The sequence below is a fragment of the Antennarius striatus genome, chromosome 3 (assembly GCF_040054535.1).
Source record: "Antennarius striatus isolate MH-2024 chromosome 3, ASM4005453v1, whole genome shotgun sequence".
NCBI classification, from domain to species: domain Eukaryota; kingdom Metazoa; phylum Chordata; class Actinopteri; order Lophiiformes; family Antennariidae; genus Antennarius; species Antennarius striatus.
Genome location: NC_090778.1, coordinates 25,502,501 through 25,774,104, shown reverse-complemented (window position 1 = coordinate 25,774,104; position 271,604 = coordinate 25,502,501). Strand labels below are relative to the sequence as shown.

Genomic DNA, 271,604 nt, shown 5'->3' with positions numbered 1-271,604 from the left:
CCCACTTCCTTTTTTTGGCCCTGACGTGTTTCCGCCCCTGAATTAGATTCAACTCTTTCCACACCGAGTTGTGATATCAGTCGGTTTTCCTCCCGTCGTGGACACGTTTGGAAACAAATCAGAAATCCCTAGAGGTCAAAATCTATCTCCCAAATCCTCTGTTCCAGACCCCATGACGGAGATAGGGGGCGACATCAAAACGCTGCGGCTGGTGCAGCACAAAGAGGAAGTCTCTCTCGAACTAAATGATAAGATAGAGACAACGCGAGCTGATATGTTGCAAGCTTTGAAGAACTCGAGCTGTTTATTTCAAGGAAAGGCTGTTGACAAAAAATGATGGTATATTTAATAATTCTGCACAGATTCTTCTTCCACGACTTCTCAATCTTTGTAATTTTGGGTGAGGAACTGCACAGCGGCCACGGGCTGTCCCAGATGAAATTTTGCAACGAAAGCCAGAAGATTCCATCTACCTGTGGGAGGAGGACAACACAAACCTTCATGAGCATTTGGAAATATTTGGAGATGGAACCAACTTCAAACTAGATCAAAATAACCTATGGTCGCTGAATCTCAAAAGTTTATGAGACAACATACTTCTGACTGTTTCTGCTCCTAACAATATCCTGCATAGATTTAGCACAGTCTGAGTGTAGTTTCTGGTGCATAGCGTGAGTATGTCTCATGACCGCTCGGCCCATGTTTGAGGGATCTGAAGACTAACTGAGCAGCACATGGCTCTGGGATGTGACTCACTGAGAACAGCACTGCTGAAAATAAAACATGTTGCTGTAATGATGGAGGTGGGAACGCAAGGACGTATTGGCAAGAAGATATGATTCAATCGCCTGGACTGTTTTTTTTTCCCTTCCCTGCTCTTTTAAACAAACACCAGACGGCCATCCGGCTGGTATGACAATATCACTTCTTAGATTTTGACAACCGCTGATTCCCTGCAGCTTCCCCACCCTTATACACACACCAAAAAGAGACAAATTAGCAACCCTCACCCCCAACGCAACAAAACCTTGTGTTCTTTAAACGTCAGCTTCCGGACAGAATGAGCTTGGGTGCATGTAAGACAACGGCACGCTCCATAATCCAGTGAGTCTATGAAATTCCGGTATTTCCGTATGTGAAGTGATTGCATTAACAGATGCTCGGAAGTAAAGGAGGAAAGATAATCTTTGTAAATGAAAGCCAACAACTGAAAAGGTCCAGATCTACTGAGAGAAGTGTCTCATAGTTGGGGTTCGAGTCTGATGCTGCCTGGAGAGGAGCATCGTTGCTTTTCGTCTCTGGCTTGAGGTCGCTTTACAGGCGATTTCTGTGGCTGTTTTTGCAATCAGGGAGCCGCATTTTGTATCGTCCTCCATCGTGGAGGAGATGTGGGAGAAGAAACACACTGCGGTGCTGCCAAGCATACCATGTGCACTCACCTCCCATCAATGCAGAAATAAATCGCATTTTAATTTGAGACAAATTGTGTGACTTCACAAGCTTTTCCCAAACGTATGACTGTGATTAACCCTCAAACTGTAGATTAAGGAAATTTTTAAATAGGAAACTTTTAAATACTGCACATCACTACTTTTTGGATGATGCACCCAGACAGATTCTACTTACATGCTGAGCTTTTGAGACTCACACCTGAGTGTGTGTAGTGTGTCACACATACAGTAAGGTCAGGTTTTGAGCTCAGCTGGGGAAGATAATGAATAATAACTGGGAGACGAGCAGATGAGTACCTGCATCATTGTCAGATCTTCTCTGTGAATGAATGCCTGCAGAAAGGGCTCCAATAATCAAGGGAGGGCAATGGAGTCAAGTGACCTGTCTGTACGGCGGGGCATGGCCCCTCTGGCCTGTGCTTCAGTGGGTGATAATGCAACGCCTCTGCAGATCCCCGAACCCCTCCGTGCGCCCAGAACAAGGTCCTGAGAAGGAGCAGTTTACCGAGAGGTGAGGCAGCAAACTTAACTCTAAATAGGGAGATGTAGTTCACCAACCATGAGACAGATTTGACTCTTATGACAGTCACGCTTTAACAGTCAAACTCTCTCTTTCCCTATTTATAGAAAGATTTTTGCCTGACAGTAATATTAGGCAACATTTCCTCTTTTTCCCTGGAGAATGTCACACTGACGATTATTTTATTGTGACTAACAATCTCAAGGAGAGTCAAAACCAGGAGCTGCTTGTAAGGCTTTACACTCATAATCCCGTCTAAAGCTGTGCAATCATTGGCCGCCATCCAAAATGAGGCGAATTCACAATATCTGGTGCTATCACGCAGGCTGGTACCCTGCAAATGCCAAGACTTACGAGTGACCTTAAAATAGGCTAGTGTCTGTGGTGCAGAGACGTGTTTCCACCTCTCCCATCTGCCTGCTCATGGAAAGGACAGATAGTGTGGGACCTGAGGGCGATGTTAAAGTCTTCCTGCCTCCCCTTTTGTTTCCACCTTGCATCTCCGTCTGGGTATGGCAGGAAGATCAGGACTGCTGTGAGGTGACACAGTACTGCTACATTTAGCGGTGTGGGCGGTGTCCCTGTTAAACCTCTTATATTCTCTCAAAAAATACTCAAAACCAAGTCAACCTGCTCTGTATAGTAAGCAGAGGCATATCAGGGTGAAAGCGTTACTGAGCTTGAGTATTCATAGTCATAGCTATGAAGTCTCAGCATCACGAGGGGCTTTTGTTTTTGTGGATGCAGGAGATCGGAGTTAAGTGATGCTTCAGCAGGGCAGCTGGTGTTTGACTGTCGAACTCGGCTCACATCCTGTTGTAAATACACCGAATAGAGCAGCCCACAGTTTTAAAAAGCTAATATTATAATCATTTAAATGTTTCGTACAGTACTTGTCCTTTATTTACACTTTTGACAATAGCCCCCCCCCCAAAAAAAAAAATCAAGATCAGAATGGTGAACAATTGCTTTGGCAATAAACAGTTTAACTGTTTCAGCAACATCACATAGTATGTTTCATCCATCCAACAGCCTAATACCAAATTACATTCATTTATGAAACAGAAAAATAACATTAAAATTTGGCGTTTTATTTTTTAAAAATCTGAATACTAATTTATAATTTTTATGCATATTGTCAAATTACATTGTTTAGCTCTACATTAATAATTGCAAATATGCTGTATGTATGTAATAATCAAAGCAGAGCGTTACGGTGTAGATTTTTAGAGTAACATATATTTTATCCCAGTGGTGTAATCACAGTAGTTCTATTCGGTAAATATTTTTTCAGGGATGTGATTCGCTGTGTTGTTGTTATTTTATACAATGAACAATAAAGATTTTCCAGACATAAATTCTGACAATAATATGGAGCTACTTATGAATGAATCTCCTTTACTGGAGTTGAAACTAAGTAAAAATGTAGAAACTTGTACCCTCAACCTCTTAAAAGAAATCCAGAATGTCAAAATGTTCCTTTAAGGCGCCGACTCCTGGCTGGAACTCAGGCCTGCTGTAGCATCCAAATCCTGGCTCTTTTGACTCCACGCAGCTCTGATTAATGGTAGAGGCTGTGGGTGGGTGGTAGACATGGATCTGCCCATTACCACACTGCAACACTGCAAATGGCTTCAATTACTGTGGAGTGTGCTGAGCTGGCAGTAGGGGCTCTAAGAGGCAAGATGAGCAACGTGCACCATCCAGCAGCTATCTCCACTGTGATCCATTCATTCGCACAACATGTTCGTCACGTACATAGGCTCCCTTGTAATTTACCACGAACAACAAGCACTGATCAATTTTAGTTTTCACTTTTTCCTCAGACGCGTTGCCTGAGCCCTCTGCAGTGTTTGCCGTGGTCCCATCCAGGAGACGGGGTGCTGGATGTGTGAACCGTGTGTGTTTAGGGATGGAACGCTAGATAGCCTCTCTCAAGGCCTCAGCATTTCCCTCCCAGGCCTTGTAACACTGTTTCCCTTGACAAACTGACTCGGCAGCACTGAACAGTAGCAGGACATATTGAGGGCTTGCCAAGTGGCTAACAAGTATCACGAGGGCCTGTGTGCCCACGCTTGCCCCCCACCCTGGCACAGGGGCAGCCTACAGACAGATACAGCCTTCCTGAGCCAGAGAGAAAGGGATTCCCTCCGATCACGCCCCTGTGCCCTGTGCCAAGAGCACAGCCCCCCGTAGTTCCTTGTGTAACAAACCAGCTGTCTCCATCAGTTCACTGACCCACATTCATAACTTCAACACAGGAGACGCAGCAGACTCCGACGGCTCCGCTCAACATCCCTGCCCCGCCTCTCATTGTTCATCCCCTGCTTTACTACTCAAGAGATGAAAAGAAGAAAAAAAAAGACGACGAATTTGTGGTAAAATTGAGTCAATGACTGGACTACTGGAAGTGGAAAATGATCATTAGCAGTCTCCCACCCACGGTTAAATGCTTTCCCTTCGCAAATCACATCAATTAATGTCATGGGCGATGAAAAATGCTCTCTGTGTCACACCACATGGAGGGAGGACAGACATTAATAAGTGAACATGCTTAACGGAGGAGGTAGGGCGGCACGGGATTCCCTCCGTTCCTCTTGTCTGTCTGGGAGCACCACGCTTGTCAAGGCCGAGCGGAGGCCAATAATTATACTACAGCAGGTACGTCTTTGAATCCAGACAAAATAATAACTGTAAAGATCAAATACGTTTCTATTCACAAAACATCGCTTGGCTTTCATTTTTAATTTGTCCGTCTATTTCCATTACCAGGGCAGCTATCCTCTCCAGAATTGACCCATCGGATAAAACATTTGATTATCCAAGAGTACATTTCTTAATTTCATTTCCCTTGAATAGAGAACAGTTCGCTGGAGAGAGGAAGCACAGCAGCGGGAGTAGAACTCATCCCGCAAATAAGGATGGGTGGTCCCACTTGCCTCAGCTTCTTCGTAATGTGTGTGGGGGGCTGAATATGAGTGAGTTTCAGCTTGTTTCACCCCCAAAAAACATAATTAAAATATTCTAAGTAGCAGGCAATTATTCATGTCATCATTTCTCTTCAGCTTAACCAGCTCTGACACAGTGAATGCTCTAATAATGAGATAAGAGTTCATTTCAAACCTCCCCAAATGTGAGGTTGAATGCATAAAATACTCCAAAGTACATTTCTTCTGACACTTCTTTTTCCAGAGGTTTCAACATCAAACACAGCTTAGCCAAATGCTCCTGCCTTGTTTGCTGACATAGCTGTCAAAACTTCAAACGGCAGAGACTGGCAGCTCCGCTCATTCACGGCGGCGGCGCTTGAAGTCTCAAACCGCCCCGATTTCCCCTCAAATCACCGGCTGCGACCCGACTCGAGCAGACAGATGGGCACGCCTCCTGTGAGGTGCCGAACTCCACGCCCAAGTGCAGCTGCCCACCTTCAAGAGAGTTTTCTTCAGGGGGAAGAAAAGTCAGAAAAACCAGAAGTAAAAACAAAGCAACAACTCTGCTTTCAGCGAGAAACAGTTTTCTAACGAAGAAAAAGATCTGATGATCGTACGAACGGAGATGAAGGTTAGAAGTACATGTTCGCGTTCATTGGTGCTTTGACACGGTTGATAAGGATTTCAGGCTTGGTGGAGGTTAACAAGACGTAGTCGGGCAGACTCGTGCAGGTGTGTGTGGGAGTCAACAATACTTGTCTTGACCCCGCAGGCATCAACACTGCAGCAGACTTACTCACTAACCTCATTAACATTTCCCATGTAAAGATCAAGCACTCGGAGTAGAAGATGGCTCTAAAACAACTCCAAATGCTTCGATCGATGGGTGAGAATTGTTTCCTGGATTATGCTCAATGACACATTGTCCAGACGAGACACAGACATGGACCAAATCCATCACTTAATGAGATGGCGCCTGATCTGAACGTGTATAAAATTGCTAATAATTTAAGCTTTCCAGCATTTAATGTAACCTGAAAATTTCAGCTAGAATAACGGATTAATCTCACAAAAATGTTGCAGACGGCTCATAAAACATTAATACCCACAAAGAGGCCTTGAGCTTTACAGTTTTGACAATTAAAAGAGGACAGTTGTGTTGGTATATGTTGAAGGCCGTCAGTGTTGTGGAAGAATTACCACGACTGGAAGCCTCCTGCTTTGTGAGCGTCACTCGTGTGTCCGGAGGCTGCTCAAACAACAGGAACTGGTAGCGGTGGAATCCAGACTTCTTCGGTGGGCTCGGAGGATTATACTCTGCATAAAGATAAATAGTTTGAATCAACACTAAACAGCAATTTGCTTTATTTCATTATTGTCATGATGTCACTCTATTGTAACAACGTTCTGATGGAATTTCAAGACAAAATGTTCCTAGTGCATGATTTAAAGCCCTTTTCCTTTTTTCCCCCTCCATCTATCAGGAAAGTTACACCTGCATTTTTGATGTAAGCATTTCTTCAACTATTGAAAAACTCTTCCTAATGGCGAATATTAAAGCTTTTTCAAGGTTAGCCTGTCACACTTATCATTAGCATGTTGCAAACATTTCTTGAATTGTAGGCGGACGAGGTGGCACAATGTAGTATGAAACATGAAATGTATAAAGAGCAGCCTCATCTGAAGCCTGTCTAATAACAGAGGTAGGTTGGATGTGCCTTTCTTGGCAAAGTTGTGTAATTTTGATTTGCACCAAGTTGCTAACAACACAAGCATCAACACTGCAAGACACACCCCACCTCACTCTCCCTGGATTCACAGCTGCCTCTAAACTCAAAGGTAGCTTGCAAACAACAAGCATGACATATTCAAGATTCCCCGCCGCGGTGCATTTCATTAAAGAATAATAGGTGGTAAGAGGTCATTTAAGTGGATCAGGGTTAATTGCATGTGTGGGAACTGGAAACATATCATATATTATATTGGAACACTTTAACGTGGATGTGTACCATGAAATGATGTCATTAAAGTAAACCGAGAGAATGAGCCCATACTCACCAGTGAGGGTCGTCCCATTTACCGGCCCTTCCTTGAGTGAACTGTCCTGGTATCCAAACACAGAGTCAGAGATATTAGGGATAATAAAGTGAAATATGAAGCAACAATTCAACAAGAAAGACCATTACATGGTGACACTTTTCCTAGTTTTATGCTCTCACAGCCAGATATTTCAAGGCCGTACCCGTTGAACCATCGAGAAATCCTGAAGACGCCACTCCTTCCCCATGTTATTTAGAGCCAGTTTTGTTAATGTCCATATAAATTAGACTTACACTGATATAGCATGAGGTTTCCAAGCATTGATCGAGTCTTTATTGATGATTAGGAGAAGACAACTGTTTGCTGCTCATAATTAAAAGCTTCAATCATACAGGAAGCTCAACTTCATCAAATCCGTTGGTAAAAACATGTCAAGGTTAAATATATAAAAGATCTACTGTATTAATATCCAGACATGGAGAAATTCCTAGATAGTTCACAAGAAAATTAAACCACTGAGTGGATTTCCAAGAAGCAATTTCCCATATCATTAATTGTATATTAACTTCTTGTTGCCTAGAAACAGACATCATGTAAGCCAATGTGAAGCGTAGATACTTTTCATAAGCATTTCCTACTGCGTATTTGTCAGGTTAAACTCCTTCATCCCCAGGAAGCACAGAGTCAGACACCTCACACTGCAAATTACACTCAGGGATGTTTGTTTTAGAAGACTTGGCTGGTTTCTGCAAACCGGCTGCATCCTTGAGTGGGAGGAAAAAACGACTAAATATGTTGTCTGTGAAATGGCCCAAAACCCACTAAGCATGGAAGTCCCCATTAAGAGCATCAAGTATCTGGTCTCAACACATACTCCTGCCCTCTTTTCTCCAAACACAGGCTCCCCCCACAGGGTGACAAAGGTACTGTGTCGGTACAGCGTGAGGGGTCAGGTGACATGCAGGAGGACACAAGTCTATTCCTCAGCTTTCCATCATTCAGCAGGGAAATAATGGAACCAAAGAAATACAATTAAAAGACATCTAAGAACACTGAGCTGCATTTATCTTTTGGGATATTCATTTAAAAACATTTCCTGTAATCTGTGTTGGGAATAGTGCAAACACACTTTGTACAGTGCATAATCTATTTCTTAAAAACAGGATAAAAACATTAAACCTTTATTAACACAATTTAATCCCCCTGTGTCAGTAATTCAGTTTTCTTGACAAAGATTTTAAGTTTGCCTCACTGACAGCTAAGATCTAGGAAACTGCTGTTTGTTGGTTATTAATTGATATGTTACAACTCTATTGTCATGAACACAGTGTGTTTGCCAGGATGACTAAGACACACTTTCTGTTTGTATAAAACATGTAGCAGTATGAAAGCATGTGTCCTCTATTATGCATCATCTCATTTATAATCCTGTAACTGCTGTTGAGGACGTTTAGCTGTAAGTATTAGAGAGCAGAGCGCCAGTGTTCACACAGACTGGTAAAATTCAGATTAGTTTCAACTGTGAGTATCTTCATCCACTGATCAGTGAGAAAAAAAGCTTTATTTAGAAATAGCAAGAGTCCAGCAGCCTGCAGGATCCAAACCCATTGCCATAGCAACAGGTAGTCAACATTTTAGCTTGCAACGTGTTCCCATATCTTAATGCTCGGTTCTCTCTCGCTCTCCATTGCACCCAATGCCCTTTTAATTTCATTGAAATAGATAGAGTAAAAACAACAACAAATATATGAAATATTCAAACAATAACAGACAGGTCAATCACACAGAACGTAAATGTATTAAAATTCACAGGACAACAAATTTAAACAACTGTAACAATTGTTTAAATCAGTGATTCATGGTGATCACCGGGGAGTTACGGACTTGCTCACACTAATCTCGAGGACATTCTCACTTTGCAGACGGCCTGCTTCAGGGACCCGGCTGTGGAGGCGGGGCATAGGTGAAAAGTTCCGACTGCTAAATGACTGACAGCCACAAACTGTGTTAATTGTGTCTATTAAAAACTGTTCAGCTTAAAATGTGTCGCCCTCTTCCTTTAGTATTTTTAACATCAGAAATAAAATTCTAATAAATTGAAGCTAATCTTGTGGATAGAAGTAAGTACTGAAAAGTGAAATGATCAAAATGATCTATTACAGGTTGGACATCATTGCACTTATAAATAAATTAGATTATTGTTACATTTTTTGTCAACCCAATCTGTGCAAATCATGAGGCGAATAAAACCATAAATAAGACATGTTTTCTACATGTCTGCACAAACAGAGGGTTTTCATTTTCATTTAGCTCAACTACATTTTCTCTGTGTGCATGATGATGTTGTGACTGCTTGCCACAACAGAAAGTTCTTGCTATAGTAAATCCATCACAGCTTTGTTATGGAGGAATCAAAAGCCACACAGTGAATTGATGAAGTTAATCTTGGATCAATACTCTCTTCAGATAGGATGATACTCTGAGCTCAGGGTTTGAAAAGTCAAAAGCGTGGAGACTCCATTCTATAAAGTTTCCCAAAAACACTACACACCTAAGCATCCTCTGGTCACACATGCTGAAAAGTATAGTGTGTAGTGTATTCTCAAGTAGAAGCATTATATGCATATTTTACAAAATCCAATACACAACCACAAAAGTAAATGGTGTAAATCTTTTTGAGCACAATGCATCTGTATGCTGACCAATTGCTAACACATTTATTTTTAGATTGTCTGCAGTGGCCTCAAGGATAAATCTTACATTACATAAGAAAAATGCAAGAAAAAAGAGCAGCTTGGACGAAATGTTCAGTGTGTTTGTTCACAACTACAAAGCCTTGTGTACATCTTTGTCACTGGAAGCAGTTCACATTTAGATGCATTAGTCACTGATGGTCTCTTTAAGACCTGCCTTTAATCTGAAATGCAAGGATAAAAATGTGAATCTTTGCCACTGGAGTTCAAGAGATTATTCACAGCTGCTGTGTCAGAGCTTCAACTTCTGGAAATTTGCAAGTTATCTCACTTCAACAGCTGAAAGTTGAAAAGACTAAGAACTGCTTCATTACCTATGCTGTTACCAAGGAACACAGCTTCAGGGTTTCTAAATATTTTCCTATCTAGGGACTACATTTTAAATTCATATGCTCATATCATTTTTTCAACAATCAGTCGCTGAGGTTAAAATATGCGTTAGCACTCAATTTTGAAGTTGTGGTACAGTATAAGATTCATGCTATTCTGCACACGTGTTTAAACTGTTATTTGATAAGAAAAGGTAACATAGATAATAATAGTGATAGTTGCAATTAGAGTTATTTATATACCTGTAACATGAGCCAAATATTTTTTAAATTCACTGCTAATAGAACAAAATGAGTGATGAATAAGGAGCAAATACGAAATCTTCTAGTCAAACAAATTCAACACATTTTGCATCCTCACACTTGGGGAATACCTGTTTGAAGCTGTGACGGTGAATCACTCACTGTAGGAGGGGCACGAACTGACTCAGAGCTAGAACCTAAAAGCACCAAAATATCTGTTTAAAGCGGTGACCGAAGAGAACGATATAATCTGATGCATAAAGGTGTTTCAGTCCGTCAAGAGGACAGCATTACGTAACTAAAGAACCAGCGAGAAATAAACAGGACTCTGGGAAATTCTGGCAGCTGTATTGATGGGGCCTGGAGTTGCTATAAGGCTTTTTTTTTTGGGATGTTTCAAATGTGGGATGGAAAAATCCAAACAATGACAGAAAAGCAGGTAGAAACGCGTTTTGGATCAGATTGAACTAACTGAAGAAATGGATCATAAGCGAAATGTTGTTAATCTAGTTTAAGGTACCATCAATCTGTAACAACTATGTTCACATATCTATCTACTGTCGTGTTTACGGCAGCAGGAGGTGTAGATAGTCGGGACACCTCCCTTCAAAAGTAGGACCAGACTTCAGGCCACTAAAGCAGGAAATGCGTCCTGCAACATGGCCCGTGAAAAAGATAACATCGCTGCCAGCTGTTGTGGAGCTGACCCCGGCTGCTCATATGCCAATGAAGAGCAACCATGAAAACAGCAGCGTGAATACGTACAGTATAAAATGACCGTGTGAAGAACGCTTAACTACATCCACCATCTCTTGGGTCTGAGAGTTAAGAAAGTATTTTCAGTAGGTTTTCGTGTGTTTAGATGTGAGTCAGTCGCATGTTTAGATACCAGATCTTACTAATATTAGTCCAGCTGTGGACACTTCCTCCTGCCTCTCCCTGTCGTTCATCGTGACCCAGCTTGCCTTCATGTTTTAACGAATCTGTTTTACATTCTGACTCAGATAAATGCAAAGTATTCAGAGCTGCCTACACATTATAAGCGATGACTAAATAACAAAAAAAAAAAAAAAAAAAAAAAAAAAACACCCCAAAAAAAAATCCCATAGGAGTAGAGGCTGATGTGTTGATCAGGCTCTCTGAGAGAAAATCACGACCATTACCAGACCTAAAAATTTGTCATGATCCTTTCAAAATGTCTCCAGCTTTAGAGATAGAGGTATTATTCATCTAGGAATTCTTGTAAATGACTATTAATGGGAAACTGATGCAACTCCTGTGTATTTAAAAGTGTCTATCTCAAACAGGCATCACATGGGAAACTTGTTTCACGTTTGAAATTAAGGCCAATACATGAATTGTTAACTCCTCCATGCCTCGGGGGAGTAGATGAGCAATCGGTTTGTGTAATGCTTCTGCATAACTTCCGTTAGGAACCCTCCTGACAAAAGCGAGTAGGTAGGAGTCCGCGAGAGGTGGTGGGTGGGTGCAGGGGTGTGGTTTCGCCAGGAATACCCACTTACTAAACAACCCTTCTCCTTTTCTCTGTGTAGGTGAGTGCTTCCCTTTGTCGGTTACTCATACACCTCCTTGTGTACCCATCGCTCCCCTCCCTCTCCCAGAAAACCCACACCTACGACAATCAGCACCCACGTTTGTCTAATGCAGCTTTGAGAGCATCATTCTCCCTTTTACTTGCAGTCAGGCTAACAGACGGGGAGAGAGAGCATGACAGATGGTGTTCACAGCTCTATTTCTGAGGCTGGACTTGTACCGCCACAGCCCCCCCCCACCCCTTCATCTATTCCACTCAGGCCAAGTGCTTATGACTGCCTCTCCATCTTCGCCTCGGTAATCAGCCCATTCATTTGCAGGGTTATTGTGAATTAAAAGTCTGTGTCTCACAAGGAAGCTCACCGTTTACAGGTTAAACACACTTTTTTTTTTTTTTAAAGTGGAGGAGAGGATTCACGTGGCGGTTCAACGGGGGTGGTTTGTTATCTCAAAGGAGCTACAACTGGAAGATTTCAGTGCAATCGGCCAATTCATGGTGACGGGGTGACAAGATTTTCGTGTATAATGTGTGACAGTCATCATCATTTTGCTGATGACACTTCTGAGTTCAATGAAATAGTAAGAAAAAAGCCCCTCAGCCTTCAACCATCAGTGTGTCCTTAAGCCTTGGAGGCGCTGCACATAGTTCACCATTAGTCCTAAAAGTTCAGTATCAAGTCAGAAAAGACTGGGAGCTGATTCACTTCCTTAGCTTTGGGGGGGCCAGTAATAAGGAAGACACAGGCTCCCAACTCCACAGCAACAATCTATCGCTCCTGCGTTTAGCTCTCACAGCGCTGCTAAGCTACATCATGCAGAAAGCTTCTCCTCACACATTATTCCAGGCTGGGAGAACAAGGTGAAAATCCTGCTCTCCCACGCTCCTCCTCATTAAGCCTGGCCAATTAAACAAAAATGGATCGGAACCGACTGAATTCCTATTGCATCATTCCACCAACAAAAAAAAAAAAAGCATGCATCCTTGTTCAACTGTTCTGGTTTTGGTTCGAAACTCATCCTCAGAGCCTGCTTCTCTCATAGCTTTAGCTTCATATCTAGCTTTCATCACAAATGATGAGCCCCAATGAAACATAGATGATAAATTTCATCCATACAAAAAAGCTATTTCAAACAGGTGCTGCAAAACAGCAGCAGAGCTTTCCACCTTCTTCACCTGCACCGTGAACTCAGCCTCTAGATTTCTTCAGAAGCACTTGTGAGGGTCACAGTCTTCCTCATCTCAGATGGAACATGACAGCGTGAAGCAGACCTTGGCACAGCCCAGAACTGGGAGTAACGCCAGTCTTTACTTCATAGAAGGCAACTTTTACTTCTTGATGGAGCAGCTGGTGAAGGAGAATGGCCGTTGACGCACCTGCAAAGCTTCATCTATTTTTGGAAAAATGTGAGGAAAAAGAATAAAATTACATAGGGATGAATTATAGTTTTACATGAATTCTATTTCTTGTGGTTTTTCGTGTAATTTTATGATCAATCTGAATAAAAAGCGATATGTTTAATAAAACTTCTAATATTGACCTTATCACAACCCCACTAATCATCCTCCTCTCCAGTGAGGGTAAGTGAGCATGCTGGAGCCTAATGGGCTCTGGTCTGGGGTGACTGGTTGGCTGAGTGGGATGGATTGGCCCCGGCAGGACGGGGTGAAAGCCAGTGGGGGAGTCACCCATGATCTGCTTGGGTGCATCGACAAATTAACTCACTTAACAAAAGCCTGCTAGACTAATGGCTTTAGTAAAGAAACTCATTTATCTATGGTAATTAACTGAGTTGGAAACACAAACAGTCCAGTTATGAAGTGAACTCCAGACATCACCGTGACGTACCAAACCCACACCACACCGGTCATGCTTATTAACAGGGAAGCACACTATATTACTCAAATCACTGACTTCAGAATCTAGCCACCTAAACTCATTATCTCACATGTCTATTCAGCCTAATTTGCATACATTACACATTCGTCTTAACAAAGTGGCCGTTGCAGAGTCGGTCGTCTGATTTCCATGGAGCAGATTGGGCCTAACAGGCCACAGTACAGGCCAAAGCGAGGGGTAATTTGATCCAACCTGGCCGCCGCTGCTCCGACTGTGTGTGTGAGTGTGTGTGTGTGTGTGTGCTGGTGAGTCTGGGTGCTGATGAGTCTCCACTTAAGTGAGGGAAGCCCAAGCCTGAGTTCCCAAGGTAACAGTTTGAGTGGGGGCTGGCTGACTCATTTGAAGGGAATCCTGGAACCTGAACAAGGCTGCCCACTCGCCCCACCCCCAGCTTCATCAGCACAACAAGCAAACAAGGCGCTGACATGTCCCCATATAGGGCTTCCCACTGATGGGGGTGGCACTGGAAATTCCCAGCCTGAGCTAGAAGCATCAGTAGACACTCGCACACAAACACGAGGCCTCAGCGCTCCACGGCGACAGTGGTGTACGACTGTAACGCCAAACATCCATGGAGACAGTACATTGATGGGTTATAATAGAACTGCAAATACACGCAGGGACGTACTGGATTTTGATTAATACATGAAAGAATGAGGAAGATGTAAGGGGGTGGGAGAGGAGAGGAAGATTAAGCTTATTAAAACAGTCGATGGCACAGAATTAAAATAGCTTATGAGGTGTGAACAGTGACACAAAATAAATGAGTATGGAAACCTTGTGGGCTTGTGCATGGAGGAGGAGGAGGAAAAGATGTGAGAGAGGTGGAGGATGAAGGAGGAGTAGGTGGACAAGAGAACGAACTCTCTGCCCACCACAATTAATGTAATTATTAAGAAATTAAAAGCGATCAACAGGCGTGTAATTGATCATTTAATCAGATCAAGGTCAGCGTGTTCTTTTGACTTTGGAAGGATGGCAGGCCCTGTTGTGAGTATATGGCAGAATTTTGGTTAAAGTTGCAATGATTATAATGTTTGTTTTAAGGTGCTTTATTTATTTATTACAATTTATTGACTATGGAAGGGACTTCCACTTCCCAGATGCAAGGATTTCAGGTCTATCTTTGCTGCTTTTTAAGGCATTTTGATGGTTTTGCAGAGTCCGGGGACTGTTTTTATGATTACCTTATTTTTAAATATTTTATGGGGGACTGATAACTGTTTTATGCACCATTAATCCAACACTGTGTAATAATTAGAAAACAAAGGCAACCTATTATTTAAACCACACACATACAAAAAAAAGCAACCCCTCAGTAATACTTTCATAAACTATAAAAATCTAGCCTTCAAACAAAAACGGTACACATGCAGCCAGTAGTCAGTGCTGTTAAGAGTAGCCATTTGATAAGCTTCTGTCCGCGGCTACGGCTGTTGATAACTATAGTTCATTCAGTGTCTTTAGTCATTAACAACTGAGAGCTGGTACAAAGGGATTTAAGAGGCAGCATTACTGTTTTGAATCACTGGATGTTTAATTCTTCTATTATAATTGAGGTAGGAGCGAGACAGAGGTTATGGTAGCTGCTGGAAACCTGTCCCACTTCACAGAAAGGTTAATGAACCTTACAAGTCCTATGGGAGATGGAGTATGCTGTTAATTTGACAAACGTGGGAAATAAATGCTTTTATGCTTTTATTGACGGTGACCAATAGCGGCCTTTGCTGAAATGAAAGGTTTTAGTCTTTTGGGTGCTTTGCTATGAGGCAAAACAATAATGTGGAATGCATTTGTTGGAAGAAAACTAAGTACATAATTGTTTGAATAGCAATTTCAGGCCAAAAAGCATCTTCATTATTAATTCCTACTTTTGGGGAGCATATACTGTGGGAAATGTACAGCAACTTGATGTTATGAAACATCTGCCTTTATTCTGAATACATTTGTGGGAATGAGGGATTTTTAAAAAGCTGTACTTTAAAATCTACATATTTCAGCATTCGATTTTACGCACAATTGGTCTGGATTTCATTTTAACAGGGCACCAAGGGTATAATAAGCTGACAGCTGGAGAGGAACACGTGTAACAATGTCGACGCTAACCTGAATTAGTCTGTGGGGTGGAAGGAATCATCTGAAAAGGTGGTTGTGATACATCTGATCAGGACAGGGGTTTTAGGCACAGGACCAACTACGTATAGTGTGGCTGATTAAGAGATTAAATGGATAATCTCCTTCCCATTCAAAGAACTCGACGGAGGCAGGGATCTGGTTTCACAAAGACAGACTTACACACTGGCTTTAATCTAACTAACAGTCAGAGTTCAGATAGGCATCCAAGTTCAACGGTTATTAAAACTAGTTTGCAGCAATCTTTCAGTGTGCAGTTGAATCTTATTCTGACTTTTCACTAATAAATGCAACCAATTCTTATTTTTAACAGATTTACGATAAATTCTTCAGTTTACTACTACTACTTCCTTGCACTCCTTTATGGACAATCTTAACGCTTTGACGCATCATTTTAAGGAGAGGGCAGACTCAGGTTATCAGTAGGTGTGATTGTTAATGTGGAAAAACAACATTTATCTGAAGGTTAATGTCAGTCTTTATTTATATAAGGCTGTCTAAGTGACATTACACTAGTCTAAGAGCAAAACTATGGCCGTCCTGACCTTACAGGCCAGGCCTGTATATTTCTATGAACCTGGACTTGGTCTTGTTCATTCTGATACTCCCTCTCTTCTACACCAAGCTTCCCTCTCTCTCTCTCCCTTGCTCTGTCTCCCAGCCACACTATGGGCACAATGTTTGCCAGAGGAACACACAAGAATCCGAGCTCCACAATCCCTCTTAACCTTTGACCTTGGCTTATTGTTACCTGTGAGCATCATTGTGGCAAACATGCTGTACAAGTACTGCACAGCCCTGCAAGCTGTTTGTGTTCTGCAAGTATGGAGGGCAGGGGAGGAGGGATGGAAGAGAGGGAGCTATTTAATCCCCCCCAAAGGAACTCCCCTCTCAACCCGTATCGTGAACTCACAGGCAAATCGTGTTGCTGGAAGGCACACCACACACACACTGCTGTCTTTTTAATTTCATCAGCTGAAAGAAATCTATACAGTGCTTTGGAATCCGACGGAGCAGCGGAGAGAAGTGAACTATACAGCACCCTGGAATGTAAACAGGTTTCTCACCAAGTGTAGCATAAAAATACCACAATGTAACAAACCTCTTGGCTATGATAATGGTCAATAGTACAGATCAGAGGTCTTGGTAGATTTTATGGTTGTTAGTCCTACAGCATATCAATAAGAACAAGTTGAACAAATCCAGAGAACAATTCAGAGGAAATGCAGCAATCATACACAAATTATTCAAGTGCAACATGGGCAGAATGCTGAATGTGCTGCATTGATGGCGGCTTATCGCATGTCAGTTTGAAAAATATTATCTTCCCAGGGTATTAGCGATGCTGTCAGGGACTCAAAAAAAAAAAAAAGCAAAAATAAAATTTGGAACAATTTCAAATTCTCAAGGAAAATGTCTCCAGTTTCTACACAGAGTCATCTACAGAGTTTTTTCCTATAACTGTTCATCGTACAATAGTTCTTTGTACTTTACTGCTGTTTTCTAATTTTATTGTTTGGTATAACTTTTAGAATACAAATAATCATAATCAGTATGTAGAGTTAGACAGGCCACCATAAAGTCTGCCAGCTTTGCATTCATAGCTGTCACACTTAATTATCGTGCCAAAATACAAGAAAATACATTGGCTGCAGGAGGTCTTTTGTGAAGTCTTTGTTTTTGTGTACAATTAACTGGCAAACATGCTATATACTTAAATCAGGACTATTTTAGGTGAGCATAATTATTAGTGAGTTGTTTTTATCAGCATGGCTCACTCCCCTTCACCGTACCGTATCAGAAGACACCCCTGAGAGGAAGCATTTTCCACGGCCTCAGCAACCCCCCACTAACCCTGACATTTGTTCATTTACCCGCCCCTCTCTCCCCCTTCTGGTTTCCGAGTCTGTTTCCCCTCCCCATCCACGTCTGTCAAAAATGACCAGTTTACAGCGGAATAGGTAAGAAGAATCCACCGAGCCCCCCACCTGTACCCTGAAACACATAAATTTGCACACAGGGCCGCCTGCCAGAGATCCTGCTTTACTGACTGAAGTGGAGGGGAGGGGGGGGTATGACAAAGACGACAGCTTGTGTGGGGGAACATTGTCTGCTGCTGCGACTAGAAATCTTTTCAGGAAAAACAGGATTTCATACACAATGGTCGTGGGTGTGAAGAAAGGGGGCACATATTAAAAGAAGCGCCTTTATGTGTGCGGAGCTAGTGGTTTTTAAACTGCATTTGCATGGAGGAAGTCCAATCTGTTCCTTTTTCCCCTTTTAGGCTAAAGAGTGACAAACCAGATAAAAAACAAAAAAAAGACTTTCCTGGTTGTTCTTGGAGAGTAATCGCGATACGTCCAGGACAGAGTGAAGGGTAAAAAGTTGTGCATTGATCTGGCACACAACAGGCCTACATCCTTTCATAATAACGAATAAAAAACTCAAATTATTAGGCAACACGTGAAATGTATAATTTATGGATGATTCCCTCCCTGCCCAAACAGGAATCACGGCCCCTCACAAAAATAAACCCAACAAGAGTTCATGTTCTTCATTGCAGTGAAACCTCCTCAATCATCTCACCACGGCAACCAAAGCAGGGAGGTCAGTTGTTATAGAGATGGCTTGGTGGGTTATCAGCCACAGTATTGTGTGTATATGTGTGTGTGTGTGTGTGTGTGTGTGTGTGTGTGTGTGTGTGTGTGTGTGTGTGTGTGTGTGTGTGTTTGTTGCATGTGGACGGGGGATGGAGCTGACAATTGAGCGGAGGATTCTTATGTAATTCTCCCTTTAGGTGGCGGAGAACAGTCAGAGCAGCAGCCCACGCTGAAGGAGAACCTGATTATTAATAAGCTGAGAGTAAAGATAAGATTGATAGTGTTTGAGCCATTTGTACATAAAAACAAGGGGTCATCATGTAGCGGGGTGACAGTGACAGTCAGAGACAAGCCTGTTCAAGAAGTCCACAGTTCATGTTAAGAAGCTGACGTGAAAACCTCCAACTTCAGTAACGGCTACAGTCCAAAATCTAAAAAAAAAAAAAAAAAAAAAAGACAAACTAACAAACACCAGCATCCTGATCCGCCTGAGAGGCTGTGAGGAGAGTCTGATGAGGTTCAGAAAATGAATGACTCCCAAATGTTGAACTCCATGAAGAACCACCTCTGACATTTGTCCGGCTGTGGCTGACAGCATGATGAGCGCCGCTCTAAATGTTAAGCACCTCCAGCTGGGCCTTCATCTTAAGGACTATTGTTGAACTATCATCAAGGGAGGCTTTGGATTGTTCTGAAAAAAGATGACTGACCTGCGTGCAAACTTTAATGGGCTAAAATTAATTCATGCTGGAATATAAAGTGTACTGTATAAAATATGCACCATTTCCGGACTTCTCTGTTTAACTCGAAAGCATTTCGTTTAGATTCTGACATAAATCTTAACCCTGCAGAGTAAACAAGAACTTAGTTTAACTTCATTTAATTAGTTTTTCACATACAGCATATTGCATATTATCGACAATCTGTTTAAATGCTTTACGACACTGGACACAAAGAACATGTGTTTATGCCGTCAGTTTAAGTTTACACAAAGGATGACAACAGGTGCACAGAGTGGAGTTTAGATTGGATAAAGTTGCTTCATATGACTTTGAGCCAGGAGCCACTTCTGTGTAAAAGTTTGTGAAACCATAAACAAGCAAACTGTTAACCTGGGTTAGGAGCATGTTTAGCAACTTTGGAGGGAAAAAAAAAAAATCACATTAAAAAGGAAAATTGTTCAATTCCTTTGCGCCCACCCCCTTGTCATAAGATATGGATGTCCCGTAAGGTTATTTGTGTTTGCTGGGAAATGAAGTGCTCAACTGGATTAAAAACATACTGCATATGTTTGGAAATCTGTTTCCCTGGGCGTATGAGTGTAGTGAGCGAGCGTGAAGCAGCAGCTTGCGTCTCCTCCAAGAGAGAGGGCAGACACTCTCATCATTAGCTGGGCTACAATGTGCTCCTCTACCTGCTCCAATCTGCACAGCCAGGCTCCTCTCTGACGCCAGACAGATGTTCCCAGCACGAGGTGCAAAGTACCGAGAGGGGAAACGAGAGCGAGCAGGAAAGAGGCAGAAGAATGGAAATATTCAGCAGAGTACACAATAAGAGTTTAATTATGAATAATACCAATGGTTCTTTGTTCTCACAGTGAAGCTAGCTATGGTTGGCCTGGCCTTTGGGAAATTGTTTTTTGGCTTCCATATGGGGGCAGCTGTCTGTCAAAAATAAACGCTTAAAATCATGACACGCCACAGTAGGGATAATTGTAGGATAAAGAACAATATAATTATATATATTTGCAATATTGGACAGGTATTCAGCTAAAACATGCCCTAAGTGTGTTGCATGTCATTTCAACACCAACATTTGCTGCTGCTCTTATTAGCGATCGCGGGACTGGACATCAACTGTGACTTCATGTGTGTGTAAAGAAAAGTTTCTGAGGCCAGACAGAGATTTTTGACGAGAACCAGGAGGATATTTAAAAGAAAAAAACTCCCAAACTAAATTAATCTATAACACTTAAGTATGATCTGTGTAGCAATGCTCTGATTGATTATATCCTTGAGACATGAACTCCCGTTGTTCCACAAAATAGGAAATTCTATTAAAAGAGAATACTTGGCTGACACGCAGTAATTCTTCATTAAACAAAGCTTCTCTAACACCACATCTAAATGTGTTTTGGCCTGTTGAGGTGAGCGGCTACTAACAAAGAGATAAAACAAAACCAGCACTATCCGTCTTGAATGAAAGTAAGGCAGTGAGGATTACATGCCTCATAATTTTGTAGTTGAATTACATTTTGAGGTGTGGAGCAGACGATCTCTGCAGGCTGCAGAATTGACAAAAACAAAGCCAGGTGGTGTGATACAGTCACAATACTTCACTGTTTGTATTTGCCTGACCAGCAGCAGAACACAGGCTCCGTCCTCCTTTGGGAGCTGCTACAACAGCGATGGCTGTTAAAGCATTCATATCCCTCATGCACCATAATAATGAGCACAACGTGCCATGTGCTGAACTGTCCAACTGGCCTGCAAATAGCCAGGGAGAGGAAGTCAACAAACATATGATGGCCTTCAATCCAAGGATTTATTGAAGAAAAAGTGGAAAAGAAGAATTATGATTGGAGAAAAGGAAAATGAATGACCAGAACAGATCACAAAGGGTCACGAACTGAACTTTTCTATCAAAAAACAATCATCCAGTCCAGTTGAACAACAACAAATCTGCAGCTGTAATGCATTATGATGCATTACTGATTATGATTATGATGCATACTGATTAAGAATATAAATTCGGTCGATATATTCATTTATTTATTAATTCATTCATCCATTTCCAATACCCGCTTCATCCGCTGTCGCAGGTCACTGGGTGCTGGAGCCTATCCCAGTTGACTAGGGGCGTTAGGAGGGTATAATCCGGGCACGACGCCAGTGCATCACAAAGTCACATGTGTAGACAAATAAGTGTGCACGCACACACACACACACACACCTATGGGCAATTTGGAATAGGCCAATTCGCCTGAAGTGCATGTTTTTGGAGGTGGGAGGAAGCTGGAGAACCCGGAGTGAACCCACACAGACACGGGGAGAACATGCAAACTCCACACAGAGCGCGACACAAACCCGGAACTGCCTTGCTGTGCGGCGACAGCGCTACCCGCTGCACCACCGTGTCGCCCCGGTTGATATAAATGTTTAATATTTACCAAGACAACCCAAAAAACTATAATTTGAAAAACAAAAAAAATTAACACGTTTTAATTATATTTTTGGACATTAAAAAAACTTCCATCATTCATGCATACAAACCGTTGAACATCATAAACTACTAATTTTGCTGTGACTTCACACTGCAATGAACACCATGACTTTTCTCAGAGCACCAAAGAACTGGAGCCGTACTGCACTCTTTTTCAACTTCCTATTGCATCATGTTGATTCACAAACCCCCAAAACTATGAGAGAATTAAGTATTAACAAGAGAAAGCAACACCCAGTACTGTGTCTATATACGCTGCCTCTATTCACATACTAATGATTTGCTTGTTGCAGTAATTATCGCTACGAGACCATACCGGAACATCTGCATCGATTTAGACTCTGGGAGAGCAGAAAAAAGGAGGGAGAGGCTCACAATCTGGAAATCGACTTCGAGAGCTAGACAACAATCTGTTGATGGTTATTTCGGTAATTGTCCATAATTGATGTGAAACATGGAGTGGCTTGCAGAAGATTTTAAATTAGTGTTTTTGTAGCTCTCAGGTCAGTGAAAATGGGAATTCACTATGAAAATGCACATGCAGCATCTAATAATGTGAGTCCTAAAATAAAGTGGACAGCTGGTGGGAAAAGACGAGACACCTGGCCACACAGCTTACACTTGACTGCCGGTGTAAAATGTTCTTAGCAGTCAAAAGTAATGATGTGATTATGATTCAGCCTGGTAAATAAAATAAGCATCATATTGTTTACAAAGACAGTTGGGTGGTTCTTCCTACTAATAAATGTGTTAATGCTTACGTGGATTAAATAAGGTAAACATCTAGTGAATTAGTCATTTTTACGAAAATAAAAAACATCAGACTAGCAAAGATTGTGTACCTCATACAGTAAAGCATAAATATAGTTATGACAAACATTAAATCACGAGAAACAAAACCAATTCGAGCTGTCAGGTGCGATTGCTTTTTTTGCGACGAACCCCTCCCTGTTTTGAGTATTTTCATAGACATGAGAAAGCAAATTAAACTCCATGTTCTGTTCCATGTGGCCTTTTGACAGTTGTAGGTCAATGTCAATGATTACTGTCTTGCAAATTGATTTATCTATAAAAATAAGTCTCAACATCTTATACAGGATGAAAACCTACACCCCCCAACACTCTGACCACTTAAAGAAAATATTTGGTCAATATAAAAAAGCCAATTCTTACCAGGAAAACCATCTAATATGCATATTTCTACAGGTATAACTAATGTCTGCGTTTTATAAGGCCCCATGCTGTAAATGTGGATGAAAACCATGTCTTTGAGAGGTTCTGAACAGCATGTGGCAACAAACACTGGGCTTTCAAACATCTCTCCCTGGTTCAAGAGACTTTGGCATTGCTTCTAAATAGAAAGGAGATCCTCAGCAAATGTTTTACAAGTGAAGGGCTGTCTAAATTATTCAGCTCAAAGCAAGGTGAGTGATGAGTCTCAATAATACACAGGGACGTCCGTTGTGTCCTTGTTCTGTTACCATCGCTTCTCTAATGAGAGCTCGCCTCAAGATTCAGTGTGAATCTATGATGTTGCGTTGCTCAGTCCAGCCTGACCCAACTTCACTTTCAGCTGCATTAAGGAAATCTACCTTCGCGGCTATGGCTGCGGATAAAGAACGCAACACTAATTATAGAAGCATCTACAATCTAGGGCAAGACTGCATAACCTTGGACTAATGAATATATATGAAAGGAACATGGCTGCTGAGGCTCGTCATGTTTAACGAGTGAGGATCAGAACGCTGATCCGTTTGACATATGAAAGCATGACCTTTGACTCCAGCCAAAGAATCTGCAATCTACCAACAAACACCAGAGAAAGAATGATTTATATGGCAGACATTTTATAGAACACTCCTGCATTCACTTTACATTAAATACAAATTAAGCTACAAAAAAACCCATGACATTTGGAATGCACCATATATTATGTTTAGTAGGTAAATATAATCATCAGTTTGCAATAACCAATTCACACACGACCAATTTAAATAGTTCAGTGCAACAGATAATAATGGCTACTGCAGTCTCGAAATTATTCCACCCCCTGGATATCTTCCTTCATGAAGCCATACACTTGCAAAAAGGATATTGTTAAAGCACTGTTCCAGGCTTCCCAGACTTATTTTAGCAGTGGAGTCCCAAAGTTTTTTTCTGTTAAGGCCTAAATTTGCATCCTGGCTCCATGCCCTAAATCTAAAATATATATGTACGCCTGCTGACCCACAAGGACAAGAACAAGTAAAGCTCCATAAGTTTTGGGATGGTATTCTGTGGAGCGATGAAACAAAACAGAACTTTTGGGGCGTATGGATCAGTATTATATCCGTAGGAGGAGGAATTAAGCTGATGCTGAAAAGGACATCTTCACTATAGTGAAGGAAGGCAATGTCTCAGTGATACTGTTGAGATGCTTAGCTTCCTTGTGTACAGGAAGCGTGCAGCGTGTAGACAGAAAGATGGAGATCCTTGAAGAAACCGAGCATATATGTGACTGAATTAAAGCTTGTGCAGCATCAAACTATCATCAGACACCACAAAGTCCACCAAGGCCGGGTGTCAGAAGGAGTCCTGTATCATTCTATGAATGAGATGGTCAAAGCACAGAAACACAACAACATTAGAAAAATATAATACCAGCACTGGAGGACTTTGTCCATGAAAACTGGGATAAAATTCACACTGCCAGAAGCTTTTGAAAATATATCAGTTTTGCAGCTTACAGAAAGAGATATTTATTAGTCAGTAAAAGTAATCATTTATTTTATATTTAGGAAAAATAATCACATTTTCCTTTGAATGTGAGGGGGAAAAACCCACTGTATAAAACATTTATATGTTCCTGTATTGGTTGGTTATTGCAAACAAATGCTACATAGTATAAATAAATTTACAATAAGGAATACATACATAACACATATTTATGTTCTTTCTAAAAATTGCCCTACATTTCTGTCAAATTTCCAATGAAGTGAAACAAAATCCATCAAATGCACATCAGCACTTGAAAAAAACAAAACAAAACTGAGGTTGTGTGGTGTCACCCAGCCACCCTGGTCAATTAAACACCTCCCACTACAGGTTGGTATCACTCAAAAGGCTCAAAGGCTCATTAACCCTTCTGACTAGCCACCAGTCACAATCAGAAAAACTTCCCCTCACATTGGCCAATCCCTACATGGGCAGTCAGGTCAACTCCCACACAAGTGACAGGAAATTGAATTGCTACAGAGAATGTGGTCTGTCTGAGCAATTGAAAGACATTTGTTTATTTGCCACTGGTCACACGCCTAGACAGACGGCATGGGCTTAAAAACAAAAGCCAAATGTGAAATCTACTGTAATTTTATAAAAGTGGAATTATGTTTGTTGTATCATCAATTTATCTGAGTGATATGAGGTAAATACTCCATCAGGCAAAGAGTGTAGCTGCATAAATAATCTCTGAAGCACAGCACTGACGAGCTGATGACTAAATTTTAAATGTATACATTTTGAAAGCTTTACTAAAATGTATATCCCAAATACATCATATTTGAATCTTTAAATATATGTGGCATTCACTTAGCATGCAACTACGCCTTACAAAATGGAACAGGAGCCTTGATGCATCGTTGAGGCTTCTTTGTGTGCTTGTTTATCAGACCACTATTCTTAATCTACTGAGTTGATCTCTCAGTTCTCGTGGGATTAAAAATTGTCTACAAACCTCCAAATATTTGAGGCAATCAACAACTCAACACGAATTTGGCGTTAGAATGCAGGACTGTGAAAACACACAAACGAATGGATAAAAAGGAGTGAAATATGAAGAGAAATAAGGGGGATCGGAGCCGTGCCCATTTCGGGGGTGTAAAATATGGAGAAGTGCGGATCATTGGGGGAGCTGCTCTGCCTGGGGGAACAGATGAAGGGAGGACACTCTGCCAAGATCTCTCCACTGGAGGGGGAGCTGAGGGACTGGAGCTCTATGGGAGAAAGAGTGTGCGCCTCGCATGCTGCTCTCCTCAATCTCAGTCTCACACGCCTGCATTGACACGTCCCAGGCTCTCTGCAGCAGAGGGAAATTGCTGCTGACAGGGCCTTGCAAACTTTCACAGCCATTTAGAAAGACTTACTCCCACACTTTTGTCACAGGCATTTATTGCACAAGATACATGATATGAAAAATTAACATTTTCTGAACTTGGCATCCTTTTTTCACCAAGTTAGGCTTAAAAAACCATTCATAATTTTTCAGCCTTGCAATCTGCCCAAGTGCAGATGTAAACATGAGACATGCCAAGTGAGACCCTGAGATTATGAAAATTAAAAAAAAAAAAAAATCCACTACTTCATAAATTTTTAGCGTATGAGCTCCTAATCCAATAACTAACTGCTGTCCGTGTCGATCACCGATACACGAGGCTGTTTTCAGGAGAGAGAAAAGGTGATTTAGTGTACCTGAATGTCTATGACCAACCAGTGCCTCCAGTGAGCCAACGTTGGGTTGGAGTGGCTCGGAGCGTCAGGGTCAACCATCACCAGAACATACTTCTTGTTCTACAAACAGAAGGAGATTCATAGAGCATTATTTTTAATACAAGTGCTTTGCCACAGTACCACACACATTGTGATTGGCCCAGGGGCAGTTCCAGTGACAGCAGCACTTGATCCCTTTCACTTTCTAAATACAGCCATGAGCTGCCTGTGTATCACACTGCCTAAGGCTTGACAGCCATCTCTGCAGCAATACTTAGTTTAAATACTTCAAAAACAGAAGCTTCACTTTACTTTCTTAGGACTTATTTGCGACCACAAAGAGTGAAAGTGTGAATTTTAATCTATTCATAAAATGGACGGTTGATTTTTTTTTTTAACAAGTCGCTTCACTTGACCCAGTTCACACCAGTAGGTTGGGTTTGTCTTTTGTTGGCATGACACATGATGTTAATGAGTCTTACTTTAGCAAATGACATACTGTTATAAATAGCATGAAATAAAACTGTAAAAACAATACCCAGGAGAATATGTTCCGCTGCCATGCTAATCACCAACTGCACCACGCACTAAAGTACAGCTCTGTTTCTTCTGTTATTCCTTAAACTTAATATCATTACTGTGACATCAATAAAATGACAACATTTTGGATCCGATACTAAATCCTCTTGTTAACATATTCACAGTAACTTTCTGCCACTTATCCAGTATCTTTGTACCCCTCAATCTGTCAATAGATAAAGTGAGAGAAAAAGCATCTTAACTAACACTTGATCACAGCTATTGGACGTTTACTTGGCGGCTTAACTGCCGGAAAATTTTCATTCTGTCTGTCCCTAAAAGTTACAGAATTATGAGAGCAGATTGAATTATTGCGAGAGCACATTTGTCATCCCTGGTCTTGTGCCCAAAATCTGCCAGACCATATGATGGGCTTTTTTTATTTTGTTCACTTCCTCTACAAACAGAGACATTAATCAGGGCTGTTTCAATCCATGATGTCCTCTGACTGTATATGTGCTTTCAACTGAAGCAACACCATAATGATATCAGCTTTAATACATTTAAAACAGATGCAGCTCTTCTTATATCCCCACACCGACTGCCAAACAACGCTGTCTGTGTTGCCTTTTCATACAACCAATGCACTCAAGTAAACATAAACCTTAAATTTCTGTTTGTTGTGTCCTATCAAGACATTCTTAACGGCCTCTGAAAATTATCGTAATCCAGTGTATTTGAATGAGATAAAGAAGTAGTCATGTATTTTTCTGAAGATGCTCATTTTCAGAAGGATTCTCTGCCTACCTGACAAGCAGTAATAAGCGTAAACAACTAAGCCTAATAATAGGATAATACTGTAGTCTCAGCGATAGTGCCTGCAGGTAACATCCAGACACACCAGCAACAATAGAGCCTCCTCCACAGCCTGTCAAAAGTGACTCTATATCAGTGACCCCCCCGGGCAGCTTACCAACCATGACCTGTTGCCTTCTGAAGAGTTGTAATCCTCATTTGTACATGTTTGCTACCAGGCAGAGACGCTGTGATAATGTAGTTACACTAATATTTAAGTCAGACCCTGATGCATTCAAAAATAACACGGTTTCAAATACAAGCACAAACACATATGCACGCGCGCACACACACACACACACACACACACACACACACACACACACACACACACACACACACACACACACACACACACACACACACACACACACACACACACACACACATACACATACACAGACTGACTGAAAGGCATTTTGAGCATTTAAATGACAAATGACCTCCAGTCACAATTATCACTGAAAGGAATAACACTTTATTGGATATTTCATGAAAGTTACCACGGATAGAAATGCGCTGAAAAGGACAAGCTTAATTTTCCGAAAGCCAAAATTAGGAAGAAAAAAAATATTAAGAAGATGTCACATTCATTTCTAACTGTAACACCACCACCACCAACAAAAACAAAACATGGCCTACTTATGGTGGGCACTGAATTTAAATGGTTCCTGCATATATTTAGTAGTTGAAATACGAAATACTACCTGTGAGAATCTGGCGGGTCCAGCTGGCACGAGCTGCAAATAATACAAGAGGCTCCCTCCATGCACTTCACACATTGTGGCATGTACCCTTCTCTCTTACGAGGGCATTTTTTCCTCCATCTGTCAAAATCCACATTAATTACGCACAGATATGTGTGAAAGACTCCAGGGAAAAACAGATGCATATTCTGCCATCTGAAATAATTTATCTGTGCTCGAACATACTAAATGTATATCAAAACATGTTTTAATTGGAATAATTGTCATTGCTAGATTTCAGAATGCTAAAAAATATTAGCATTAATCACTAATAATAATAAGTTAATAGTTGAGTCTTGACGATTATTCGAAATTTTCATTTGTTTTTGCATTGCAGGTAATAAAAAATAATGACGCCTTATAAAGGTGTACAAAGAGCCGCAAATATTCTGGTGTTTTTCTGTACTTAATTTTGATAAAAAGAGATTAAACATTACCTTTCTACGATACCATTTTGTTACAAACTGAAATTTATTTGTTACATGTCAGATAAATAACTTGGGATACTTCAGGTGGCTGGGTGCTGGCTGAGGGTGGGGTAGACATTAAAACTCTGTCCTCTTGGGGTTAACCCTATGCTAGTTGCTGTGATCACAGCAAAACGTCCCGTTGGGACCACTCCTCAGACATCAGGTGACCAGAATAAACTCACAGCAGAAAACAATTGAACGCCCCTGTTGGGATTTGTGGTTAGTGGGAGGGAAGTGGGAGGTGTTTCAGTGACACCTATGGAGAGGTCATATAATAAATGCACAAACTCCGCACATCTTTTGATTATATGTATATCATAGAAATACAGATGAAGTTTTTAATGTTTCTTTTATATAATTGTATTTTAAAAAGATGACATGAAACTCCCACTCCATTCCAGTAGCATCCAATAGATAAACAGGAGACAGGGGGGAGAACAAAGGCAGAGGAAGGCTGGTGTCTCTGAGGATGGATACTACTGGCTTACCTTTGAGTGAACTCTGCTGGGGATGAGAATCAGAGAGTCTAATCGCTGCTCTGGTAGAGCTGCCTGGGCTATCGAGCCTAGCTCTGCTAACTGATGACACTGAGAAGGGCGAGAGTGAGTTAGCGAGAGGGAGGGAGGGAGAAGTGGCCCCTCTGTGAGTTTACAAGTTCACGCTTTATCCCTGACCCAATACCCAAACAGTGTCGTCCATGTAGCTGCCTATTAATATACCCATTGCTTTATCCTCCCCGTTATTCATTTCCTTCAGTCTTTTTTTAAGGAACTCACAATGATTCATTAAATGGACAACTGTGCTCGCAGCTCGACCCAGGGCAAAGCAAGGCATCGATCTCAAATCCCTGTTTAAGTAGCAAAAACACTTGAACTCGTTTGGTAATTAACAGGTATCTGTGTTGTGATTAAGAGACAGTGAAGGCTTAACAACCATCGACTGCAGCTTAAAGCAAGGTTGAAAGATTGATCTATAAATACGGAAAAATAAAAACTAAAAAAACATGGCTGTCAAAGTAAATTTTTCAGATGATTAAAATAAACCTGAGATACTGTTTCACTGTTTTTGTAGCCAAACATTTGGGGGGAAAAAAAGATTTTAATAAAGCAATATGAAAAGAATAACTGAATATACAAACTAGCATCGAATGAATTCATAAAGCAAAGACATGTGGAGTTTTATATGTAGGACAAAGTAATAAGGTTTCATTTTAGAGACAGGATGGTAGTGAGAGGAGCAGGGGGAAGAGTGATGGAGAGGGTTAACAGTGGCACTACATTTAAGGGTCAGAAGGGGAGGTTCATCCTGGTGGAGGGGAGGTCAAGGGTCAACCAGGCAGCAGAAATTGAATCCTGATCATAGCAGGGTATCGTAGACACAAAGATGAGATGGAGATAAAAGCGGGGCTGTGTCACTCACCTAGAAGTCATCAACCTTACAGGTGAGGAGGTCCCTGTTGTCATTAATAACAGCCACCCCCCCAAACCCCCATCTGCAGACTCTTTGAAACTGCATTGTTCCAAACTGACACTATAAAGCTATTTCATACAGGAAAATTAATAATCTGCAACAGCTAAATCGGGTATGGAAAAAAAAAAAATTCAAGGGTTTCTTGTCAAACAGCTTTTATTATTCTACTAATAACAAAGGTCCGACGCACAATATAATCAAAACAGGGATCTCATTTTTTTTTAAAAAGCTTCATAGTGACCATCATGGTCATAGAATTCATAGGGAACGCTAAAGTGCACAACACACTGGGCTAAATTAGGGAACGCTCTACATACACTGTACATACATATGCATATGATGTTCCTTATTTTCCTGCAACATCAACCAACCCTCCCATTCTAATGGTAAATTTAACGTGTAGCAATTTCCCATCTGTCCGTCAATGCCACTGTTGCTCCACATGCACTTTCAGCCCCATCATCACCCCAGCGTCTAACTGTAGGCTCTGGTTAGGAAGTTCATAACATTAAGCTCCTAAATATATCCACGTAAACACATCTGCTCTGAGTGATGGTCAGAGCCTAGACGCCAAACTCCATCCGAGCCTCAGGAGGACTAACCATTTACACAATCTCTCAAACACCACTGCAACAGCCATTGAGCAGAGTTTGGGATTTATTCTCTCTCCACTTCTAACATGAAGGACACTTTGACATGTAGACATCCAATGGCTGGTTATTGACCTGCTGACCTTCTGGTAAGCGGCGACTGGGGTCCTGAGCCACAGCCACTCAGAGAAAAAACAAATTAGAGGCTCAAATCAGAATTTCCATATTCCATTTAGAGCTGATGAGGCACTAAAAATCAGAACGACACAACTTCCTGTTGAAAACAATCAAAAACACAAATAACAGAAAGCAAATCAAGCCTTTAGCATGTGGCTTTTATTATTGCTTACTTTATTATTATTATTATTATTATTATTATTATTATTATTATTATTATTATTTTGTAGGAAATGTAAGACACCATCTGTCCATCCATCCATCCATTCATCCATTTTCTGTTGCTGGAGCCTATCCTAGGCAGCCACAGGAGAAAGTCAGGGTACACCCTGAATAAGACGCCACCTCATATCGGGGGCCACATGTAAGAAAAACCACACACACTCATACGTATAGTCAATTTGGTGTGACCAAATTCACCTAAGATGCATGTTTTTGGAGGTGAGAGGAAACAGGAGCACCTGGAGAGAACCTGTAGAACAGACAAATATTGCACAGAAAGGAATCAAACCTAGAACCTTCTTGCTGTGAGGCAACAGCGCTACCCACTGTGCTACTGTAAGACACCGCAGAGTCACAAAAATTCAAAGCTTGCACAAAATGCAGCTTAAGCTGGTGTAATTGCGCAGAGTTCAAGTTATTATTAAACTCTATTACACACAATCTCAGTGGTTCTCGCAACTTTGGCGCAACTTTAAGTTGTTATAACTGACTATTATGACATCTGAACAGGTTACCAGGGGTACTACAGTAACATTAAGACATTCAGAATGATTATTGTCAGATTTAAATGATATCCAAAGAAAATGCAGATACACCTCAGTGTGTTCTTAAGCGCCTCACACAGTGCGGGCTGCTCACTACCTCCAAACCTGCCTATTTTTAACTCAGCCTCCCTCCCACACAGGACTGGAGTGTGAAGTGGCTTATAAATCCACACTTAGAAGACCCACATGGGCAAAGTCACATGTGGATAGAAATGCACAGTCTAGGCCTAAAGACAACATACAGTCACTATCAGATCCCTGCTGGGCAGCCAAACACAGGAGTGAGCTATAGTATGAGGGGGCAGTAATTCAATGGGAACTTCAATGGGATACAAAATACAAGGTTACATCATCAAACAATCAGATTAACACTTTGTTTGGACATTACAGCGTGCATTATAAAGAACAACAACAAGAAAACAAAAGGAACACATTTGAAACTACACTGAAGCCATATACTGTATATGTGTTGAGTGTAGTCCGTCCTGAACTCTGTTTGTAAAACCTTGTACTTCCATATTGCACTTCAGAGCTGCTATGAAGCCATAGCTAACAGTAAGATGGTTCACAGTCTGATTGAAGCTTGAGGGGGGTGAAGGAATTAGTAGCAGCCTAGGGAACCATTTCTGCATTTCTCTCAACGTTGAAGACTTCTTTCACCGCACCATGCTTTCGAACACAGCCGTGCTCATGTTAAGCTTATTAGTCACCCTGGATGCGATCTTGCTAGCTGAGGCTTTCAACACTTTCTAGTTGTGGCTTTACACACATACACCTACTCACTGCCATGAAAGAATTCCTGCAAATGCACATGCTCATAACACAGTAACTACCAATAACAGGTACTCCAAACTAACATGTAGACAGATGATGAGGATATGAACTTCAGATCCAGCCTGTGGTAAATGAGGCGAAAGGGAAATATTTTTGTCATGTAGTTTAGCTGCTGAGAACACAACACAGGCAAACGGGGCACATTGCAGCACTGGACTCATATTCATAATCAGTCTGCCAAGCATGTCTCACACTGAAAAACATATATCTGCTATTGCACCACTACATTCAGCCTATAAAAGTTAATGGTGAGCATATTCTAATTACTTTACCAGGATTTCAGAGACTAAATCAACTATTTCGATTCTAAAAGTACTAAGGGGAATCATAATCATCAAGATCTATTGGTATTAGTGGATGTTTTGGTTGTTGTACATTATGTGCAGTTGAATCCAGCATGTTTGCACAGGAAATAACATGAGATTTCATAACTGTCAACACCTAAAGCTCATATTTGTACTCTAAAAATGAACCATTCTTAGGCTATCACATTTTATATTGGAAGCAATTTAATTTTTCCTCGATTACCCACTTTTCCATTTTCACATTTGGAATGAGAGGAGTGACGAAGAGCAAAATGATCAGTCTTGCCTATTTAATTGCGGGAATGCTGTTACATCTATTTTTACACCAACTGACACATTTAACGAGACTTTAGTAATTTAATTTAGGTGAAAAACGGCAGTATAACAACGGGACCACTTAATGGAAAAATCATCCTGCGGCAGAAACAATTCTGAAGGTGACGAGATATAAGCAGCCATGAAGGGAGATCAGTTGTAAGCACTCTGACACCCATTCCCATTTGGCCATCAGAGCTGTTAAAGGTGTCAGGCCTGTTCACAGGCACTGTGTGTTTCACCAGCCAAGATGGCTTCCACATTTTTTCTATCATGATTAATTATGGTTTCTGATGGTAGTACAGTGAGAAAGTGTAAATTATTCCCACATTTTCTTGTGCCCTCCGTTCAGCCACTGTTGTGTAGGAAGATGCTATTGACGCCATCCATGGATGGCGACCAAAAGGCATCTACATGGGGTGGCAAACTCCAGTGCCTATTAAGGGGTGGAAGTGGTGGTGGGGGTAGTTGGTGTGTGTGGGCTGAACCTAAGCAAGACTGCCAGTTGACAGGGCCAGATTTTCCAGTATGGAAGTCTTGTTTCAGTGGGCGATTCTGGGTGTTGGGAGACTGGGAGAGAGGACTGCCCAGGGCTTGGAAGCTTGAAACAGAATATTTCAAACAGACAAGCACCGTCTGTGTTCCAGTGTCACCAGCCCACCCGTCTGACAATCAGGGCCATGTCATCACACGGGCTCTGAGTAATTCAGAGAGCATTCTTACCACCTTAGAAGATGTGGCAATCTCAGACGTCAGAGAAGTCTGAGGTTCCAACGACAGAAGTCGGATTAAAAAAAAAACAAATCACATGGTATAGATGACAAAGATGTACAGTTAATATGTTCACCTACAGGCAAACTCTATGAGCATGCATAGCACAGCTTGGTGAAATGCAACCACAATAGCGAACCTTGCTTTGGATCCTTAACAAAATGCACAATATGTCTTCAAAAACAGACAGTGTGCATGCAGCTCTGAAAATCCTTAGTTTTGGAGAATTGGTTGAAATAAAATAATTCATTTGACAGATCATTTTGTGCACGTTGATATATTTAGCACTGTCAGAGAGGACATCGCAGAGAATGGCACTTCTATCACAATGCAAAAACTGTTATCAGAGGAGGTACAGGTTTATGGTTCAAGGGCTCGTCCATTCATAGAGAACAAGCTCAGCCTCTCTGCCTGACACACTGATAAAGACAACACAAATAAAACAGCTCCACAGCTCCATCTTTGCGACTCCCCAAGGGAATAATATATCACCCATCTGAATGTGGCACATATTGAATCATTTCCAGCGTTGATGATTCATTTGAATAAATAAGCCTTTTTTATTTTTGCCAACTTGAACTGATACTGAAACAAGGAAACTGTAGTCACATTGTTAGATATGAGGAAGGACAGGTGTTAGAGTGTTCTATAGGACTGCTAATCCTAATCCCCCTTTCAAACAACAATTAATGACTACAGCAATAATCTTTGCATATATGTTGTTGCAATTCCTTTTTGACTGTCAACCACAACCTGCCAAACTCACATAGACCAAATCCAGGGGATATGTCGCTGCAGGCAGATGGGATCTTATCCTGGATTTACATAGATAAATGCACAGCAATAACTCAAGAAGCAGGACAGACATAGTTTTTGACCTTAGATATTTTAAATCTGACCAGAGCACTATTGACGAAACCTGCTCTCAGGGGCACAATTTCCAAATATGGCGATGCATAGTATGATTTCTATACGTTCTCTGCATTAACAAGTAACACAAATTAAATTTATAAGGAAAAAATATGTAAGCAGCGTTAAAAAAAACAACAAACTTTCAATGTCTTCCACGAAACGCTACAGATGCACAGGAACAGCCTATCGGCAAAAACGAAAAATCAGCAGCTTGTGCAATGAAAGGGTTATATCCGCATTCAAGCTAAGAGACATATTCTAACATACACAGACACAAATCCTGTTGAGCTGAGCTGAGCAGAGATACCCTACCAGCCCTCCAAGGCACAATTAGGATTTCACGGGGGGAAGAAATCTACATTCCTGCACACATGAAAAAAGTCCTTTCTCCCTCCTCTCAACAATATCAACTTTTTACTCAAGGAAAAACCTGAAGCACCACTCGATAGGATTTGGACAAAGAAATAAAAAAACAAAGCCAGAAAAAAAAAATCTAAATTTAAGCTGCAGTTGTTAAAGACAAAATATTATGGTTGAGGTAAATCCAGTCCTAAGCCTCCCAGTTCCAATCAATTTCTGCTCTTTGTGACATGAAGAGAAGCAACCACTCCTAGTTTGTTTGAAGTGTTTGTCTGTGTGGAGCCGCGCTACGTTCAACAACATTTTGTACGAACGGCCTCCCTGTATGACTTAAACACCTGTCAGATATGTAGTCCTAGCACAAGAGGTCAAATGCCTGCTAATCTGAATAAAGTTAGGGATGGAGCAAAATATTGGACACATTTACATTTCTAGTTAGTCAATTACATCATAGTTAAATCAATACACTGCAGCACTAACAAGCATGTTAAATATGCTCTTTGCAAATATGTCATCACTTTGCACTGTCGCTCCTTTACAGGTTACCTGCACATAACGATAAATCTTTCATAAATCATAAATCTATCATAAATCTTTTAAAAGACAAATCTTTTAAAAGATAAAGAGGAAGAAACTTGTTATACAATTTTAGCGAGACAAAGTCAATTATTTCATTACTTTCTGGTCCATATTCTTCTGGGAAAGACTGAGAATCAGTGAACCTGGTGTATAAATGAGATTTATCCAGGAGCATGAGGAAGAAGAAGAGAGGGCAGAGGGCAACATTACATGACAGAGAGTAAAGACAAAAAACAGGGGCAGTCTTGTCTTGCTCTTATGGGTAGCATTAACCCATAGGTAGCTGTATTTCTGCATTTTGTAAAATTGAAGAGACCAATGGAGTAACTGGCAAGAAAGTACTCTGAGGGCCAGTTACATGAAATACTGCTCTCTTTCAGAATGACAGGACTGGTGTAATGGGCTGACTCTTTGAATCTGCCAAGCTGTTCGAACAGATGTATTTCTGACAATGCTGAAAGTTCAACTTTTTGCTCTGGGAAGAGTGGAGACTCAAAACCAAACTCACAGAGAAAAGGTGAGCTGTTGGTGGAAAGACTTCTCAGTGTCTTAAGCTAATTCTGCCCATTTTAGCCACTTACTCCAATTATTGGGATGATTTGAGGTAAAGCTTTACAAAAGTTTCTCTCACTGCTGATTGATGCGCCAAGTTTGGCCACTGAGGGAGAAAACCTGAAGGGATACCAACAGACATTTGCAGCAACGCCTCTGTTGTCATCTTTAAAACTGGTATCTTCTAAATGTATTTACAGATTTTGATCCATGTCAAATAAGACCGAGTATCATATTCTAAAACTGAATTCCACAAAGAGATGAGATCATGGATGAGATGATATTTGCAGAGGCTGCAGTTGACCAGCAGATCATCATCGGGATGATTTATACCGCACAGTTTGACAGATTTGGATGAATTTGAATCCCAATTGAAGAAGCCAAAACCAGTGGGTCAGACTCCTGCTTTGGTGTCTCTTTCACTACACCTTTTCGATAATTTTTTACAGTAGGCCCACATTGCTAAAATTCACCCTGACAGGCGCAGGAATCTTATCTATCTCAGAAAAAAACATACAGAGCATCAACTTTCTGATTCTTAGCAAGAGCTTGTTTGGTGAAACTGGAAAGCAACTAAGAAACAAACTGCTTCTGGCTTGTGTTGAGTGAATTTGCTTGGCTTCACTAATGAAGGTGAGGTTCTTGAGGGCTTGTTTTTTCTGTGTGACATACTGTTGGTTCGCTTCACTCAAATCTGCCACTCTTTCTTCTCACTCATAACAGTTGTGGGATGGGAAACAGTAAATGAATGAACTTAGAAAAACCTAACAGCAGAGTTATGTGCCACAATACGGAGGTGGAAATAAATTATTCAGTCAAGATGAAGTTAATCCAAGTATACATTTGATAACCAACTATTTGTTTGAAAATTAACAATGGATTATTTTCTATAAACAGTGTACGGATGCTACCCCAAAATTTTTGTACTTCCAATCGTCACTTAATTTATTCTTGGATATCTTTTTACAATATTGTGCTAAAACTGAATGCCTCCTTTTAATGTGTTAAAATATTTCAACAGTCGCCGAGCCAAATATTCTGAACACGTGAGAAGATCTACAGGACAACCAGGTGGCCAGCAAAGTTACCAAGTGCAGGCACCCTCTTACAAGAGAAAACCAACCAAAGAAAGACATTTTACTGAAGTTGAATTTGAATATTCTCAAATTAGAACAGATGTTAAGAAGTTTTGTGGTTTAAATTAAAAACTTGATGTCCTTCACAAACATGGTGCATTGCTATTTCTTTGCTTGGCTTAGTTGGATAGTTAATATGGCAGTCCTTCACTAAAGTTATCTGTTTAGATAACAAAAAATTTTGTGTTCGAGGTTACAAATAGCCCAGCTGCTAATATGGATAGACATTAACCTCCATCATGCGTGAATGTGAGCAAACTAACAGGAAAATCAGTTCAAATGAGACTAGAAATGTAAAATCCTAATCCTAAACCTGAAGGAACTATTTACAAAATGCACGTCTTAAGCATGGGCAAAATTTCATCAAATTCTATTGAGGAGATAAAGACAGTTTAAACACTTTAAAGTGTTTAAACTGTGTTTCACAAAAACATGTGACCCCATCTTGTCTGAGTTTGAGCAAAAAACTAAATGGACTCACACTTCAGCTATAATGAATATCTCTTAGTTTGAAGTTACAGTTCCAATGATGTGACCTGGCAAACATAACACCCTGAAGCGCATCCATAGAGCATCATGCCAAATACGGACACGAAAAACACTTGAATTTGACCAAGACCTTTTAGCTGCCCAGCCTGTGAAGTGGTGTTTTAAGGAACAGCACATTGTAACCGTCACTTCTGATTCTGAAATTTGTGTCGCGTCTGAAGAAAAGGTTAAGCACATCCTCTATCTGAAAATGTCCAGATATGCAGTCAGGCACAAAGTTGGCACCCGGATCAACGGTGCCATCACTGTTCTTTAGTTTTCTCATTATCCATACCTCTCATGACATTCACAGAAAGAAACAAAGCATCCTGCCAACACCTACTTATTGAGAGAGCTCTTTCAGTTCAGCTCAAAAGCTGAGAGCTCCAAACCTCCACACCATAGTGTGGGCAGTTCTGGCAGAGCTGCGTGCCTAAGAACACTGACTGAGTGCAACAGTTGGACTAATAACAGAACAAAAAAATAAAATGGACGCACAGCGGGGACAGCCACGGCTCCTCGGCTGAGAAGCAGGTTGACTTCTGCCCACCTCCCTCTTATTCAAGAGCAGAAAGATGTCCACAATGCCTCTCGGGTCTTAGTGCCATGAGGGGCGGTGAGCTCGCAGCTTCAGCCACTTCAGGGTAAAGCAAATCACTTTAATATGTTAAGAAGATTAAGCTGGATAAATGTCTAGATACATTTTTTTGAAAAGCCACATAAATCTGTAGTGTTTTTATTTGGGGAGGGGCGGTATGTGAGTCAGTTGAGAGTATCAACACAAACCCACCAATATGCAATGCGATTGGCTAGGGAAAATTGGGCTTATTTGAGATTTTGCATTTTAAGCTTCTTGAATCTAAGACCATCCCACCTCTTTCTTATTATTTTTAACACCAACCTTTGGGACAACAACAAAAAAAATAAATAAATTATTGGTCGCATGTGCCATAAGGCTTTCAGCTTAGACTTAAGGCTCATACACAAAGACGCACAGAAGAGGCTGGAGTTGAAGGTCTCTAAAGAAAAGTTGTTAAATTGCTTTCAGGATCTCTGCACATTTTAACTTAAATTGTTTGAATGAAATTAATTAATTGAAGCTAGTCGTGTGTATTTCTACATACAAAATGGATGGCTGACTTTTATTCTTAAGAATTAGCAATCTGAGGGTGTCCGCCTGTCAGCTGCCTGTGCTAGAAATTGAGTGTGAAAACGAGAGGAAGAAATGGAACAAATAATGTAAAGGGATTAACAAATCATTTGCATAACATTTTCTCTGCTTCCAAACTACAGGATCAGGAAAATGACAAGTAAGGCAGTTTTATCATCCCCTGTTCTCAGATCAATCAATGCATCAATGGACCCATGATTGCCGCTACCATTAGCGACAGCCTTTTAATGTCAAAAGCAAAACGAATCACTGGTAATGCAGCTTTAGAAAAACGGTTAAAAAAAATACAGGCCCACGAGGTAACTAAACAAGTTGGGAGAAACAGGAATCATCTGATGAAAAACATTCTCCATAAACTTGAATTGAGTGCATCTTTGAAAAGATACTTTTATTCCAGTGTGCCAAATGTGTATTAACCTGTTTTTCTTAACACTGTCTCACCATCCAGAGTTAAGACAATAAGACCACTAGGGAGATGAAGGGGGTGGCATTATGGAGAGTTAAGCATTGTGAGCAGCCCTGAAGCTGTTCCTAAAGAAGGTGAATCAGAGGATTGGGACACAACTGTAACTAAACCCTGTGCCTGACCACAAATGAGAAGCACAAAACAATTTGGGCAAAATGCCACTAAGCCAAGCATCTGTGTCTTAAGTAAACTTCACATGATCACTTTTAACTTTAAGATTACTTACAGCAGCATTTAAAGAAAGGAGGCTGTCAAAGAAAACGAAAGTCAATTACCTCAGTTTCAACCATAAGTGCCATCATAATCCTGTCCATAAGATCCTGAGGTGTCCCCATTGAAACTTTTTCTAAATTTAATTCTTACAGAAATAAATTACATTTTTGTTTTAACTTGAGTTTTGAACTTTCTCACAAACGACTGAGCTTGTACAAAAGATTCAACATCAGATTTTTAGTTTTACAAAAATCACTGCACAAAGTCAAAATGAAATAAAAACAAACTAAATTTTCAAGGTGATTTTTTTGCTCACAAAACTGCAGAAATCTCCCCACCGGACAAATCACAAGTTAATAAAAGCTACAAGTTTCTTCCTGTGCCTAGGCTCAACCGAGTCGACTCCAGATCTAAGACTGATTCCCAGGTAAATGTTAGGTTTCTGTGCCTCATATAAATAGAAATTTAATCTTGTATGTTTGTCTAAGTATCCACAGCAGCAGATGCACTTCCCATGCAGATTATGAATGTCTGTTTGAACAGATCTTGCAGTCAATGTATATGAACCAGAGAGTCTCTGTGTGAATACTGAATAATAATCACAGGATGCAACCTGGCGGGTTTTTTTTGGGGGGGGGGGGGTTGGTGTTGCCTAATGACTGAAGCTTTTCACAAATTTGGATCTAATTAATGATTGACCTTCATAATTGTCATGTGAAGTCTCATGTGGGTATTTTTTTTTCATGATTCTAAAGTAAAATTAATGAGTTAACATTTTCTTTCAACTATGCATGGCTTTACTGATTTAATCATTTTTGCTATTATGAAAAAAGGCTGACCTTTCAGGACTCGGTTAGCTCACCTGCTTCCATGTGTGGCCTGTTTGCAGAGGCCTTGGCAGCAGCCCAGCTTTGATTACCAGTCCGTGTTCTTTTGCTGCATGTCCCCATCCTTCACCCCCAAATTTTCTGCCCATCTCTAAGATGTGGTAAATTAAAAAAGTTAACCCCTGTATCAACACTAACTACCTCTGTATTGAAGCCATCTAAAGCATACCGGGTACGTTGAGTTGGCTTTACATGTTGAATAATCTCTTCTCCTCTGAGCTTTTTCCCCCTGAATATGAAAATCTATCATTTTCTCCAATGCCACAGCTTGCATAGAAACCTGACCATTGTCATCTGTAAGAGCATCCCAGAGCTCGCTTAATCTGTTCTTATCCTCCCATTGATAATACAATAGATTTTCATGGTAATTGAAATCATATTTTACTCACAGCCACAGAGTAAAAGTATTGCTTCCTACGCTCTTAAACCAAATGTATGGTGAAGGAATACCGTGCTACTACAACAGAGTAAAAAAAAAACACAGTGAAGAAGGTGAGAGGAGGGATGAAGAAGTCAGAATAAAGATGTGAGAAAAAAAATTATCTACAAATATAAAATTATGAGACTGAAATGTGCCAGGTGCAATCTCACTTATGAAGGAAAAGACAATGCAGATCTTGTCATTTAAGGGTAAGATGGATAAGTTGAGGTCCACAGCCTCTAAACATACATTCAGTCTACATGCCACACACACACATACTCCACAAGGTGCAAATTACTCTTTTCCTGAATGGAAAGGTGGCTTAGGAGGTTTATTTCCTCTCTTCATTTCCCTGAATACTTATAATCAATCTACTGCTTCTGGTAGCAGAGGGCTGTAATTCTTTCATTTTCAGGAGCTTCCGTGAATCATACATGTTAAATGGTGATGGGTAACGACTGACGTGCAACATGGGTCAGCTTAACAGGGTGTTACAATGACAAAGGGGAACATTAGCTAAGGAAATAAACTCCCTGAATCTCAGCCAAATGTGTTGATTTAATCCAGCTGAGCCAAAAACACCCACCTGACAACACTGAAAATGCAATTAGATGGATATTACAGAACATGTTTCACTTGTTGACCTTGGCTGTCATGTAAAGGCTCTAGGAATGCCTTGTCTCTACATCTATATGCACGTTCTTGACTCTCCGCTGAATGAAGACCAGTGTTTACTGAAAATAAAATCCCTATCTCTGTGCTCTCACATCCTTAAGATGACGACCTATCATGGATTCTGCATGGGTGGACATGTAGGCTTTCCTAGGAATGACAGGGTCTGCTAAAGAGGAACCCCACCCTCGCTTTCTCCAGCATGCCAACACAGTGGAGAGTGGGCAGCGCTGAGACGGCAGCCTGCCGTGGGCACTGCCAGGCTTAAAGCTGCCCTGTCGTCATCAGAGGCTTGCAGAAAAGAACGCTGAGATTCACCAAAAAAAAAAAAAAAAAAAGAGGAGGGGGATCGTTGCATTTAAATCCTCTCTTCGACGCCCCCACATGTTTTAGCAAAGCATAAAAATCATTCACAGAGAGAGAGAAAGCGAAAAAGAAAAAGATAGAGGGAAATAGAGAGGAAACAGCTATTAGCAGCAGTAAGCAAGCTCAAGAGATCATAGTGAGGCAGCTCTAATCGCAGTAATGGTTTAAACCTTCATTCCATCCACCAGATGCAAGAAATGTCTACCCAAAAACAAGGCTTTGAAATCCCCCATGTCTAAGAATGTGCCCTCTGGCTACGGTCCTTACTCAAAAAAGAAAACAGCAACCAAAAATTTGTCTCTAGTAACTATGAGGTAAAGATAGCTCACGTGGACCGGGATGTTCAAACCAATTACATTGGGTGAAGTTGAAAATAAAAAAATTGAGTCTCAAAAAATATTTTAAATAAGTATCTTGGGTGATTTGACACTTTATGAACAGTTCTCATGTACAACCAGTTGTCCCACAACCAAATTCCCTTCCTGTTTGTCGTGACAATCAGATTAGACCTGAAAAAGCATGAACTAATGATTAATTTGACATATTCTGTGCTCTTTCATATGGTTTTTTCCACAGACCTTCACTTCGAGGTTTTACACGAACCATAGCATGGACTACCAAGATGAATTATGGCCATTGTATTTATGTTAGCAATGTTCCTTCCTTCATTTATACCTAACAACATGCTAAGATGCTAGCAAAAGTCCCGTTAACACAGCCTGTTGAAGCCAGAACTGGTGGACCTTTTATCTGCCCCGCCATTCAATATAAACACAATGAATGCATAAGGGGAGGTCTACATTGTTCCACCTCTGTGATGGTGGCGGAGGCAGTAACAGCTCAGATCAGATGTCTGTATAAAAAACAAGGCAGAAAGCCAGGAGGGGGTGCAATATTCTGATGGTGTGCGGCCCACAAGTAGACGACTCAAAAAGCAGCTTTTAGCAGTTAGCAGCGAACTAAAACAGGAAGAAAAACATCACAAAATGTCAACACATTACGAGTCCCGCTTCTTTGGGTTGCCGATTACATTATCACGGTAAATATACTCATCTTTGGTTGAGGCCACACCCACTATGGTAATGTACCACACCCACTCCAAACTCCCATGACTTGAATGTACTCCATTCTCATAAATGAATTACACATTAATGCCAGCGATCATTGCTGAGAAAAATAATGGAATGTTCTCATGAATGCTTGTGAGACCAAACTTTGCCCTTTCAGCAGGTTGTTTTTTGAAAAACTGAAATTATTACTTTATCTTGAAGTGAGTTAATGTTTCTTTTCATTAATTTTGTACCAATATTTGAGGAAATTTATGCAGGAGACTTGTGGGATAATTGAGAACCGATACATTGAAAACCAGCTTTACAGTCAAGTAATAGTAATATGTATTATTAATTAGTGAATTTCCTTCAAGTACAAGCCATCAAATTATCAGAGTAGCAGAAATAAAAGAATACATTTGTAGTGGAAATGGCTTAATAGTAGTGAAACTATATCATGCACCAAGATAATTTTACTTGTTGATAAATTATAAAATATATAGATTCCAGCCTAGAAATACAGTAAGTCTAATAATCTATACTATTGAATCTTAATCAAGCAATTGCTAAATCAGAACTTCATTTTGATGCAGTCGAAATTACAAAAATAACTTTTCCACAGGTTTTAGACAAAAGGAAAAACTTCACAATGATCAATGCAAAACTTCCTGACCCCTTCCAGAACACAGGATTATGATTCTAAGAGTTAGTTTCTAACTAAAAATATTTATTGTGCAAATATTCCAATCCCAACCCTTGTTCCTGTTCATTAGAAGTGTTTCAACGACACTTTAGTGTAAATTAAATGCTAGCAATAAACAGGACTAATGTCTTCACAACACTGCTGTGGCTCTCCTGTTATAGCTGGTGATTTATTCACATGGGTTACACTCAAAAGTAGAATACTAAGCAGAATTTGGACTGTGCAGCCTTTGGAATAGCAATATGAAGTGTTTGTTCAAATATTTCCGATCCCAAATGTATGATGAAAATGCATTTGTGTGAACACCTGGTGCAAGTCTTTAAGTATTTCATCTCAAGTATTGTCTTTAGTTTCCACAAAGATACTCACCCTTTGCTGAGCAAGTATGGATTCAGGAAAACGATGTTTAGTATTTACAGCAGGTATAGTAATGTCTGATAGCCTTCAGCTCAGAGTGAAGCAGACAACATTTCAAGTTGACAGGTTTTTATGAAGATCAGATATTACTTTACTCATAAACCAAGTATTTAAAAGCACTGAATAACATTATAAGAGTAACTAGTCATGGCAGCTATAGTACAGCTCCCAGTCACTTCGCTTTTCAGTGCAATTAGAATTTCTAAAAATGGTTCATCACACATGGCAAGTTTTGCTAACACATAAGTTCAAGTGGGAATCATTACTATAAAGTTTGAACACATAAATCTGCAGTTTTTGTGGCCCTTTGTACTTGTTTTAGTTATGATCACCTATTTACTGGCCAGTGGATGGGACTGCTGCCCATTGCACTCCATTACAATTACTCAGCAGGCACGCATCCCATACCAGTAATGAACTGGGTGTTACTGTGGGTGGATTTGAGCATGAGCAAGCCACTATTCTGTGTTCCTACTACTGGGTACAAGAGCTGAGTGGCAGAGAATAGCAGCAGTGCTGGCAGCATGGCTCAGTGACAGAAAGCGTGGTGGACCAGAAGACCAAGAACAGAAACACAGGCAACAATCTGATCCTTCAGTAGTATGTGTTTACTTAAGTGTCAGGAGAAATGGAGAATTACATTTCAGAACCCTATAAATAAAGTTTGTATTGATTTAATCCAACATGTAATCTGTTTTTCTGTCTGACACCGATTCTGGCAATAAAAGAGAATCATGTCAGAGAGCATTACAGATAATACGACCATAGATCAAAAGGAGTTTGGGCAATGGAAGGGCAATAGATCATGTTCAGGCTAGACTGCTTAGCTCTGGAATTCATAAATTACCTTCTAAACCGAGGTGGCGTTCAATTTAAGTTTTCAATTTTCAGATATAGGATTTTGCGATTGCTTGATGTAATTTCATTGTCAAATTCATCAGGGGTTCTGCGGACTGGAAAATGTATCTCTCTCAATTTGTGACTCAGCTTGAAAAATACACTGAATGTGACTCCCTGAAAAACACATGTGAAAAAAAACATGTAACACACAGGTGATATGAATGATAATACATCTGCCATAGGTACCATGTGCCACTGACCCATTTCTCAACACATGTGATATAGAAGTTAATTGGGAACAGTACTGAAAATATCATTCTTTTCACTTTGTTTTACCAACAGCACTTTTCTTTTATATTTAATATCGCATTCAAACTAAAGAAATAGTGAATGAATCAAATAATGTGACACAGCACAACAACTTCAACCTGTAATTTGCATTACTTTCAATTACAGCTGAAATCTTTAAGTGAATGAAGTACAATTAGTAATTTATCTCAATTTTATAGCTCATGGTTTGAGTTTCCCCATTAATATATTTACTAATCATGCATCAACACGAATGAAAACTGGATCTTGCACTTGTTCTCGAAAACATGCACAGCTTTGTCTGGTGAAAGTCAATGTGATAATGACAATGACACCAAACTGAGTATGACACTGATATGTTAGAGCTTCGACTAGTCAACATCAGTAACTGTATTTAGAGTGTCAATTACACTAATATCTACTGTGGATTTTAAATTAGCTGAAATTATACTAGTAGAAACTGTAGACACATAAGGTTTGTTTAACACATCAGTTCACTGGAAGGCATGCAATTATAATGTGATACCACCATCCTGTGGTGACAGAGAATACTGTGATTAGTGCAAGTTCTCTAGACAACACATCATTTTATACGCTCAAACTAATATTGAGCATAAGAATTAAAAATGTCTTTCAGAATATTTTCTTTCCAAATGTTAAACTTCATGTTTTTTGTTGAAAAACCATTGACTTTTTTGTCCGAACTATTACCGCCCTCTAGTGTTAAAACTAAGCAAGTGCATGTTCATTTTATAAGCGCAACTCAGACACACGTAAAACCCATAAATCAGACTGCTTTGTGACAAGAAGAATATCATAATAATGTAGTGTAAGACAACAACAGAAATAAAGAGATGGGTCTGTATCAGCAAAGCACATGGAAAATATATACTTTGCCATAATAACATAACTTCAAAACCAACAGAAGAGGAATTATAATCATAGCACATGCAATGCAAGTACAGACTACACTAGAAATATAGTATTTCATTACTCTGACACCTCCTTATCAACACACACATAATTATCTTACCTTTTGTGCTCCAGGGAAGTAAATCTGTGGTGGGGCTGTCCAAGTGTTGGTGATTTTTTCTCTAAGTTTCAGATCATTCGGAATTTCAAGGCACTTGTTAATATTCAGTCCTGGATAGATCACCTCTAGTCTGTCACTTTGTTAAACAGAGATAAAAAAAAAAGATTGTTGTTTTGAGTTACATTCCATATTAAGGGCAAAGGGACAAAAATGTAGGAATAAGCAAAAATGACAACACTGAGTGACAAATAACCTCATTCTTAATACTTTTTTTTAATTATTATTACCTTCACAAAGAGGGTTATGTTTTTCATATGTCATTTTTGTTTTTACTTGTTTTGTCTGATACTAGGAGTCATATATGTCAACCTTATCAAATGCTTTCCTGTCTCGTCTCATCTATCCCGTAACCCCGGAGGGTCGTTGGGGCACCAAAGACGATCTGCTGACCAGCTCTCTCCATCCTTCTCTGTCTTCGGCAGCTCTCATTGCCTCACTGAGTTTCAAGCGAGTCCATTCTATGATGTTTTCTTCCCATCTTTTCTTTTGCCTCCCTCTTCTTCTGCCACCTTGTACGGTGCCTTGCAGGATGGTCTTTGCAAGGACTGAGAATCTGGTGACGTGTCCGTACCACCTCAGTTTCCGCTTAATTACAGTAGATAGGATGTCATCATGTGGGCCGATGGCTTGCCTGATCTTTTGACGGACTTCCTCATTAGTGACATGTTGGGTGTAGGAGATACCCAAAAGTCTTCTGTAGCATCTCATCTCTATACTCTGTATTCTCCTCTGCAGCTCTGCTGTAACGGTCCATGTTTCGCAAGCGTAGAGAAAGATTGAGGTGACAAGTCTCACTTTTGATGCCAGACTGATGTTATTATCTTTCTATATGTGCCTGAGTTTTGCCAGGGATGCAGTCGTTTGACCAATTCTGGCAAGGACTTCCTGCTTTGATCCTTCATCGGACAGAATTGCTCCGAAGTACTTGAAGCTCGACTCACAGTCTAGTGCCTGTCCATTGACTTCAATGTCAGAGAGAATGCCATTGTTGTTGGTCATGATTTTTGTTTTGTCGGCATGGACCTCCATACCATATGCTTGGGAGGTGTTGTCAAGCCTTTGAACTAGGCTGGCAAGTTCGTTTTCTTCTCCAGCAAGCAAGTCGATGTCGTCAGCAAAACGAAGGTTTGTAATTGGTCTACCTCACATGCTGACACTTCCTTCGTGGTCCGCCAAGATATTCCGCCATAACACGCTCAAGAAAGATGTTAAGAGTATGGTAGAGAGAAGACATCCTTGGCGCACTCCAATTGTTGTCTTGAACCAGTCTCCGATGGCTCCGTTGTAGAGAACTGCACTGGTAGCTTTGCTGTACAGATGTCAGAGTCATACAACAAGGTTAGGGCTGATGTTGTATTTTCTCACGGTTGTCCACAGTGCTGCATGCCATACCCGGTCAAACGCTTTCTTGAAGTCTACAAACACGTGGTAGAGATGTTGTTGATGCTGCAGATATCTCTCACTGATAATCCTTAGAATGAATATTTGTTCAATGGTGTTCCGCCCTGCCCTGAATCCAGCCTGTTCTTCAGCTATGATCAGTTCAGCTTGAGGTTTTAACCTATTCAGTAAGATCTTCAGAAAGACTTTGCTGGGATGGCTAATGAGACTGATAGTGCAGTGGTTTTGGCACAGTTGTAGATTGTCTTTTTTCGGAATTGCGATGATGAGTGACTGGGTCCATGATGTAGGCCACTCCCCACTCTGCCAGATTTTATTACAAAGGATGATGAGAGTGTCAAACATGGTCTGCTCCCTGCTTGCCCAAGCTCTCCTGGGATGTTGTCCACTCTGGCTGCCTTTCCCTTTTTCAGTGCTCGCACTGCTGCCTCAACTTCTTCACAAAGGATAGGGAGTGTGTCTTCTTTCTCCGTCGATTGAAGACACATCAAGACTGTTGGATCACCGCTTAGAGTGTGGTTGTAGAGCTCAGAGCAGTATTCAGTCCATCTGTCCAAGATATTTTGTTCTTCCGATAGGCATACACCGGTCTTGCTATGGATTGCAGAGACTCTGGTCTGCTTTGGTTTTGTTAGCTCTTTAACAGTTTGATATGCCTTCTTGGTGTTGTTGTTGGCTTTCAGGCTATTCTCAATTTCTTGGCACTTAGCCTCAACCCACTTCTGTTTTGCTGACTGCATGCCTTTCTTGACGCTCTTGTTGGTCTCTCCATAGGCGTCAGATCTTTCAGGTGAGTTCTTACTCTTCTTCAGGGCTCTCCACTTGACACACAAGTCTAGCAGTTCATTAATGACCCAAGGTTTTTTCTTTGGGCGGAGTTTGCCAAGAATCTCCGTGGCTGTTTCGGTTACGACTGTGTTCAAAATGGTGGACATGGTACTGACATCAATTTCTTCTGTGCCCAGGGTGAGCAGTGGTGCAACCTCCCTCCTATCATCGCTTTGAAGGCTTCTGCCACCTCAGGATCTCGCATTGTCCAGATCAAACTTCAGTCTAGTGCAATATCGAGCTTTTGATCTTCTTGAAGCGCAGGCGGAATGACAACAGGACAGGGTCGTGATCACACCCAATATCTGCTTTTGGAAAGCTGCACATCCCACCAGTGTTAACGCTTGAGCGGAAGCGTTTCTTGACCAAGTTGTTGTCGATCTGGTTGTGGTATTCTCCACAGGGGCTGTGCCAGGTCCATCGTCTGGGGGCCTTATGGGGGCCAAGTGTGTTCGCCAGCAGCAAGTTGTTGTACCTGGCGAACTCCAAGAGCCTTAGGCCTCTGTCGTTGGTCTTGCTGTTGCCGTATGCTTTCCTGTAAGACTCCTTAATATTTTTCCTCAAATCTGGAAGAAACACTAAAGATGCCCCCACTAAAAGCCACTTGAGTTGATGTGAATAGACTAAACCCTATCAAAGACTAATGTGATCAAACAAACAAGAAAACCAGCTTTAATTCAATAAATCAGAAAAATGTATAAACAAATCTATTACATATATATTATACATTATATATTATTATATACTAATATATATGCTAATTGAAGAAACCAATTATGAGAGGTACATCTTTAGGGGCCCCAGAAAGCATGCTTGACATTTCATTGAATTTGATGTGGTTACATTATGCCAGGTAACAAATACTGCATCTGTATATATGGACAAGGACCAACATGTATACTCCTTTTGGAGTTGTCTTAAAAATCCATGCTAATAAGTCTGAACTAGACTTGTGTGACATGGTTACTTGACTGAAATAAGCTTTTCTTTAGAGACTTTAAAATAAGTTCACTAGGTAGTTTATAAGTGTTGACATTTATGAGTGTGATGCAACAGGAACAGTTTGACAACATTTGGTACGAGGCTAGAAAGTGTCATTTGTTTTTTAACATTACAAGATGGGACGTTGGTCAACATTTTCCTTCACTATGGAAAAACTATTGAACCAACTTCCACAAATAGTTGTGGAGTGCTTTCTACAACTTAACACGTAAAATTGTGAGAGGGCATTTTCACATATGTAACACACTTTTAAATCCATTCTCGTGAAACTTTTTAATGTTTGGGACATGGGCCAGGGAAGTCGTAGGGAGGATTGTTTGGCCCTGGTAGAGGTATGCATGCTGAAGTGTGCCATCCTCATTTTGAGTAAAATGTACCTGTCATTGAGAATGCTACAATCACAGCTATGTTAAGTATTATGGGCTACCTACTGACAGAAATTAGAATCCAGAGGGCTCAGAGTGTTGGATGTTGCATCGACATGGTACAACCCCAAAACACTGGCACACAACAGCAGGGACGGTGCCAGCATGGCCTGCAGAATGACAGAGAAATACCTTCAGCGCAGGAAATGTTTGCAGACTGGATTGAAAAAACACTTGTTTTTTTCAGAAGTACTATAGGCTGACTACTAAACCAAAAATACCTTGAAGTCAAGCTAAGGGAAGCGTGTCCATCAAGTAACAGTAAAATATTGTAAAGGAAACACAGAAATAAAGAAAAAAGTCTGAGTAGAAATTTTCGAACAGGGATAATGAGTTTAGTATCCTACAAGTGTTTACTATTATAGAAGGTTTTTTTTTTAATGTCTACAATTTAACCTCCAGCAATACATGTTGCTCTAAATATTTAATGAAGTCATATCTTCAACAGACCTTCAATATGAAACCAAAGTTACTTATAAAACCACTCTGAAGTAAGTTCTCTCACCAAATTTACAGCTAACTTTAAATCACCCTGACTGTATTTGTTAAGTGCGTCACTCTGCTTTAGCCACAGGGGCGCACCACTCACTAGAGTTGCTGCTAGTGCGCTAAAAATACTATGAGCTAATTTAGCTTTATCATGCTAACAGATCGATACAGTCATTATCTTTACATGTTTATTACTTTATTTTTCACATAGTCATATTAAAATAACTATATTAAATTGACTTATATTAAATGACAAATGACATTAGGTGTAAGTTCGCTTTTAGTTAAGTGTTATTTCCTTGTACCTTGTTTATCTTGTCACACTTTACATGTCAACACAGAAGATTTAAAAATTTAAAATTCAATTTAACAATATATCTTAAGGCAGATGTTATCTCTCACTGCATACAGTAGTATAGTGTAGCTACAGTTAATTTGTGATTAATATTACCATGTCTAAGTTCTTGTCTACTTGTCGCTGGTCTCCTTCTGGTCGTGGTTCCCCACTGCTTGTGCGCATGCGCAATCCGGCTGCACCACTGTTTCATATCACATTTCTGAAGGGGCGGGGCGCAGATGACGCGGTCCCGGAGGACGGAGACCGTGCTGCGATTGAAGATTCGAATCTTCCTCGCCCCCAGGTTTCCTAACATATGCAGTACAGTACTGAAAAGTAGATATTCATACTAATGAAGATTCTCTATTTGTTTTACAATGATGCAACTCATCCTTGCATATGGAATAAATAATATATTCCCACCCACACAATAGTAACCAATAATCAACAAATAATAGAGCATATGACATGATAGGCAAAAAAATCATTTAATTTAGTGATTTCAGTGAGCAATTTTGAACAAAAATCTTAATTAAATACCTGGAAAAGAAAAATCCACCTTCAGATACAAGTAATACACACTGGTTTGGTCCAGTAGTTATCCAGCAGTTGGATTTATTTGTCTTCAACCCAGCTTTTAATAATATTCTAGCCTTCATAATGTAGGTCAGCTTTTCCAATTTTGGCTTGTTTTATAATCAAAATAAGGTCATTTACTGACTATTAGTTGGAATTTACCCATCATGTTATCATAATCCAATCCTGGGCTGAGTGTGCAGAGTAATGTCTTTACTTCCCTTACAAAATTTTATTTCTTTAAAAAAACACAACAAAAACAAACAGGTGTGATACACAATTCGCACATGTTGCTCTTTTTTTTATTTAGTAAATATTTTATTTACACATGTTCAAGAACACATGCTACAGAATTCAAGATTTACAGCTCTCAAACAATAGAAACAGCTCTTGAGAACAAAAACACCTGATGACGAAGGAAAATGTCATCTAGGCTTTGAACACTGAGAAAACATTCAAGTTTTTTTTTGTTTAATTTACATTTTATTTAAAATTTGATTTTCAACCATTTCTGAACAAGGCCTCTTAAACTATGCAGTAGTGATTGTGCAGCATATATAATATATTCCTGGTGCTGCTAAAGCTCCCTTTGGTTTGTGCTTTTCTGCAGCGGTGATATTAGCACCCAAACATATGGACACATAACATATTTGTAATTTACGATCTAATATTTTTCTTTTATTACCTGATGTTGTCTTTATCTAACGATGTTGCAAGACCTTCTAATGCAATTTGAATAAAACCTGGTGCTACAAAGCAGTGCAAGTTTGTAGTTTCAAAGTCAGAAATTTCAGTATGCATAGTACAAAAAAGTATTTATGTTAAACTATGCAACAGCTTGTATCAATTGTTATGCCAAGTTTGAATTGCAAGTCATTTTGCAATTACTATTTACATATTTGAGTTACAATCTAACCTCCAATGGCTGTGTCTAAACATTTTTAATTATACAGACCCCAAAACTCATTAGCATAAAGCAACTTTTAAATAATGAAACAAATCCCTGCATTCAATTCATGGGTAATGTCACAAATTGATGGTTTGTAATTATGTTACTCTCATGTGGCCTCTATGGTCTATAATTAGGTTCATGTTTACATAAATCCCACGTAGTACTCGAACAAAAACACACACATCGAACTCCCCGAATCATACACCAATTGCGTTACATCCAAATGACAAAGTATGTACATTTACAAATACACACAACCTAAAGAGCACCAAGGCAACTAAACATATAGCAAACAAAGTCGTAACCACAGTACCACAACATTACATTCGATACCATACGCTACACTGTACATTAAGGCATGAGGTGTTGTTGATGCAAAATACAGCAGAATATTCATAGATGAATAAAATGCACTAATGAAAAGCAGGTCTATGGGATGGATCATTTAAACTACTAAGGCAAATTACAACCACTGACTATAAACTATATAAGATTGTTTCTTAGTCAAATGACTGATAAATTAAAACATTCAGATTAGAAAAATGGTGGTTCATCTCTCTGCCAAATGTCTGTCCACACTGACCCAAAACTTCAGGAGTTTAAGACAATCAGAAACAAATTTCTAATATTTCCTGAACAATACATAAATTTCAAATGATTAGGAATAATTGCTTGGAGCTCCAACACCACTACTACAGTATAGTATATAGTACGCTTTAAGGAATGAATAATCATCTAGCTTGAGCCCTGTTAATATAGTGTAGTTTTTTTGGCATAAACAAGCAAATAATTGTTTTTGTCACTAAATATGTCTACATTACTTATTCTTCCTAACATCTACGTTGCTTTCTAAATGTCTGTCTCATCAAAGATGGAAGCAAAAGCATAAGCAGTCATATGCAGGACTGAACAAGCCCTCTGTAACCTGTGCTGCAAAAGCAAATGCTGCAATCAGAATTTCAGAAACGATGGCATTTTATAAAGAACCATATGTCTTTATAATGTAACATGTGTCCACTTTACTTTGCACGGTAATCCTATGTTACTATTAGACAACTTTTCATTTGAACTGCCTGTAATTGTATTCCACAGTATATGACAGATGTAACTAGAGGTCAGCACAATGAGTATTGAGTTATTTTCTACATGTAGCTGCACAGTAATTAAATGCATGTAAATCAAGTCTATATTCAGTACATGTATTACTCAGTAATACTACATCATTCTGCATACTGCCTGCAGTGCACAATATTAGGTAACTGAACATTGGAGTAATGCAACTTACTTGCAGTTCATCTGGTAGTCTATACAATTTACAACACTAACCACCATCACTGAGCACCATGCTGACAAGTCCATCCTACAATCAAATACAACAGTAGATGATAATCTTACACATGATCAAATACATGTAATATGAGGTGCGCAGAAGCATATTAATAACAAATAACATAAAAACCACATATTCTGTGTCCTTCCCAGTTCCTTTCTTTATAGCTCGTCATGACACCACACTGTCTTTAGTGCCAATCACAAAGATGCTGCTACGGGAAGTTCTTGTGTGCGTCTCTGTGGTGAAGAGTCCAAAAAGCAGTCCAGGTGTGTAGAAGCTTCAAGATGACTTCACCCAGACATGAGGAAGCCTCTTGCCAATACAAGTCTTACACAGCCAAGTGCAAACAGTCAGAGGACATCCTATGTAGACAAACACAAACCACTGAAGGCCAAATTGCCACCAACAAGAGAAGCGTCAGACGTACCGTCAAAGAGGGCTGGAGGTCAATTTATCCACTGGCTCTCAGATGCATTGTGTGTCGCTTTCCAGGATGATAGTGGTAGACGATGGAACCATTTATTTTAATACTGATGAAAAACATGTGGCATTAAGCTACGCATGTAAAATAATAACAATCAGGTTTGTTTTTGCTGGCATTTTGCAGAAAGCACAGATATTTTTCTTGATTTGAGATCTATTGTGTCTCAGGTCACTGTATGCAATCATGTAAACTAAAGCCCTTTTTTGACAATAGCCCACAAATCCCACAAAAACATTACTAAATGCTTAGTATGTCCAGACTCGTATCATTTGGTGGCATACACACAAATACTCAAATGTAGATTGAACCGAAACAAAAAGAAGCAGAACTACCCGCTATTTTCATTTATGCAATCATAATCATAAACAGCATGGTTGGAGTGAATGACTTCTGTAAGTGATGCCTGGTTTTCTATATACTGGTTAAGTCCTGTTGATGAGATCATACTGTACATAGTTTGGTAGATTGTACAAACACTTAAGGGCAAAGTGTTATATCTCTGAGACTGAGTTCTGTGTAGAATTGCTGGTTGTTGCAGCTGATAAGCAGCACTTAGTTATCGGTTCAGGTTAACTGATGATAGAATGAATTATAAGGTGGAATGTTCTGTGCCAGCAGAGTCCTATTTTTAAAAATGCAAAACTCAAGTGGTGGGACGTATAACAATCAGTATGAGTTGCTATTTGTACCAGCTATTTGTGCCATTTGTCAGTGAGGTGCACATCACTGAGGGTTGAGTACACAAAGCTAAAAATCTAAGGAACTTATTTCAACTGCCAAATTGAGCTGACCTTGCACACCTGAAGGGACGCCATTTGTCTGCAAAGACAAACAACTGTGAGAAGAAAAGGCGTGCCTGAATAATTGGAGCGTATTTAGCCAGCAGTGTTTCTCTCCACCTCAGAGTGGATCTGGCCTTACTACTCGGTTAGATGACGGCAGATGACCCAGAGGAGGGAGAGTGTGAGTTGGGGGAGGAAGGAAGGTTCCAGAAGAGCCATTTGCGTTTACATTGGCGTCTCTGGTACAGGTAGTCCTCCTTGTCGCGTTCTTTGCGTGCTCTTTGGTAGTGGTCATCCTCTTTCAGGTACCACACAGGCGGCCAGCGGTGTTTCTCAAAGTACTCTTGGTTCTCTACAATGAAATACACAGTTTTAAGAACCTATGGAACTGTTATGTCGATGCTAATTTCCTTCCCACAATGCTTCTGCGTGTCAACATGGTCAGACAATTTGGAACTGGTCAATTTACCTAAGGTGCATGTTTCTGGAGAGAACCCACACAGACACGGGGAGAAAATGCAATCTCCGCACAGAAAGGACGCAAACTTAAAACATTCTTGTTGCTAGGCGACATCGCTACCCAATGCGCTACTATGCTGCCATATGCTAGCAATACAATACTACATAAAAAAAGCCAAATGCATATTATGCACTACATTTTTAATTAATGATCAAATTAATAGAGCGTCCGTAAAAACTATTCCGTTTTTGGAATCGTTTAATTATATAAAGTAGTTATTTTGCTTTTGATGTGCTAAAACTATCTTTGGGAAAAGACACCCTGAGCTGGATCTGTTTTTTGAGATACATTTTAATCAGCTAACTCTCCTGGAAACCTGTTGAACTTGTTTTTATTTGAATTGTGTTACCTGTGGACTTGGCCTTCATGTCTCGTGGAAACTTGCGGCAGACACTGTTATAGTTGGTGCAGATGTGGTGAAGACACCATCCAGTAAGCTGCTGGGCACCGTGGAACTGTCAACATACAAAATCCTTATTTGTCATGTTTGTCTTTTGCATATTGATATGTGTTCCAAGGCTGCCACCTTGTTGTTTAAACTTAAACAGGTGGCCACTAATGCTTTCTTTCAAAAAATGTCATTTAATACTGATTTCAAAGGACCATAATGGACATTTTAAGTGACACTGGGTTTGAATTGTCATGTTTAAAGTTGTTGTTAATCTAATATTAGCATACTGGTGTGTGTTCTTTTACTAAGAAAACACAGCTGATTGTGACAGAGTACACTTGAGCTTGACAAAAAAAGCTACATATGACTCAGGCTATGTTTCTTCTGGTTGCTCCAAACATAATGCAAATGTAAGAGTAACAGTTCATATAAGTTTTTTAAAAATGTGATAAACCTTAGAATGCCTTTCTCTGAAATCTACAGTATATTTCACTGTTGCATTGCAATTGTGAGAATTTCCAAAACAATTAATTTTCAAGAAAATGCCCACGTGCACCCTGTGTTGTTGTTTTTTTTCCATCTGTTAATCCAGTCTTGTAAAATAGATGAAAAAGGTGAAAAGACAGCTGAATGAAGAGCTCATCTGTAAAGTGCTCAGCCTGTACGGTGAGACAATACTTAAACAACTGCCCTCAAAAGACCCTTTTCCCTTCATTTTGCAAAATGAAAGCCGTGGGCTACTTTGGCTCCATCGATGAAATGCAGAGATAATTTCTGCCTCAAGAACAATTTCCCTTGAGAAGAACCCTCAGTGGTAAAAGCCAAATTTACCAATTATACAGTATTAACAGTGCACAGCATTATGTCAGAGCCTTAAGTACCATTCCTGCTTAGCAATGGACAATGAGTCTCAATACCTGAGCCATATCCAAGTAAACAAGCACATCCCCATCAATGTCAGCCCCCATCATCGCTGCCTCCGTCAATACTGTAACTGTGTAGAGCTCTGAAACACACATAAACGTTATAGACACAGACATAATAGCTTCGTGTAATACAATCCTAATGTCGAGAATAGTAAATATATGAAGTGTGATACCTGTAAGTGCAACCAGGTGAGGGAGGCAAAGACGATTGGCAAGAACAATGAGCTCCATCGCATCAAGGTCAGGCCGAGAACAGAAACGCCCGGTGTACAGATACTCCAGTACAGCCCTCATGCAGCTACGGGTTGTGTTGGGAAACAGCACCTTAGAAACAGGAACACATGACAGTCATGAGTAAGGAAGGGGGGGGGGGGATAAAGGATTTTAAGATGTATATTTCCCTGTGCTGTAATGAAATGAAAATCATTGCTTTCAAACTGATGGTCTTCTTTGGTTGCAGCATCAACAATTGCAGAAAAGAAAAAATAAGGCATCACCGGTGTTTAAGCTGATAATTGGTCATTACATCTAAAAATAAGATCGAACAACATCAACATGACAGAGTACATCAAGACTCCAGTGTGTTTGGATCACAGTAGCCAGAGTAACTGGATTATAACAGACTCCCCATCCCATAATTAAATTACACATAGCAAACAGATTGCAAAGTCCGTTGGTGTGTTTCTTTAGTCGGTACATGAACTGATCATTGGGGCACCAGCAAGCTCAATATAATTACTTGTATAAAGAAATCGAGTCTTAATGCTGCTGCTTTATTAATTCACTGAAAATAGGAGTGCCATTCAGAAATAATGAACTGCTTGAAGTCTTATTGCAGAGCCAATAATAAACAAGAGATATAGGTGAGTTACCTCTTTGGTGCAGCTCTCCACGAAAGGCCCTCCAAACATAGCTGCCATCCAGTCACAGCTAGAGATCAGTAAAGGCTTGTGGGCCATGATCGTCCCATCATCCAGTTTGAAAACCACGTCTGCAGATGGAGGAGGGACACTGACAATGACATCTGCAGTCTGGGAAGACAGAACTCAAGAACAAACATGCATGTACGCTCACCAGAAAAGGTGCCTTTAGCCAAGCACTCTTTGACTCTGTTTGTGCGCCGTACATGGAAGGCTTTGGTGATTTCTTGGTTCATGAAGGCTTCATTGTTAAGTATGTTTGCCACCATCATCCGCAGATCAAAGACCTCCAGCAGCTCAGCAATGTGTGCAATGTGCATCAGCTCTTTCTCGTTCTCATCCAGCTGACCCGTGTACAGGTAGCGGAGTACAGCGCGGAAAGGACCGAGCTGCATGGACTGGTCCATGTGCACAACAGTCATGAGCCTGGGACTGTATGTTACGGGGTCGTCTACCAGCTCCTCCTGAATGCTGACGAAAGCTCGACTCCAGGAGGAGAGCATTCTTCCCCGTCTGCACCCGTCAGAGTCTTTCAAGGTGCCGTCACTGGTGCAGGCCCTCAGGTTGGCTCTGTCTCCATCGTCGCTGTTCTCGCAAACGTCAAAGCTGGCGGCACGCATCAGCAGCTCTCGGCCAGACAGAGGTCCGCGAGCTGGCCTTTCCGTCTCCTCATTATGTGTGTCCATGATAAAGAGGTCATAGAACTTTGAAGAAGATGTCGCCAAGTATATCTTGTGTGCAAAGATTTTCTGTCTCTCTTGCAGAACCAGGATGACGTCAGCACAGTGCGGGTCCTCCAGGAGGCCGATTGGATGCTCTTCTGTGGTGGTTGGGGGAGGAGGCACAGTGATTATGGGTGGGGGAGGTTTCGGTGGGAGGAAGGGCGCCTGAAGGAGAGGCCGCTGCACATTTCTGAGGTGAGATTTCCAAAACTGCAAGTGGCGGCGTGAGATGAGCGCAGCTCGGATTGCGTTGTCAAAGACATCCTTGACTCCAAACTGAGCAACAACACTGGTTTCGTAATACGGCACTCCCAACTCTTTGGCCACCTCCCGGCCTCTCTCTGGAGGCAGGATCTCATTGGATTTAATGGGTCTGAAAAAAAGGAAAACAGAACACATTAAAAAGCAATAAATCAAAATATCGATTTATTGCTAAAAAAAAAGTCTTATAACCTAGCTAAAGGCCTGCGCGCCCTGTTCACTGCCTCCAGGTCTGCGTAACGCAGGTCCAGCTGACAGCCCACCAAGATGACAGGAGCACGTGGACAGAAGTGCTTGATCTCAGGGTACCACATGGTCTTCACGTGGTATAGGGAGTTGGGGTTGGCGATGGAGAAGCAGAGCACCACCACGTCAGACCTGAAGACACAAGATAAATTCTCTTAACACTAGAACCTCGTGAGCAAAATGCTGGTGGATCAGGAAAGAAAGACATTTTACAATATCTAACCTGCCATATGCAAAGCGGCGGTCTTTGTGATGGTCTCCAAAAGTATCCCAGAGGCGAAGGGACACACTGACGTCATCCACAACATCTCTGGAGCGCTCTAAAACCTAATAACAGATGGCAAATTCATCAAATTAATCAATATTTACAGCTATATGGACCTAAAGACGTAATCGAGTGACATCATCACATTTCAGAAAGGTGTAGACAATCTTAAAACATGACAAGTGTGTATACTCACCTCCTGGCATACTCTGTATTGGTCAATTGCCCAGACTGTGGGCACATGTGTAGCAAGTAACTGGTACTGAGTCAGTGTGGCGTTGCAGGCCCGGGCACATATGAGGCGGGTCTTTCCGACAGCATTGTCTCCCACCACCACACACTTGATAGTTTCAACGTTTGGCCTCTCATAGTCCATATCAGAATCTGTCAAGTGGGACCTATCGAAGGATAAAGAACCAAAGAACGCTGCATCAGGGCTTGAAATCCTAAACTGCTGCCCCGAACAGTACAGGAACATAAATCAATAGGGTTATTAGACACTGTGACGACTCTGTTTCTGGACTGCCTGTTCTCCCTGCAGAGCTATCAATGAATGGTCCCATGACTTCCCTGTGCCCATTCACAAGTCCATTCTTGTCCCTAAAATAGCAAAAGGAAATTTGAATAGACAAGTGAATTAAAAAGAGGCTTCTTGTTCGGGCACAATTTCAGAACTGGAAAACATTCAGTTTGACATTTCAAACAGTTGTGGATTTTAAGGTAAAGAAAGGGTCAATATAGGATGATTTAGTGACTCTTCTGTATTTCTTAAGTCATCATTTTCATGGTTGTTGCATTAGAATCCTAACAACCATTAGCTGATCTTTAATCCTCACATCCCTAATTCATAAGCGATTTTCTTTATGTATAGAACTAGATATGCATGGATTTATTTGCAATAAGTTATTTCTATGGTCGTGAGAGAGAGAGAGAGAGAGAGAGAGAGAGAGAGAGAGAGAGAGTGAGCGAGCGAGCAGGTAAATAGACTATTTCTGTCTTTTAAAATGGTGGCTGCTGAAGAAAGGAGCTGGACTGGTTTCCAAGGGAACTGTATCCCATGTCTCTGCTTGTCACTGACGGGGCCAAACAACCAGCTTCTAATACATTGGTGCTTTTAAACAATAAAAAATATATATACTGTATGTATATGTATATAACAGCAGCAGTTATCAGTGCCATTAATCAATCTACAGCCTCTACATGCTGAAAAAACAGACCCTCATCAGGATTTTGGTCCATAAACAGTCATTGTTGCTGCTCTGGAAATCACAGAAGACTCATTTTAATCTGAATTCTCAGATTGAAGCTATCTTCTCATGAATGAGGTCAGATGCTTCTGGTGCTTCCCGCCAGGACTCCAGGTACTTGCTGGAAGAAAAATAACCGACCCCTCCAAGTAGCTCCTTTTTTCTTTTCTTTTCTTTTTTAATTATCCACACACACGCAGGGATTACTACTGAGGGTTACTATGATTGTTTTTCTTCCAGTCATTCATAAAAACAGCCTTTCATTGAGCGCTCAATCTACATCCCCATAGGTGCTCCTATATTTATGATGAACAGCGTGACCTTAGATGAGGCCTGACGATATAAAGACCCGCCGCCTCTATTATTGCTCATTTATATGCCTTTCCATTTTCCAGTCGGCACTGCGCAACTCTCCAACTAATTCATCTTTATTATAATGCGTTATAACGCGACTTGAGACCTTATCACCGACAGACAAGCCTGCAGCTCCATCCACCACAAAGATGATAAAATCGTGCGCGTCCTCCCGGCATAGGACCGAACTGTCCCTCCAATACCAAACCACCAGGCTCTGCTGCATTACGCGTTATGTAACACCCCGTCACTGATTCTTGAGCTTGTTTATCCGGCTCATTGCAAAGATATAACAAAAAAAACAAAAAAAACACTAGGCAATAAAAATCAGCCCTATATTTCCTCGCTGGATATGTCCCTCTTACCGCAACATAAGGAAGTGCTGCATGGGGCTGGTCGATGAACGCGACGGGAAGCAGGGCTCCATCGGATGCGGCTGGCACCTGACGGCAGCTCGACTTGAACTTCATCTTCGAGGCGCGGTGAACGAGGCTCGGAAATACACGTTTCGGGCAAGGTCCACTGGATAAGTCCGATCGCCTTTCCAGAAATAACCGACGCTGACCTGGAGCTCGTCGGCGCGTCGCAGAGCAGCAGCTCTGACCGTCATGGAACCACCTCCACTCACCGCCAGGCCTCCGTAGCTAATAATAGGCAGGCGCACCGACCAAAAAAGCCGTTCATTACAGAGCGCTGATCCACTTTAAAGTCGCGTAATTCTTATTCGGCAGCTCCTAAGCAGCACAGGTCAATTCCAGCACAGGAATGAACCCATTAAACCAATCTGGATTGCGCTTCACATGGTTTATACTGTGTTTAAGTTGTGCGCATGGTGGAGACAGTTCCACGCCACGCGTGTATCCAGGCTGGGTCAGCGTGCTTCTTTAAGCGTAAATGATAGCGGTCTGTCCGTGGAGGGCAAACATGGTCACCTGTAGGTGCGACTCAGCAGGGAGTCGTTTGTGCGTGCGTGGGTACGCGTGCGTGCGTGTGTGTGTGTGTGTGTGTGTGTGTGTGTGTGTGTGTGTGTGTGTGTGTGTGCTAGATTGCGTTCACACTTGCAACTGAAAATGACACAATCCAGATTTTTCTCTCTCTCTAAGATTTGATCATTGAATTTATATCCATCTCTAATGTGAACGAATCTGTCCTCCGGAGGGATTCGGGTGCGCGTATTTTTTTTTTTTCTCATTCGTGTCACTGGTGAATATAGAAAAAGAACATGAATTCCAGTATCTTCTTCTTTTCCTTTCGGCTTTTCCCTTCAGGGGTCACCACAGCGAATCAGTTGCCTCCATCTAACCCTGTCTTCTGCATCCTCTTCTCTCACACCAACTACCTTCATGTCCTCTTTCACTACATCCATAAACCTCCTCTTTGGTCTTCCTCTAGGCCTCCTGCCTGGCAGTTCAAAACTCAGCATCCTTCTACCAATATATTCACTATCTCTCCTCTGGACATGTCCAAACCATCTCAGTCTGGCCTCTCTGACTTTATCTCCAGAACCTCTAACATGTGTTGTCCCTCTGATGTACTCATTCCTGATCCTATCCTTCCTGGTCACTCCCAGAGAGAACCTCAGCATCTTCATCTCTGCTACCTCCAGCTCTGTCTCCTGTCTTTTCTTCAGTGACACTGTCTCTAGACCAAACAACATCGCTGGTCTCACCACAGTTTTGTACACCTTTCCTTTCATTTTAGCTGAAACTCTTCTATCACACATCACACCTGACACTTTCCTCCACCCATTCCATCCTGCCTGTACACGCTTCTTCACCTCTTTTCCACACTCTCCATTGCTCTGGACTGTTGACCCTACGTACTTAAAATCCTCCACCTTCTTGATCTCTTCTCCCTGTAACCTCACTCTTCCACTTGGGTCCCTCTCATTCACACACATGTACTCTGTCTTACTGCGGCTAACCTTCATTCCTCTCCTTTCCAGGACAAACCTCCACCTCTCTAGCTTCTCCTCCACCTGTTCCCTGCTCTCACTGCAGATCACAATGTCATCTGCAAACATCATAGTCCATGGAGATTCCTGTCTAACCTCGTCTGTCAGCCTGTCCATCACCATAGCAACAAGAAGGGGCTCAGAGCTGATCTGATGCAGTCCCACCTCCACCTTGAACTCCTCTGTCACACCTACACACACCTCACCACTGTCTTACAGTCTTCATACATGTCCTGCACCGTTCTAACATACTTCTCTGCCACTCCAGACTTCCTCATACAATACCACAGTTCCTCTCTGGGCACCCTGTCATAAGCTTTCTCCAGATCTACAAAAACACAATGCAGCTCCCTCTGGCCTTCTCTGTACTTCTCTATCAACATCCTCAAAGCAAATACTTCATCTCTAGTACTCTTTTTTGGCAAGAGCCCATACTGCTGCTCACAAATGCTCACTTCTGCCCTTAGTCTACTCTTTCCCATGGCTCGTCAGCTTTATTCCTCTGTAGTTGCCACAACTCTGCACGTCTCCCTTGTTCTTAAAAATGGGCGCCAGCACAACATGAATTCCAGTATGACTGTTCCAATTGAAGTCACATGGCAACAAATATGCATATATTCTATGCATGTGATCATATATGACGAGCCTTCAACTCAGATATCAGAAGATGACCTGTGCAACAGTCTAACACCGACGTCACCATAACAAATCATTTTAAACCTGTGGAACATTTAAAATGTCATTAGTTTTCTTTGAAGCCTCTGTAATTACTCAACTGCTGATTCAATTCTGTTCATATAGTTGTCACATAGTGTATGATTCTAATAGATAGTTTTATTGCATATATATATACATATATATATATTCTAATGTTGTGTTCTATTCTATTCTATTCTATTCTATTCTATTCTATTCTATGTTCACTGGCAGATGGGGCAGCATGTTTTGTTGTCCCTCCCCCTCAGGTGTGAACTACCCACCTGTGTGATCTCCCGAAGCAGACACGCGCGCTTCTGATGAGGAGCTGACCAATCAGCACCCAGAGCACTGAGTAAAGAGCGCCTCCCGTCCCGGTTTCAGCCTCTCCTGTCAGATTTGCTGGTTCGTGATGAGGCTCATTGCTCGGCCTAGAAGTCATGGAGGTTTTTGTTAAAGGCTAATATTAGTCCAGTGACGTCATTGATGACGTACGTCCAACAACTTCACCACTGACAGAAGTTGATCTGCCTGTCCCAGGTGAAAGAGTGTTTTCTCGCCTCAACTGAAGCATGAGCACATAAAATGAATAGTCTCCTCTCTATATAATTTTCCAAGTAACACAAACCTCTTTCTCTTCATTCTCCCTGGTGAAACCACCACAACGGTTATCCATTGATAACCCCAGAAAACAGCGCTCTGACGTTTCCTGTATTTCCTGTATTTTTTTCCTGAATAAAACCGAATACAATCTAATTCAATGTGTTAATCCTTGCTTACTATATTGTAGCCATATATTAAAGGAAATTGTTTTATGATCGTTGGTTTATTATCATTGATGACGTGTTGTTACTGTATGTCAGGTGCTGGAACAAAGCAGGCACTTCACCTGCAGATTAAAATGACGTGTGGGTGTGTGTTTTATTATTTCCTACTCTGTGAGCAACAGAGCCTGAAAATAAAGTTTCTTAGAAATTAAAATCTTTTGTTCGGCGGCACCAATTCAAAAATGTTCCCAGAGTTGGGATCTCTTTCTGGTTGGATCCATTGTAAAGAAATTACGACGTAAACTATCTGTCAGCAATCGGAAGGCTAATGTGATCAGTCCAAGGGATATTGACACGATTGGCAGCGCACCGCTCTGTTTCATCCATTCTAACACATCTGGGACTCGCCGGAGTTTCTGATCACCCATTGATCCGGACAACTAAACTGGTTCACCTGGTGCATGGAGCACCAGCGTCTCACCTGGTGCATGGAGCACCAGCGTCTCACCTGGTGAATGGGGTGCTTAGTGTGTGCCAAACGTCATCAGTCACGTGGTTTTTCCATGTTTGAAGCAATGTCCGGAGCAGCGCTTCACATGTGGACCAACACCGAGTCCGGGGCTTATATCGGAGCGCCGAAACTAAGCGGACATCACAAGGAGCTGATTGCTGCACATGCTGCTGTAAATTGTCTTCTTCTTCTTTTAATGTTAATGTGCGTTGTATGTTTGTTTGTTTTTATATTTACTTGTCACACGTTAGGTTTTGTTCAGTGGCTTCTCTTCTGCTCACACAGGTGGATTGGTTAAGAGTTATTCCGGCGGAGGTAAAAGACCAATTTCCTTATGAGTACAAATTAGTCTATCTAGCAGAAGTATTTATTTAACCTGTCTTCTTTCATTATAGACAGACTGCCTCTGCTGTTTTGTTTTACATAGTTTTGGTTCATTGTTTTGCTTTCATTGTTTTATTTTATTCCATTTTATTTGTTAGGTCATTGTGCCCTTTTTTAATCCTTGTATTTATTCAAGGCTTGTATTTACTTTTCCCCCATGACATTATACTGGACTGTGGCAACAGTCCTGTTAACTTTTAACATGTTTTTAATTGTTCTTTCATTTGCTTGAGTGCTGCGGGGCCGGTGACAGTGCAACTGTCTGCTGTTTGTGCTGTTGATTTTATTCTCTTTTAATAAAATTTTTATTCTTGGGGGAAGATCTTTGTTTCTGACTATTATTGGACCGTCACTTGTGTCAATTTTCAATATCTATGGAATGTTGGTGAGCTTAGAAAAGTCTCACAATTTAGTCATTTAATGTTCCCAGACTCTATTCTGAGTCCTCAGTTTTGCAGCGACTACAATATTATAATTGACCAGGATTCAATTACAGACATTAATGCATTAATCACAAGATAGTTACATTAATGGTGTCAGATAGATTGATTATGTAAACATTCATAACATAAACAGGTCTGGATGTAATCTTCTTGAGTGTATCCAGTGTACAGTAATATCTTACAGTAATATCTTTTCTCCTGCAGTGTTTCGTCTATTCCACCAGGGGAGGCTGACAGTCTAAATTTCACTCCCAATCCCAAAAACTGAACGTCAGTATGAATGTCAACAGGACCCCCCTTCACACACTTGTCAGCAAGTCGGCTGATTGTAATGAGACCAGTGCTGATCCATCTAATGTAGCTGTGATGTGATGATGTTCATGGTGGATAAAAGTTAGAGAGACATTTAATTATGAATTGGATGTCAATACTTGGACTGTAAATGTATTCATTTGAATTTCTGTTAAAAGTTTATTTTTTGAAATAATAGAAATTGCTTTTATGTTTTGACCTGACAGCAGTATATATCAACAGGACATGAACAAAAATGCTTTTGATGGTGGAAGTATTGAACTGATAAGTACTGATTACTGATTCACAAAGTGTGGCTGGGGACATCTGATATCGAATTGTGCAACAGCAGATATTATAAACTGCTGTCACTCTTGATAATATCCTTCCACTGACCAGTGTGGCACGCGGAGATAATAATATCTCTTCAACCATTCAGGATTGTTATCGTCTGTGGATTTGTACTGTAATTTCCATGGCTGCTCTTGAATCAGACTCCAGATGCTTTTTTTCTCTGGACCCCTACCATGTCTCGGAGGAGTTTGGCTTCATCCTCCCTGATCCTCTGGTAGGTGGGAAATGGGCAGTTTGACATCTTCTTTAGGGGTAAAGCACACATTATGTTTCTTTCAGAACCACATCATCTCATGTCAGTGACTATATGTGACTGTGTTCTGAATCAGGGTCGAATCCCAAAAAATATTTTTTTTCTCTATTTAAAATTTTTCCAACTTTATCTTACACACAAGCAGCTGTAAATAAATCTTATTGCAAGGGATAGAAAGTTTCTGAAAAGTTATTGAAATGTTAAAAACTCACACCAACTACCTTCATGTCCTCTTTCACTACATCCATAAACCTCCTCTTTGGTCTTCCTCTAGGCCTCCTGCCTGGCAGTTCAAAACTCAACATCTGTCTACCAATATATTCACTATCTCAATGCATTGTACTGTATTGCATTGTAAACTATATATTTACAGTAATGAAAATATTGGGAGGTGACAGGGTTCAGTGAGTTGTCTGCTGCTATGAAGAAGCTGTTCCTGGACCTGCTTGGCCTAAAACATAGTGCTCAGTGGCTGGGGGGAGTTACTGAAGGAATTATAATCCATGATAGCCTGGCCTGCGCTACCCCATACCACCAGGGTTGGAATTGTTGAAGTGTTTCTCAACCTAATTCCTTTTTCAGTTTAGCTCTGGCTTAATCTAAAAGTGGTGTCATGTGCCTGAAGTAGCAACAAGACCTCTGTTCATCTACATTTTCTGATTGGGGCTTCAATGCTATGATGTACGCTTTGCTTCGGCTTTCTAAGGACAAGCTTCCAGCTTATTACCAGCCATGGATGGACATTGCCCTACGCTTCCCAGAGCTTATTGACTCTCATGAGTTGCGTTCACATGTAAACAAGGTGAGTCAAGTCAATACACAATTCAACATGTTGATGCAGCATTTGGTTAATATTAATATTCCATTTGTTCAGATGCCGCTGCTGAGCAGCAGGTTTCTGAAGAACCACCATGAGTTACGGCTGGCTCACCTGGCTCTCTGCGTCATGACTGCAGGCTACGTCTGGCAGGAGGGAGAGGATGATCCAGTAGAGGTTTCTTTGTCTCTCTATCTTTAAACGTTTGTCGTGCTTAATTCCTTGAAGGAAGAGGGGGAGGAACACATGAACAAAAAGTTTATTAGACTTGAAAATAAAGTTAGAATTTCCACCTTTAGTTCACAAGTCGGACTTGAAAGTAAGAAGAAAAAAAAGTTATTTTTATTATGATCCCAAGTCTGTCAATTCTGTAGTTACTTCGCAGTAAATGTATATGCATGACTTTGTATCCGCTATAAACATGACTTTATGCGCTGGCAATATGTCCAGAATGAACCCTCTCAGCCATAGTCAGCTGAGATCGGCTCCAGCAACAAGTGGAAAACCGGATTACAGTCATCTCATCTACAAGAAAATGATGGATGGATGAATGGATGAATGGATGGATGGATGGATGGATGAATGGTTGGATGGATGGACTTTATGTCGTAAGTAATCTTGCCCTCAGATGCTGCCATGTAACCTGGCCATCCCCTTCTGGGAGGTATCTCAGTGCTTAGGACTTCCAGCGATCATTACTTATACAGATGGTATTCTAACAAACTGGAGAAAGAAGAATCCAGAGGGGTGAGGCTAGTTGTCTTCAGAATGTGGTTTGTTTGACCCTCTAAAAGTTTTAAGTGTAATTCAGTGTTCTCTTTTTCCCCACATTTAAATTTTCATATCCTGCTCCAGGCCTCTGACCATAGAGTAAGGACACTTCGACTGAATTACGATCAATGGACTGTCTAAAATGAAATATAACAATAATAATGATATGATATGAGACAGCTATGTGGGTTTTTTTGCATCATGCAGGAACTTGGAGCAGTTGTTTAAGTTCCCAGGTGGAGACAGTGCCAGAGGTTTCTTCACTGTTTCCCTGCTGGTAGAGCTGGTTGCAGCCCCTGCACTGCAGGTGAAGCTATACTGTATTTTCACCCTGATTGTGATTATAGTTCACTTGATGGATGAATTTGTGAAAATCACAACAACAAAAAAATGCAGGATATTACAGGAAACCCACTTACACTGGATCTGTGTTGCAGAATATCCCCACAGTGATCAATGGTGTAAGGTCTGGAGACACTGAGGCTGTGATCAGAGGCCTGGAAGTCATCAGCCAGTCAATCCAGGACATGACAGATAGACTCAATCTAATGCATGGTAATCACTCAGATATGTCCTGTTAGTGTAAATGTTTCCTCACCAGAAAGTTGTTTGTTTAATGTGTTTTTTTTCTCCAGCACACGTGGAACCTTCAGTCTTCTATGGAACTTTGAGGGTCGTCCTGTCTGGGTAGAGGATTGTTTTTATATTATTGGACTTCATTTCTTTGTAAAATGAAGCCTGATCTTGAATAGTTTATGCTTGTGTCCACAAACAGGTGGAGGGACAACCCCTGTATGCCAAACGGTCTTATTTATGAAGGTGTCCAGACAGAACCAATGTACTATTCAGGTGGGAATGCAGCAGAGAGCAGTTTACTGCACTGCTTTGATGAACTTCTGGGAGTCAAACATGAAGGACATGGTGGTGAGATGACAGAATTATTTTTTTCTCAAAAGTTTATCGCTTCCAACAGTGCTAGAGGTGAATAAAGAGAACTCACTGTGATAACATTGTCCTTACCTAGGTGCTTTTCTGACCAGAATGAGGAGCTACATGCTACCACCACACAGGAAACTTATTGAAGACATCTCCCTGCAACCCTCCCTGAAGACATTTGTCCAGCAGCAGGCCAACGAGGAGCTAAACCAGGCCTTTACCCAGTGTGTCACAAAGCTGTTGACATTTCGCAACCAGCATATTAACATAGCCAGTCGTTTTGTCATTATACCTGCATCTCGTGCTAAACAAACTCCTGCCCATAACAAGGGGCAGTTAATTTCCAAAACATCCCTGAAACCGAAAGGGTTGGGCTCCGGCTCCAACTTCATGACCTTCCTGAAGACGGTTCGCAATGAAACAAAACAAACCGCACTGCCTATAACAAGTGAAAAAATGAATTAAGGTAGAAATATTAACATTATTTGTTAAAATATATATTAGAGAGACATGTTGGTGTCAATATGTGGGATGAATAGATGGCATTTCAATACAATCATTGGAATGCCTTTTAAAATCATGTTGTCGGAGTTTAGAGAACTTATTTTTTAATTGTTCGATCTGTCATCAGCATATCTCAATGGGATGTGGTTGAATGTAGCTAACACATATCTGGAAATTAGACACATTTAATTATGAATTTGGTGTCAATACGATGACACAAAATTGAATGTAAATGTAATCTATTAAAACTTTATTTTTGAATTCATAGAGGAGGAGGTCTACAAATTGACAGAGTCCACCTGGTGGCGGGACATTACATTACAACACTCCAAAAACAAATCATACTGTAGCCCCTTTTACTGTCCCTAGAAAACACTATGGACGACAAACCTGAGTTTGTTCATCGAAATCCTACCTGTGAAGATTTCCTGTGCTAGCTGTATATTTATTTATCCTACCATACCCATACTAGCTCAGTGGCAGCAATATTCTTTTGGCTGATTAAATTCAGTCTTCTTTCTTTCTTTATCAACACATTGCAAACATGGCAGTATAATAACATTTAACAACACTTCAACATGCTGAAATATTCGATGCAGGACCCGTTTTTTTTTTCTCCATATTCTAAGAATTGGTAGGGTTACAGAGGACCAATATATTCACGTAGACACCAGAAAAATGTGGGTTTTTAAAAAAAATATGACCCCTTTAAAGAGGAAAAGTGAGTCCAATGCTCAGCGAGTCACCTCTCATCCTTTTCAGACTCTCGTTCACCATCTGGACAGCTCTCTCTGCCAATCCATTGGAGGCTGGGTGGAAAGGAGCCTCCTTGGCAATTTCATTAGCAGCAATAAGGTGTCCCAACCTTTTCTCACACTCGTCCTCGTCTCCTTCCACAAATTCTTCCATAGTTCCCAAAGTGGACATGTGCTGCTAGCCTTGTCTCCTCGTCTCTGCCGCTCCCCTATCCCCATTGATTGTCTCTACATGTCCGTGCTCCTCTGCACTGCTCAAGCTTCCACTCACAAAGATATCCATGATTAGGTGGCTGTGTTTTTAGCTGACACTTGAAACAAATGTGATGGAAGAACAGAGTTGTAACTTGGATGAATTATCAGGATCACAAAGGATGGTGTTACAAGTGGTAGATTTTGTGAATGTTGTAAAAAGGTAAATAATGAACTAATATAGAATTCAGGAAAAGCATGCTCCTTGCAGGGGCGTCAAACTCATTTGATCTTGGGGCCACATGAATCTTAATCTGAACTCAGTGGGGTCAGACTAATAAACTCAATAAACAATAAATCCACTTTCTTTGTTTGTATTACAACAAAGAATAATTAAATTATAAAAGTCTGGGGCTAGACTGGACTCCCTGGCAGGCTGGTGTGCCATATGTTTGACACAGGACAGGAGTGTTGAACAGGAAACATTAACTTGTTCAGTTTACAAAGAGAAAGTGCAAGACTATATATCCACATGCAAAGACTAATTACTGATTACTGATTCACAAAGTGTGGCTGGTGAGATTTGGTATGAAATTACATAACATCTTTTCCTTTCAGCTTTTCCCTTCAGGGGTAGCCACAGCGAATCAATTTCTTTCATATAGCCCTGTCCTTTGAATCCTCTTCTCTCACACCAACTACCTTCATGTCTTCCCTCATTACATCCATAAACCTCCTCTTTGGTCTTCCTCTAGGCCTCCTGCTTGAAATTATATAACATCAGATTCTATAAACTGCTGTCACTCTTGCTAACAGCATTCAAGTGACCTCTGTACTGGAGTACAGAGGTATTTAAAACTCTTTAACCACTGAGGCAGTCAGAGGATCATTATTGTCTTCGGATTTGCATCGTGATTTCCATGGCTGGTCCTGAATCAGACTCCAAATTTATTTTCTCTCTGGACCCCTACCATGTCTCGGAAGAGTTTGGTTTCATCCTCCCTGATCCTCTGGTAGGTGGGAAATAGTATCCATTCAGACAGAATGAAGGGAAATTTGAACTTTGGCATTGTTAGTCTCTGCTGTGTGTAATCAACGACTGAGTTTTACAAATACACCTTTTGCTTCTGCCAAGTCTAACATACATTTATAAGGCAGTTTCTGGTTTGAGTCTTGCTCTGTGCAGAGTTTGCATGTTCTCCCTGTTTCAGCATGGGTTCTCTCTGGGTTCACTGACCCCAAAAACATTCACGTCAGGCGATTTTTTTTCCATCTCAAATTGCCCTTAGGTGTGAGTGTGTGTGTGTAGTTGTCTGCTATATCAGTGGTTCTTAACCTTGATGGAGGTACAGAACCCTGTCGGTTTCGTATGCTCACTCACCAAACCCTTCTTTAGTAAAAAAAAATTAATGTTTTTTTCCAATTTAAGACATAAGTATATGTATTACTAGTGTATTTAATGAATTGTGCATTAATGTCACCTTTTCTAAAGAACAAAACCAAGACAGTGCATGAACTCACATGAAATTACCTACCTGCAAATCAGTGTAACTTCTGTTGTTGTTACTGAAATACTCGACACATCGTGTCGGGTGTTTTTTTCTTGACCTCCGTCTCCCACAAACCCCTAGGGTTCGATCAAACCCTTGTTAAGAACCACTGGTCTATATGTTGCTACGGCGTGCACTGGCATTGCGCCTGGAGTGTGCCCTGCCTCACAACCCCAGTCTGCTGGGATAGGCTCCAGCACCCAGTGACCTGAGACAGCAGAAGAAGCAGGCATTGACAATAAATAAATTAATATTCACACAAGTACATATATTGTCCAGGCTCGTATACACACACAGGGCCTGTAGGAGTGCACATGATGGGAGGTCGAGTGGCGGGCAGCTGACACGTGGGGCACATCATGAGCAGCTTGTAAGGGGACAGTGCTTTGCTCAAGGGCACCTCAGCAGTGCTCAGGAGGTGCACTGGCGCCTCCCACTGACAGTTCACACTCCAAATGTTTTGGCCCACACGGGTCTTGGGCCTGTGACCCTGTGGTCCCCAGGTAGTAGTAGTACTAGTAAAGCTGATAAAGTACTAATTTGGGCAAATGGCCTTAGAAGGAATTGTAATAAATCCAATAAATTCCCATTTTTCTATTAGTTTTGATTCAAATTTGTTGTCAGTACAAGTAAAAGAAATGAAAACACAAAATGGTTGAGAAGCCCCAAGGGTTGAAAGAGCAGCCAGAAGAGATGTGGAAGGTTAAAGTTGATCTGGTCCCTGTGGTAGTTGGTGAACAGGGAGCAGAGATCTCTCAAACTGGAAGTGGGGGTCTATTTGATTCCAGAACGCAGTCCTAGGAAGAGTTAGAAATGTTGTACAGAACCCTTAAACTCCCAGGTCTGTTATGAATGACCAATAAGATTAAAGAAATAGAGAAACGGAGAGAGGTGAGTGGAGCTGATCCTATACCTGTTTGACCTCAAATGTAGGCTCTTTTGACACAACAACAATGCTCTACTTAGATATGAGATGTGATGAACTGTCTCTGTGGAATCTGCTTTGAATTCCAAAGGACAAGCTTCCAGCTTATTACCAGCCATGGATGGACATTGCCCTACGCTTTCAAGAGCTTATTGACTCTCATGAGCTGCGTTCACATGTCAACAAGGTGAGTCAAGTCAATACACAATTCAATGTGTTTGTTGATGCAGCATTTGGTTAATGTTAATATTCCATTTGTTCAGATGCCGCTGCTGAGCAGCAAGTTTCTGAAGAACCACCATGAGTTACGGCTGGCTCACCTGGTTCTCTGCATCATGACTGCAGGCTACGTCTGGCAGGAGGGAGAGGATGATCCAATAGAGGTTTCTTCTGTTTGTCTCTCTTTAAATATTGTCATACTTAATTCCCTGGAGGAAGAGGGTTAGGACCACATGAACAAAAAGTTGATTAGATTAGAAAATAAAGCTAGAATTTCCATGTTAAGTGCAGACATTTGATTGTTTTCTGTTTTTTTCAAAATTAGCAAACCAATAAGAAGTCTGAATTAAAGTCAGATGTTAATAAATTCATTTTGTGGGATCCCAATTCGGTCAATTCTGTAGATAAATTTTACATTAGATGAATATGCATGACTTTCTATCCTAATTAAGCTTGCTCTCAGATGCTGCCATGTAACCTGGCCATCCCCTTCTGCGAGGTATCTCAGCGCTTGGGACTTCCACCGATCCTTACCCATGCAGATGTAGTTCTAACAAACTGGAGAAAGAAGAATCCAGAGGGGTGAGGCTAGTTATCTTCAGTATGTGGTCTGTTTGACCCCCTCAAATTACTTGCAAGTCTAATTCAATACTTTGTTTTTCCCCACATATAAATCTATATATCCTGCTCCAGGCCTCTAACTATAGAGTAAGGACATTTCAACTTAAATTATAATCAATTGACTGTTTAAAATAAAATTTATAACAATAAGAATGATCCTATATATGGTGATTGATTTACTTGTGTCATGCAGGAACTTGGAGCAGTTGTTTAAGTTCCCAGGTGGAGACAGTGCCAGAGGTTTCTTCATTGTTACCCTGCTGGTAGAGCTGGCTGCAGCCCCTGCATTGCAGGTGAAGCTATACTGTATTTTTATCTTTTATTAAATGGAGTCTGTTTTTTGACTGTAGTTTACGTGAACGGTGAAATTGTAAGAGTAACCATAATTATATTCAATGTCTTAGAGAGCATTTGGTGCTCACAGTTCTTCAGCATACAAGCTATTTATAAAATGACCAAGTCAAAATGATCTACCTACATAATCTATCCGTCCATCTTCAACCATTTATCAGGAGCCAGGTTACGGGGCCAACAGTCTGAGCAGGGATACCCATACTTCCCTCTCCACAGACACCTCTTCCAGCTTTTCCGGGAGAATCCCAGGCCAGACGACAAGAGACATAGCCCCTCCTAAGGGTCTAAGGGTGCCCCCAGCCACTATACGGAGGAAACTCATTTAAACCGCTTGTATATGAGATTTTGTCCTTTTGGTCATGACCCAAAGCTCATGATCATAGATGAGAGTAGGAATGCATATTGACTGGTAAATCGAGAGTTTTGTCTTATGACTCAGCTCCTTCTTCACCACGAAAGACCTATACAATGACCACATCACTGCAGAAGCAGCATCAATCTGTCTGTCAATCTCACGTTCCGTCCTTCCCTCATTCATGAACAAGAACCCAAGATACTTAAACTCCTCCACTTGGGGTAAGGACTCCCCACCGACCTGGAGAGGGAAGGCCACCTTTTTCTTGTTGAGAACCATGGCCTCAGATTAGGAGGTGGTGATCCTCATCCCACTAGCGTGGCACTCACCTGCAAACCACCCCAGTGCACACTGAAGGTATAGGCTTGATGAGGACAACAGGACAAAGACGAATACCTTTGGTCCCCAAACCACACTCCCTCCGCTTCCTGGCTGCACCTAGATATTCTGTCAATAAAGATTATGAACAGAACCGGTGGTTAAGGGCAACCAATGGTTCTCAACAACATGCACCTGGAACAGGTCTGACTTACTGCAAAGCAATGCAAACCAAGCTCTGGGTTCGGTTATACAGGGACTAGACAGCCCCCATATACAGGCCCCTGAACCCCATACTCCCGAAGCAACATGGGCTCATGCAGTTATGCATGAGCCCACACACAAATTGCACAACACAATACAATTAATGATGCACATTTTTTGTAATTTCTCAACTCTGATGACTTGCGCTGAATGGAATCAGCAAGTAATGGATAATCCGGACAGTAGCTGCTGAGAGACAGCCTGAAGTACACTTCCAAATGATCATAAGTCATTGTGGAACGGTACTTGGACTTAATGATCTTAATGTGGGAAAAAGTTGTGATAAATAGGTGGAGTTAAATAATGCAGTCAACGAGGTAGCACATTTCCTCATGTTGGGGTACTTTCCCTCTGTGAATAAGGTCCAGACCTGTCCAGTAGCACTGGACTTGAGCTGCATGTCAGCTTGTAGTGTCAAGATCCCACCGTCCACACCAGAAGAGTTCAGATGAAACAGTTCTCCAATTTTTGATGCGGGTGAGTCAACCGCGACATCTTTCTGAAAAGGACAGGACATGAATGTTGCAACTGGCTCGAGCAAAAAAAGTCTCGAAAGTGGTTGTTAAACTCCACCAGACAACTATCAAACTGTTATGTGTAACATCCATTTCCCTTGCATCTCCAGCTCTGATTCCAGTTTCTGGAAGTTTGCCAATTCATGGTCCTGCAGCTTTGAGGGGAAAACACGGCATCCCTCTTTTGACAGCAGGAATTACTTATTAATTAGTTGAGTCAGCTGCTTTACCATCTCTCTGTATTAAAAGGACTTCTTGATCTTAACCATGACTCACCTGGAATGATGCTTCAGTGGAAGCTTTGACTTTTAAAGTTGGCTGTGAGAAAAATGACTGGTGTCCGTACAATTAGCTTTTTGGTGCCTTCACTTTCTCTTTCAGTTCAAGAAAAAGTAAGATGTCATCTGATTGGCTACCCTGTGTGTCAACCAGGTGAAGGGATGGCTGATAGGTTGACATATATTTTAATGTCATGCGACCTACCAAATTGCTAGCAAGTTTGTTAGTATTGATGGCTCTAGCGCTGCTGTTCACCAAAGCACAGCGACTTAGATCCAAAACTTCTATTTTTTTAATGTCATGAGATCAACCTGAACTACCGTTGCAAACGACAGGTCAATTGCGATCAACATATAGAAAAACCACTGACACCGGACCTGTGTTGCAGAACATTCCCACTGTGATCAATGGTGCCAGGTCTGGAGACACCAAGGCTGTGATCAGAGGCCTCGAAGTCATCAGCCAGTCAATCCAGGACATGACAGATAGACTCAATCTAATGCATGGTAATCACTCAGACATGTCTTGTTAATGTAAATATTTCTTCACCAGAAAGTTGTCTGTTTAATGTGTTTTTTTCTCCAGCACACGTGGAACCTTCAGTCTTCTATGGAACTTTGAGGGTCCTCCTGTCTGGGTAGAGGATAGTCTTTATATTATTGGACTTTATTTATTTATAAAATGAAGTCTGATCTTGAAAAGTTTATGATTATGCACACAAACAGGTGGAGGGACAACCCCTGTATGCCAAACGGTCTTGTTTATGAAGGTGTCCAGACAGAACCAATGTACTATTCAGGTGGGAGTGCAGCACAGAGCACTATGATGCAATGTTTTGATGAACTTCTGGGAGTCAAACATGAAGGACATGGTGGTGAGATGGCTGAACTTTAAAACTGATTGCTTACAAGTGCCAGAAAGGAATGAGAAGAACTCACTGTGATAACAATGTCCTTACCTAGGTGCTTTTCTAACCAGAATGAGGAGCTACATGCCACCACCACACAGGAAACTTATTGAAGACATCTCCCTGCGATCCTCCCTGAAGACATTTGTCCAGCAGCAGGTCAACGAGGAGCTAAACCAGGCCTTTACCCAGTGTGTTACAAAACTGTTGACATTTCGTAACCATCATATTAACGTAGCTAGTCGTTTTATTGTTATTCCTGCTTCATGTGCTAAACGAACTGTCGCCCAAAAAAAGGGACAGCTCCTTTCCAAAACACCTGAACAATCAAATGAGTTGGGCACCGGAGGCTCCAATTTCATGACCTTCCTGAAGACGGTTCGGAATGAAACTAAACAAACCGCACTGCCTATAACCAGTGAAAAAATGAATTAAATACAAATATCAGTACTATGTGATAACATATAGTTATATATTTTGGACATTTAATCATGATTTTGGTGTTAATATGTGCAATGAATAGCTATATCAATATAATCATTGGAGTGTATGTGGTTGAATGTATCTAACATACAGTTGGAAATTAGAGACACATTTAATTATGAATTTGGTGTCAATACGTGGACTGTGTAGATGACACAAAATTGGATGTATATGTATTAATTTGAATTTCTATTACTTTTTTTTATTTTATTCATAGAACTTTATTTAATATGTCAGCAGTATATGTCAGCAGTATGTCTCAACAGGTGACAGATTAATCCAGGTGTCAATAATGGGACTGCATAATTGACATAAAATTGGATGTAAATGCAATCATTAGAATTTTTATTTTAATTTTATTTTTTTTAATTCTTAGAACTTGTTTTTGTTTTGATCGGTCAGCAATGTGTGTCAAGAGGAGTTGACCAAATATGCAGTGAATTCTGTCTACTGTTTGGATGGTGATGGAAGGTTTGACCTGATGTGTCCTATGTTGGACATTGTGTACAATGTGTAAGCTTTTATAAAAGTTGTACACAGGTAAATGTTGAATTAGACGTAGAGCATGTTTTTCTAACAGGATACATTAACTGGTACACAGTTTACAAAGAGAATGTGCAAGACTATTTATCCAAATGTAAAAACTGATTTCTGATTAATGATTCAAAAAGGGTGACTTGAGGACATTTTGTTTGAAATTGTGCAACAGCAGATTCTATAAACTGCAGTCATTCTTGCTAAAAGCATTCAAGTTACTTCTGTACTGGAGTACAGAGGTATTTAAAACTCTTTAACCACTCAGGCACTCAGAGGATCATCATTGTCTCTGGATTTGCATCGTGATTTCCATGGCTGCTCCTGAATCAGACTCCAAATTTATTTCCTCTCTGGACCCCTACCATGTCTCAGAAGAGTTTGGTTTCATCCTCCCTGATCCTCTGGTAGGTGGGAAATAGTATCCATTCAGAAAGAATGATGGGAAGTTTGGACTTTAGCATCATTAGTCTCTGCTTTGTGTAATCAACAAATCTATGAGTTTTACAAATATATAAACTTTTGCGTCTGCCAAGTCTAACATAAATTTACGTATTAAAAGGCGGTTTCTGGTTTGACTCTCGCTCTGTGCAGTTTGCATGTTCTCCCTGTTTTGGTGTGGGTTGTCTCTGGGTTCTCACACTTCCTCCGAACCCAAAAACATTCAAGTCAGGCAAATTGGTTGGTCTCAAATTGTGCTTAGGTGTGTGTGTGTGTGTGTGTGTGGTTGTCTGTCTACATGTGGCTCGCGGTGCACTGGTCAGGCATTCAAGTCAAACAAATTGGTTGGTCTCAAATTGCGCTTAGGTGTGTGTGTGTGTGTGTGTGTGTGTGTGTGTGTGTGTGTGTGTGTGTGTGTGTGTGTGTGTGTGTGTGTGTGTGTGTGTGTGTGTGTGTTTGTCTGTCTACATGTGGCTCGCGGTGCACTGGCGTCACGCCCGGAGTGTGCCCTGCCTCACAACCCCAGTCTGTTAGGATAGACTCCAGCACCCAGTGACCTGTGACAGCAGAAGAAACAGGCATTGGCAATGAATTGATAAATACTCACACAAGTACATATATTGTCCAGGCCCGTATACACACACAGGGCCTGTAGGAGTGCATATAATTGGAGGTAGAGTGGCCGGCAGCTGTCACGTGGGGCACATCATGAGCAGCTTGTAAGGGGACAGCTCCTTGCTCAAGGGCACCTCAGCAGTGCTCAGAAGGTGAACTGGCACCTCCCACTGCCAGTTCACGCTCAAAATGTTTTAGCCCACACGGGTCTTGGGCCTGTGACCCTGTGGTCCCCAGGTCAAGACTTAGTGGACTAAGCTACTGCCGCCCTGACATGTACTAGTAAAAGCTGATAAATTACTAATTTGGGCAAATAGCCTTAGAATTAATTTAATGAGTCCCATAATTTCCCGTTTTTCCATTATTTTTGATTCAAATTTGTTGTCAGTGAACAGAACAAGTACATGAAACGAAAACAAAAAAAGGTTGAGAAGCCCCAAAGGTTGAAAGAGCACCTACAAGAGATTTGGAAGGTTAAAGTTGATCTGGTCCATGTGGTAGTTGGTGAACTTGGGGCAGTAATCCCTCAAACCTGCCCTAACAAGTTACAAATGTTAGACAGAAACCTTAAACTTCCATGTCTGTAAAGAAGGACCAATAAGACTAAAGAGATAGAGAATCAGAGAGAGTGGGTGAGGTTGATCCTATACCTGTTTGACCTCAAATGTATGCTCGTTTGACCCGACAGCAATGCTCTACTTAGATATGAGATGTGATGAACTGTCTCTATGGACACTGCTTTGAATTCCAAAGGACAAGCTTCCAGCTTATTACCAGCCATGGATGGACATTGCCCTACGCTTTCCAGAGCTTATAGACTCCCATGACTTGCGTTCACATGTCAACAAGGTGAGTCAAGTCAATACACAATTCAACATGTTTATGCAGCATTTGGTTAATATTAATATTCCATTTGTTCAGATGCCGCTGCTGAGCAGCAGGTTTCTGAAGAACCACCATGAGTTACGGCTGGCTCACCTGGTTCTCTGCATCATGACTGCAGGCTACATCTGGCAGGAGGGAGAGGATGATCCAGTAGAGGTTTCTTTGTTTCTTAGTCATTAAACGTTTGTCGTACTGAATTACCTGATGGAAGAGGGTTAGGAACACATGAACAAAAAGTTTATTAGATTTGACAATAAAGTTAGAATTCCCTCCCTTAGATCAGAAGTCTGTTGTTTGTTTTTAAAACAGGAAAACAAGAATTCGGATTTGAAAGTAAGAAGTTAAAAAACCCTATTTTTATTATAATCCCAAGTCTGTCAATTCTGTAGTTAGTTCACATTAAATGTATATGCATGTATCCGCTATATACATGACTTTCTACTGTATGCGCTGGTGATATGTCCAGAATGGACCCTCTTGGCCCTAGTCAGCTGGGATTGGCTCCAGCAACAAGTGGAAAACCGGCCCTAGATGAGATGATTACAGTCATCTCATCTACAAGAAAATGATGGATGGATGAATGCATGGATGGATGGATGGATGGACTTTATATCGTAAGTAATCTTGCCCTCAGATGCTGCCATGTAACCTGGCCATCCCCTTCTGGGAGGTATCTCAGTGCTTAGGACTTCCACCGATCGTTACTTATACAGATGGTGTTCTAACAAACTGGAGAAAGAAGAATCCAGAGGGGTGAGGCTAGTTATCTTCAGAATGGGATTTGTTTGACCCTCTAAATGTTTTAAGTGTAATTCAGTGTTCTCTTTTTCCCCACATTTAAATTTTCATATCCTGCTCCAGGCCTCTGACCATAGAGTAAGGACACTTCGACTGAATTACGATCAATGGACTGTCTAAAATGAAATATAACAATAATAATGATATTATATGATATTATATGGGTTTTTTTGCATCATGCAGGAACTTGGAGCAGTTGTTTAAGTTCCCAGGTGGAGACAGTGCCAGAGGTTTCTTCACTGTTTCCCTGCTGGTAGAGCTGGTTGCAGCCCCTGCACTGCAGGTGAAGCTATACTGTATTTTCACCCTGATTGTGATTATAGTTCACTTGATGGATGAATTTGTGAAAATCACAACAACAACTAAATGCAGGATATTACAGGAAACCCACTTACACTGGACCTGTGTTGCAGAACATCCCCACAGTGATCAATGGTGTAAGGTCTGGAGACACTGAGGCTGTGATCAGAGGCCTGGAAGTCATCAGCCAGTCAATCCAGGACATGACAGACAGACTCAATCTAATGCATGGTAATCACTCAGATATGTCCTGTTAGTGTAAATGTTTCCTCACCAGAAAGTTGTTTGTTTAATGTGTTTTTTTCTCCAGCACACGTGGAACCTTCAGTCTTCTATGGAACTTTGAGGGTCGTCCTGTCTGGGTAGAGGATTGTTTTTATATTGTTGGACTTCATTCATTTGTAAAATGAAGTCTGATCTTGAATAGTTTATGCTTGTGTCCACAAACAGGTGGAGGGACAACCCCTGTATGCCAAACGGTCTTATTTATGAAGGTGTCCAGACAGAACCAATGTACTATTCAGGTGGGAATGCAGCAGAGAGCAGTTTACTGCACTGCTTTGATGAACTTCTGGGAGTCAAACATGAAGGACATGGTGGTGAGATGACAGAATTATTTTTTTCTCAAAAGTTTATCGCTTCCAACAGTGCTAGAGGTGAATAAAGAGAACTCACTGTGATAACACTGTCCTTGCCTAGGGGCTTTTCTAACCAGAATGAGGAGCTACATGCTACCACCACACAGGAAACTTATTGAAGACATCTCCCTGCAACCCTCCCTGAAGACATTTGTCCAGCAGCAGGCCAACGAGGAGCTAAACCAGGCCTTTACCCAATGTGTCACAAAGCTGTTGACATTTCGCAACCAGCATATTAACATAGCCAGTCGTTTTGTCATTATACCTGCTTCTCGTGCTAAACGAACTCCTGCCCATAACAAGGGGCAGTTAATTTCTAAAACACCCGTACAATCGAAAGAGTTGGGCACCGGAGGCTCCAACTTCATGACCTTCCTGAAGACGGTTCGGAATGAAACAAAACAAACCGCACTGCCTATAACCAGTGAAAAAATGAATTAAATACAAATATCAGTACTACTTGATAACATATAGTTATATATTTTGGACATTTAATCATGATTTTGGTGTTAATTTGTGCAATGAATAGATATATCAATATAATCATTGGAGTGTTTGTGGTTGAATGTAACTAACATACAGTTGGAAATTAGAGACACATTTAATTATGAATTTGGTGTCAATATGTGGACTGTGTAGATGACACAAAATTGGATGTACATGAATTAATTTGAATTTCTATTACTTTTTTTTTTTATTCATAGAACTTGATTTAATGGTTTAATATGTCCGCAGTATGTCTCAACAGGTGACGGATTACCCCTCACTTTGGGGTGCGACTCCCCCAAATTCACTTACATTTACTCAATTTGTGTAGGTAATTGAACCAAATCAATTCATTCAGACAAACTGTACTTGAAAATATTACTTAGATTTACTCATGACTCAGGTTTTGTTTTAACAGATTTGAGAGCTTTCATATCTACTCAATATTTGTAAGTGTAAAAATGTTTCACTGATTGAATGAAGTAACATGCAGTATTATTTTTTTGAGTGTACGCAGTGAACTCTGTCTACTGTTTGGATGGTGGTGGAAGGTTTGACCTAATGTGTCCTAATTTGGATATCGTGTACCATGCGTAGGCTTTTATAAAAGTTGTAAACCGGTAAATATTGAAATAGACATAGAGCATGTTTTTCTAACAGGATACATTAACTGGAACACATTATAGAAGGAGAAAGTGCAAGGCAGTCTATCTAAATGCATGGACTCCACCTGGTGGCAGGCCATTGCATTACAACACTCAAATAACCAATCATAATGTAGCTGTACTGTAGCTCGCCGGCCACTTGATGCATCCTCATATTAGACCAAACGCTCCATGACACCTGATTCCATTACCTAGCACAAGACAAGAGTGAGCTGTGCGGCATTACTCACGTCTGTTGTCTCATCCACCATTACAGCGACAAAAAGCGCTTTTTGACTTGTTTTGATATCTTCTCCAGCCACTTCTGAAATAGCATGAATGAGGTCTTTTGTATTTTGTCCCAGTAAACACTGTTATTGGACAAGTGGTAATGCAGGTCTGTGTCATGCTCAACAAGAAAAAAGAAGTTCCATGTAGTTGCGTACCTGTTCGCTGAGCTGCATATCCACTCGTGTCCCCAAATGTTTTTAAAAACGACGTAGCTTGCAAATGTCTAGTCATGCTTTGGTGTCTCGTTGCTGCCTTGGTTAAACAATTCAAGTTTACAAATCCAATGTGGCTCCAATAGACATTCCCAGCAGAACAATTTCCAGCATTCTTCGGAACCTGTCAGTCATGGCTACCACTCGTAATTAGTTGGCTGGAAATGGACAAACCCTTTTCCAGCCTGGGACAGATTTCTAGTTCAGAGATTGGATGACCAACTACTTTTTCGAACTCCCATTTATGTTATATACAGCGGATGGTACTCAGTGTCAAGATAGCCTTTAATTTGGACAATGTCCTCCTCTCCGACACTACAGTAAGTCAGTCTAACTCCTGTCTACCAAGCATGAGTGCAAAGAGCCAATGTATGCTGACCAATTATTGGGAAAAGCAGTCTTATATTGTTGTAAAACTAGCAGATCCTGATTTAGCAGTGTATTGTTAATAGATAAAGACTTGGTAGACTTTGAAAAAGTGATGCATTACAACTTGTTGTTGAGGCGTTTTCTGCTTCCACTAGAGTTAAGTCCACAGAACCTTAGAAGATTAATAACCCTAACCAAATTCAGTGCTGAGCCTTCCTGAGCATTCTGAATTTGGTTTTGGGTCCCCATAGGAACCATTCCTTGGATGAGAGGTGGGAGGTGAAAAGTCTTCAAACTTTTCCTACAAGCCCAGTTCACTTTATTAAACACAGATCTAACATGACCTGGGCAACTGAGAATCTCCACACACAAACAGCTCTTTAGTTTTGTCGACATTACGAGTCACTGTCTAAGCCGCTACCCTCTAACCCGCCCCCTGCTAAACAATTTTTCAATTTTTTTAGCAAGCAACAGGCTTGTTTTCAACTCTGTTTTATAGGGCAAGTCAAACATTTGAGCGTCTGGGATTGGGTCTCTACATGTCTAATGGGTAAAGGGATAATGGTGGTCCTGCAGGTTTACGTGGATTTACTCTGGGTGGAGCCCTCATGAGTAGACCAAGGGAGGAGTGATCCACAAAGCAAAGCAAAGCACCAGCAGGATTAGAGAAGAGGAGCACTAGTGGCTTCAGGGTCATGACCTTTCATCAGCCTCTTAGGGAAAGAAACATAACATACCTTCCTCTTCGAGACAAGTAAAGAAATAAAAGTTGACCATCACATGTACAGCAAGTGTTAGAAAACCACATTCACCGATACTCTCTGATAACTAAACACATGATTTAAAATATCATGAAAGGGAATGTCTTAGAATGAGAGAGAAAGTCTGCCTTTGCTGATTTTACATGTTGCTTTTTTTGTGTCTTTAAACAAACCTTGACAAGAGTGAGTCCAGTCATTCATTCCAAACCCCAACTTGAACCAGTGCCAATATTCTCGGTCAAATTCAACCACTATTTCCTTCTTAAACTGAATTAGAACACAGAAAATGCATCAAACATCTGCTCCAGACCCACACATCTACAGGACATTTGGATATTAGAAATTCAGTTCATATAAAATGCCAATAGGTTTTGGGAAAGAGACTTTGAGCTAAAAGGAAGTTTAGATTTTTTCCTCTTCTACAGCTTGAAAATTGACCTGTTACCTCTGAGGCTACTGGTACTTGCTTAGAATTTTTTTAAAAAAGGAAGGATCTCAGGAAGCTTACATTATATATTGCAATATCAAACAAATTCAAGGCTAAGAACTCAAGAGCAGATTCTTGAGAATTGAGATTGTTTTAAAGAGGGCATTCAATACTCGTGTTGTGATCAAATATATCATAACCATGCTATTATAAAATATATTATACTGATTATTAATAATATTAATTTGAAGATGTGTGGAATTCACACTAGTGAAAATGCTCCTGCCTCACTAAAACATTGACAGGCTGGAACCTGACCTTTCCTTCTGCGAAAAGAATGAGCCTTTGTTGCGTCTTCACTCTGCGCTGCACCTCACTTTGGGGTTGTCATGTCAAAGCACAATGCACAATGCAGCGCAGAGACGCATCACTTATCAGAGTGGTTACCTCAGCACTCCTGCCGTCCACATCTAGCCCACATCCAGCCCTCACATGCCCAACCATACTTCCTGGATTGACAGTGTGGAAAACACAGCAATAAAGGGAGGGATTGTGCTCATGCTGCGTAATCTTCTATTTTTCTGGCTTGTGTCCACTGGTGTTACATTACAATAGAATCCTTCCAGGATCAGTTAAGGCAGACGATTAGACTTGACAATACACCCCAACCTAAATCTAAATCGTTTTGCCCTTTCTCTTTGTGCATACACGACAGCAAAGAATATAATGGAAGAGCAAACGAAAGACAAAAACAATTATGCTTGCAGTCTATCAAGAGAGAGACATTTGGAAAGACATTATATTTGGACTGATTTACAGCAAATACAGAAAAAGTTTCAAACCAAGCAGTCATTGGAGGCGTGCTTTCATTCACCACAAACAGTTCATTCAGGAATTTTTCACAGCCAGATTGTAAAAACGTGAGAAGAAGAATTAAAGAGAGGATTGATCTGAATTTTGTCCAGCTTTGTCAGCTTTTACCATCACTTTTGTGATTGTGTTCTCGTTGTGGAAATGCTGAGAATCATTGTGAACGCACACGCCTAGGTGGCGCCGTGACATCGTGGCTGATCCAGTTCAGACAGAGCAAAGGGGTCATGGAGAAGAGAATTCATTGAGGCACTGTTGAACCATGTCTGTCTGAAAGTGGCTCTTATGAAGTCAGGGTTGGGCCTGTTTCACCTCGAATCATAACAGCAGCTGATTCCAACATAGGACACAAAAAACACAACGTGTCTGAACACTGGCCTATGAATAATTTTGGTAGTCCATAACTGTAGGACAATCATTGTTATGTTGTGTACTTATAGTAATACTTTGGCTTAAATCTTGCAAAAGAATCAACCACAAATAAACTTGTCAGAGACTCGACTCTACTCAACTTCGGGTAAAGGCCATGGAGTCACTGTTGTTTTCATGAGTTCTCCTCCAACATCCTTACACCATCGATCAGCGCTGACAACATGACAGAAGTGGGTTCTCCTATTGCTTAGACAATCGGATATCTTGGCTTGGTGGTTGACCACAGGATATCCTGGATCCTAGATTTCAAAATTGACTTTATGAAGCTGTTACCTCAATCCAAGCAAAACTGGGACTTTTTCTCACCCTGTGAGTGAGCAGCCACTGAGGCGGTATTGCGGGATTGATTGTCTTTGGCGTGCACATGATGGCCTTAACTAAAAAAAATTTAAAAAAATCCATGGGTTGGATACCTTTCATTGATTTGTCTGGAATAAGTTAAATTTGAGCTACGTGTCCTGGCCTGTCATCACCATTCTTTCACCGCTACTCAAAATCCCCATCTATAGGGGATAATTATTTCAATTCTTTTCTGAATTCAGAAGGGTCGGGTCGTATGATGTAAATGTGACTATGTGAAGCCCATGAGTCACACTGTAAGTGATTCTGGTTCGTCATCTTGTGTTTCATGGAAATAGTCCTAACCCTCCTCCTCACTCCCACTGAATGTCCATTTTGTGGTCAAAGTAAAAGAATTTAAACAAATATGTGACAGTTCACCCCGGGGGCAGGGGTTTCTTTACATATAGTGTTCCTAACAGATCTCCTGATGCCATTAACCTCCAGACTGATGGATCATCCTTCTCATTGCACCTCCAAGCTGGTTTTTCATAGACCCCTTTCTAAACACAAGTGAACATAGCCAACTCTCTCTGTCTTGTGGTTTTTCTGATTTCACTTTCCTGCCCACCAGTTATTGTCTAACAAGACATCAAGTTCGTCTTTCATCCTCCCTGTCTGTCACATTATTTTCTCAACCACACCTCCTCTTTGTGCATCACTTTTGCGGTCCGTTAGAGCGGATTAAGACCCTTTGATCTCGTCATCTCCTGGCAACTGTATCACTTCCTTTCACTGACTCAACTAAAAACTGCCCACATGAAACGAGAAAGAAGAAAAAGGAAGTTGTCACAGTCAGCCCGAACGACTGCTTTTTCAGGTGTACAATTGCTGTTGTTGCCAGCATTGATGACGCAGCCCAGATGATGTCCCAGACTTGGCAGGAAATCACGCATCACATTGCAGCCTTTTGTTCTTCCAGGAGAAAAAAAAAACTTGTGACATTTTGGCCCCTGTGCTGAAGATACTGCTTCATGCTGTGTTGTACTGCACAGATATCCGGCTGTCTGTCTGATGGATATCTATGTTCCATCCTTGCAGTCCGGTGAGTTTTGGTGTTTAGCTGAATGTTTGTGAGTCTGTTTGGTCAGTTTTAACAATTCTATGTGACTGGCCTCTTAACATTTTCAGCTTACAGTTGACTCAAGGGTCAACGTGAGATTTTTCATATCAGAACCAGTTTATTTCAACCCAAATAAACATCCATCTGCTTCATATTCAACCTTCAACATTTACCATGGCAACCACCTTCTTTGCAGGCTACTTTTTGTCTTAACCACCTAAGGGTTAATATCTTCTGTTTAAATTTAAAGTCTTTCCAGGCTACAAAAGGTAATAATCTCCATCAGGAACAATGTTATCTAGCCCACCCTTATTTGGGTTTAAGCCCCATCAGATATTTGCTTTACGTTGACTTTTAGTCACACAATGCAAACAGGGGCAATCTATATTCTAAAAATCAAATATGACATTGAGGTTTTTGCACTTCCAGTCCCATTTTTCTTAATCTGCACTGTGACTAGACTAAATCAATGAACAAACAAGATAAAAGGAAGTTAAGAAGGATTTAAAAGACAAATATATTCCAAAATTATCAAGTTCTGTGAAGTAAATTGGATGAAAACCTGAACTGGACTGTCCTTTAAAGAACTTTGCTGGATTCACAATGATCAAACCACTCTTATAAATTAGACAGAAATGATGAGCAAACACATTTCATATCAGATTTTGGCTGCTAGAGGAATATGTGACATTTAGACTCTTTTCTTCACAGGATTAGCAGAAGCCCAAACGCGTCACACTCTTTTGTCTCAAAGGTTAACACAACTGTTAGACAGGGATACAGCTTAACCGGTCATCGCCGCTGACTCACTAGCAGCCTGGCCAGGTGCAGAAAAGATGATTGAGCGATCTCATAAGTGAGTGCACACACACACACACACACACACACACACACACACACACACACACACACACACACACACACACACACACACACACACACACACACACACACACACACGAGCAAAGAAGTGCGAAAACACACGCCAGACCTGAATTACACATGGAAACAAAGCATATTATGGTACCATCTGACCTACAGAAAGCAATACCTGTGAGTGTGTGTGTGTGTGTGTGTGTGTGTGTGTGTTTACTCCCACTTTCCCCACTTGTCTCTCCTCTCGTGCCACACAACCATTGTCCTCTTCCCTTTCACTCTGCTGATTGACTTCCTCTTCCTCTCAGTTGCTGCTAATGTCTCCCTCCCCGCTGGCACCCACACACTCGTTATCAACAGCTTCTCATCCGGGTTACAAAAATACAGGAAGTTCCTGGGGGTGTCCTGCATGGAAAATGAATGTCCATATCGCCCTGTCACACGGCCACATGGCCTTGAATGAGCTCAAGAGTAGAACACAGTGGGTGGTAGAAGTTAATACAGTAACCTGAGGTGCTGGAGCCAAAATAGACAAGTTGAGTCAGAAATTTGATTAAAAAAAAAGAAAAGGACTTGTAGCTCAGATTTCACTGATTAATTTTCCAACCACTCACATGAGAAAGCGTAATGTACTACAAAACTGCTTCGTGAGAGTGAATGAATTCTGTGCAGCAATTTATCCATCTTATTTGCTTTTCCTGCATAGGATAAAGTTCATTAATTCACAATGGTGCTAGCGAACTCATACAGGAGAAAGAAAGGGGGAGGGCGTGGCTTCCTTTGGAGAGCAGCTACCGAGAGATGGAATGAAAATCCTAATGGTTGTCTAATCCCGAACTTCCCAGTAAAAACATTCCATTTCCTCCCAGGCGAAATCTGGCCTTGTTTGCATACAGAGTTGAGGCAGGGACAGGGTGGGCTGGTCAGATCGAGGGGTGGGGGGTGGGGGGGACAAGCTGGAGACAGAGATGGGGTTAGGCCAGGTGGAGGAGTGGTCAGGTGCAGGTGCAACCTGCAAGTCTGGGAACAGCTGGAATGGTGCAAAACATCACCATAAGAGATGGATTTTTTTTTCCTTTCAAGATATACTCAGGTTTTAATGATTGATTGATTGATTGACCCCAATGCCAATCAATCAATCAATCAATCAATCAATCAATCAGGCACTGAGCGCCCCCCAGCGACTGAATCTGGGTTGCGCTATGGACATGAATATACCCAAATAGAAACAAATAAAAATGTAAATGACGACTAAGGTGGAATTGGGGGCTTTAAGGTGTTTTTAAGTCCCTGGCTGCCTGAAAATCTTTGATCTGGACGCCTACCACAGATATGAATTGATTTGAGATGTGTTTGAAGATAATATATCTAACATTACATTCAGACCTTTTTTCTCATGCAGCCCTTTTGCTGCCCACACAGAACTCGTCTATGGTTCACAGATATCAAGGCCTGAAGGAGTGAATTTGAAAAGCAAACTATTACAATCTGTCCTACAAAAATAGAAACCTAAAACCACTAAATTTACATTAAACCTTATTCTGTTTTGTAACTTACAGAGTTTTAGGAGCTATTGATTATTGCTGATTATTATTGAGCTTGCTTACGAAAAATACTTTTTTTCCCTTAAAACTAAACCAGGAAACTCCAAAAATATTGTTCCAGCTTAGGGAATCTATTGTGTGTTTGCTGCTGAGGAGCACAAATATACAGCAGCAGGGTGGAAGGTTCTCACTCATTTGTGTTACATAATCTGGTATGTAATCAAATGACTGAGCTTGTTTGAAATACTCTGAAAGAGCCTTTGTCCACAGGTATTTACTGTATATCATCCATTACATGCAGAGCTGACACACAGGACCACACCGAACAGCCTATAGGTGGGTCTGGTAGAAGGAAATAACTTTATACCTCTGGCCGTTATTTTATATCTACCTTGTGTTTCAGGAACTTTCAAAGTTCGTCATTCTCCTGTCATCTGAAGCTTCTTCTAATGTCAACTGTGCATGTAGCAATAGACATGAAAGTGTTAACAAGTAAACACACACACACACACACACACACACACACACACACACACAAACAAACACACACACAAACAAACACACACGCATATACAGGAAGTAAATCCCTCCACAGCAGGGGCCAAATCATCTGTTCGCAATAGTGCTCTATAAAAGGTAATTACCCTGAACAGACTGTGGTAACACTGCAGTTCACTATCACCTTTTCAACACATCAGAATACTCATCATTACTGTAATGATACAAGCTCCTGGAATAAAAAATAAAATAAAATAAACAATACAATCATTTCCAATGCAGTAGATTTGGGTTAGTGCCTGCACTGATTCTGTTCCTCTATCCCACAAAGACACTTGTTTGCCTCCTGAGGAGTGATGAAAAAATTGTCTTGTAAAAGTGAATACATCATGATTTATGTTAAAGGTGCATTTTGATGCACTTTTTTCCGAAATCAAACTTAACAGATCTCTCCAGGATGGTGACAATAAGTCTGAATTTTATGTGGCATTTCCCTTCAATAAATCCAACATCCTGAGGAGAACAGCCACTTCATTCACAGCAGGCTAGATTAATGTTCATCCTCCAGCATTACATTATCTTCCAAGAGGAACCAGATATTTTTTAATTTTTTTTTAAATTCCATCCCATTTGATTATCCTCAAAGCGCGTTGTCAACCTGAGGGATGGTTGTGCCGCACTGAACTGCTCTGTAGGAATATGCTGAGGGACGTTTGTGAGGCCCACATACACTATTCGAGTGTGGCACTTAAAAAAGAATGAAATTCAAAGTTCAAGTCAATAAAAACAAGTAGATGACTGATAGATAAAAATATGACTGAAGCTAAAAACAAGAACATAACCTCCTTGGTTGTAGAATGGTGCATCCAACACGCAAATATGCGTCCAAAGAGGACTGGCGACACAAAGAAAACCAGAAAAGTATTCAAAATATATGTAAATTTGATGACAATGATGATGATGATTCATAATGGGAGCCAGAGGGAGCATCGATCCACATCCGATATTTGCATGAGGTGGCGAAACTAAGGAGAGAAGACAAGGGATGGAGAGATGTGAGGAGAAAGAAACGCAACAGAATCAGAAATGGACTATGCAGCCGTTTCCACACAATCCATCCCTCCGTGTTCTGAGAAATGAAGCCAGGTTGCTAACAAAAATACTGTGGGAACAAGACTGGAGGTCCTCTCTGGATAATGGGTCCGGATGCTCTGGCTGTGGAGCCCTCACCTGCTGGCCTGGCACCAGCCAGACCCAGAAGGAATTATCAACTTGAATTAGTCGGTCTCATGCAGACAAGCTTGTCCCATTAAGAGAAGGCCACAGAGACTGGCATGTTCCTCCACGTTCCTGTTGTGTCTGACGCTTTAGTTCACAAAGCTGGATGCCAATTAGAGGTTTTGTAACTTGATTTGATTTTTTTTTTTTAATTGTTAAAAGCAATGGAATTTATGCACCTGGCATCAACTATGTTTTAATTGTTTTAACATTATTCTCAGCTTTCATTGCCAGCTTCCACTTCAGTTTTATGTCCCACGGTGCCTCAGGACAACCCTGAGAGGCTTGTAAAATTGCATGGAATATTATAAGTGATAGCATAATGAGCACAAGGGAGTGCTTTGCCAGTTGATAGCTATGCATTGTGGTCAATGAATTCTGTTTGCAGAAGCTTTTGACTGGCTATGATGCAAATATCATAAATATGACAAATAAGAATAGATAAATAACACCTTAAAACCAACAGCAAACCCAACTGTAACCTCACAGTGGCTAAGTGGATATTTAATCATAAAATTTTACACCACAATCAAAAAATCTATATCTTTTTAATCAACTCTAACATTACAAAATGTCAATTACCAAGTATTTGATAGCAACTTAAACACAAAAACGAATAAACACTTCAATTTAGATATTTGTTTAATTATTATCAGGCCAATTTTGATTGAAAAATATTTATATATATTTAATTATTCTGCTGATTCCAAGAGTCAAATAAAATAAACTAATTCATAATACCATTTTCCCATCACCTGAGGTCTTATTTATGCCTCTAGATTGTTTTGACGTGAGTTGCTGAGTTTTGATGGTCGGATAATGTGATGACACGTTGATTTTGCCAACAAAAAGAGTCACGCCTCGCTCCAGAAATCATTTCCCTTTACTTCTGTTAAACGGTGACGTTGTCCAGGGAGAAGTCAGCTTCTGTGTAAACCTGCTCACATCAACAATGTGAGGATTATCTTGTGAGAGACTCCACTGTTTAATTTTCCACCGCAGATGAGGTGCTGTCTGATCAGCTATATCTCTGCATATCTCCAAGGAAACTCACAACAAAGCAAGTGATGTGGTTAAAAGCTTTACTGCTAAACTGAGCATTCATTCTGATTCCTGATGTATTTTATTTTTCCTCTAGGGGTCAGCAGAAGAAAAAAGACTCAACAAGATTCAAGTGTATGTTTCAATTAAGTTTTCGTTAACGATCATGAAAAAGGATATTTATGATGAAATCATTTTTAGTTTCATGGGGGATTTGTTAACAAGCAGTTAAAAATGTACACAAAGCCACAGTAGTCTTCATTCTGTTGTTAAGGTACAATCTGATTAATCTAAAGCTATTACAAATCCTACTATTGCAACGTTTGTTTGCACTTATAATTTTTTGTTATTGGAACTCAGCTTGAGGGAAATCATCTTCCTGCAGATGAGGAAAGAGACAGTGATTTAAAAGAGTAAAGTTAAGACTGCAAAATATGCTGTAGATTTTGACAAGACTCCTGAGTTCGACATCTTTTAATTTATTCATTTTAAATCAACAGCCAATGATAAAAAATAACCTAAAACTCTCAATATACAGAATGTTTTTGAAGCGGTTTGATAGGAAACGCAAGGTGGACATCACCTCCTCTCCTATTGTGGGTACTTCCCACTTTACTATTCTCCTGCCTGATGTGACAAAGAGAACTTTAGATGATAAAAGTGTGAGATAAAACCCTGACGCCAAGGAGCCGAGTATATACAGCTCCAACAAGTGCCAGCATGTCCAGGCAAAGTCGTCTGTGGGTGATGATTAAGTTCTTGGGGATGACACAATGCCTTGTGTTTGCCTGTTTGCTGTAGCCATAGCTCGTCATCACAGAAATCAGAGCCAAAAGCATAAATTGATATCTTTGCAGGGGGAGTTAAAGTGGATGCTGAAAACCCCTGGCGCTAACCGGTGGTGTATAGGTCTTTAAAAACCTGAGACCTTGGAGATAATTTGCATGAGAAAACACTATTCTCCTTTGTCACGGTCACTTTCGGTGGAATCTATATGGCCGGGTTTTTGTTGAGTCGAGTTGACTCATACTGAAAATGGAGTCATTGAATCTCACAGCTGATGTCAAGAGTAAGATACAAGGCTATTAAATCTCTCAAGGGAAAATAATGCATGTGAAGAGTCTGCAGCACTGAGGGAGCTGATAGCATTTTTCCTGTGGATAGGAAAATGGAGCAGCCTCTGTCCTCCACCGCTGGTGGGAACGTCTGTCAGCAAGCCACAGCCGGGTCACATTAATTACCAGTTTTCCCACAATCTGGCCTTTATTAGAAGGGCTAATAGCCACCCTTGAATCAGGTAGATCTGAACTGCCCCACAGAGAGAACACTGAACACTGCCTAATTCATACAGGATGGCCAAAAATATCTCACTGGGTATGTGATGCCAAGGAAAGCAGTCAGGTCTTCACTTATCACGATGGACGTTGTTGGTCTTCGATGGACGGGAGGTGTTGGAGCAACAATCTCTCGCTAATTTCTGCCGGGTTTATGAAAAGTTTATCCTTTAAAACTCAGGTGATTGATCCAGCGTTTATTTCAACGTGGATTTACAAGGCGGGTCATTTCGCAGCAGTTTTTATGAATTTTTTCTTTTTCTTTTTTCATGCAATTGGGTCCAGTTTGGCTGGGAAAAGAGGATCCGTGACTCACAGAGAACATCCATGGAATCTGCACTTATAACGTAAAGGAAAGCACCGGGTCCCTGTTGCCCTGCAATGCTTCCACCTTATTCAGGTTGAGTCACAAAGCAGCAACAAGGAAGGATATTTCCCCTTTTCATAAACAACTCATTGTTAGTTCAAGATAAAATAAGTTCCAAATTGCATTATTTCCCCTGTTTCTCCCCAGCTTTACATGAGGTGCCAATTTTGAAATGTTGAATTTAACAGCTCACATATTAAAAACCCTGAACAACCTTTTAAGAAACGCACAAACAGAATCAGCAGCCCGCGATGGAATAAGAATGACGTAGATGTGACAATAACGTTACTGCGGTGGGGACTGACGCCTGAGGAGAAGGTGAGTCTAACTCCAAATGAAAGAAAACATTTTTGTTTTCTCAAAAGATTTTTTCAATTTTTTTTGGATAAGATTGTGAAACGGCTAATTGTGCCGAGAAAAAAAAAAAAGTTTTATTTCCCCATCTTTGAGGGAATCCTCCCTGCATCCATGATTCTGAACCACCAGGGACCTTAACTGCTCCACACACAATGATCCAGTTTTCAGCATTAAGTAAACAGGAGATGTGGCCAATATTATCTGCACAGAAATAGATTTTCCAGCCAGTAGAGTGCAGAAAAGCAGCTGTACATCCTGGAGGCTCTGGGATGCTGATGACCAAGTGAGGATTGAACTGCTCTCCAAACACATGGGAACCAACTTAAGTGTGAAAGGGCATGAGTATTGAGTGCAGACTGAAGGACAAGTTGTTTGAAGTCTTTGTGATGGATAGACTAGTAGAGGAAGAAACACAGGATAAACAATGCAGTAACAGCAACAGGAGGAAATGAGGTCGAGTGAACAGGAAGGTGGCCCTGCTTCCGGTTGAAGATGTGAATACCTGGTTTTAGTGGTTCTGAGTGCTGAGAGGTTCACAGATTCTTGGAATTCATTGGGGGTTAACATTAATTCTCTCACACATAACAATGCAGCACTGCTTCATTTAAATGACGCGCTAACTGTTTCATAGGAAAGTTCGTATTTCCTACATTCCTGTGCAAAACAAAGACAGTTTTCTTTTAGGGCTTTCTTCATATTTTGTGAAAGTAGATTTTTTTTCTATTGGACAAGGCAAAATCATACAGTAAAAATAATTAAATGTGTCACATATGTTCATGCATGCATGTTTCATGCAAGTTTTTTGATAAGAAAAATCTAAGACGTAAATATTTGATCTTGATTTTCACAATTCTTCATCAGTCATGTCTAACCGCTCTGAAAGGAATCACATTTTTATTTGCCGTCGCTATTTTTATTTGCTGAATTCACATTCAGTGAAGTGACAAAACATCAGGATGTCTGTGACCTCACTGTACCTGAAGAGTGAAGCTGTTTTTTGTTTTTTTTAAATTTTAAAATATATTTGTTTTAAAAATTTAGATTTCATGAAGAAGAAGAAGAAGATTTTTAAAATCCTGTTTATTCATAAAAGTCAAAATACAAGATATTCACGTTGACGCAAAATCCAAAAGAAGAATTATACTTTCATAATCCCCATTGGAAACTTTTTTTTTTTCACTCTTTTGGCCCACACAGGTCTTGAACCAGCCCCCAGCCCAAGACCTAGTGGACTGAACTACTGCCGCCTCTGATTCAGCAGAACTCAGAATCACTCTGGAACTATGTTTTTTAATCCAATAACAACCCATGAATGGAGGAGGGAACCAAAAATATGACATAGACATAAAAAACCAGCCATTCTTCAACAAACACCCACGAAAAAACAACACAGTTAGGAATTGAGTGGATTTTCTGTCAGTGGTGGTGCTGATCAGTTGTGGGAAATACACACCGTACCATATAACTTTCGCTGAATGTAGCCCGCATGAAACCATATCCTACACACAGTACTATAGCATTCAGTAGCACTGCCTTTTATTTGACATTGTTACAGATAAAGCTATTTTATGTACCTTCTTAAAAATTTACAGTCATTTCTCTTTTTTTTTTTCACACCGATTTTTTTTTTTTTTTTGGCTTGAGTCATTTTTTGTCCTCGATCATAAAAACCCAGAGTTTCCACAGAACACAAATTAAGAGTATCAGAGGTATTAAACCGACTAACAGCGGGCCTCATATTTAGCGAAATAACCGATACATTCCAGGAAGGTTAGCTTCAGAACCTCTGGCACCGCACATGGTGATGCAGGGAACAGAAAATTAATGCCAGACGTTTGCACCCAATTAAAGGTATAAAAACCAAAATAAAATATCGTTTACAAATATCCACTAGAATAAGTAATTATTCTGTAATGCAGACTGGTTCTGGGTCCAGACCATGACCTTGTCTTTGCCTTTTAAGTTTCCACTACCAGCAGAGACTAAAAGCCTGACGACATTGTGAGACCTATTCAGTTTGCCAGTCCCTTATCTCCTTATAGTAATATCTGCATTAAGCTCTGGTCCAAATGAGTTTATTGCCTTTGCCAAGGAGCAATTTTTGCGGTCATTAATTTTGTTTGTCCGGTTTGTTTTTAGCAGGACTTCTCAAAAAGTTACAAATGGATTTTTTTGGAGGTGGCAGGATAGGTTCCAAGGAACAATCCATTAGAGTTTAATGTTGATCTGGATCATCATCTAGAGCCAGAGCATTTTAAAGAACTCTGACACACCAAGAAATAGAAGTTGTTAACCCTAAACCCCAATCCTACCACACACATTGTTGAATCTGGACCCAGGAAATATTCTAGATCTGGTGATCTACACCGTCAGAACTTACGAGTTTACGAGTAAAGTCACTGCTGTCAGATGACAGAATGAATCTGCATATTTTTTAAATCTTTAAATATGTGACCCTTACTGTCACTGAGGTTCACGGACCCGTTCTCTCTCTTATGTCCCACAAATGAAGCTAAAGACGGATGCTGATTGAAACCCCTTTTTAAAGGCCTGTGCATAAAGTTGATCCACATCCTACAGAAAACTTCCACTTAAAACCAGCTGATTTCATGTAAAATTTATCAAACAAACAATGACACCAGTGGTATGTAGTGGTTTTTATGGACACGGACTCATATTAAAAAGGACACAGTATGATGGGAATGCTGCCTTTAAGGGCAATGACATTATGGGGGAACTGAGCTACCTTGGATGAGTTTTGTGCTTTCTGAATGAACCTAATTTCATGTTTCACATTAAAAATCTATTGCATGCATGTCAAGAAATTGCCATACATTGATGACGGGTTTTAGCATCAATGGAGCACAGATTACGACAGGAGAAACCTGCGCAGCATAGCAGAAATGATGTGACTCAGCTTACACATGCTTGGCACAATGGCAGCTTTATGGCTGCTCGCAGGTGGCCCTTTAAAGTTTTCAAACTTCCTGTGTAAAGCGGCTAAGTGACTGCGTCCTGACTCATCTTCATGAGAGTGGTGATCTGCATGTGCACCTGCATGCTGACAGGCAGCAGGGGTTGCCAAGCCCTGGGATATCCACAGACAGAAAGAGAAGGCAAAACTCAATTTATTACCGACTGAAAATGATTTTAGAATATTCCTACGTCTGAGTGGAGGTCAATACAGGTCAATCTTTTCTACAAAGTGGTGTCTGGCGTCGAGCCGGGAGCTATTTTTGTGCAGAAGAACAGAACAGGACATGTCAATGAAAACAAAATTACAGGTTTTTCTCCAAACAGGCTGGTTGTCATCCCAGATGTAACTATGCTTCCCAGGACATGAGCTGTTTACTAGCTCATGAATTTCTCAATGGAAAATATTCACCCCAACAAAGCCACCGCCGCTGCTGTTACTAAGTGCACAGCTCTCCTTTTCCACATAAAACAAGCGTCTCTAAATTTGTGCAGTTTTCAGTTCAACTTACCAGAATTATTGCGTCTCCCTGCCGGTCGGTGTGATCAGGGGCTTGAAGAGGAGAAAAGAAATAAACAAGAACAGAAACGAGGAAAAATTCTATTTTTTTTAAGAGCTTAAGTATTATGTGTGTTTTATTCTAATTTTATTCAGTTGCATTGTATTAATGACTTTAACCAGTGATGTTAATCCATTTACCAGTATATTTAAAGCTTTGTGGGACTTACGGAACTTGTTTAGTGATTTGTTATGTAACCCCCCAAAAGAGGGGGTCAAACTGAAACAACTGCATCATGAGTTTTCCTGGGCTCCTTACCAAAAGTTTATTATATGCTATTTGATTTAAATACATCCACGTCAGCCTCTACAAGGTCATTTTCTGCTTTTAGATGATTCATGCGGCTCAAAAGAGATAAATTAAAATAGATATTGGTTGAAATTTCTGTTCAAGCAGCGACTTCTTAAGACATTCATGTTACATCACATCAGTTAACTGAAAAACTTAAATCCATCAAAGCTTCTAGTATAAAATCTCGCCACCACTGAAACGGAGTCCGATTTTTATGATTGCTTACACTCACGTGTGTTCAGATCTTCTTCACGTCCTTCAAGCTGAAGGATGAAACCAGGAAGGAGTTTTACAATCCTGAAAATTGGCTTTTTAGTTGAAGCTCTTGCTTGTTGTCTTGCCCCACAAACTCTACAACCAAAATCAGCTCTATATAAATAACATTAAAAATCCACTTGTGTCAGATAGAACTATGATGGATAGGCCAACATTCTGCCAGCTGGGTTTGTGATCCATTACATCTTTAAACTGTAGGGACCTCATTGGGGTCCGGTGAGGACACTTGCAGGAAATGTGGTTTACGCATTCCCCTCTGTGCACAAAGCCATTCTTCACTTCTTCTTTCCATGCAAGCAAAAGCTAGTTTATCATGTCATCCTAGACAAGAATGCAAACATACTCACTAACAAATACCAGGGAAGAACGCCATGAAACTCATTGCTGGAGCCAGTTCAATAATTACCCGGGGATTTTGAACGCACTCAGAATTAAGATCATCAATTTCGCTGTGAGCTCAAACCAACATATTAAACCCTTTTGGTATGTAGACAGAAAAAAAAAGGGCATAAATTTAGCTGAAACACGGCCAATTCTATTAAACATGTGCTTATAAAGTACAGTGGTGTTAGCACTACCCATGTGCTTCTGAGCAATATATACGATATGCATCACAGATCCAATCCTTTCAAGAGCTCTCCAGCCGAGCAGATGAAATTTAAAATGTCTCAGGGAAGTGAAGACGGATCTGCCAAGAATGCTCACATGAAAGGTTTGCGTTATTCTTCCCACTCAATATGAGCGCTAAATATGGTTTATACTCCTCAGTTATATAAACCCATTGGGCCAAAGTGAAAAGGACTCATAAAAAAGCAGCACTCATTTACTTTCCCTTTGACTCTCAGATGTAGACCAGCCACGCAAGAAAATACCTTCAACAAGAGTTTCTGGTCCTTTTCTTCCTCGATCTAATGGTTGTAGACACGAGGAGTAAACTGGTCTCAAAACTTTCCAAAACAGGTCCCATGAAGACTCTGAAAGATGTTGTAAATATGTGCCAAAGCCATCGGACGCAGGTTTTAACTCCTACATCGAGCATGTTCACCCGGAGATGGAAACAGTTTGTGCAGCTGGCAGATTATAAATGGAAAAAATTTAATTAATTATTATTATAATTATTATTATTACCGAACTAAAGCACACAACAATGAGAAGATCAAACATTCAGCTTAATTAACACTGTGATGCAATGACAAAGAAAGAGCCAAGAGCTTCTGTGTCTTTGACATCGTCCAGTTCTCCATCCATCTATCTGTCCATCCATCCATCCATCTTCTCCAAATAATCCACACTCAGCTCATGGTGGCAAAAGACAATGAAAAGTTCTCCAAATGTTCCTCATGCCAAAAACAATTTCCAGTTATCCTAGTGGGATTCCAAGGTGTTCCCAGGCCAGATCAGATGAGTAATCCCTGCAGGAAGTTCTGGGTCAATCCCAGTTGGACATGCCTGCAAAAAAAAGCAGGAGGTGTCCTGGAGGCCTCCGACCCGGATGGATGGATGGGTAATTTCCTTATTACTAAACATAGAGTAATGTTTGTTGAAGGTGCATGATTTCAGCAGCTTGGTAAATATTAGAAGCTTTGAACAATGACAATAATCTCATTAAAGAGGATCTGTTTTGATAGAGATGAGTGATAAGATTAAAAGTAAGAGAGCATGCATCTTTTCTCTTTGTGTCACCTTTTAATTTATCTCCCATTGATGGCTTGACATCCGCCCTCCTGCTAACAGAGACAAAGAAAGGAGGCTGTGACCCAGCCTCGGCTTGTTTGCTCTCCCTCAGTTTGATTTAGTTCTTGACGGATAAGTGGAAAATGCATGGCAACTTCACCATCTTTGCTTGATACAAGAGGATATATTTGGCAGTTGTAAATAGCTTTTCTGTCAGTGAAGCTGACACTGAAAATGCTCAGGAAAACTTTAGCCTTTCCATTTTAGGCAGACGGGAATTTACCAAGAGTGAAAAAGCATTGTCTGGCTCTAAAAACAGGACACGCTGCCGTTGATCAACACGCCACTGGCTCTCTTAAGATTTTACACCCCACCTTTTTTCATCTGATCTGTCAAGTCATTAGCAAGCCGACGATTTTCCTTCTGACTTCCCCCGTATGACTCCAACAATGAACAAAGGCTTTGCTCAACATGACTTTCACTGAGCTCCGTACAAACCGAACAATAATCCACCCAACGTGTGTGCGAGTGGGTTAGAGCCAGTCTTTTCTTTCACCAAAAAACGAAACACGTGGATATAAAGGGATGGTGAGGTAAATCGGGCAGACAGCAGGCAGTGAATAGGTGGTATTGTATACCAGAGCCTTGGAGAAACTAATTTCAAGAAGGTTGCGTTCTCAACCTGAGCAGAGAGAAAATGGCTTTTAATGAACGACTTTGCAACTAAAAGGAAGTTGAGAAGAATGAAATAAAACACTTCAAATCAAGTATGCTAAATTAAGACTATTGCCAGGGATTCATATTGTAGATCTTTATCAACAACTGTGAATCAGAGTTACATGAACCTGAAATTCAGTTGCTATGGCACCAGAACTGTAAACCACTGTCCCCTGTTCGTCTTTATGAAACAAAAACACAAATTTGTAAATTCCGTTGTGTATTATCCGCACACGCACGCACACACACACACACACACCACACACACACACACACACACACACACACACACACACACACACACACACACACACGCACACACACAGGGAGTTTTGGAGGAAGGCCTGCAGAGATGTTCTTTCAGCTGGATGCGATCATAATCACGCTGGCAATCGCTGATTTCTCCAGTGATGTCAAACAGCTTGTAAACCTACCTGCGTTACCCAACGCCGGTCCAGCTGGACGCTACGGTGGTCCGATTGAAGACATAGAACCTAAAAATTTATGTGAGATTTCTTTACTTACTAATCTAGACTCAACCTTCTCTCTCCTTTTCACTCTCTTAATCTGACTACTCCATGGCTACTCCTGAGGAGTCCAGGAACCGAACCTGTTTGTTGAACAGTGCTTTAAAAATTGCTTCGACTGCACCAAACCTTCATTTCTGAATATAAACATCAGGCCAACCACAGCTGTGAATTTAATCCATTGGCAGAAAATCGTATTTGAACAGCTTACGATGGACGCCAGTCATGCAACTGTAGGTCTGACGCTGTCAACAACACTGAACCTTTGCAAGACTAACTCGGTTTGCTGCCATTCTCAACTAAGCATCTAATTTCTCCGGTATGTGACTGAACCTTTAGCTTTCCGGCTGCTCCCGGATGCTGGAGTGGACTGCCGTCATCCCGCGGAGGCCCAACAGAGCTCCTGGATCTAGGCAAGCTTCCAGCCCCAGAAAAACACAACAGCCCATCTTCCTATCCCCAGGGTATTCTCACTCAGGTCTTAGACTGGCGTTTTGCTGTACCACACTGCTTTCATTAAGCCCGTTTACTCCTTGTTTCCCTCCGCTGGGCATCTCCTCCCCATCTGTGTTCACTCAACAGCGATCGGCCATGCTGCCGAGGCTCTGGAAGACACTGAGGTTGTGTTTCAGTGAGGATGCACAGATTTTACTACAAATCCCCTTCATCTCTCCGTTATCCAGTGTGGATAGTGTGTGTGCTGTGGAATTAGCCGACCGTAGCTCGATAACGCTTCCTACTCTATTTTGTGCTCCGTGCTCAATTTACAAATTAAGCTAACGGCTGTGCTTTACGGGCCTAGCAGTAAAAGCAGTTAAATTTGTAACTATAATGAATTTAATTTTATGATGTGAAGCGGTTGGCACTGTTGCCTTACAGCAAAAGGGTTCTGAGGTTGAACCTTGACCCTTCAGTGTTGAGTTTGCACATTTTCCCCATATCTGCATGAGTCACCTCCAGCTGCTGATAGCTGTGAGGCTCCAATGAAGATTTTATCTTGAAAAAAAAAAGAAAAAAAAAGGTGTAAGTAATTTCTGTGAGGGGTTTTAAAACAAGTACCCTTCTACTTCATCGGTTTAAGAGGAATTATGTAACACCGTGGAGCTCCAGAAACATTTTGTGGGTGAAGAAACTTTCCTTCGCCATGGGGTGAGAAGATAATAACTGAAGTTTCATTTTTTGGGGGGAACTGTTTCTTAAATTGAACTTTGGGAAAGTGAAACCAACACATTTTGAGTCGATCAACTGCGATGCAAAAACAGCATTTGGCTGCAGAGTCCATGATTGCGGGTGCAGGATTAATAGACGCTGGTTTGGAGATTCTGTTCTGTATCCAACTCATTTGTAAAGAGCTCGGTTGTGTTGATGTGTTTTGGCTCGTTACAGTCCAATCACATATAATGCCTGTAATTTGATTGAGGCCACATTGGTTTGACTCGCGGTCGTCACGGCGGTTGCATCCCCCGAGGGTCAGAATCCATCTCTCAGACGCTGGTCTGCTCATTTTCATTAGGCTTCAATAAAACTAATGCATCGTTTTTCATTATTCATTTGTGTAAAAAAAACAACAACATTTTATTCTTTTATTTTATTTGTCTGTTACTGAGTGGGAGACTTTTCTTTCATTTACACACTGCGACAGAGCGCGGTAATTACAGTCAGCAGAAGGTCTGGAGTGGAGAATGCTTTGCCGGAGCCTCCAACCATTCCTGGAAATTCATGTAAAATTATCAGAAAGTGTGTATCCCAGGCATAAACCACAGTAAATTGAAAGCTGTTCTTGAACTAGGCCTATTTAAAGTGCATGCGTGGTTTTGGTCTATTTTGAAAGATAATATATTTTCCCCGACAGTCAGACTCACGGTAAGTGGTACAGGCACTGAGTAATAGACGTTTGGAATAAAAATTAACTTGCAGATGACCTAAAACAGACTCTTATTAGCTGGAAAATATGATGGGTCACAGCTTTGAGAACAACACCAGTCCAAATGGATGGGTATTCTATGAGTCAGATCGTTTTAAATAACACAACAACAGTTTGGGGATCTGCTTCATCTCATTAATGGATCAGCAAAGGACTTGAATCATCAAACAAGATTATAGATCCACCTGAGCTGGTTTGCTCTATTCTTTGAACTGCTTTCCATGAAACTTCATAGGGGGCTTTTGATGGAACTCACTCAGATTTGGTACAGATCATGACAGAGGGACAGATCCAAGAATGATTTACTGTCTTTCTTTAGCACTGCAAGACATTGTGCTCAATTTGTCAGCTAATAATCAATTAATGATCATGCCAAATCCAGTATTAGAAGCCAATTCTGACATTAGGTGCATCATTCTCACCAATAATTGATCTGATGCAGAAAGTCTCAGTAAAGGTGTTGAGTCACCAGGAGCCTCTGGAGCAACTATGATGTTGCTCGGTACAAATTGTTCCAACTCTAATGAGAAGATATTCTCCTATGTGTCAATCTGACGATGATTCACATCATTTTATTCTTCACCTCTGAGTTAAATAGACCCCCAACGTCATCAAACTCTTCTGTGACCCTCATGTTCTACATGGAATCTTTGGTTTTTTTCCACCCAGTTTCTCATTTTCTTTGCCAGCAGTGAAATGAATGTACATATAACTGCTAGCGTAAAAATTAAGTTCTTTACGTCGCTCAAAATGCTTTTGGCAATAAGTATGCAATGGACATGGAAAATGTGGCTGCAACAAGACACAGAAATTGTGTACCCAGTTGACCACAAAGCAACAATGCCATAAACATCCTGGCATCTGGCTTATGTTGCTGTCATAAGCTGTTCTCAAATTCAATTACAAAGTCAACATTCTCCAAGAAATGTTGAAGGGCTCTTGATGGAGTGCTATGTACATAACCCTGATTAAGGATCATGCATAGATGCGATGAATACCACAAGACCGTTGAAAAATGCTCCGGCGTTGTAAATCAAAACCACAACGATTCTCCACATTTCAGGCTCCGTTCATTAAAATTAAAGCTGTATATAAAATACATTTAACAACATGGGGATCACTGCGAAGGTGAGAGTTATGGCTTGATGGTGTACATGGAATTTACTTCATTTACTTTCTCAGCCACAACACACTCACACGTGTATATGCAGACACAAATGCAACCCCCAGGGGAATCAAATGGAATTTAAATCAGAGGGACGGAGCAGATAGACGGATTTAAGGATTTTAGCCATCAATCTGTAAAGGAGCAGGCTGTGCACACAAAAGGCTTATGATACAGCAACAACACTACAGCTTTTGTTCTGGTAAATATCTGTAACATGCATGATGTATGTAATGAATGAAGTTTGAATTTACACAAACACAAATTCAACTCAGAGCAGAATTTGATTTTGTGGCCCCACTGTCAATACTAGGGATTATCTAATCTAATCTAACACAACTACTATCGCAGACACTTCAAAATATTACAGAGACAGAGTGCTAACTAAAAAACAGTTCACATTGAAATTTATGCACACATCTACATGTCATAAATTGGTACCTTGTGATATTTAAGGATTTAGTTACTATGGTTACAGATTATCAGTGTGAGTATCATTAATGTCAAATGAGGGCTTCAGGGTTGTAACTCAAAAAACTTTGTGCACACACGCCACATGAGAAGAGGTGGCTTTTTATTTTGGAAATGTGGAAACTGAACATTCTTCATTCTACATGCTCAGTCAGACTGAACCCTCGTGAACCCCGACAGTCGAATGTTTTTCTTTTCAGTATTTGTTGTTGCGACTGATGGAGAAGTGACAGATCCAAGACAAAGGACACTCAATTTTTCCGTTATGACTGAGTATTTACACTTTAAAGTGTGTCACATTCCAAAAGTTATAAGTTAGTTTTCTACGGCATGAAATAGTAAAGACCCTTTGTGTAAGATGGTGCCACCGAGAAGCATGTGCACGTGCATGTGCAATCAAACCATGTATGAACTACTCACAACTGTGCAGCGCATTCAAGATTAAATCTGCAATGGTATTAGCATGCAAATTGAAAAACAGGCAGTATTTCCTTTGGATTAACAGCCTGTGCCTGTGACTAAACATAAATGCTAGACCATAGCTCTTATCACACAGCCAAGTGAAATACTGTAAGAGTACAGTCCATACCCATGGGCTTCCTGAGGGAGCTCTCCGCTGGTTTAGTCATAGAAGTCATTAAAATGTGCTTTTGGTCACATTTTAAAATAGATTCAGGTACAAGCATCACTCTGACACAGCAGAATTCATCAGGATGGATTAATGGGAGGATGTGACGCAGGCACACACACACACACACACACACACACACACACACACACACACACACACACACACACACACACACACACACACACACACACACACACTTACACCTTCTCACAAACACACTCACACCCTCACCAAAACGGGGTTTTTGTCAGTGATGGAAAATACAGCTGGCTGAGATAATTACAAGCCGACCCGACAGATGTTTCAGACGAACTTAGGACACAAGAAAATTGCACAAATGAAACTTCAAGAAACAAAACCAAAACACACAGTTTCTGATTTTGTATGAACGCAGTAGATTAGAATAGGTAAGAGTTTAATTTATGATTGGTGAATTGGTGATGTCTATTGGAAATCCAGGAATACTAAACCATATACTTATAGAAAATTGCTGCAAAACTAAAAACTGACATGAAGCTAACCCATTCGTCTTGGCTGGGGGGTGGGAGTGGGGGAGGGCCTCCTGTCATTTACGGTACGAGATGAGCCCTTCGCATGGTTCTCATCACTTCCCGCTTCTCCGTCATAGCAGCATGATGGGATATTTACAGTAGCTCTGAAATCAGCAAACCTGAATTCCTGGAGGGACGCGCCAGTCATCAAGGTGTAACTCAGTCGACTCAGCCACCAATCATCCATCTCCCTTTGAAGCAACTCTTTATAGTAGTGTTTACCACCATTGCCTCCTCAAAAAAAGAAACACTCAATCACTTGGGTTTTAGAGACATTTAAAATTGAGTAATTGAAAACACTTGTCTGTGTGAACGGATGTGGGCACCCCTCCAAAATGTATTCCTGAGATGCCTGAGCTGGAGACAGATCCAGATGGGTCTGAACTGAAACCAGATGGCTGGGTGAAGGGAACATAGCCCTGGTACTCCTGCATGTAGCGCAGAAGACGGATTCCTTGTAAGACTCAGCCACGGTGAATTTGCTCCGTGTGCATTTTAATCTTTTATGTGCACTCAGAAGATGGACCGTAAACAGAAGAAGAATTACACCAATTATATCAAATCCATGGAAAAGACTATTTGATGACATTCATTGAGGGGTTATAGAACATCTAATACTTAATGCATATTCAACAAGCTCATCTTTGAGGTCGACATAAATATGGCAAAGTTGAATTAGATAGATTTATTAGGATGCTTGAATATTATCGTTTACTACTCCTAGTGGGAGTTTTGCTGCAAGAAAGATGTTGGCATTTAAACATAAGACCGATTCAGAAGCATTAGAAGTTTAGCTGTTAGATTTAAAAGGTATTTATCTTTGATGAAATTGTAAACATATTACTTCCATATCTCACTTGGTGTTTGAAGCTGCCCCAGCTGAATGGAACGGTTGCTCCCTCATTATTCTAGAGGTTCTGATGATGTAGCCTCAGAATTTTAAGGGCATTTGCTCAAACAAAGTTCAATTAAAATTATAAATTCCATTGAAATCAACGTTGCTGCTGTTGAGCAGAGCTTTTGTAAACTCACCTGCCCCTAGTGGATATACAGTAAGATGGCAGGTGTTTCAAAGAGCAAATGCACGATAAGAGGCAAAGTTCTGGGAATAATACTGCTCATTTAGCGATTCAAAGAGTTCTGCGAAAGGCTCTGCCCTTTGGGAAAGAGTGTGGGTTCGATAAATTAATGCTTTTCGAATGTATCTTCAGCGGCACTGCTCACGCAATGAGACAAGACTTATTTCCACCGTCTTCAAAAGCATTCCCCCTAAAAATGTTTCCAATCAGAATTAGCAACAGCGAAACACACACGATACCAAAACCACACTCTTTCTGGTCGTTGGGCCGGCGATCTGCCCGATTCTTTTCATTCTCGGAGGAGAAAAGAAGTCATTTCAGCCTTCATGTGAGGAAGGAAAAGTGAAGGCACCACTACAGAACAACAAGGATGGAGATCAGGGGATCTTAACTGTGTTAATATTTGTTGAATAGTCTTTGTTTTATTTCTGATGTTATTTATATTCTGGTCTTATGAATGTGTTTACTTTCAGCCCATTTGCCCGCTGTAAAACATCAGTTGCCCTCTTAGTTACGCCAATTTAAATTTTCTCTTTAACTCAAAGTGCTCTGATAACTATCAGATTTTGAACTCTGCTTTTCATATTTAGGCACCTGTATTTTATGTTGTTGAAGTGGGAGCAGAGGCTGGATCTCCTGCTGGGGGGGTGGGGGGGGGGCACATGGACATGAGGAGCACAGCTAAACTCCACATCTAGATGTTGTGTCCAGTCATCTACGACTCCTCTGCTGCACACAAATGCAGAGTTAAATTCACTCGATTAATCTCTGTCAGATCGCAATCCAGGAAGTGATTTTAAACACATTTGTTGTGGCAAATTGTTTGTATATAAACGCTATCGTCAGGAGGCAGGACTGACGACCATGTGAGGAGGGGTGTTGTCAGATGTCTTCTGCGAACACATTCTACATCTAGTGACTTTAAAATCTTTAAATGCTAATATTGTTAGCGAAAAATAATTAAGCGTTGGAATTTAACTTTTGGTGCATCGCCGTCAAAGAGTTGTATCACGAGGTTTCGAAAGTTGGTGCATTTAATAATAAAAGAGAATCTGCGCTGCCTTGGCGAATGCGAGCACTTCCAAGCATCTAGTTTTCGTCACATTTGGATAAACTCTGCAGCTTCATGTTGCAGTGTGTTTTCATTCCAGGCTCCAGATGTATAGCCCTGCTATGCAACTGGTAATGGAAGCATGTTCAGGAATGCAGATCCCCTGAATTTTTTTTGTGTTACGCTCAAGACATCTGTTTCAGGAGAGACTGCATCCATGACTACCAGCAACACGACGGAGGATGAAATTAAGTTAACACTCTTAGGGAAATAAACTGAAACATTACACCCTCCATTCTGGTGATGAGGCTACTTTACGAATCCTGTAAGGCCACCACAAAATGAGAGCTACACACAGTGGTATCTGCTGATTCCAGCCTTTCTGAGGAGTGACTGTTACTTACAATAGTAAATGTGTTTTTCTGTTTAGCGTGCCCACAGAAACCAACTCTCAGCTCGGCTGCTCCACTTTGGTGTCTCAATAGACTTGCCTACAACAATACAGATTGTAAGCGTGGTTGATTTGTGCCAGCTTTTTCTCATAATTGCTCCAGATTCTCAGCATTTTCAGAGCATTTTGTAAGGATGTGTACTGTATTTCCAATCTATCCCGGTGATATGAAAGTGACATTGTCTCTCTTTTAGCAATGGGGGTTAAAGAGAGACAATTTTCTGACAGCTGACGGCACCGCCGGGTGCTGTCCCTTATGGGATGGATCCTGGAAGCTTTTGCCATTAGCGAGTGGAGCTGCTGTTGACAGCCCACCTCCTGCTCAAGATATTTCCACAAAAAATTACATGTGAGCACCGTAAGCATCTGCCTTCAGAAAGCAAAACTCATTATCCACCCCCCAAGCAAACGTTACACATCAAAATTTAGGTGCAAACCCATCACTAGTGAATGATCTCCCCTCCTTCCCAGTAATGAGTAACACACAGGTAGCACCATCCACCAGGTGACACCTTTATTCTTCACCGTAACCCATTAAATGAAAGGATTTAGCATTAGCAATAGCAGCAGTTGTTTTTCTGTTCAAAATGTTCTGCCTCTCATTATTACGCTAAATGCAAATTTTTTTGCTCATCATCTCATAATCTTTTAATTCCAGAGGAAACTGCCTTCAGACAAACCTCAGGGCAAACTTTACCTTTGATGCAAAGTGACCTCTAATCATAAAATCAGTTCAACCACTTCAATGTAAATTAATGCAAAACCCTCATGCTGCAGCATCTCTATAAGCAGTGTGTCCTTTCCGTGAACTCTGCCCTCTATCCATGCCGATGTTGTCTGTTATATTTCTGGAAAAATGAGAATTACCCCCTTCTACCTGACAAAGGAATTCATTATCCTTCCCCCCCAACCACCCCCCCCCCCAGAGGACACAGAAGTGGTCTTCTCAAATGTTTGCGGTGTATGGCTACACTCCAAAAAGTAAGAGTCTGCAGTAATGTGCTAACAAGGACGAGACCAACTTCCAAACTCATGAATAAACTCTCGGTTCATGTCTTAAGTTTCATCTCAGATGCAGCCCCCCCACCTCCAGCTCCCCCCAACACACACATCACCACCTGAGTTGAAGCACCTTAGGGAAGCAATAAATGCTAGAGCAGCAATATATTCGTCGAAAGCATGAATATCAGCTCAATGTCTGACTCAAATTTTACATCTTCTTCTGGGGTTTTTTGAGAGGGGGGGGTGGGGTTGTAGGGGTGGGAGGGCTGACACAACCAGCAAAGCAGGCAGGAGCCTCTGTGATAGACTCATTGATGCAGGACCTCCAGAAAGATATGCTAACTTCAATCAAATTGAAGTCTGACAAGTCTCAAAAATCACATGTGACGCGTAACGTGTGCCCTCCAGGGAACCGTGATTGATCGGGACAGAAGATAACAGCTCATTCATTAGGTTGTTACTCACATATTATCTTTTCATTACAAAGGATATTGGTGCAGCTGGCAGGAGCCCATATTTGGATTCCCCAGCAGAGATAAAGTGCCAGCAGCTTGACATCATGTTCAACTAACAACGGTCTGGGAGAAATTAGAGTTGGAGCACGATGATTCCCAGAGACAGCCAGAAAACAGGAGAGACACACAAAGAGTCCTTCTTTTTTTTTTTTTTTTTTTGCTGTCTGAAACACGAAAGGAAAAGTGATTTGACAAAACATGCAAGACATATATCATAAATCTTCCTCTAATGGGAGAATTAAATCGAGCGATTCGTGCTTGGCGCACACAGCACCTGTAATAAACTGTGTGGTGATATCCAATCCTTTCAGAGGAGAACTTTAAGTCTCTTCCAATAAAGACGTTTCTCTTATGTGAATAAATACTTCCTTTTATTCCACATGACTTCTTAGCAAGTGATACTGTCTGTTATAGTCAAGCATCGCACTGGGTGAAGAGGCGTGAGGCCTCCGTGATTAATGATAGCTTAGAGTCCCACACATCATCCTCTGTATGCTGGCACGTGCAGCTGCAAGTCGGTGAGCCAACATTTCACTTACTTGGGAAGAACTCTATGAGGAAAGAGGTCAACGGCGATCATTTCCTACACATTATGTCAATAACACTGCTGGTTTATCTCACATAGATTCCATGAAGTCAAAGCTGCGACGATGTCATCATTAAACACGACCCAGGAGAATGACAGGATGATAAAAAACAAAGCATTTGAATAATCTGAGGTGACATTTAGGCAAAGTGCACACCATATTTGTCTAAAATAACCGTTGGTTGACACAGGGTTTTTTTTTTTATTATGGAAAGACCCCTTCCCATCTTTGTTCATCCACCTCTTCTAGAAATGATCTGTACTATTTTTAAAAAAAAAGAGAGAACATGTGTGCATTGATAATTTGATTTAACTTCTAAATGTTTCATTCCAAAGGTCAACAGCTTTCAGATGTAACTTGAAGCACAGGTTTCAGTTTCAGCCACAGCGTGATCTTAGTTACAAGTCTGTAGCATCAGTATTTATTATCTCCATAAATTTAGAAGAGGCTGACATTAAATATAAACCTGTAATGGTTGCGTTGCAGTCCCTGACTCATTATTTAAGCAAGCACGGTTTAATAGGGCATACCAGATGGATAGCAACACGCCAGGAATAGAAAACGTACATTATTTGAGCGTGAGGGGGCTCATTCTTGAAGAGATTTATTCCATTAATTATACTGGTTCATGCAGTAATAGACAGGAATAAAGGTGACTGGTGATTGGCTAAATCTTGCCTGAAGCCAACGCGACAGGTGGTTAGAGAGGGTGAAAGGAAATAATGGGAATAACGATTGGAAAAACTGGGGATTTAGAAGTATCCGGTGGATATAGTGGAATATAAATAGATTTATATCCTGTTTCATGCGGTGCTTGATAAATATTATGCTCATATGCTTCCAGTAGAGGCGTTAGAGCCACAGTTTGTCTCATTTAAACGATTTTTTTTTTTTTATCAATTAGTAGTGGAAAGACCAGGACCACGGTCTGGAATACTGCGCTCCGATTGGTCCAAACGGAGAACTCGTAATGTTCAGCGCTCCCATATAAACCCATGCAGACTTCATATCGGTCCTATCTGTCATGCAAGTCCAAAGGATAGCGAGGTAATGTAAAGAAATTTGCTGGCAGCTTGTTGTAATAGCCTACGTTTGGTCTGTATCCTGCGCCGCAGAAGCTTTTTGGAGCGTCATTCTTATGAATTGCGCTCAAAGCGGGAGGCGTCTCTTTATATTTAGTTGTATTATCTGTGTTGAGAGGACCATGCCTTTGAGGACCGGACTTTTTCTCCTGATGGTGCTGAACGCATCAGCCTATGAACTGGATCAAAACGAGTCTTATTCGCCCAGGAGACCGCGCTTCTCTGCCAATAGCCCTTGTAAGTAACGCACCGTTCCGTTTGCGTATCTCAGAGCGCACTGCTTGCCTTTTTTTAAATTTTTTTTATTTTATTTTTATAAAAGAAAAACACATTTCTTATATATGCACAGCCTTACCTTTGCTTGCACACTAAGAAGGGATTTTTCTCATGTTATTTTTGGCCTATGCAGCCTTTTCAGTCCGAGCGAGCGCGTTGATTCACAGAGAAAGCTGCAGGATTAACGCTGTGGTTTTTGCCGGTGTCCTGCCGGCAACAGATGAGCATGGAGCTTGTTGCTGACACCTGAGAGCGCAGGCTGTGTCATGCTGATATGGCTTTGCCTGCTGCATAGGTCCCACTGTTCTGCATAGTGGACTTGAAGGGTTTTCTTATTTAAATGATAAAAGCTGTAGCCTTCAAATTAAAAAAAAGAAAAGAAGAAGAACTAGACTACACCATTTTCTTCCCTGTATGCATCAGTTGTGTCTTTTAAATAATGCATCCCTGTCAGGATGACATTTATGATCCATCTGAGAGAATCATTTTCTCTCTTTTAAGTCATCTTCCCTCATAACCATTCAGAAAAAGACACTATGAGGCATAAAACCTGCATGGCTTCATTCAAATGTGGACTTTTCCCTTTTAACACAAAGGTACAGCCCAGTGTGAAGAGGCGGTGGGAAACAGGGATGCTGATTTGCTTCTGCAGGATTTGTTTCATCATCATGAGATTTGCAGCTCACTCTCTGTATTTTTGAGAACAATCTCTGGTCCCTCAGGGCCGGTAGACTTTATCTGACAGTGCAGGTCAATATGGGGCCCCTGATTTGAAGTCTGCCAAGTAGGCTTATAGGCTCCGCTGTGACATTTCTCAATGGTGGTTACAAAAGGATTGGAGTCGGGCAGCTTGCCATCGCAGTAGATTCTAGGATGAAGATGAAGGAAAGCCAACTATGTGGATGCGCTGATTTACAGATTTGGTTCTGTAGCTCCATCCGGGTGTAAAAAAAAAAAAAATTCAAGTTGATGGTGTGGATTCAGAGATGCGCTGTGATGATTTTGTGGAACTGAAGGACCGCATGATGCTGCAGGATTTCAGAGGCTTTGCAAACATTGAGCCCAGGGTTACTTGCGGGTTAATAAGCCTCATAACTATGCCCGTCATGTGACACCCCTGAAACGAATATGGCAGCATTTTCTGAATGTGCTTTTCATTATAAAGATGTCCATGGGATTAATTCTGCATATTTATCCAGTCTGTCCTTAGTTAATCGTTAAGACCATTGAAGTGGTTGGAGGCAGAGGCCTCAAATGCAGCTTGATAATTACAGCGTGTGTAAAAATTAAAGACAGAGTCTACTGGCAGCGTGTGTGTGTGTGTGTGTGTGTGTGTGTACGTGTGTGTGTGTGTGTGTGTGTGTGTGTGTGTGTGTGTACAAGTGTATGTTTGTGTGGGTCGCCAGGCATGCCAGCAATTTTCAGGAAAGTCTTTGGTATTTCTGGTTCTGTTCGTCCAAGTTCTGCTGAAAAGAACCAAACAGTGGAATATAGGTCCCTGCCAAGAGAAAAGTGCACTTGTGCCAAACAGAGTCGACGACTCAGCGAGTTGTAAGGTATCCAATCTACAGTCACCAGTCAAGTGACTGCATGTCTTTTGTGAATCACTAAAGTATTAAAAAAAAAATCCCTTTTGTTTACCGCATTTTCAAGAGAAAACCCTGGCAACCCTTATGTAACGAGCTCGGGGGAGTGCGCAGTGATTCCCAGTGAACCCGTTGTCTGCCCCACCCCCCACCCCCCCACCGCCCCCTGCTGATGGTCCATTCTCTGTGCCCACAGCAGATGTGGCACGCTGTCTCAACAGTGCCCTCCAAGTTGGCTGCGGAGCTTTCGCCTGCCTGGAAAACTCGACTTGCGACACAGATGGCATGCATGACATCTGCAAGTCCTTCCTATACAGTGCTGCTAAATTTGACACTCAGGTACACCTTCTGATTCATTTCAGCAAGTGTGCATACAGTACACGTTTCTCTCTTTTGCTACTTGCATGTCAGACGTGTCGGATCATGTGTGTCGGGGGTGAGGGTGAATGAAGCGCTGCTGTGTTTTTTTGCAGGGTAAAGCATTTGTGAAGGAGAGCCTTAAGTGCATTGCAAATGGCATCACCTCAAAGGCATTCCCCACCATCCGCCGCTGCTCCACCTTCCAAAGAATGATATCCGAGGTCCAAGAGGAGTGTTACAGTAAGCTGGATATCTGCACCGTGGCCCGAACGAATCCAGATGCTATTGGTGAAGTGGCACAGCTACCAAGTCACTTCCCCAATAGGTGAGCTCTTGGTCAAACCGTCTCCAAATACTTCACATCTTTTTAACTTGAAACAAAAACAGAAACTTATTTTGAAACTCGAGATCAGAATGTCAATTCAGAATTCCGATTTTATCAGACTCATTTCACTCATCGCAGCGCTGATATGTGACTTATGACATAAGAGCAGGGGTGCACATCAAAACAGTGACTACACACACACACACACACACACACACACACACACACAAACAGACATGGCATACCTCTGCGGATCAAGGCCGCACCACCTTTGGGGCTGTCCAAACTGGGAGGATGTACAATCCATTTGCAGAACACCAGTGGAGATGCTTCCAGCCATAGTTAAATCGGAAAAGTAAAAATCCAGGAAACACAAGAAAACTCAAGAAGTCCAACAAACTAGAGGCGTGGGCGAGGGAACAAAACAATCTGGCCCCGAACCAAAGGAGAAGACTTCTGAAAACGCCTGATCAGGCACTGGTGTGGAGATGAGGAACAAGTGTGGAGACGAGGCTCCGCCCACCAGTTAGGCCCCGCCTCCTGCCACACTCCAGCACGGCAGAGCAACAAGAGACAAACATCAACGCTATTTAAGATTAATATCATCTTTGAAAGCAGATTAAAAGCAGCAACATAAAATTGGATAGACCCCGATAAGAACATAAGAAGGGTTTAAAATAGGAGTTAAAAGCCTGGTTAAAAAGGGGTGTCTTTAATCTTCTTTTAAAAATATCAACTGTATCAGACAGATTCTTCCACAGGTGGGGGCCATAGTGGCTAAATGCCTCGCTGGGGGTTTTTGTTCTGTGTTTTGGTATTGTTAAAAGACCAGTGTTGGGGGACCTCAGTGTCCGCGAGAGTTGATACAGTAAAAACAGATAAATAATAGGGTGCAAGGCCATTAATACTTTTAAAAACCAGTAAAAGAACCTTAAAATCGATTCTGAAGCAGACAGGAACTCAATGCAGCACCTCTAAAACCGGTGTAATGTGACTAAGGCAGAGGTACTGTATATTGTCCGCAAATCTCCTCTAATCGATCTGTAAGTAAAAGCTTGATAACGTAACAATGGAGTAAACGTCTATGGGACCACAGCTGATTTACACTCCTGCTCAAACCGACTCAGCCCCATAAACTACAACCCTATAAGTAGCTGCAAAATGTTTTACTTTACACTTGTATGCATCCCTTCATATGAGCCATACCTCACAGCATGAGTTGGGCTACCTACTTCTATTTCTCTTCTTGCCCTGATTCACGGATTGGAGAGGTGGACTGATTTGATGTTCCATCGCTTGAAAGACGAAGGTTCTGGTCAGTTTCCGGCTGATGCTTTGTTTTGTTGTCCTAGGTTTTATGGGAAGCTGCTGCAGAGCCTGATGGACTGCGATGAGGACACGGTGGACCGCATCAGAACCAGCATGGTGTCGCGGTTGGGCCCAGAGATGACCATGCTTATTCAGCTGCTGCAGAACAAGCCCTGCCCGTCCACCACCGCGGCTGCAGCTGCCGCCATCCCAACTGGAGTGGAGGGCCGTGGGAGCTGGCGCTGGTCCATGGGTCCCCATATGTACAAGATTCAGCCTAATCTGAGAAACAGAGACTCTGCCAGTAGTTTTGGCAAAAAGCGCTCTGCCAGTGACAACTCCTAACTTCCACTCAGATTCCACACACTTGTCGAAACATCACGAAAGCTCCTCTATTCCCTTGCGGTGATAAAATACATTCCTCTGCTAGACTGGAAGTTACAGAAATATGCACCGCTAGGGAATGCTGGAACGCCCATAGAGTTTGATTGTTGTTATATTGTATATCCTAAACTTTAGGCTTGAGAGAACCCCCCCCCCTTCCATCAACATGTCCGCTCACAGTTAGTGTTGAACATGTGGCTCGTTGCATCTGCAACACGGTCCGACTCGTTCCTCTTCTCCTCCAGCAGAGACGAATCCTTAAGATGTCTTTCAATGCCAAGAAGAAGAAAAAAAACAAAAAAACAACAACTCTAGAGCACAAGTTCATACTTTAACACAAATCTCACAATCCAGACGTCTGTTCACGCCTAGAAATCACTAGATTTGTTATTATTAGTTCACTAATGGTAAATTATCGGTAGATGTATTTAATATTTCAGCAGTGAGACCAGTCAAATTGTGAGCATGAGATGTGGAAATGAGTTCATATCCATTTTTCTAACACTAGCATAATAATTAAATGTACTGTATACTAAGTTATCTTAGACAGCCATAGCTAGCCCTCTAAAGGAATGCGCTCATACGGAGTGAGGTCTGCAGAGGTTTCATGGTGACCTTTGAGAGGTTACCTTAAGTTGACCAAAAAAAAAACTACAAACTGCCCTGAATGCTATTCATGAAATACCAAAATAGCGTATAGCTATAGCACTTAGCGTTTTATCTTTTCCTTTGGATGACAGATGTAGCCATGGTAACACGTTTTCAGATTATCATCCTGCACGCCAGGATAGTCCAGGTCATGACAAAGTCTTATTATCCTGAAAAAGTCCTTGCATCCAGGCGCTTTGTACTGCATATGACTGTTGAGCTGTGCAGTTTGTGTTTGCGGACTCTGGATCCCTGTTGTCAGGCGGGCGTGAGGCGGTTGTGTATGCACAGTCAGCGAGTTCGCCATTGAGACCGGGGGGGCGGCCATCGTCTCTGACCGATGACGTCATTCTCGGAGGCGAACACCGTGACATACACGCTGGCTTCCAGTGTCGAGATAGAGAATTACTATTTAAAAAAAAAAAAGAAAAAAAAAAAGCCTTGTCGGAATGATATTTATTTTCCTACTATATTATTTAATGTTCTGTTTTTATTTTAAATACATTATTGTAGTTTTCATACGTTTACAGATTTTACATGCAGTTCAGTCGCGGCTCCATGAGCTCTATGCCAAATAAAAGAAGAAGAAGAAGGAAATAAAAATGGTGAGCTGACAGTCTGGTGACTGAATGGGACCCATGTCATGACTCTGTGCTGGCCATAGGGGAACGCGGTTGGTCATTCAAGTCAGGTGATCTACTTTATGGGTGTTCCATTGGACCACAACTAACAATAGCTTTATTTTGACACGCATTCTGGTTGGAAAGGAGGTTGTCGTTACGGCTGCTAGATTAGCTTGTTCAGTGCAGGGGTGAGGTGGAGGGGGGGTATTATTGAACACTGATCAAGAGTAATCACAGTAAAACAAACACCAGCATCAAGAACCCACATAGAGAAAAGTCTTGGGGGGTTATGGTGACGCTTCTCTTCATATGGGCTGAGTTTAGCTCTACAAGTTGTAATTTTAGTAAATATTTATAATATATTCATCACTTCTACTTCTTTTCTCCCTTTATTTATTTACGTTTTATCTTATATATGATGTGAAGTGATGACAATGATGCAGTATCAGTTTTTGTGGCTGCTTTGGTCTTGGTCATAACATTTTGGTTTAAATCTTCCTGTAAAACTAAAAATTATTTTAGCATCAAATAATAAAATCTAAAAAGGCACTTAAAGTTAACATTTTGTTAGACGCCCCTACAAATGCATTTGTTTGTTCACATCTCAATAACACTGACCAGAGTGTCATGAGATTGACGTGTGTGATGATGTCACCTTTCTCCACCGATCTCAAACTTTCTTTATTTTTTTATTTTTTTTCTAACCTCACTTTTTCTATCAAGTGAGGTTAGAAATCTATATCAATGCATTGGAGAAGATATTTTGCAGATCAGATTTAAAGTTTCTAGCCTCTGGAGCCCGAGACAATCATTCACTATCAGTAGATTCCTGCAGAGCTACGTCATGGAGAGGTGTCTTCATGCAGGTGTTTGTTTTATCCAACCGTGGGAAATAGATGCTGGTTTGTTGCCATGAAGTTTGATGACATCATTGGCGGTTTGAGTTTATATTTTGGGAGTAGAGTGCAAAATGTTTCTGCACATGCAAAGCAATATAATGATTAACTTTGAACCAGGGCTGGGTTCAGTTCAACGTCCAGCAGTTTTAATCAATAGATGAACTTTCTTAAGGTATCCAACCTAGAAAAATTTGTCACATTAAGACGTTTATTTTGATTTGAAATTCTTCTGCTTCCCTGAGTTTATTTGATCCACTACGTCATAGAGAATTGAACCCGGTCCTGTTCGATTATAAGATGAGTTTATATATTGTCCTGTAAAACAATGAGTGAACCACAGCCCAGAAAAAAAAAAAAAAAACAGATGTCAGTGTCAATTTAACAGCTATGTTAAGAATTCAAAACTATGCAATAATCTCACATGCAGAGGATTCACAGCAACACAGATATTGACCTTTATTTCATTCAGTGCCAGCCGATGCTGCATGAATAAAGCAGCAGCTCGTACGCATCGTCCTGCTCTCACGGTGTGAAGGCATCGCTCCTCCTTTTGCTTTGTCTTTCTGTGTTTTATTTTAATGTTATGTTTTTTGTTTGTTTGGTTTTTTTTGCTCTGTGAAGATTTCTTTTTGTTTCATTTGGTTGCAAAAGGACGGCAGTTTTTGAAGGAATCACTTGGGAAGTTAAGAGCTATAGTCACACTGTAAAATATCCTTTTAGTTACTATTTTATGTTACATATGCACTTTGCATCTTAACCACTATAAAGGGCATTGAAACATTCAGCACATGTGCAACTGAGACATGTTTTATTTACCCGGTGAATGGAAATCTGTCTGAATATTCTGCATCCTGAAGGGTCGGGGCTTCTTCATGTACTACCGATACATATGTCTGTATCTTTGTCGTCCATGGGTGAATCCAAAACCCAACAGCTGCTGCTAAACTGTTACATCCCTGTCTGATGCTGTCCGGATGCCCCATCCCCACCCCCCCTACTCCTCCTGAGGCCGCTGTGATCCGTCAACTCACAGCGAGCTCAGCATCAGTCCAACAGTCGCATTTAAGCATTTTAAATGTCTTTATCCGTGTCTTCATATTTATTTTCTACAAGCGTTCCTTGTGCCAAACATATTTGGCAAGGGCAAATTGACTGTTTCCTCATGGAGTCAAATGTATAACGGGAATCTCTGAGAATGTACCTGTATATTGAATGTCTGTTTCAACGAGGACATGCCCACGTTAGGTGACCCCAGAAAAGGCTGTGGGGAAAGTGAGGAAGGTTTGCTTTCTTTTTGTTTCTGATTCAGGCGTAGGGCACTAAAGGTGGTACTGGAGCGTTGTTGAATTGACCCACGGTGAGTTCTGTGAAACTGTTTCTCCTGTCAACACCAGAGACTTAAGACTCCCTCACTTCTGGCACTTCATGGTACTTTTTTCCTCTCAAGACTTGAACTAGATGATAAATGTTGTGCTTAAACAAAATCAAAAAGCTTCAGTGACTAGTAAAGTTTATTTTGTATTCATATATATATATATATATATATATATATATATATATATATATATATATATATATATATATATAGTGAGTTATTTTACTATCAGATGCTAAAAGTTATCAAGAATTTAAAGAGATTATTGAAGTTTCTGATGCTATGTAACGCATGATTGACCCTTGTAAATCACTTGCACTTTAAAATACACCCATATACATATATACCCATAATGTGTATATGTTTGGGTTTTTCCTCTGTACTGAAAAGTCATGAAAGATACAAATGCATCAATTGTGTGTCTTTTGCTGATCAGAAATAAATATTTATCAAGATATGGTATGAAATATGTTGCTCTGCTCTTGTTTCCCTGATTCTGATCCATCATTGATCGCAGATCTGCATTGATATCTACTGATTTAAAAGGATTTTTTTACAATCTCCTGCCAAAAAGAAGACCTTTTTGACATGTTTAACTTTTTTCAGGACAAAGATTTCTTAACCAACACCAATTAGACCACAGAATAAAGGCTATATGAATTTATAGATTTCTTATTATAGGCAGTGTTTCATTATAGAACAAGAACACATGACAAAACATATATTCTGTCGCCCCCAGAAACCCCCTCAAGGACCCTCTAGGGGTCCCCCGGCCACACTTTGACTACAAACCGCTGCTTTAATGTGTGTAAGATGATGAAAACTGAATTTTCCATCCCACTATACTGGTTACATGAGCTCAGAGGAACACTTAAGCTCTGATTGCCGAGGCAGAACAATTCCAACCCCGTCTGAAAGATGTCTGGGAGCACATTTATAGGTCTCATCAAAAACCCTGAAAAATATCAAGTTAAAAGTGGATAAATGTTCTGACCTCTTGAATATTTGTGGAAGTGTCAAATGTTGTGGGAACAAAAACTGGAATATGTTTTCTAAAACAGGCTTGTCAGATTTTTTTTTGGATCGCTGCTTCCTTTCATCCTCGGCCCTTCCATCATGCAGACCACAAAGTCTACAATAAATGTGTCACCATGACACCATGACAATATCCACAGCTATTTGCATTTCTAATTTCCTCAGCAACATGATAAATGGAAACAGGCTCAGTCCTCGGGTTGCCATCATCCCAAGCACTTGCCACCAGCTTTTAAGGAGCTCTAAGAGCTTCCCATTCGGCTTTGACTCTCAAACCTGCTCACGTAACATCACCTTTTCTCCCATATTGCTTCTATTATCTGGATTTTGAACCCAGAACCTTCTTCGTAAAACACCGTGCCATCCCGGACTCCACCAATTACTTGAGAAAAATATTCTGCTCTTTTAGTTAAATGTTCCACCAGCCGCACGCCAACTTTACCCATCAAGACATTTGGTGCTGGCTTGGTGAGGTGTAGTGGGATTTTAAGGTGAGCCAAAACAGTAAAGTTTGAAGCCAGAAAAAGAAAAGAACTGGCTGGAAGATGGAAGGACATGCAGAGTTGGTGACAAATCTCCGTGGATTCATAATCACGAACAAGCTCTTTCAAGCATGACTCTTGCTCTGCTCCCATATGGTCCATATATCCTACAGTCACAGAATATACTGTGCAGTATAGGAGCCTCCTTTGTTCTGAGGGTTTATGATTTTCCACTCTGGTGACATTGGATTGTTTTTTTTGTGTCCTGCCTCAAACCATGACTTTCCTTTAGTGTGGCGGAGCCTGTGATCCACAAGTCCCCAAACATCCTTAAGTATGTTCCAATATACATTCAAGCTGGCAGAGAGAACGTTCTGTACAATTTATGCATCCTGAAACTGAGTGTAAATCAATTCCTCATGGTGTATCATGAAGAAGCTGTGTATATATATATATATATATATATATATATATATATATATATATATATATATATATATATATATATATATATATATATATATATATATATATATATATATATATATATATATATATATATATGGGACATATCCTACAGGAGGAGGAAGATGGTGATGATGATGATGATGATGATGATGATGATGATGATGATGATGATGATGATGATGATGATGATGATGATGATGATGATGGTGATGGTAATGGTGATGGTGATGGTGATGATGATGTAGAGCAACCTCCAGAGAAGAAAATGAACTTTCTTAAACTTGAGCACAAATGAGCTGAAACTGCAAAGTGCATGTTTGGTTGGAGAGCCCGAGGAAAAGAGAGGGCAGAACGCAGGACGCTAATCTCAGACAGAGGGAGATATAATTTCATGCCTATTTAGAGAAGAGTCCTGAAGGGCTTTTCTCATCAGCCGCTTCCAGTCTCATGGATAGGTGATGCAGCAGCTTCGCGCACAGATCCTATCATCTTTAAAGAGACATCCACTCTCTGCGCATTCATGGACAGAGCTGAGCGTTTTTTATTCTTTTTTTTTTTTTTCCCGCCCCACCGCCATGAATCTGAAACTCTGGAGGCTTTTTTTGACATCAGCAGTTATAAAGTAGGCAACTTTTAAAAGCAATCGGGATGCAATTACCGCTCTCGACGCGGAGAAACATCTCGTTGCCAGGAAACATTTGAACAGATTTTTTGACCCCTGTCTATTCACCTAGTTGCCTGTTGCTTGGGCTGCTGCCAACTGCATCACCGCTCTGACAAACGCAACCAGAGTAATAATGAATAATGGGGAAATTAGAATATAATTATGCAGATGCGATTCCTACCATCTGCTTGTCTGTTTAATATGTCGTTTTAAAGCTGGCAATGAAATCGTGCAACATTTGAGTCGTCCGGGTGATGCTCCGCACAAAACCTCTGCACATGCATCGTGTGAAATTCCTTTATCACGCAATAAACGCATGCATTTCTGATTAGCGCACTGCGGGATGCGCACTGGCACCACTGTTTGCAGTCGTTTTTGTGTGTGTGTGTGTGTGGGGAGGGTTCTTTTTGACCTCTTGAGCAATTTTGAAAGAGGATGCCAGTGTATCCATAGCACATCCACGGCGTCACAAACGAACAATGCGCTGTGGTTAGCGCCTCTCCCCTCTCCAAGTGTTATTTATATTCATTATGTCCTCCTCTTTCCCACGAAACTTGTGGCATATTCATCAGCAGTGTGACAAATTAGATGTGCAGTGAAATGGAGTATGACTGAGAGCAGAGGAAGATTAAATCCACTCCAATCGCTATCTCTTCATTTCTGTGGGGAAATACCCAAGGACTGGGGGGGGGGGGATTATATCAAATTTTTACTGAAGGAAGCGCTGAAGTGGAAGGGAAGAAGATATGAGAGAGCGTTTTCCAATTTCTGCCAAAGCATCTCTAGATATGTCCTGGAATCGTATGCAGTGCGGTTTTTGATTCTGGATCTGCTGAATATATTAAAGTAAACATTTTCTGTGCAGTAAATTGTATAAACTCACAATCCTGTTTGTTCTTTCTTATTTCCTGCAACAGCCAGACAAACGAGAAGAAACCCGCAGCAGAAATGACAAATCAGACAATTTAGAATTTAAATTTCAACAAAAAACACAACCCGAGATGAGGAAATGTTGGTAGCCAAAATGAATTTGAGACAGGTTTTTAAATGCGCTCTGCAGGACACTGGATGGCAGCAAATGTAGGACATAGTCACTTATTGATAACCACACGTGGATCCGCTCGTCCCTCCGCTAAGGCTGGTGGAATCAACGTGGTGAGACAGTGACATCTAGCGGCTGAATTCGGCCAGTGTCTTCAACCGCACAGCGCGAGGCTCCGTTCCATATGACGTCACAAAACTGACGTGTCTCTCCGTCATGTCAGATTTAAAGGATTATTTAAAATGTCTGAGGGTCACGGGGCCCCGCAATCTATTTAACCAGTATAGGCTGTAAATTCTAAATTGTATATTTCTAATGATGTATGTCTACTGTACAGTATGTGTATTTGAATTTCTCTTCACTTCTGCTATTTAAATAAAAATACTCTTTTTATTTATAATATTTGCTGTCTATCCTCCTATTCGCTGTGATGATTGCTGCTGTAATTGTAGAAAGACGTATCTTATCTTATCTTATCTTATCTTATCTTATCTTATCTTATCTCATCTCATCTCATCTCATCTCATCTCATCTCATCTTATCTAAAACAGTGGAAGTCCAGCAGGAATGTCCCTTCTTTTCCTTGTCCTTGTTATCTTTAAATTAAAACCACATCGGCTGCAGATGTCGCTTCTACATTTTAAAGGGAAGGTGTTGGGTGTTCTGTATTTATTTATGTTGCTCATTGCTGCAACAATTGCGGCACTAATTTGTCCGCAACTTGGCAACAAAGGTGTGCATGCTCCAGAGTAAATAGAGTTAAACCATCATTCAGGTCTGTGTGTGAATGAGTGTTTCAAATGTAAACAACTGTCTGACTATTTACGTCAGTGCTCACTGGCAAGCTTTCAACAAGCAGCAGTGCAAATATTGAATTTTATGTGGGCAAAATGTTTGCATATGCTGTCTGATAAGGTGGAAAGAGTTTGAAATATGACGTGTGGAACTTCAACACATTATGTCCAAGTGTATGGAAATGTTCTGTTCCCATATGATGTGGAACATGTGACACGAGAACTGCCACTTGGTAGAAAACGCTGAGGGTAATCATTCAATCTGATCATTCTGCACGGGGCAAGTCAGGAGGTTCATCATCATTCATTCTATGAAAATCATTGGTTCTTCAGCAGGTCAAAGGTTAGCTACAAGCTCCTCCTCCTCCTCCAGCGTTGCTCCAGGAGGTAACCCCATGTAGTTACACTGCTGCACCCCTCATTATAGCTGTATTAGCTTTGTGTCAATGCAACCATTGCAAGTGAATGGAATGTGGTTTTGTGGCAGAATTTTTATTCTGATTTAGCTCATTGTTAATAAAACTTCTGTGACGTAGTGTAACATCAGAAGCCTGTGGGTGGTGTTAATGGACTCTACCTGTTCATCCTGTTTTACCACTCTGTGTTTATTTATCCATGGCGATTTTCACCCTCACAGTCTCGGTGTAATCCTCAGCGCTCGCTGTGAACGTCAGCAATAGTTGGGGGGCTGGGTTCAATTTCACACAGTACAAGACGACTCTGTCTCCTCTTTCAGCTGCCATCAGCCTCCTATTTTGCTGCATGATGAATTAGGGGTATTTTGTGGTTAATTGTACTTAGCTTGCTTCTTATGTTACAGCGGGGGAACAAATGGTGGCATCAATAGGAAAGGCTTTGATTTTTAAGAAACAGGAGTCGCAGAAACTCAAGGAGAGCGTCGCTTCCAGCCCTCAGAGGATGCAGCTGAAGTGATTAAGTCATTTACCCATCAAAGGAGACAAGCTGAAATCCCCAAGGTGTCAAACAAACGTCAACGTCTGAGTTTCTGAGTTGTTGTTTTTTTTTTACTTTTGAGGTTCAAGTTTTGGATTTTATAAGTCATACTCATTTCAAGGAATATCATTGCTGAAAAGTATTTCAGTGGGTTTGAGATGTTTGTTCTAGAGACAAAGTTTGTCAAGCAATTCTTCAGATGTGATGCATCTACCTGAAGGGTTTTCCTGCTAAACCCTTCAGGGTTCAGGTCTTTTGCTTCTTTAAAGTAAATTTAGTCCTTTTCCGATTAAATCAAATTTATATGGTTTGTGTTTGCCTCGAGGTTCCCAGGGTTTACAAAAGCAACCTGTACACATGATTACGTCACAGGAAGTGTAAGCAAGAGGAAATGTGTGACAACAATGCACAAATTAGCAAAATGAGACTCTGGATCACTGAAGCTTAGAAAATGATTAAGTCGAGTAAATACAGATCATTTTATGCAAAACAAAAGGAGGAAAACAGAGAATGGTACGAAAAATGCCTCAAAACAATAAAGAAGTCTTTGCTTATAGAACCAATAATATGATTATACATAGAGCAAAGATTCTTCCTATGATCCACATTTTTACAGTTAACGTCATTACAGAAAATTGTGAATATTCCTTAAGGATTTATCCGTCCTGTACTCTAGGATGTTCTCCTTTATAAGGGCTGAGCAGTCCAGCTTTTCTGTTGCCTCTATTTGTCTCAGTAGACAGTACAAGTATAGTTTAAACATTTATTGTCATTGAAGACGGTAAATGACCAGCCGTTGCAGTCCCTTACAGAACGCTCATACATCCTAAGAAACATGTACTACTGCAGTGGTTCAGCCATGGTGTAAAACACCAGGCCTTACTGATTTAAGTGTCTGACCTACAACTAGCCCTAAATTGCTTTTGGAGTTCATCTGCAAGAAGATGGAGTCATTAAACTTGAGAAACAGTGACCTCTAGTGGCAAATAGAGAAGCTACCACAAGTCAAATGTTGGGTATATGTTACCAGCAGGTGGCGCTGTGGAGCACCAGCTCTTATTTGTTACACGTTTGATTTCTGTCAGGAGTCCACTACTCATGGAATGAGCCATGAGCATTCATTTACACAGTAACATAACATAACGTAACATAACATAACATAACATAACATAACGTAACATAACATAACATAACATAACATAACATAACATAACATAACATAACATAACATAAACTTTATCGAGTTTCTTTAATGTCAAAGCAAATGTTTGCATTCCGAAAGTGAACCAATTAATTGTTAACTGAACATAACCACGTATTTTTGTTGTGTATCTTTTACAGATTCATGCATGACTTTCTCAGTATTACGTATGAAAAGAGACGACAGCAGATCGACTGCGATCTGATTTCCCTCTTCAGTCCCTGTACAGGTGAGAGAAACCCAAACAGCCAAAAAACAAACAAAAACTAGATGGACACACAAGCTGTCGATTCCGATTCAACACATGCATACACTGTGTAACATTAATAAACAGACGACAGCAGTCAACATCATGCAAATTTTCAAATATTTCATCAATAATATTATTAAAACCAATATAATAAAAACATTGCCAGGACTGTTTAACGAATTTTTTAACCTCATAAAAGGAAAATATTGAAATCTGAGCCGGTTTTTAGATGTTAAGTGACTATATTCTATATAAGAGAAAGCAGATCACTGTGAGTTAATGTGAATTAATTTAAAACCTGAATAAGTCAACTAAACTCTGTTAATTCCTCTATAATCCTTGCGTGATCCATTCTGCGGTCCGTGCGTTAAACATTGGTGAGTTCTTATTTTGTTTCTGTAACCTCGTTGGAAACATTTGGCATGCTGCCACAAATCAAGGCACCGATCAACGATTCCACTCACAGCACTGGAAGTGGCCTCCATATATCTCCCCGCGTCCTGCAGCGGGACATTCCGTGTCTGTCCTTGTTCCTGGACGCGCGTCTCAGCCTCAGTCAAGCATCCCCGGCTGGCGCCGCCGCCCCTCCACTTCCACAACATCGGGTATAAAGTTACTGTTTGTTGTGGCCAGAGAACACTAATAACGCTGCAGGAAAACAATGTTGATGGCAAAGCTGTTCAACATCACCTAAGATCACTCAACCCCTGAGGACCTGCGCGCTGATTAAGTGGCTTTACCAGGTTGACCAGAAGCGTGGTTTGGGGTATACACTGAATTAATAAGCAGCTTTGAGAACAAGTTAATTCATCTGGAGTTGTTTCTGAAAACGCCATAAAAAAATTCATAATGTCAGCTTGTTTAGAAATTCAGGAAAAAAAGATTAAATCCACATGAATTGTTAAAGAAACTTTTTGGTATGCAATTATTTAGGGGGAAAAAAACTATTTCAATGTCTCGTAAGTTGATGACTTCATCGGTTTTGCAGGAAGACGTTCTGCACTTCATCCTCAGATCATCCACTTCTTTTTCTTAATTGCTTCTTAATGATCCAGAGAGGGTGGATGTGGATGTGGGGGTGGGGGTGAGGTGTTCCTGCACGTGTAAGGTGAGAAGGGAAAGGTGGGAGTTGGCCAGAGTTGTGGAGAGGGGCTCCAGATCTACCTTGCTCTTTAGCCGGACCCTTGAATGATATAAATCAGGCCCTCAGTCATCAGCCCGCTGAGAGCAGCGTCCGGCGGCAGCTCCAGCTCAGTGCGTAAAAAGGATCCGGCCGACTGCAAAAGATTTGGGATGCATCCCAGTTCGAGCACGACGCCCTTTTCTGTGAAGGATATCTTGAAGCTGGAGCATCAGCACGTCTTTGGAAATGAATTGATGATTGCCGAGCAGGACGCTCCAACGCATTACCGGCTGACGCACGGTTCGTCCCGGAGAACCGGACACCTGTTTGGCGGACAGCCGGAGCCGTGCGCCTCTGGGAGGCAGGAGAAACTGTTGGAGACTCACAGCTCAGCAACAGAAGAGGAGATAAATGAGGGTGAGATGAAGCTTGGTGAAGATGAAGATGATTTTAGGCCTACCGGTGGATTTGGGCCGTGGCCCGCGTGGCCCAGAATGACCCGACGTTTTTCCTTAACTCTTAATTTGATTTTTTTTTAAAAATGCTTCTTCAATAAATAAATAAATGGAGAAGTTGATCATTTTGCAACTTTTTTCCACCAATTATTCAAAAGCAATCAGCTTAAAGAATTTAAATATGTGTCACAATTCGATTTGCGGCCACGCGTTAAATTCTAAAAATAGGTACAAATTCTATAATTTGCCGTATTTAAATTTTAACAGTAGTTCTAAATCGAAAAACAACCAAATGAACGTCTTATATTTTATTATGACAAGTAAACGCAGGAGAATATCATAAATTTTCTTTGCGATGTAATTTTATTATCATATTAATATAGAATTTCTGCAGATATGACGAAAACTCGAAGCAATATATGAACTCTTATTAAAAAAATATTTATTTTAAGAGTAATTAATTTAAAATGTACTTGAAAGACGAATCGTGTGGATCCAAACCAAAGCTGACATTTATTTGACTGTTTTTGGGTTTTTTCCCCTGACCCCCCAGAGATGAGCGGTCTCGACAGCTCGCCTGACTGTGACACCGGCTCCAAACACCGACCCCGGCTGCGCAGGAAGCCCCGGGTCCTCTTCTCCCAGTCCCAGGTGTCGGAGCTGGAGAGGCGCTTCCGGCAGCAGCGCTACCTGTCCGCCCCGGAGAGAGAACACCTGGCCCACCTGCTCAAGCTCACCTCCACGCAGGTGAAAATATGGTTTCAGAACAGGAGGTACAAATGCAAGCGCCAGAGTCAGGACAAGTCCCTGGAGCTGGCGGGGTATCCACCCGCACCGAAGAGGGTGGCGGTGCCGGTGCTGGTGCGGGACGGGAGGCTGTGCGGGGCAGGTTCACATTCTGCACCTTATAACGTGACTCTTGGACATTATAACCCCGTTTTTGGATTTGGGAACGGGGGTGTTTATAACTGCAATTACCGGAGCGCGTCTCCCCCAACCGGGAACAACCAGCTGGTGGATTTAAGGGCCGGCAGCGAGGGGCCCTTCAGCCACGGACACCTCCCGGCCTCCTTACAGGGCGTTAGAGGCTGGTGATATTAGAACCATGTTTATTCAATGTCCATTATTGTCTTATTGTTTATTCTGTATTGATTTATAACTGTTTTTTTTCCTCACTTGAAATAAAGTCGAATTAAAAATGCTCTGAACGGAAAACAATAATTATTTTTTTTCCAGAGCGTTTCATGAATTAATTTAAACTTTTTTTTTTTTTTACAATCAGAATTTCAAATATGTACAGATAAAAATACTTTTTTGTCAGGAAATTTTAAAAATGCATTCATAAGATTCTAATCTCTAGTAATTCCTTTTATATAGTGTTACTTTTTAAAGACTATTAATCCGCCCATTACTCCCCGTTTAAATGACGCTCCTCGTGGGATTCCATTAAAGCCATTATACCTGATTAGAATCCTTTTGATAATTACTTCTAGAGATGTCGCCTGCGTTCTTTATCCCAGCCAGCCATCAGAGAGCTAATGGATGAAGTGACATCTGACCTGTCAGGGCTACTCTATCAAACTGGACTCATTATTGTCCCATTCACAAATCCGCTGATAAGGCCGGAGAGCTTGTCCTGTCCCGGAGCTCTGCTTGGTAAACAAACCCGCAGACAGAGTGGCTCTTTAACTTCTTCAAACCTTCAATCAAAACGGGAAACAATTCCAGTCCGACCTGTCACACACTTCACACTCAAGTCACTTGCGCTGCAGAGCAAATATTTCATTTCACAGTGTGAAAGTCGTGTTTAATCCCCAATCACCAACCGGTCAATTTAAATTGATTAAATCGATCATTAAATGGGTCTTGATTGAAATCGATAAAAGGAAACCTGAGTGTGTGTCAGTCTGAGACACACACACACACGCACACACACACGCACACACACACGCACGCACACACACGCACACACACACACACACACACACACACACACACAGCCCCAGGAGGAGAAACACCTCCAGGAGGAGCAGAGAGCGGCTGAAGGAGCATCTCCTCCACAGATAAGAGCCGAGCTGCAGACAGAGAGGAGACGAGAGACACTTGAACGAATCAGATAATAGCGAGAGAGAGAGAGAGAGAGAGAGAGAGAGAGAGAGAGAGAGAGAGAGAGAGAGAGAGCGAGAGAGAGAGAGAGACTTTGCTGAAGTTAAATGTTGGTGAGCTCAGCAAGGTCAATGGTTTTAATGTTACAAACTCAAATCTAATGGATCGATTGGTTGATTGATTGATGGATTTAAAAGCAGCAGAAAATGGAAGGGGTCAATCAAATACTTCTGCTCTCAAGAATGAATGTGAGTTGCACCTTTGCCAAGGCCCATACAGGATTTGTCAAATCTGATGGATCCTAACACTGATTTGGATCTGCTCCAAAATCATCTCTCTTGTACGATTTTCCCATCAAGTTCCATGTTTTATTTACTGAGAAAAAAAGTGGGGAAAAAAATTACATTACAAACCATGAAAATATGTGAGTGCAATGAAGCAGAATACCTGAATACAGATGCATGAGTTCACTGTTGTGATGAGGCTGATCATTATGGTTCAGTCAAAAAGGTCTGAACTCAGTCGTTACGTCAGCTTTGCAGAGGCTTCGTCTTCAGTCTGATAATTTGTTGTTTGTGATTGGCGCTGAGATAATTCGGAAATTCGGCATCTGTCTAAAAGCAGCAGAATAGTGTAGATAACTGCTGATGCTGCGTAATCAGACTCCTTTCATAGTAACCCTAACAGTGAGGGTGTTTCTGTAGCTGCTGGATTGGGTCCAGATGACAGTGATAGAGCCCGAAAAAGAAGTTTGGTCAAATGTTCATCATGAAATAACTTTCAAACTTTTTAAATACAACACAATTCAAACAAGAGAAAGCCAGGTCAAATGGATTTAGAGAAGAATACAGATCGTGTAAGAAGAAGAAGAAGTAAAATTAAAAGGTTTTTCTCTTTGGCAACTATAAAATTAAAAATGATTTCTGCTCAAATTCAAGAAAGAAAAAAGTACACGATTAGAAAGGCGGCAGATTAATTGCATTCTAATTATGGTCTAACTGGAAGCATCAAAGTGACCTGCTCCAATGACACATCTCTGATGTCATTGAATAGAGCAGGAACTTGTGCAATTACACAGGTGCAGGTTCTGCATTACAACACTGATGATACACATCTATACTCCTGCTTCAGACAAAGAAACGGCAGAGGAGCAGCAGACGCTCCATGGCACAACAACTTTCGGCGGCTCAAAGAAAACATCGTCAACACACACAGTGTGTACTGCAGGAAGACAAATGCCTTCCTAGGCTAAAAGGTCAGGGGTTGTCCTGTGTCACATCTGATGGAGAAGTATGCAGTTGAATATCTGCAGAGAGAAAGCTCCGGAAACAATAGATTGAACAGTCACGGTGTTGCCCGTGCTCTTTCATTGAACTGAATGCATGTGTTTCCCTTCCTGGATATGTTTTGACAAGTAACCATGTGGGTTTTGTATTTCGATGCATCTTTTTTCACTTTAGTTCATATCCCAGAATACGACATACAAAAAAAACTGAATTCTGTCTAAACAGAGGCATCAGGATTTTCTCTGCTTACAGTTCAACATCCTTTTGTGGGCAGATGGTTGCAGACAAAAAGCTCAAGGTGAAACGTATCACGGCGAAGATCTTAACACTCTGTTGACAGGACAGTAGCTAATGCTTAAAAAGAGCCTCAGAAGATCCAAAGCAGATGTTTTTATATCAATAATGATCCAAATCCAGGAGAAGATCTAAACAATATTATGTGCAGATTATTTTAGAAGTAAAACTTCATTCTTATTCTAGAATTAAAACATTACTCTCAATGTGATGTTGTGGTGTTGTTGATTTGTCTGTGTGTGGCTGGTGCCTGGGTTCCCTAGTGGAGTGTGTGTGTGTGTGTGTGTGTGTGGGAAGCAGGGGCCACAGAGAGGATCATGTTTATCATACCGGCGTTCGTGCATTTCCAAATGAAGCACCGACTCCCAGAGGAGCGCAGACGCCGCTTGTAAACATCTCCTCCTCTGGAGAAAGTCGGGCCGAGCCGCGGAGAACAACAAATAAACAGCCGCCGAGCAGCGACCGTGTCCGTCCAGGAGCCGGCCTCAATGTGTCAAAGTCATTAGTGCTCTGGTAGGTGGGACCACCCACCCTGACCCCCCTTTTGTTGTCCCCTGGTGGGATGCATCAGCATGAGGCGAGACATAAATCCATTTAATCATCTGCCAAATAGTTATAGTTCCTCTTTATGAACATCTATTGTTCGTCTGACTTGTGGCTCATTGTTAAATTTCATTCATGTTCTTGAATGAGCAAATCAGGCAGTGTGTCAAGCAATATTTATCGTATGTCAAGTTTCAAATGAAGCTATTTTTATGTCATGTTTCTATTATGGGAATATAATCTAACAGATAGATGTACTTTAATGTTTTGTCGTGTGTTTAGCCTCTGCACAAACTACATGAGCTTCAACTTCAAGATTTCTCAGAATAGCTTGAACAAAAACTGAATATGTAAACTTTCTAAGGGAAGGTTTTATTGTTCAGATGTGATGTGACTGTTTTGGATTGGACACATGAGAGTTTATTATGCATAGGCCTACAAAGACAAGTAAAGTTAAGAGTATATAAAGTGTGCATTTACTCAAAAGAACTGATTTTATGTGCATGATTATTCATTAAAACTGACTAAAAACGCATGAGGAGGAGTCACTAGACAGATGATCTGAAGATGCAGATAAATGAAAGCCATGGAAAGAAGTCACACATTTGGGCCCGCCCCTTCCACTTGTAAACCCCGCCCCTGCTCCTGTATAAATTCACACATTGTGAGTGTGTGAGGAAACACACTGCTCCAACCGCGCCCCGCGCTGCAGCCCTCCGGCACTGAGAGGCCCTCTGATCTGTGGATTGCTGGATGGAAATGTCCGAGTCAGTCAAACCTCTGACCTCCTTCCTCATCGAGGACATCCTCTCCGTCAAGGACAGCGTGAGATTTAACAATAAATGCTGTTCACAGAAGACAGAAAGATGCTCACAGTGGAAAGAAGAGGCTGAGAGGTCAGAGCAGCTTTGCCCTGAGGAGACGTTTGAAGTGGAGACAGGTGAGCTCCTGCGTGGATGAGAAGCATTAACAAATTATTAAATTCTCTGTATTCTGCTTTGATTAGGAGAATAATAATGGAGTAAATGTTAATAAGATCAATTGTGTATCATAAGAAGTTCATCCAGTTATATAATTTTAAGGGGTAAAAGTCTTTTTGGGAGTATTTTTTTATTTGTAGAGGTGATTTTTATTTTGCAGTAGAGATCCAATCACATCTTTGTTCTCCACAGGGTCTCTGGACACATCCTGTCCCGGACCATCAGAGTCCAGCAGTTTTTCCTCTAAAGGCAAACAGAAGCGCTCCAGGGCTGCTTTTACGCACCTTCAGGTGCTCGAACTGGAGAAGAAATTCAACCATCAGAAATACCTGTCCGCCCCAGAAAGGGCCCACCTGGCCGGCACCTTAAGACTGACCGAGACCCAAGTGAAAATCTGGTTCCAGAACCGAAGGTACAAGACAAAACGAAAGCAGCAGACATTAGAGTTCTGCAAGGACATGTACAAACAGGACAGACTGCGCCTGAGAGACGATTTAGTCCAGTCGTCGCTCATAGCCTCCTTCTACAAAGCCTACCAGTACAGGCCCTACCTGTGGGACTACGTCGGCACCTGGGGGCCAACATTGTGGTGAAATTGAAGTTATGTATGAATCTGTAATGCATAATCACAACCTTATGTTTGATATCTTTGATATTCAGGCTGTGTGTTCACAGTCAAAGTGGATACTTTCTATTCAGACTTGACTTTTTTTCCTAAACTAACTTTGTACATGAATGCATCCTGTAGTTTTTGTCATGTTTTCAGAGACAAATGCACAAAAATCACAAAACCTTTCTTGATTATTGAGGTCAAACATTGATTGACAAATGATTAATTAACTATCAAATTAAATGAACTTTTCTTCAGAAAACATTAACTAAAGTTTCACACAGTCTTTTAGTGCATTTAATACAAGCTTTTTTTTTAAAATCACAAATGTTCAACAGTCCATGACAAAATAAAATTACATAGCAGAAAAAAAAACATACAAGAGAAAACCTCTCTTGTAAAATAACCATAGCTGTTATTTTATTGAGAATGAAATGTGAAGCAGGCAGATGTGAGCGTCACTAATACAGGTTTTTTTTCGCCTGGAGACATTTAAAGTATGGAGTTAAACTCTGATTATGTAAAAAAAAAAAAAAAAAGGATAAGATGAGGCAGAGATGAAGTTGATGTTGATCATGAGGGCCAAAGAATGAGATCTGATTCCTTTAAAGAGCTCTTGGCCCGATGAAAACAGAGAGATAAAGCTGCTCTTAAACTCTAAAGAGGTGACATCACGAGAAAAGCTTTTGGATCTTATCTGAGGCGTTTTAGAGGAAATATAGTTTAGAATGACTCAAGGATGACCAAAGCAGTAAAAAAGTAAGCAACAAAAGACACATATATGATTTTAAAAAAATTTACACAACTGGTTTATGTGTACAACAATGCCTCAAAAACAGGTTCATTCAAGTCAGTTTCACTTTAAAGCGCCAGATCACAACAAGTTATCTCAAGGTGCTTTCCAGATAGAGCCGGGAAAAACCTGCTGTTGTAAATCCTAACTATGAGCAGGAACAAATTCCTTTTAACAGGTAGAAATCTTGAGCAGATTGCAAGATTGAACCCAAATGGCCGGCCATTTGCCTCGGGAACCTGATTCCACAACTGGAATCAGCTTGATAACTGAAAGCTGTGTTTCCCAGAGAACTGTTTGGAACCACAAAGCAAGGGTGTGTGTTTGGAAAACAGAGTTCTGGTGGGGCAATCTGGCACAATGAACCCTCCAAGACATGGAGGGTGGCAATCTCTTAAATTAAAGGTAGGCTACTTTGTCTCAAGTCCGACCTGAACCTGGTTCAGGATTATAATAGGTTTTTAAAGTAAGTAAACTCGCTTGTTAACATAATTACCATAGAGAACTAGCTATACTGCACAGAGGTTAAGAACAGGTGACAATGACGAGAATCTGGAATTAAATAAGATCGCCGTGAAAAGTTCAGCGGCATTGGATCACGATGAGTTTTTAAATAATGCACATAAACTACAAATTTATTTTAGGTACTAGAAGTTTTTTGAAACACCTGTAGAGCTACATTTGGCTGATTATTATTACCATTTTTTCCTCTAGTACTATTAATCTTTTAATCACCTTTTAATCTATTAAGATGACATGAACAAATTGCAAATAATGTGAAATCACAAGTAATTCAAATAAACCGGAGGGATTTTTTATTTTTTTTTGCAGAAAATTCTGAGGGCAAGATAAAAGCAGCGCTCTATTTTCAGATAATATAATTTACATTCATAAAAATATGCAACAAAAAGTTCAAACAACCGAAAAGAATATTTATACTGTATACTACTTGCACAACTACGTTTTTAAAGTGTCACCAGTTTTTCTGCTCCCATATCATCTCTCCCATAACTATAGAGTTATATCTCTAATCTGGTGGCATGGCAGTTGCATTTAACCCCTAGCTAAAGGATGTCTAAAATCACCTGCAGGTGTGCGGCACACACACTGTGTCCGTCCAGCGAGTCACACACATAGATATGGAATGCGGTTTATTATCTTTCAGTCTAAAGATGTTCTTTACCTCCTGATGTGTGATAGTAAAGTCATTCCCTTTTGCACTCATTGGTATGTGAGGTCATCACAAGCTAAAGCCATAGGTTTATTATAATGCTGTGTCGTTATGCAGAACGTGTGCTTACAGATTACCACTGAAAATGCTTTAATCTTTAATAAAGGACTGTTGAAAGGTTTGCAGTTATGCATACTGTAAAATCCGTATCCTATAAATAAATAATATTTTTTTAAAACTGTCAAATTTATGGAACAAATTTAAAAGTTAAATTTTTAAATGTGCCTTCAGTGGGAACTCATTGTGAAAATCATGTTTGAACTGACAATCAGTGTGCACCACTGGACAATCAATAAAGGTGTGCATTGATTTTTATCATCTCTTAACATTAAAAAGCTATTCTCTTCTGCCATTTTCCAGTTGTGTGAAAAGATAATTTGAAGATTTAATGGAAGTGATCCAATCTTGTCTCCACAATCCCTTGTTGCTGTCATAGACTGTGTAAACGGAGTATAAAAACATGAAGTCAGGTTAAAGTTGACAAAACTGATGCTTTTGAAGATGACAGGGCGGCAGGATGGGAGGACGGCAGGAGGGACAGGAAGTTGGCAACAGAGAAGTAGGCCGGTGGAGCCAGGGAGGATTCAGGGTTGAGGTCCGGGCAGCAGCTCCAGGAGCGCTCCTGGTGCTCATTGGGTCCAGGAGGCAGCAGCAGCGTGGTCACCAAGAGAACACTGCAGCTGTACTGGTGGTGTGGTTCAAAAAAGGAAGTTGGGATTTATGGAATGATGATGTAGATGAAGGTCAAAAACCAGGTGAAACCAGGCAGAGAATTAATTCCAACAAGGAACAAGCAATTTAAAATAGGCTGAATCCAAGGAGACAAGGCAACAAATGCAAAAACAAAAGACGAAAACACCCAAGGAAAGGTGTGGACATCTGTCAGAAGACGTGTGCTACAGCAGGAGCTGGTCACAGCTGCAGGCTGCACGGTGCTGCTGCAGGTCGGCAGATTGTTACCAGGTGATACTGGAACACAAGCACACAAGCAAAACCCAACAAAGAAAATTGATGGACTCGATGGAAATGAAGCCGGTTGTGTATTTCAGGTCTGACGTGGGAGAGAAAAATGAGATGAGAGAGCTGGTGGAGAAGGCCTGACCACCACAGAGCAGATGAGGGAATTAGGAAGAGGCGTTTGGTTGGATGTGGGAGACAAAAATGAGCGTAAAAATCAAATGATGAATGTCAGGATGAAGGAATGTGACCTGCAAACAAAGTTGATGACATAAGGTAAAGACTCATAAGTAAAGACTCAATAGAAACAGGAAGGTAAATTAACCAGGTGTGACTAAAAAGAATGATCAGAAGGGGAGAAAAACAGACAAATAGAAAGATCACATGACCTTGAATATTAAATCCCAAACCTTGAATTTTTGTCAAACTGGCATGTTCAGAATCCAGAGAAATGTAATCAAACCTGAATCCTGAATCATAATAATTTCCTTAAATTGAAGTGACTTCTTATCCGCCATTCACTCTGGACCCTTGGAGTAAACAGGTAATTAGACATAAAGAGGGTCGATAGCATCTGTTTTGACGACGCGGAAAATCTGACAGTGTCTCTCAGCGTCTCTCAAGCCGTATAAGAACGCGCTCATCAGATAAAGGAGCTCGTTGACGGATGAAGCTGAAGGTTAGGAGGACTATTATTTTCTGCATTTGCCATTGTAATACCTGCACTTCCTCTGCCTCAAAGAGACACGGAACATTGATTCACAAACACAGACGGCTTAAAAACAACATCCTCCTGTGTGTTTTGTTCTCTGTCGCCCTTTGGGTTCGGGGATTGCCTCTAAATCTAGTCTCTGCACCACCTGGATTAACTGGATTTGGCAGGTAACTGATGAAAACATGAGAGGTGGAGTTTCAAACATCACTGTCTTATCTTTTTCTTTATTCATCGGATCAGATTTGCCCTCACATGGCTACAAAAAGGACCCTCTGAGATGTGGAACAAAGTGGGTTTAAATACCAAAATAAAAAAAATGAAAATGAAATGTTCAACATCTTATCTTTCCCGTCTATGTATTTAGAGATGTGATTGTGAGATGAAGTAAACAGTGCGGTCGTGGTTCCTTCGTCGGGCTGCTCAGGGTGGCCAGTGATGCTTTGAAAAACACGCAGATCCTCATAACAGATGAAGGGAAATCCAAATCTCCTGCACAAAGGCGGCCATTGTTGGCGCTCCAATATGCCGTGACTGTCAGACAACCTTGTTGGAATTGATAAGGAGGTTTAAAACTGGCCTGCATCTTTCCACATGGGAACAATCATAAACTTCCTCGGTTAGTGTAACCGGATCCCCCATGTTACGGTACCAGGAGCCCTTCTTCTTCCATTACGCATGACGCGCCGCTGCGCCAAACTCACTCGATGCTTCCAGGCGATCGTGTGGCAGAAGAGACAGAAAGAGAGGAATCGTTTTCAAGTTTTTCCCGTGGAATATAGATATAAAGTACTGCAGATTGAAGTGATTATGACAAGGACAGGAGGACACGGGCCGAGAGGGGCGTCATTGTGCGCTTCAGATAAACAACTTGCTCGTGGACAGGGGCGAAAAGCAAACAGGGACGCGAGTGTACGTGTCCCGAGGCATGGTGGTTTGGATCGAGCTCTGTCTCCATCTCCACAAGGCATCAGATCAGCCTGGATGTTTGTCATTACGCCGAGTATTGTGTGCAGGCATATCTTTATATAAACAGTAGAATAAATTAAAAGAAAACTTGAATGTGAGGACAGGGAGGCTTTTGGAATATCATAATAAGATTTTTTACTATGTGGTTATCAAGACCGGAAGGAGTCGAAGAAGTCACAATAACAGCATGATAAAACTGGCAACTTAAATTATAAAATGTGTTCACTGTGTTGTTTTTCGGTGTCAACTGAGATGAAAACAGGAGCGTGAAGGAGGCGGGTCGAGTCTGTGACCTCACCTGAGCAAAAGTAGATGATTGGTTGAGGCTTGTGATAACTTTGTCGATGTGACGCAAAATGAACATATTTTCCGTGTGACAAAACTCAAGTCTATTATTACGTCATCGTATCCCGGAAGTTGGTAGCAGAGCCAAACGGTGACGGCCGTCCGGCCTCGTGTTTATGGTGACCTTTATTTAGTCTTGCGCCGCCCCCTGGTGGACATTTATGACCTCTGCAGGATACCATCCTTGAAGTGCTAGTTCGTAAAATTGCTGTACGGGATTCCTATTTTTATTATTTAACAATTTAAGAAATAATTACTCATAATTTTAATGGCTGTATTTTAATGCTTATAGAACAAAAACCTCCAACACAGCTTTCATCACTCGCATGTTTATTTTAGCTCCAGTGTTACATACTGTAGCAGCGTTATCGCAATCATTTTATATTTGCATTGTCAAACTTCCAAGCGTTTTTGTTCAGGAGATCTACAGGGGGAAAAAAAATCATCCTTTTTCAATCATTTGTGCGTAAATAGCATAAAAACATTTACATCATTTACATTTACCTAACCCTCCCCAATAGGGTATGAGCTCTCCTGTCTCCTTCCTTATAAGCATCTATTACAAACACTACTTAACTGCATTAAAAGTACTTGAGCTCAAATGTTCGATTACAATTGGGGAATTATGATTCACTATTATGAATCGACAACCTCCAAGGAATGATTGTGGAGTGCAGGCAATGTTGCATTGTCATGTAATAAATCAGAAATGTTTCTGACGAACTTCATATCAGTTTTGTTAATCATAAGATTCACTTAAAAATCATTAACGTCACAGACATTAGATTACAATAAAACTGCATGAAACTATGCTAACTTTGCACTTTTTATATTCAAACTGACAAAAAAATCTTTCAAAACATTCCACGTGTATTTATAACATACACTTCCTAGGCTTTGCTCGGGTGGTCAAGTGGAGTTTTTTTTTGAGTAACGAATGCTCAGGCGACACTTTTCTGACACAACCGAGCTCCACACATACAGGAAGAAATATGCTACAGATTTTAAAAGATTTATCTGATGGAAACTGGGGCAAAAAGGCAGAAATCCCAACAGGCAGGGAAATAGCATCTTCCACTTATTATTACAGGCTTAAAATAATGCATAAAAGGTCATGTCTGTCTTTGGTATATAACAATTACAATAGTAAAAGCAAAATAAATGTGGCTGCCTGGTGGATTACGTCAGCATCCAGAGGAATGTCTTGACTTCTGAATGGAAAACAGTCAAACAGCTAGGAGGAAAAGTTGACCAGGAGTTCAAAATAAAAGGAATAACGTCCTTCACTGGTGTCACGGTAACAAAGAGCGTCCCAGGGCATTCAGTGAATTCAAAACAACCTCATGTTTGCATCTCTGAAGGTTCGCACCTACAGTTTTCAATAAAGTTATACTCTTTAAAATACTTTCTATATACACAATCTACAACCTTTAGGCTTAGGGTCAATATGACACATGACTGAAAAGCTAAACTTCACACCGGTGCAAATGGAAGTTGAGATGTAGCCTTCATCTCCAGTAACAGATGTCTGAAGCATCTTTGGACCTGCATAATGAAGTTTCTAAGAAACAGTAATCCTAAAAATACCTACTCAGCTTTTAATAAACATACAAACAAAAACGCTCTTCTAATGTGAAGTTTCAAAATATTGCTGTGCGTGACTCAGCATCATTTTAGTGCTGTGCCTTAGCAAGGCAAATAACTGGAGTATTGACGGTGCACCCACCTAGTGTCACAAAAGCATAAAATAATAATATCCATCAAATATGTTGCAAAATAGGAAATAAAAACAAAATGTGGCTGAAAATAATCATTTGGTGCAGGGGAGCTAAAAAAAAAAAAGGCAAAAAAAAATACGGTAGTAACAATGCATTTAAGATTTTTCTAATGTGACCATTTTGTGTCTTTGACATGAATTTGACCGAATGAAAAGTGAAATATTGACATAAAAATGTCATCTGTCAAAAACTAAAGAGAAGAAGTGAAGCAGCATTCAATATTTATGAGGCACTTGGAAAACACAAGCATTCTGTTCCCCGTGGAGTGAAAATAAGGAATGTGTTGTGATGGCTTTTTATAAATATACAATAAAAAAATAAAACCAACAGTGTTGTGTTTCTTCCGTATCCAAAAAATACATGCCTCAGAAAAGTTAACAAAATAAATACGAAGTTCTGATTTGAACCACTATAAACATGGTTATTTATACACTCACATTTACAAAAGAGAGTTTGGAGAGTTACGGCTGATGTGTGCGTGGAGCGGAGGAGGAAGAAAACGACCTTACTGAACAGTCATTTCTGTTGCATATCCTGTTCATCATGAAGACTTTGAAACACGCCTATGCCGGGCATACACTGTGATTTCAGAAACGCTGTTTGTTTGAAAGTTCGGCCTCACCGGCGGGTAAGAAAAGACAACGGTTGTGCATATGTTTTGTTAAGAACTGGAGGTTAGCTAGCGACACTCAGATGTGGCAGAAATCCCACCTTACTGTAAACTTAATGATAAATGATGAGGAACTTAAGTCAAAAAAAAAAAAAATCAAGTAAAAAATAAAGTCCTACAGTGTATGCCCGGTTTTTGCTGAGTGAACAATCAAGAACGCCGTTCTCGGCCACTTCTCCAGCGGGAGGAGTGAATATCTGATGTCATTTCTTCAGGCTTCAGTTCCAGTCGACACATGATTTTAGAATCACACTTGTCCAGGTCCCGCTTCCGATTCCAGCTGCTGCTTCGTCAGGAAGTACTTGAAGAACTCGTACACTGACCACGCAATGGCAGTGGAGGGCATCTGGTAAATGACCCGGGCTTGGACCCCTTTGAAGAAGGCCGGCAGGCCGCCAAGCCGGTACACCGTCCTGAAGGCGTTGGCCATTCCCGTGAGGTGGCCGCTGATGTTCACCGAGCTGAGCGCTACGTTCTCCTGTGTGTTGAGGAGAGTTTTACAAACGTCCAGTGGAGTGGTTATTGCCGCGGAAACGGCTCCCGCCGCGGCCCCTGACACGATGTGGCTGCCGGGGTGGTAAAGTCTGTGGGGGTTCAGCTGTTCCTGCATCAGCTCGTAGGTGATGAAGTGAACGGCCTGGAAGGGGATGTTCATGGTCAGCTGCGTGCTGTAGCTGCGGTAGAAGGCTCGGACCCCCTCAGTACGCGTCACCGTTTGAATGCAGTCCCAAGGTCCCCGATAAGGAGAGTTGTACATTTGCATCCTCTGCTTTATCACTGGGAGGGAAAAAACAAACCGCATCAGCACGTCTGATCACTGGCATACCACACACTACTAACAGTGTTTTATGAATAAAGACTGAGCGGTTTATTATAAACAGAGAAATCCCTTGTAATTTCATATTTTAAAATAGGGAAATTCAGAAACTTCGATATAATCACCATAAATTTTGAAAGAATAAAAAAATTGAACTCTCTTCATTTAATTCGCCGCCGTTCAACTGGAACGGCAGCGAATCCTTCACATATTTGTCTGGATCTTATAATAGGAAGATAAACTGAAAGATAAGTGGCTTGATGAGTCATGCACAATACACACGAAAGGCACAAACAAATTCTTCACTCAAACCCAAATATATGCTTCTTTGTCCTGGTTGTACAATATCATGCAAATATAATAAATGTGGTATCTTTAACATAATTTCTGCATGCATTATGGAAAACTACTGGATCCACTCAAAGATGTAATGGGATTTCTTTCCTGGTTTATGCTGCACCCCTGCAGAAAAGAGGATTTCTTGGAATAAAAAAATGATAGAACCCTTACCTTCAGCTGGGTTCATAACTGCATCGTGGAGAACAGTGGCCACGCTGCCCGCTACACCTGTTGAAACATCGACGGATCTCGTCAAAACTAAAAAAAGTTTTACATCAAAATGTATTTTGTTGCATGTGTGGGCTTTGTTTTTGCTGGGGTGGAGGTGAAATACCAGCATCTAGTATTTATATGCAAGAGAGCATAAAAAAATAAATAAACATGGGCTTGTGGAGACAAAATCCTGGAGAAAATGTTTGGATTTTTCTTGTGGGGAATACAGCTTCATCCTCAGCATTGTAAACAGGATACGGCATTAAAATGACTTATCCCACATTGCTTATTCCAGTGTGACAGTCAGGTGATTGAGGTGTTGACATTTGAGACTCCTACCATTGGCTAAATGGCTGTTTCCTCCATTCTGAATGATGTCACTCAGCGAGCGTTTGACCCGCTCGTAGCAGGCGAAGTAGAGCGCATGGGCAGGTCCCGCCCCCATCATGGTGATGTTGAGGCCCCTCAGCAATCTGAACATCCCCTCCGTCCGGATGATCCTTTTCAGAGCTTCATACACACCCCTGTACTGTGCATTCGGGTCTGGCTGCAGGCTCTGCATCCTCGTCTGAAATGATAAAGACGTGTGTTAAGCTCGGACTCAAGAGGTACGGACACCTGGCGTCGGATGAGTCATGGTTTGTCCATGTATTGTTACCCGGCTCTTTGTTTTACTTCACCATGCCAAGTTGTCTGGACATCACAAAGCATGTTTTTATTTGTGATGAGATCAGGGGCTTTTCAGGAGACAGGGAAAGTCTATCTTTCTCAGCATATTTTCCATGTGTTTCCTTCCTACGATTTAACAATAAAAAATCAATTACATTTCCGTGTCTTTCCTTTTAGGACCTTGCGCCGAGTTTAAATTTTAAAGTGTGTATGAGGGAGATATAAATCACCTTGTCCTGTTGAAGACTGAGATAAAAGTATTAAGTGGATTATTATTAAGTATTAAGGATATGGTCTGGGGAGCAATGCATGACATTTTGGTGGTAATCTTCATCATCATCATCAGGATACTGACAGTTTTCGAGCAGCCGCTCCCCCTGAGCAGGAAAGCAAGAATTTTGCTTCTAACTTCCTGGAAAATGTCTCCAATGGTCAAAAAAAAAAAAAAAAGGTTTTCATGGTGAGCAAGTTATATTGTGTAGGTTAAACTATCATGGGATTATTGCTTTTAGAGAAACTGAGTGTGAAGCGACGTCAGCAGGGCCCTAATGTAAGTTTCTAGCAGGTAATGTTCTTTCAGTTGAAGCTTCAAGTCTGACAATAAATCAGAAAACAAACACACAGTGGCATTCTTCACTCTCTTCCGGTAAGGCTGGTGTCACAGCCTGATTGGCTACAACAGGAATGCACAAAGCTGCTCTCAGTCGGCCGTAAGGACCTGGTCTCCGCACGCCACACAACCAGTTATTTCAATAAAATGCGAATAAATGAAACTAATGGAAAACTAACATAATACTTCCTTCAAAAGCTTTTTGCAGATAGATAGATACTTTATTAATCCCGGAGGAAATTGCATATATCAATTTCCTGAGATATGAGATATGTGATGTGATATGATATGATATGTGATATGTGATATATATGATATGTGATGTGATATGTGATGTGATATGTGATATGAGATATGTGGATTAATCATTTCCCAGGATGTACGATAAGGGTTTCCCTATACGCAACAGTGAAATGTTGGCTTATTAAAATGTATGGTTAATGACATTCAACTGTGGAGAGATATGGAATAAAGTGGAATTTTAAGTTGAAACTGATGATAACTTTACTAAGATCTAAAGTTAGGCCAACTTTAAATCAGATTAGAATCTGTTATGGCTATTTTATAGTAATGGTTTTCTGGCTGTGTGGCAGTTAACTAATCACACTTCAGACAAACTACTGCATACACACACCCTCTGCTGCGTTAGGTTGATTTCAAATGTGCGCCACATCGATAAGTTCCCTCTTCTCCTCAAAATTGAGGCAACTCCCCATTGCTTAGCTGTTTCTCATTCTTCAGTGGAAGGTTGAACCATAGAGGAGGAAGGAGGAAGCAGGAAGCTGCAAGGTTTATTGAGTTAATATTGCATTATGTCTGAAACTTGTCTTTTGTTTACAAAAAACCTTCTAAATCCAACTCAAGATTGATGAGATTATCAGACTCATAACCTGAGAATCTAAGATTAACTCCTTTTTGTGTCTTGAGTTTCTGAACTTGAGCTCTTCAGCTTGAGGGAAGTTTTACCCAGAAAATAAATGAAACTGGAAAAATCCTAACTTAAATTTTCTGTCATGGAGGTGCGATGTTTTGTTTGTAGAATAAATGAAGTTAAAAAAGGAAGAAAAATTAGTTCTTTCATAAGTTCATATAATTTATTTTGCTAAACAGGCTCAGCAGGTAAAAACCAGGCGTGTACTTACTAAGCTGGATGGATCATTTGAAATATTATAAAGCTATGATACTACATCAAATAGTATGTAGTATGTTAATGAAGTAATCTGACTATGATTATCATAAGTACAGCAGTCTGATTTATCGAAGACAAACATTATTAGAAAACAGCGGCATAGTTTAAGGATTTCGAAGTTCACAATCAAACCTTCTTTAATCTGTTTTGCAGGCTCAATGTTAAGCTGTAAACTAATCAATAAATCATTTAGCTATTCATGAGCAGGTTGGCAATAACTAATGAACAAATGCATTCATTCAGGAGAGTTCTTTAAACAAAAGGACAATTCATCAGGAATCTGAATAACTGTAGTTCAATTTATTGCTGACTGTAGTACCTTCTTTGACACTAAACTGCATTGCATTATACTCGCAAGTACTGTTAGCCAGTATTTATAAATGACAAGTGATCTTTCCAGGGTAAAGTCAGAGACAATATGAATTTAGTGCTGATTTAAGGTTAGCGATCTTTACATAAACTTCCTGTTTCACAGAAAGAAAAAACATTTCAAAACCAAGCTGTTAGTTCATCAACCACTAAAAGGTTAAATTCCCAGAAATTCAGGCCTGCTAGAACTCTGTTCTGCATCACCTGATCTGCTTTGTATGGACCCTGTCTTCCATTCATTCAGTAGATTTGAATTTGATTATGATAATACCTCAAATATTTGGAGGAATTACAGACCGACAATAAGATATCTTAAGATCTACCTGTTTGATATGGATTGGAGTAATTTTTTAGATCTGGTGATTATAGTAAAGTGATGTGGGTAGAATTTCACTGATCATATTGTCATTTTATGTGGGTCACACTATTGGATTATTATCTTAAGTGATATTTATGACAATATTTCAATCTAAATGTTTTTTGCATTCTGTTATGTTGTTTTCATATGTTGTCTTAATACCAGTTAAACTTTATGTAAAAACACTTTGGATTGCCTCGCTGTAGTCATATCCTATTCAAATAAACTAATCTGACCTTGTCTGGAAAGTTCACGCACGTCACTTATATACTTTAAAGGTAAAACTAGTGTTTTTGTTAATAATCCCAACCTTAATTTCACTTTTCAAAACAGTTTTGACATCTGTCATAGTCAAACCAAATATACGAGTTTCCTTCTTCACTAATAGAGACATTCAGGGCTATTTCTATTGTATGAAGAAAAATAAACACAATCACAAAAGAGCATCTAATTTAAGTATCAATACGGTTGACCTTTGACCTTATAAAAAAGCTGTTCCAATGAGAGGTAAATGAAGTTGACACTGGTCGTACTGATGGCTAGCAAAGTTCATACACTTGCGAAGAAACGAAACAGTAAACCTCCACAACTCGCTGCTCCGCAAAGCTAACATGTTGTATTTTAAATATTTTAATTTAAACCAACAGCCTTGACAAATTTGTTCAGTCAACTTGTAGCAGGCGTACTGTCGCGTTTAAATTAGCTAACAAATAAGCTAACTCGCAATGTGAAGCTTGGATATTTCACGGCTAACGGTTGTTAGCATCCGATAGCGAGTGGTTTGGACAGTTAGCAGGGCTTTGCGGCTAGTTTGAGCCGTAGCGCTAAAATGAGCGTGTTTTAATGCCTGCCAGACTACTTGTACGGTACCTTGACAGAGTCCACGGGGTACATCACCGTGTGCTCCAGCACGCCAGCCACGGCTCCCGCTGTCATGTGGGTCATCACTGAAACATGAGGTGGCAAGCTCTCGTAGTCGCCGTCCACATTAGAAGGGTCGTCGTCTTTACTTTTAGCCTGCGACATCTCCAGCGTTGCCACCACACGATCCGGGCTCAACTCCATGCGTGGGGAGCCCGTCCGGTTGGTCTGCAGTGGGAGATAGCGCTCAGAGAGATGACAGCGGCGTGGACTACCACAACACCATCGCTACTTAGTGGAGTTCCAGCGCCCGTGTGACGTTTCCGCGAAGAGGGGTTGCTATATTTGTGTGGACCAATCGTTTATTAGATTTTCAAGAGTAGGGCGGGATCTTGGTTTGGAATGACCAATGAGAAGTTTCCATGGCAGACTCCGCTGACCCTTCATTCTCAGTGTGTCTTTATGGAGTTTTCAATGGGTTTGACCAAGGTGGTCTGAAGAGATAAGTGGGCTGGGTCTCTTATCAGGCAACACCTGTTAATTGATATTGCAGAAGAAGTTCATGATCCTTTACAAGGACGCTGTTAATGACTTACTATCGCTAGTGGGTCGCCTTTACTAGTTTGAAATGTTTGTTCTGTTGTGCTCAAGGTCGTTTCCAATAAGACGTTTTGGTTTCCTGTTGTAATTTTTATCTTTATATATAGAACCATATTTAGTCTCAAATCATGGAAACTCTCAATCTCCTTAAAATTGTTACACTCTTATTACACAATGGTTGTTGTTTTTTTGGTACATCTTTATCAGTGAAGAATTATACATTATTTGCAAAATTCAGCGGAGGTGATTATTTCTCTTCATTCCAGATCTTGGAATGAAGAGAAATCCCACAACATCTCAACGTATTGTTCTTTTCATGTCATATGATAGAATGAATGAATAAGCACCACACCCATAAATACCTCTCGTGACTGACACGTCACACTTTCAGAGTTGTGCATGTCATGATGCCACATTTAAAGTGCAACTTTACTTCTGACTGATTAATGCCATCCAGGGAGTCTGATAGAGAGCAATTATTCTGGCTGGTTGGAAGTATGCCCCTTCTTTTGTTGCACAGTTGAATTCTGAAATTTAAAATTCATCAGTTTGTGTTAAGGATCTGATCTGAAAGCTCATACAGGACATGCGTTGATTCATTCCATTCTTTGCTCCTCATAGCATTTGTCTGTTGCTCAACATACAGTATTTGATTTCAATATGATGGAATTGTATTAAAAAGAAACCCATCTTCCCACTAAATTAGTTTCACTCATTTGGATTAGCCTCATAGGTCTCAACATCTTTCACCCCAGAAGTCACATATGTAGAAATAAGAGTTAGATAACCACAGAGTATGCTCATTTTTAAATGTACTCCAAAAGTAAAGTCAATATTAGCCTTGAATATTTGTACAATTCAGGTTGAATCTATTCTGAGAACATATAGGCATGTTAAGGAAGTGTCACATTAACTGTTAAACCTCTTGTTAGAAGTAAACAGTGTACTTGCGACCTGTTAGCAGTGAGTTGGACTTAACTGTTTAGCTATTCAGTCAGTCAACATCAGCTGAAACATTAGATCTACATACAGGGCTCTCAGTAGTGTCACAGTGGGTGTTGGCAAGGAGAGTGTCACATACCCTACATTATAGGAGGCTGCGGTCTTCAAGAGGAGCCACTGTTGTTGCAGCTGGTTTTTAATTTTTCAGCGAAGTAAAACGGATATTTAGTGGAGTCAGTTTGACAGTGTTACTTCTTCACACATAAGTACTGTACATCTAGTGCCAGATGACTGAAAGCTCATACTTGATAACTGCTCTTTATATTGCTGCATATACAAAGCACTGCCATTGCTGCAAATTTAAATCCGAGCTCTTGAAACCGTAGAATTCAGCTGTAATAATCAGGTTCCACAGAGAAGCCAGACAAGAGTACCATAAAACCTTTATTACGTAATTGTAATATGACTCACCATACCTCACATTCATCTGAGTAAGCCGTCTTTAGATCATTTTCATATAAATAGTGGGGTAAGTAATTTCTTTCACGATGCCTCACTGCAGTGATACGACGGCTTCTGAAAGCAAAGCATCTGACGTAAAAGATGACAACACAAGAATTTCAGTAGGTCCCTAAGAGCTTGATACTCTCAAGACAAGAGTAGACGCGGTCTTGAGCTTACACAACAGTGATGAGACATGTATTGCACTAGCATAGCCATTAGAGGCTATAAGTCTTGCTGAGTCATAACAATTTGTTATAGACATACATAAATAAAATAAATCCAGCTGGGAAAACTATTTGACAGAGTGTTCCATCCACTCATGAAAAATAGTATTGCATTTGAGGTTTCTTTAAAAATGACACGTGCTTGTACCAGTTAGCAAATATAAAATACAAAAGTAAAGATGTGATCAAAGACATGTAAGGCATAAATAAAGGCAACTGCAGAAGAAAAACATAATTTTCAGGCTATGGAAAATTTGCGAGTAAGTGAAGTACCATTTTGTTTCATGTCAGGCAAGACCATGGAATCTTAAATACAAACAAAACAAAAAAAACATGAATATTCAACAAATTGCTTTCAGAGGCTCAGACTAACCTAAGGAGTCACAGATCCTTGTACTGTATTTTTTTTTCTTTCACAAGAGCCTTTTTTTAGGGCAGCAGCCTTCAACAGCTCTCTGGATCAAGCAGATGAGCCTCAGACAGAGAAGAAGCAAAGACTTGCTTCTGAAAATTCGACACGAGTCAAGACTTTGTGCTCGATAATTTAGAGGTTGATCGGGAGCGTGGGCGAGCCGAGGCCCTCTTCCAGCCAGGGCACAGATGAGGGGGTGCAACGCTGCGCTGTGCGCCGATGAATGCGGCGCAGCCGCAGCAAGTACAACATAATGGACAACAACACAATGAAGAAGCATGCCAGGAATAAATAGTGGTTGTTGAAAAAGGAGAAGCTGTGCCGCAAGTGAACGTGGGCTCCTTTCAGAGATTCCAGCTGGATGTCCCTGGGAGGAAAAAAAAGACATCCCACAAATATTAGAATGGATTCAAAGGGAGGATAAAAGTATACACAGAAAACTCAGTTCACAACCCTGTTCATTAGTTATTCTACAAAAGCAAGAAAAAGTTTGTTGTGATAGACGATGTAACAAAAAACCCTTCAGGATTCATTTCATAGACTGAATTTCAGTGGAAAAGACAAAATTCTCACTTGAGTCAATTGGATCAAACCTGTCAAACTGCATACTTATACAAATAAACAGATCAGGACAATACCTCTTTGAATATAATAATAATCATAATCTTAATAATTTACATCCCTTATTAATCCCCGTAGCGGAACTTATTTTTCCACTCTAGATTACTAATCACACGCATATATATGTATACAGGTCCAGCTCATTTTCAGGGACATACAATTTGCTTTAGGTCTTACTTACTAATTAATTAACAGAATCAAGAGACGTTTTGCCAATTATTGGAGGTTTTTGGAGTTTTCTTTCACTGTTGGGATTCATTTACAAAAAGTTTTTCAAAATAAAGGTAAGAACAAAACAAACATATATATATATATATATATATGCATGATTTCAACTAACTAGAATGTACCACTAAATTCCCTGCGGGGATTAAAATCAGTATATAAAATAAAAAAATTAAAAAAAATTCTCAGCTACTATCACACGACAGCAATAACTTTAAAAGTTAAAACTGACATGGAGAATGTTAAATTTGCCTGCTCCCAGTTTCCCATACTCATATTCCTCTAGATTAGTGCTATTAGTTAAATGCTGTCCCTTGGTAGTCACCTGTTCGTGGTTGTGATTCAGTGCTAATCAGGTGCCACAAGGTGGCAGTAACGCAATTGCAAACGGGATTAACAAAAAGAACAAACTAACTGCAGACAGCAGAAGCGTGCTAGCTGTTACAAAGTCCGATGGGTATCTCTTACTAATAATTACTGGAAAATAAGGTGTAGGATGAATGGATGAATGGAGGAGAGGAGATGGCCTGTTGGCCTGTGCTACAGTTTAGTGGGACCAAGGTGTTGTGGTGTTTATGGTGGGATTGGGACGACGTGTCTTACATGGAAGAGGAATGAACCTTGCCCACCAAGTGGGCCTCCTGCTATCTGTTCTTTTATAGTCTTTGTAGTGTATTATATGTCCTGTTAGTGTAGTATATGTCCCGTTACTGTACTGTATGTCCTGCAGTATGTCCTGCCCTATGTTGTCAGTGTTTTTTTCTCTTGGGTGTTTATTTATCCAGTATTTATTAAGTGCATTTATGTCCTAGCAGTGGATGTATGCAATCTCCTCCAGGATTAATAAAGTATATATCTATCTAGGTCCAGCTCTGTCAGGTAATAAGTATTATGCTGCATCTCAAGTCAAAGAAAAGCAGTCAAATATTATTTGATTACTCCAAAGCAATTTTCAATTCATCATTTTGCTTCAGTATAGAAAATACACTGAAACATTCTAACTGTAAAGTAGAAGGAAGAGTCGATTAAACATATTGCACCACCTCTCATCTGAAACACCTTCAACCTGTCGTAAGAGATCATCATCAGACGTCATTGTCATAGTTTCCTTTGTTTTGTCGTACCAACAATCCATTTCAGAAATATCACCACCCATCCACTGCATAGCTAATACACGGTAAAATAAACAGACATCTCACCTCAGAGGCAGAAACCGTGTCCTGTAAAGAATGGCTCCAAGAGTCCACTGGACCTCCTTATCGTAGACCAACAATGCAGTCTTCAGGTTTGTATAGTTGGTCGGGAAAGAGAAGCCCGAGTGTAATACTTCATACATCCATGCTGATTTAAAACACTGGAACCTGCAAGGATTGAGACAAAGCCATTGATAAACAATTTTGGTTTTTTTTAGTAAGGCTGGTCAGCTGAAAAGAAGGAGAATAATGAGTGACTTACTTCAATCTATGAAGATCAGCATGTGAAGCATACAAGCCAGAGTCAAAACGTTCCCTCAAAGTCTTCCACTGCGTCGAACAGTAACTCTGTGAACGTTGTGGGGAGAAATCAGGAAACAGAACATTCAACCTCAAAGCTTCACCCAAATAATTGTACTATTAAATCTACACTAACATTAACAGAATGAAAGGGGAATCAGATTAATTCTACAACAGCCATACTTGTGTGTTTGTATTTGTGAAAAGGTAAATTATTCTAAATCAATTCCTACACCTGCCTTTATATCAGTCTAACTAAGTAAACGACAATGTGGTGAGCAAGTCTAAAAAAAAACTTTCTTTCAAATAATTTGAGAAAGAAAAATGTGTTTTGATAACAATCCAGCTGTTTGTGACATTTAATCATATGAAATATGTTATTTTAAAACCATTGTTCTTAAAATAGAAAGATTAATTTTGTGAAGAATTTAGGGCGCAATCTGACAACCCACTGAGGGTGTGCCTGCCTTGTGACGTTTCTTCTCGACTCCTTAGTGTTTACCTTGGCAGCACGGGAGTATTTGGAAGCGCTATAATCGCCGCCCATGCGCAGCACATCCTCCGTGCAGTAGTAGAACTCAGAGAAGCCGTAGAACTGACTGTTGTTGTAGTCGATGGCTGGCTGGTAGACACCGCTGAGAGACGTTTGGGTCTCGCTGGTGCGGTTGAGGAAGGGCTGGAGAATCTGTCTGCACCGGTCAAAGTCACCTGTGCCTCGCAGGTAGAGCTCCTGTGCAGCGGGACCAATCACATCCTCCAGGTCTTTGGGGAGACAAGGGTCCAGGACGGGAGACTCTGCCGTCTCACCAATATGTTGATCCGAGAGCCTGGAAACAAAAAAAACACACAAAAAAGAGTAATGCAATGTAAGTAAAGAACGATTAAATGAAGCAATTCCCTCTGATTCCAGATCTCACTTGTTTTGAGCGACAGTATTCCTGATGAGGATCTCCTCGTATCGTTGGCGCGCTGCATTTCCTCCAAACCCCAAATAAGTGGATACATAGACACGGTACACATGCTCTGTCTGATGCGCATCACATCCGAGGTTGAACTCAGCCAGTAAGTTCTTGGCGACTTCCTCCTGGGCAACAAATAAAAATCATTCAGAGATGCTCAATACCGTCATACATACACTTTGGCACATTGCCTGAAAGCTCACGACTCTACAGCTAAAAAAACCCTCATGGTATGAAGACGACATGGTTAGAGATTGAGGCAGATCTGAATTAAAGTGTTTAGCTAAGAATCTTTTTATTTTTTACAGCATTTACGTTCCCTCCAAATGCCTGAGATGTTCAAGATAGGGTGCAAAAGTAAAAAATGTCTATACAGTGTTGAAGCTAGGCATGTGCTAGTACTAGCTAGCAACAGTACACCACCAAGCTTAGACACTACCATGCTATCGATTCACAGGGATATTTTTTCATGAATTTTATTCATGAGAAAAAGTAGGTTTCAGATGAACCCTGAAGCAACACTTTGCTTGTGTTTGGTTTAATTGCAGTGAGTTGAGCTATCTTGGCCACTGTATTGCATGTTTCTCATTCCTGGAACGGCAGCAAAAGTGACATGCAAAAACATTCGTCTAGAATACTAAACCAGGTCACGTGTGATTGTTAAGACCGTGTGAAGAAAATATTGTCATGTCTAAACTACAAGCTGTAAGTGTCTAAGGGGATGGCAATAAAAACTTGACTGAACAAGGAAAAGGACATGCAGCTCACAATAAACCAGCTACTGTGTATGAAGGATCTTAACATGGACAACTTCCTTTATGTTACACATTCTGGTTTAATGTTGCCTGTTTAAAAAATGATCCTGCTATAACGCCATGCAGCAGGCTTACAGTGCACCTTCAACGGAGACGAAAGGAGAGCAGATCAGCTCCACGGGGAAAAAAATGATGCACAGGTGTAACCCAGAGATGACAGAAATTGGAGGAGGGGAAGGGGGGGGGGGGCGACAACAAATGCTGAGTGACAACAATCAAACATAGTACAGGAAAAGAATTGATTGTGGATAATAACCTGCTGTGGAGAAGCAGAGCTTACACTTTTGGGCACTTCGTATGCAATCTGTGTAGAGACGCCGCCCATGTCCAGCACACCAGCAGTCCTCTTCCTCACCCGCACCTCCTGCTGATCGCTGCCTGGGACGTGAACCTCCACTACATCCTCCCCATCTAGAAAGATTGACAGGACAGAGTCAGGCGAGTCCCGTTTTATAATACACAGTGTTTTCATACTAGATCAGCAAAGCGTCCAGATTGTATTTAGTAACAAAAACATCAAAACTAGAGTAAAGAACTATTACTGCTATAATGGCACACTATTAAAATGCTGTTTTCCTGTGTCCTTACCATTGTGCACGTGGTTAAACCTCCCAAGGACGAAGTTTATTCCGATCCATGCATAAACACCTAAAGTCAGTGATGACAACAAATATTAGAATAGTTTAGAATTATACAACATAGAAAACAAAATTTCAAAGCCCATGAAGAAAACATTAATCAAACCTATTCAACAATCAGAAGACGTTAAGTCATGGATATCAATAAAGATGCAACTAAACTCTAAAATGTGTCAAATCTAACACCAAGAAACTTTTGGTATATTTGATTAATAGACAAATTTCTGCCTTAGTAGTAGTAGTAGTAGGAGAAAGAGTATTATTATTACTTTACCTTCCTGTTTTCCAGAAATCACTTCCACATGCGAATCAGAGAATAGGAAGTTGAAGTGTACTGGGATGTCTGTTCGTAGATCCTCCAGAAGTGCTTCTTGTTGACTGAAATTAAACCAAAATATTCAAACATCAATGCTTTTCCATTCTTTATATAACTCGGAACATTCATACCTGCACCCTGATTGTTTCTTGTAATGAAATTTCCATCTGAGGCTTCAGAAATATCGCCAGTACAGTGGTACCTCTACTTACGAAATTTTCTACTTATGAAATTTCTCAGCAGGAAAACATTGCCTCTAGTTACGAAAGAAATTTTGACTTCCATAAGGTAAAAATACAGTATCAGCTGATACTCACAGCTCCCACAGGTTCCTGAACGCAACATTCTCATAGCTGCTCTGCCATTGGCTATTACCTAGTATCTTCTTGGCATCCCATTAGCTAAGAGGGATGCCACTCCACCTATGTGTGGAGCTAGTTCGGTGTTACGCAGAGTCCTCGTCATTCGGCTCTCGACCCGTGAGGTGTTCTGATAATTTTGCGCAAATATACTGTATTAACTTTTTGAGTATTCGCTATGGACCCCAAGAAAGTGACGGAAAAAGGAGGAAAAGAAAAGACAAAGAAAAGAGGGTTTTTTTGTCCATGCAAACAAAGCAAGAGATAATAGAAAAGCATGAAAAAGGGATGCGTTTGGTTGATCTGGCCAAAGAATATGGCCGTAATGCATCTACAATTGCCATGTTATTAAAACAAAAGGAAGTTTAAGGAGTTTAAGGCATCGCATGGGTGGTTGGAGAAGTTCAAAAGGAGGACTGGAATTCACTCTGTTGTTGGCATCGTGAGATAGGAGCGCATGAACCAACAAGGGCAAAAAACAATGGGGACAGCAGTTAAAAGGTAAATGACCGTCATTATTATTCTTTACTCTAGTCTTTGTTTTTTACGTTATGCACAACTCTCATTTATTGTGTAATAATCTAATCGTAACATGTATTTGTTACATGTTTTGATGCATTTTTATGCTTTATAAAACATTTATGTCGGAAATGAATTAATTTCGTAAGTAGAAGTACCACTGTATAGATAAGATCACACCCAGTTGTACCTTTCAGGAAGAATTCTCATTCCAGCAGTGCACAGAATGTACAAGGGAGTTTCTTGATGCTTATGTTTGGGGATGTGCTCGGCAGCAAAACTCAGCAGTGGGTAGATGTAATCACTGGCTTTCTCGGGTGTTTTAGCCAATTCAGATATTCCTTCAAGGAAGAAAATGTATCTATAATCAGCAAAATTACCCCGATTCTACGTCATTTGTAGGTCAGTACAAATTCTCCTTCCTACCTGGTTTAATCTTCATGACGACTGGCTTCCGGTTTTGATCTCTCATTTGCTGAATGTCCAATAATTCGTGTGGATTTCCATTATGTCGGGGCCAACAGTACACAAAGATTCTGGAGCCGCTGCTGCCACAGTCAACCACAAGCCCATAGTTGAGATTAGGGTTGCTCGTATCTGTTGCATCCACATCTGTCACCCTTGCTAAGTGTCTTTTGGAAAACAAAGAATCGTTAACATTCTTGGCCATGTTCATTGTAACAAAATCACTTGAAGAGAAACTTTTACTTTACCTGTGAAAGTGATTTTCCTCTCTGGTCCAGCTTTGGTGCCCCTTTCCAGTGACAAACAATAAATAGAACAATCCTATGAGACAGAACACCAGGCTGATGAAGACCAGCTGTCTGAAAGAGGGAATCAAGAGCCGAGGAAGAACCTGGGTGGGCAGGCTAAAATGCCATGATGCTGGAAAAAGGCACGAAAAGGTGATCCTGTTGGCAGACAAAAAAAAGAAAGAAAAACCCTGAGTAAAACATTCCATAATACATAGTAAATGAATTAATCTGACATTCCAGCAATAAAAACAAACCTTCCCATGACGCAGATTGTCTACTTGATGGTTTAGTTATTGTGAAACAAAAGATCAGTCAGCTGAAGGAGTGGGATCGGAGTAGGACAGCAGTTCCGTCTTTTTTCCTTGTCTTGTCAACATGATCTTTTTCAAAGAAAATGTAGGAAATGTTAGAATTATGTAGTTAACATCTAGCGGGCTTACTAACGTTTGGGCTCTTGTAAGAAGCTAGCGTTTGTTAGCAAGCCGTGTTGTCAATATTTCCTTCCGTTAGGACATATTATATCTGAATAATTTCAAGCGTAATCAAACTGTAAACAGAAATTATTCCGATATCGTTTAAAAAACGTTAGCTAACATGGGAGACGACGAGCTAAAAGAGCTAGTTTTGGCACATTTTTCATTCCTTATCAGTGCCAAACAGTAAGTTGTTTCTTAGTAACCGTCAAATGATCTCATACTTACTAATAGACAATGATATTCCTTATTTTCTGTGAAAAAATAAAGAAAAAAGACAGAAAAAAATCTCGTTTCCGGGCGCCCAGGTGATAGCCGCCGGCTAACTTTGACCGACGATGTGGCAGGACCCCGGTGAGTGACGTCTACGTCCGGTATGCGTTTGATTTCAATATCCGAGTTGGGCGGATCCAACTTAAACCAAACTACTGTACTGTAACCCTTTACGTAACTCTTCTTCCTCCACTTTTAAGGTGCATATTTTCAACAGGAACTCGGTCCTCACCGCCACCTAGTGGCTGTAAATGTAAGTACAAAAAATTTCCAGAACAAGTCTAGTTTTGCAGGACAATGGCGTCAGAAAAAAATAAAGATTCTTTATTTATGATCACAGACCTAACCCTGTGATGTCACGAAAACTTACTGCTTATTTAATTACATAAATGTTTTCTCAGTATGACTTATGTTATGTTATGTCCTGATGACCGTTACAGATGACAGGTATTAGACTTAGACTTTCTTTCATTGTCAATGCACAGAGACTCAGAACAGTGAATCTGGCTGTGAAATGTCGTTGCTTGGCAACCGGAGTACGCAGCACTGTTTGCATCGCTATTTCTATGGTGTTCGTGTAGCGGAGTTGGTTGTTTCCACTTTTCATTGGTTGATAAGTTGTTAGAGCTCCCCCTATGGTACTCCGGTGGTGGTCCGCGGAATACCTGGAGACCCCTCCTCAGTCGGTAATGACCGCGGCTGAGAGAGGTGACTTGATGAAGTTATATATATATATAAAATTATGGACTTTACCGATACTTAGCAGCTAACATTAGAGAACAATATTGCACATGGGAATATTGTAAAAGGTGCAGAAGTACATGAACAGTCCATGGTGAGGGTGGGTACGGTCAGACTGAATCTGGTGTGCTCTGGCTAGGCAGCGTCTGTGTGCAATGTCCTGGATGGGGGGGGAGTGAGGTCCCAATGATCTTCTCCGCTGTCCTCACCACTCTCCGCAGAAACTTCCAGTCTGAGGCCTTGCAGCTCCCAGACCAGACAGTCATGGGTCATCAGGGTGAACAGCAGGGGGCTCAGGACGCAGCCCTGGGGGAAGCTGGTGCTCAGGGAGATGACACTGGAGGTGTTGTTGCCCACTCGGACAGACTGGGTTCTATTGGTGAGGAAGTCCAGCAGCCAGTTGCAACAGGGGGGTGTTAAGCCCCAGAGGGCCCAATTTGCATACCAGGTCCTGGGGGATGATCATGTTGAATGCTGAACTGAAGTCCAGAAACAGCATCCTCACGTGGGTGTTCTTCTCCTCAGGGGCTCCAGGCTCAGGTGGAGGGCAGTGGAGATGGCGTCCTCAGTGGAGCGGTTTGGCCGGTACGCAAACTGATGCGGGCAGTATGGATGTGATGTGGTCCTTAACCACTCCACATAACCACATATGTGTTAGTGTTTAAAAGAACAACATTTCATGATAAGATGTGGTTTATAAAACTTGTTAAACATAAAAACATTTAACATTATAAACAGAATATTGATGGTTACAACATGTCTGAACTCAACAAGAAGCTCTTTTCTAAAAAACAACAATTTGACGAGCAAGAAGAACATTCAAAATTAAATCAGCTTCATGTGAAAATTTCAACTACAAATTTGTAAAACAGTCACTGCTTTTGCTCCTATCTTGGAGGCTGGGTATAACTTCACTATGACCAGACAACTTCAACTTTACTGAGTGTTTTGCAGTCTAACCACTGATTCATACTGATTTGCCAGCAGTAGCTCACGTCTACATACTTGATTCTTTTACTCCGTTGCATTACACTCTTTACCGTCAACGTCTTCACATCCGTGCGTGGAAGTTCAATGTGTCGAACCCGTCCTAGTGGCATGGGAGGACAGTCGGCAGAATTTGCAAAGTCAATCTGGCCTGCTGCGCCCAGCACATCCAGTAAGACAGAGTTCACGGGGCACGGCAAAGAGACGAGGGAGATCTTCTCCAGTAAGGGAGAACCGATCAGGAGACACCTGAGCGCCTTCCTCAGGGACATCCAAGACATGACAGGCTTCATTTGGCTGTGCTCATAGAAGAATCTTACAACGCAAATAAGACAAATAACAATTATGTTAGTTAGCAATGATATTAGTTAACAGTCACTTAAAGCTAAATACGTTGATGAAATTATGAATGAGTTAAATAGCAGAATAATAGAATTACGTGTAAGTTTAAGTGAAGATTACTGACAAAAAGTGAGCTGCTGTGGTTCTATATTTACAGCTGTTAGAATAATGTTCATAAGTTATCCCATATTTACTGATTTACATTCTTTTATTCTTTATGCTGCATACCATGAACATATAGATGTGTATGCGTTTGTGTGTGTCGTGCTATGCACTGAGTTATGTTCAGGCAGAGGTCGAAAGGTCACAACTGAGGTAGCAGCTGATAACTAGTTTAAGATGTAAGCCTTGACCTGCTGAAAAAAGGACAATACCATAAAAGGAAGAGGTTACTCTTGTGACATTATACCATACATGGTGCATTGCTGATATTTTTGTCCCCCATCCTTTAGGACACATTGTAAACAGGGACTGCCCAACTGATATAAAAAAGAGGTTTCGGCAGAGACATGTTGAGAACGGGGTGGAGATCTGTCACTGAGCACATCTCTGTCCGTTCTCCTCGCAAGTAAAAAATATAACCGTTGTCTTCTCCTTTTTGTGAGTGTGTTTTAAATGTTCTAGGTTGTTTTGAACCTGACAACAGCTACTTCTGTTCATTCTTTTAAACAGAACATATTATTATGTTCAATCAATTGTCAATGTGCTATCCAAGAGATATTTTCACATCCATGTCTGTAGAGTTTAGTCAGTTCGGGTAGTAACTGGTTATAATGTCAATTATTACATATGAGAAGCATCATCAGCTCACAGATGGTTTGGTAGCTCAACATTAACCTTACTTGAGTGTGAGACAGGAAAGATTAGGCAGCTGTGGGAGATCCCCATCACCCTGCTGATCATCCTCATCTTCCTCTCCCTGCGGCGTTGAGGGAGGCTCAGCAGAGATGTGCAGGTCTTTGAGTCTGCGGCAGGTCTTGATGAGCTCCAGTATAGGGGTGTGAGGATTGGTTTTCACCCCCTCCAGGGTGAGAGAGAGTAAGGAGGAGCCCGCCACCTCCAAGGCAGGAAGGAGATTGACCAGAGGGCCTGAGTAGTTCACTGACAGGCTCTGGAGCTGGCCTGGCCACATCTGAAGGCCTGAGGCTAAGAGAAACTCCTGGTTTCTTCCTTGAGCATCTTTGTCATCATCGACATTTATCGATAAGGAGTGGATATCTGGACATAAACAACTTAAACTATCCAGAGAGTCACATGATAAGCCCTTGACATTCTTCAGGCGCAGGACAAGGCATCCATCTCCTGACAGAACTCTTCCTCTCCTTTGTTCCTCTGCTTGGTTCTGAGAGGAACTAGACCCTCCTTCTTCTCTACTTGCATCTTCCTCACCATCACTGCAATACTCATCCCAAAATTTACTGTCCTCATCCTCAATTCCTTCATCTGCTGCTGCCCCTTCTCCCTTTTCCTTCAAGCTGTCCATCTTCTGCCTTTGGATGCACTCCTGCCACACCTCCCCCAATCTGATAACTCCTTCTCGATCGGCGAACTCATCCGTCTGGTGGAACTCTTCATGCCGGATCAGACGACAGGCCTGCCCAAGGCCATCCATCGCTACCCTTTCCAGGTGGGGCAGGGAGAGGAGGAGGAAGGCCGCCGCCATCACAGGGTCTTCCTCTTGTTCCCCAATCCCAATATCCAGAGCGAGCAGACTGCCGAGGGGGGGAGGAGAAAAGGCTGCACTGCAAGAAGAGGATTTAAAAGATCCACGAGATCCAGAAGGGCAGCTGGTGGATGAAACGGAAGACCTGACTCCAAGAAGAAGCAGCACAGCAGGGGAAAGGAAACGACAGCGGGATATATCCAGATGGCGAAGAAAACGACAGCACTGGGTTATCGTCTGGATTACAACTCTGTCACACGGTGTTCCAGCCACAGAGAGAGATCGTAGGTCAGGCAGACAACGAAGGGTTTCAGACAGGACCTTTGAGGACAGCTGCTGAGCTCCAGATAAATCCAGACTCCACAGACCCTGAGACAAAAAGGGAGATTTGTTGACAGATAATTGAGTTAATACCCAGAAAAAGTAAAAAAAGAAAGAAACTTTTTACTATCTAGATGAGAGATATGTGAGTTGTCTGGTTCGATGAATAGGCAGACATCTGTCAGCTAATATAACGTAAAGCTTGTCCCTATAAAAAACATCTTAATATTTACCTGGGTATAAAATTGTGGAAAGATTCAAACTGGTGCATAGACAACAATATGAGGTAGATGTGACTACATCTTGAATAGCAATGAATGGCTAATGAGAACAGACACCTGGCAGCGTGCAGCAATGTGATGACAGAGGGGAGGGGTGACCAAACAGGGACACTTTTCCAGAGACAGACCACGGAGCTGAGGGACCAGCAGGAGGTGGAGGGCGGCCCGGGATAACTGCTTCCTGGTGGCCAGAAGCTGAGTCAACTCCTCAACCAGCTCACCGGCTGCATGAGAAAAGACAAATTGTTTATTGTCATCATCTGTGTCGTCAGAGTAAAGCTTTCCGCAGCGTCGCAAATTTAATTCAAGGTGGTTAATGGACATTTTAGATACAAAACTGGACCAAAGATAATGTGATCATTAACTACACACACTCACGCAGTAAACTGAAAGGGCCCATGATGTATCTGAAGAAATAACGATCCAGGTAGTTGTCAGAGTAGTCTTTCACCCACGTCTCCTTCATGTTGTCAGCGAGGTTCAGCAAACACAACCGTCTCAAAGAACAGACACAGCCGTCTTCGTCTGACCTCCTACAGCTCCATTTGAACTTAACTTTCCTCGTCTTCCTCTGCCCGGAACCCCAAAACAGAGGCATCGCTAGAAATGAGAATGAAGAAGGCTCTCTTTGTTTCTCTGTGGGACAAATATTAAGAGGATTAATAGGCTAAAAGAGAATTAAAATGCTTTTCTGAAAATGATCATTTAACCCTAAAATATAAATTTTCAATGCAGGTGATAGAATAATTTATCTGTTAAAATTCCTTAAGGTAATTTTAAAGAAAATATTGAAATAAAATGCAACCTTTAAGGGGTCTACTTTTATAAAACATTTGAGAATCACAGACATTCATTATTTTATTACCAAGGAAAACGATAAAGGAAGTATGGAATGGAAAACAGCTTCTGTTAAATCTACATGATTTTCATGAGAACAGATACTTTGCTGTTAAATGACTTGTTTTTGATATAAAACTTAAATTAGATGAGAGAAACATAAACAAAGCTAGAAACAACGCAGAAACACTAATAAAGTAATAATAGGACTCTGTTTGTAGGCCCTACCGTCCACAGCAATTCGATGATTTTAATCTAATAAGTAAGAATCACTGATAAATAAAAACTTGTCAACCTTCGCCCACCGTGACTAACAGCGCTGCAGTAAAGTACTTCCTGATTCCTGACTGTGACTTCTGCGTTTGTATCCCTAAATTTAGTCTTTCAGGCACAACTCATTCCCGCCCCGGCGCGCTGTTTAAGATAAATAGAAGGTAAGCCTTCTAAATATTAAATCAAGCACAATTAATTACTCTATTCTTTGACTCATTCATAGTAAAAGTGCCCAGACTTTTGTGCACAACCCACGGGGTACCTTGTTCCTTAAAGAATAAATTTAGGGCATAATACTGTAATCTGACGGAGCTGCGTTCAAGACTAATGAGTGAATCAAAAACGGTTTCGACCTGGAAAGTTGTTGAAAGATCACCTACAAAGTTTGATGTATTGATTTATTTTGCCATTTTTTGACCTTGAATACAATATCCTATTAAAAACATGAGAGCAATAGCTTTGAGGAAAATGTACATAGTTAGGTTTATTTTGCCATTAGTTAATGTTCATACACATAAAGGAACATTAATACTAAAAAGTAAAGGTTTATGTAGCCACTAAAGGTAGCAGCATCTCTAAATGTTGTATTCAAAAATAAAGGCAAATCATTCTTATGACTTAAAAGTCAGAAGTCTTAAAATTCAGGAAACTTTGTTCTCCAAATTTTGACTTCACTCTTAGAATTCATGCACTACTGTTAATTCAATGCTGAATTAGAGCCAAAACTGACTTCTGTCAGATTTCAATCATTGATTAATTTACCAAGCAGTGGTGTGACAGACACATTATTAGTAAAAACAAGTTTTTGGATCTACCCTCGACTGAAGCTCCTGTGCAGAATGGAAACGAGGCACGCTTCAGATTTACCTGTGGTCTAGCACATGTTCAAGTTATGATGGAATTGCCTTAGGGGTAACACTGTGTTGGACAACACACATTATATTGCTTTGTTTGAAGCGTGGGTCTTCTGTACGCCTTGATACTGAGATTCCCATCGACTTCAAGGTGTGCTGCACAATCCAAGAAGGGGAGGCCGCTGTCCTTAACATCTTGGCTCCTGATTTTGACTGAAGTGTCATCCACATATCTGAACCAATGGCTGGGTGCTGTCCCTGTGAAAGAGGAACAGCACTCTTTCATGTACAAGTTAATTGGTCACTAGAGGTAATCCCGGTGAGCCCATATAACAGCCTTGTTTCTGTCTGTAGAAGCTCTCCCTGTACTGGGGTTAAATGTGTTCTGTTAGGTAGTGTATGGTCCTGTAAATGTTTTTTCCTTGCTGTTTTAACAGCTTGTATCCCTAAATATAAGGCAAAGACAGATATGACATCACAGGAGACCGTGGTCGCGTCATGGCTCCAGTTTTATTTCCCTGGCCTTGAAGGTAAACTCCTAAGAGTTTTACATATGGTGTGGACTGTTGCCAACAAGCGGGGCTAAGATGGGGGTCATCCACAAAAAACCCCAACATATATTTAAACGTGTTGGAACAAGTTGTAAACAGGTGTTTTCAGGCTATTCAGCTTTAAAAGTCACACTTCTACCTCCAACACTGCAGTATATCAACCATTACTCAGGATGTGATCTTATTCAAGTGCACCATCTCACTTTGTCAACGCCAGTATAAGGCAACAAAGTCGTTGGTGGCTCACATAAAGGAGCACATAGCAGAGCAGCGTCAGTTATCTTGATCAGTGAGAGTGTGTTCACTGCATAAACATGTATTACTTCTCCCCTCGGGATAATTAAAGTATTCTTCATCTTCATCTGGATAAAATGTCTTGATTGAACTCATAAATTCTATTGATTAGTATGCTGAAAATTGAAAAGTCAATAAAGCATATAATTTCAAGTTGCCCATGACGGAAAAGCTCTACTACATAAATGTTTTTGTTACATGATGCAATGTGGAGTAAATGCCCACACAAATATCATGACGAATTTCAAAACACACCATTATTTAATTTACTATATTTCATTTTAAATTTATTTGGCAAACAACCCAGGTTTGAGCTGGACAACATTTATTAATCATGGGATTGATATGTTTTAGGCAATGTCTCCTTGTAGCGGCTGTATCAGTGCTGCGGCTACACTTCCGTCCGCCTCCTACTGGTTACTACCACTGGGGGGCGCTGTTGTTTGAGTTACAAATGAAGCCGTGGCCGTCACTGGGCATGACAACCTCTCACCTTCACACCTTGGCAGCTGTCTGGCCCAGATGGTGAAGAGTTAAGACCATCTGTTCATGATGGTTCTGACTGGCTTCACAATCCTGGAACAGTAGTTTCTCTTAAATTTACTTAAACGGAATTAAATACAGTGCAAACTTGATGTGATAATGATATTGTTTATTTCAAGCTCGCATAATGGACATTATTGACGTCAGTAAGTACATTTAATGTGCACAGTAAGCTTTCACAGAGAAATGTATTCAACTTAAAATCACTAATATTTTAGTAAAAAAGTAAACTTTTCTTTCAAGCATTTTGTACTTCATCTAGACATGACATACTGAGCAAAAAGTGCATTTGATTTTTCTTAATTTCCCATCATTCATGAAATGTTTGTAATGGTAACATATATGCGCACCATGTTGCATTCTCCCCTTGTTGGATTGGTATATTTAATTCAGCTCAATATTATAAAACCATTTGAAATGTTAAAAATTCACTTCAATAATAATCGTAGCAAAGCAAAATTCAGTGACCAATTCAGTTAAGTTAGGATGTGGATTTTGAAGGCTTTTGTTGAAATGAATTATAAAATTTCCCTGCAGTGAGAGATACAATCTAATTCAAAATGAAAACATGAATTATTTCGTTCTTATCTTATCTAATATGAATGACATAAGCTACTGCCAGGACTAACTATTTGTGTAAAATAATATAAACTTGTAACGTCACTTGAACTTGAAAACTGAAAACACTTTAGTGGAGTGTACAGTGTTAAAACTGAACAGGGTGTGACTGTAACTCAGACTAATCCCATACATCTGAGCTTCAAGCAAATTGTCCTCAGATTGTAGACCACCTTAACACAATGTGATAAGAAAATGCACATTTTTGTTAAATTTTGTCAGGTAGATGGACCAAATAAACCAACCTAACACTAGAACATCTAGTAAATGTAACTGTGTTCATGTCTCCACAAATAAAGATGGCTTCTGACTGATAGACAGCGAACAAGTCATGGGATCAGGTCGGAGTCTGTGGCTAACAGAAAGATAAAGACTTAATTCTGTTTATCTATACATCTATTGAAAAAAGCCTTAGTCATATTTCCATTAGTAGTGAGATTGGTGAACTGCGTTTTAATCCACTTTTGTGATTATAAACTGAACTCCTATTTTTAATTTATGACCGAGAAACCTTCATCTGAGACAAATCCGTTCACATAACGAGCCTGAACTTCACTTGTAACCATAGAAACCAAACACAAAAAGACAAAAATCTTTAAATATCAAGAGGCAGCACTTCGGTACTTTGTTGCTGTGTGGGAAAAACGTTGCACTGTCCTCTTAGATGGTGAAAGCCATCCCTTTTTACGCGCTCCAATTTACTCATGACGGGGAAGGAAAAGCAGAACACCCCAGAACACCTGATGCCATGGGGATTATATGTTTTTTGCACTGATACATCTGCAGCACTGCTGGCACTTGACTTCATTTGATCTTCTGATGGCATCAAGATGTCATCACACATCTCCAGATTAATCATCACAAGGGCATCTTCACAATGGGTCTGTATTGTCTGCGCCTCTTAATGCGCAACATTCCATCACGGGGTTAGTCCGAGAAAGTGTTTCCGATACATTTGAAAGATAAGGGAACGACATGAACCCATGTGAGACGTCAGCACTGAGGATTTTAGGACAAGATAAAACATTCATGTCTGAGGACCGTGGTTGAATCAGTATTATTCTAAGTTAAAAGGATAGAGTTACTCCCGCACCTGGGGAAAAAGTTCATTTGCGGTGATGTGGCGGCACAGAATAATGAGGGGGGAAAAGTCCTAATTATGTAAAAATAGGCAACTATAATTTGATTGAATTTTGTCTCTTGCTTTTTGAGGAGCAGACAGTCGGAGGCCTGAAAGTCTACAATAATGTGCACATAAACGAATATATGATGAGAGGATTATTAATCAGACCGTAAATATGTCTCTTACTGTTAGTATTGCGTAGAGTAGAGTATAACTTTTATTTATCCTTTAAGGAGGTTCAATCTTTGTTTCCTGTTGTGAAGCAGAGTAATGAGCCGTAAAGCGCCGATCCAGTGCGCAACTGTCTGGAATGGCCTTGACCGAAAGTCATTCAGAACACTTCATCTGGATTTTATGGCAAAAACGATTATGGTAATAAAGCATTTCAGATATTATTTGTCTGGCTTCGCAAAGCGCGCGTTTCCGCCGGATCATTCTTGCGCTGCGCGTGGACAATCTCTCGGACACGCATGTATTATTATCATGGCTGAAATCCTCTCTGAGCTAAATTCTTGGAATTATTAGGCCGAAGCGTTTACTGTTGATGTTCTGGGAAAGGAACCACTCTCCTCCCGGCCACAAACACCTCCACTATGTTCCGATCGTCACCTGTGGAAGTGGAAACAAGCATGCGCTAAATGACGAGAGGCGCGTTGGAGTTGGGACAAGAAATAAAGAAAGTAAAAACGACTCACCACAATTCAGGAACTTTTCCAGGTTATACTGAAATAAATTTGAAAAAGAAAAAGAAAAAAAGATGAATTAGATCCAGATTGACTTAAAATGCTTTTGTGTGCAGACTGAGGCGGACACACAACCAACCTTCGGCCCGCCAGACTGGATCAGATCGATGGGTCCGTCCGGAGCGGCTACGTTCACCCTAATGGCATCGAAATCTTTACCAATCTCAAAGTTCCCAATTTGATCATCCAGCGCCAATGCTGCAGACAAAACCCAACATAAAAGAAACTTGTTTTCCCTGTCCTTCTGGAACATTGCAATCTGTGACCTTTAAAAATGTTTTTCGAGAGTTCCTCGCGTATCGAATCCGGCATTTCTGGCGTAGAGCTCTCGTGATTTGTGAGTGAGGAAAGAGCGAGAAGAAAAGGAGTGTTGGTGAGAAGGATTAACACAGAAGGACAGACCTATTGAGGAATAAATGTTGCAGCCATGCGTCATTCGATATTTTTGAATGCCTGATCTTGTGCATGATGCAAATACATTACAAATGTTTTCACTTTCTTTTCCACACGTCACTTCTTTTCCTACCTTGGCTGCCCCCCAGTGTGGCCAGTCTAAACACCTCCTCAAAGGTGAGTGTTTTCTGGTCGGGGTCCTGGATGGTCAATACTTTGGACGTCTCCAGAGCCGACCTGACAGCATCCAGCATAGAGGCAGAGTATCCTCCCGCCACGTCTGACGCACAATCCCGAACACAGAGGGAATGAAATGAATCCAAACATCCAGAAAAAAAAATCACAAATAAGCATGTGAGAAAGCGGCATGTCCGTTTGAAATCAGATTCTTTGAACATTTGAGACATGAAATTAAAAGATATTTAGTATCTGATGCTTTTTAGCAGCAAAATCCCCCGCAAATTTGTTCATATGATGGTCAGATGTCCTTTGAATCTTTTTCACGCATCATAATACACTAAAATGTCAGATTGACGGACTTCACTTCCTCCTTAAAAACACAGAAGTGTAAATACTCACCTGTTCCCAGCCCCACTTTCACCTTGTGATTCAGAGCGTTGCGGACATTCAGCATCCCGCTGCACAGCCTGGATGGATGAAGACAGAGAACAGCCTGATATGATGGCTAAATAAACTTCCACGGATATGTATATTCACATGAATCCATTCTTGTTTCATTCTTTAGTAAAATGCATGGAAACAACAGAACCAGATATACGCACGAAATGTTGGAATTGGGGCAGTGAGACAAAGACGCTCCCGTCTCTCTGAACAGAGCCAGCTCTTCATCAGTGAGGTGGCAGCCATGAGCCATCACTGTCTGTGAATCATCATCATCATCATCATCATCATCATCATCATCATCATCATCATCATCATCATCATCATCGTCATCATCATCATCATCAGGACTAATATCAATGATGTCTGGTGATTCTGCTTCTGTCGGTGCGGATCATGAGAGTCCTCACCTTGTTGGTCAGCAGATTGCATTTGTAATAGACATCCGTGTAAGATTTTGATTCAGGGAACGTTTCCATCACAAGCTTCACCTCCTCGACGTTTTCACTGATGTGACTCTGTGATGAAAGGAACCAATGCCACACAGTTAAAAGGAATGATATGTCGGATGAAAGCGTGAGGAGTTGCGGCATTGTTAAACTGAATGCTTTGGTTTCATTGCTCTGCTGGTACTTAAACACCATCTATGGCAACAGGCCCCTATGGACGGCTTCTGATTTGGTTTCCAAGGTGATTTCACCTGAATGTGCAGGTTGTTATTCTTAGCAATTGCTCCCAGCTGGCCCAGCAAGGCTCCAGTACAGGATAGAGCAAAGCGAGGGGTCACCACCGGCTTCACAAGAGGGTACTGGGTCAAAAAATAAAGAAGTGATAAAAAGATTGGAGCACTGGGGATGTAAAAGTCTTGATTTTTAGAGCCTGCAGTTTAGAAGCTCACCTTTTTGTTCAAGAGCTCTGCAATGAACCTGAAGGGAATGCAAATAGAGATGTAATTGAATGACAGCAGTCGTATTTACCCAAACTTAAACGACATGAGTGTGCATATAGGAGTAGGATTTAGGTATGAATGTTGTGTCTGTGTGCATAGTTTCATAAGTGCTCATTCTCTATATGTATGCGAGGAATTCACATTTTCTAAAAGGGAATTCAAAGTGCTTCAATGCTAGAAATGCTTGTTAACTAGAAAACTGTCAGTTCTTTTCGGACGCACATTAAGTTAGTTCACTGTGACTAAAATTGTTGTACCGTATCAGGATTTTTTTTGATAATCTGCTTTTATCAAATCCAACAAATTCCTTTGATATGGCATAAAGGGTTAAGTGGGCCCGAATAACCGGCATATTCTCTTTGGCACTCACCAAAATATGACTAATTTAAATGTCTTGACAAAAATTCAAGATATGATGTCTAACCAGATCCAACAAATGCACGGTCCAACAGCTTACCGGCAGGTTTCCTCTTGAGACTCATGACTGGTCTCTTTGTAGTGTTTCACCGCGCTGTTCTTGTCCATGCACACCTTACCCACCAGAGCACGCTGCCCAAAGTCATCTGTAAGAGAAGGATGGCTCAGGTAAGTGATGGTGGATCATAAAATTAACAAAGCATCTGAGGGACGTCTGACAGAAATGAGTCGGCACACCAGGAATTAACCACCTGCACAAAGATGCATGTATACCATACATGTACTGTATGTGCAGATGACAAACACATGCATGTGTGCATCCAAAAAATGTTTGCACGGACACGCAAAGTCAAAAGCAGATCAGTTCAATCAGTTCATTGTTGTTGTGCAACACAAAAACAGCAGGAACACCTCTAAATGGCATGCAGTAGTCCTTCGCACACCTGTGGCTTCTTACATGACCCATAAATTGCAAGCTGTGAAACCGGTCTATTGTTCTTCACTCTTTGTGAAGCTGAACCAAAGGTTTCATTTGCTGCAATTAAGACTCATTCAAAGTAAAACTCATTGCCCTGCAACCAGAACTTACAAGGCTGACTATCGTGTTTGAAAACCACAACAAATCCACACTTACTTTCACACTCTCTTAGATTCCTTTGCTCTAAATATGCCGGATCATCTTTATAAAAATACTACATAAGTCCTTGAAAATTCATCTATCTATGTTAAATAAAGCAGAAAAAATATTGAATCTGTCCCTTTATCTGGATCTGGACAAAACAGGAATGTTTAGAGTCCATCCTGACCGGAACACCTCTTCCCATCAAATCCATCGAGGAGTATTTGCTCAATCATGCTGGCAAACTAACAAACCTTGTCGGGGATACAAAATAAACATATGTGAACTCAAGTAAAAGAGGAAATGATGTCAATATCTTTTAATGGGCCAACTGGGAGTGTGCAAAGAACAGTGGGCCCAGGGCAAACCTTTGTGGAAGTCCAAAGGTAATTCTTTTTTCCTGGCAGATTTAAAATTGAAATAAAAACTATTGTCCTTGAAGTGCATCCTGTCTGATAAGTTAGTGCAACAAATGTTGACGTTCACAATTTTTTAATACCTTGAATAATGTTGATCACCCAAAGTTCTATTAAGGTTAAAACCATTCATACCCTTCCTGTCCAGGGGTAAAAAATGTATATCCAAATGCTGATTTTGTCATTTGAAGTTGAATTTTCCTAAAATAAACTACATAATCCAGCATGTTTGAACTAGTCGTGTGTAGCGTGTTTGCAATAAACAGTTTTTAAAAGTGCTGGGAACAATCTCCCTTATTGAATACTGAACAATGAGCCACTGACCTTGGCATATCAACCAGCCTCTCATTAGGCTATAATACAGCTACTAATAAAATAGACTTCCAGTGAAAGGTCCATCAGTTTTTTCAGTGTTTGAACAGTATTAACAATAATATTGCCGATACTGTACATGATGCCCAAGTGACCAAACATTTCTAATCAAAAACAGACAGAAAATGTATGGAACAGTTGCAAAAAACAGGACACAGGTGAAGGATCAATGACCCTGATAACACAAAAGTGTTCTGTTCAGGTGCATCCAGCATGTGTGTGTACATGTGTGTGTGTCAATAGTATTACATAAGACATTTCCAAGATGAAAGGAAGAGGTCATGAAGGTGAACAAAATACACGTGTCCGACAGGTCGACAGGACCAATTTGTCACAACACAACAACACAATTTGGGATTGAGTTAGAATTGGAATTGAGATGACTGAGTTTAATCTTATAGATTAAAAATGTAATTTTCACCCCATATAAGGAAGGGTAATGGATAATGCTGAAAATGTTTTGTTCACTGTTTTCACAATGGTACCAAGAACCAGATTGTTCCAGCTGTTTAGTATTATGTAAAAATGTGTTAGAATGTTCAGCATCTCACTTGCAATTTGGCCCAACAGGAGAGAGGCGTCTGTGTGTATGGTGGCGAAGTAGCATGCAGTGGTTGTCCCATTCTTCAGGGTCCTTTTCTGTAAAGCACAGATATCATGTTTCTGGATTAACACAACATTCCAACATTCGCACCTTTAAATTATATCCTTATTATATCCAAAGAAAATTACCACAAAACTCAAGTAATGAAAGTTGATTACTTTTTTTTATATTTTGGGATCTCGCATTACCAAATGTGCAAATAAATACACACAAAAAAGAAACTACGGAAAGATTTTTTGCTGAAAAACGTGCTATGTGTTCTGCATTTAAAAAAAAAAAAAAAAAAGATAAGCCTTTTTTTGCAAAGTCAATAAAGATAAATAGTGCGTAACACTACATAGCAGAGTAGAAAAACCGCATTGACTAAAAACTCACATAATAAGTGATGCAACTCATTTAAAGGCCTAATCTTCCAACCGCACCTGTTTCTGCTTATCTTTCTGCTTCCACTCTCACTTTTAATGTCACTGTGATGACATTGACGATTTTTTTTGTCTGAGCTTCCATAACTAACTGTTAATCATTCTCTCTTGGGGTGGGATGTCCTGTAAAAACTGAAGTTCACGCTAAAAAAGCTTAGAAAATGTTTTGGGGTTTTTTCCTGCTGAATGTTCGATATAAATATACCAAAGTTTCTCAAATTGGAAAAGTTTCACTGCAGTATCAGGATGTAATTTTATATTTTCTTTTTAGTTTATTGCCCGTTAATCGAGGAAACAAACTCAGTTCCTTTCCCTATAACACGTCTAACAATGATTATTTTAAAAACCCGCCCGTAAAACGAGCGTTATATTAATTCATGTCGATGATGTCATCGTATTTGGAACCAGTCGTATAGATGCCGCAGCTCTGCGTGAGCTCACCACTACGAGGGTGTAAACCCTGTTGGCAAAGTCGAGGTCCTTGAATCTGGCCTCCATGGGAAAGGTGTAAATGACGAGCCACTGGAGTAAAGGCAGGTCCATGGACGTCCCGGAGTAGCTGTACTGGGACGCGTGGATGTGGGTGTCCACCATTCCTGGCATGAAGAACTCACTGCGGTGCAACGAGAAATGAAAGATTTGAAGGATCCATTCGAGAAACTGTGCAATGATTTAAGTAATTAAATAGGTAATAAATTTATGCATTTAAATATTCATCCCTATTTTTTTTAAAAACCCTACATATGCATATATATTTAGGAATTTATCCCGACTTACTGTTCTGCCAGTTGAGTGACATCAGAAGGTCTGAAACCAAAGGTGTGGAACAAGTTGTCTAGTTCTTCTCCTTTCTCAATGAAGGCAATCTAGTGCAAATCAGTAATTAATAGTCATGCACACGTTTTCACACTCAAGACTCAAGTGGAAAATATGAAACGTGACATCTCGGTTAAAATTTTTGCCTCCATTATGATCTACAACTTCGAAATAAGTCCTCTTGAATTCTTGTTTTTTTTAAAATTCCGGTCCAAAATCCAGTCCAAGGAACTTTCATAAAACATTCTTCAACATGCTCTGAAGCAATGGATGGATGGATGTGCCAGGATTTTGGCTATGATTATATTTAACTGTTTGTGCGTAAAGTACAACATTTTCAATGGGCATGTTTTGCGTTGTCTCATTGTGATGCTTCGCTGATAAAACCAGCCCGTGGTAAACCGAAACATACAACATGACCAGAATAACTTTGTCCTCCCTCGACTGTTTTGATTGTTTACTTTTCTCCTTTAGACGCACACCAACGCCGCGGCTCATCGATCAGACTATCAGTTCACCTCTGCACTCGTCCAGGGTCCTGTCAGTGGGAGTCCGCTCACCAAAGAAACGCCGCGGTCCGTTCCAAACGCATAGATTCGATTGGCAGACGAGCAACACCTGTGCGCATGCGTATACGCGCGTCTCTGTGCGTCAGTGCGCTCATAAGCTGCTCTGACTAAAAGATGAAATGCACACTTTAAACTGATTTTTTTAATCAATTTAAATGATCATTCATCGGGAATGTGGGTTCGGATAGGATGACATTAGAGTCCACAAATTGGACCACAAATTATTGAACTAATTACAGTAATTTGATTATGTCTAACCGGCATAATGAAAACACACACCTGTTTTCAACCTCAACAACCATGACATTTTACCAGGAAAGAAGTGAGTAGTGATCAAAATGTTCTGAATGATGGAACCGGTGGCGTTCCAACCAGGTATCAACCACCCCCCCCCCCCGGTTTCTGTCAACTTTATCCTGAAACGATCTGAGCAACAACCGGCAAGAATGCAAGAATAGATCATGACATCGTATAAACGCAGTCTGGTTTGAAGACAAAAATTAGATAAGAATGCGTAAAGAGAATTGTTATAATAACGAAATAGCCACAGAATCGGATTGTTATCCTTTAAGAATAAGTAATTATTGATCTGTTTAATCACAGATAAAGTGTACCGGGAGGTAAACAACGAGCTGGAACGTACGTCATTGCTTTAAACAGACCTTCATATATGAATAAATTTGCTCTCTCCTCTTTGCGCAGCCTGACCTTTGGTGATTGCGCAGGGATTACAAGACAATTGAAAGCAACTAAATACAGTACTAAAAATGATAAAACTACATAAATTGGCGATTCAATTTTATTACAATAATAATCTTGATAACATTCTTGTAATAATGAGGCTAATCAAAAATTACAGTTAAATGACTATAAGCAAAAACCTCATATTTTTCCGATCTGACCAACCTTTCCTTCAGTATCCACTCCCAGGATCGAATCTTCTAGGATCTCCAAAGCTGTTTGTTGGGTCGAGTGGATAAACGTTCCCCTGTAGACATGTCGGATGTCGGTTGCCATCCCGTCGGTGGATCAGTCGGAATCTGATATTAAAAAAGCTGAAGTGAACTTCAGTTGCAGGAATCACACAGCTGTGGGTTTTTTTAATCCTCAGAGACGTCCTAACCACCGTGGCGCACCCACATGACTGGAAAATGCGCAGCCAATCAGATGATAGGGAGTGTGCAGATGTGTGTGACAAGTTTTAATAGCGTGACAAAAGACTGGGTACAGAATTCGCAAGATTAAGAAACATCTGCATATTATATTGGGCAACATGTTCTGCTGTGACTTTGTTTAAACAATTAATATAATTACTCTCAAGATTAAGAAAACGTTCCACTGGGTGGATATTAATTGTGGATAAGTGTGGCGTGTTTCACCTGAGAAAACCTCCTATTAACATGTTGATAGACCTGTTTTATGATTACATCTATGTCACCAGAGGAGTGGAGAGTTTAGAGACCAAGGGATGAGGAGAGCTGTGAGCTTCACAAACGTCTTCAAGTGTGGCGGCCCGCGGAACGACCCCGCCGCTAGGGGTCTCCCACGCACCACTTACCCACACTTCATCAACAAAGGCGCAACACTGCTCCTCTAGTCGTGAGCGCGTTCAGCCGCATTGCTGCGTGATATGGGAGGACTTCTGCTTTGTTAATCAGGACTATTGACTCAATAAAAAAAAAAAAGTCATAAAAATATGACAACAATTTACTGTCACCCAGATCATGAGGTGACTTTGAACTAAGGCCTGTTTAGTGGCTTTTAAAGTTTTCCACTCACAAGCGTGTTTCACTGTGGATCGTCAGTTGTTAAAACATATTGAAATTTATTCAAACGAGAGCAAAGAGAGGGAAGAAGGTCAAGGGAGGCCATTCCTGTACACCTTGGCATATGAATCAGGAGAATAATTAAAAGGAATAATCAGTGTGTTAATAGTGTTGAGAATGTTGAAAATGATTAAAGTTTGCAATAATAATAATAATAATAATAATAATAATAATAATAATAATAATAATAATAATAATAATAATAAATAAATAAATAAATAAATAAATAAATAAATAAATAAATAAATAAATAAATAAATAAATAAATAATCAATATAGTCTGTGTAAATTCTCGATTATACAGGTCATGGTTATCCATAGTTGTTTAAATCAATCCACTGGAATTTAAGGGTTGGGTTTGGGGGCATGAGGTAGGGTACACTCCAAGTAAGACGCCAGTGCACCACGCAGCCACATGAATGTCACACACATACCTACGGACAATTTTAGACCAATTCATCTGAAGTGTATATTTTTGAAGTTAACAGGAACCCACGCGGGAGAACATGCAAACTCCGCAAAGAACGGGACTGGAACCCACAACCAAACTTGTTGTGCAGTGACAGCGCTACCCACTGCACCACAGTGCCGCCCTTGTGAGAAATAGAAATATGACAAACCTTACAGTTTTGACAGGCAAATGATCCTGGAATGGCTGGAATAGATATTTGCTTTCACAGCCAGTTGTTCTTTGGATTGGTTTATGCCATGTTTTATATGAACAACATGGAAAGAGATATTACTTTGATCTCTGGGTTTTGAAAATCACTTGAAGATCAAATGTCATGAAAACATCAGTCTTTGATGAGGGTTGAAAAGGAATGATTAATATTTGCATAAATAATCAGTATGGTAAAAGTGTTGAGAACGAGAATGAGTCGTACTTGGTGATGAGAATCAAAACAATAGTAATGTGATTATTAAAGCTTTGCAGTAAATGCATTCACCTAAATAAATTATTGGATAACATTCATTCATTCATTTTCTGCCGCTTCATCCGTGGTAGCGGGTCACGGGGAGCTGGAGCCTATCTCAGCTGGCATGGGGCGTGAGGCGGGGGACACTCCGGGCACGACGCCACTGCACCGCGGATCCATCCACAAGGACAGACAACCACGCACACACACACTCACTCCTACAGGCAATTTGGGACCGGCCAATCAACCTGAAGCACATGCTTCAGGTTGATTGGCTCAAGCCCTGACCCTCAAAGTGGAAGAAGAGGCTGTTGATGGATGGATGGACATATGGATGTACATGTATGTATGTATGTATGTATGTATGTATGTATGTATGTATGTATGTATGTATGTATGTATGTGTGTGTGTGTGTGTGTGTGTGTGTGTGTGTGTGTGTGTGTGTGTGTGTATGTATGTATGGATGGATGGATGGATAGATTTTGCCTTTAGCATAATTGATTGTAATTGAAGTGTTCACACTATAAAACAAATAATTAACAATAAAATAAAGAAATTGACCTTTGGTTTCATCAGATGTACTGAGGAAATCGGGATTTTTGCAGGCTTAATCAGTAAAAAGAAGAAGTAAGTTGCAACAGATGTACCAGACATACAGGACTTAAAAGAGGAAGTCTGAATTCAGGACATCAAGTAGACAGAAGTCAAGACAGGAAAGGGAATTAGTTGAAAACCAAGGGGACGAACGACCAACCATAAGGAGGCGATTTTGGCTGGGAGTCGCAGGAGCATAAAATAGGAAAAAGGGAAAAAGAAGTGTCAGCTCTATTGAAGAATGTGGGGGGATATAACTGCTAAATGTATCTGCATTTACTACTTTAAACCATGTCATAATTTATTGTTCTTTAAATGGTTAAAAACTAACTCATGGATACTTAACATTTGAATCACAGACTGTTGACTACCACAAAAGATCTTTATCCCTTTACAAATGGTTGAATTTTAATTATATTTAGTGAAGCTATCTCCTTAGAATTAGGAACTGTAGTAAGGACCTCAGTTACTTTCTTAAAGCTTTAAATTTTGTCAGAAGTTGTCTTGGTTGGATAAAACATCTAATCTAGTATGTGATTTATCGGTTATTCTATTACACACAAAACCAGAGTAAGCAGGGTGGACCGTCTGGATGGCTTGGGAGTGAGTGTGCTGTGAGTCTCCTCATTACGAGCTTATGTAGAGGACCCGACCCTTTGGAGCTGTGCAGAGTAAAGGTTTGTAATGATCTGCCTTAGTGACTGTCCCACACCAGTGAATTATATGATGAACCCAAAACTCTCCCGTGGGTGGCAATAAATAACCCTTCAACTGCTTAGGTGCACAAGGTTGTTGATACAGAGATGTTCCTCCCTCTCTTGTGTCTTTCACATTAACCCCAAGTGAATTTAGACTAAATAAAATTTCTCGGTGATTAGGATTCTTCCGTTCTCACGACATTCGAAATCCACAAAATTTTCCATGTCATCGAAGCGAGCTTGAAGATCGTACCATGAGCAACTGCTGTCACAAGGGTCGGACAATTTCCATTTACAGTGAAAAATGGCACAAAGCTAAAGTATGAGAGACGTCACGAATGAAATCCAAATCAAACGTCCTTAACTAAATGAATGAAGAAAACATCTAAATCAGGTATTTGAATTCATCACAGTTCGTGCTCACAAGAGGTTGTTGGGATTTTGTATCTGAGTTAGAACCGGCTCCTCTTAGAAAGTGCCTTGATATTGCATCTGTTAGAATTTAGTGAAATAGGATTTAGATTTTTCTTCTGCAGATCAGCAGATGCTGATTTTCAACAGTCACCCGGTTATCGTGTCTTCAAGGTAACTGGTATTTTTATAATGTAGCATTATAAAGAGGAACATTGTGAGTAGGTCTTGCACACCTGGAGAAAAGCCAATAAAAACAATTTAATTTTCTAATTATCAGCTGTAATTTCACAATATGACTGGTAATTATTCATTTTGGTACTGTTTATCCTTGCCTTGTCTTTTACTTCTTTCTCTTACTCTCTTTTTTGGCCATATGGCAAACCCGTTCACTCAGAATTGTACTCTATTAATTAAATTTCATTGATAGATAGATAGATAGATTAAAATTAAAATTAAAAAAACGGTATAAAATTAAAATATAAACATAAAATTAAAATTAATATAAAATTAAATTAAATCCATTCAACCACGTGCTGACCTCGCCACCTCCCCCCCCGCTCCTCCTGAGAGAGTCATTGTACCCCCTGATGGCACGGGGCACGAAGGAGGACCTCAGCCTTTCTGTGGAGGCGCTGTGTGACAGCAGTCTGTCGCTGAAGGTGCTTCTCTGCTGGGAAAAGGTGGTGTGTAGGGGGTGCCTGGTGTTGTTCATGATAGCCTTAACTTTAGACATGGTCCTGCTCTCCAGAAGCGTCTCCACAGAGTCCAGGCTCAGCCCGACCACTGAGCACGCTCTGCGGATGAGTCTGTTCAGACGGTCCATATCTCTTTTCCTGGCCCCGCCACCACAACAATCAATGGTGTATGACAGCACACTGCAGACTATGGACTGATAGATCATGAGAAGGAGCTTAGGGCAGATGTTGAAGGAGGCCAGCCTCCTCAGGAAGTACATCCTGCTCTGCCCCTTCTTGTACACACAGTTGGAGTTGAGTGACCAGTCCAGTCTGCTGTCTAGCTGCAGTCCCAGGTACTTATAGTTTTCTACCACCTCCACCTCACTGCCATTGATGATCACCGGCTGTGGAGAGGGAGGTGCCCGCCGGAAATCCAGAACCATCTCCTTTGTCTTGGAGACGTTGAGCTGGAGCTGGTTCTGTTGGCACCACTCCACGAAGTCAGCCACCAATGCCCTGTACCCCCCCCCCCCATCACCCTCCCGGATACATGCCACTATCGCAGTGTCATCGGAGTACTTCTGTATGTGGCATGTATCCGAGTTGTGCTTGAAGTCTGTGTGACGGTGAAGAGAATGGGGGAGAGAACGGTCCCCTGTGGCGCCCCCGTGCTGCTGGTCACCATAGAAGACAAATAGTCCCCCATACGGACGTACTGGGGTCTGTCCGTTAGGTAGTCCGTAATCCAGCTCACGAGGTAGGGGTCCACACTGGACACACTACACACTACACACTGGACCATTTGGGGAGAGATGAGTCCAAGGTGACGTGATTAAAATCACCGGTGATAAAGACGAGCAGCTCCGGGTGCCGGGTCCAAAGAGCAGAGGTGGTCCCACAGATGGTTCCTCGTGCAGCCTCAGGGTCCGACCGTGGAGGGATGTAGACGGCGAGGACAATAACGTGTGAGAATCCAGATCGCGGTTACACAGTGTTGATTTCACTGTCACATGTCCCGGATGGCACCATCTATCGTTGGTATAGATGATTAATCCACCTCCTTTCTTCTTGCCAGCGGTGTTCGTGTTCCGGTCCGCATGCGCAGAGATAATATGAAGAATCAATACTGCAAGGAAATTATACAGGAAACTACTGTATACTTTCTCTGATTTTATGATCTGTGTTTTTAGTAACTACATCTTCACCAGATGGGTTTTTTATTAATAACATCATAATGTTTAAGTAAAAAGAAAAAAAGAGTCAAAATATGTATTAGTTTTATCAAAATATTAAAGCCTGTTAGTCATTTAAAAAAACAGTTTTTGAAGTAAAGAAAGATGTAATATAGTTTCTCCACGGCGCACTGGCTTCGTGCCCGGAGTGTCCCCCGCCTCATGCCCCATGCCAGCTGGGATAGGATCCAGCGCTCTGTGACCCGCTGCGGCGGATACAGCGGCAGAAAATGGATGGATGGATGGTTATACAGTTTTTTTTCACTTTTTCTTTTCACTCAATAGTTTTCTTTGCATTTAATTCATATACTGTATTCTCCTGTGGACACTGCACCAAGCTGACAAAGCCTTCCCCACAAAAATTTCAGTGATATCTGTCTTTTTCTTTATTAATTTTTGATTGTTTTTTTATGCAAGAAAGCACTTATTGTCACTTGCTTTTTGTCAAACTTTTGCATCTTTTTCAGAGGCATGGTGATAACTAACTCCTCACTCTCACTGCAGAGCGTAAAACGAGCAGACGTTGTGTTGCCAATTGGTCGATTTTAATAAAGCAGAATCACACAGGTGGGTCTCGTGACAAGAAACTCACAGGAGAAACTCACACGAGATCAAAACATAGTTGCGATTTCCAAAATTTTTCGAAATTTAAGTGGAGAAATGGAAAAAGTTAGATTATTTTGTTTAATGGAAGTGCATTTAAAGCTTGCTATCGTGCGTCCCTGTCAAAAAATGTGCGTCAAAGATACAAGGACGCACGCAAACGAGAACACTGAAAATCACATCAATAAACAAACATTTGTTCAACAGAAGTTATTAAGATAGTTCAGCAACATCAGAATGTTGTCATGAGTGTAAGAAGAACAAAGTCATGTGAGAAACATATCACACAATAAATAATAAGGAATTCTATGAGGTCAGGGTTTAATCCACCCAAACGCCACGAAGGCCTGCATCCCATTGAGGAAGTGATGTTGCGGGTCATGTGCGGGTCATCAACCCACATGATGAATGACAACACAGGAACCCTTTAAATGACGCCCACCTGCACGAATGCGCTCTGTTCAATGTAACTGTAGGTTATTCAGTGACGGGAAGAGGCTGTAGATGAAGGAGAACTTATGCATGATTGTTTTCTACCAAACAAGACATGTATTCGTGTCATGAGCCACTTATCCACCTTGTGGGTCACTGATCCAAGTTGAGAGTCGGGGTTTACCCCGGTCATGTCGCCAGCGTGTTGAGGCGCCACACACAACCACTCAAACTCACAACTAAGGACAATTTGGTGTAATCAAATCATTAAATTGCATGTTTTTGGAGGTGGGAAGGAGCCAGAGAGAACCCACGCAGATACGTGGAGAACATCGAAATGAATCCTGGAAGGCAGACATGAAGTCTAAATGGAGGTTTGGCCAAAAATAGTGATGCTGTGGTAGGCTTATTTTTCCAGCTAAATTGTCTAACTATAGAGTACTTTAAAATATTTTTAATCTGCCCCTATTCGCCAAAATATTAGAGACACTTGTCAGTATAACAGAAAATACTTCAGCCTCCAATCTACTAGACAAATGAACAAATCTCAGCCGATGTCAATTTCTCCTTGATGGCTTGGGCCATAAGCAATAGTCTCACGATAGTTGCTCTTTTGTGATTCCTCCAAAATGAAAAAAACAAAACAACAACTAAAAATTTGGGATCACTTTAACATTATTTACAAGCTGAAATTGCATGTGGTTTTATCCGGATCCAAATCCGTAATTTTGGAAGATTTGTTAAATTTGACAGCCAGCTTTGGACCCATTAATTTAAAATGAAGGTACACAATGTACAGGTTTTTATTACAATAAATTCATACTGTATGTACATCCATTTACAGTTAATTATGAATTTGTAGTATTCAACAATCCATCATTCAAACTAATTTTACTGCAAAATGTGTTTTGTATGTAAAATAAAAAGGTCCATTTGGTATAACGACAATTCTCTCGTCTTTAGTCTTTAAGCTTGACTGGAGATAAATCTGGTAGAACATCAGAATTTTTATCTCTTCTTTTTGGTTTGGTGTGATCATCATTAAAATCTTCAAAATCATCTCCAAAGTCACCGTCATCATCATCATCATCATCATCATCACTGTCCAAGTCCTTCATGTCGTTCTTCCCTCGTCGATGTCCTTTCGTTGCCTCTCCACCGTCTGCTTCTTCTACCTCTTTCTTGTCTACTTGCGAGATTGCTCTGTAGAGTGACAATAAAATAAAACTTAACTTCTGTTTGGTCATAATCTTTGCAAAGACGCCACCACCTGGTGGCCAGGGGATGCTACAGCAACCAGTCACTAACCAATAACAAATATCACTTTCTGATCGGCATACGCATTATATGGCTCTGAGGGTGAAGGGGTTCAGAGCAAAGACGCTCATCCATCAAACAACAGAATTTATTTGAAAAATGCATAATATGATGCACACATGGAACTTGAATACAAACAGTGGGTCATCAGGGGATGACAATTTATTTGAGGTGCCGTAATATGTTTGCCCACTCAGACTCTTCTGAAGGCGAACCCCTGATTATATGATTTTAATATTTTACATTAGGTTCTTTTAATTTAACTCAACAGTGTATTTACTATGAATAAAATAGGTAGTGTGTTTTCCATCTCGCTATTCGTATGAAAACATTCTGAGGGCAAATTTTTCTTTTGCAAGAGCAAAGGGGAAATCCTTCAGGCCTTATCTCGAATGCCAAATGCAAAGAGAAAACTGGAGGACACCACAACCACCAATTTAAGTGATTTCCATAAATTGGTTGTAGTGTGTCTCATTGTCCTCAAGGTGTCAGACTCACCTTGGAGTTCATCCGGTCACATTGATGACTTACAAACCACTGATGGTAAGACATCCACTTTAAGAAATGATAAATGTTCACAAAGTGCCCACTTACGGAACTACAATATCCTCTTTCTTTCCACACTTGCAGCAGATTTCAAGCTGTAGAGAGCAGGGCTTACAAATGACGTGATATGAATCCTTCACAGTCTTCTGAGAACACTTAACACTAAAAGAAACACACATACACACACAGACACGTTACGAAATTTAAATCAAAAGCTGATATTTATTTTCGGGTCAGTTTTAATTTATGCATCAGAAACTGCACCTTTTCAGCAACTGTACTCACCATTTTCGGGGTTGTGTTAGAGACTTGTACTTGTTATATTTCACTTTCCACTCGAGAACATCCTTACAGTGTTGACAAAGTCCGTCGTGGGTCTTTGATTTGGCCTTCTACAATCAAAATAACAAGGTGAGGGGTTATAATCAAAATTATGGAAATGTTTTCAGATTAGCTCCGAGGCGACTAATGAGAGGCTAAAACCAAGTTAATATCATACCTTCACTTGTACAGTCGCTCCGTACTTGTCGTTTTTGAAAGCAACTGCATTTTGATGCTTCTGGCCACGCGATCGGGACACATTACCTTTCTGTGAACTCATTTTTTTTTTAGCAATGTTTGTTAGCACTCACATGTTATAGGGAAGGAGCGCTAACCCGGAAGAAGTGGGAACGCGTCATGCAACGTCATCGAGGTCAAATTTAGATCAAACGTTTTTTTTAGTGGTTAAAATACACCACGGTTTAAAGTTGTCAGTCAGAATAAAAAATATAAATAAACGTAAACACTTTCTATATTTCGAAAGAGTTTTAATATTTACAGATCAATGACGTCACGTTACTGTATATTAGATGCACCTCTCTTGATTGTGATTGGACGTTGTCTCACAATAGTAATCTCCAATTGGTTCCTAAAACAGTCAATCAACAGATGACATAAACACTCATAGGCATCACCCATAAATTTAAAGATCGTTTGCCATTGGTGGATTTCTTTCGACAACTGATTTCCTATTGCGCCATAGCGCTGTCAATCATATCATATCGTTTGGCGAGCTAAGATAACAAGCAGTCAGATATTCGCAACCAAAGCGGTGATGTTTCGGAAGGGAGTGATGCCACTGAGTACAGATTAGGACGAGTGTGAAGATTTTAGTTCGTTCTATTTCTTTGTAAGGATCGACTCATGTCGCTGCTGTGCTCCGGGGCGTCGATAATACTTAATTAATCGATCTCGTTATCATTCAGGACCATATGTTGAGAAAGCCGAGCGGAGGAAAAAGGAAACGACAGATTCGGAGGGGTATTCGCACAGGAGGACGGATCTGCTAGTTTACTCACAGTTGCGGTGCCAAGCGGATAATCTGGCCGAGGATTGCCTCGTCAATCTCCTGGCGTCGAGAAGAAGATAAATTAGTTGGCTCGGTTTAGCGACAACACCTGACCACGGCGACATTGGCACCTCAAAAATAATCCCGAGCCGTCGTCCAGGTAATGTCACATGTTCATTTCCGTATTCATCGGGGAGACGCGCTCACATACGTGTTCCGTGTTCCTAGTTAATTAAAATGTATTTAACCTCCACAAATCAGAATCATTACAGTCTCTCTGAACACACATCTGTCCGCACCACCATTTTACAGTAAATCACTGTTAGGCACCATTCTGTCTCCTTAGCTTGACATTATGGGCTATTTTAGGGAATAAGGGAAGCCAACAATCCTCACTGTGCGTTTTGCTGCTACACACTCCTCTTGGATTCCACAGCATCCTTCAGAAGTGGCAATTACACGCTACAAGTGGCTATAAATATCACCCCAAAGCAAGTTCTCAGACATGCAACTCATTAAATTGTTCCCAGTTTATTTTGTTTTGTGTTCCTTTACGTAGAACTGGGAGGTATCACATCTGGTCCATCACTTTTACTTTGAAACTTCTCATGGGGACAGAGGAGAGATTCCAGATGTGGGGGAAAAAAGACTAATCTTTGGAATGATGTGCAATGGTATTTCCAAGGAACACAGAATATTCCTGTAAAGAATGAATATTCTGTTGAATATTAAAAGATGAGAGCATTGTAATTGCAGGAAGGCCATCATGAGGCCTGTGTTAATCTATAGCCTCTGCTGGGTTGTTCAGATCTGGTGGTTTAGGGCGTTCTGCTCCTGGGACACTTTTCTACAGCAGGACCAGCAATGGAAAAGCTGCAAAGAAAGAGCTTAAAACATGCCTACATGAAGAGAAAACTGCAAATTCATCATGTATTTGCATAAACTTGAAAATGCACCTGCAAAGCTGAAACAGTGTGGTGTGATTTATGTGTAGCTCCTTCATTGGAAATTCAATCCACTACATATTGTCGTAGCCTGACAATGATGTGCTTTGCCCTATTCACAAGGGCATGTGTAGTTATGCAGAGTCGAATTACAAAGCTAACCTCCACTCCAGAGCTGGCCACTGCAATTCAAAAGCAACTGGGGAGGTCTTAAAAGCATCCTCAGGTGGGGCACCAGGTGCAGGGTGAAATGAGAGCCTTTTAAGTCAGTACGGCTGAATGTTTCTGGAACCAATCAGGGTCATGGCTTTATTGTTTTTGCCCCTGCCAGAGGGGTCATATAGGGTTGCCCATGGCCCTAGGTCTGGAGCCTGACTGAACGGAGCCACGTGGAGGGTTTTAGTGCTTTTGAAAAATTGGGTCTTCGCCCCCCATCTGGGGAATTCTTTTTCAAAAAAACCCCAACTATTTGTATTCTTAGGGAGGTCGCGATTCATTTAAGAATGCTGTTTTTTATGATTTGAGTCTTGTGATGTTTTTGTCTTGTGATCAATCTGACGGGGATGCCATAAAACGATTAGAGATCCGGTTGTCAAAGAGAGCCCAAATATGCTTTTATTGCAAATTCTTGGCTTATTCTCAGTTTTCAGAGGCGTACAGTTAACCCTTGTCTCCCTCTATGTTGCAGTGTTTCGAGGATGAACCACTTATCCATCAGCGAGCTATGTTGCCTGTTCTGCTGTCCACCGTGTCCCAGCAAGATTGCTTCCAAGCTGGCCTTCCTGCCCCCAGAGCCCACCTACAGCCTCATGTGTGACGACAGCGGCAGCCGATGGACGCTTCACCTCTCTGAGCGTGCAGACTGGCAGTACTCGTCCCGTGAGAAGGACGCCATCGAGTGTTTCATGACGCGCACCTCAAGGGGGAATCGCATCGCCTGCATGTTTGTCCGCTGCTCCCCCAGCGCTCGGTACACACTGTTATTCTCCCACGGAAACGCAGTGGACTTGGGACAAATGAGCAGCTTTTATATAGGTCTAGGTTCGCGCATCAACTGCAACGTCTTCTCGTACGACTACTCAGGGTACGGCGCCAGTTCTGGGAAACCTTCAGAGAAAAACCTGTACGCTGACGTAGACGCCGCCTGGCAGGCGCTCCGGTCACGGTAAGAAGACATGATGATGGATTGAGGTAGAGGAAGTGAGAACCAGTTCACAGATGTTGCCGCAGCCTGCAGGGAAAAGACAGGATTAATTTTACAGTAATTTAATAGCATACAGAACCTAAATTTGGAATGAAGATAAGGTTTTTGACAAATGGTTCGAATAATGAGGAGAGCCTCATGACCTATTAAGGGATGAATTAAATTTCCCTCAACTGCGTAAACTCCAGAAATGCGTCCAGCGAATGGCGTCACACCCCAGATCATGATGGGAAAGGGAACATCTAAATACTAAGCAAAGTGTAGTAAGTAAAAACTTCCTGTTACGGTGTGAGGCAGGCATTCTAGTCCGATTAGTAATCTGAAATGTTTTTTTCATCCTGGCTCAGCAAGTCAGCTGTGTACACAGAAACATCTCATGACACCAACATCAACATTTCTGAGGAGGTTTGACAGATGAGTGAGGATGACTGAGTGATTAGGGGAAATCTGAGGAATGAAGGGATGACAAAGAAAAGCAGAGGAGTCATCTTAAAAGAGTCGTTGGATGGACGACTAGCTGAGCCCGATCGGCCTTTGAAGCGACGAGAGTGGCTTCTGCAGGGAGGAGATGATTTTGTCGTAGGTGAAAATAAAGAGCGTGTTTTCTATGATTATGCTGAGCAACCATAAGTGGGAGTGAGTGGGAGCTCTGCTGCATCTTTAAACTGTGTGGGCTATGCAAAGAAGATATTTATTGGCTGATATTCGACCTCAGCTGACTTGAGATCTGCATCTGTGATGTATTTATTTATCTTCCCAGCTGATAAACCGTACACTTTCAGTAATACGTATTGAAGATCTGGAAGATAAATTAAGATGCTAACCAATTAGCTACCGTTACAACTGACATTAGCATTCATCTCCTTCCTAGCTAACACATGATCTGAACTGAATGTTTTTCCCGTGTCAGCGCTGGTGTGGGTGTGTGCCCTTTCTGCGTCGGACGAGGTTTTTGGCACTGCGGAGATTAAAAAAACTGTTCCCCTCGCATTCAAATAAATGACTGTATATTGGTGTAACACACTCCACCACTTCACAAGTCTGTACAGTAATGATCGGCCATCTTTAAAACGTTTTAAAAATAAGGGATGTTGGCAAGTTCATCAGGAAACTCTTCAGAAAAGCTTTGCAAACAGGAAGTAAACCACTGCTGCTAAGGAGAACCTGCTTTTCTGGTGTCCACGTTCTGCGTCTCGCTCACACATAGTTCTCCCAAAGTTCTAGACGCAGTGTTGAATGGGAAATGAAGAAAAGAAGCTTTAGAAAGACTTTCTGCCCCTCACTCTGCTTTCATTTCACACACAGACATCACGAAACAAAACATTTCTTCATTTTATTATTGTTTTCCAGCTCCCATACATAATTTATTAGTGCACCAGTGGATCTCCCACACGGTGCAGAAATTTAATTTAATCTGATGGAGGCAGATGCTCCACAACATCAAATTACACTTTGTGATTGCGTGGGTGGGGTGGGCGGTGGCGATGGTAATGCAAAGCCCAACTGTCGGTGAACTCCTTTTTTGTGTGCGCCTGTATATATACATTTGTATGGATTTTTATTTGACAGCAAACTGAATTCACTGTCTCACTGAAAACGATAATTTTTACAACTTTTATTTTGTTGCAGTAACATTTGTAGTTTAAATCAATTCCGCATTTATGCCTTACGTTACATATGCATAATACCAGCTAATCATCTAAATAACTTAAATACAACTGAAACAGTTCTGTGTTTATTTTGCGAATCAATCACATATACTTTATGAAATGGCCTTTGGGGGTTAAACTGGAAAAAAACCTGTTCACGATCATGAAGATCGGTGAGTAATCAAAGCCTCGTAATTTGAAATCCCACAGCTCAATTGAAGTTCGATGACTGGTTGGATTTCCCCTGCGGTGCTTTCTTTTGTTCTCACCCAGCTGTAACAAGGCTGCCTGTCAAGTTTAAAAAAGACACAGATTCAGGCAGTCACAGCTGTAGACTCGTTTCAGGTGTCACTGAAGAACATCTAGTCCCTTTCCACCATGTCTGCAGTCATCATATGCTTTACGGCCTCTTGTCGCTCACGCTTTCACAGGATTTTTGTAATTTTTTTTACTTGCCTTGTGGCGCGCAAAATACCACAATAGATTTTTAAACGATTAAACACTTGACAGCCACATCTGAATTGAACATTAACATCTCTACTGAGAAGGAAGTTGACTGAGAGGCTGTCAAAGTTAAAAATGGGAGGCTCCTGTCATTGTCGGGTTTGGCACAAAACAACCTGCTCGAAATTTTATTTTCTTACCAAAAAATAAATAATATATCGTGTCACCTTCCTACCCCAAAGTGTGTTTTGTATATTTCATTTGGCTTAATCAAATGACAGGCGTCAATGTGAAATTTACTTTTAGGATACCCGCCGTGTCGGTTTCACTCCCTGCTCTCCAGTTCCAGTATACTGTACATTAATCCTCCTGTCAGGATTGTCAGCACTCACTGCTTACCCTGCCACACATCTTTCTTTGCCAACAACGCCCCTCCTGGCCGTATGTCATTTACATGAAATGAAATCTGAGGATTCTTCATCTCCATATGGGACTAATTTCTTTCAAAGCCAGTCTCCTCGGATGGCCATGGAAATAAAAAAGGTGTGTTTGACATAAAATGTGAGCATTGAGGTCATGGGATTAATTTTTAAACATAACCTTGAATATAGAATCTTGAAAGCCACATGTCATGAGTTTCATTACTTCCCCTTTTGACTCATCTGTCTGTCTCTGATGGTAATTGCTGACTGTCTACAATACAATGGAAAGGACTCCCATTTTACTGAACATGAATCAACTGGGTTTTGTTTATCTCATCAAAAATCCTCTCTAGGCCTCTTTGTGTTCTGTCAACTGCATACATCCCTTGTGCGTGTCTCATGTTAGCCGACAGTGAATCAGGGAGAAGCTCTCTTCTTTCACTTTCCCCTGCAGGACAGGGTCTTTTAACGCACTGGTTTTCTGCTCATGATTCAGCAGCGGCAACTTCAGTTTCTCCGGAGGGTTCGAGCAAGCGTTTGGCTTACATCATCGTCATATGACAGGAGGAGTCACCCTGATGGGTGAACCACCGAGGCCCTGAGCTACGGCTGTTCTTTTGTTCACTCCTGACGGGGGAGGCACTCCCTTCACCTGAACAGGACTTTAGTCAGGTGATTTAGCAAGTGGGTGAGTCAGAATGTTGACAGACAAGGACTGTGTCATCATGAAACTTAGAACGAATAATAAAATATGCTGAGTGTAGTCCGTGTTTTTGATAAATACCAGCTGACTTCACCTCTTTGACAGCGTTTTCAGACATAAAATGGCACAGTAGCACCCCATACACACACACGCACACACACCCCAACTCTGAGATGGAGGCAGGCCAGCAGTCAGTCCTCCTGGTCCCACATTGAGTGGTAGCCTAGCAACATGTCTCCAATGAGCTTTCAGACCGAGGTCTTTTTAAACTATGACCAATGAAAAGCAGCACAAAAACCTCACTTACTGGTTAGTCTTTTATTGATCATAATCAGTTCATTGTTTGTGTTGAGCAGCAGGGATAAATTGACACAAACATGAACGAGGGCAGGCAACCCACCGTGTGTGAATTGTGTTATTATCCCTGCTGCGAAAAGGAAGCGGAGAGGGGTGGAAAGGAGAGGTCTTGACCCATCCATTGCTCTGTCCATCACCCTCTGTTTCCGGAGTAGATAGCTCTCAGTGTAGGCTTCGTTTATCTCAAATTTTGGGCAAGATAACATTCTGCACATAAAAACCAAGTCTTGGTGGTGGTGTCTTCAGATATTTGAGAACTTTCATCATTTGTCTTTTTGGCTTCCACTGACTGAGACTCATTCTTAGAGCAGGAATTTGTCAAAGATGAAGGTTTCCTGGCTGTTATTGAGAATTGGTTCATTATTAATTCACAAATCTTGATATACACATCTACACAAAGGCTGCTTTATGCGTTAAAACATATGGATGAACTGCAATCAGGCACCTGACCGTCCCAAGTACAGAAAAACAAGAAAGGCACTTGCTGATAGCGTTTTTGGTGATTATATACTCGCTGAAGCGTGTGGTCATTGAACCCAGAATGGAAATCTCCACAAGCACTTAACCGAAGGAGAGGAGTAAAATGGTACTGAACCTAATAGCAAATCATTGGCATGCTTCTGAGAGGAATCCCCCTGCTGAAGTGCAGATGGTTCTCTAATCTGTTAAATATGCCTCTACATATGTTCAGGATATCCGAAAATATCTTTTAGTCACTGTAGCTGGTGTCGGATGAGAATATTTTTGGTGTTAAAGCGGTGAGAAGTGGACAGCCAAGAGGGAGAAGGAAGAGGGGGACAATGGAGGATGTGATGCATACTGGATTGGATTTGTGTCAAGACACTAGATTGACGAAGGCCTGGGGGAGGGGGGTAACCATGGAGCAAACGAAGGAAATTGTAGGCTATTGTTGGCCGGGTGGAGGGGGGGTTGCATCTTGTGAGGATCTGGGATGGTCGTTGTGCTGTTTTGAACATCGGTGCAGCTGCAGACCTTTCTTAAACGTGCGAGAAGAAGCCACAGTGGTCCATCCAACACTGTCAAGACAGTAGGGAGGGTTAGAAGGACCTTATTTGAAGTGGGATGCCAACGGTTCCAACCATATAACATTCAGTGTTTATACCTTCCCTACTTGTGCAAAGTTGGTGTAAGAATGTATGCTAGGAAGATGTGTTGCAATTTTACAACCATCAGTTGTCCCAACACCTGGTGATTAAAGAGATATTTGTACAGGTGTGTGTATGCAATGAGTGTGTGTGGTGAGAAGAACCCGGTACTATTCACGGGCAAAGTGACTCATGGACGGAGTTCAGTTTTAATGTAGTTTAATAAGTAATACAAACTTACAAAACATCAAGGAAATGAGTATTATGTCTACCAACACCAAGATTTGCGAAGCTAAGTTCTGGTGTTTATTACTGCTTTCATTCTGGGGTCACTGAACGCAACTGCTTTGTAAGCAGCTGCTGTCGCACTATAATTAAATATCAAAGATGAACCAAAACATTAACCACCATTGGGCTCAATGACATGTTTGTCCAAACACCCAACCCAAGTGTAAGCAAAACATACTAGTTAGGGTTTGCAGAAGGCCTTGCTGTATTTACATTGACGTATTGTTTCGCCTTACGACAACTTGGGTTTACCGTCTGCGTATTGACATTCCTTGAGCTTCCGTATTGCAGTGACATCCGTGTGGGGTGAGTGTTTATGTGTCTGGTGATTGGTCAGACTTTAATGGCGTGACTTCGCCAAGAACCTGAAAGAGATAAGCATAAACAGAAGATAAGCACAAATATATAACGAAAGCAGATAATGTTCTACTCAAGTGTTTCCACGATAATATGCCACAACAAACAGATAATCGGTGAAGTCATTGCTGTTTATCGTACATGGTGCCGATAAGAATATGCAATGAAGTGTTTTTTTTTTCCCCATGGTGCGATTGAATGCAGCCCATTAGTGGTAATGATTAAAGGTGGTGTGCAACCAAACACATTTTTAAAGTTATTACAGTATTTTCGGCACTATAAGGCGCACCTAAAAGCCTTTAATTTTTTCAAAAACCAACAGTGTGCCTTATATATGAAAAAGGTTTTAAAAATGGGCCACTCATTGAAGGTGCGTCTTATAATCACATGCGCCTTATATTCCAGTTCGCCTTATAGTGCGGGAAATACTGTATATGGGATCTTGGTATAGTTAATAAGAACTTTTGCTAATTTAACAGTGTCATCCTATAGATAGTTGCAAATTCACAGATGTTTAACAGCATATCTAGAATTTCCCGCCTTTGTGGCTTGAGGAAATTCCGTGTATCCCTGTGAAATGCTGAATATTTTCAACACCTGCACCACTGATGGGGAACATTTGTCGTGAAAGAGTAGTTCGTTGGACCGAAATACAACACGGTTCGATAACCCTCCTTGAAGCACACTTGGTTAGACCACAGCAAGAATAAAAATGTTTTTAAACCGAACCTTTATCAACAGAATGTGAGGAAACAACATTGCTGAGTTCTGTCAGCTTTGGTGTGTTACGCTGCAGAGATGTTAACACGCCGCCCCACTGACCCACGCCTGTCCCGTCTCGTGACGCCTCTTCTCGTGTCCAGAGGAGGAAGTCTGTCAGCCACTCTAGCAGAATAAGAAACGGCACGTTTTGTTTTAAAGGTCGAAATTCCTCAAGGCTTTTAAGAATCTGAGAAACATTCGCGAACTGGCCTGGATCAGAGTAGATTAACATCAATTTTGTAGTGAATGATGACATTTACTTGCAAATATTCAAATACAGCTGTTACTTGAAAAGTCAGTTCTGTGTAACCTGACACGTCAGGAAGGTCTGTGTCTTTTATTTGAATGCAGTTTTAAACCAGACTCGTCTCGGCCTCCCCCCTCACCAGTTTTTCATTTCCCTTTAATGGCAAAATTAAGTTGTATAACAGCAAAGCTTTCAGTCCATCAGTTGGGTATAAGAGGGTCGGCCAACCTTGGCAGTTCATGACACCGTTAAAACCGATGCACCCAAGGCTCGTCTGGTGTTTTCATTCCGTGCCAGTATTTTCACCCCTATTTATAGCCAAAGGTCAGGTGACATGATAACGATAGACAGTTCCCGTGTTCTTGCCAATGGCTGCACACCACACTTTTTAATATTGTGTCTGGAGGGGATGTTCCTGTGTTGCTCTTTGAGCGGAATAACACGTCAAGTTCTTCATGTGCAAAGTCGTTCTCGGTTAGTGAAATCCAGTACAGCGGCGTCAGACTTTGAACGTGTTTTTAGCGTGTGTGTTGTTCATCCTTACGTATGACAGGAGCACACCGCTGTCAGCACTAATGATAAGCTTTTAATGTTAGTGTTCTGCTTGCATTGTAGAGTACCAGCAGTTCAGCGCTACAGACAGTGATGCAGTGTTCCCAGGCTGCGTTTCAGGTTGTCAGCTGACTGCCTGTTTGCAGCTAGTTTGAGTCACGTTCCCCCTTAATCAGCTGTGGAATGTCTTCCCTTTTTATTTTCCCCCTCTCTTGGCATTCAGTATCAGCGTCCCTTTCCGGTCTGATTCTTCTTCTTTTGTTCCTCGTTCTCCCTCTCACGACCACGATGGTGGTCCTCTCTGTTCAGTCTCTCTGAGAAGCTACAGAAAGCCACGGCTGTTTCCCTCCTCCGTATGCCAGCTTGAAGCGACTGTATAATCACTGACTCACTGACTGACGTGACGTTCTGAGCTGATAATAGAGCGTGAGTAACCACAGGTTAATGCACAGGTGTGTGTTTGCTTATGGAGCAGCATGGTGTTGGAGATGATGGTATGATTGGAAACTAATCAGTTGTGTCACTGTTTGTGTGTGTGTGTTTTTTTTTGTGAGATTGTAATCCCTACATGAGGTCTGTTTTTTTTTACCAAACGCTTTTTGTCACGTTGTATGAAAAACACTATAATCAGCTTTAACGCTGACTAAAAAAAAAAATCAAGTGTCGAACAATGGCTTCCACTGTTTAGCCCGTCGAGCTGCTTTTTGCGCTATCAACACTCGGGTTTAACCGGATGCCAAATACTAGAAGTATAAATATCTTGTTCATGATGATCGAAACCATGATATTCAGATATTCTGTATCCTCTTTGCAGGTATGGCATCCGGCCAGAGAATGTGATAGTGTATGGTCAGAGCATTGGCACCGTTCCATCGGTAGACCTGGCATCCCGCTATGAGAGCGCTGCAGTCATCCTCCACTCGCCGCTCACGTCAGGCATGAGGGTGGCCTTCCCTGACACCAAGAAGACCTACTGCTTTGACGCCTTCCCCAAGTGAGTTCCCCATATAGACAGATGGTATGCTTGAAATGCAGGCTAAATGCATCACAGACAGACACGGAAAGGCTCGCAGCTTCTCTGCACAGATGTGTGTGTGTGATGAGAGAACATAAACATTTACAAACAGCATTTTATGAATGTATCAGAAACACATGTAGAAAAGCTTGTAAACTTGAACTTTGTAAATGTTTTTCTCATCTAAATGAGTCACAGTGGCAATAGTAGTGTCAGTAGCACCCCCATGTGGTCATTTGTCAAACAACATGTTTCTGCAGGTAATTGACATATATTGTGAGTAATTTGTAATATTGATGATTACAGCAACCCGACCTGGGTCTCATATTTCTTCTTCTGCCTTTCTCATGATTCCAAAGCATCGACAAGATTTCCAAGGTGACATCACCCGTGCTGGTAATCCACGGGACAGAGGACGAAGTCATCGACTTCTCCCACGGCCTGGCGCTGTTTGAACGCTGTCAGCGCCCCGTGGAACCGCTTTGGGTGGAGGGGGCCGGACACAATGACGTGGAGCTCTATGGACAATACCTGGAGAGACTCAAACAGTTTGTTGCACACGAGCTGGTCAATTTGTAGAGGAGCCGGGATTGGTGGGGGGGGGTGGGGGGGGTTAGAAGGTCACAATGGTGTTCTGGAGAGGCAGAATAGTGGACAAAGGGGTACAACATTTTCTTTCTTTTTTTTGTCAAGCGAAGCAGGTAGAAGTGGTGTTTGTCTGTTGAGTGGTGATGGCTGCTGATGTTTCGATCATTACCCCCCCCCCCATTTCTCAGTCAGTAACGTCCTGTTCTGGGTGATCTGTGATCTTACAGTTCTGCTTAACTTTCATATCATTTTTATCAGTTGAAAATTACCCACTATTTAAGCGAATGAAAGAGGAAGTGGAAACCTGCACACACAACATACGCGTGTATATGTGAGCGTTTTTGTACATCACATTTTTGCTGCCTTTCGACTCAGTTCGTGGTTCCAAATGGAGATCTGGTCCGCTCTCGAGGGTCTGAGATTAGCCTTGCAAACAAACTGGACTGGAACAGAAGTGCATCAGATGCTCTCTAATCCAGCTGATCTTCCTCTGACTTCGAGGGCGGGTTTGGTTCCGTGCACTGCGGTCAAGAATTATTTTTTCATAACTGTTTGTTTTGTTTTTTTATATTATACATGATATTTGCACGTATCAGCTGTCACTGAAGAACTGTACGAGACTAAATAACATTATCTAGATGTGCCAGTGTTGCCAAATGTTTAGTATAATGTATTACAGAGACTTAGACACACAAAAAAAGTCAAAGTTCATGCAAACAACATCTCTGGTGTGAGATGGTCCTCAGTCAGCAGATCATAGAGTGAAAGAACAGGTTGTGTCTTAACATTTTCTTACTTCAGAGTTTATCTCCTAGTATGAGGCGTGGATCAGTTTGGTTTGCCAACATCCACCTTGGGTATTAGGAAGCCCAGTGTTGAAGAGTGTGAAGATGATACAGTATGAATAATTAACCTAATTGTTGCGTATCTCTGATAAAGATGTAACTATTGTTATAGCAACTCTGTGCTGTGACCAAGACTTAAACCACTAATGCCCATCTGGACTGACTAGGGGAACTTTTATCAATCCAGCTGAAGTTCAGGAAGTTGTCAGAAATGAAAATGCGTAGTATATCTAAAGAGAAGCTTTTAGATTGGTGCATTTGAGCTGAAAAATGACTCCGACCTCACTCACAATCTGTGCACTAGGACAATGGGTTGCGGCAGTTAAGCCTCAATGTCGCAGCGTAAGGAACTCCCGTCATGAAAGGAGCTCCTGTTTTTTTTTGTCTTAACTCACTATATCATTTTGTCTTGATGGTATTTTATATCCATTGTTGTCTGTTGATTTGCCCTTTACAGCTGAATGAGGCAACGGCGCGTTAGCAAAGCGGTGGCTCCATTAAGGCGCTGTTGGAGTCCTGAACAGCTAACGCCGACGTGCTACTGCATGCCATGAATGGCTAGTTTCTTCTGTTTAAAACCTATACAACATCACAGAAATATGAACATATAAGTATAAATAAATAATTTCGTATGACTGTTTTATTTATTACATATATTGCACTTGAACCTGCATTTACAGTAGGAGTCAGATACAACTAATAAGTCAAACGGTGCTACTTTAAAAATTCCAGTCTGCTTATTTACGAGCTGCAAAGAAGGAAAGACGGTTCCTTTGACCAAGATCAGAACTGTTAACCTTTTTTCCGGTGAAGGTCTGTCACGGAAATTACTTTGTCTCACAACTCATTTGTCTTACAAAGTTGTGCATTCTTTTATTTTCACTTTGTAAATAATGTTTGTAGTACTTTTTTTTTTTTTTTTACAAGCTTTTGTGATCATCAACTCTCACTTCTGACTCTGTTTTGACAACAATTAAGCCATGACCAGTCATTATTTTGGCAGATGACCTTTATACCGGTCGCTTTGGCTAACTTTATCTGGTATTTGATTAATCTTGTATTGCGTATTTCAGTACCGAAGGAGCTTGTGTGTAATAACAATATTGATATAGTAATTCTAACATGGATAGAGATAATAAAATGGTATTTGAGAAGCAACCAAACTCATGTATCCATCATTTTTGTGCAACAGGTAATTGTATACCCTCAAATCTGATTAATATGACAAATGGAGTATAAAGACAGCTTTATTTGAGGGGGGTGAGCTCATGCTCTTGGGACAAGGATGCTTTGTTCTGGAAAAAGATGCGATTCCGCTCTGCATCAAAGCAGGACGATCTTTATTGTTAACACATTCTGCTGGATGATTATCATTGACAAGACCTTTTGAAAATAAGTTTCACAGGATGTGTTTTGGGATCTCATGCTTCTAGAAGAAGCTGACACTACTTGAGGTCAAGTTGATAACTGTTGACATAATGAAGACAGGAGGAATATTGATGAGTAGTTATGAAGACCAGAGGACACAAGGATGTCAGGGAAATACTGCTTTGAAAAGAATACATGTGAAAATCATCGCTTTACTTATCTGACTGCCCAAACAAAGTGCCAACATCAGCGTTCACGGTTTCGTAATTAATTTGAAACGTCAAGGTAAAACCTTTGGATGGTGATATTTGTTTCCTTCCTACCAGCAGGTGGCAGTCTGCATAGGAATAAGCCACTCCCCTCACATCATCAGCGCTTGTGCTCCTGGTGACCCATTCAGGACCCCTCGGAAATTTGTAATAGTTTCATGAAGACTTTGAATAGGGTTCTTGTTCCACTTTTAATACTAGTTGCAAGAGACATCATGAACACTTCTACATAACATAACATAACATAACAGACCGCTGTTAGTTTGTTACTGATGGTGTGGTAACATAATTTGATACACATTGTGTTGAGCACTTTTGTGTCTTATTTTTCTAGCCACTTTTTACTCCCTACATTTGACCACACATATGTCTTCCAATCCCTACATTTTCAGTAGACTATTTTCATGTGGCCTCACTGCATGCATTAAGCCTGATGTATAGAATATAGGATCCTTTGGTGTAACCATCATTACATATTATGCTTGACAGATGTAGGAGATGAAAGAGACTGGAAACACATGCTAAAATCATGAACAAAAGGTGCAATCTCAGTGCTCTGCTTTCTCTACTTGCAATTGTCATCATTTATGCTGATTTTATTTTTTGTTCCATGAGAAGATGAAATACCTTTCATCAATACACCCATTGCTTCTACTTGAATAAAGAATGTTGTTTTTTTTCCGGATAGCATTTGAAGGCACCACCGCTCCATCTCTTTCAAGCCGCGCCTGGTTTCCTCTTGGTGGGACAAGGGGCTGACCGACGGACGGACGACAGCCCACCAGCAGAAAAAAAACACCATGTGAAGAAGAAGTATATAAAAGGGACTGAGAAAGTGTAGTTGTCAGGGTGAGAACGTATCGTTCGTCTCACCGACACCGGTTCGGCGTGTTAAAAGGTTTGGCAGAGAGCGGATGGACACAGCGGGACAGGAACAGGACAGTCTCACCCACGGTACGAACCCGCGGTCCTTCCCACCGTTTGCACCGTGTGTCTGTCAACTGTGCGGGGGGTTGATGGTGGAATCACCGGGGGAGACTTACCGTTGTTTTCTTTTTAATGTACGGGCAGTAAGAAGCTAGCGACCCAAAGGTAAATAACGAGCGCGTGCGCTTTTTGAACGCGGAAGCTAATGTTTGTTTAAGTTGCGTTTAAAGCCGTCCGTACGTCTGAATGTCAAAGAGGAGGAAGGCAAAAGCAGAAAATCTGTTTTAATTTGCCTGTAATTTATGCCATATGTGTTGCTCTTTGTTCTTTTTGTGGGGATAATGTCGACAGTAGTCTGGCTAATATTTTTTGATTTGTAGAAGGACTCAGTTTGGCCAAAATAAGCTCATAAATCATCACGAGTAATCAAATCAGTCGATTTAATTCAATGCCTCTCTGGTCTCAATTGAACGCTGAGCCCGGGGCGGTCTTATATATAATATGTACCGGGGCTCCAAACCCCCCCCAATATTTAAATTACATATTTTTCTCTGTTTCTCGCATGAAATGTGTCAAATTATTTGACCCACCATTCTTTAATCCACTATTACCGCTAGATTTCTCAGTCCGATGAAAACCAAACCACTACTGGTGGTGAAAATATTTATCGTAAATGTTTATTATCAACTTTTTCAAAAAGCAGTTTTTGACTGGACAGTCACATCCTGCAAAAATGAGTAATAGTCTACTGCATTCCACAGTAATAACAAGGAGAAGTGGTCATAAATATCCAAAGCCACATGATGCTTGTTTTCAATTTTATCTTCTGGTTTGTTAGAAATTAAATTGTGCACCAAGAAGAAATGTCTGTGATCAAAACATCAGTAACTAAAACAAAAACTTTTTGCGTGCAACTTTCAAAATAAATCTACAACAATGAAAAATTTATTCTACTCTCCATAACTAACTGTTGTTGTGGAACTTGCCGAAATGGCCAATGTTTGAATTTGAATTTGAATATGGATTTAATTTAATTTAAATTTAATTTTATACTGTTGTATATATATATATAATTTATTTATTTTTTATACTGTTTTATATTTTAATTCAATTTTATACTGTTTAGATTTTATTTTATACTGTTTATATTTTAATACTGTAATATTTTTAAATTTTATACTGTTTATATTTTAGTTATAGTTTAGTATATAAGTCCTGTTAGTGCTGCATGTGCCTGTCTGTTAGTGTAATGTATGTCTTGTGGTATGTCCTGTGATGTCAATGTTTCCTTTTCTCCTGGTGTTTATCCAGTATTATTTGTTATTTAATGCCTGAGCAGTGGATATATGCAATTTCCTCCGGGATTAATAAAGTATCTATCTATCTATCTATCTATCTATCTATCTATCTATCTATCTATCTATCTATCTATCTATCTATCTATCTATCTATCTATCTATCTATCTATCTATGTTGTGTATATATTTAAAAGCACAAAGTTTATATCAAGAGCCGTAAGTAAGAAGTATTCAGTCTGCAATGAAAAAGTTACATTTGTCTTTCTTTAGCATTTTATGTTCAGTTTATAATGATATGCAAATAGTGTCCTCGTACAACAACCCTTTCTAATGTCCTCCACCCACTTTGCACGGGGAATAATATTTTCAGAGGGTGTCTGACATTATAAATGATCTCAAGTAACTTTTATAGTACTGCCCAAACAGTAGCGGTCACCTAATGTGTGGCATATTTGGCTCTACGCACAATCGAGTACTTTTTAGATGTATCTGAACATGTCTATTACAAATTATAGGAGGCATTTTTTACTGGGGCACAGTTGAGCAAATCTGGAGCAAGTCCGTCAGTAATATAGGCCCCCCCATAGTCTAATATAAGGATTGGGGTTTTAACTTATAGTTCTGCCTGTAATTTTAAGTTACTATTGGCAACGCACAGCTTGCCATTTGTCAAACTACTGTACCAAGGTCTGTAGTGAGGATTATTTTACAGCTGAGGAATGTGTGATGGGCTGCCCCACTTCGACTCCAGTGTTTCCCCCACATCTGTTTGATATTCAGTAGCTCTGAAATCAGGAAAATATGAGTTCGAGGGAGGGAATGAGGTCCGTGAGATGCATTGCAACCTTGCGATGAGTGTTTTCCAGAATTTGAATAGCCCTAAGGTGAGTAAGTCCACAACTGCTCTGACAGGTCAGTTAGTAGAAAGGGGTTGGTGGGGGCAAGGAGGGGGGGGGTCGCACTCCTGGGCCTTTTATGGTGAGGAATGTGAATAAAAACATAACCTCAGAAAGGGGTTATAAAGATGCCTGGGGGATCGCCCATCACAGGGCTCCTGCTGCGTCTGCAGGGACTACTAGGAGCCTGGACAATCACCATGGCTCTCCTGATGACTTCCAGTTAAGGTTTAGATAGGAAATTATGAGCTGGAGTCTTACTAAGACTGCTTCTGAAACGCTGCAGTGGGATAAGTCCAGTCAAAGCTGATGAGTCAGCAGCTGGACCTATCGTCCAGAAATGACTGAGCGATACTTGATTGTGCATCACTTTGTTCATGGGTTCAATAGCGTGTCGTCCCCTGGGGTAAAGTGATGACTACATAACCCTTCAAGACAACATTTGGTTGTGTGTGTGTGGGTGTGTGTGCATGTTGAGACACTGCTGGACTCCGGGAATGATTTAAGGACTGAGGCGATCTGTTTTAGGGTGTCTTTGGTTCGTGTGAGGCCGTCCCAAACAGTTGCTGCAGTTTTTCACTTTAACGCCCTCTTTAAAAGACCTTTCATCGAGACATGTGGCCAAAATCTGATGCCTGAAATCTTGGACTTTCTGAACTTTTTCATATACTGTAGTAGCTGATGTGATGTCATTACACCAGTACAGGGTGTTTGTGCTCCAGAAAAGTGCAACTGAAGCTTTTTTTTCTGCAGTGTCATTTCCTTTAGCCCGGTGTGTTTTTAACCTTTTTTTTTTTTTTTTTTTTGCGAGAGTATAAGTTCATGACTACGGTTCACTTTGAGCTGCCATCCACATTCGTGTGAAATAAGCTGAGCAGAGAATCACACTGGGGCACTCGCCTCCTTTCCGTACTGTAATTGGTGCCATCTGTTTTGGCTGTGTTAACATCGTCTCTGGAATGTTGCAATCCATTATTTGTGACCTCCTTTGTTATTGTGAATAAGAGCAGCCAATGTCCCTCTGCCTGGTCCAAACTAGCCAGGAGATAAGCTGCTGTGAAAAATTAAAAATCGGTTCTTTGAAGGCTCAAGTGCCAAAAATCATCTCTAGGAGGTTTATGGGCGAGATGCTCAAAGCAGGAACGGCAATCTGTAGAGAATCTGCTTTATTCCTGCGCTTCTGTTTTTGATCAAACGGTCAGTGAAATATTGAAATCCGTGGAGAAAATTAGGAGGGATTGAGATAGAGGCCGTATCCTTGTTTAATTTCTTTTTTATTTTATTCTCATCACAAATTTGTGCATCCTGATGGCACGGTTGAACACTGGGGGTGAACCGTTCAACAGCGAACAGCTGTGGGAGAAAACAAACCTTAATCTTCTGAAATCAAAGACGGCTTGACTTGATTTTTAAGTTGTCTCAACTCACCACTTGTGAGCGAACTATTATAAAATTCATTTTTAAGAAGATGCATGTGTTGAGAACAAATTCAAAGGTGACAGTTGACCGGAGGAAACATTCAGGAAATGATATTAATCATCGGGACAGACTTTACTGTAAGAGTACCAGCTCTCTGTGGTTCATGTGATCGTTCTAAGTCTTGCCATCTGTTGCTTTGCTTGTCAAAAAGAATTTTATTTTCTTCATATTCTGAGAGGTGGATTGTTTGGAGGTGGTGAAACGAGTTGGTCGTGCAGCCATTTAGCCGTAGCCGATTTACCGTAAAGTTGATGGCAGTCCTTTGAACAGAACATCTGCCTTTCTGAACCAAAACCACTGCCATGCCAGCCGGCTAATTTCCATCTGAAAGTGTCTTCCTGTGTTGCCAAACCCGATCCAATGATTCCCACATAGTTGCGTTTCCCCTGAGTCACAATACATTCCCTTTATTACCTTCAATCCCAGTGACTTCCTGCTTTGTTTCATGTTTCTAAACACATGGTAACACACACACACACACACACACACACACACACACACACACACACACACACACACACACACACACACACACACATATAGGATTCACATATCATGTTAATATATTGGACCAATGACCCAAATAAATAAAGCTTACAGCACAGGATTTTTTCTTAACTGAACAAACTAAACTTGAACACATGACGCTTCACTTCACCACAGCTTGATAAGAGGGACGTGCTTGAACGGTCTCAGTTACGTGGAGGTGGTTTTCGACACAGTCCGTTCCTGTACTTTGTTGTCGTGACAACGAGAGCAGAGAACTCACAGAGGTGAGAAAACCTAGAACTCTGGCGGTGCTTTCCTGAGTGAAATGAATTCTAATGCACCTTTTCCGGATCTCCTGATGAAACTCTCTTTCAGGTAGGAGGCATGGCTGCGTGGGAGTGAAGGGATAACGCATCCATGTATCCCTGCAGCCCTTTTCAGGGAGGTTCCTGCATTATTTAACAGCTGGCTTGCAGAGGTGTTTCCCAATGTTTCGTGACAACATCTGCAAGTCTGAGTTCAATTGCACACACAGAAGAGTGCAATGATGGGAACAGTTTAGAGGCTTTTTGCTTTCCTCAGTCAAAGGTGAATCCACATTGTTAATGTATTTTTCTTTTCCTCGTCTCTTTGCATCTGTCTTATTTTCCTCTCTGCAGGTATTAGATACATATACCATGCCGACTAGTAATGGCTCCAGCCGCTTCCCTGTCTTTGTGGCTCCGCCCCACGGTAACCACCAAAGGTCGCCAGGCTACGTCCCTGGGCGGGTCGCCCCGGTGCGCTCGCCACCACCAGCCAAAGCTCCCCCGCCTCCACCCATTAAACCTCACGGCCCCCCGCCGGACCGACGACCCGCTGTCAGACTGTCAGAGGAAAACCAGCGGAGGGAGCGCGCCCGGAGCCTTAAGCAAAGGAAGAACACGCTCATCTGCTTTGGGGTGTCGATGGGGGCTTTCCTCCTCACTCTCATCCTCATCCTCAGCCTCAAAAGTGGAGAAGTGTTAGATGGTCAGTGGTATGAATTAGTCGAAGCCCTTTTGTTGTCCCAAAAGTGGTATGAGGTTGTCTGATTTTATCTACATATTTTATGCTGATGTTTCTTTGCAGAGAATTGTCCAGACCACAACCCGTCCCTCAGTAGCTGGAACCCAGGCCACCAACCAGAGAAGGTCGTTGTCATCAGTAGGGGGCAGCTGGTTAGACTGGAATCTTCTGCTACCTTCAAGTCACTAACCATCCGATCAGGAGGTACATGCAGGGTGGATGATCTTTTAGTTGGCTTTTAAAGATTTATTTATGACATACTAAACATGGGTTTGAGCTTTGTTCATTTTTTTAACAATTCTTTTACCAATTACACTTCTGCTTTTGGTTTCCTTCACCATAACAGTCACATGCTTTGGAGAAACCTTTGTGCAAGCCATTGTCTTTAAAGAATGACTCATTCATTCTTTCATGGGATGAAATCACTGCCTCTGGCTGAGCGGCAGAAAAACGGCTACTGGTGTCGGCAATCTGTGGAAGTTCATTTACAAAAGACATTGATTTCAATGTTTCCATTTGACTGTTTATTGCAGTTCAGTCAAGCATAACTCGTCCTTGCTGTAGAGAGTAATTACATTGTCGTGGGACTTTCACTTGACGCGGTTGTGGCGAGGTGCTGCCAGCTCAGGGTTGCTTGAGGAGAGGAGGATCAGGCAAGAGAGGGAAAGTAGTACTACAGTACATTAGCTGATTACTACTAAGCACAGATAGGTGAATGGGGTCCGTCTCAAAGTATGTCCAACCTGTGATGATGACACTGCAGAAGCTGCACACCAGCGCCTCAGAAACTGGCGCTAATGTTAGCAGGAGTGAAATTCATTCAGTAACTGATAAGCAGAATCAAAATGAAAATAATTTCACAATTATGACAGAATCGTAGGTTTGGAACTCGAGTGACATGAGTAGACAGCTCAAGATCAGTTTGTGTGTGTAACGTACAACACGTCAGAGCTTGTGTTTGTGTCTGTCGTTCTACAGGTCAAGTCGTTTTTGCAGACAGTGTCGACGGTTCCAAAAACATAACCCTGAGAACGCACCACATCCTCATCGAGGACGGTGCCGCCCTTCACATCGGCGCCCCTAAATGTCGCTACCGCTCTCATGCCAGCATCGCTCTCATGGGCCGCTCTGACAACAAAGCGGTCCCTGAAGTGCCCGTCCTCGGTCGCAAGTTCATCGGAGTCATGGGCGGCGGGACCCTGGAGCTGCATGGCGCAGAACGTGTTTCCTGGTCTCTGCTGACCCGAAGCGTCCCAGCCTCCGGTCTGGCCACGGGAGATTACACCTTCCAGCGGAACTTCAGTCGAGGCATCAACCTGCGAGTGGTGGACCAGGACACAGCTGCCGTGCTGTTCGGCGAGCGGTACGACACTCATGAATCTCGCAACGACAGTCGACGGCTCACCCAGCTGCTGAGGTCACTGCCAGATGGTCGGATAGTCACCCTCGCTGTTGGGGACTCAGCTGTCAAAAGTCTGCTTGATGAAACCAAGAAGGCGATAGAGGAGAAGCTCGGCAGCCGCTTTGTCTACGATCTCAAATACCGGTAAGTGGTGTCAACGTATGCACATCATAATGGTGTGAGTTTGTGAGGGAAGCTTGGTGTGTCACTTCTTTTAGAGGATGTAACAAGTCTTTGAGAGATTGCATTTGCTCCTCTTGGAGTAGGTTGTGTTTAGTCTCTGTCTCTAAGGGATGATAAAGAAGGTTTTTGTGTTTTTCTTCTACCATTAAAGACCCATCACCGTCAAAGGCGCACTGAATTGACAATATATTTTCCTCCAGATCCATCCTCTTTGGAAAAATAAGCTCTTTTATTTTCATTAGGGATGTTCCATTGAACTGTTCCTCGTCATTCCTTTTCCTGTGCCTCTGTTTCCTTTTTTCGTCAGCCAGAAAAGGAAGCACGCATCGGATAATGGGGGTTATGGACAGACGGTTTCCAGGATTTGTGCAAAACCGACGCATTCAGGAGATTTTATATCCATCACGCCTATTCCTGCAAAAGTTCAGTTGCTGGAAGTTTGATTGAGAGTCCAGTCTGGTCTTTATGCTTTAAGCTTATGATTTAAGCTTTACGTAACATTAGATCCTCTGTTGGTGTCACTCGAACACATGTGTTACTTTCAATGGAAAATCTTAAGTATTTCACCCTGAGTTATTTGTAGCTTGGCATGGCTTGATGCTCGCTTGACTGAAAAGCCAAGTGCTATGCCAGATTCTCCAGTGTCACATTTCGCCTCTGGGGGTGGCTGCCAAGTCAGCAGAGTCCTCAAACAAACCCCCCCCCCCACAGCGGTTCAAATGGATCAAACAATACAGACCCTGCACATGTGCAGTTTGGTGTGTGTGTGTGGAGATAGTGTGTGTATATATATACACACATACATATATATATATGTATACCCTATTTTCTGATGCTCTCACCATTTCCTGGAGTATTTTTATCTTTATGTGCTCTATGTGGTTTTTGCTTGTGGTAGGAGGAAACACATGGCACTAGTTCATGAGCAACCGTGCATTTTAATGTCTTGTTAAACTCTCACAGCATTAAGGTGAGTGATTTAAGGATGGGAGAGTTGGCGGTATATGACCTATACTGCTGTGTGTAAGAATTAAGTATAGAGCCTTTCACAAAGTGTGGCGCATCCCGAAGACTGCGATGGGAATGAAACTAGAACGTACTCGGACACCAATTGTGGTTTTGTTGTTTTTTCAGAATTCGCCATTGTTTTATTTTATTGCTGCAACACCATTCATGCCTGGGCACCCGGCCGTCTTTCACCCCCTTCGGAACCTTTTTTTATTAATCAAAACAATGCACCTTTAAATGTCTGCAGGCCACGTTGGCTCATGTCTCTTCACCCCTACTCTTTCTCTCCCTCTCTTTCATGGTTTCCTCTCAGCACACGTAAACACACATTCGTGCTGGTCTCCAGTGAACGCACCTCTGGCTACCCCCCCCCACACACACACACACACATATTCCCTATTTCCCTATTCCGGTCACACAATGACGTCAAAACAGGGAACATCAAATCAGCAACGTGACGAAAGAAAACTCTTCTTGATTTATGAAGTGCGCACTCACTCATGCTCAAAGCAACCCCAGGATAGGGGGGGGGGGGGGGGGCTCCTTTGATTTTTTTTAATTCCCCCTAGAAAGTGATCCTGTAACACGCTGGGGCAGTTAGTGACGGAACAGAGCGGCTCCTTAGATGGCATCTCTGTTTATTGGCCGAGTGCACGGCAAGCTTTTTTCATCCACGGGAAAGAGTGGTCAGATCACTGTTGTTCCACAGGGATTGTTAATAACAAATATTCCCATAAAATTATGCAAATCTGCAGCTCATGGAATAATTATCCAAGGCTAATTTGCGACCTCATGTCCTTGGTTGACTTTTTCTACTTCGAAACGTCTGCAAAATATTACCATCACCAAAAAGTGCATTAATTGAGCTCATCATGACATTCTCATATATGTCATACAAAAGTTAAGGACTTCACATTACATAAGTGTTTGGAATTAAGCTTCTGGGTGGTTAGATGCTGTGAGGATGTCATGTTTTTCAGGTTTTGTTTGTGTTGATGAAGTGTTTAAAAGTCACGCCTTACTTGAAAACAATGGCGACTGGTGTTTAAATGTATTTATGTTTGTGACGTACCCAAGCTGGACAACAAACAAAGCATAAGTCAACCTTTGGAAGCAAACAACATTCGAGGCATTCAAGGTTGCATGTCCAGTGTACACTCTAGTTTGAGGTCATAGCATACACCCTCAAAACACCCAATCCCTTTTCTCCTTCCACACCCACAAGCTCATCCACTCAAAACGATTTCAGCCTCTCCTTTCTTATTTTAATCTCATTTGAAATAATTTTCCCAGCATTCCTGCTTTGTAAGATGCTGTCCAGCTAAGTGAAGAAGGAGTTGGATTTGAAGTATGTTTTTGATGCAAGCGAGCACACCCATTAGTCATCGTAGCTGTAAGAACACCCATCCTGAAATCCTCAGTTCTCATATTCTCATTCCCTTGACGGCTCTGATGTCTTTCATTTCTTACATTCACTCTGATATCGTGCTACCTGCTTGTCCTGTCCTGCTGCAGTCATCACAGGCATTTGCTCTGCCGTCATAGCAACACATTCCTGACTAGTTGGTAGCATTTGACTTAAATTTGCAAGAGACTGAACATGCTGTATGCACATGTATGTTATTTGTCAGTCAACTAGGTGGAATGGTAACCAAAAGAACGTGGTGATGAATCATTCAGACATGTTAATAGTGAGGGTTTTTTTTAGTCATCAAAAGAACATCTGAAAAGTCTCAGAACTGGAAGATTCAGATATTTTTTTTGATCTACATGTGTTGAACTAGAATATTGTGTCTTCTCTCATATTCATCATTATCCTCTCCTTTCTTCTTTTCCAGGCAGGCTTGGGCTCTGGTCTCAGTGGTCGGCGGCGGCAACGTGTCGTGCTCAGAGGATGTCAGGGAGCACGAGAATCACGACACCGGGGGAAGAGCTCGGGCGGCGCAGAACTTCACCACCGTGGACGGTGTGGGATTCTCAGTCACCGCCTACAGCGAGTGGAAGAACGGTGAGAAACGTGTGAACGAAGGTGAAACGAACGGGTTACTGTTTCTTTTGAGGGTGAGAGTTTAACCACCGCCGCCGACTGGAGAGATGAATCATCTGAAGACGAAAAGCATTCTGGTGACTGTTATGTTTCTCATAGCGTTATGACAAATCCCAGGCCTTAATGCAGATGTATTTGCACATGGTGGTGCCTGTGGTTTGACTTGACCACTATCTTTATTTATTTCTGCTGTGGGTGGCCACACAAAAAACATTTTGCCAGTAATACACTTTCACTGTGGAAAATGTTAAAAATAAATGAATTGTTTCTTATCATCTCAGCATTAATAAATGTCTGCATAGATAGTCTATTGCTTGCTTCCATTCTCTTAATAAGACTCTTTAAGAATACGAACTGATTAAGATCAAACTTATCATAAAGGAATAATGCATTTGGGTCCAGGTTTCCCCATCTCAGGCTTCCAGGTTGACGCTGTGGATCAGGTGATATTGAACCTGCAGGATGAAGTGCAGCAGACCTGGCTCCCGGGGAATCAAATCGTAATCGCCAGCACTGACTACTCCATGCACCAGGCTGAAGAGTTTACCTTGCTGCCCTGCCCTCAGTGCACCAGAAGGCAGGTCAGGATACGAGGTGAGAGACCTCCGCGGGTTATTGTCTTTGTATGCGGCGGAGCTGACGTTCCTTTAAAAGCTTTATGGTTTTTAGAAAGTGTGTCAAAATAATAGTCCTTAAAATTTTGAATTCAGACCTAATATGATCAGCAGATGTGGTGTTCTTAATCCCGCGGTCACAGACCTAATTTCCTGTTCAGCTGTTACAGTGAATGTTTGATGTTTGAGTTTTGGCAGAGGCTGCTGGGAAATGATTTCCAGCAGCCTTTAAGATAGTAACACTTTATAAACCCAACCGTCCGATGTCGTCTGCTCCTCTGACATCAACCTCAGTTTGTTTTGTCCCTTTCTCTATCTCTATCGTTTCCTTCTGTTGTCAGCAACTCCCTTCCTGGAGAGGAGTGTGTATTAATGTGTGTGTTTGTGTGAGCGTGAGGTTTTATGTTGTTGACTTCAGGATAGGCTGAACTGCTGGTTTACTGACGCATGCTTTATCACCGGCAGCTCTGCTCTGTGGATGAGGACACATAATCATAGAAAAAGCCGATTGTTTTGTGTTTTTGTATGAATTTCATCATCTTAACTTTAACACTTCTCTTTTTATTTTTAGCCTGTTTTGTGGGTTTTTAAAGAGTTGCCACGCTTCCTGTTTTTGACAGTTGTATCTGATTTGATCTAATGCAGTGATTGACACATGCAAATTCATGCTGATCGATTCCAAACCATTCCAGGTCATCACAAATTATCAGAATATTTATATATAAAACATTTTCACCAAGCATTTGTGCAACGATCTGCTTGTGTGTCCCATCCAGGGAAGCCTCAGTACGGCCATGTCGGAGAGATCGTCGACGGCGTCGACATGCGTGCCGAAGTGGCTCTTCTCTCAAGGAATATTCTGGTCTACGGAGAAATGGAAAACTCATGTTACGGAAACAACAAGTGCCAGTTTTACAACCACGACACCTATGGAGGCCACGTCAAGGTAAGCCGACGCTGGACTCTGTTTAGCTTGTCTGGATTTGCTGATTTATAGACTGCATTCTCCAGCGTGATTTCACATTCTTGTAAAAGGTGGCCGTGTCTCTGCTAATCTTACGCGACAGTTTCCAGACTGCAAAGCTGAAGTGTTCATGAGTTCTATATTTACCTGCTGTCCCATATGAGAGGGGGACATTCATGTTCCCAGTTGCACCTCTAACTCCCAGTCTCTCTGTCTTTGTTCTCTTCTATTTGGGTTTGAAAAAGCACAACGGAAGGTTACTGACTGGCTACCATTAAAAACGACTCTATAAGGTCTTTCACCGACTCCAGACAGACACTTTTTCTTTCTCCAGTTTAACTTTTAGAGGCCTTAATTCTTTTCCATTTTCAATCCGTTGATATGGGTTTTTTTTTCCGTTTTTAAAAAAAACAAAAACGTCCGAGACAGATTTGGGTCATACGAGGCAATAACGGGAGCCTCATATTCTTCCTGACCTACATCTCTGTTTAAGTTCACTGTAATGTGGTTAGCGGTGGCAAGATTTCACTCGCTTTGGAGGCAAATACACAGTAACATTCCTTTGGCTCTGAGTAACTGACCCCCCTTGAGCTAAACAAAATAAATACTTTCCAATGTTTTTTTTTTTTTTGTTGCCAGACCAACTGTCTCCAATAAAGAAGTAATATCCAGTTAAATCACTTACTACGTTACTACTTATTAATGTAAAGATCATTACTCGACCTGTAAAAGGATTATTTCAGGATGAGGAGGTCAAAAAGACCCGACGCTTGCCATAGCGTGTATGTCAAATCCATTTTCATGCTGCTCCCAAGTGGACGTAGATGACTTCCTTCTCTCCAGGAAGGGAGTTGGCATGTGTTGACATCAGAAAGGAATGAAATCAGGAAGTTCATCTGATAGAGAAACGGGCACACGGTGACAAAAAAGATCATTTGAGGTCGACGTTAGAGGAGCGGAAGACATTAGGTGGATGTTTATGTTTGACCAATGTGCTTATATATATGTGTGTGTGTGTGTGTGTGTGTGTGTGTGTGTGTGTGTGTGTCTGTTTCAACTGGAAGTATTGACCAATAGTCCTTTAACAGGAACCAGACTTGCTGGATTTGCTGTACCCACAAAAGACCTCCTAGGAAGTTTTATTCAGCAATGGATCATTTTTTGGCTGTCGTGTTTAACTGTATTTGCTTCCTGGTCCCATTGTGTCTTGCATGTATTTGTGTATTAATTTTTTGTTGTTTCACTGTGTGATTCCTCTAACCAACATATTTCATTCATCAAGAGGAAAATTCAGCGGATTGTAACAGCTTGATGGATTGAGGAACAACTCTATAGTTCAAATCCCAACGGGACACTAAACAAGCCCAACTAAATCATACTGCAGACCTAAACCATTAATTGGGCCAGAGAGGATGCATACTTTACCAAATTTATAGCATTTATACCATAAAACAATTTTTATTTTATTCCCCGCAAGGCCAGGGAAATTTACTTCATTCCTGCTGAATCGATTCTAAAACGACTTACCCTCCAATCTCACTTTTCTTTGTGCCGTCTGTTGAACCCCACAGATCACCAGTAACTTCTCATCAGTGCATCTGTCTCACGTGGAGTTGAAGAACATGGGCCAGCAGGGCGAGAACAGTCGCTACCCGATCCACTTCCACATGTGTGGAGATGTAGACCAGCGGGGAGGCTACTGGGAGCCCACGTACGTGGACGGACTCTCCATACACCACTCCTTCTCCCGCTGCCTCGCCATCCACGCCACCAACGGGCTGCTGGTTAGTGAAACTTGCGATGAGCGAGACGCTAACCTATTTGAGGCAAATAAAGGACAGCTGGAGACACATAAAACCTTGTGTATCATTGGGGGATGTGTGAGAGAGCTCTTGGTAATAAGTACCATATGATGATAGCTGTTGAATGCTCTTCAATTACAGCCTCCATCACTGGATTACTCTAATGGCTTGTTTCCGCTTCCTTTCTCTTTCTCTTTTCTTCAATCTCTTTAAACCCTCGTGTCTCATATCTTTTTCCAATAAAATCATATGTCTAAAACTCTGTTTGGACCAAGTTACACTGTGATAAAACTGGATCATTAGCCGTTTTACTGTGGACAGACGCTTTTGTGCACTTGTTGGATAAGTGAAACCATAAAACGAAAAAACAAAAACAAAGTATTTACTGAATTATCTCCTTAATCTTCTAACTCTGCTCCTGTTTGTGTGTATGTGTTTGTTTGTCTGTCTGTTCTTCCTCTTGACGTCAAACAGCGTCGGGTAAATTTGTCCTTGAGGCCGTCGTCTGGAATGTCTCGGGCTTGGGATAACATTTGAGTCTACTGTTGTTTTTCTCGTTTCCTTTTGTCACAATGCGATTATTGTTATCTCTGCATAGCTTCAGATGGGTTTGATTAAACAAGTATTCTTAGGAGAAGACTTTTTAAGATTTAAGAAAAGGGGGGGGGGGTCATCGAACGGTGGTGGTATATTTGAATGAGCCGTTATGGACTGACAACTGCTTAGCTTCGGTCCTCGTGTTTACCAGGATTTGTTTTATTTAAAATACCTTTACATCCATCAGATGACGATTACTTCCTGTTTGAAGCAGAATATCGTCTTCTTAATTTGATCCAGGTGAAGAACACCGTAGGCTATGACACCTTGGGTCACTGCTTCTTCTTGGAGGACGGGATCGAGCAGCGGAACACTTTCTACCATAACCTTGGCCTGCTGACGCGACCCGGGACGCTACTGCCCACCGACCGCAACGAGACCCTCTGCACAGCCATCAAGGACAAAGTCTACAGGGGTCACACGCCTTCGCCAAGCACAGAGTGCAAGTAAGAAACGAGAAGCTTCTGCCCCATCATCAACAATGGTTTTCTGAACAATTGTGGTTATGTTGCTCAACATCACTGCAAGATAAGAACTTATTTTTGCACACTTTGAGAAAACACAGTGTCAATCCAATATTTACCTTAGTCACACACAACTTAAAAACAATCATCTCGTCAACTTAAGTGTGTATTTTGTCTTTGTCACATCCAATCCATTCTCAGTTTTAGTGTTGAGTCACAACTGTTGACTCATCAAGGTCTGTTTAGATTTATGTCACCTAAGACAAAACTGCTATTCATTAAGAATCCTTTTTAAAATGATTCATAATGCATCAAATTAGAATAATGCATAATCCATTCACCAGCCACAGCTGCAATTCCTCCTGGGGTGTTTTTTAAGCATAAGACAGAGGATAATTGTTCACAGATATATTAGTAGTGACACCACGAAGGCACTTGCCAAACCCTGTGAGCTCTGAATTAGCCAACATCTTGATTCTGAGCTAAGTTCAGTTTCAGTGAGGGAAATATGGAGCAACTAACTTTATCTTTAAGGGTTAATCTGATTTCTTGTGCTTCCTATAACGCCGACACTGAAGCCTATCAGCAGCAGGAAGCATGGCGGGATAGTTCAGACCTACCCTGATGGAAGCCAGAGGAGCCGCGTCCCTGTGAAAGAGATACTGTAGTCGGTACCGGCGAGCACCAGAGATACCAGCAGGAAGACTTTATCTGTAGAATAACAGTCTCTGCTCCACACTGGATGTTTTTACGTCCCGAACAAGAAACAGGAGAAAAATCCAACTTTGAGAGGAGCAGCAAGGCCTGTTTCAGGGTGTGTGTGTGTGTGTGTGTGTATGTGTTGGCAGAACTCTCCCTGTCCAGGGTTTATGTTGGAGAGGTGGATTATTAAGGGAATTTGGTGAGATCACATGACTCTCTGATCTCTGTCTTCTCCATATTACTGATGGTCTTTGTTAAATCCAGGTAGTGCCTTTTTTAATTTATTTTTCCCTGCATGCACGTCTTCATGTACACGTGTCCGTCTCTTCCAGGGCAGTCTCAACATTCTGGATCGCCAACCCCAACAACAATCTCATCGGCAACGCAGCTGCTGGTTCTCAGGTAATAAAACCGGAGTTATAGAAGAAAACAACTTCGACTAATGGGTTTTACAGGTGATGGATAAAAATGAAGGCCGTCAAGAAGAGCTCAGTCTTGATAGACAAATCACGATTTTGTGTTTCTTTTTTTAACGATGGACTTTAAAGATTTTCAGCAAACTGATCCATCAATAAAATGGGATTTAGACAGCGAAATTGTTTGATAAAATAGGGAGGCTCCCGATATAAGAAATTCAAGGATGGGGCTCCCTTATCTCTTCTTTCATTTTGACAGAGTGATTGCCCTCTGGGGAGGGCCGTGTGGTGTAAGAAATATCCAGGTTGTCTCTTTTATATCTGCAGAAACATAAACTTTAATTACTTTTTTTCCACTCGTGTTGAACTACTGCTTTTGGTTTATTCTTCTTTGGGAGTTTGACATCCTGCCAAGCTCCTCTCATTGGTTTTCTATGTTCCCTTCAACTGCTCCACCTATGGATGATATACGTCCAGATAAGAAAATGGCTGCTGTTGAGCAACTAGCGAACCGTGAAGATGATTTGTCTCACCTCGTTTCTCTGCTCCTCCCTCCAGGATGCTGGCATATGGTTTGTGTTCCACAGCTCATCCACTGGAGACTCTCATGGCCTGGTACCAGAGACCAAGGCAGAGCTCACTCCCCTCGGGATTTTTTACAACAACCGTGTGCACTCAAACTTTAAGGTAGCATCAGGTTTGCTTCTTTTTTTATTGTTGTAATGTCATTGGTGCCTGCTTTCCCTTGGCGTTCAGTAAAAGTGCGTCACCAGTTTCAGGCTCTGTGGTTTATTACCCGGTTTGCTCTCGGTTTTTGTTACTCTGATTGTAAGTGGACAGTACTAAACACAAGTGAAAAGGACCACCAAGTTGGATTGCAATTCTAAACTCCTGCCGCTTGCCAAGCGGTCTTGGATCCATTTTGACGTCTCATCTTTTGTGACATAAACGTTGATGACTAAAGACAAGGACGTTACCAGGAGATCCATCATCCGTGCAGGACAGGGAGGGCATTTTGTGATGGTGGGCCAACGTTCGGAGCCCTGATGTATGTCGACTGCAACCTGATGCCTAATCTAATAACAGTTCTTGAAGCGTTTAGACTTTTTAGCCCATGCAAAGCGAGTCTGACTCTCGTCTGGTGATAGACAGATAGAATAACTTTGCACGGGGCTCTCAGGCAGTAACAGGATCTGAACGTACCTCCGAGATGCCCACAGGTGTGCGAGGCGTAGAGACAAGAGAAATACAGCATTCATATCATGTGAAAAAAAGATTACACATAATTCTCTGCGTACTCGCATGGTTCTTGCCAAAAAAGAGGCTCGAACACACACACACACATAACGCTCACAGCGGCTGGCTCCACAATAGGGCTCTGTGGCGCAGTGACAGGAATCGGGCAGGTGAACTGTGAGCTCTTTGTTCGGGCCGACTGCAGCAGTCTCTCTCGCCGAGGAAGGAGCCCAGAGCTTTAAGACTATACCTCGCTTATACCGCAGGATCGGCCCGCGGCGCAGGTTTCCATACACACACACACACGATACGCCCGGCTCGGATTTATTTTACAATTCATTTTTTAAACACACAAACATTACATGTTCATACATCGTAAATTACACACAGGAATTCTTTTCATTGCTTTTCCTGCTTTCTCCAGCACAGCACTGACTTCACATTTAAATCTCTCTGGAAACTGGACCTGTAGTCTTACCTTTGACTGTAAAATGACTCTTTTTTTTTTTAATCTCATCTGTCTCTAGGCAGGGCTGTTCATCGACAAAGGAGTGAAAACCACCAATGCCAGTGCTGCAGACCCCCGGGAATATCTGTGTCTAGATAACAGCGCCAGGTCTGTATAAACGTGTCATCAGTTACGACTTCTGTACTCTACTGTACGAGTCTGCACAAAGTGTCAGCTATGAGCCGGTCTACGGTGATCTAATGCATCGCGGTGTGCAGTTACACTGCATAAATATTAAGGTATTGGTGGTTTTAAAATTTATTTTTGTTTTGCCACCATCAATAACTCTCTGTGAATCAAGTTATTTATAGTTATATCTAGTAGGATATAACCATTGACGGGGATGGATGGATGGCCTTGTACTCCTCTGCTGCATTTTAGTGGAAAGTCTGTCGGATTTGTGTTGACAGAGAAAACACCTTTTCAGAGATAGTTTCCTCTCCGTAGCTCCTTACCCAAATACTGCCCTCAAGTAGATGGAAAAACTCTTGCGTGTCTACTGAGACTGGTAGCCAAGCTATGTGTGTGTGTATGTGTGTGTGTGTGTGTGTGTGTGTCTGTGTGTGTGTGTGTGTGTGTGTGTGTGTGTGTGTGTGTGTGTGTGTGTGTGTGTGTGAGGGGTGGGAGGGATTTTCATATGTGTACTAAGTACTCCTCTTAAAAGAGAGAGAAGGATGTCTGTGTGATGAAATTGTAAGAAACTCTAGAAATCAGACATTAATAATATTCAGAGAAGGATTCCTTTGTTTTTATGTGATTTATATAATATTATAGAATTTATTATTTTATGATCTTGACTGACGCTCTGATTCAAGATGAAATTTAAAAACTATCCAAGCAGTTATTTTTTATTTGTGATATGATATGATAACCTGTTTGCCTGGTGGGAGGTAATCTTTTTGGGTTCGTCGGTGGGACTTTAGGGTTTTGGTGTTTGTCTAATAATATCTGCACATATTTGTAACATAAAAATATTGAATGGTTATCAGGTCCATGAGCCAATCAAAAGACTTAAATTTGATTTAAATGAATTATATTAGAATTACGCAGTAGGTGTATCTTTTGGGAGGAAAGGATGAAATCCCACAGATAGATGATTAATTAATGCTGTAAACAGAACGTCAGAAGGATGATGCTATAAATGAGCCATGACCCGTGTGTTTTTCCAGATTTCGACCGCACCAGAACGCCGATCCAAGCCGCCCTCGGGTGGCGGCGGTCATCGACACCCTCATCTCCTTCAAGAACAACGACTTAGGGGCGTGGATAAGGGGTGGTGACATCGTCATCCAGAGCTCTGGGTGAGACGTCCCCAAAGGGCTTTCTGATGTCTTCTGATGGAAAAATAAGGCTGTCATTAAGAAGAGAATGTGATGCTGACATTAGTGCTGCCAGTGGGATGAAATCCCACCCCTCCCTGTGATGAGGTCATTCACTGTTTGTAACCTAATTGCGCTGTTGTTTACTTTCACCATTTCACCCGGTGTTACGGTCAAACTCCGGATTGATTCCTGTTGTTTTTCAAGGCGTATTGACAAATAATTATCCTCATGAAGTACCAGACGTGATGCTGATTACATTATCTGATGGCGCCACTTTATTTGACCACTTCTGGAGTTTTTGGCTAGATCTACATCTAACAAATATCTCTTTTGAACAGCTTTGCAGACAATGGAGTGGGATTATCCTTTGCCAGGTGTGTACATATCTTCTCCGCTCAGTATGTTTGCCTTTCCTCCCTCTGTGCCAGATGAACTTGCCAAGAAGCCTTCAAGATTAATAACTGATCCAAGAGCAGCTCCTGTGTGGTCACAGAGAGTTCTTACTTTGATCAATTTTCAAGCTTTTTCAGTCAACGAGCTTTTAGTTTGTCCGTCCGGTCGTCTCATCTCGTGACGCTCATGTCAAAGGTGAACTGATTTGAATTAAAACGGGACAGGTTTTTTTCCACACCTGAGAATTCTGCTATGATTTTGACACAGTACAGATGATTTCTAAGGCCGCTTCCAGATAATTTAATTCATTAAAGTGATTATTAGATTAAGAACTACAAATTGATTCAGCTGCCACACTAATTTACATGGTTTGAATGCCCAATTAAAAATAAAATGATAGTTTCAAGAATGGGCTCAGAATGAAGTTAAAGTCTTTGGTTTGACTTTTTGTGTGTGAATGTTTCTAGTTGTTCTTGAAGAAATATCTTTGCCTCGTTTGATGAAGATTAAAAATATGTGGTCTTGTTCTCCAGCGATGGCAGCTACCCCAAAGACGAAGGCTCCAGCCAGGAGGTCATCCAGTCCCTGTTTGTGGGGGAAAGCCGGAACAGAGGGACCAATGCAGGACAGAATAAATACTGGGGGCTAGGAGGAGCCGATGCGAAGATGAGGACGCTGCCTAGAAACAGGTGATTCCAGACGGATGGAGGGAGGAACGGTGTCTGTGAGGAATAGGAGGAAAAATACAAACCATCTTGAGTTTTCTCAGGAATTTCACAAGAAGGCGTTGCACAAGTTGGCAAAAACACACCGAGAAAAAGGAGCCAGCAATCAGTCAGGTTAGACAAATGGGCAGACGAGGCAGTTACAGCTGCCTGGAGCAGTAGGTGGACTTGAGGAAGAATAATGACAACTTTCAACGTATTAGGCAAGAGGGTTTTTTTTAATCTCTCTCCAAGATTTCAGTCTTCTACCCACAGCTGATTTTAATTTCAATTCTTTGTCTAAATGACACGATTCGATCTTCTGTAGAAAGCAGTAAACCAGAAAGATGCTTTACAAGTTAAAAAAGTGCTGCTTTCGCGTGACATACTGAAATAATAAATCTGTAATAGCTTTTTATTAAGTGGACGGTCCTATTGAGAGTAAAGTTTTATGTCCCTTCTGGGTCTCCTTACAGACCTCTTTGCCCCTCTTCCTGTCTTTCCGTCCCTTTATAGAAGTCGTTATAAAAGAAGAGGGCAGCATGAAGACGTGTCCGCCCTCTCTGGTTTCAGTTTCTGTCAGTTTGTGACCAGCGTGTCCGACTATATAGACATTTTTACAGCTTCCTGACCGCGCTGTGACATCTGGCTTCGTCAGTCGGACTGTCGTCATCATGGTTACTACCCTGCCAGGGCTTTATGTTTGGCCAGAGAGAAGGCTGTTTAGTAAATGAATGGATAATTCGATTCTTGAATTCACACACTGGTTTAGGAATGCCAATATCGCAAGACTGGCAATTTAAATATAGTACATAAACTTCTGCTAACCTCTGGTTAGGAAATGAAAATCAGATGAAAATTACTTGCTAAGTATTGTGATAATTACTAAATTGTTTCTCTCTTTTTCAGAGCAAACATTTCAAGCATTTTTGCTTTTTGAATTTCAGGTTTTGGAGCTTTCTTGTCAGTGATGACGGCACATGAAGAAACTTTGGGCTCTTGGAGATAGATTTTCTCAAGTATTTGACATTTTTTATGGACTAAACTAGAACTAATCGTCATCCTTCTTCATTGCAGGACGTTCCCGATCAGAGGTTTCCAGATTTATGACGGTCCGGTGCGGCTTACTCAGAGTACGTTTCGTGGATTCATTCCCACACCGGAGCGGTACACCAGCGCGGTGGGATTCAACCTGAAGAACACCTGGCAGCTCACTCCCCGAAACAACCTGTCCAAGCTCAGCTTTCAGCCCACTGTGAGAAAGCATCTCGATCTGCTGAGACATCGCACCGTCACGCTGTAACACACCCTACACAGCTGCTCATCTGTTAGAAGAGAACAATGCTCGAATCTGTTGACACCACAGAGCAGCTTAATGCCTCCATGTGAATCTAATTGTCCTGGTTTCAATTTTCTGTTTTGGTTGGTTCACTTTCCATTCCTCCTTCTTTAATTTTTATCCCTCTGTCATCATTTCTGGCACAGATATTCTCTCCTGGTACATTTTATGACTGTCCTCTTGGTACATGGCTCTAACAGTTTGCACTTGGGTTGTTTTCTCCCATTTGCTTCCCCTGTAATCATCCACTAAAGATGATTACTGAGCTGGCAGGTACAGCTTTGATAGCTGAGACATACAAAAGTTAAGACATAAGAAAGAGGACAAACTGAGAGGAAAGCCCTGCTCAGAAACTTATAAATCACTAGCGCCCTCTTGTGGTTGTGTAAAGCACTGCATGTTCCTGAAATCTACACACCTGGCTGCCCTGACTCTCCACGGAATGTAGGTAGATTAAAAATAGAATTTAGAATCCTCAGTAAAAGCCAAGTCATCACAGAGTAATGCTTTAGAAGACATCAAATGCAATTAAAACCCTTATGCATCACTAATGAGCTGAATTAAAACAGTGCAGAAATCCACATGTTTACATTCACAGGACTCTAATGCACACAATATTTTTTAGGTGGGCTTGCGCACATTCTTTGGTCGCCCCGGTCAGTGGTTTGAAGATAACGACCTGGACGGTGACAAAAACTCCATCTTCCATGATGTGGACGGGTCGGTGACGGGCTACACCGACACCTACGTCGGCCGATTGGACAATTTCCTGATCCAACATCCGAGCTGTGTGAACATGTCCCAATGGAACGGAGTGATCTGCAGCGGCCGCTACTCTCAGGTACATCTGGGGTCTACACACATAGTAATGTTAGGGTTGCCTTTTTCCTAACTCTTCCTCTCACCACCCTCCTCTCCCTCAGGTGTATGTCCAGACCCTGGGAGCACCCAGCCTTAGTTTATCCATCAGCAGAGACGAGTATCCTTACGCTCCTCTGGTACTTAGAGGGATCAACAGCCAAGGGGCGCAGTCGCAGCAGTACCAACCCATCCTGATGATGAGCAAGAGTTACACGCTGCACTGGAGCGGCCCGGCGCCCAGAGAGGTCGTCCTGTCCCTCATCAACTTTGACCAGTGAGTGGGAAGAGGCGGCAGAATGTGTACGATGATAATTCAGTGTTTTAAATTTGTTTTTATCAAATAAGCTGAAAATCGCTGCTCAGTATTTGTGGTATTCCTAAACGAGATTGTGTTTTTTCACGCGTTATTTCTCCCTCTCAGAGATGACTGGGTGCTGGTGGGACTCTGTTACCCATCAGGCACCACGTTTCAGATAATGGGCGACATCAATGACAGGCAAAGCAACACTTTTGATGAACTCACCGACTACGGCACCGTCTCGTCTCTGGCAGAGCTGGAGAAGAAGCAGCTGGAGAGGAAGTACTTCTTCGACCGCACCGTAGGGTAAGAGAACAAAATCTGAACTTCTTTTTACTCCTTGATTTCTGAAAGTTGATTTAACTCCTTCTGTTTTCCGTCACTCCTAGCTTGTTGTGGCTCTACCTTCGGGCCCGGCATGGCCGGGACGGCCACAGCTACTGCTCAACACGAGGCTGTGAACGAGTGAAGGTCATGGCCACCACGTCATCCAAACAGACGTGTAACTGCTCCGCCAAGGCCTACCCCAAGTACTCCAGGACACCCTCTGCGGCGGTGCCAATGCCACCTCTGAACACACAGTCTTGCAAAAACTGCGGTGCTCACCAGGTTTGTGTTTCTCTCTTAAAGACGGCGTCAGCTCAGCCACTTGAAACGTAAACTCCCCTTGCCGACAGATGTGTTTCTGTCTCAGCTTGTGTTTTCCAGCGAGCCGTGGACCTCCTACCTCCAGACTCAAATCAAGTCTCTCTGCAGCCAAGAGCAGCAGAGAGGAGATAACAGCTCCTTTATCACTGTGAGCATACCCAGCTCGACACGATCTTATCTCCATAACATCGATGTGTGAATCAGGGCTTTATTAACTTCCTGCCACTTGCTAGGTGAACGAGGCGACCATGCCCTTTTTCCAGCCTGGGTATTTCCTGGTCTCAGTGGACGCCTGCTCTGGCAAAGTTATTAAGAAAACTACATTTGCCAAGATGGGCGCCAAGATGGAGGAGTACCTAAAAACAGGAATCCCAAAGAGGTGAGCCTCCGATTGCAGCTACTCTTTCCATTTTGTGTCTCTGATCTCAAGAGGGGGGGGGGGGGGGATCAGGATCGGGTTCTCTGAAGCCGAGTTCCTCACACATGGCCCCATGCAGGAGATGTTCTTCACCATTTTAGGGATGGATTTCATGTGTTAACTTACAGTTGTATTTGATTGACAGGTCAATCGTGCTCATGGCGACACGAGGTCAGCCTGAAGGCCTAGTTGAAGTGGCGCCACATCTTGTTCCCTTCGGCGTGGCAAAAGCTCCTGATCTGCAGAGTAAAGGTTGGTAACGCTTGAAAAATATCTGTCCATGTTTTGGACAAACAGTTCTCCTCCATTCTCACACCTTATCGCTGCTTCTCACTGCAGAGAGTGTGGCGTTCTGGGGTTTCCAGGGCGGCTCTCCACCCCCTCCGTGGGTCTCGCTACAAGCCGGGCAGGGGAGTGAGTTCCTGGGGCTGCAGGAACGGTACCTGCCCCTGAGCCTGGAGGCTTACGGATGCACTCCACCTGCACCTCAGACGAGAAAAGACCTGGAGCTGCTCAAGAAAGCCATCGGACAACAATGACCAATGTGAACAAACTAACATATCCAGAACCGTCTTGCACACAGATCCAAAAAACACACACAAGCAGCTGATGAATGTGAACTGCTGAACCTTTAATTTATTAACAATGGCAAAGATGTTTACCAGTTTCAATAGGAGAAAAGGTATTTTATTATGATTTTTGTGCGTGCGTGTGTGTGTGTGTGTGTGTGTGTGTGTGTGTGTGTGTCTGAGTGAGAGTAAGAATGCCTTGGGGCTGTTGAGTCAATGCACTTTCCTTTTAAAGACACAACTTGCCTTATCAGCCAAAGCGATCAAAACAGAGCTTTATAATGACTCTAAGAAAACCTAACCAAAGCAGCCTTCAAGCATTTAGCCACCAGTCATGATATTTATGATGAAAAAAAAAAAAACCTCAATAAAAAACAGAATGGATTGCATTTAAGCCTGAAAACAGATCACAATGCATTAGATACACACAAGCAAGCAGGAAATTCTGAAAATAAATTGTATTGCCCCTGAAATGAAACTGTGTTCGTTTGGAAGCGGAGACGATACAAGATGGATTAGATGTGCTCGATAATAATGAAAGTACATGCCGATGCATGTGAGAAAGAAAGGGTATGAAAACACAGCCATCAGTTACTAAGATTATCTGATGGAAAACAGTCACAGGAGGTCGTATTCATGTAGTATTTATGGTATCTTGAAGTGAAATTAATCTGACTATCTTGCCTTTTTACATGCAGGCATGATATAAAATAGGTCATTACTCTCTTCTTAATGGAGGTCAGTAACAACTGATTGATTGACTGGAAAACCTCTGATCATCGTGCAGCTGTACACCTGAAGACTTAAAGCACCTTTTTTATGGATTCCTACATGGAGTTACTGGATCTTTTATTCCATGTTTGTATTTATCTCTTTGCAGTGATGATGGTGTCTCAAGTGCTGGACACATGCAGCACATTACACATATTGCTTTTATTTTCTTTCTTTTAACTCAAGCAAATCGAATGTTTCTGTTTATTCCTCATTCATTATCTTTTCTTGCGCAATACTGCCAAAAACGATGTTTGGATAGCAGCGACGTGCTTTCAGGTAGCGGCTATAAGGGGAATGCTTTACGTTAAGAAAAAGGGTGTTTGGATGTGAGCAGGGCTCCCCCACTGAGCGACGGTAAAAACCTATCTGTGACTCTGTGTGTGTGTTTGTGTGTGTGTGTGTGTGTGTGAGAGAGAGAGAGAGAGAGACTGCATGACTGACCATGTGAGATTGAGAGATCCTCTGGAGGACCATTTCCTTGTTGCCTTTTAACCACTTTACTGTAAAAAAACAACAGCAAACTGAACGAGACAAGTGTGTTTCCAACCCCTGCCTTTTGTTTGACCAGCGCTTTGATAATGCACAGCTAGAGAGTTCTTAATGTTTTAATTTAGAATTGAACCTTGTATATATGATGTTTGATATTACAACTCAGAAGTGTACATTTAATGGAAGTGTCAAACCGGCTGTCGATAGTGCTGTGTGCTGTGTTTTTATTAATTGAAAAAAAAAAAAAAAATTTCATGGAAAATTTGCATTTTTGTGTAGAATCGTCAATTAAATAAACAATTATGCTTTGTCATAAAGTCATATTTTATCATTTGCTTTCATCACTGGTGAGAAGAAAGTGTCTTTTCCACTTGTTTTCTTCTGCATTGATTTTATTTCGCCACTAGGGGGCAACCTGGTGTTTTTTAAGGAGACGCACTTTTACAGACACGCTGAAATTAGGACCGTAGAAGAAAATATAGGACTGTAAACAAAAGAAGTGTCTTGCTATTAAGTACTCTTGAACAGTATTTGAATTTATTTTAAAATCGTTTATTATTCCAGATAGAGAAGATTTGTTTGTCTTCACCTAGGATCTTAAAAAAGGGGCGTGACCAGGGTGTAAAGACTTTTATGATGAGATTAATTTATTAGATGCACAGGAAAAAATATGGAAGTGCAGAGGTAGGTTTTCCTCCTGTAAAGCATGAATAAGAGATTTATTACAGATTTTGGTTAACTTGATCATCAGTTAGCAGTTAAAGCTAAAAGTTAGCATATGTAAGCTTAGTGGGTAAATTCAAGGACCTGCCCAGTGACGTCAGAGAACAGGTGAGGCACTGAAAACTACTGACGTGAGACTGATTTCACCTGTGTGTGTTCATGTGTGAAGATCACTGACGGTAAAGAAATGTGTCACCATCCCATCACATGTCCTGGTAGCATCTCGACCTGTCCATAAAACATCTTGACCTGTCCATAAAACATCTTGACCTGTCCATAAAACATCTTCTGATCATGAAGAATAAGAGCAGCAGCTCCTTCTGGAACACTAAAAATTGTAAAGGGGAATAAACTGATTAAGCTGTTTTTTTTTTGTTTTTTTTGCAGACCTGAGAAAATATTTAAGCTTCAACACGGGACTTAAAATGCTGGGAGAATATGTTCTTCTATCTTAAATTATTTGATGATGGCGTTCCTATGTCGTATGGATGGACTGAGTGTTCTTCACTGCAGAGTTTTAATTATGTAACATGCGTGCTTTTTAACAGTGCAAATACAATTAGAGAAATGTCAAGGCTAAAAATATGACCGCATGCTTGTTTTTGTGTGTGTGTGTGTGTGTGTGTGTGTGTGTGTGCTTGAGTGTGGGTAGCTGCCTCCAGCAAAGTATATCTATATAAAGTATACTGTTTAATAATTGATGAGATGGATATATGTACACAAACGCTGTTTGCTTTATCTTTTCATTTTGTGTTTTTATCGTTTTTAAAGTGGCCCAGATGCATTCCTGCAATTTATGCCTGTCCAGGCTTTCTTCTAAGGCTTAAATCAAGACACCAAAAATGGAGCTAAACACCTTGAAGCCAGTCTGTGATGGAGTCTTGCAGATGAAAGATTTATTCCCTGGCTGTGACTGGTGTGGTTAGTAAGAGGGGGGGGGGGGGGGTACTACACCTAAAGCCCTACCAGGACTCAGGCCTCCGTTTCTGAAATAGTTTTTTGTTTCTACTTAAATGACACCATGTCTACAATCTACATGACTTTTTTTTTTTTTTTTGCACTTGGAACACTAAAAGTTCTACTTGCATATCTATTTCTTGGGGGGGTTGCTTTAATCCTGTCTTGTTTTTTTTGTAGTTTTTTTTAAATTTGCACTTAGACCCAACAGACCAGGACAGGAAGAAAAAAAGAACAACGGAATCAGATTAGTGGGTTACTGGTGTGTATGGACACATTTGCATAGAAATGAAGAGCGAGTGCAGAGGAGCAAATACTCATTAGCTGAGTCCACCCAGGAGCTTTAATATTCCACTGTTCAGTTTATTCAAGGTAAGTTAATCTGGATTCCCCAACTCACTCACCACCTGGTATAATTTTTTAATCTCACTGTTCTATCAGTTCAGCGGTTCCAGCTGATTCCCCGCTGACGCTCAGTGATGGTGGTCCTGAATAATTAAACAATTCTGACAGCCATGCAGGGGTCCGTTTCCATGACAACCCCTCTCCCAATGTCCTCACTACCCTGAGGTGTTAATGTAAATCCCCTGTCTGCTTAATGTCATAGTAACAGCAGCAAATTGGTATACAAAGACAATCAGGTTGGGTCGACGGGAGCTTCTGATGATGTCGCTCCGTTTTCCTCTCCGGAGGAAACTCCGAACACTTCAGGGGTCAGAGGAAATTAGACGCACCATGATGTTGTGGTTTTTGGTAATACAGTCAGAGGAAGTGAAATGCAGATTTTAATTTAATCCAGGTGATGTGAGAATTTACCACAAACAGCTTTGCCATGTCCCATCGAGTCAGAAGAGAGGTGGGCGTGATCGCTTTAAGGTCACCGAGGGAGCAGTTTAATGATACCCCTAATCTTTTCTGACAGTAAGTTGACGCATCCATGCCTCTGACAGTGATACTCCTCAACACACACACACACACACACACACACACACACACACACACACACACACACACACACACACACACACACACACACACACACACACACACACACACACACACACACACCACCAGACATATAGTCAATTACCCTTATACATCAAATGGTTCTTCTGTTCCTCAGCTCATTAGACAGTAAATTAACCTTATCTACCTGTACATGAAGAGGCATGGGTGTGACGCTTATACCGTCGTCCCAGTCAGAGCTTTTACAGGAAAATATGCCACATATTTTCCACGCAGCACGATACCGGCTAATCAGGTCCCGAGAACTTCAATAAAAAAAGGATTATGACGCAGTATTTTATCGCCTGTGTGCTTATACCTTGTTTTAATCATTCGCTCCAATAACATGTGGCTACATGTCGCGTTTTAGGACTCAAAAGGGCTGCGAGATGTTCAAATGCAGGAACCCAGCGTGGGATCTTTTAAAGCCTGACTTCCAAAATTCACCAAGTCTCACATGGTGAAAGCGAAACCGCTTCCACATTAATGTGATGCTGGTTTTGTGAAGAGACCTCGATGGAGGCTGTCGAGACTCAAATGGTGTCACCTCTGAGGACTCAGACTCACCAAAATGTTTGGAGGCCATTAGTGTTTGGTAGTCATGCCAAGGATGAGGGGAATTATGATAATGATGGTAGAAATCTCGCCTGTTCTTGCCAGCACTGAATTCTAACTAAACTAATTCATGCTGCGAAGCCGGTTGCCTGTGGCGATAAATCAAGCAGGAGGCATTACATGTGTTCACCAATTCAAGATTACCATTGTTCCTCGGAGCAGAAGTAACAGATCTGAGTCTGTTGGAAATCCTTTGGCCAAGTCGTTACTGATGCATTTGATCCTGCAACCGCATTGGAAATCAACTTCTGTCCACCCTCGAGGGCCCGGCGGCTCCAATACCTCTGTGCTTCCCAGGATCCCCAGGAAATCTACACGCCATTTAGAGGCTCTGAGCCACAGGACAGCCCAAAGACATTGAGTCAGATACGACTCAAAAGCATCGCCGCAACGTCTGATAAGATATAGATTTTGCTGATCTTTATCTGAGCCTCAATATTTACTACCGACATATTTACTAAACGACATTTTAAAAGGATTTATGTTACAACAGAGAAACAAACATGTTTTTTTATCTGTGCAACTGTAATGTTTGTAACTTGAATAAGTAAGGAATTCAGAGTTATTTAACATTAAGGAGTAGTTACATTTATTTCACATTACATTTAGTTACATTTAGTTACATTTCTTAGTTACATCTGGCCCTTTAAGGACAGTCATGCTTAAACTGACAGGCTGACTGAATGAGTATCACCTGTTTTTGTGAAAACAATGGCCTGCTGCTGTTTATTTGTTTGTTTTAATGACAGCATCCACCTGTCAATCATTTAAAAAAAATTTTCCATTCCAGATTGCCGGAGCTTTGATCGTCCTTTTCGTTCCGTCACCTCTCTGCCCTCCCCGTTCACGGCGTTCTTCCCCAACCTCCTCCTCATCGTCCGTCTGCTTTCCCACCGTTATTATACTTGCCCTACGGAGCATTCATAATGACAAGTTTGCTGAAGAGAAACTACCCATTCACTCGCTAACGCACCCCCTCACTCACCCGGGTTACTGATTACTAATTGCTAGGATGTAATGTGGAGTTATTTTCTAAGATGCGACGTCTCACTTGATTGCTTTACTTTACTCCAACACTCTTTTTATTTTTTTATTTTTTGTAGGCCCCTCTGATTTGAATAATTTTAAGGTTTATTTAAGTGTGTGAAGCTGGTGTTTCTGCGAGTGTTTAACCTGCAGGTGTTCAGTTTCAGGAGGAATTGAATGGCAGCCTAATCAGTACCAGTTTGTACCTGATGTGACAGACGGCAAGTGGATGAACTCTCTCGCCGATTCAGCTCTGAATTGGTAGAGATAGGTCATGACAGGAGGGGGGTGGGGGTGGAGGGGGGCAAACACGGGAGGAGGGGTGATGATGAATGGAGAAGAGTAGGGAAAAGAAAACAAAAGATTTTTTTAGAAAGAGTGAAATAAAATAAGCAAAGCAGATATTTTTTATTGACAGCAGAGAGCCGGGGGTGGGACGTCACGTCATGCTCGTGTTTCCAGACAACAGAGAAGCTTCTGGGGGCCCTAAACTGATCAGCAGCTTGACGGGGGCCCCTCACCGACGTCCCACAAGACATCTCGTCCCCTCTGTTGCCGTGGCATCCGAGTGATCTCATCATTAATTCATAGCAGAGCGCCAAACTAAATCGACACTCGTTAGCCTCCCGCTGTTTACTTTTCTTTATTTGCTGTCATTAACAGTCAAACTGTGCTGTGTTTGTGGGGAGGGGGGGAGGAAAGGGGATTTGGGGTGGGCATCATACCAGCCTCACCTAGCAACCTGCCACAGGGAGATGCTCAAAGGGTCCGCATCACTGGGGGTGACACACACACACACGTATACACACACACACGCACACACACAAACCCTCAGAGTAACTGTGACTCAGGTGTTTTTGCTGATGGACTTCAATCTGCCAGATTCTAATCAGGCCCAGAGAGCAGCCGGATCTGCAGGAACACGTCTTTCCTGCCCCTCAACCCCCCCGTCGAAACGCCGGGCCTCGCCAGCTCGCGACAGGAAACGAGGCGCGGGTCGATCGTCCAATGAGAAGGAGCGGAGGGAGACGCGCGGAGGAAAAGGCAGAGGGAAGCCGTCGCTTCTTCACCTCGGAGATTTGATTGATCTTCATGGCTGTCAGATGAGAGATGATTTCCATGCAGGTGAAACAGATTCCATCTCTCTGTCTCTAATACTTCACATCACAAACATTTAAAAAAAAACAAAAAAAAACATCAGCCAGGCCAATCAGAGAGCAGCTAACAGTTGTAGAATGTGGCTTCTTCTGGCTCCAAGATGGTCGGGACATGGAGACGCTGACCTTTGAGCTGGACTTACAGATGTGTGTGTGATTTTTTTTTCAGACTGACAGCATCCCCCCCACACACACACACACTTACACATACACACACATGCACAGGATGCGTCATGCCCTATCTTCCAACACGCCTCCACTAGCAGAGGGACGTCTTGCCCACCTGTGGCTCCTGACTCTGGGAGTCAGCCATCTTCTCTCCTCACTCCATCCAATCATCTGGCCGTCTGATCTCATCCATCACCTCGTTCTGAAGCTGTCCAGCTCCACACCTGCCTGACTGAACTCCTTTTAAAAGGAAAGAAGGACTTTTAGCTCAGAAGAGGACCTAGAAGTTCTGGACGCAGGTGAAGCAAGAGGCGAGAGGAAAGCGATTCCTTAAGGAGACTCTGGAATCCTTCAGAGTGGTGAGCCGATTTTGAATTTTGGTTTAAAAATGTGATAAAATTCTCACGCAGGGAAAGCTTTATTAAGTTATTCCTGGAAACAATAATTGGAACCCAAGGGCGGTGTGATCTGGGAGCGAACAAAAGTATTACTTTGCGGATCAAAGCTGAAGTCAAGAGTTGAACTTCTGTTGCAGATCGTCGCTCAGGAGTGCTCGGCTATCGTTGTGCTAAATAAGCGAAGGTCGTCTCCCCATATTCTTTCTTTTCCTCCATCTGTTGGCCGTAGGACACTGAAGCAACCATATGTGCTCCATGCATAAATCATCCACAATAGCCTGCTCCCTGTTAGTCTGGTGAAACATGGATACAGAGCGTTGCTCCCAAACAAGCCTTCAAGGGATTCTCTGTCCCCTAAACAGTGATTGTCTTTTCATTTTTATCTTCCTTCAAAGAAAGTTGGATTTCTTTTGGACTTTGAAAGCCGATTTCCCTTCATAAGCGATGTTTAGTTGCTTTCTTTCTCACTTTTGAAGCCGTGTGCAGAATTCCACGCTGTCAATCAAGGGCCAATCATTCAAATCTTTTTATTTTAATTTCTATGATGCAAAAAGATAGCTGAAGATAATCACAGTGGTTCTCAGCAGAGATTCCTCTCCATCATACAGTGAGCGGTGATCCGTCTCCACGCGGGTCCACGGCTCGTCTGTGTGGTTCATCCAGATGATCTGTCCCTCATTAGTGTAGACGGATGGTTCGAATAGAAATCCAGCACTAGAGAGTCATTAAAACCAGCACACACACACACACACACACACACACACACACACACACACACACACACACACGAAAAATTACAAGATGCATCATTTGAGCAGCACATTGAGGATTGAGGGTTTTCTGGCTGTCATTTAGACTGTTGTCAAACAGCTTGGGAGTTGTGTAGGAGTTTCAGCAGCAGCATCGACTGTTTTGGTGACAATTCTCTGCAGGAGGCTGCATTCGCTTTTTGGCTCATCTGCCACTACGGCATGACAGATAGTTGAGTCTGCTAGATGAATTACAGAGAGCTGAAGACAAGCTGGAAGACGAAAGTTTCTTTTTTACTTCTATTGCTGTACTTTTGTTCCAGAATATTCACATACTCACCACTGTAGCTGCAGTGTTTATGCTGTTGATGTCTTACAATTTGGTTCAGAAATGCTAATTAAATATGTACCTGATGCACAAAGCAGTCATAGTTAGGAGAAATTCTGGCGAACAAAAACACACATATTGTCTGCGGATGGCGATTGTGAATTATTGATGGCATCATCCTACTTAAAAATGCATCCCCAACCTTTCTGTCGCGCAGAGAGGAAGCAGTAATTAGTGTTAAGATAGGAGTAGAGACATGGGCTAATTATAAATGGGGTAAACACAGCCACCATCACAGCGGTTTTGGATTGAATTTAAGTTTGTTGGTGTAGAAATTCTGAATTTGTCAAAAAAGAACAACCATGATAAAAAAAATAAAAAAATAAAATAAACTACACATTTAATTTTTAGAACTTTTTGTCACAGAAGGGAAAGAGAATGAGAATTACAGGTGATGAAAAAACATTAGGGTTGACTGTTCCTGTATATGTGAATTTGCTCATTTGTGTAAGATGGATGGATGGATGGATGGATGGATGGACTGATGATGATGGATGGATGATGATGGATGGGTGGATGGATGGGTGGATGATCAAGGGATTAATCTCAGTCTTTGAGCAGTGAGTCACATTTTGGGGGTAAAAATAGACTTAAATCCACATTCTGCAGTTTGCCTCCTGATGCCATCTTTCTCAGTCTCTTGGTAACCGTTTCAATTCGGAGGTTGGAATACTTTCAGATCACCTAAACACACACGAAAGGGGAAAAAAAAAAACTCCTTTGGAATAGATCATCTGAGGCAATTTGAGAAAAAAAAATATGTTGGATTCAGTTCGGGTTGAGAATTTCAGTCCTGCTGGGGCGGTGGTGATGCAGTTGGTACCAACTCTTAAACATTTGAATGCAACCAGTGTGAGAAATACGGACAGCGATTAAAAGAATAAATACACCGTTTATATCAAATAAAATGTGGCTTGAATGATGGAAGGAAGACGTCAGATCAGTGTGAGCGACCTAACAAGACGAGTCTAATACAACCGTGTGTTTTCAACAGATTGCATCACGCTTACAGTATGGAGGCTGCAAACTGCTCCTCTGTAGAAGCATGTGACGGCGCTAATCAATTTCACTTTGGCAGAATGTCCTATGTGGGTCAAAAAAAACTGCAAATTAAAAATATTCCATTCCAATTTATGATGTTGTGTCTGTTTGGAATGTGACGTCTGGATTATGTAGAAATTTGATGAATCCAGATTTGAAGTGCCATCGATTGGCTTCTCCGATGTGTTTGTTCACTTTGACATCAAATATGATTCTCCTTCATCTCTGTCTCTCTCTCTCTCCTCCTTCAGAGGAAAAATGACAAGGAAATCTCACGCTAGACGAGCTCTGACCCCGCTGTGCACAGAGATTAAGGTAGGAAACATGCTTCCCCTTTAGGCCTTTCAACGTAGTGCAATGGATCACAGAACATGTGAGTGAATAAGTGTGTACGCACATCATTGGTTCTATATTTACATTTTTCATAAGAAAGAGAGTGACAAAGATCAACTCATATATATTAAGAGGATAAAAGTCGATAAGACTGTAGAATTTGTTAATTTTGGAAAAAATTCAATTGAATTTAAGTGAAAATGCTATGACAAAAATCAAAATCAAATAGAATGCGCAAAAAAAATGATGAGCCTTAATTTCAAAGCTCAGTTTCAGGTCAATGAGCTGAATCATTTGCTCATTTTCCTTTTGTGTTTTTGAATATTTGCATTTGAATTTACTGAAACGCCAACAGAAATTCATATATTTCTGTTTTCTCCATGCGGGTTAAAAATCATCGTTTCTTTTGATCGCTTTGGGAAAGAGATGCACTTTGAACTTCAATAAAATTTAAGATCAAAATGTAATTTCCAATTAAGAAGAGGTGAAAACATTGCATTTGTGTTGGAGTGCAGGATCCAACTGAGCAATCTTCTCAAGCACTTTGTTATTAACCACGGCTCATTTTGCAGGGGCATGCTTTGCTTTTCTATTTCTTTCTTTCTGTAACTTGTTACAGTCAGAACTTGACACCCAACAGAACCCTGGACAAAATATACGTCTCATCAGACAGCCAATTAAAAAGCTGTAAAAAAAGTTCCTTGTTTCATGAACAGACCTTGGATTAATGGATATATTTTGATGAGACATGCAAATGTATTTTTTAGTTGGACTGTTTGAGTCTCAAATCAACTCGAACCGATTGAGACAATTCGATCAATGCCTTCGGTAAACTCAGTGTTTGTGTGTATTTTCTGTATTCGTCATGTATTTTCTGTGGGCGGATCTGCTGCCGCTGTGGTGGAATGTGTGTCATCATGGATGTAATACGACATTGTACATGAGTGTACATGATGACACATGCGAGGCGTTTAATGGAACGCTGATCATGCCACATCCAAGTTTTCAGGTTAGAAACCATGGCAACAACATGTCTCCGTGTAGGTGGATCTTTGATATTCAAGATGAAGGGGTTGAAAAAGGAGTCTGTCACAGGGTTTCGAATTTATTCCTGTCATGAACCTAAGCTTTATCTCCTACTGAAGTTCAGCATGGCGATTAAAATCCAGTTAATAATCATTAAATCCCTACATTTGGGTTCTGATAGTTAAGATTTGGTATTTCCTTTCACTATTTTTGCACAAACTTTGGAGAAGTTGTCAGAACTAAAAAAAAATTGAGCATGTTTCTTTTGGTTTTTACCTTGAATTACGCTGAAGTAAAAAAGTGTTTTAGACCTCAGTTCCAAATCGTGAATGGTGTTCTACTATGCACACCCGGAGCTGGATCTAGATCACACTCTGGATCGTGATCCAGACCTGGGAGCCCAGGGCTGTGGTGCACTGATACAACAAATGATTAATGTCAGTGGTTTTGGCGCAGGATTTTTCCTGGTAAATAACAACAGAAAGGCTGCGCCCCTGAGTATTAATTAGTGGTTTTGGTTTGTAACCAGGCTGTGATAAACCAAATGTCTGGGACCCACATATCTAAAATCAAACAGCTGGTGAAGCCCCTGAAGGAAAGCAGTCATCCACCGGTGTGAGAGCGTCTTGGATATTTTTCTGGTGTTGGAGGAAACCAAACAAAGCGATATAAGTGAATGTGTATTTCCATCAGTGGCTGAAATCCTCCAGGTGTTTTTAGCGGAGGTTAGTGTTGACGTGTGGGTTTTTTTTGGCGGCCCCTAGTGGTCGTCATCGAAAGGACAACATCAAGTTAACATGCTAAAGCAAGGAGGGATGCTAACTCCTCATTTGGTCTAAATACTGTCAGACAAGATAATAATATTTAAAGTAACTCTCATATACGTTCACTTTAAACAATGCATTTATAATATTTATTTATATATTCATCATTAAGCCAGCTGTGAAGTTTGACTATGGGCATAGAATATAAATTTTCTCAGCTAAAAACACAACGCCAGCCTTAATTACCAGCTGTCATATAGACAAAGTTCCTCCGGAAATTATTCCTCCAGCAAATTACCTGGGTTTGTCATTATTAGGTTTTCTTCCATGTAACGAGACTTATTTTAAGACATATTTAGCAAAGAAGTCAAAATCTGAGTTTAGTGCTAACAATCGCTTGGTGCATTTTGAATACTACGTTGCATTTTTTCTTTTCCTATATTATTATATTTACATTTAATTACAATTTCAGAATATTTATGATTAAATTGTATTTAAAGCGACGTGGAAAAAGTTAATATTCTGTACCAGAGAAAGGTTCTGTTGGGTCAGATGACTAGATTCTGTCTAATTCCAGACTTGTACTTTGGAGAGTCTGCAGTATTGTAAAGGACACAAGTCCTGCCTTTAATAATTTACATCTTATATTAAATCATCTATTAAATAATCTATCAGATCTTTAGCTGAAGAATTCTACTATAATAAACATAATTTCCCAGAGCACAGCGAGTTGCCTTTACACGTCAGAGAATTTTTTTCAAACAAACACTTTGTAATTTAAATTAAAAGCTTGTCTGATGAAATGTATTATAATTGGTAATTTTTGTGAGAGTGATTCCAAACAGCAATGAAGAGCAACTTTGAAGTTGGTGATGTTCAGAAATTGTGATTATATGGTCTTATTCCCCCTCGCCTTACTCTAATCCTCTGGGGGACATCTGGCTTTCTTTCTTTTACTTTACCTGTCTTAGACACACACACACACACGCGCGCACACACACACACGCACACACACACAGATGTATATATAATTACACCCCTGCGTGTATTTGTCTCAGTGTTTTGGTGAGCAGTTGCTGGGAGCGATGACAACAACCTCCCTGTTGTTCAGACTCTGTCATCGCTCCTTACGTTGTCCTCCTCTCTTCATCCTGCCATCTTTCTCTCTCTCTCTATATATATATATATATTTCGGTCTATCTTGTTTTGTTTCCAGGCTACAATACATTCAGAAGCGTTTTAAGGTTTGTAATAGAGAAACATGCTTTCTTTGTTCACCACAACTCCACCGTCTGCCACCTCCTGCCAGCTCCTCCATGAAATGCCTCCTAGCGCAGTTGAAGACTTTGAAGTTGAGAGCGAGAAAGGAGAAGATGACTGCAGAGAAGATTCCAACTGGCGGTTTTATTAAGCATCATCCCTTGTTCTTCAATTGCAACAGACAGACTGAGACTGCGGTTTGCTTAACACCCGAGCCGTGATCCATGTACATCAAAGACAAAAGACGAGAGGGGAGAAGGAGAGGAGAGGGAATCTCGTGCCCCTGCACGGAAAGGAAGGAGAGGGTGAAATTGGGAAATCTCGGGGCGCAGAGAGAGGGAGGAGATGGAGGTTTTAGGAGTGTTGACAGTGAGAGAGTGACTTACAGAACAGGGTGTCTGTCTCAGCCTCTCAGCAGCTTAAAGCAGATCTCAACAGCTCAACAGGAACCTGGCTCTCCAGAGACCTGCTTTATTCTCCTCTCTCCACCTGTCTCTCTGTCATGTCCTCCTTTTTCATGTCATTTCTCTGCCCAGTCTCTGAGCACCTTGTCATTTTTTCATCTCTGCCTTGAAGCCACTTTTACCCGACTCTGAATACCATATCCTCCAACACCCTCCTCTCCACCTTCCTCCCTCACTCGTTCCATTGCCTTGTTTCTCCATTTCCCTCTCTCTCTCTCTCTTTCTCTCTTGCCTTCTCTGCGGAGGGAAAGCAGCATCAGCGGCCGAGCCACAGTAACAGCACATGCAACAGGGTGCAGACGGCACCTTCTGTTTTGCCTGTCTCCTCTCTCACTCTCATCCTTCCAAGAGGAAGACTACAGGGAAGGAAAGAAGAGCACAAAAGTGCAGCCGTGCAGCCGTGAAGAGCTGCTGTCCCACTCTCTTTGATTGAGAGATCAGAAGAGGGGAAAAGTTTAGGGAACAAGGAGAGAGGAGTCTGGAATTCCACCGTTTTGAAGTGAAAAAGGAGATTTGTAGAAAGAGAAGACTGAACCCAACGGGCTAGTTCAGAATTCATCAGATGAAGTTGAGCAACCAGTGAAGATGCCACCTGTGGCACCAGTTTGATTCAACAACAGTCGCCTCAAACCAGCTCGGCATCCTCGCGTCTTTCCGACGAATCTTCAACCACAATGGCGTCCAAGAAGAAGTGGGCCGAGCGGAGGGAGTTACGGAAGGACCGGACGTTCTCCAGCCGGGACGACTCATCTGTTGCGTCCGGGACATCCGGGCCGGGGCGTCCCACCACCAGGGGGCGTTTCTCTGAGTCGTGGAAGAGACTCAGCTCCAGAGGGGGGTCCACCAAGAGGGGGGCACTCAACTCTCAGCAGCCACCGGTAAGACTGGGAGATGCACAGCCCCCTCCACACCTTTCCCACCAATGATTATTCAATGACACGGGTGCTGGGAGGGAAATGGGACGCGACGGGCTACTGCAGATAGCAGCTCACCTCAGAAGGAGTTCAGCATCAGTGGAGGGCTTAGGAGGTAAATAGGGTAGGGGAGCTTGGTTCTCTTACGTAACTATCTGGGTTAAACCGATCTACTTTCTGCACATTTTGATTTAAAGCTCCTAAATATTCTCATCATCCACCTTTTGAAATAATTCTATTCAGTCAAGGCTGACTGGAGTCTTTTCTTTAATTAGCGGTGATCATGGTTTCTATGCCCCCTGTGCTTAATGAATATATCGACCTAAAGGCCAGCGTGTCAAACCCCCTCAGCATTGCAGTCACTATTTACCGGAAATGACAGTTTGTACAGCAAAAACTTAAAATGAGATGCTGCTGAGGACAAAAGTGTCCCATTTGGAGTGTTTTCAAAGGTAGCTGGTTAATCTACAATCCAATCCATAATGAACGGTGTTTCGCTGTCTCTGAACCATTTTTGTAGAAGCCTGGCAATCGGCTCAAGATCCGCCTTCACTGGCTTCATAAAACATGCAGTCGTCTGAATTAAAGGAGGCATATTTCTTAGTTTCTGCCAGATGGTTTCAGGCGAGTGGGAACAATGAAATGTGCTTCAACACTAAGATGAAGATGGCTTCAGAAAAGTTGCATCCAGTATCAAGAAATATTGGATTTTTGAGGATTATTAAAAGTAAATTTACCTGCTTGCAAGGGGTAATTAAAAATATCAACACAACAACTGACGACTGTAGGATTTAAATCACTGTCTAATTTCTCCAGTGAAGCATTTTTACATTACGGAACACAATTTTCAGGACTGGAAGAGAAACATGCCAGTATTAAAAAAAACAAAACATGAATGATAAATATTTCTTTTATTCTAAGCTTTACTGTCAAAAACATTTGAAGGTTTTTGATTGTGAAGGATTATTTTGATTATTTTGGAAACTGACAGCACAAACACACACACACACACACACACACACACACACACACACACACACACACACACACACACACACACACACACACACACACACACACACACACACACACACACACACACACACACTCACACACAGGAGTCTGTGTTGCTGTTTTTGGCGTCTCCGTTGTCAATTTGTTCTATTTTCATCTTTTTGCCTGCTTGCTGCACCTGCTTCAAGGCGCGGAGGTGATTGCAGAGCTTCAGAATTGGTGTATATCTTTTTTTTTTTTCCAGGGGCAGCATCTGTCAGGCTTAATGTGAGAAATGTCTCCAAAAAAAAAATCAAGGAGGCGATGATGAAATTTTTGTGTGAAGTCAATCTTGTGGATCTGGGGTCCCATCCGCTCTATTTTTGAAATGTGGAACGTCACTGATGTTTGTGGATCGAGGTCAGAATAACTGAAGCTTGTTCCGAGCTGCTGCTCATGGTCTGTCACACTTAGCCAATCTGAGAGGTGATATTTGGCAGTCAAATCTGAACTGGGGGGGGGATATGTGGGCGACAGAGATATGCACGGTTGTGGTTTTTCACTTACATCCAAGTAGCCATTACTACTTTATATCACACAAATACTCTGATACCAAAATCTCACTGGAAAAGTGGCTTTAAAGTAAAATATACTTAAAATTTATGCGTGTGTGCTCCTGTCTTTTCCCAGACAGGTTTCAGTTTATGTGTCTTTGTGCACAAAGAGTAGCTGAGCGAGCTATGTCTTTTGGGATTTGTGTTGCTTAGCTATGACCTACAGAGTCATTCTACCACAGCTCCGCACAGCTCAAATTAGACACTTTGGATCATTAGTCGCTTATGGCCAGGAGTTTTTCTGAGCATGTGTTTGATCACGTGTGTTTGTTGCCAAGAGAACGATCACCACTATGTCTGCTTGAGTGAAAAAGTTGTGGATGGAAATTGGAAGAGAATATTAATGAAAGATGGAGAATTACTCCATGAGCTGCTATGAGAAGCTAATACTGGTCGATAATACCCAATGGGTGGAAGATGAGGGGAATTAAAGGCAGAGATGGATAGACAGAGTGAGGGGGAAGAGCGTTGAGATAATTCAGCTCCGAGGATTTACGTTGGTCTCTTTAAACCCTCTGACGAAGTTTAAATCTAGCTGTAGGTGTGTGAATCATTTCTTTACAAAAAATTCCCCAAACTAATTTAAAAGCAAAATAATTAATAAAATAAGACAAACAAATGCACACCCCTGTGATTCAATACTGATTTTTATTTGTAAATTGGACTTTACTTGATGCACTTTAATACAAGACGTGGAGAGTGAGTTATGAATGCTAAAAGCTGTGCATATGCCCCTGGTCTTAGAATATGTTGAATAATACACATAATTATGGTTTGGAGGCAAAATTTGACTTTGTGTCAGGGTCAATGTAGTCCATTATTACCTTTCAGATGAAGACGAACCTTTGTGGTTTAGCGGTCATGAAGTTGTTGCTCATATTAGCGAGGGCGGTTTTTGCGTTGGGATAAATGAGTAGGCAGTAAACACTCTTACTTACAAAATCTGTTGAAATGATGAAGTTAACTTTGCTTTTAAACTAAAAAGCTGAGGTTCTTTCTATTGAATTCACTTTATCAAATGAAAACCAACACATTTGCCAGAATGTCCTGTTACTATAGCTGTTATTACTAAGAATGTTGTTGTTCGTCTGCCTCTACCCTCTCCTCTCTCTCCTCCTCTTCAACCCCACCAGTCCGAGCAGATGGCCGCCCACCTAGAGCTCAGGTCTGCACCGAGGTTTCTGCGTTCGCCCGTGGGGGGAGCATTGGATCTGTGTAAATTAAGGAGCAGGGTGTAAACAACAAACGAGATGAGTTTGTTGTGATTTGGCGCTACATGAATAAAAATGGACTTTGAAGAGCAGTTTGGTCAGAATTGATCGCTGTGAACTGAGCTGGTGTTAAACCAGGATGCTTGGGCTACTGTTGTTAAAGCTATCTACTTCTAGAAGTTAAAATGAGTCTATGTTCATGTTACTTTCATCTAATTTGGGCAAATTTAAGTTTGAAAAGTTCTGCCTGCAGCTATTTTTTTAAAATGTTTGTTTGATGTTTGTTTGCAAGTGAACAATTTGAAGCCCCACTGTTTTTGTGCATGAAAACACTCACATTGGGAATTCATAAAAAGAAGGAAATACTCCAGACAAATTCCAGCAGATTATTTTTCATACCCCACATACTTTATTTTTTGACAGCATAGCTGTGAAATAGATATAAAATCATGTCCCTATGGCCTTAAAAAGTCTTAGATTTAGTTGTAACCTGCAGAAACCCTGGTTTCCTGAGATGTACTTTTTAGTTTTATAGTCATCCAAAGACTGGAAGAACTTTAAATTTTATTCTGGCCATTATCATGGGAAATGTTACTGTTTTATTTCCAGTATGATAAATCTTCAAACCTGCTGTACGGTTATTTCACATTTGCTTGCCTTCTTGTCTTTGCATGCGTGTGAGAGATTAGGAAAATGAATTTGGTGATAACGCCTGCCTCTCAGTTTGCTTTTGTCCATCTTTCTTTTATTACCATGCAAATGCCCTGCAGTTCATCAGGCCATCTGTGGATCGGAGTCTTTCTGCTCTTTGAATCCAGAGAAATCCCCCGTCTGATATACAGCAACACCAAAATGTTTTTCAAAACCGACTGTGGTGTGTGTTTTCTAAAACAAAAAGGTCTGATGTGCTTTTTTATGTGGGCAAGGATGTCATGAAGAGTCTCCCCTGGACAATATGGCCATTTTAGATTAGATGGTGATGCAAAAGGCTTGCAGTTAACACCATCGTCCTGACGCTTTTGGCTGTAATGAGCCTCATTTTGTGTCATAGCAGGACCACAATGGTCTGGAAAACAGATTTTGCCTGCTGTGATCACCCGGAGCACGACTTAAAAAGCCCACACGATACATTCCTCTGTCTTTTAGTTGCCCTGATTGGGATCATCGGTCTAAACTACAGTTCTTGAGATTTAGCTCTCATGTAAAGAAAAAGAAGACACAAACTTTATCACACGATGATCCGTTGCAGTTCAACACTGTTCGTCCATAAAGAAAGGTTTCCTAGCTGTGAAAAAGTCTGAGGCTCATCCTAATAGCGCAAGCTGTAGTCGTCATTAGTTTTAACTTATCAAAATGTTGTTAGGCATTTCTCACACTTAGACTTAACTGAAAGGCCTTTTTAAATATGGGCCCTTAGTTAATTATGACTAAAGCACATTAGGCCTCTTTAGAAGCTGCTTAATAACAGGTCTTCAGGGTGTTTGGAACAAGCCTGCTGTCTGTAGTTCATCCAGTGCTAAGCAGTTGAAAACATCTTTAAAAAAAGAGAGCAGACAGAGTGTCGAGGAGGCAGCTAGTTGGCCTAAGGTGCAGAACAATTTCTGTCAAAAGAGGTTAAACTCGGTGGTGGAAATGTTCAAACTGACAGGACTTTATGGAAGCTTAGGTGTCATAACCGTTTTCCCCAGAGATAGAGTTAGAGACTAATCTCAAGGATTTTCTTTGTGCGAAAAAGATGCGATCTTTGCACAGCTTGGTAGATGACAGTTCAGCAGGGACTGGTGCAGAGGGGTTTATCAGCAATATTTTAATAAGGTGCGAGCACTATTGTATTTTTTTCTTGTTAATAATGTCAGAGAGAAAGAAGGGCGGCCGTGCTCCTTTGGCTTTCAGGGTTTACATCTTGATTCCAGACTCCAAACAAATTGCAGGCATCAAATCTATATTTTTTTTTTTTTGACGCCTCTTTCTCGACTATACATCACTTACACAGCTCATGTACTTTTGAAAATAAGCTGTCGGCACACAATACAAATTCATACACTTGTGTAAGGAGGATATTAAGTACAATTAGTTGTCACTGCAAGAAAAAAGTGTTGCTGTGGTTTTGTTACTAAAATAATTCAATTTGTTCTTTTTGGATATGCTGTACCCAGGGGAAAGAAAACCAAATATGTGTGAAAGCTCGTATGAGATGCTCATTATAATGGGCCCGAGCGTGATATTACTTCATGAGGCAGAGTTCAGAAACAAGTATTTCATTGGTTCCCATGGAAACAAACACGGTTCAGTGATTTGTGTCATCTGTAAAAGGGATGATTGTAAGACAAAAGATCAGCGGCGTGCAACCTTAACGGGGTTTTCTGTCTAAATCAGCCATTGTCTCTTTTTCTGTTTAGTAGCCTGATTAAGCATGACAACTTTTCAACCTATTTAGTGATTCAAAAACATTAATAACATTCCCCGTCCTGTTGAATGCTCGGAAACAATTTCACACACCATTTGATCATGACAGCGACACATTTAGAAAAAAAATCCAAATCATGTTTATTTGTGTGCTCGCTGAAACATGTAGAGCCTAAATCAGAGATGGCTGCAGCCTTAGAGATACAGTCAGCGGTTTATGGAGAAGGAGCGGAATGGAAAGAGCACACCATCCTGAGTTTTCTGTAACCACTCGCTGGTTCCTGCTTCTCAAAAAGTTGGTAATTCATTCATGATATCAGCCAGTGTCTCTCCATTTTCAGACTGGTTTGCTGTTTCACGCTGACTGCCTTTACTACTACTGATCCATTTGTATTCTGGTCTAGTATTATTATTTTGCAGTGGCTGAGCAGGAGAGCAAGGCTGTGGGCGCTTCTCCATCAATCTGCGTTTATGTGCATTTTTTATTTTGTTCACCAAACAGCTGAACGGAAAGGAAATACAGCAAATGAACATGAAGCATTTAGATGAAACATTTGCAACACAGGCTGTATTTTAAATTTGAAAGTGAGAACCATTTTTATTCACATGATACATCTATTACCATAAAAAGAGAACTGATTAAATACTATTTAATAAGGTTCCGTTTTTCCAGTCTGGTTTTAAACTAGTTTAACTTGAAACAAGTGATCAGTTAGCAGGAATTAGCAGATGGAGTATGTCACCCTTATCACTCCTTATGTCAAACATACCCTACGGTACTGAAGTAACAGCCTTTGATTTGCTCAGATTTACCCTGTTAAGGTTCCTGCAATATGCTGTTCTTACAAAGTCAGCACTTCTTGTGAATCTCTATAGCTTTTCAATGGACAGATGGGCAGACACCCCTCAGGGATTCCCCTATGGACTTGAAATAGAGCTGTCATTTTTTTCACAGTCTTATTTTATGTGTCATTTAGTCCTTAGGAAAATTAATTTTTCTCTCCATTTATCCATGATGAATTATGCATCTGTTATACTCCTATTTATTGGCTCATTGGAGTCAAGTTGGTTTAAAAAAATCATTCTATTGATCAAATCCAGTACCCAGAGTCCATCATGTATAATATAACAATCTGAATTGAGTAGTATTTTTTCCAATAATGATGTCAAACTCTTATTCCTCCTCATTATTTGAAATTTATTGAAGTCAATTTTCTCAAGGATTCAGGCTGCATTATCATTTGTGTGCACAAATTGAGGTAACTGTGGAAAAGAACAGTCTCTGCCATCCCTTCCTGTTACTCAGTATTCACTGTAGACTGCATTCAGTTCACGGTAAGTGAACATGAATACCGTCAATTAAATGTAAGTGAGACGATGGGGGGAAAAAAAAGAGAGAAATATTTAAACGCTTTCCCATCCAGCATCTACTTCACATCTACTTGATGTTTTTTTTTTTTAAACTTTTCGCTGCCAAAACAAAATACATACAGCGGTAACGTTTCAGCTGCAGCTGCGCTGTCATCCTATTTAATGCTTAATGTGTTCTGTCTCTCACCTGCTCTGTCAGTGAAATTGAAAAGTGGTACTTTACCAGTTGTCCCCTGCAGCCTCATCACGCCGAGTTCTCCGGGATGTGGTGTCATGGGAAGATTCGGAATACGACAGAAGGGTTCCTTTGCAACGACTGTATGGTATGAGGATGAGAAACAGGCCTTTCAGGGCTCCCGTTGCTGCCGGAAAACAGTTCAGAGCCTCAGTAGGTGAGGTTAAGTCTGTCCCTGGTGGTGTTACTTCTTCTCTGCAGTGGTTCAGATATTACTGGCTGGATTTTTACCACGGCGCTCATTTAGGACTTGTGACTCCACTGTGAACTCAAAGACCTTGAAAGGCCAATGAGGGCACAGCTATGATTCAAACATAGACATAGAAATTGCGTTACATCTCCTCTTTATTAGATAGGGAAGACTAACAATAGCGATATTTCCTGACATACGTGGGTGGCGTGGTTCGCCGTTCCAAGGGAGTGTTGAAACCAAGTGTGAAGAGGGATTGACTGTACAGATGGTCTGGTAATGGTGTTGGCTTGAAGCTTAAGACAATATTATTGTCTCAGCAAAACTTTGCGTTGTTACTGTTCACTTTTTTCTTATTCACAAACTAATGTGTTTTTATTATTTTCTGGGGCCGCTAGCACTCTCATTGTGTTGAATTTGAATCCACGGTTAGCGGCTAATGATGGTCAATTCATGCTGCAAATTTTTTTGTTTGTTTTTTGTTTAAAAAAGTCTTTTTAATAACCTTTTAGAGGACTTCATGGGAGAAGTAGCTTTAAAATATTATTAAATTACAGACTCCCAAGGGTAGTATTAAAACCTTGCTGTTTTGTTATTGCTTGCTGTTAATCTGTTCATCTGGTTGCTCTTGTTCTGCTCTGAATTCAAATCGCCTTTAGGACCATTGGGTTTGAAGCTGATGAGCCTTAACTTTTTGATGAGCATCTGTTGATGTGAACATCATCGATCATTTCGTGGCAAAGCCAAACGTCACAGAACTGCCTTGAGAGTATTTTGAGTCAGAGCAAAAATAACTCGCATGAGGAGATTTGATCAGATTAACAGAGAAAAAGGTTCCATTCAGAACCACTAATATCAAAAAGCTAACAAAACACGGGTGACTGAAGCTTTAAGGTGAGAATCTAAACGTGACGGTGTGTGAGCTGTCACGCTTGCAGGGATGACTTAATCATGATTTATGAGTCCAATATTTTGTATGGATAATTAAAGCTTTGGATGTTAACCAGACACATTATGGGATAACCACAGTGATGCATTATCCTAATCAGTTCTACATCAAACACCGACTGTGTTCTCATACATTCCTCTGCTTGTAGAAACTTAAATAAGAATTGGTACCACGTTAACCAGATGCAGCAACCTCAAACAATCAAACACTCAAATGCTAAATGGATTTGAAATTTCAGCCTAATAATTCTACTCAAAATAAAGATGTTCCATTTTTCTAGCTACATACCATAGTAGTAGCCCTCTGCTATTTTAAAGTACTATACTTGCATCTTGTTCAATTGTTTCTTATTTCATAATAGCGGCATTCATTGTAGTATAAAGACGGGAGTGTGGGAGGAGAGAGCTCACATCTTCTTTGTAAATCAGTCTATTGCAATAAACCTCATTCTAATTAAGGAGAAATTAAGTAGCGATGGGAAAGGAAGCGGAAAGATGACAGAGCCATCTGGAGAAAGTGTAGTGGGTGGAAGACAGACAGAGACAGATGTTTAGAAAACGTGAACACGTCAATCCCTACACCGCCCAGAAAACCAGAGCACCAGATATAACAGGAAGTACCTGCAAGAAAACGCTCCACAGCAACCATTCAGGTTCATTTTACTAACACAGTATAGCATGAGATGGGAATGTACCTGAATGCAACTTGGCGCAAGATGGCAGTGCTACTTTTCCCAGTGTGAACGAGAACCTTGCAAGTTCCTGGACTGTCCTTGAGCACATGACTAGCCACATGCTAGAAGCTCTCTCCACTTACACCTCATGCCGATTGTCGGAGTGTGTAAAATTAAACTGTTTTAAGCTTAGACCAGCAAAACCAGAATGCCAAACAGCCCTAATGCGCAGACATTTCCCTTCTGTGATAATGAAGAAATAAAGCTGATGCTAGCTGGTTTTATTATTCGCTTCTTCTTTGCTACCACTTGTATCGTCACATTAGTTGGCCCTGTTCACTTGCATCATGTTATGTTGGATTTTTTTTAACCTTTATTTAACCAGGAAAGGGTCCATTTGACATTTAGACCTCTCACAAGAGCGCCAGGCAGCAGCACAACCAAGTAGGGTTAGCATTTATCAACAACATCGCGTATCAAACGGGGGCTACATGAGTCATACAAGACCTTTTACGGCCCTGTTTGCCCGAGTTTCAGTCGGATTCGGTTGCTTTAAATGCACCACATATGTCCCAGTCGCTATTTGAGGTCATTTTCTAAACGATTCCAAACGTCAGGAGAAGCAGACCTAAATGCTGCTTTATCTGAGGTCAGTGTGGACTCTTGGGACAGAAAGTAAAGGTAACGAGAAGTCCTGAAAATGTTCTTATTCTTTTTCCACTGATGTAAATCCGAACAGCCTTGTAAACACAGTAAAAGCCTGACCACTGCTGCGAGTGCAGCGTTTGACGTTTGCTGAGGAGCACTCTTATTTTGTCACCATTTTTCCCTTGGAAACCATCATCTCTGAACACCCCATTATGAACAACTACACATGGAGGCCGCTCTAGACCTGTCGACGCAGTGGCACGTTCGATTTTCACTCCGACAGAGGGGAAAAAAAATAATAAAATCCATCGCTAAGCCCTGGTAGTAATTGTTCTCTCTCGGCCATGCCACACTTTTGACTTTCATTTCTCTCTCAGTGGGTCTGAGTCATGACAGCACCTCAGGCTGGCATGCTGCTAAATCCTCAGCATTTTAATCTGCTTTATACACATTTCACTGGCAGATTGCTTGTACAAATAAGCCGGTTATTTGATTGTAGTGATGGTGGGAGTTCGTTTTTGTATGTGTGTGTGTGTGTGTGTGTGTGTGTGTGTGTGTGTGTGTGTGTGTGTGTGTGTGTGTGTGTGTGCACGTGTGTGGGGGGGTGTTAACTGACATCCTGAGCAACAGTTACCTGGAAACTGCCAGAAGTAGCATGTAGAGTTTGCTTAAGTATTGAACACAGTGAGAGGTGTTAGGAAGGGCGAGAGCACAGGAAGGAGACAAAGCATCTTCTTGGAGGATTAAAGAGCTTATTTGTGTGATTGCGAGTGTGTATGTGTTTGTTTGAGTGAGTGTGTGTGTGTGTGTGTGTGTGGTGACACAGAGATGGAGAGCACGTGTGGAGCTGTGTGTGAGGGTTGAGTGGGCACGATAGTTTTCGTACATCTAAGGGTGTTAGTCGTACAAATGAGAGTAGAACGTTCTCTCTTCCACACAGAATCACTTGAATCTTGGCGAAACATAACTAAGGAGATCTTTTCTCTAGATACCTTTCAGAGAGACGGCGTGGGCGTGAACTTTTCCTTCAGCGGGATAGAAAAGAGCAAAATGAACTCTGGCCGTGAAAAGGAAAAAGGCAGTGGAAAGGGAAGAAAGAGGACACGGGTTCGATAAGGTCGGACGGCAGACTTTTGTTCCCGTGGCAAATGACTCTTCAAAGTCGCCTTTGGCGAAGCGACGACCGCAGCTGATCCGACTGACATTATCTGTGTGCGTGATGACATGATATGTGTGAAAAAAGGCGCTCCTCAGACTTTAAACGCATCATCGCAGCCGTTTGACTCCAGCTTGCTCTCCATTAGAAAGTCTGCCAAGTTCCTCTCAACTATTAGCGAGTTTTGTCGACACTGTCTGGTTAAATTTCCGAAAATAACAAAAAAGGAATCTGACAGATTTCCCAAGATGAAATGCTACATCCTCCCTACCTCCTCATCCTCTTATTCTTTTTTTTTTTGTGTCTTAAAAATGCCATGTAGAAAAAAAACCCCCTACACAAATTGGTGTCAGAAAATATTTGATCAAGCCTCATCAGAATTCTAGATTTAATTGGGCTTTTATGTATCAGCTATTCTTCTGTTTCATCTCTCCTATCTGCAGACCCGTTCACCCCCCGTCCCCACCCATTTTTTCTCTACCTGTGATTAATGAAAGGGTAAGGTATTATGACAGAGCTGTAATCCGTTCTCTTTGCAGGGCTTTTGGATCATTTGTTGAAATGAACTGTAAGAGACCACTGTCAAGAGCTAATGAATTAAATTCAGAGTCTCTCTTTCCATTATGTCACGCTGACTGAAGTGTGCTATTGTTCTTAAGTTAGCCTAAACCTACACTTTGTGTTCCCTGCCCTCCAGGCCAGTTCACTAAGTCTAAGTGGCGGGGATGTAGAGGTGAAATAACGTGTTTGTTCACATTTCTGTGCCAAAGTGAAAAACTGCGTGAAATCCTCTCCACCTGGAGTGACGGATTAAAAACTGGCGTCTCCCTGGATTTTTTTCGTATCGACATGCCGGCAAGCACAGAAACGTACACAGAAAGCAACACAAATCACTGGATGTGTGTAATTTTCTTCTTTTTTTAACAGGCTAAACCATTAATTCAACGCACGCCTAGCATTTATTAACAAGTCAGGCAACGGAATATATACATATATAGCCTATTACAAAGGACCTTAACTTTAGTAGATTCCCTTATAGATTTGTCAGATTGCTGGCATCAGTTCTGATCACTGTGTCCCCCCCCACCCCCCCAGGCAGCATCGCTCTGAATTCCTTCTGCTAATTTATCCTCACTCAGACTGAGTAGGATCTGAACAGAAGTGAAGAGAGCGACCGACAGAAACATTTCGGAGATGCTCAGTCACGCCTCGAATGAAACAGCTTCCATTAGGGATTTCACATTAGATTACAGCTTGTTTTAATGTGAAAACATTTGAAGTTGTGCTTTAAACGATCCCTCGTCTTCGTCAGGAAAGCCTACAGCTTTCTCTGCACACGGCTTCGCTCATCTCCACCGCTCACCAACTATAACTCTGAGCTTCAGACTTTTTCTTCCTGCCACCATTCAAGGATTTTCCAATGAACTTACCATGTCTGTTACATTTACATGTCTACTAGTTCTAATTCATGTTTAAGACTGAAGTCATTCCTCTTACACCTACAGAGGAACTCTATTCCAGGTGAGGCAGCGTGTGTCCACTATGAGATTCTGTGGGCAGCCTTGGTATTTTTAGTGTGCCAAAATTATCAGTATTTTTTGAGTTGAAAGCATGCAGTCTGTATACTCCTGCAGTTCGGAAGCACTGTGATAGGGCGTTTTGTGTTTTTATGTATGTAAATCTACTCTTATTGATGTAAATTTAAGCATCTTTGAATATGGATCTATTGATCTGAAACGCCTCTTTGAACGCGAGCTTTGAAGCACTCCTGTCTGAAGACATGAGCTCTGTGCTTTGAGGCTAAACGTATCCTCCTCTGTGTTTCCCGGTGCATCGGTGTGGCAGTAATGATTGCCATAAAAGCCATTACCAGGGGCCCCGGGGCCACTGGGCTGTGGGTCCAGCTTTATTACACCCACCAGCAAGATGTGTTTTCACGCTATATGTTGCTAGGGCAACATAAACGTGCTCAACGAATTTATGTCGGAGGGAGTTTGGAATTTGTTTCTATGCACATCGCTGCAGTGTGTTTGTGCAGGTGCAACAGGTTTTGTGCATTTTTGTGCCACCTTCTCAACAGAGGCTCAAAGACGACCCCTTAGTTAAACAGCCTGCTTCACCTGACTGGTTCCGACCGCTCATCCTGACCACCGAGGCCGGTCTTCTGCACAGCCTAGAAACGCTCTTATGCACACGCTACGTCAAACACGCAGTAAACGGCAGGTGTCAGGTCAAACTCGCCTGAACCGGACTGAACCGAACACTGCGTTCTGCGACAGAGGTCGTTTAACTAAGATAATACTAAGATAATATTGGCCAGATGGGATTAGTTAAATAAATTGGGATTTTTTTCTGTCGATGGAAAATTATAGTATTCTTTACCCAAGCGTCTGAAAATCTTTGCCTTTTGTCAGCTGTGTTTCATTTTAAGTGTGGCTATTCCATCATAGATCGAGCTAATTAATCAAAAGTTACACATTGTGCTGAGGAATGAGACTTTAGGCTTAGTCTACTCTGCAGTACTGGGGTGAAATGACTGGCTGTTCATTATAGTGGCTTCTGACACTGAGCCATGGCTGCATTGCTCTGTTGGCTCTGAAGATTAGATCGGTAAGCACTAAAGCTAATCTGGCATTTATAGATTTGTGTGTGTATGTGTGTATACTCTGTCACTACACTGAGCAGTCTCCTGACGGGGTCTTGGGGGAGAGGTATTACCACCTGGGTGTAGCACTGATCTCCTGCCTTTAGAGAGACCTCTGCATTATATCTTATATAACATCTTTGCAGATGGATCAATCCCAATCCTTAAACCTCAACAGTTGATTTTATCAAGTTAACTTCCATTCCGTTTTCGTTTCTCATCAAGAGAATTTAAAACAGATGAGATGAAATGAACAAAACAAACAATAAAATACATTAAATCATTGCTTAAATGACATCTTTTGCATTCTATTCAAATTAGCTTTCGGTTTTCTGCATCATCTCTACGAAATGTCACCTTTGCGTCGCATGAAGTTAAATCAGCTTATAACGCAGCTGGCAGAGGTATTCCAGCATTGAGTCGGCATATTTGAACCCAGGCAGAGATGTTAATGAAGTAAATATATTGTTCATTACAGCAGATGTGTTATAATCTGTCAGATTGCCTGGCATTTTAGACAGATTGTGAGAAATAAGGCATCGGCTTGGAGCAGTGAAACAAATCCTCTCATGGAATCCAGACTGAAAGTGGTGATGGTGGTGGTGGTGGCTAATGACTCTGCTGACAAGTCCATACAACCCAAGACATCGACAGTAAAACTGAGCGTATGTGAGGAGTAAAAACGCAGAATAAACTGTGGCCAGAGTGAAATAACGACCAGGCCTCATTCCTTCGTTATGGTTTTCTTTCTTTGCAGCAAAAAATTTAATCTGAACTGGCAACATTTTCTACACCACAAATCTCACAGCATAATCTCTGGAGTGCAGGGGTTTCAATTTCTCGGCCAATCTTATATTTCTCCTGAGGCGTATCATATGTAGGCATTGAATTATCTTCTATTATAGAGAAGTCGATACACCCAACCAAGTCTAGAAACTTCAGTCATCGGTCTTTATGAGTTAAATATCTAGTCCTGTAAATGTGACAGCACTGAAAACTAAATGTCAACTTCCTCTACCCAATTATTTGCACTGCTGGATCTCACTAATTCTCACACCCAAGTTTCTTGGAAAATATCACGAGTATTGACTTTTTAACTCTGAACAATCTTCAGCCGGACAAATACCGCACATAGCAGCCTGATTAATAAACTTCAAATGTGTAGACTAGAGTTTCCAGTTAACCTAGGCACAGTGTTGTGAATTTCTTTATGATTGTAGATAATGGCTACTCCCTAATTCCTCCCTTCAGATATCATGATGACAGTTTTTACTGTATATCTAATTAAGCGCTGGGGAAATGATGTAAAACTAACCCAGAGGAAACAGATTAAAACATATTTAGATGTGGGTTTTAAAGCAGCCAAGTCTACGCACCACTGCCAAAATCGTTCTTTGCACTTCTTTGAAATGAGATCGTTCAATGACCCATAATTGCTTGGGAACTCTCTGTGATAGGCACTGGGTATTAAGTTTGATTTAGTGTTTGAAATATGAAAACATCGCCATCTAATCGAAAATGCTTTGCTAGTCAATTAAAGCAACCAAACACAAATAAAATACAATCTCTTTCTCTGCTTCATTTTTTTTTTTTTTGGAGAGATTTACTTCAGCTGTTTTACTGCACCCCACATTATGCAGAAGAACAATACGATGCTGGCACCCAGTGATGATATATATTAATGTATATATATATAAATGTGAAACGAGGAAAACACAGTTTATGTGACATGGTTGTTTCCTTTTATTCCTCTCTGCAAAATCTTTTCCACTCTTTGTTTGGCTGTAATTCTGTCCCCAGTTTACTTCCCTGTCTTTGCCTTCATCCTAGTCATCATCATCATTCTGGTGCATCTCACAGCGTCTGCAGGGATATGCTCTCGCCATGGTTCTTAGTCACATGCCTCTGCTTCACTGGAGAGAAAATGGAAACGCATAACTCTTCCCTAAATGTACTTCTTGAGGAACTTTATTAGAATATTAACAGATCTTTGATGCATGGATAACTTTTTTTTTTTAGCTTTAGCAATTTAACTGTAAGGCAATGCCCAAATAAACACACACACACGCACGCACAAATGATGTCTCCAGGGTAAATGTTCTGTTTTTTTAGACTCCTGCCTTTCATATTTTCAGCAAACCATTTGCGGGAAAACTACAGATAATTTACACCAGAAAGTAAACTTTTGATAAAACTGGCATTTCCAAGTGTAGCTGTTCAAATCTAAATAGAAGCAATATAGGCCTCAAGTGTTCGAACACTGATTCTGCAAATTAGTAACATTTATGAGAATATCTGTACAGTGTAATTTAATTAGATTTATGCCCACATACACTACAGTTGTCAAGATAAAACTACAGAATACCAGCTAAATAATTATGTTGTTACGGTGCTGTCAGAGGGCAATTTGCTGCGCGGTCTGCTCTGAGCTTCTTCCTCATTAAGTGATCTTAGACAAGCTTTCCTTTTAAGAGCAGTTTGTCAGTTCAGATCACTGACTTGTTAGGGGTGGGGGGTGAGGGGGTGCTGGATCGTAAGGCCACATTCATTATACATGGATATAATAAATAATAAAAAGATTCCCACTGACCTATAGACATGTAATTCTCAAGTTTAGTGATATATAACCACAAGAAGATTCCTCCTCTGTGGACTGACAGTCGTTTTTGTACATTATTAATTTCTAATTACAAGGACAGAACTTCCAGAATTGCACAATTTGCCTCCGGTTCTGTTTGTTTAAAGATGTTGTTCAGACAGGTGCTGTTTGCAGGACATTTACATGCGGAGTGAACATTCCATGCACCGTGCTGTAATTGGGTAATCCCTTGTAAACACAGGTTTCACCTTCACACATCTGAAATAGTGGGACAGCTAAAGAAGATTACTATGCTCCGTTTTTGTGCATCAATTCTGAAGGGATGGTGTCACCCTTCTCCTCAGAGAGCAGACTGATCAGAGGATGTTATATCATTGCTTCTGATATGCTAAGCAGCTGTATCACTGTTTTTTTGTATGTGCAATTGCCAGAAAATATAAATAATATGCTCTACTTTGGCTTTGGCTGGGATGCAGCATCCGCCCTCTGTCTGTACAGTAGTCACCAGGAATTCTGATTGGATGAGTGACAGGAATAAAAACAAACCATAATCCACACCTTATGACCACACCAGTAACTAATAACAAAATGTACTGAACTGGCAGAAATTGAAATAACGTGCATGTACAACTCAATTTACTTGAGTGTATGTATGAAGATTTGACACTTAAGACTTGAAAGTGTATCTTACATCTGACTATTGGTTATTGATCTCCTTGCTTACTGATTATCAGTGTTGTCCCACAGAGAGACACAATTTAAGGTGGAGCGTTGACATCTTTATGATCATTATAATAATCAGCATAAACAATAAACGTAATGACCCTTGTTCCACTGCAGTTAAGTTGTTTTGAGATATTTGTGGTTTTACGACTTTCTATTGCGGGGAATGCCAAATGCCACATAAATTATTTCTGCTGCAGAGAAAAGAGGATTGACTCTCGCTGTTCCTTTGTCAGACCGGCTCACAGCTTGAAATGTTATGTGCTAAACTCAAAGGTTGAACTTATCTGGAGAGAGGATGGCCTGCCACAATATCGCATCTTATTTTTCTACCTTTTTTTTTTTTTTTTTTTGCTGTGTCTCCCCTCTTATACTCTTGTTTAACAATTAAAAACAACTTTTATTTATAACACAATTTTTCCACACGCACCTCTCATGTATATATATATGTATACTTTCCTGTGTGTTATATTTTCTTAAATTGTTCAAATCTATACATCAACTTATAAATTACCCTCTCAGAAGAAACCATTTGCTATCATGATCATTCTTTGTACAAATTTGTGGGCGGATGCACACCATCCTCTGATGACTCTTGCTAAATAAGAACCAAACTATTTATTAGAAATAGAGTAATTAATGCATTCTTTCAGGTATTTTTAGAGACACACTCCACCCAGCCTGCTGTGTGTGTGTTTTCCCAGCACAGTATTGATGCTACACAGAAGCTAATATGACAACACATTAGAAGACTTCTGAATGAGACTCCCAGCCAGGTTGGTCACAGAGAGGCTGAGTCACATTGACACCTATGGGCCATTAGGAGTATTGTTGCTCCTGGGGAGGTAACCGCCCCCCACCATCAAGACACATCATGGGAATTTGAATATACATATGGAATGAACCAGTTTTCATTTGGCTTCAGTCGCATTCAGTCTTTGATCACTGATCCATCTTAAATAATTTCATGGATCAACATTTTTAGCTGTGGTGGCGACACAATGGATTTACAAGGCTGCACAGCTGATTAAGATCCACTGGGTATATACAGCCTTGATGTATTACAGAAGGTATTATTTTAAAATTTTAATGAGAGATGAGATAGTTGTCATTATTTTTTAGAAGTTGTCCAACCTCTTGATTATCAGGACGGAGCCCAGGGACTCCGATAATTTGAATCTGGACGGTAAATTCAGTTTTGAATCAAGGCTGATGGCTCTAAATCGTAAAGTGAAACTTAACTGATCAGAAATAACCTTATTCTAAGTATAAATAGCTTCTGTGCTTGTCAGGATGTATCCCGAGGGTCATCATTTTTAATTAGCACCATCCTCTGAGCCTTCCACCTCTGTTTTAACTGATAATGCTGCTGTTTGTCAACACTTGTTTACACCCGCCGTTGATATTTAGGAGTGCTGCAGGAGGCGCTGAGTAAAAAGGTGAACCAGATAGTGGAGATGTGAAGACAGATATTATCACAACTTGTTGGAAAAGTTCACGTGTTAACAATAATAAATGCTCAAGTCTGAAACTGTCACAGGGTGTTGGTACAACAACACAACTATGATACAACACAAGACAGTCGCCAATAATAAATGATGTCAGTGACAGAGCCACAACACATTTGTGTGTGTGTGTGTGTGTGTGTGTCCGTGCGTGCGTGCATGCGTGCGTGCGTGTGTGTGTGTGTGAGGCTCCGTCCCGCAGGTTTATAATCATTGCCTCTCTCCAGATGGAAGAGTGTTCCCAACTCAGCGGAGGTCTTCCTGCTTCCTTAGGGCAAGAAACATAGGGGGTAGTGTGTGTGTGAGTGTGTGTGTGAGTGTGTGTGTGTTTATTGTTTGTACAGAAGGAGTCGTTGAACTGTCACTTATTGAAAATCCTCCAGGGGATGAACATCACAGAGGGACGAGGTAGAGGAAGTAAAATTAGACACTTTTGGTATCATCAATCCACAAGTGACAGCTTTGTTTTCATACCTTCAGTCGCATCTTTGACGGGAAAAAAGACAGAACTTTGTTTGTGTAACTCTGTCAGGTGGGTGGATGCGGTTTATAGCAACACCTTAAACAAGGCAGGAAAGAATTCCTCCACGACGATGGGGGCAGATGAGGTAGAAGTGGGTGCTATTCCCCCAGAAAGTGCCATTACAGATAGAATAAATGTCACAGCAAATGGGAATTGAACCAGCGGGAACTTCTGCATTAAGTACGCCGTAGCTTTCTAAGGGGGATTTAATGGGTTGGGTTTTTTTTTCTGACAAGCAACAGTTGCAGTTCAATCAAAACTTACTGAGAAACAATATTGAGCCTCTGGGCATGTAAATTATTCAGGAAACAGTTCCCTGGCAGTCTTTTTGTAAATCCTGACAAGTCGACGCATCATCTGACTTTCAAGCCACCTGAGCTGTGCTGTTCTTTACCTGCTGTTTATATTTTATATATTTTCACCATTTCATGGTTTGTCATTTCTCCATCCAGCCAATATCTATGAGACATTATGCACTGAAGCGCCGCGAGGGGCTGGATTCAATCCATTAAATGTCTTTATATGCATCGTTAATGGTTTCATATTTCTAAAGGAACAAATGTCTTTGGGGTAAATGTCAGAAATTTTCCCTATTTTGTCTCAGCTGGGCTAGTAGAGCTGCAGATCGCATGTTGTTGGTGTTGAAGAGCGAAAACCAGCGCATCCGATGGTTTGACATTTAACTTAAATGACATTTTCAGGAATATGCACATGCTCTCTACACCATCATATCCTGTTTTAATACTCATGTTGGCCACGAGTTAACATGAAGTCATGTAAATGGACACCTGCTAAGTGTTTCCCGAGAAAAGAATAAATGAATGTGCTGGCCAGGGACTTTTTAACATTTTATAAATTAAAATATCTGAATAGCAAAGCTGATTGATGTCCCTCAGTGTCAAACTAACGATCAGCAAGTTAATCTTCCATAAAAAGTGCATGTTTGTGTTTATGAGGTGAAAAGAAGGAGTTATTAGCTGTTAAAGATTTGCCAGGTCATGTATTGTTTTTTTTTTTTTGTTAAAGCTTGATTGAGACAAAACGTATGTTTGACAACTTTGTCAGGCCTCCAATGAAAACGTGTACATAATACAACACTGACGCTCCCTCGGTCGGTCCCTTTCACCCAGAGAGAGGTTTTCTTTCCAGACATTCGGCTGTTTGACAATCGTGGGAGAGCAGAGCGGCTCAGGAACTCTGGCTTTGCTTGAATGACAGGTGGAAATGAGCTTCGTTCTCACTTGTGTCACAGTGAAGATGTCACAGGGTCAGCTTCAGCAGCGCAGTCTCCCAGAACAGCCACTCAGTTCGATTAGGCTGTGATGACACATAAATGTGCTCCAACACTCCCCCAGTCTTACTATGGATTATAAAATACAGATTCCTCACAACTCCCGGTGGATCATTTGCAAGCACCAACTGACTTGTTGGAACAAAAATCACAAGCACGGAAAGTTTGTTCAAATTAACAGGATTGTATGTGTGCCATTCGCCTTAATCTCAATTTTAATAAATTATCGCTCATTTTTTCACTTTGTCCAAGCGAACAAAAAGAAAAGTTTTTTTTTTTTTTTAAATTTGTCTTGTTTTGCCTCCACCATCTGAAACATGCTCTAAGTGCTGAAGCATTTTAGCAATTCAGAGTAAATTGCGTCCTTCATCTGCCAAGTAAACTCCCGTGGGAAGAGACTAACCGCTGCAAGACTCAAAATCTCATCTTGTCTGGTCTTGTTCTGCGCCACTGCTTTAAATTACATTTAATGTTGTGATAATTAGTATGGCTAAAGAAGAGTGAGAGGAGAGAAAGCATAAAGGATGTTTTCTCCTCTGCAGGCGTGTTGAACTTCTGCCCCCTGGTGGTTGAAGCTTGTATTGTTTTTTTATTGGGCAGTAAGATAATGCAGATGTGACTTTAACTACCTGTTGTCCTGATGCATGAAGTGTCTTCTTCAATCTAAACATCCATTCATTAACAGTGATTCAGAAGTATTCCTACAGGATTGTGCAGGGATCAGGTTTTAAATGATGGGTCTTCTGCTGGGAATGTGTATTAGAAGGCTGCCATCTAGAGGCAGGATGCTGAAAGTGCACAATTAGATGTGACCGGAGGCTCCCCTCCTACCGCACCTCCTCGTCCCTCACACACTCCAGTAAACTGGAAATTGTCATTGAAGAACTAGATGATTATTCACATCTCCTCATATTGCATTGCTTTGGAGCATATGTTGCTTTAGAATTTAATTTAAAAGAGGAAAAGGTTCAGTTTATTATTTATGACTCTCCTTTTTCCTAAAAGCTTGAATGTAAGACTCTCTGCCCATTATAATGAGCTTTCCATCTATTTGCACAGATTTAATGCCTCAGCTACGATAATGCATGAGCTGCACACACACATAATCGGGTAATTTGATGCTTAATGCAGCAACATTCATAATGACTTTTTTTTTTTTTTAAATGGCAGTACATCTAATAAGAGGCATCATAAGCTGTCAACCTCACCCCTGAATCTTTAGTGTTTTTGTCTCCACACAAGAGAATCATATCCCCACTGATCGCTCTAGAGGCGGTCCTTACATGCCAAATCTATAAAAAACAAAAACAAAAAAAAAAACAGTTGTTGATTTGTGTGGTTTCTTTTTGTTCTGACAGGCATTTAGTCATCTGACTGTTTTGAATCAGTGACTCGCTGCAGACAGACAGTCTGAACGGCCAGAAATAGAAATAAAGGCAAGCCAAATTCAGAACACCAACAAAGATGAAGCAAAAATAGCCGGGTCAGTTTACCCTTTGTTGTCTCAACGCTTCATAATCGAGCATTCAAGTCTATGAGAGCTGTGGGGCACTGATAAGGTTCGCCATTGTTCATGCACTCTTGGTTCCTACAGCTATGTGGATGATTGTGGCCTGAGAAAACCACAAAAATCAATTCTCCTTTCGCCCTAAGACAGTGGGAATAACGATTTATCCTTTAATCAAACCTAGTAATTGGTGGATTGTGTAAAAATTGATGACAAATATTAGAGGTGTACTCAATAAACCAAACTTAATGTTACATGGAGTCGAGTTCTGCAAGAAGAAACTAAAAACATTCTCCCTCTTGTTGTTTATTTGATTTAAAGTGCCTGCTTAAATGCATTTAATTGGCAATAATTTAAATTCAGATTCTAGCTGTACCTGCATTTTAATCTGTTGATTAACACTTGATTTTAAAGACAAATTGAATTAAAAAGGCTCTTCACAGGACGGAAGCGGCAACCGTTATTTGATTAACGCGGTTTGATGCCAGCATTGACTTTATTCCGACTGAAAAGCGCATAAAAAAGACTGCATCGCTCATGCAGATGCGTTTAAAAATGAGTTGTTGCGCTATGGAAGTGGCATCAGCGGGCCTGTGCTTTAGTGTTCTTGTTTTAACCACTTTAGAGCTTTTTACGCAGAACGTCTAACACGTGCCAGTCGCTAAGTAGGTCGTCCTGCTCCCCGCTGCCTCGCTGCCAACTTGTTTCATCTGCTTCCATCTTCCAGCTCCAACTGAATCCACTCTGTGAGACAGAATGCTGACTCCACTTCACCCATTTCCCTTCGGACCTCCATACAGTGCCTCATCATCTCCTCCCATTCTCTCCATCTTGCCCCCTCTCGCTCTCTCACTCTCCATCCCTCGGTCCTCTCCTCTTCCTTCCAATCCGCACAGTTTCAATTTCAGGCTGCTCATCAATCGTGTTGGGTCTCCTTTTGTGTGTCACCATTCACTCTTCCTCTCCATCTCTCCATCTCCCTCTCTTCCATCCCCATTCTCTCTCTCTTCCTCTCATCTTGGAGACAGTGGTGTGCATGCAGCCTCAAATCTAAGCCGTTGCCTGTCAGGCTGCTCCGTTTATGCGCTCTGCGCTACTCTCCTCTCCTCTCCCTTATGCGCTATGCTGCACTGCACTGCACTGCTTGTCTCTCCTCTCCTCACATCTCCGTCTCTCCTCCTTCTTTTCCCCTCTTCTTTCTTCTTCTCCACCTGCATCCCTCTCACGCTAGGCGTTCTTATCTCTACTGTGCATTGCTGCGCTCTGCTCCATTGTTTGGGAAAATACTGTGCACTCTGGCAATTTTTGTGCCAAAGCTGAATCCACTCCAGCCACTGGTACAAGAGGATTCAGATGCTCCTGGAGCTCCGGGTTTGGATTTCCTGGTACTCTTTGGATCTGAAGAAGAGTGCAGTGAGGAAGGTGAGGGTGAGCAGAAGGCTGCCCAGGTGAGAGCTCCATCTGCTCGGGGAAGTAAAGGCTTCAAGGTGGTGACAGAAGTGGCTGATGGTTTTCCGTCGAGGGCCATGCCCTGGGACTTGCGTGCTTTTTGGCAGTTGGAGTTGGAGACCCTCTCCCTTTTTTGCCCCCTTAGTGGGGCAGCATTAATCCTGGTGCCGGGAAAAGCTGCCGGGCACCAGTGGCTCCACCGTGAAGAGTGGGCACCATGAACCAGCTGGATGCACCACGGCCACTCAACTGGACCATCAGAAAACTATGCCACGCAGCCTTCCTTCCATCTGTGCGCCTTCTGAAGGTAAAAGAACACAGGAGAAGGAGATGGTGGAAATAGGCTGAAAAATAAATGCCCTGGGAGATGTGTTGTAAAAATGTCAGCAGCGCTTCTGCTGTCCTGCTACTTTTCACAAGAATAGAAGTAGAAAGAGGTGATAGGATGGAAATCCGTGCTGGAAAAGCTGCTGTTCCTTATCTCTCCATGTACTTAGTGCATGTCAGACTGGTATTAAGAGGGAGCAGAGGAATAAATTATATCCCAATTGGTGATATGGTGTGGATAAAACTGCCACACACAAGTAAGGAGATGCGCAAAGAGGATAAAAAAAATGGAGACAGAGGAAAAACAGGAGCTTGTTAGAGTGATGCACGCACAGACTGGGATGGAGAGATGGAAGAAGTGGTGACAAAGAAAGTGTTGAAAGAGGAAAAGCAAAAATATATAAATGATTGAAAGAAAGCACAAGAAAATAGAGGGGAGATGATAAGAACGTGAGGAAGAAGAGATGGAGAGAAACTAACGGGTGAGAGTGGATTGACAGCGGTCCTGTGTTGGTGAAGGTGAAGAATCCAAGTGAAAGGAATGAGAGAAGAGGGAAGGAGAGGAGAGGGAAGGGAGATGTGAATGAAAGAGGCAGAACATAAAAGTGGAGAGGATTTTGTATGGTTGGCTGAGCAGGAATGTTGAATCGGAGGCGACAGGAAGGACTGAGGAGGTTTAGGGAAGAGGTGGATATGCAATTCCAAATCCCAGCGGACAGGTGTTGAAATGAATTCAACTGAATGCACCTCAATGTATAGCCTCATGGTGGACAGTGTGCATCTCAGTTTTGGGTTAAAGCCTATCTTTCTCCACATCATCACCTGAGCTGAGTTGTGTAATAACGTGCAAATGAGTCTATATTAATCTGTGTGTCTGAGCGTGTGTGGGTGCACTCACATAAAATCTGATCTTCATTATTCATGTGCTTTTATTCGCCGTTACAAGCACTCTTCTTTCTGTTCTTCCCCCTCCTTTGATCTGGTTTTATCAAAGTGTCTCCCTGAACAGTGCGGCTGTGATTCTGAACCACGCAACCGGAGTGCCTGGACTCGCATGGCAGGCATTTGCATTTGTATAGGGTTCTGAAATGAACATCATTGTAGTCCTTGATTGAATGTGCCTAGGGTGTGTATGTGTGTGTTTGCGTGTTTGTGTGTGTGTTAACATTTATTCTGACATGAAATACCTCTGTGCATTGTAAGTAATGGAGTATATTCCGCTCATAATTGATCTTAATTCGCATCAGTGAAGATTTGTAATCATTTTATTCACACAATTTGGTATTTTTTAGGTAAATCCGTACAAAAATATTCTGCAAAGACACAATGTGATTTTTTTTTTCTTCGTATGGTGGATCCATGACCATCAAGACTTGTATCACGTGAGACTTGTGGACTGAGTGCTTTTATTCTTAAAATTGTTTAACCTAGCAACTGTGGCATTGCAAGTTTTTCTTGAAACCCAATATATTCCCATCCCATATTGTTTTATCCAACATTAATTTTGCAATTGGCTGCAGAATTAACAGCATGTTCACCACAGTGGTGTTTTTGTATTAAAAAGACATTACAGTATGTAGACGGTGATATTCAGGCTGGCTGAAAATCAAACTCCTGCAGAGTTTCTGTTGCACCAGCTGAACGTGAAACCATTTTTACCGCACCTTAATCCTGCTAGGGATGCATCGGTGTGAAATTAATATAGGCTTATAATTATTGTTGGATATTTTTTGCACAACAAGCACTTTCCTCCCATTTCTCTCCAACTTATTACCTGCCTGCTTCTGCCAAGTGTGTACTTGTGCTTGTGTGTGTGTGTGTGTGTGTGTGTGTGTGTGTGTGTGTGTGTGTGTGTGTGTGTGTGTGTGTGTGTGTGTGTGTGTGTGTGTGTGTGTGTGTGTGTGTGTGTGTGTGTGTGTGTGTGTGTGTGTGTGTGTGTGTGAGACTACAGTTCACAGGCTGTCAGGGAAATTTCCTGTCTTCTTCAGGCAAGAAAATATGTCTGACAGATTGTATATACATGTTTATGTGTGGGAGTAAGCTTGCATCTGTGCACATACTTGTCTATGAGTACAGTATATGTATTTATAATGCAGTACTACAGGCAAGTATGTGCTCCTCTACCAATGACATGAGTGTATGGCTGGTCTGCACAGAGAAGGAGAAACTGTTTCAGCAAGTACAATAAACAAAAGAACCCTTATCTGTATCAGAAGAAGTCCTGGTACTGAGGAAGTGATGTCACTGCGGGCAAAATTCACTGTGGTCACACCCACATAGTGGGAGCCCTCCTGTGATTAATTGGGCAGATAGATCGAACGAGAAATCGGAGATGTGGGCTGAAAGATAAAGAAATGGGAAACAAATGGATCGATGGGATTTAATCTATAATCTTGTCGCATTTGGGAGAATTTCACTGTCGCTCAATCCAGCTTTCCCCGGTTCATCAAGTCATCCCAGCGGCGGAGGATACCAACAAGGGGTTATCATGCATTCCCACTCCGCCGAGAATATTACCCATTGGCGTCCTTGTTACTTTATATTCATTGATAATCAGATCAAGCGTCGAGGCTTTGGTTTGCCTCCAGGCTGTGTTTGCTGTTTGTACTAAATCAGATCAATATGAATGTCAGAAAATCCGATTATTGGCCACATATTAATTTTTCTCTTTTATCATTTATAAGGATGACTGTCCAGTCCAACTGCCTTTAATCTAAGAAAGATGATCACTTTCACTCCCAGTTTTCCACCATCCCCTGATGAAGTTAGCTCAATGCAGGATCTGCAGCCACTTGGCTGAGGGGGCGTGTCCCAGTGGATGAAATCTAATGCAATCTGGTGCCCTAACCTTCTGATAATCCCTCATCCACTTATGTGATTCCACGCAGTTAATAATAAAAAATACAAAACAACAATTGCCAGTTTCAGCCTTTTAACTCACCAAGAAACACATAAATGGTGGGGTGTACGTTTGTGTGTGCGTGCTCAGATATTGATCACTTGAAGATATCATTTCCACAGCGGTGAGAGCCGAAGGCCCAAAGCATTGATTCCATTCCTGGTGGTAGAATAGGCTGGAAACCCAGTGTAAATGTTTTTGTTTTTATAGTTTTTTTTTCTGTTTATGGGAACACCTCCATGTCCCAGAGATAAATACGATATAATCTGGGTCACTAAGAATGGATTGGAATGGATTTTAGTCTTTCAAGATGTTTGACAATGACTCTCTTTTTCTTGATGACCCTAAACACCTTGTGAATGAAGTTTCTGCTGTCATGAGCTTTAAACAGGTAGTTGAACTCATTACAGCAGCGTTCAACTGACCTTTCAAATGGCAAGCAATTGGTCAAGTGCCTCTTGAGAGAGGAGAAATGCTCCTGCAGAATTAGATGAAGGGTGGTGGTGGTGGTTGTGGTGGAGGGGGAGTCGAACACCTGAGGTTTTCCTCTTGTTCATGGGGTCTCTACCAGGATCAGATGACTCATTCCGTTTGGATCCGCTGTCCCTTTGAAACTGCGTGCCCTTTTATCCCGACCTTTACTAATGAGGTAAAGTTTTAGCTGTGTCTGGGGATCAAATAATTTCCCCTGTCATAGCTAGAGTTTTGTTTTTTAAACATGCAGCAGTAAGGGATGGGATTTTAGGTATCACTACATTAACAAAGATCCATTTCATTCATCACATCACTCTCTTTTTTTCAGCTTTATAGGGTGAAGTGTGTCTGATATTCCACATTTTCATGGTTTGCTTTGTTTTGATTGTGGTGTGACATTCATTTTTCCCGATCATTCAGAATCTGACAGTTAATTTCACTTCTCCTCACCCTGACAGTGTTAATACCTTGTGTAGTGCTGTGCAGTAATTATGTAAAGAGATAGCTGCATACAGAGAATACAGTAATAATCCTTTTGTTCATATTCATTCCTTTTCCACCCTTCCTCCTCTGTTTTTTTGCTTCTCTTTTTGTTACATCTTTCCTCTCTTTTTGGGTCCTACTTCTTGTATGCATACGTAACACACCACCTAATGCAAAATGCAGGAAATACATCTCGCTAACGCTAAAAATAAAATTGCGTTATGCAACTAGATACCCTCTTTGCAGTGCTTTGAATCATGTGGGTTAGTTGTGAAGACTAAATATGTCATCACATACATAAAATCTGATATAAAAATGTGAATTCAGACACAGGCAACATCCAGTATAACCAGGAGAGAAGAGTACAGCTTGTCACCCATAGATGGCGCCACTCATTTTTGTATCTACAGTAGTTACAGTGAGGCAGGTGGGTGCAGAAAATCTCAGTTTAAATTGTTGTGAAAGTTACTGATCCTAACAGACGGATAAGGAAGAAGATTCCTTTTAGTAATCTGTATTGCACATGTCCTGCTTTAAAGTAACATACGTGAGGACAACCAATCTGTGTCTTCCTTCTGCATGTGAGCCATATAAGGGAGTGGGGGCGGGGCCTTTCAAAGGATACTGATGTAACTGGTGCAGCGGTGATGAATGCTGCTCTGGTTTGGATCTGCTGCACTAAAAGGGTTCGATAAGAACAGATTGTCTGATTGTGTCATGCATATAACCTCCTTATTGTTTTGAACAGAAAATGATGCATAATTGATTGTTGGAGCGGATAAAGATTTTTTTTTTCCACCTCTGACTTGGATTCCTTCTGCACCATTAATTTTCTGTGCTTCATCTACGCACCCTGATAAATCATCACGATCGGGGCAGAAGGGATTGTACCAATTACCCAAGCTCTCGGAAACCACTGCCTATTTAATTTAATTTGCCACGATGCTAAATAATGATATAATAAAATTACCATAGTGCATTTAGATGTTGTTGTATTGATTTAACAAAACATAACACAGGTCTAACAAATGACACATGATGCGATGATAATAATATTAGCTCTATTATTTGCAAATAACTGCATTAATCAAAAACGCCTTAAATTAAAATGATTCAGCGTGTTTATGGTGCGTGTTCAGAGAAGTGGGTCTAAGGTGTCCAACACTACACACATTGTAAACACCGCTGAGGAATTGTGAAGTGTGACTTTGGGCTCTGTAAATTAAATTTACTAGACTGGAAGCATCCCAAACGTGTGGAGAGAAAATGCCATGTGAGTGTTGAATGAAACGGAAGGATATTGTTGTCACACACACCCCTAAGGGATGTCTCTTACCTTTCCTTTTTTTATCCTCCTTTGGCGTGTTAACAGGCCTCAAACTCACAGGATGTCCAGAAAATGCTTGTTGACGTCCCAATTAAAGAGCAAAACTGTTGTTATGAGGTTTCCATTAAAACGGCATTTCACTAATGAACCAAAGCATGGAGTGCATAAACTGACAATTAACACCTAATTCCTTTATTCTGGCAGACAAAGATGTTATATTTCCTTTTTGGCACACTTCCAGGTAACATCATGGGACATATTTCAAGCTGCTTGCACATTTGGTTTTTCATGCTTTCGAAAATATCTGGAGCATTAAACAAGAAGCTGGCTCAGAGAAGCAATGTGATGTCATCCTAATGCTTTTGTTAATACAGCAGATAGTACAGAATGACTGTACCCACCAGTCATCTGCTGAATCATTTATGAGAATCGATGTTGGAAGCACCTTTAGTTTCGGAATAAATGTATAATCTGCAAACACTTCCTGCTTTCGCTGTGGAAATGTCTCACCAGCTTGCGTATGAGCGTCAATGCCACACACGGATGTAAATGCCACATCCACCCGCCCACAGCTCCCACCGTGTCGTCAGCGCAGCAGCAGCACCCAGGAGTTATGAACCCAGAACACTGACCTTTGACCTGTAAACTGCCATAGGGAATTGTATGCTGGTGATGGAGGGCTATTCAATTATGTATAAGGAGAGTATGTCGTGAATCCTCCTGATGCTGGTCATGAACACCACGTACCGAAGTGTCATTGGTACCAGGAGACATGTGTGTGTTTCTCTATATGTAGCTTGACTTTTCTTGTGTAGTTTGCAGCTACATCTCATGTCTTTTTCTAGCACTCTTTTTACTTTGAGAGCAGTCCTGCAGAACATTTTGAAATATTTATATCCATCTTGTTTGCGATATCAGCCTGGCAATTTTATTTGATTTTTTTTTACCCCTTTTTTGAGTAATTAATTTGCACTTTAATATTCAATGTTGAGCAGCACTACATTGAGTGTGGTGTGCTGCAAAGTAATAAAATAAACTGGCAGACAACTGCAACGTGCAAAGGTGCAGAGCACCTTCTGACTACAAAAAGGTCAAGTAGGTTTACATATACAGTATTTTTTTACATCAAGAATGAATGCTGGGATATGCTGCAGCCCGTACAAACCTGCAATAAGCAGCAAAAAATAATGTATGGACCCAGTCCACAATGAAAACACCATTATGTACGAATAAGCCTAATTGGAAATATGCTAAATAATTTTCTGGCCAGGATTTAGATGAAAGGCTTGATATCCCTGGGGCCAGGTGGACCGGCCACCCTGACACCATCCCTATCTATAGTACAGTAAATGCGAAGCTTTAATGCAAAATGTCAAGCTACAAAATTAAAAGTCTTACATCAAAAATCTGCGTGAAAATCAAAGTATGCACAAAGTGCAGATGCTGGACTAACCTTTTCACTTCATCACTTTGATTAATTAAATTACTGCTGTAGGGTGGGGTGGGGTGGGGCTGGAATCTGTAATGAGGCTGTGTTATATTGGATGTTGTATGTGTGGGTTAGCTCATCATGGCATATTTATATGAACAACGATTCTTAGTAGTTGATTTAAAGCTGATCAATAGGTCAGCAAGAAATCCATAAAGCCACTAATCAATACTTTTTACATTTAACTGCTCTCAAACCTGACTTGAAGAACTGGGTTTGACCACATTGACGCAGTCCAGTAACGGCAAACAGCTCCATCAAACGATGCTACATTGGATTTCTTCTCCAGTCGCCAAACTGCAAAATGAACAGAGGAGGTCATGCGTTGGGAAAAGTGTGGCGTTTCTTGTTTCATTGCTTTAGAGACATGATGGCAGTCATACTTCTGTTGAGGGTAATGGACCCTTCTTTATGGTGTCGCAAGACGATCGGCGGTAGTAGACCATAGTGGACATGATGGGAAGTGTGGGAGCCATGTTTTCCATATAGACAGGGCCCGATCCATCGACAGCACAATATGCAAGCACCAGGATCTTAAATTAGATTCTCATGGAGCAGAGGACTGGCATAACGTGGGAGAACTTGACATACGCTAGCACACCAGCCAGGAGTGCATTTCAATACTGTATGTGAGAGATGACAAGAGTCTGGACCAGAACCAAGAACATATTTTTCCACCCTGTTAAGATAATGAAAAGGCCTCCTGATAGAGGTGAGTTAATGTGGATGTGTTGAAATTGCATCCGGAGGTGGCAGAATAAAAACAGAGGCTCTCTAATAGCCTGAGATGAGATGTTAGCGAATGGGTTTAATCAATGAAGATGATCTGAAGACAGATCCAAGCGGCTAAATGCATACATACACACTGTAAAAAGTAGTCTTTCTTTCAGGATGATGTTTGTAAAACAGTTTTGACATTGATTAGACCTTTTTTTTTTTTTGTAGAAATGTAAACAAACCAAAAGAGAAGTTAAAATGTTTCGGAAATAGATCTCATTTCAGAAACTCGTGACTGACCGCCAGGCGCATGACCCGCTCACCCTCAGCTTCGGGTTCTGTCACTGTTTGCCCCACTTTCTGACAGGAACCCTGAATAATAACTTCTTCCTGTGTGCAAATAAGGCAACATCAGCAGGAGTTCCAAAATCAGCACCACGGACAGCGACCACAACACATATCCAGTTCAGTGTTTTCAAGCTCAACAGGCCGTAATAGTTCGAATCCCATTACTGACTGACGAAGCCTTTTATTTTCTCTAAAGGCTTTATCTATTAAGTGTTGAAAAATAATTACACCCTTGTATATACATACACTTAATCAATAACTTAAAACATGATTCGTTTATTATATTGCGAGATGATTAAAAGACGTAAGACGTCTCCATCAGTTGACTAATTAATTGACTAATCATTTGTTTGCTTAAGGATTTGCCTTTGTCATCGAAATAGCTTCTTAATGTGTTGTCATAAGTGTGATGGAAATGGTGTCACAAGATTTAATTAATTTATAAGAGTGATTATTTTGTACAACCGCACTTCCCAAGATGCTATGCTTTACTCATGGTGTAGGTTTGGGTGGAGGAGAATTTTAAAAATATTTCAGCTTGTTAACTACAGCACAAAACAATACAGTAGTAAAATATAAATGCAGCACAGCTTCTGAAAGTTAAGTAGTTTATAGGAATTCCTTTTGCAGCTTCCCATCGACTTATCCCTCTACTCCACACCGGTCTGAAAATTAATCTGCCTTAGACTGTTGTCGAATGCCACCTGTTCCGTCCTCATGGGAAAGGATGCTTAGGCATGCCCGTCTGTGGATGTCTGAACATGTGGTAGTCCATAAATAATTGATGTGCTCTTGGTAATTGTGGTTGAGGCTGAGTCATAATATAGTTCATCCAGATTTTAACATGTTATAAAGGCTCATTCAAAGCTCAACCTGAAGGCTTGCTGAAGTCAAGGTGCTTTTTAATAATCCATTGAAGGCTTAAAAGAAAAAAAAAATTGTTTTTGCTCTTTGCCGGTTTAGTATTTGTCTGCAGTATTGAAGAAGAGCGAATATTGAATTGCATACGCTGATATCTGTATAAACAGTCTGGCCTCTATCATTAAAAGAAATCGAATAAAGACTTTTCTTTTTAGCCTTTATATCTTCCTTCCCCGCACGTGAGGTTGTGTCTGCCTGTCAGATTTGCAGGTATTCATTGTGTTTTTATCCCATTCGTTTGCAGAAAAACCCCACAATGAGTTTGTTGCTGAGGATTTATTGCCCATGCACCTCACTGTTTGTGTCATTGTGCTGCACCGATACGTCCAAGGGAATGACTAACATATTTGTTTAATATGAATCATGTTGGAAGAAAAGGGGATTATTGATGGCAGGAAAAGAATGCTCTCTCACTCTGTCTCATCTCATCAGTCTCTTCTCGCTCTCCTTCTCAGTGTTTCCCTCCCTGCTTCATCATCCATGACCATCAACATCACTCTTCTCTTCTGGCTCTTGTTCTCTCTATTGATCAAGAAAAACTGATCGAGACAAACTAGCCTTCTGAATGTAATCGCAACGGGCGAATCGATAAAGATCTACATCGGTAACGATAATGAAGTTTTGCAGAGCTTTTGCCTAATGGAGCTGAGGTACTTGGTGCTCGCTGAGTTTCTACCTTATGGCTCAGGGGGCTGTGTGCACACAGACAGATGACTTCATTTAAAGAGCAGGGCCTATGGTGGAGATAATGACAAGAACATTCATGGTACCAAGTAATGAATAGAATATTGTGATAAATATGGTTGATGAAGGTAAAAAAAAGGATATATGGAAAAAATCCACACATAGGTCCTTCAGGAGGGATCATTTCACTTTGGGAAAATACGCTGATCTGCATTCTGAGCAAGAGTTGGACAAGGAGTGCGATGCCAAACCCTAATTACTTTATAAAGCAAGCACCAGATTAGCTTTGCATGATTACAAGTCCCCACTTGTTGCCTGGCAGTCTCACAGCGATGACAAACTCCAGCAATTATCTGCGCCCGGCCGCTGGTTGCCAACGGGCACGAAACCCGGCAGAACGGCAGCCGAATCCGCTGGTCATTTTGTCTGCTTGTGTTAAACAATTAAGGGAAGCTTCCTCCTGTGCTCATGCTAAGATAAACTGACCCACTCTTGCATCACACTGGTATCAAAGGACATAATTCCAGCAGTCATTGATGTCATCATCGTGCAAACTTTGTTTCCTGTAAATCGATCATTTCCTTTCCATTAATAGGTGATTTTTTAAAATTTTTTTTTTTCAGGAGGTGATCCCCACCTGGATGGTGACAATCCCTCCTTACGAAATTTTCTGCATCTCTTCCTGCTGTCTTTACAAACTAACATCCAAGACTGTATTCTGCAGCTCACACAGTTTGTTGTTTCAGTCAGAGTGATCTCATTTAGGTCATTAGCTGTGAGTGGTGGCGTCTTAAATCATGTCGGGACAGCTTTAGATCTCTCGGATGCCTCCTCCCGACCATTTCTCTGTGCTTGCACATTACAAACCAAAAATAAAAACACACATGCTGCCAAACACCAATCGCACACACAGCTTTTTATTCCCCGAACAAACCCTACAGGTGAATTAGAGAGACCCTGATGTTTTATGGCACACGTATGATTAACTTCCTCCATTTTTGGCATAACGGTACTTCTAATAGTGTTTTAAGTGTGTTCTGTATCCTGAATGAGGATGAGGAGTCTGTACCTACTGATTTCTCTCCAGGTTAAAGTGTACAAACGCACAAACACATGGCACACGTATGATTAACGTGTGCCATGTGTTTGTGAGACACTGTGGGTCTCACATGAATTAAGATGTGTGTGAAAATAGTGTTATTTCTGTTTCCCCTGCATCTCCTCCCATCCCCTCATCTATCACTCTAACTTTTGTCCCCTTTAAATGCAAAGAGCGGCTTGAAGTCTCGAGGCTCAGCGATTGGACAGCATCCAGTGGAGCTTCACCAGCTTTAGTGTGTGCATCTGTGTGTGTGTGCTTGTGTATGCATAAGTGATGGGTTTTCAATATGTATTTATTCCCATATGCATCACTGGATGAAGGATGGGACAGAGGACTGGGAGTCTTTCTAGTAACATTGAGTGTGAGGCAGTGGGGGGTGTCGTGATTTTGAAATTGGGCAATGATAGGGGAATCTTTATCACTCTGGTAATTAACATCATTTTTAATGAACGTAAATATTACTGATTGGCACAACTTTGATTTTTTTGTGTGAAAAAAATCTTATTTTAAGGATACCTAAATGTTGTGTAACACCATAAATTAACGATATCTAAGGTTCAAGTGATATTTACATTTCGTGAAGCAGTCTTCTTCTTCTCCTTTCGGCTTTTCCCTTCAGGGGTCGCCACAGCGAATCAGTTGCCTCCATCTAACCCTGTCTTCTGCATCCTCTTCTCTCACACCAACTACCTTCATATCTTCCCTCATTACATCCATAAACCTCCTCTTTGGTCTTCCTCTAGGCCTCCTGCCTGGCAGTTCAAAACTCAGCATCCTTCTACCAATATATTCACTATCTCTCCTCTGGACATGTCCAAACCATCTCAGTCTGGCCTCTCTGACTTTATCTCCAAAACCTCTAACATGTGCTGTCCCTCTGATGTACTCATTCCTGATCCTATCCTTCCTGGTCACTCCCAGAGAGAACCTCAGCATCTTCATCTCTGCTACCTCCAGCTCTGTCTCCTGTCTTTTCTTCAGTGACACTGTCTCTAGACCAAACAACATCGCTGGTCTCACCACAGTTTTGTACACCTTTCCTTTCATTTTAGCTGAAACTCTTCTATCACACATCACACCTGACACTTTCCTCCACCCATTCCATCCTGCCTGGACACGCTTCTTCACCTCTTTTCCACACTCTCCATTGCCCTGGACTGTTGAGCCTAAGTACTTCAAATCCTCCACCTTCTTGATCTCTTCTCCCTGTAACCTCACTCTTCCACTTGGGTCCTTCTCATTCACACACATATATTCTGTCTTACCGTGACTAACCTTCATTCCTCTCCTTTCCAGGACAAACCTCCACCTCTCTAGCTTCTCCTCCACCTGTTGTAATTGTCTGTGTTTGTGCGTCGGTCCATCCGTCCAACCACCAAATATCTGCACAACCGTTGCAGATAGAAAGATGAAACAAAAAGCACATTAGTCGGGCGGCAAAGGGGATGAAAATGAGATGATAACCTTGACCTTGATAAAACTAGGTCAAGGTCAAATTTCAACTTTTGTACATTTTTTTGCACATATCTCAGGAACTGGATAAGATAAGAAGAAGAAACAAAAGGTGTTATATTCAGGGAGGCAAGGGGATGAAAATTAGATGACAACCTTGACCTTGAAAAAACTTGGTCAAATTTTCACTTTTATACCTTTTTAGGTAAACATCTCTAAAG

The 271,604-nt window shown here is 41.2% G+C and overlaps 16 protein-coding genes across 21 annotated transcripts in view; 9 read left to right on the top strand and 7 right to left on the bottom strand.

Moving 5' to 3' along the window:
* Nucleotides 1–266: 266 nt before the first annotated feature.
* Nucleotides 267–51,291, bottom strand: LOC137592617 (phosphatidylethanolamine-binding protein 4). The gene is made up of 7 exons (XM_068310897.1): nt 51,227–51,291; nt 50,293–50,396; nt 46,571–46,706; nt 26,120–26,218; nt 6,960–7,005; nt 6,102–6,218; nt 267–473 (listed from the first exon to the last, which is right to left on the bottom strand). The coding sequence occupies exons 1-7, from the start codon at nt 51,227–51,229 to the stop codon at nt 382–384; spliced, it is 597 nt and encodes a 198-aa protein (XP_068166998.1). The 5' UTR covers nt 51,230–51,291; the 3' UTR covers nt 267–381.
* An 858-nt stretch (nt 51,292–52,149) lies between these two features.
* LOC137592528 (rho-related BTB domain-containing protein 2-like) lies at nt 52,150–61,570 on the bottom strand. Its single transcript, XM_068310789.1, has 10 exons — nt 61,457–61,570; nt 59,687–59,888; nt 59,449–59,552; nt 59,172–59,357; nt 58,151–59,091; nt 57,949–58,067; nt 57,250–57,400; nt 57,068–57,156; nt 56,109–56,214; nt 52,150–55,591 (listed from the first exon to the last, which is right to left on the bottom strand). Exons 1-10 carry the CDS (start codon nt 61,516–61,518, stop codon nt 55,386–55,388), a joined length of 2,166 nt encoding a protein of 721 aa, XP_068166890.1. The 5' UTR covers nt 61,519–61,570; the 3' UTR covers nt 52,150–55,385.
* A 4,970-nt stretch (nt 61,571–66,540) lies between these two features.
* LOC137592729 (indoleamine 2,3-dioxygenase 2-like) lies at nt 66,541–70,037 on the top strand. Its single transcript, XM_068311090.1, has 10 exons — nt 66,541–66,705; nt 67,451–67,546; nt 67,619–67,738; nt 68,190–68,308; nt 68,417–68,431; nt 68,540–68,639; nt 68,770–68,887; nt 68,968–69,019; nt 69,108–69,256; nt 69,357–70,037. Exons 1-10 carry the CDS (start codon nt 66,613–66,615, stop codon nt 69,731–69,733), a joined length of 1,239 nt encoding a protein of 412 aa, XP_068167191.1. The 5' UTR covers nt 66,541–66,612; the 3' UTR covers nt 69,734–70,037.
* Nucleotides 70,038–71,421: 1,384 nt separating this feature from the next.
* Nucleotides 71,422–77,476, top strand: LOC137592645 (indoleamine 2,3-dioxygenase 2-like). The gene is made up of 10 exons (XM_068310942.1): nt 71,422–71,732; nt 73,286–73,381; nt 73,458–73,577; nt 73,877–73,995; nt 74,107–74,121; nt 74,228–74,327; nt 76,508–76,625; nt 76,705–76,756; nt 76,845–76,993; nt 77,082–77,476. Exons 1-10 carry the CDS (start codon nt 71,640–71,642, stop codon nt 77,459–77,461), a joined length of 1,242 nt encoding a protein of 413 aa, XP_068167043.1. The 5' UTR covers nt 71,422–71,639; the 3' UTR covers nt 77,462–77,476.
* Nucleotides 77,477–78,351: 875 nt separating this feature from the next.
* On the top strand, nt 78,352–82,161 carry LOC137592567 (indoleamine 2,3-dioxygenase 2-like). The gene is made up of 10 exons (XM_068310832.1): nt 78,352–78,450; nt 79,853–79,948; nt 80,021–80,140; nt 80,619–80,737; nt 80,846–80,860; nt 80,966–81,065; nt 81,196–81,313; nt 81,393–81,444; nt 81,533–81,681; nt 81,782–82,161. Exons 1-10 carry the CDS (start codon nt 78,358–78,360, stop codon nt 82,159–82,161), a joined length of 1,242 nt encoding a protein of 413 aa, XP_068166933.1. The 5' UTR covers nt 78,352–78,357.
* A 30,248-nt stretch (nt 82,162–112,409) lies between these two features.
* On the top strand, nt 112,410–117,128 carry stc1 (stanniocalcin 1). Its single transcript, XM_068311099.1, has 4 exons — nt 112,410–112,673; nt 114,495–114,637; nt 114,772–114,983; nt 116,336–117,128. Exons 1-4 carry the CDS (start codon nt 112,493–112,495, stop codon nt 116,634–116,636), a joined length of 837 nt encoding a protein of 278 aa, XP_068167200.1. The 5' UTR covers nt 112,410–112,492; the 3' UTR covers nt 116,637–117,128.
* An 11,275-nt stretch (nt 117,129–128,403) lies between these two features.
* On the top strand, nt 128,404–129,783 carry nkx2.7 (NK2 transcription factor related 7). The gene is made up of 2 exons (XM_068310830.1): nt 128,404–128,660; nt 129,249–129,783. The coding sequence occupies exons 1-2, from the start codon at nt 128,404–128,406 to the stop codon at nt 129,781–129,783; spliced, it is 792 nt and encodes a 263-aa protein (XP_068166931.1).
* A 3,842-nt stretch (nt 129,784–133,625) lies between these two features.
* On the top strand, nt 133,626–134,618 carry nkx3-1 (NK3 homeobox 1). Its single transcript, XM_068311661.1, has 2 exons — nt 133,626–133,857; nt 134,090–134,618. Exons 1-2 carry the CDS (start codon nt 133,671–133,673, stop codon nt 134,488–134,490), a joined length of 588 nt encoding a protein of 195 aa, XP_068167762.1. The 5' UTR covers nt 133,626–133,670; the 3' UTR covers nt 134,491–134,618.
* A 5,215-nt stretch (nt 134,619–139,833) lies between these two features.
* On the bottom strand, nt 139,834–147,696 carry slc25a37 (solute carrier family 25 member 37). The gene is made up of 4 exons (XM_068310457.1): nt 147,397–147,696; nt 143,671–143,899; nt 143,290–143,346; nt 139,834–142,739 (listed from the first exon to the last, which is right to left on the bottom strand). Exons 1-4 carry the CDS (start codon nt 147,589–147,591, stop codon nt 142,210–142,212), a joined length of 1,011 nt encoding a protein of 336 aa, XP_068166558.1. The 5' UTR covers nt 147,592–147,696; the 3' UTR covers nt 139,834–142,209.
* A 1,659-nt stretch (nt 147,697–149,355) lies between these two features.
* entpd4 (ectonucleoside triphosphate diphosphohydrolase 4) lies at nt 149,356–157,611 on the bottom strand. Of its 2 annotated transcripts, none has more exons than XM_068310584.1 (13): nt 157,471–157,611; nt 157,024–157,149; nt 156,728–156,925; nt 156,441–156,646; nt 156,205–156,355; nt 155,095–155,198; nt 154,771–154,830; nt 154,439–154,593; nt 153,326–153,492; nt 152,911–153,235; nt 152,371–152,456; nt 152,115–152,276; nt 149,356–150,436 (listed from the first exon to the last, which is right to left on the bottom strand). In XM_068310584.1, exons 2-13 carry the CDS (start codon nt 157,029–157,031, stop codon nt 150,202–150,204), a joined length of 1,857 nt encoding a protein of 618 aa, XP_068166685.1. In that variant the 5' UTR covers nt 157,032–157,149; nt 157,471–157,611; the 3' UTR covers nt 149,356–150,201. The 2 variants fall into 2 exon arrangements, with proteins under 2 accessions (XP_068166685.1, XP_068166686.1); XM_068310585.1 differs by having other exon boundaries at nt 154,463–154,593.
* Nucleotides 157,612–158,634: 1,023 nt separating this feature from the next.
* si:ch211-214j8.12 (uncharacterized protein LOC100000539 homolog) lies at nt 158,635–163,219 on the bottom strand. 2 transcript variants are annotated; one of them, XM_068310582.1, is made up of 5 exons: nt 162,916–163,219; nt 162,229–162,486; nt 161,908–162,074; nt 160,428–161,617; nt 158,635–159,558 (listed from the first exon to the last, which is right to left on the bottom strand). In XM_068310582.1, exons 2-5 carry the CDS (start codon nt 162,446–162,448, stop codon nt 159,171–159,173), a joined length of 1,965 nt encoding a protein of 654 aa, XP_068166683.1. In that variant the 5' UTR covers nt 162,449–162,486; nt 162,916–163,219; the 3' UTR covers nt 158,635–159,170. The 2 variants fall into 2 exon arrangements, with proteins under 2 accessions (XP_068166683.1, XP_068166684.1); XM_068310583.1 differs by having other exon boundaries at nt 162,993–163,012.
* A 2,075-nt stretch (nt 163,220–165,294) lies between these two features.
* On the bottom strand, nt 165,295–174,995 carry gda (guanine deaminase). 2 transcript variants are annotated; one of them, XM_068311727.1, is made up of 14 exons: nt 174,791–174,995; nt 173,277–173,365; nt 172,941–173,112; nt 172,025–172,112; nt 170,107–170,212; nt 169,599–169,626; nt 169,401–169,508; nt 169,111–169,218; nt 168,862–168,959; nt 168,659–168,726; nt 168,213–168,359; nt 167,766–167,884; nt 167,639–167,666; nt 165,295–167,552 (listed from the first exon to the last, which is right to left on the bottom strand). In XM_068311727.1, exons 1-14 carry the CDS (start codon nt 174,899–174,901, stop codon nt 167,479–167,481), a joined length of 1,344 nt encoding a protein of 447 aa, XP_068167828.1. In that variant the 5' UTR covers nt 174,902–174,995; the 3' UTR covers nt 165,295–167,478. The 2 variants fall into 2 exon arrangements, with proteins under 2 accessions (XP_068167828.1, XP_068167829.1); XM_068311728.1 differs by lacking the exon at nt 173,277–173,365 and having other exon boundaries at nt 174,791–174,929.
* Nucleotides 174,996–182,074: 7,079 nt separating this feature from the next.
* On the bottom strand, nt 182,075–183,889 carry c3h9orf85 (chromosome 3 C9orf85 homolog). The gene is made up of 4 exons (XM_068311140.1): nt 183,641–183,889; nt 183,427–183,533; nt 183,190–183,303; nt 182,075–182,481 (listed from the first exon to the last, which is right to left on the bottom strand). Exons 1-4 carry the CDS (start codon nt 183,740–183,742, stop codon nt 182,238–182,240), a joined length of 567 nt encoding a protein of 188 aa, XP_068167241.1. The 5' UTR covers nt 183,743–183,889; the 3' UTR covers nt 182,075–182,237.
* Nucleotides 183,890–183,985: 96 nt separating this feature from the next.
* abhd17b (abhydrolase domain containing 17B, depalmitoylase) lies at nt 183,986–195,114 on the top strand. The gene is made up of 4 exons (XM_068311139.1): nt 183,986–184,631; nt 186,104–186,580; nt 194,321–194,500; nt 194,881–195,114. Exons 2-4 carry the CDS (start codon nt 186,114–186,116, stop codon nt 195,098–195,100), a joined length of 867 nt encoding a protein of 288 aa, XP_068167240.1. The 5' UTR covers nt 183,986–184,631; nt 186,104–186,113; the 3' UTR covers nt 195,101–195,114.
* A 3,210-nt stretch (nt 195,115–198,324) lies between these two features.
* cemip2 (cell migration inducing hyaluronidase 2) lies at nt 198,325–223,806 on the top strand. Of its 2 annotated transcripts, none has more exons than XM_068309985.1 (24): nt 198,325–198,545; nt 203,340–203,691; nt 203,791–203,931; nt 204,706–205,273; nt 208,159–208,328; nt 208,770–208,961; nt 209,758–209,927; nt 211,517–211,729; nt 212,585–212,790; nt 213,843–213,912; nt 214,485–214,613; nt 215,690–215,778; nt 216,840–216,971; nt 217,331–217,366; nt 217,919–218,074; nt 219,167–219,344; nt 220,054–220,269; nt 220,352–220,563; nt 220,711–220,893; nt 220,977–221,196; nt 221,282–221,383; nt 221,469–221,614; nt 221,799–221,905; nt 221,993–223,806. In XM_068309985.1, the coding sequence occupies exons 2-24, from the start codon at nt 203,358–203,360 to the stop codon at nt 222,190–222,192; spliced, it is 4,170 nt and encodes a 1,389-aa protein (XP_068166086.1). In that variant the 5' UTR covers nt 198,325–198,545; nt 203,340–203,357; the 3' UTR covers nt 222,193–223,806. The 2 variants fall into 2 exon arrangements, with proteins under 2 accessions (XP_068166086.1, XP_068166087.1); XM_068309986.1 differs by having other exon boundaries at nt 198,325–198,683.
* A 35,525-nt stretch (nt 223,807–259,331) lies between these two features.
* trpm3 (transient receptor potential cation channel, subfamily M, member 3) overlaps nt 259,332–271,604 on the top strand; it is a 93,226-nt gene continuing 80,953 nt past the window's right edge. For both annotated transcript variants that reach the window (XM_068310205.1, XM_068310204.1), the window contains exon 1: nt 259,332–259,467. In XM_068310205.1, coding sequence (XP_068166306.1) covers nt 259,378–259,467 — 90 coding nt within the window. In that variant the 5' untranslated portion in view covers nt 259,332–259,377. The remainder of the gene's footprint in view (nt 259,468–271,604) is intronic.

What these genes read in the sequence shown, in the direction of transcription:
- LOC137592617 (XM_068310897.1), bottom strand. An exon ending in GGTTGGTCATAGACATTCAG is followed by an intron (nt 7,006 to 26,119) that starts GTACACTAAATC and finishes TTTGGATACCAG; the next exon opens with GACAGTTCACTCAAGGAAGG. An exon ending in GCAGGAGGCTTCCAGTCGTG is followed by an intron (nt 474 to 6,101) that starts GTAATTCTTCCA and finishes CTCCTCCCACAG; the next exon opens with GTAGATGGAATCTTCTGGCT.
- LOC137592528 (XM_068310789.1), bottom strand. Translation starts at nt 61,518, where the DNA reads ATGGAGCCCTGCTTCCCGTCGCGTTCATCGACCAGCCCCATGCAGCAC. An exon ending in GGCTAAAGGCACCTTTTCTG is followed by an intron (nt 58,068 to 58,150) that starts GTGAGCGTACAT and finishes CTCCATCTGCAG; the next exon opens with ACGTGGTTTTCAAACTGGAT. An exon ending in TTTACTTGGATATGGCTCAG is followed by an intron (nt 56,215 to 57,067) that starts GTATTGAGACTC and finishes GTATGTTGACAG; the next exon opens with TTCCACGGTGCCCAGCAGCT.
- LOC137592729 (XM_068311090.1), top strand. Translation starts at nt 66,613, where the DNA reads ATGGCTGCTCTTGAATCAGACTCCAGATGCTTTTTTTCTCTGGACCCC. An exon ending in TGCGTTCACATGTAAACAAG is followed by an intron (nt 67,547 to 67,618) that starts GTGAGTCAAGTC and finishes CCATTTGTTCAG; the next exon opens with ATGCCGCTGCTGAGCAGCAG. An exon ending in GAGAGGATGATCCAGTAGAG is followed by an intron (nt 67,739 to 68,189) that starts GTTTCTTTGTCT and finishes TCTTGCCCTCAG; the next exon opens with ATGCTGCCATGTAACCTGGC.
- LOC137592645 (XM_068310942.1), top strand. Translation starts at nt 71,640, where the DNA reads ATGGCTGGTCCTGAATCAGACTCCAAATTTATTTTCTCTCTGGACCCC. An exon ending in TCATCCTCCCTGATCCTCTG is followed by an intron (nt 71,733 to 73,285) that starts GTAGGTGGGAAA and finishes TGAATTCCAAAG; the next exon opens with GACAAGCTTCCAGCTTATTA. An exon ending in TTGAGGGTCCTCCTGTCTGG is followed by an intron (nt 76,757 to 76,844) that starts GTAGAGGATAGT and finishes GCACACAAACAG; the next exon opens with GTGGAGGGACAACCCCTGTA.
- LOC137592567 (XM_068310832.1), top strand. Translation starts at nt 78,358, where the DNA reads ATGGCTGCTCCTGAATCAGACTCCAAATTTATTTCCTCTCTGGACCCC. An exon ending in TGCGTTCACATGTCAACAAG is followed by an intron (nt 79,949 to 80,020) that starts GTGAGTCAAGTC and finishes CCATTTGTTCAG; the next exon opens with ATGCCGCTGCTGAGCAGCAG. An exon ending in CAAACATGAAGGACATGGTG is followed by an intron (nt 81,682 to 81,781) that starts GTGAGATGACAG and finishes GTCCTTGCCTAG; the next exon opens with GGGCTTTTCTAACCAGAATG.
- stc1 (XM_068311099.1), top strand. Translation starts at nt 112,493, where the DNA reads ATGAATTGCGCTCAAAGCGGGAGGCGTCTCTTTATATTTAGTTGTATT. An exon ending in CTTCTCTGCCAATAGCCCTT is followed by an intron (nt 112,674 to 114,494) that starts GTAAGTAACGCA and finishes CTGTGCCCACAG; the next exon opens with CAGATGTGGCACGCTGTCTC. An exon ending in CTGCTAAATTTGACACTCAG is followed by an intron (nt 114,638 to 114,771) that starts GTACACCTTCTG and finishes GTTTTTTTGCAG; the next exon opens with GGTAAAGCATTTGTGAAGGA.
- nkx2.7 (XM_068310830.1), top strand. Translation starts at nt 128,404, where the DNA reads ATGCATCCCAGTTCGAGCACGACGCCCTTTTCTGTGAAGGATATCTTG. An exon ending in ATAAATGAGGGTGAGATGAA is followed by an intron (nt 128,661 to 129,248) that starts GCTTGGTGAAGA and finishes CCCAGAGATGAG; the next exon opens with CGGTCTCGACAGCTCGCCTG.
- nkx3-1 (XM_068311661.1), top strand. Translation starts at nt 133,671, where the DNA reads ATGGAAATGTCCGAGTCAGTCAAACCTCTGACCTCCTTCCTCATCGAG. An exon ending in GACGTTTGAAGTGGAGACAG is followed by an intron (nt 133,858 to 134,089) that starts GTGAGCTCCTGC and finishes TGTTCTCCACAG; the next exon opens with GGTCTCTGGACACATCCTGT.
- slc25a37 (XM_068310457.1), bottom strand. Translation starts at nt 147,591, where the DNA reads ATGGAGTTGAGCCCGGATCGTGTGGTGGCAACGCTGGAGATGTCGCAG. An exon ending in ACCCCGTGGACTCTGTCAAG is followed by an intron (nt 143,900 to 147,396) that starts GTACCGTACAAG and finishes TTATCATTTCAG; the next exon opens with ACGAGGATGCAGAGCCTGCA. An exon ending in AGTTATGAACCCAGCTGAAG is followed by an intron (nt 142,740 to 143,289) that starts GTAAGGGTTCTA and finishes TTTCCCTCCCAG; the next exon opens with TGATAAAGCAGAGGATGCAA.
- entpd4 (XM_068310584.1), bottom strand. An exon ending in ATGAGAATTCTTCCTGAAAG is followed by an intron (nt 155,199 to 156,204) that starts GTACAACTGGGT and finishes GTTTAATTTCAG; the next exon opens with TCAACAAGAAGCACTTCTGG. An exon ending in AATACTCCCGTGCTGCCAAG is followed by an intron (nt 152,457 to 152,910) that starts GTAAACACTAAG and finishes CAACGTTCACAG; the next exon opens with AGTTACTGTTCGACGCAGTG.
- si:ch211-214j8.12 (XM_068310582.1), bottom strand. Translation starts at nt 162,448, where the DNA reads ATGCCTCTGTTTTGGGGTTCCGGGCAGAGGAAGACGAGGAAAGTTAAG. An exon ending in ACATTGCTGCACGCTGCCAG is followed by an intron (nt 161,618 to 161,907) that starts GTGTCTGTTCTC and finishes TTTTTGTCTCAG; the next exon opens with GGTCTGTGGAGTCTGGATTT. An exon ending in CTTTCCTGTCTCACACTCAA is followed by an intron (nt 159,559 to 160,427) that starts GTAAGGTTAATG and finishes TTGCGTTGTAAG; the next exon opens with ATTCTTCTATGAGCACAGCC.
- gda (XM_068311727.1), bottom strand. Translation starts at nt 174,901, where the DNA reads ATGGCAACCGACATCCGACATGTCTACAGGGGAACGTTTATCCACTCG. An exon ending in GAGTGGATACTGAAGGAAAG is followed by an intron (nt 173,366 to 174,790) that starts GTTGGTCAGATC and finishes GATTTGCACTAG; the next exon opens with ATTGCCTTCATTGAGAAAGG. An exon ending in GAAAGTGGGGCTGGGAACAG is followed by an intron (nt 168,360 to 168,658) that starts GTGAGTATTTAC and finishes ATTGTGCGTCAG; the next exon opens with ACGTGGCGGGAGGATACTCT.
- c3h9orf85 (XM_068311140.1), bottom strand. Translation starts at nt 183,742, where the DNA reads ATGAGTTCACAGAAAGGTAATGTGTCCCGATCGCGTGGCCAGAAGCAT. An exon ending in GAGCGACTGTACAAGTGAAG is followed by an intron (nt 183,534 to 183,640) that starts GTATGATATTAA and finishes TTTTGATTGTAG; the next exon opens with AAGGCCAAATCAAAGACCCA. An exon ending in CTAACACAACCCCGAAAATG is followed by an intron (nt 183,304 to 183,426) that starts GTGAGTACAGTT and finishes TGTTTCTTTTAG; the next exon opens with TGTTAAGTGTTCTCAGAAGA.
- abhd17b (XM_068311139.1), top strand. Translation starts at nt 186,114, where the DNA reads ATGAACCACTTATCCATCAGCGAGCTATGTTGCCTGTTCTGCTGTCCA. An exon ending in TGGCAGGCGCTCCGGTCACG is followed by an intron (nt 186,581 to 194,320) that starts GTAAGAAGACAT and finishes TCCTCTTTGCAG; the next exon opens with GTATGGCATCCGGCCAGAGA. An exon ending in TGCTTTGACGCCTTCCCCAA is followed by an intron (nt 194,501 to 194,880) that starts GTGAGTTCCCCA and finishes ATGATTCCAAAG; the next exon opens with CATCGACAAGATTTCCAAGG.
- cemip2 (XM_068309985.1), top strand. Translation starts at nt 203,358, where the DNA reads ATGCCGACTAGTAATGGCTCCAGCCGCTTCCCTGTCTTTGTGGCTCCG. An exon ending in ACTAACCATCCGATCAGGAG is followed by an intron (nt 203,932 to 204,705) that starts GTACATGCAGGG and finishes GTCGTTCTACAG; the next exon opens with GTCAAGTCGTTTTTGCAGAC. An exon ending in CTACAGCGAGTGGAAGAACG is followed by an intron (nt 208,329 to 208,769) that starts GTGAGAAACGTG and finishes ATTTGGGTCCAG; the next exon opens with GTTTCCCCATCTCAGGCTTC.